This window comes from Schistocerca serialis, chromosome 11 (genome assembly GCF_023864345.2).
Source record: "Schistocerca serialis cubense isolate TAMUIC-IGC-003099 chromosome 11, iqSchSeri2.2, whole genome shotgun sequence".
Taxonomy (NCBI): Eukaryota; Metazoa; Arthropoda; class Insecta; order Orthoptera; family Acrididae; genus Schistocerca; species Schistocerca serialis.
Window position 1 is genome coordinate 37,466,268 of NC_064648.1, and position 288,358 is coordinate 37,754,625.

The 288,358-nt window shown below is 41.9% G+C and overlaps 1 protein-coding gene across 1 annotated transcript; it reads right to left on the reverse strand.

The window, feature by feature from the left end:
- Positions 1-44,094: 44,094 nt before the first annotated feature.
- LOC126427084 (caseinolytic peptidase B protein homolog) lies at positions 44,095-162,310 on the reverse strand. The gene is made up of 4 exons (XM_050089261.1): positions 162,241-162,310; positions 94,473-95,046; positions 78,597-78,737; positions 44,095-44,656 (listed from the first exon to the last, which is right to left on the reverse strand). The coding sequence occupies exons 2-4, from the start codon at positions 95,033-95,035 to the stop codon at positions 44,176-44,178; spliced, it is 1,185 nt and encodes a 394-aa protein (XP_049945218.1). The 5' UTR covers positions 95,036-95,046; positions 162,241-162,310; the 3' UTR covers positions 44,095-44,175.
- Between the last annotated feature and the right edge of the window lie 126,048 nt (positions 162,311-288,358).

Sequence of the window (288,358 nt, forward strand, 5' to 3'; positions counted from 1 at the left end):
TGTTTTCACGTCTCTTCTCTTCTCATATAACGTAAAGTTTCGCGCTCACAGGGTTGAACACACTTCATGTTAATATTATGTACAAGGTTTCCGAAAGAAATGCGTTAAATATTAGTAGCAATGATGATATATCACCACGGAAAACTAGTGGCCGATGTTCGCATCCGCATTCATGCTCGTGTTTTAGGCATCTGACTATGGTAAATGTTTTACAGTTGGGTACTGCCGATTTTACACATGTTTTTGTAAATAAAAAGATAGTAATCGTCGAACTTACCTTACAAAGCTGATGCAGAAGCTACGTCGAAGATGCTGAAGGCGACGCTGACCAGAGCCGATTCTTCCTTGCCGAATTCCGTTTCATTGCATCAATTTTGGCTCTTTTGTTTAAATGTCTAATCCGTATAAAAGTTCTTGTTCTGACATATAACTGAACTATTTTGCTATTAAGTTCGGGAAATTTCGCACTTATATGACCTGCTAAGGTTGCCATCACTCTATTACAATGAGAAATATTTGATCCATGAAAAGCAGCAAATATAATTTCTAACTCACGTATTTTAGCAAACCAGTCAGTAGAGGGAGAAATGAGGCCCCCTTTTGAAATAATGGTAATCCAGTCTTGCTTCAGACTTAGTTCTGTATCAACAACACACTGCCCTGCTGTATTTCCCAAAGAACTGTCAACGTTTTTGCACTTGAATGCTATATATCCTGCTAGATATTTTAGAGCATCCTCATTCACGTCTTCACTCGTACACACTGAATCACTGAGCTCGAAATGTAAGAGCAAGTTTTCGTCATCTGTAGCGACGTCAAATGATTTATCAGTTACTCTTATACATAATTCACTCGAGAGAAAACGTGCAAAATCTTCCTCAGTTTCATCAGCTGGTGTCGGGTAGTTTTCAGAAACAGAATTCTCATTTCTGTCCTCTGAAGTCGAAGCACCAGAAGACAAAGGTATTTCACTTGCACTTCCAGTCAGTATCAATAAACGAATTCTGTTTTTCACCTCGAAAGGAGTGGGATTGTTGTAGAAGACACCAAGGCCACGGATTCTGGAAAAGAAATTTTCCAGACAATCTTGATTAAGTCTGGCTGTGAATATATAAGTAGCTCCGGAATTTTTCATATCATTGTACAATCCAAAAAGTGAATTTATTGATACAATGAATCCCTTCTGAAATGGGAGAAGACTGTTTCTTTTTCCTACTCGCATACTAGAGCACATTTCAACAAATCTTTTTAGAGTGTTTTCCTGACTTCTGATATGAAACCCGTAACCACTTCTAAGGGGAGCTTTCTCATCTTGAGGGTATCTCGAATTCAGCACATCGAAAACATTGTTCACGAGCTCAATGAAGCTTCCTTCGCGATTTTTCTGCAGAACGTATCTCACAGCTTGGGCAGTGCAACGTGAAAATATCTGTGCAGCCCTTCGGACATTCTGACGATCACGTCCACTAACATTAAGATGAACCTCCGATATGTGGTCGCCTTTCTGATGTCGAAGAAGATCTTCTATAACCATTTTTGTAATCACAGTACCATCAGGCAAAGTGATTCCGTCATCAAGAAAATGATTTCTTAATAACTTAAGCAAATGTGGAACATCAAAAATAACCCAAACTTTTCTGCTGTGATCAACAGGGTTTGAAAAGAATGTCTTGGATGTAGACACACCAAGTTGCTTCCACACATTCATATTTTTTGGTCCCATGTCACACGTAACAGCTACAATACGAATTCCTGCTGTTTCAACTTCTTTTATGACATTCTGCAACAAATCGCTAGACATTGCAACATCAAAGTCATAATATACTGGCTGCTTCCATTTTGAAAACAAGCTGCGAACCATGACAACTTGGACATTGTTGTGTGGTCCGAGTACTACATCGTCGGACGAATCATAAGTCACATGACCGTCAATGCTCATCTCGTCGAAGCTTAGGGCACCAATCGCCTCTAATGATGTGAACATTTCTGACCTATTTTTAATTAACTCCAAAACTGGTTTCAAAATACCTGGTCGGCACTTGAACTGTTTCGTCCATATCTGGAGTGTTGACCTGCAGGGAAAAGGATAATTCTTCCTCCTCAGGTAGGCATATGCTTTAGGAGACAAAGCTCTCAATGTGAGAGCATTTGCAATATCCTCTGAGCACCACTTTACTTGCTTCCTCTTCTTTAACAGACAACGAATTTGTCCTGGTGTGAAACACTGAGAAAGTGTACTTCTCACACCCGAGCATACACATTTGTGCTTCTTAGTGTGAGACACATTAGGTTTTACAGATGAAGCTTGCTTTATAACTTCTTTCATGGACTTAATTCTTTGTTCCAGTCGAACATTTTTAATCCTCAAACTAACCAATTCTTTCTTCAGTGCTTGAATTTCCTGGTCTTTAAATGAAATTAGCGGATCAGTAAAAACGTCTGTGTTGCTGGATTTGTCCAGCTTACTTTTCTTGGGAGATAAAGTTTTCAACGTTGAGAGAGCTCTTTTTTTTACTGTTCTAGTGTCACAGCGACGTTCTCTCTCTGTTAGAACACTACCGGTAACATTCGCGGTGCTGGGACCTGGAACTTCGAATAAATTTCCGTGCCAGTTTGGTATTTTTAGAGACGGAACAGCATTATCCTGTAGCAGTTTCCGTGTAGGTAGACCTAACAATTCATTCTACAAGTCTCGTTTGTAATCGCTTTCACAAAAATGTTCAGAACAAACTCTTGCATTATTAACATTAATTTTGTCCTCTCGTTTACAACGAGCAATCCACTTACGCTGTAGTTCAACATTTTTTGGAAAACGATGATAAATTACGCCTTCAGTCTTACGTCCACTATTACTACATTCAGCAACTGCACAATACGACGTATTTGTAGACTTAATTCCAAGAACGAAGCTACAAGACTCACGGAACAATTCCTTTCCAACTGAACACTCGGCAGGACAAGAATTACACACAAACTAACGTGTAACACGAACTCGCATGCACGCCTTCGATAGAAACACTGAGAGACACCGTTGTAAACAAACTGCAGTAGCTGCCAGGTGACGTCACAGCTCGAGATTCATCATGGCGGAAAAAGGAGTGGGAGGTCGCATTTACACTCCCCTGCACCTTATTCTCATCCACTCCGTTTGGGTATAGCACCTTAAGCCCATTGTTCACAAACTGTGCTATTGTTTGTTGGTTAGTTTTTGCAAGCTGTTTTGAGAGATCAAATGAGCCCTGGACGGAGCATCTGGATCTAGCTTGCCAGTAATCAGGTTTGCAATGTAACGGCCAACACTGTCAGTAGTTTCATCCACAGCAATCCATATACAAGATTCTCCAACATCTTCTCGCATTCTGTGCAATGCAGCATTGTAAGCTGAATCCACATAATTCTTACGTAAAGTTGACTCTGCAGGAATAGACTTATGGCAGTACTTCTCAAGAAAACCTCTGAAAATAGGGTTTCCTAGTTTCCAAAAGGAGATGTTTGCTGCCAAAACTGCATGGCACAAATCACTGCAGAACTTGTTTTTTTCGCAGGATTCACCAGATTTATTGGTTAAAAGAGTTTGCTTCAATTTTGGCTTTCGTTCAACATTAGCTTTATGTGCGATTCCATCTGCATGCTGAGTTAAGTGAGATTTCTTAACACTCGAAACCTAGTACGAGAGAAAAGGAAAATGCAGTTTAGAGTATTTCGTATTATTAAAGGATAGCGATAAAAAAGAATCCTAAGTGACAGGAAAATAAGAAGTGTAAGAAAAACATCAACTAACCTCCTTGTAGCATGCTTGGCAGAAAATAATTTTCCCATCTCTTGTATAATGCGGAAAATCTTGCAGCCACTGCCTTATATGAGTAGACTTTGAACTAGCTGTTTTCGGCATGGCGTAGTATTCTCACACAGAAACTAGAATTTATTTTGCGCTTTGAACGTCAGTAACACTTAACACGTCGGTCGCTACACAATGTACTGATTTGTTTTCGCTGGGAAAAAGTGAACGATGACCTGTTCTTTTTTTTTTTTTTTTCCTTTTACTGCGGTGCATGGGAGCGGTAGGGGAAGTACCGTACTTGTTGCTGGACATATGGCACCTGACAGACGGCCGCCCCTTCTGAACAAGCGAATTGAATCAACCGGTGCTTCAGATGAAAACATCTCACTACTGGCAAACTATTTTTCGAACCGGAAAATTCACATATAATACCTTTCACGAAACAGAGTAGTTTGATAGGACTGCCTCTAGACAGCAGCGAGAAAATGTGCGAAGGGCAGTAATTTAGCTATAAGGGCATCTACGATTAACATTGTGTTTTTTAATCCGTGCTCAGCTTGAGGCCTATGAAACCATTTCTTTGCGAAAATACACAGCTGGCCAGAATCCTACGAACGAAATATTTTCAAATATAACATTTAGTACCTCCATGTTCGATTCTAATTTATAACTCAAATCTTTGACGGTTACCGTTATAGCTCCTCGAAGTTAAGCACTGTCGCGCTCGGCGCGTACTTGGATGGATGACCACTCAACCGTGCCGAGTGCTGTTGGTAGTAAGACAAGCAAAGTAATTGTAAACAGTCTCTAACGATCTTCGCCTTCGATCAGACGTAAAGCCCTAAGTTTACTTCCTTTTTCTAATCTTTGAAAACACAAGAACTCTATGTCAGATTAACGAAATAGGTACTTTTTAGGATTTTGATGCTGAAATAGGCAAAATTAAGTATCAGTCGAAATACGCAATTTTAGGTCCTATAGAACTAACGGTATTCAGTTTAGTTAGTCATGAAACGCATAAGTACCAACTTATATGCAAATTGGGGCTTAGGAAAAAAATAAGTTTTAACCTAAAGATCTATTTTTTACTTATGAATAATAAAACACCTATAAACGTTATTTGGTATTAACAGGGATAGCGATATAAAAAAAATAAAAAAAGACCGAAGTGTTAGGGAAATACGAAGCATGAGCGCATATCAACTAGCCACCTTGCTGCACGCTGGGCAGAAAATATTTTTTTCCATCTGTCGTACAGTGTGGAAAAACTTGGAGTCACTGTCTTATATGATGAAATAGGCACTTTTTAGGATATTAAAGCCGAAGTAGGCACTAACATTGAAATAGGCTTTTTTAGGTCCCATAGAATTAACGCTATTAATGGTAAATAGTCATGAAACGCATAAGTACAAATTTTTATGCAAATAGGAACTCAGGAACAAAATAGGTTTTTACCTAAAATCCGCGGTCTAGTTATGAGGATTCTGACCAGTAATGATACAATTGACCATCATAGGTTGTGTTCTTGCACGGACTGACATACATACATGCATACATACATACATGCTAGCATTTCGACAGAGACGTCCGAGCAGGCTGCAGTAATATGCTGTCGCATATCATCAGTCGTAGTTGGAAGGGAAATAGTTGCCAATATCTTCAACAATCATTTTCTGACAGCAGCAGATCAAATTGGATGTAAAGGGTCTATGGATGAATTTCATTTCATTTTTCATTTCATTTCATTATCTTCCTGTATATCATTTACATGATGTAGGAATTGTCACAACAAAGTTATCATACTAGTACAAGTACTGCAGACATAATAATGGAATATCACTTTCAAGGCATTTTTAAAAGTACAAATTTAAAATTACAAAAAGTACAAAATTAAAATTTTTGGCAATAAATTTACACACAATCAAAGTACTCATCTATGTCATAGAAAGTTTTGCTTAAAAGGTAATTTTTAAGGTCAGTCTTAAATTTTACTTCATCTATTATTGCCTTCATGTACACTGGCAGATCATTGTAGAGTTTTATTCCAAAATAACTTACATGCTTTTGGGTTTGTGTTGTCCTTACCCTTTCTACATACAAATTCTTACGAGTTCTAGTATTATAATTATGGCAGTCCTCATTTGTACGTAGATTTTTCATATGTGCTCTTGTACACAGAATGCTTTTAAAAATATACAGTGATGGTATTGTGAGTATTGCAGTTCTTTGAAAAGGGGCCTACAATGAGTTCTTGGAGAGTGATGTGTTATGATTCGTATAGCTCTTTTCTGAAATTTGAAGATATCTGTTAAGCTTGATTTAGTTTTACCCCAGAACACTATGCCATAAGACACGATGGACTGAAAGTAAGCAAAATACACTAGTCAGTACAGTCTGTGCTGTATACTCTAGATAATACCCTCAATGCAAAACGTGCCGAATTGAGCCTGTGGGATAAGTACTTGAGATGGTCTTTCCAGCTTAAGTTTTGATCAATGTGCATGCCCAAAAACTTTGTGGATTGTACACTCTCTATCTTCTTATCCATTAGTTTTAACTGGAGGTCCATATCTTGAGTTGCTTTGCCATACTGTATATAATTTGTTTTACTTAGATTAAGTATTAACTCATTAGCATTAAACCAATGTTGAATATATTTCAGGACTATATCAGTTGTGGTGGTTAATGATTTATGCTAGTGTCATCTGCGGACAACATTATTTTGGTAGAAATATTAGGATTTTTTATGTCATTTATATAAAGCAAGAATAATAAGGGACCAAGAACACTGCTCCCAGGGACACCTATTTCCAATTTCTTTGCATCTGAGACCCACTTGATTTTCTGATTTTTATGCTCTGCGATGATTTCTACCACCTGAGTTCTATCTTGAAGGTAAGATTCAAACCACTGCTCCACAACTCGCCTTACACCTATTACCTCCATCTTGTTTAACAGAATTTTGTGATTTACTGTATCAAAAGCTTTAGCTAAATCTAAGTTAATTCCCACTACACATTTTTTAGTGTCAAGACTCCTGACGATCTCTTTGGTATAGGCATGGATAGCTGATTATGTGCTGTGGCCCGAGCGAAAGCCATGTTGATTGCAGTTTAGAAGTTTGTGAGCATCTAAGTAATTTATGAGTCTGGTTATCATTAATTTCTCTAGAATTTTTGAAAATGATTGGAGAACGGATATTGGTCTATAATTTTCTACCTTGTATGGATCTCCTTTTTTAAACAGAGGTCTAACCTTAGAGATTTTCAACCTCTCAGGAAACACACCTTCGCTGAAAGTCAAATTGGCTTTATAATTTGTTGGGCAACTTTTTTTATTATTGACACAGGCACTTCATCCACACCTGCAGACATTTTTGATTTTGGACTCTTTATCACCTTTAATATTTCATTATCATTTGTGGGAGTTAACAACATACTACTGTCTACTTTTGGGTCTGTTAATTTCTCATGTTTGGTAAAGTTTTTACTTAATGACACTGGTACACTTAAAAAGTAATTATTAATGTAATTTGCCAGAGTTTCATTTTTTAATTCAATATTTTCACTATTTTTGAGTACTATTTCCTGATCCTTGAGGCCCTTACCTGTTTCCCTTTTCACAATTTCCCAAATAGTTTTTGATTTATTGCCTGATTTTCTTATTAATTTATCATTACTTAGTAATTTTGCTTTTGTAATTACTTTTCTATATATTTTTTTGTAATTTGTTACATATTCTTTAAACTTGGGGTCAGTCCAACTTTTCAGTCTATAGTTAAGCATTTTCATGGTCCTGGAGGAATTTCTAATACCTGTTGTGATCCAGGAGTTAGCATGTGTATGTCCATATGTGTTTGTTTTGACAAGTTTCTTAGGAAAACACATTTCAAAATTCAACATAAACAGGGAAGAAAAAACATTATATGCAGTGTTTGTGCTAGTTTGTAACAGTACTTCTGCCCATGATTGGTTAGTCAGTGTATTTATGAAGTGACTGCAACTATTTGTGGAGAAGGTTCTTTTGTACATTTGGTATGAACTAGTTTTGGTCACAGGGGCTATGGGAAATTTAAGGATAAGTGCACTGTGATCAGATATTCCTAGGTCAACATTTATTACATCTGGTCACAGGGGCTATGGGAAATTTAAGGATAAGTGCATTGTGATCAGATATTCCCAGGTCAACATTTATTACATCTACATCTATGGCATCTATATTTGTGAGGATATTATCTGTGAGACTTTTTGAAGAGTTTGTTATTCTTGTAGGGTTAGTTATATGTGGATACAAATTGAAGCTATGTAAAACATTCAGGAACTGATCTTTGGATGCACCTTCAGTCAATAAGTTGACATTAAAATCTTCACTTATAATTTTTGTTGATTTTTCATGATGTAATATTTTGAGCAATGCCTCTAACTTATTTCTAAAAATTTCAGGATCACCACATGGTGATCTGTACACTGACATTATTATTAATTTACTCTTTTGCATATTCAACTGTATTGCTGCAGCCTCAAAATGTTTTTCTTCATTCAAGGATTCAGTTACAGTCATATTTTTAACCTTTACTCCAGGTTTTACATAAATGCAAACACCACCATGTCTTGTTTCCTTCCTGCAAAAATGGTTTACTAATTTGTATCGGGAAATGCAAATGTTTTCTAGTTCATAACTCATGCACCAATGTTCTTGAATGCAAATACAATCTATACTAGCTTCACTGGCTGCAATCTCAAGTTCTAATATTTTATTTTTAATGCATTGTATGTTAAGGCTCATTATTTTTAAATTATTGAAATTAGATTGAGAGGAGTTTGTACTCATGTTTCCCAATGTTACCAGCTGTTCCTTGCTGAGGCTGGGTACCAAAAATCCTTAAGAATTACACGTTTCCTGCTCCTTGTATTTCTTACACCTGGACATGCCACCATACTTCTTGTATCTGTAGTTGTAGCTGCAGTTTCAGTGGATGCTGGAGGTTTTTCTGAAGCTGATGATTCAGTGGATGATGGAGATGCTGCCAGTTTTGATGCTGAGTCTGGTTTTGTAAGTGATGTTCCAATTGATACTAGAACTTTTGCTGAAACTGTATTTTTGTTTAAATCTTGAACTACAGTTGGCACTGACGTTACTGTGGACGTTGAAGCTGCGTATGAAGCTGATAAATGAAGCTCTGATGGTGTTGATTTTTCTTCTGTTGATGATATCCGAGTGGCATTTTGTACCACTGTTCTTGCCTCTGTTCTTCTGATTGATGGACTAGTCACAGATTCTGGGCTTGATTTTGAACCTGCTGGGGAGGGTGGTACATCTGCTGCTGATGATAATGGTTCAGCTGTTTTTGATGATTTCGACACTACTGACAATTTGGCTGATGTGGCTGCTGTACTGGACGACACTTCAGATTTTTTTACTTCTTCTAACGTCTGTTGGTACCAATGATTGTGGGACATCAGCTCTTCCTATTTCCGCTAATGTTGATACTTTAATAAGGCCGTTTTCAGACAGTGTAATAGTGTTTCGTTCTACTTTAGAGTCTTTAATAGCATTCGATATTTCAGCACTCATGGCTTCTTTCCCTTTCATGTTTCTGTGAAGTCCATGCTCTGTAAAATGCTCTCTGCAATCACTATTTATCCAAACATATGTAGCATTAGGATAACCTCGACATATCTTAGCGAAAAGTCTGTTGGCGGTAATAATCTCAGTATTCACGCAAGAGTTTTCCATGAGATCATACCTATGAGGGATACTGACAACAAAAAATTTCACTTCAGGCATTTTACAAATTACTTGCTTTAAAACCATTGTAGCGCGTCTAGTTTCATTGTGGTATACATCGCTGGTGCCTCCAATTATCACACATGTGCTACCATTCATCATAGATTGATTACAGCTACTTAAAACTTCACATAGTGGCGCTCCTGGTTTGGTTACGCCAGTTACCTTGAATCCTGTTTTCTTAGAACTCATAATTTCGGCTACACCTCTTCCATGGCTGTCTGCTAGGATAAGGATTTCATGTCTATTTTCCAACGTGTGTTTTTTGTTTTGTTTACAAATAGCAGGCCGATTTGTTTTGCTTTGTGAGCGCAATTTAGCGTTGATCACTGAACTGTCCATGTGGATGATGGTACAATTTGATTGTTCTTTCTCCTCTGTGCTATTTTCAAGCACACTAAACCTATTACTTAGTTTTAAAGTAAGTTCCGCTGTTTTTGTTTTTGGTCGTGTGCTGCTTATTTGACTGGTATTTGAGAAGCCATGAACGTTCTACAAAAAGCAGTGCAGAGAAAAATTAGCCTGATGTATGTACCCTACATCACAGCGGATGAGATTGAGAAAGTAATATGCCAAATGAAAAGCAAAAATTCCACTGGTGTGGACAATATACCGGTATCTATAAAAGTACTGAAACATTGCCACAAATATATTCTTAAAGTTCTGTGTCACACATTTAATGAATCTGTAAATCAAGGTACTGTCCCTAATAGACTAAAATTTGCAGTTGTTAAACCACTCTTAAAAAAGGGTGATAAAGCAGAGGTTTCTTACTACTGCACAATTTCATTGTTAACAAGTCTTTCAAAAATCCTTAAGTAACTTATGTACAATAAACAGAACATCATTAATAAAAATCAATTTGGATTCCAAAAGGGGGTTTCAACTGAACAAGCCATTTTCTCATCTGTCAACCAACTCCTTGAATCAATAAACAAGAAAATGTCATCAGTTGGAATCTTTTGTGATCCGTCAAAAGCATTTGACTGTGTAGATCACAAGATTCTACTAAGAAAGGTGGAGCATTATGGCTTAAAAGATTAAGTTGGGAAGTGGCTTGAGTCGTATCTAGATGACAGAAATCAGAAGGTAGTATTAAATAATTGTGCAAAGGCGACTGCCAGCTCTGATTGGGGTACACACAGGGCTCATTGTTTGGTCCCTTACTTTTCTTAATATTTGTAAATGACCTCCCATGGTGTGTGACCCAAGAAGCACACTTCACCCTAATTGCAGATGATACAACCATTATGATTGACAAGGTACCCAACTGCAGTCTAGAGAACACTGCGACCACTATATTCCAAGAAGTTCTAGACTGGTTCACTGCAAGTGGTCTGTCCCTCAATGTTAATAAGACTCATTTCATTCTTTTTCAACAGTAAACAAAAAATTGGAAAATTTTGAAATAAAATGTGGAGACAAAGTGAAAGTTGTATCTTCCAAATTTCTGGGTTTACATATTGATAACAAACTAAACTGGTCTGTCCACATCACTGACTTACATAAAAGACTGAATTCAGCAGCATTTGACATTCGCTCAATTGCATCTGTTTGTGACATGGAAACAATCAAAACTGCATATGTTGGTTATTTCCATTCACTTATGACATATGGCATCATATTCTGGGGAAATCAACCACAAGCAAATAAAGTCTTTGTTGTACAGAAGAGAGTTATCAGGATTATGAGTAGAGAGTATCCTAGATCTTCTTGCAGAAATTTATTCAAACAGCTGGGGATCCTCACCATGCCTTGTCAATGCATCTTGTCTCTAATGTGATCACAATACAAGAAGAAAACATTATCTTCACAAAGATTTTAAAAATCTCAGCTTGGTACAGAAAGCAGTTCATTATACAACTCTAAAAGTTTTCAATAAACTTCCTGTCCATATCAAATCAGTCATTGGGAATCTTACTAAATTCAAAACAGAGCCAAAACTTTATCTTTTGGATAATTCTTTCTATTCTTTACAGGAATCCTTTGATAATGCGTAATACTTCTTGGATTTGTGTTTAATTTCATGCATTTCTAATAGAACTAGTTATGTAGATTAGCATATCACTTTTTGGCAGAATATTTTTTAAATGAATTACTTTAAATTTGTTTACGTAATCATCTATGTCATTACTGGACTATTATTTATGCAATCATCTATGTCATTACTGTACTATTATCTGTGTTGTTATCTGAATTTTTGTGTGTAATTACTTGACATGTGGATGTCCTTTTTCATGTATCTGCTTATATATGTTAAATTGGTTGCCTCATGATCATCTGCATGTGGCTATTACTGTAATAATCTGACACGTTCTACATCCTAGCGGTACATTCGCATGAAGGATCCATGGAACTCAAAACTAAATAAATATAATAAATAAAAATAAAAAGATAGCATCTTTCAACTTCTTCCACAGAAAAAAGTGTTAAATCTATGGAACAGCCCAGCCAAGGTACAGATCTAATCCAACGATCAGGAAACAATTCATAAAGACATGCTATAGTACTTCATCGCTATGGGTGACGCTGCTGTCATGTTCATGCCACAGATTCCTGCTAGTCTGCAGAAGAATTCTTCTATACTTCATTCATGATAAGAACAAACCTGACATAAAGCAAGCACTAGCGCGGTGACTGGTCAGCAGCTGTAACTCTTGTACACTGGTGGTATTCCACTCTTGGAAGTAGATACAACTTATTTATTAGATATCTTATTACTTTGTCATTGTAAATGAAACATTGATACATTCTGGTGTATTAACAGCAATCAACGTTATTCTTAATCACACTTTAGCTATGTACTTTTCATTTCAGAAAACGTGTACGGTCATTGTCTCCACAAATGCTATAGTGCTCCGATAATGTTACTGTTAACACATGCTGTGAAAGGGATCACACGGCTTCCTATTTTGTAGTGAATGTGTGCATGGAACAGCATTAATCGTATGAAATGAGTTGCTCTTAATGTTTTTCACAAGTGTACAGAGAAAAATCAGCTCTGACGTTTTCCAAGAAACACTTTGTAATAAATAGTATGTATTTTACAAACTATATGCGTAGCGTAATTTGTAGTGTAGTAACATATTACTCATGTATGCTTTGGAGTGGCAGTTTGAAGATCGTTGTGGTCTATAACTATTTTTTGGTTTGAATACCTAGCTCATTTAAATATGAAAGTCATCAAGTATATGTTAATTAACTTGTACTTAACCGTAAAATTTCGAGAAAATTCTTATCTTACAGTTCCTAAACACATATCACTTGCAAACTTCTGGTTTTTGTTCCAAATATAAATTCTTAAGTATTGATATGTTATAAAAGATGGCTGAAGTTAAAAAAAAAATCACACATTTAATTTTGTTGAGAAAAAATGAAAAATCACTTTTTATTTGAGTATGCCTGTTGTTTTGTAGGACAGATGTGGTCTTTCAAGAGCCAGAGTGATAACCATCATAGAAACATATGTTCATAATGTACATAATGTTTTAATTTATTACTTCTTCACTACTGACTCTTTTCACAATACCTTTTGCAGACGGTAGCCACATATACCACTGGATGTACCTGCAAAATTATGTCATTGTACAGCATATACAGGGTGTTTCACAATTCATGTTACAAACTTCTGGAGATTGTAAAGGGTAGTTAGTAGATCAAGTTTACATAGAAACTCATGTCCAGAAACGTCATCTAACAACATTACAGAGCATCTAAGGTATAGGTACCTGTAAATGTATGAATACATAAGGTGATTTTGAGATGATGTTACAGACCTTCAGGGATGACAGAGAATGATAATGTATGAGTTTGAGGTAACGGTCTCTATACCGGAAATGAATGAGTTGACAGATATAAGCAAAAACTGATCTTCTATCTCTGATGGTGGAATGCATTTGTCAGGACAGTTGTTGCTAAGATTGTAGTTCAGGAAACTTTCAGAGGTGGCAGCATGGACCAAAACAAGAAACATGTCTAGTGTGTCTAATAAACATGGGATCTAACATGCATACCTTAACATCTATGAGCACTTGTTCAATAGAAAAGATGAGCAAATGCTCCTTGTTCATCAGGTATGCATTTCTGAGCCCATTTTTAATAGACTTTCTTTTCTTGTCATACCACCTCTGAAAGTTGCTTACCCTCCATTCTTAGCAACAAGAGTATTGGTTCATATATTCCACTGTCACAGGTATTATAATGACTTTCGAATGTAACTTTCATGTAGTTTGATTTCAGATGTAACAGTCTAACTGAAACCCATTTAAACACACAAACTTTAACCATAAACAGTAATTTCTGACAGAGGTGTATGCAAATATGTACTTATGGAAGAGTTACGAAGAAAATAATTATGGAATCTTAATCACACCAATCTGCAGAAGTCTATTAATTGGTAGAACCATTTTATATGGTATGAATCTTCTGTAATTAGTTAATATAACAAGTGTATTGTTAACATTTGATACCTAAGCGTTTATACACGCTTCAATTAATATATACACTAGAACTCACTCATACGTGTAATATGTAAGAGTCAAGGTAATTATTGAAATGTATCATTGGTTTTAGGATGAGAGTTGCAATTGTAATTTTATTAAAAAACCCTTTATAACAATGCAGAGGATTGTTTGGGATTGTTCAGATTATATATATAGGGGTAGCCATATTGGCATAAGGAAGACAGTCTGGTTGGTTTTTGAGCAGTGAGCATGTAGCTGCTCCTTTTGGATTGTAAGTATTGTTTGCCTTTGTAATAATACTTCAATTTTGTTTTGAAAGTATAATAAATATATTGAAACATAATACAGAATTTAACTTTTCCGAAGTTAAAATTTTACAGTTACTAAGAACTTAGGACTTCAGCTGCAACAGATCTTCAGAAGGGATGAGTACACAAAAACCCCAATATAAATGTTTAACCTAAGAATAGTTACATTTTATGTGGTGTAAGGAGCTGGGACGCAGTGTAATTCTGTAAACTAATCTTGTATTTTGTTTCAGAGTTAAGTCGCTTGTTGAAATATTATCCCATTTTTTTAACAACTGAACACTGAAGAAAAGGAACAACACTGCAAAGAAGAACTTAATGAGGCTTATGTTAAATGCAACATGGAAAAACTAACTATGAGTACAAAACTTATTTGAATTTCTACTTTTGGAAATTGTTCTTCATCTGCATTGTCATTATGGAGGATAATAGTGAGGTTAACAACAATAGGGAAGTTAACTATAATGGGGAGGTTAATGGAAACATGGAAAATAGCATGGGTGTTACTGATAACAGTACAAGTATTAATGCAGCGAACCATGTTCACCCTTTCTTGGATTTGACAGTAATATATCAGCCTTGAATAGGTTAGTTCAATTAAAGGAAGAACAAAAGAGATCAATGGAAGAACAGAAAAAGGCAATTGAAAAAGCGTTTGATGAACATAAAACTTTTTTTGGTCAAAAGCTTGAATCTATTGATAAAAAATTAGATAGATATGGAAATCAAATTTGCGAGACAAAAGAGAGTTTAGAGAGGTATTGTGAAAAAGTAGACAAGAATACCTGAAATGTGTCGACTATAGAAGGGGAAACTGTTACCTTGAAACAGTAACACCAAAATTTCGAAGAGAGGCTAGACTCAAAGGAAAATTTCGAAAACCTTGCTACTACAGAAGTGTTGCAATTGAAAAAGCTCAACAAAGATGTTGTAAACACATTCACAGAAACAGACCAAAGTATACAAAATTTCACTAAAATTGCAAATGAGAATTTTGCAGAATTAAAGGAAGATGTAGGCACTTGTTTAGACAAAATTTCAAACTTCGAATCTAAATTCCAAGAAATCAAAGATTCCGTTTCTTTGAAATCTTTCTGTAGTTACAGTCCACTGTGGAACAATGTCAAGATAAAAATATTTTCAGGGGAGGGCAATATACATCCAGTTGATTTCATGTGCCAGATAAAAGACAACTTCAATGATAAAATGAGCGATAACTTGAAACTTTTTTTTTAATTTATTTTAGATGGGAAGGCTTTGTCATGGGCAAACCAAGCAATCAAACCCAAAATGAAGTTTAATGAGGTAGAATGAGCTTTCGTGAACAAATTCTGGTCAGAATCTAAACAGGCCAGAATTAAGTCAGAATTTTTGAATGGGTCAAATTTCAAATTGGGTAGTGGATGCATGGAAACCTTTTGTGAACAACTGTTAAGAACTTTAGTACATCTTGATAAACCACTTGATGAAATGATCCAAACAGATACTGTAAAGCATAGGTTGCCACACAGGGTACCATAGAGGAAAATTAAGATTAGTACTCAAATTAGGCTTAGCCTGGGAAAGAAATGAAATAGATAATGACAGGCAAGATGACAGTAGAAATAGAAACAGAGCTTACAATTTCAGAAAGGGAAGAGGTAAAACAAACAAGACATACCAAAAGTATGCATCCAAAAGGCAACCTGAAGTGAACAGAATAAATTTTGATAGCGAATTTCAAGAGAATTTTCTATCTGAAAACAAAGATGAACAAAGAAAAAAAAGAAAATCTGAATTTAGAATAGAGGAAAACTTTTTGACAAATTTGTTTGATAATAGTAATACAGTAATAGCTACTGATAGTGATGAGAACCGATCTGATGAGTATGGTTTAGTGAGAATGTTGAGGGACTGTGAAATGAGTGAAAAAGCTGATACTGGTGCTGTGTTTGTGGAAGCTGATGTTCATGTGCTCGGCATTGGAAATGAGAATGACAGTGTAATTCCAGATGAAATTCCAGTAGACAATAGACAGGGAAATGAGGATGTGGTAGAACAGAGTGGTCAAAGTATTGATGTTGTTGGAGAAGTGTGTGAAGAGAGAAATGAGTCTGGTGTTGAAAAAAAAAATAGTAAGTGTGATGATAATGTTTCTGATGATAATGTTTCTGATGATGATGACAATGATATTGATGATGATATGTTGCTTACAGAATTGGATGGTATGGCATATGTAGAAATTAATGTTGATGATTTGATGCTGAATGGTTCTGGAAATTCTGATGTGTGTTTGTATAATGAGTTAGAAACCAGTAGGGCAGTTCCAGGTAGATTAACATTGCCAGTTGATGCCAGTGATGTTGTGTCTGAATGTGTTGGTGAAAATGGAAAAGAAGATCTAATTAGTGACAAAGTACTAACTGCAGTTAGTGACTATAGTAGCAAATGTCAGTATTGTGATCAAAAGTTTTAAGTCATAAATGAAACTTGTCAAAATGTGCATTTTGAAAAGGAAAGTTGTTTTGGAAATTTGGAACAAATACTTAATAGTAATTCAATCAGTGAATGTGTACAAGTGGTGGAGGAAGGGAGTGTGTGTGATGAAATCAGTAGCTTCCAAACAGATTTCAGGGAGCTTTGCAAAACAATTACCTAGTTAATGAAAGTACCACAAAACCAAATAAACAACCAGCAAATAGTAAACTTCTGTTGAGGAATGTATACTCTATGCCACACATGCAAATGCATATTGTACATCTTGTCATGCCACACTATGAATATTCTGACCCAGTATTAACAAAAACACTAACTGAAAGAAAATTACAAATCATAAAAAGGGCAGTTAATGTTCACTGCTTTCTGCAAATTCAAACACTGAGAAGTGAAAAATCAAATAACTTAACACATTTGAAGCTAATACTGTAAAATATTTTTTGTACTTTATATTCATATTTCTTTTGTATGTGCACCTTTGCATATTTTTACATATATTTCGTCTATTCATAGAGTGGGGGTTGAAAAGGGTATATTTGAACATTTGTGTATGCTTTTACCTGGCATAGATTGGGGGTTGTTTGATTTTTATGTAGGACCATTTGAATTTGTTGTTATTTGGACTTAGGAACGTGACACAGCTGAAATTGTGTAGACAACCTTAATCACCCATTTAGCATCATGATATCTGTTCTTTGATATTTGACACACCACTGCAAATTTATTTGTTTTGCATCTTACTTTACACAGTCAAAATCGTACTGTATACTTTAGCATACTCTGCGGTGAGTACTTTAACCCAGTGAAAGTCAAGTAACCAATGAGAGGAAATTTATTTTAATTTTTATTATCACTGAATATTTGAACAATTTTTTTTTAAATTCTTATGTCCATCATAATTTATGAATTCAATATGGATTTTAGGAATTGAAATAGTTGAGAATACATTCTGTGCACTGTATAGTCAAGGCAAAATCTGGGGGTGAACATCCTCTCAGAAACATTTTTCAATAGTTTTGTGGTGAAATTTAACAGGTAGGGGATCTGTCGTACTTTCACAGATACACCATGTGGCATATTGCCTTGACCCAGCCAGTGACTCCATATTTACTTTCTGGAATCACTCCTCTTCAACTAACCTATCTACTATCCTAGAGTATACAGTATGCAATTTGTAAGACACAAGACTATATCTTGACCAGGCACTTAACTTAGAGTGTGGAAGAAAAATGCAACACCAATTTCAATTTTTTTAGAAACCAGTATTAGAAAATACATCCATTTTCCTTATTAAGATTCATCATGTAGTGATTTGCTACTGTGTACAAGTAAAATATGAACATAGTAATTTAGTATATGGTCCTTCAGGGTGAAGGAATAGGAGTTATTACATGAAACTTAGTGTATGGTGCTTCAATGTGAAGGAACAGGATTTATTACATGAAACTTTCAATAAAAAAGCAGGTGATGTGACTGATTGTTTGTGTGATATGGATATTAAATATCTGACGGATGATGTTCAAAAATATTGTGTGATTATATAAAAGCTATGAATTCTGATGAAACATGTAGTGACAGATGCTATTTCAAACGATGACAACCTCAAATCATTCTAACAAAAGCTTCCTCAGGAGGTTGTAAACTCTTTTTCAAAGTGGGGGTGGTGATCCCAAGACTTTGAGCTGGTGTGACCCTTTCCTCTTCAAGTCACATCCTCTCTTACTTTTCTGTCCAAACTGACCCTCCTTCCACTATCCATGTCCTCCAATCGTTAGTAAGTCAATGCTTATGTTGTTTGAATGAATACAGGTAGTAAGGAAATGTGACAATGCAACATATGTAAGAATTTTGAGGAGGATTGGTCTGCTATTTACTTATGATATTTGTGCAGTTATAATGTAGTAGCATTAATTTACATTTTGGATATGATACTCTCATTGTGCAGATAATGTTATATACTCATTATGCTAATGATTTTGTGAAAAGTTGAGAAATGTTTAGAGTTGGTGTGAAGTTTACTTAAGATATCTGTGCAGTTATGTGAAATTCTATCACTTTACATCTGGGATGTGATTACAATTAGGTTAGACTGTTTGTAGTCTTATATATGTGTTCTCATTTGGCTTGACTTGTTACTATACCTATTATGTGAAAGTCACTGGATAGATGTTGATTTACTATCAAGTATGAAAATACTCTATGTCATGATCTTGTCCTTGACATGTATTAGATCTACTGTGTAATTGGCAAAGGAACATTTCTCAGAAAGAAATTTGTTATGCTTGCATTACTTGAATGGTTCCATCCGTGAAGCATGAAGAAAATGGAATTTTATGTTGGAGATAGTTATTGGGACAGAAGTGTTTCTGATTCCCAGGATTTGAGACTCACACAGTTTTAATTTTATGTTATTTCTACTGCTTCAATGACTATTATGATCAACCATTTGTAGTCTTATTTAATTATTCTTTTGCCATCTTAGTACTATAAGATAGGGATGATGTTTGCTAAATGTCTGGTATCTGTATAAGTCATGCTATCTCATTATTATAGACACGAGGTGTTCTTTTTCACAATGTCTACACAAATACGAAAAAACAGCTCAGCTATCAACTTTATGTGATGCAAAATGTTTGAGTTAGGTACTGTTCAATGCTGCTGTATGTTACAGCAAGTCACTGCTTTTCAATATATATATATATATATATATATATATATATATATATATATATATATATATATATATATATATATATATATAGAGGGAAACATTCCACGTGGGAAAAATTATATATAAAAATTATATATAAAAACAAAGATGAGGTGACTTACCGAACGAAAGCACTGGCAGGTCGATAGACACACAAACAAACACAAACATACACACAAAATTCAAGCTTTCGCAACAAACTGTTGCCTCATCATATATATATATATATATATATATATATATATATATATATATATATATATATGATTAGATTAGAAACCTGATCGATACACACACACACATATATATATATATATATGTGTGTGTGTGTGTATCGATCAGGTTTCTAATCATTGTAACTTGAGATTTCCATAGACAAATGTTAGCTTACAATCTGATTCTTAATTATTATATTATTAGGATCTAATGATCCTGCAATATGTCAAATGTGGTGATGATCAATGAGAAATCTGTCAAGTAGTTGTTGAGCAGTATGTGTTCTGGAAGTAACCTGCTGATACTCAATTTACCAATGTAAATTGAACTCTACAGTTACATGTGACTATGTTGACTCACAGTTACCACTGAAAAAGCGTGAAAATTTGGAATGACTACATCTAAGCTACGAGAACATGATGTCTCTGACAGTTGTTGTGGGTAAATCCTATCCAACCCTGTGGTTTCCTGACCTGAAATGTTCATGTCAATTCAGTTACTCTGAGGTCCGAGTTTGAGTTATAAATCAGTAAGAACTTTTGATCCTGCACATGGTACAGTCATTATGTCTTGTATTTCAGCAGTTGAAAACTGACTTAATTTTTCCATGAAACTAGATGTCTGAAAGACTAACAATTACTCTTTCTTGTAAATTGCTTGACAACCACTTTCACTTGATACAATGCACACTATAGTCATTTTGATTAATCTGATCTATCTAGACTTAATATAATCATATATGGTGACATGCAATATAATTCTTTTCAATCACCCATTGTCAATGCATTCTCAAGCTGCTGCTCATAGTATCTTCCACCTATACTTAATACAATGATATACTCTTCCATGCAACATGCTTCTCAGTAACCATTCATTATCAAATTCTCTTTTTCCTTCTGAGAGAAAAATATTTACTTTAATTAGAACTTTTACTTATGAGAACAAAGTTAGAACTAGCAATGTACTGACATATATTATACTATGATGTGCTGTCACATGCAACCTAATTCTCTGTAATTATTCATTATCCAAGAGGTAAACTGCTATCTTGTGGCATACAGCCTACCCCAACTATTATTAACAGCAATATCATAACTATAATTGATTCTATCACTCTGCTAACGACTGTTTATTTATACATACTGCCACATGAAAAACATATATATATCTTTTATCTTTGCTTTATATAAAATTTTGTAACATTATAAACACATGAAATATGCCCTTGAATTTAAAGTAAGACTTGTCAGTTGGAAAGGGAACTTATATATCACTTGGCTGAGATTCCAGTAACTTTAATTTTATATCTCAGACCTGCCTCCTGCTTAATTTTGAAAGTGTAACAAAAATTTCTTTTGTAATTATCACACTTGACTTTGTGGTGTTTAACAAATATATTGATACATATGAAAATACTTCACCTAATGTGAACATTGTAACACTTGGATGATCTGCCCAATGAGGCAGTCGACTTTGTTTATTTATTGATATGAGATATGCTGTAATTCGATGCATTTGGCTACCTCATTTCTATATTTTCATGTTTATGTACTAATTTATGTTTGTGCAGCAACAGATATCAGAGGAACACAGTAATTCTGTACCTCACTTTAGTATTTTCATGTTTATTTCTCAGATATGTCACAGGTTTCAATATTTCATGTTTATGTAATTGATTATGTTTGAGCAAACCCAGATACTAGAGGGACTGCTTGTAAGTTAGCTGGTAGTAATTAGCATTTGTTACGTGAATTAACCACATGTCATTTACTCTGTCCTGCAGAACGCTAATTGTTCACCCTTCGTTTATCAGTCAGTAGGAAGTGTTGGGGTTAATTTTTGGGGACTGGGAAGGCGAAGCTGTGGCAAGTCCATTCTGCAGGGAGTGCCAAACACTCTTCTCCCTCTGCCACCACAGTGAATTACTAGATCAGCGGGGGTCATGTGTAGGGAGATAGGGGGGTTTCCTGTCTTTGGGGACTGTCATCTTTTCTTCCTCAACTCCAACACTCTGAATCTTCTATTTCATTTCTTACTTCTCATAAGAGTACCAAGCTATCCTTCCCTTTGTCCGCATGCAAATGTCTCTATTGCTGAGACCCATCTAATTTACCATGTCAGTTTTATTAAGTGACTAAAGCCTACTGGGGAACTAGCTAGCATTTCTGTATTAATAAATGTAACTATACACTGCCACACTACATTATTTATCTATGTCTGACTTTCTGACTTGGTTGTGTATTGTCACCAAAATGTTGAACATCTACTTATGCATTTTTTTTTTCCTTTTTGCTATATACCAGCACTCAAAGTTGTGAACACTTATGCAAATATGCTCTGTTATATAACAATAGTATCGTGAGTAATGGCTCACTTATACTCCTCTCTATATTTATCTATGTTTAATTTTGTTGCATGTAATTTTTTTTCCTTTGTGCTATATACCAGCACTCGAAGTTGTGAACACTTTCTTATATGCAAATATGCTCTGTAATGTTGTTAATTATCATGAGGAATGACTCGCTTACTATACTCTGTACTACCATGCATAAAGTTTGTTAATCATCGTGAGGATGGCTCACTTACACTACTCTCTATCACATAACTATATTTCATGACTGTTGTGGGGTATGATACCACTATACGTTAACACTTACTGCGAAGGAAGAGGCAATTATTGTAATTGCATAAATATTCATAAAAATAGTCATTATATGTTTTGTAAAGATGGAAATGAAGCATCGGAAGTGTCTCGACAAATGAAAAATGGAAAGATTGGACAATGGTCAGACATTTCATTCTATGCATGTAGGGTGAATTATGCTAACTGTTGAGGAACTATGCTCCATGAATTTAACTGTACTATATGATAATAATGTATTTTGTTATTCAATACTATATGTAAATTTCAATATAAATTGCTGAGAATAGTGCCATAGCAATTGAAAATTTTGTACTAATATTAGTGATATGTTATCAAAGAACAAGTTAAAATTGCAATATGAGATTTAAGACAGGAAATCCATCCTTCCCACCCCTCCACAGTGGTATTTTGTTCCCCACTGAATGTTAACAATATACTCATCCATCCCTACACAACCCCTGCTCCCAACCCTTTACCTAATGGCCCATATCCCTGTAGTAGACCTAGATGCAAGACCTGTTCCATACATCCTCCCACCACCACCTACTCCAATACAGTCACAAACATCAGCTATCCCATCAAAGGCAAGGCTACCTGTAAAACCAGTCATGTAATCTACAAGGCAATCTGCAACCACTGTGCTGCATTCTACATGGGCATGACAACCGACAAGCTGTCTGTCCGCATGAATGGTCACTGACCAACTTTGCCCGAGAAATAACTGGACCACCACCCTGTTGCTGAGCACGTTGCTCAACACAACACCCTTAATTTCAGTGACTGTTTCACAGCCTGTACCATACAGATCCTTCCTAAAAATGCCAGCTTCTCTGAATTGCATAGGTGGGAACACTCACTGCAATATATCCTACATTCCCATGATCCTCCTATCCTTAGCCTTCATTGGTCATTTTTCTCACCCATCCAGCCCTTTCCTTGTTCCCATTCCAGCGTTACACATTCCATTGTTTAAATATGTGTGAAATACATCTGACGTGTGTACGCAAGCAAAGCCACACGTAAAAATTTCATCCAATACCCCTGGAACAATTTCAATAAAATTTGGTGTGATTATTAGTTAGCATCTGGAATGAAACACAGTAGTGGTAAGAACCACCAGGCCATCATTGGGGTGAGAGTGATAATGTGGAAAGAGAAAGAAAGATGAGGAGATGGACAAACAGCAATGGGAAAGGAAGAGATGGGCAGAGAGAGGAAGAGGAGATAGGCAGAGATAGGGGATGGGGAGTGGACAGACAGAGAAGCAGAAGGAGATGGACAGAGAGTTGGGGTGGAGGATATTTTCTACATTTTCAGTTATTAAGTTGAGTATTTGAATTCATCAAAATCATTGTCATTAATCTCCTCTCCCACTAACATTTCTTTGCTTTATATACAGTAAAGATTTGCTGAATACTATGGATCCAGTTCTATTTCCATCCCATGAGTAGCCTTTCTTTGATATTTTTTGAACATATTTACATTCACAGCTCTCCAAAATTCCCAATCAATATGTAATCGATTAGTCCCATACACATTTTTTATTCTAATTATATTCTGTTGCCAGTATGGGTTAAAATTTTCTCGTCTCCCAAAATTACTGTTAAAATAGTTTGTCTGACTTCTCCTGTTCCTCCTCACCCCAAATGGATAAGGTCCTATTAGCATATCCATTAGTTTACCAGATGATTACCTCTATTTTTAAATCTATTATAGTTAAATAGTCTGTTATTTCCTTTCCAAGGTCTGTCTTTACTGTCTTGTGGCCTGTTATCATTCCTTTTCCTGTTATTCCATTGTTGTTTTCTGTGGTTACCCTCGTTCATGAAAATTCACTCCCTATCTTCTTACAATGGTAACAGTGTCATAGTTTTGATTCCACCTGCCATTCTGATTGCTGCTAAATACATACTGATTTGATTTATATCTGCCATTTCTTTCCAGTGCTCTAATTTATCAGCATATTTAAAAACAGTTCTGTTGAATGGTCTAGTCCATAAACAAAACGCCACTGCATTTATCTGGTAAAACTCTCTTTGATTCATCTCTTTGCATAATATTATCAAACAGTTTGTCTAAATGCAATAATTCCCTTAGTTTGCTTTTCACAAAAATCTTTCTACCTCCACCTGCTTTGTTAACACATACACCATTTACAAAATTGTTTTTAATTCTAGATTATTCCGTTCCTGATCAAAATTTATTCAAAAAGCTTTTCTCAAAGGCAATGAAAGTCTCTGTTACATTAAAATACCAAAAAAAGTGCTTCCCCACCCAAAAACTTATTTTACAAACTTAATCTTAAGCAAAGCATTCACACCATTAATGAAATTATCTAGACAGTGTTATAGAAAATCGTCAGAGTGAGTCAGAATCAGAATTTTTATTATCCCATAACATGCAATGTCAAATCACAGATCTGATGTACTGGGGACTCTTCAACAGTACATGAAGTTTATGGGTCAACAGGAAAACTTCTGATTGGTACTTTAGCCAATATTCCACTGCAGTTGCTGTTAAAATTTTTAGTAGCAAACTATTCTTCTAATTCAGCCGACTTTAGGAAAAATTTCTCACATTATTCTTTCATGCACTGACATTACCAGTTAAAACTTTTTCTACTTCAACCACTTTGTTATCAGTTGCTACTAACTGGCTTTCTGTTTTGTTTTCCAAACCATCAATTTTACATTCAAGATTTTCATCATTTTGACCAACTTCTGATTTAATATATCACTTTCTTGTTCTAGGATACTGTGTATTATTTCAAAACTTTTATTAATTTTCTGAACTGTTTCTGTAAAATTAGTATTTACGTCAGGTACAGTATTCTGCCTTCTATGGTACCTGTTTGTGCATTGATTCATTTGTGTTCTGATTTTATAACCGATTTACAATTATTGAAATCTGCTTCTGCTTTGTCAACTTTAATGTTAGTGTTTGAATTTCGAACCTTAATTCTTTTATTTCAGTATTTTTAGCCTCGATTTCAGTGCTCAGTTGTTTGTTGATTCTTCAATTCTATTGCCTGAGTTGTTGCTCAGTTCACTATTCGGTATTTCGATTCTTGTTTCTTAAACTGCTGCTGCATAAATGTCAGTATTGGTATGTGTTGCACAAGATTTTTATAAATATTAATATTTGGTCACAAACGTTCCCTGTGATCAAAACCCCTATGAACAGACGGCAAGCACTGTTAGCATCACTGCCTACTGTTTCTGTTGAATCCTGCCTAGTTGTCTATTGTGGAGCATCTAGGAAACCTGCTTTCTTGTACTGCTAGACAAACAATTCAAAGTAATTGTATTAATGAGTTTTATTACAAAAGGAAAAAAAATACAATACTTAACTTTAAGTTAAAAAGATGTGTCGCAAGCAGAAGTTGACAGATAAAATAAGAAATCTCTTCAGCATACAATTTCAAGTTTGAGCTACATAAATGTACAAGCAACATTATGAACTGTGACACTTCTATTCAGGTTGCTTGTCTTTTGTGGTGGAGCAGATGGATTTTCTGCACATGCATGACACTGTGACATCACCTGTTCTGTTTGGGTGTCTACACCCTGCCAAGTACAGCATTAACACACTAACTGTTTCATACAAACAAACCCCCAGTGTCCTTGGTGAAGTAACTGCAATACTTCATTTTGCAAAGCTTTAGGGATCAACACACTTTCTTGTGTTCTTCTGCACAGTTCATGTTTGCTTCTTATTGTGAAGGATGTCCATTTGTTTTCATTTAGGAATCTGAAATTTAGCATTCTGTGATGTGTACATGCCTGAAATTCAGAAGTAATTAACAAGATTGTCCATGCTCAATCCAGCATATTGTAGCATAACTGCATTGCTGAACAATGAAAGTTAAGACTCACCTTAGATTCTTGGTACTGAAATCAGATGTATCTCTTCCCAGCAAATATCTTCACATTTAAGAAAGTCTAGATTCGCCATAATTTCAGGATCTCTGTGTTTTAATTAATAAATTCTATGAAATGATGTAGTAAAACAGTTAATTACTTTAGAGTTGTTGTTTATTCACATCAAAAAGTTACGTAGGTTTCATGTCCGAATGAGGATACAACACTGACTCTCTTCAGCTATTAGTGCCATTGCTTATATACTTCACAATCATGTAAATCTGAGTACAAGCATTGCTTAAAGTGCTATTTTCGTATTTTACAATTAAAAGTTGAATATTTTCCATGAAAATTTGCAGATTTTTAGTTGTAAATCATGACAGTTACTTTACAATAATAAATTTGATAAAATAAAATCTTTATCATTGTCAAAATGTTTACAATACCTTTTTACAATATGCAATAGCCTACTTAATTTGCAAAATGTAATAAATATTTAACTACATATTGGATTTTCTTGCTAACATATTTGCTAGGTCATTTGATTAAGTTGAATAGTATATAGCTTCAAAAAGAATCTACATTTCACCACATTTTAGCTATAATTCATCATACTTGTGTTTTGTGTATGCAGAAAGCGTTAAATGATCCATTCAGCCCAAGTACAGTATGTGCTCATAGAGTTTTCCTACTATGCGTGTAAAATGGAAAGAATAGTCAAATGGTTTCGTTGACTGGGGATCATGGTTTTCATTCAGAGTTTGCCCTTGTGCTACTTTACAAGGGATAAAATACAGGAAAGAAAGGTTTTTCTATAATGGAAACCAGACTGCATTTAAAGGCCAAACAACATGAAAGATAGAAAGTATTTGAGATTAGATGATAAAGATTTTATGTAAGTAAAGCAGTAAAATAAACCAAGGAAAAGTACGAAAAGTGAATTTAAGCTTAGAGAGAAGAAATAAAAACTTAGAGTTTTGCCAGTGATGTATTTATGTTGGAGATTGCAAAGTACTTCAAACACTAGTTATTTAAAAACAGTAGAAAGTTGAATGTGAACAAGACTAAAACGTGGGTAATACATTATACTCAAATAAAGTCCAGTGATGCCGGGAATGAGAGTAGACAAATAATTGTAAAGATAGAAGTCAGACTTTGCACTTTACATAATAAAATAACTGTTGATGGCTAAAGCAAAGATGATGTATAATGCAGACCAGCAACATCAAAAACAAGGAACTTGTTAACACTGAATGTTGATGTAAGAGTTGGGGAGACTTTTCAGGTAGTGTTTCTTTGGAATGTAATACTGGATGAAAGTGAAATATAAAGACATATACTTGGGATGAGAAGAGAATTGCTTTTGAAACATGATGGCTATTGCAGAACACTGACTATTCTATGGGTAGTTCAGATATTTAATGAAGGGGTAGTGAATCAAGTTGTTGCACAACTTGGCTAAGTAAAGAGATAGGTTAGTAGGACACACCCTGAGATATCTAAGAATAGTTTATTTGGTAATGGAGGGAAGTGTGTATGATAAGAATTGTAGGAGAAAACCTAGGCATGATTAAAGTGATCAGGTTCAAGTAGGTATGGGCTGCATTAATTACACGGAGATGACTAGAGAATAACTGTTGTTTAGAGCTGCATCAACCTAGTCTTTGGACTGGAAACAACAACAAAATTGCCATATGGTGTGGTAAGGGGGGAAGGGGTGTAGCATGCTGTTAAGACTTCTGTAGTCCCTTCAGGGATGTACAAAGAGAGTGGCATGTAAAAATAAGTTATTTATTTGAAATCAACACTCTTGATTTCATTAGACTGATTGGTTCTAATGCTGGTGACACATAAAACCTAATGTTGGAGATGCCATTTGCATAACTGTAAAGCACACGGAGCAGCCTCAGTCTACCTTAGTACACAAATGTGTTACTATTCTGGGCTGGGGAAACACTCTGGTACTAAGGCACCTGAAACATTCTGAATGGGGTTACTGGTAGGACAGAATGAAAGCATAACACTGTACAAATATCGGCCAAAATTAGTACATATATGACAGTCTGTTAAGTACTGTGGAACATATTTTAGATTGCCATATTTCTACTAAAGATAAATTTTAATTTGCTCAATAGTGGGTTCACACGGAAATACATTTATGTTTGCAACCTGGAGAGGGTACTATAAATATTGTTTATAGTCTAGTTTTTTGTTGAATTATTATGAATTTGTAGAAGACTTACTTTTATACTGGATTTACACTTTAAAAAACATGCAGGCTAATTATTCAGCTGTGTATTTTTTAGGGTGTGATGAGTGAGAAGGTAACATTCCTTAAATCTACAGTTATTTGGGATGAAACTTGATTGGCTAACACAATGAGTGCAATGGCAGTGTACTGAATGCTTGTTGCCAAAACACCTGAGAATACAGTCTGTGAAAGAATAGTCGTCATGTTTGCTGGGAATAATGTAGGGTGTCCGTAACAGACTTTCTGACTCCAGACAAGCCTGTGAACACCGACCATACTGAGTATTACATAGAGAAGATTTGTGCAGTTACTCAAAACGAGAACAATCAAAGGGGACATTTTTGTTGTGTAATGCTAGTGCATAAGCCTCTGTGTGATAAATAATTTCATTATTGCAGAAGGTATAAAATGCCATTTGCACAAGTTTGAGGGAGTTTTTGTTAACCACGTATATAGCATACCTACAAAATATGATACCTTCCATGCAAAATATTTGGAAAAAAAGGTGTTCTGAAGTGAAGTGATGTGTTTGGAAGGGATACAGAAGGTTAAAATGTTACCACATTTGCCGCATCCGCTCACATTTCATAAATGTGAACATCATTGTGGAAGTGAAGTAGCCCAGTACATTTTTTTCTTAAATAAGGCACACTGTAAGATAAATTTGAAAATAACACAGAGGAGGCTGGGGCAGGGAGGGGAAGGGATAGTAGGGCAGGGGTGGCAGACAGTGAAGTGCTTCAGGTTACACGAGAGAGAGAGAGAGAGAGAGAGAGAGAGAGAGAGAGAGAGAGAGAGAGAGAGTGAGTGTGTGTGTGTGTGTGTGTGTGTGTGTGTGTGTGTGTGTGTGTGTTTGACAAAGGCCTTACTGGCCAAAAGCATTATTTGTGACATCTTTTTGTTGTGCCTATCTACGACTCAGCATCTCAGCTATAGGGTGAGTAACAACTTTACTTTCCATAAAAATAAAGAAAAGTTCTATGTATGATCTCTAAATGTAAAAGTTGAACACTGTTGTCCTCTTTTTTTCCAGGCACAGAATATTCAGGCTTACAAATTATACTTATAGGTGTCAGTGCTCTATAATATTTCAGAATTTGCTGCTAGGGGAGAAAATCCCAAACACAACACCAGAGCTAAAGCTAATTTAGATATACCGAGGAGCATGTTAACAACTGGAAAGAAACCTCCTGGAAGATTAAAACTGTGTGCTGGACCAAGACTCGAACTCAGGACCTTTGCCTTTCGTCGACAAGTGCTCTACCGTCTGAGCTACCCAAGCATGACTCACACCCCGTCCTCACAGCTTTACATCTGCCAGTACCTCGTATCCTACTTTCCAAACTTCACAGGAGTACTAGTTCTGCAAGGTTTGCAGGAGATCTTCTGTGAAGTTTGGAAAGTAGGAGACGAGGTACTGGTGGAAGTAAAGCTGCGATGATGGGATGTGAGTCGTGCTCGGGTAGCTCAGATGGTAGAGTACTTTCCCCCCCCCAAAGGCATAGGTCCCGAGTTTGAGTCTCGGGCTGGCACACAGTTTTAATCTGCCAGGAGGTTTCATATCAGCACACACTCTACTGTGAAGTGAAAATCTCATTCTGGAAACATCCTCCAGCTTGTGGCTAAGCCATGTCTCCACAATATCCTTTCTTCCAGGAGTTGTAGTTCTGCAAGGTTCAGAGGAGAACTTCTGTGAAGTTTGGAAAGTATAAAAAAACATCCCACTCATAAACAGTCAACCACTAGATTCTCCACGTGTGATAGCACTTCGCCACTAATTACAATGTTGACTTGTGCTTCAGTCTTCACTGGACTCATTTGGTTACCTACAGTGCCCAAGATCTTGATGTTGCTCATGAGCATCATTAGAATTTCTCTGTCCTCCTTCCACTGATTACTGTTTCCACAGGAAATCAAACTCATATCTGAACCACTGTTATTCGCCTTCAATTAAGGTATTGTATGAATTGCTTCCCCTATAGCTGCTATGGCCACAACAACTTCTCCACTGCTAACAAAGACAATGACAACAGTTGGTATGCAATTTTTTTCTCTGCATATGCTATACAAACCAGTAACTCTGCTCCCTACCACTGATATCGTCAATCACAAAGCTATTTTAATCGAACTGCATGTAATGTGTATCAGGTCACTAAATCATGTACCAGCATCTGGACTAATATTGGGCATTTTGGTGCACCAAATGTAAAAAACCTTTTGCCAGTGCTTTCAAATAATAATAGTGCTATTCTTTGACATTGTCAGTGGGGAAACATGTGGTCTGTTGATTTAAAATGTGTGCGGAAAAAAAATCCTTCATCAAACTGCAAATATTTTTTTGCTGATCACAAGGTTTGGCTCATTATCAAGCCATCTTCAGATCAATCTACAATGTTATTCATGCATGACCCTTATTACAGGATACTACATTTTTCAGAGCTAAGTCTCCCTAGTTAAATAAAGAATCATAAAGTGAAAATCTTTATTGGTTATTTAAAGTGACAACATTAATCACTAATCAAATTTTGTTATAGTGGTCATTTTTCTACAAATATGTACAAACTACTGATGGCAATGATAGTTGAATTGCCCATGAGTTTATGCAAACAAGATATCATTTCTAAGATCCATATCAGGAACAAGGACGCTGACAACTGTAAACCACACATCTTATAACTGTAGTGGTTGACGAGACACAAATTTATGTAGAACTGAATTTTCAGCCTTTTGTACACTAATACAAAATTGGACACTTAAGCATAGAAATGATGTAGTTAAATTATGTGTAACCAAGTAGTTGCAAGAACAGTCTTTAACAACAGAATACACTTCATGTTACTGTAAATAGTTTCATGAATTCATGTTCATTTGAAGTAGTTTTTGGTTAACAATATACACACATTGTGCTGGCAGAATACATGGTGCAATGACAAGAGCTAGAGAACAATTAGCCTAAAAATTTTTAGCACTTACGTATGCACAGGCACGTATGTAGTGTTGTGTAATCTGATTGGGAATCATATACACTGTATGAAAGGAGTTTATAAAACAACTGACACCAATCATACCTGTGACTATTTGTGCAGTCCTTTCTATACACTTAATATCTCCTGTAAGTTCCATTTGGTATTGGCGTAACATGTGTGATAGTGGAAAAATACACAAAACAGGTATTTTGCAAGCCACTTCAGGATCCTGCCAGTGAGCAATCTGCTACCTACTTGACCCATGACTGAGCATATGTGATCTTTCGATTTCATATCCCCACAAATTGTTACTCCAAGGTATTTGTGCAGACTGATTTCAGTTGTGACTCATTGATATACAAATCGCACAACGTTATGTTTTGGCATTTTGTGAAATGCACAGTAACGTCTTTCCGAATATTTAATGCTTTAAATGTTGCCATTCTTTGCACCTCTTTTGAATATCATTGAGATATGTTCAGTATTTTATCTGATAGCACTGCATTACAACTGTGTCACATAGAGAAACTCTGAAATTATTATTAATATTGTCTGCTACATCATTAATGTACAGTATGAAGAGCAGGCATACCTAAACTCTCCCATGGTATACCTCTTAAGTTCCTTCTACTTCTGTCAATGACTCTCCATCCAAATGACATCATGCCACCTCCTTACCAAGAAAACCTGAGCCCAGTCACAAATTTCCCATTGATATCCCATGGAATTGTACTGTCATTAATAAGTGTTGCTGTGGAAGAGTGTCAAATCCTCTTTGGAAACCAAGAAATACAGCATCCAATTGACTGCCTAGAGTCACGGCTTGCAAGCGTCATGTGAGAAAGGTGTGAGTTGGATTTCACATGATCAATGTTTTCGGACTCCATGCTGGCTGTCATAGAGTAAGTTATTCTGTTAAAAACACTTATTCAGTGCTTATATGAAGGCATATTCAATTTGTACCTGTTGTCCTGCTTTGTTGTTTGATTGTTTGTTGTGGTTTTAAGGAGCAAAACAGCTGGGGTCATAGTCACCAAATTCTGTCCAAATAACATACTAATTGCATGCAGGGCATACAAATTCTCAGACATCTGCACCAAAACAACTATGAACTCTCTATTAAATGAAAAATTCTCATCAAGTTTTGAAGCAGTTGCTGAACACTTAGCATTTCGAGGAGATTAATTGTACAGTTTTATTGACATACCAAAGTATGAAAAGCTCATTGCTTGCAGTTGTAGTTGCTTGCATCGATAGAGAACAGCTCATCATCTTCAAAAGTTTGGGAAAATTAGTCCACCTGACCACTCAATAAAAATCAGAAGAAAAGTGTAATTTCTATCAGTAAATTCAATTAATGGATGTAACAGTTAGTCCTTCGTTAGACTTGCACTGGCAATTAGAATTATTTACTTAATTTGGAATTTTATTTATTGTAATTTTATGATTCACGTTACTATTTCATCTGTACAGTTGTGCCCAATGTGTATCATATTTCGTGTGCAGAGTTGTGAAGTATGTGTTGTTCTCTTGTTCCACTCGCATTTGCTGATCTGCCTTGAGTACAAATTAAGTTCTTTCGATGGCTGTAGTTTGGCTACAGAAAGTATATGCCACAATATTATGAGAACAGAAACGTACTTTTTGTATGAGCTATCTTTCATTCTGTCTACCACTTCTGAACACTTATACTGCTTTATGATAAACAAAATGAATCCTCGGCACATATTCTATTGGAGACTCACTGATAATCTGAAAATTCTACAGATAGATTTTGAACAGGTTTATTTCAAAAAAGGAAGAGGAATTTAGCAATCAGTTGCAATGTACATCTTAAAGTCATGTAAACATATGTTGTCAAAAGCCTGATGGGTCCATATGATTCAATTTAAATGCAATGTTGGTAGCTATTTAACAGCTGAAATCTACATTTGCAATAAAAATACAGATTCGATTTGCAGATGATTTCTTACTTCTTTTTCCTTTTTTGAAATACATTCTGCAGTCAATCTCCACATGGGTTCCAGTGGAATCAAACTTCGAATAGGGCTATGTTACAATGATATTACATCACATCAGAGGCTGTGGTTACTACCTGGTACTCTGCAGTAAATCCCTGTTTGACAATACTGATGGTGAAACTTCCTGGCAGATTAAAACCATGTGCCGGACCGAGACTCGAACTCGGGACCTTTGCCTTTCGCGGCCAAGTGCTCTACCAACTGAGCTACCCTAGCACGACTCTAGCATGAGTCGTGCTAGGGTAGCTCAGTTGGTAGAGCACTTGCCTGCGAAAGGCAAAGGTCCCGAGTTCGAGTCTCGTTCTGGCACACAGTTTTAATCTGCCAGGAAGTTTCATATCAGCGCACACTCCGCTGCAGAGTGAAAATCTCATTCTGAATACTAACGGTATTGACCATTTCTTTCGTCTCTTTTTTGGTGAATTGCAAACTTGTTTCTATTTACATAGTACATAAGTAAAACACTATTAACACCAGTGGTATGTATTCTTTGGATGTAAAGAAGTAGGTTTCACTTCTTGTGTGATGTATTGAGTTTTGTTACCCAACTGCATGTACAAATCTGTAACATTTCTCCATCAGCTGCACAGTTTGTGCTAGCTGTATTTGGTCAGACTGCTGGCTGGGGCAGTGAGAGCACCGTTTATCCAGTCAGACTTGCTGCACGTCTCTTTGGTTGATTCGAAGGAGGGGACCAAACAGCAAGGTACCATAGGATTAGAGGAGGATAGGGAAGGAAGTTGACCATGTCCTTTCACAGGAACCATCCTGGTATTTACCTGAAGTGATGTAGGGAAATCTCAGAAAACCTAAATCAGGATGGCCAAATGCAGGTTTGAGCTGTCATCCTCCCGAATGCAAGTCACTAACCACTGTGCCATCTCACTCAGTAGTTGCTGCACGATAAGTTGCATGGCAGACCCTGTGAGCACTCTGCCAACATGAACTGGACTGAGGGAAATGCACTGAAGAGTGTGGGAAGTGTCGAAAGTGGAAATATTTTCTGTAGCGTTTTGTAATATGATGCTAAATGCCCATATTAACTGACAAGTATCGGTATGTTTTGTAGCAGCAGCTATACAGCTCTGTGAGAAAGTAATGATTTGAGGTGGTTCTTTGATTCTCTTTAATTACACATAAACTGACAGCACAATTCTACACGAGAGGCCTTAAATGTGGTCTGAATATTACTACTATTGTCACACTGTAATTGAACACACTAACAGTTGTATCATCTGTGCTGTAGACACATAAGTAAATTCAGTCTGAGATCAGAACTGAAGATGTATTGTGACCATACAGTTTATATGGCAGTAATTTGTGTGTGATGCAGTGTACATTAGTTTTATGTAGCACCAAATATGTTCGACCAGGCGTGTTTCAGGAATCAAATAATGTAGAGAACTGGTTCAAACAAGTTAAGGGGACACAGGCAGCTACGTCTTTGATGACCGCTGATGTTTTGTTATTCGTGCCCTGAAAAGTATTGGGTGTTCACCTGTTGAAACATACGCAATTGAGGAGTTTGATGGACTATAGGTGTAAGTCCGCAATATGCATTTCTGGTAATAGTGATTTGAATATTTGCGTATTTATATCTTATTGAAAACCAATGATATTTCAATGGAACAATTCTGTCTTAGACCATACTTTTAACATACAGAATCATTCCTTACAACTGAAGATATTTCTGCTATTTGTGATACGTTATCCAAAATACAATGAGGGGTTTACACACTTTTTCCATCAAAGCATGATACCTCCACAAAATATCATAAAAATTGATTCAGAATATTGCTTTTACTATTTTATTATCCAGTTAAACTGTACATTAACAAAAAATATATGTTCTTGACCATTATGGTTTATGTTCCTGTTCAGGATCAGTAGCTTCTTCACTGTTTACTCTATCTAGAAGGTTTTCATACCAGCCTTTTAGTGTATCAGGAAGGAAGAGCAATAGGTCTTGAATGTCCCTCATCTTTGCTGCTGCTGCTGCAATTAGTTTCTCTATAACAGTGTTTGTTTTGCCCGCCTGCAGGATCAGAAAAAAATGAATATTTTCCTAATAGTCTTGGGGTCTTCAAGCTTCTTGAATATAAAGTCATGGAGAGATGAGCAAACAGAGTTTGGAACCTTCTTACCTCCAGACTCCATAAACCAGTAAAAAGCACTTGAACCATCATTATGGCAATGTACATTAAAACCTAGCATCCAGAGGAGCCGTTTATAAAACTGTGCATTCACCACCAGTTTTGGTAATGGAAGGTTCTGTGCACAATCAAATTCTAAGCACAGCATACAGTCATCTGACTTACAATGTGCAGTACGCTGCTTCTATCCTGCATAATACACCTCAAAACAGACTTTTTGCACAACTCTAATCTACGTTTCAGTTCCTTGTTTTCTTCACAATTAAGTCTTGTAGTACTTTCAGAACAAATGTCACCATTGCCTGACATAGGTTGTCTGAATGCAAAGTCCAATGTTTTGAAAAACTTACACGTAGAATAAGGTGTGATTAGATGAATGATGAACATTAACTTCACTTAATGAAGGTTTATTTCGCACTTGCACATACAAGAGCGCAGAGCGAACTGCCTCCGGCCAGAACACATATGGTATATACAGAGGGGTCCAAAAAAATGTATCCACTGTTTAAAAGTCCATAACTGACAAATTAACTGATGGAGTTGTCTCATCTTTGGTAGTGTAATAGTTTGTAGTTCCGGAAATCGCAAAACAAGCATTGTATTGCATTGTTTTGTTCTGTCAGATGACAGTTGCCAGATGGTCAGTGTTTTGTTCTTAGTTGCACCTAGTTACTCGAGTAAACATGGCTGGCGCAAGGCTTACTTTTGATGAAAGGAAGTCAGTTTTGACGTGGTATTTTAAGTATGAAAACATTAATGAGGTTCAACAGCAATGGCGAAATGAGTATCAAACAGAGCCACCGACACGTTTAACGATTCGATGCATTCGAGACAAATGTGAAGCCGAAGGCTATGTTAAAGATGTACACAAACAACGATCTGGACGACCTGTAACAGTAACAAGTCCAGCTAACTCCCGCCGTGTGTTACAACAATTCACTCGCCACCACAGAAGTCTGTGAGGCAGCGTGCCCGTAAAACTAGAGTGAGTTCCTCAAGTGTTCAACGTATTTTTAAGACAGCAATGTGGAAGTGCTACATCCCACGATTGCTACACACAATGAATGAGGATGACCCAGATTGTAGAATGGAGTACTGTAAGTGGTATACTAACATGGTGTGCAACGATGAAGAGTTTGCAGAGATGATTGTGTGGTCTGATGAGGCACAGTTCAAACTCAGTGGTGCAGTAAATCGCCACAATTGCATCTGCTGGGCCGCCGAAAATCCGAACGTCCATGTAGACAAAGCTGTGAATTTGCCAGGAGTAAATGTGTGGTGTGGGTTGTCTTACCGGGGCTTGATTGGGCCATTCTTTTTTGACAGCACAGTTATTGGTGAGGTGTACCTTCATAAATCCATTTTACCTGCCATCCGAGACTTTTATGGAGACGGAAGAGTTTACTTTCAACAAGATGGTGCCCCAGCCCATTACCAAAATCGTGTTAGGGCGTATCTCGACGAAAATCTACCAGGAAGATGGATAGGCCATAGAGGTGCTGTGGAGTACCCACCACGTTCCCCAGACCTAACTCCTCTGGAATTTTGCCTGTGGGGAACACTAAAGGACGTCGTTTATCGACAAAAGCCATGCACATTGGATGCACTTCGAGAATCCATCGTATATTCATGTGCAAATATCCAACTGAACATGTTGCAGTCAGTAGTTCGTGTTGCAGTTCAGTGGCATCGTTTGTGTGTGGATGTTAATGGTGACCATTTCGAACACCTACAGAGGTATCTTTAAGATGGACTTTAAGCTACAATTTCACCAAAAACGAGACAACTCCGTCAATTAGTTTGCAAGTTATGGACTTTTACACAGGGGATACATATTATTGGACCCCTCTGTATACAGTTACAGAACATTCCAGAACAATGATTCTTGACATTTGTGGATACTTCTAGAATGTACTTGAACCGAATATAGAAATTCAAATTTTACAGTTCAGGTGAGTTTCGCACTCACAACCCTCCACCCAACACTAGTATCATAACCACTATGCCAAAGTGACTGTGCTACTCAGCTTCTTCTATGACATTGCTCCCTCCTTAAGGGAACAGTGTCTCACTGTTACGTCCTCCTAGTCCAGGAACCAGTCATCGGTCCTCCATACTCCGACTCCCGATGACTGATGTTCGCCATGGTGGTGATCTTCTTAGAACTTGCTTTGCCACTACGCTCTTCATCACCTTTCCACTTGTTGCCTGTAGCTGGAGCTTTGAATTTACCCTCGGTTGCAGCATCCTTATAGGGCTTCAATTCAAGGATGTGGACTGTATCTCTGATCTTTCATCATCTTGTGTCAGGGTCGAAATCTTCAACTTCGTAAGTAACATCAGACAACTGTCTTACAACCTTATAAGGTCGAAAGTAGCGCCTGAAGAGCTTCTCAGAGAGACAAACCTTTTGAACAGGAGTGAAGATCCAGATGAGGTCACCAGGCTGGTAGACAACAGGGTGGTGTCTTGCGTGATACCTTCAGCGATCGTTTCCTTGAGCCTACAGCATGCGGAGTTTATCTAACTGCCGAGCTCCCTCAGCTCTGGTTAACACCGGGCCAATGTATTCGTCATCTCCGTCATCTGGATGTAACAGAAACATAGTGTCCATCGTCGTAGTCGCCGCAAACCCATGTACCAGGCGTAAATCCTGTGGTGCGTTGTTTGGCGGTGTTGTAAGCAAACATCATGAAAGGTAGCACCTCAACCCAGTTGCCCTGTTCAACATTGATGAACACTGACAGCATGTCGGCCAAGGTCTTATTAAGGCGTTCAGTAAACCTGTTACTGTAGTTTGCGGATGGTAGGCAGTCGTCATGTGTTGAGTAATGGTGCACTGACAGTTTATCTCTGTCACAAGATTCGATTGAAAAACTTTCCCTCAATCCGTAATTAACGACCTTCGGACACTGTGTTTAAATAGTGTCTTCCACAATGAATTTGGCTACTTTGAATGCTTTGGCTGTTTTCACAGCATTAGTAATGGCATAGTGTGTCAGATAATCAGTGAAAACAGTAATCCATCTATTGCCACTAGCAGACGTTGGAAATCGTCGGAGGAGGTCAATCCCAACACGCTGGAAAGGTGTTTCGGCTGGTGGAATTGGTGTGTCAGCCAGGTGGTTTCTGAGGAACTGCCTTTCTCCCCTGACACTCTTGACAGTGCAACACATAGTGACAGACACTCCTAAATATACCTGGCCAGAAAAATCTCTTGCGGATATGCCTTAATAAATCCTAAATTTCTGGCCTCAGGTGTGTCATGGAATTTCTGTAGAACATCTAAGCGCATGTGTTTAGGAATCACTGGTAGCCACCTCTTTCCAAATGGATCAAAGTTTTTCTTGTAAAGTAATCCATTAACTACCTTCAATTGCCCTTTCGCATCCTCTGACCAATTTAAGGCAAGCATAATTTGGGATATCTTGGTGTCCTCCTCCTGCTCAGGATAGAGAGATCCTGGCGTGCAGTGAGACAGTCACTATCTTCATCAAAGTCTTGATGGTCTTGCACAGGGTTTCTTGAGAGACAGTCAGCACCTTGGTGTTTTCTTCCAATTTTGTACACTATGGTAGTGTCATACTCTTGAAGAAGTAGTGCCCACCTGGCGAGTCGTCCTGTTGGATCCTTGAGACCTGTCAACCAACAAAGTGAATGATGGTCTGTAACAACTGTGAATGGCCTTCCATAGAGATACTGTCGAAATGTGCACATGGCCCAGATCACAGCAAGACATTCTCTTTCTGTAGTTGAGTAGTTTCTCTCGGCTTTTGTAAGTGTCGTAGAAGCATGGGCTAAAACCTTCTCTTTCCATCCAAAATTTGCACCAGAACAGCACCGATCCCATACCCACTGGCATCTGTGTGTAGGTCTGCAGGTGCTCTCTGATCATACAGACCAAGTACAGGGTCAGGCGTCAAAGCTTTTCACAGCACATCGAAACAATCATGTTGAGCACCATACCAGATAAATTTAGCATGGGCTTTTAATAACTCTTGGAGTGGCCTGGCTTTGATACAAAAATCTTTGATAAAACGACAGTAATAAGAACATAATCCGAGGAAGCTTCCCAAATCTCCAATACCTTTAGGAATAGGGAATACCGTTATAGATCTCACCTTTCCTGGGTCTAGCCACACACCTTCGGTTGACACAAGGTGTCCAAGTATTTTGATTTGTTTTGCTCCAAAGAGACACTCTCTTGGATTAAGGTTCAGTCCACCTTGTTGGAGACACTTAAGAATGGCCCTCAGTCTTTTGACGTGTTCATCAAATGTCTCTGAGAACACTATAATGTCAACTAAATAACAGAGACACATCATCCACTTCAGGTGACTTAGAAGATTATCCATCATCCGTTCAAAAGTTGCTGGTGCATTACACAAACCAAACGGCATTACCTTAAACTCATACAGGCCATCAGGGGTGAAGAATGCAGTTTTCTCGCGATCAACCGCATCTACTTCGATTTGCCAGTATCCCAAGTACATGTCTATGGGTGAGAAAATCTTAGCCCACTTCAGACAATCTAGTGTATCATCAGTTCGTGAAAGGGGGTTAACGTCCTTTTTCGTTATCTTATTAAGCTTCCTGTAATCAACACACAAGCGCCAACTGCCATCCTTCTTCCTGACGAGAACCACAGGTGACGACCATGGGCTCTGCGAAGGCTGAATGATGCCATTCTTCATCATTTTCTCTATCTGGTCATGAATTATTTGACGTTCCATTGCTGACACATAGTATGATCTCTGGCTTATTGGTTGATGGTCTCCAGTGCTAATCCGGTGCTTCACTGTTGATTTGTTTAATTTGCTCTTCACCTGTGGATTGAAGCATTCAGAGAACTCTTGAAGAACGGCAAGTAGCATCTTCTGTTGTTCCTTAGTAAGATCAGGTGATAGTCAAGCTAGAAGATCTTGTCTTGTAGTGGTAGCGCTAATTTCACTCAGAGACTCGGCATGGGAGGTTTCTATGACACTCAGCTGTTCTGCAATTAACGGCTCGGTGTTTGCTATGCACATGCATCTTGGAAGGATCTGTAGTTCTCGATGACGATTAACTATCCACAAGTCACTGAATCCATTCTTAATCAAGACAATGGAGGCTGGGATGACCATGTTATTCTTCAGTGGTACGCTTCTCTTACATTCCACTACAAAATCCGTGGGTTGATGCGTGGCATGACATGTGACAATTACCTTTCTAGCGCTGACTGCAGGAATGATCACCTCATCCAGCACACATAATCTCCTCACACTCGGATGCATATCTTCCTGTCCACATCTCGTCTAGCACAATCTTTGAGTGACCACAATCTATAATTGCTTGAGAAGCTTTCAAAAAGTCCCCTCCGAGAATGACGTCATGACTATACTCTTGTAAGATGATTAATTCTAAGGGCCCTGTATGGACACTTATACCCACACAAATGACACATCTTCCCGTAGGTTTTAAATATTTTACATTAGCCACATTCAGCAGAGATGTTTTGTTGTTGACAAATACGGTTTTCTGCAACTGGCGATGGTACTTCTCCGAAATGACTGAATATGATGCTCCAGAGTTCACAAGAGCTTGGGCTGGTCGAGGATATTGACGTAGTTTCCTATCATTTTTGTGATGATTGACAGCGGAGGATTTTTCTCTTCAGTGGCCTCACCTCCAAGGAAGGTCGCACCCTTTAGTTTTCCAGGTTGCACTGGCTAGATGATTGGCTGGAGCTTCTAAACAGCGATGGAGACCTTGATCAGTGTGTTGGGGAGCATCCTATCCAGCAGATAGCTTGCAGCAATGGTTATCTACATCATCCTGCACCCACATCTTCCTGTTCATCTTTGTCGTCCTGGATTTGGCATCGGCTAAGATTGGTCTGCAGTCTTCTGGCGCAGGAGTCGTCAGATATCAACCTACTTTCTCGACAATAGTGCACCACATGTCTTGGTCATCCACCGTGGAAACATACTGGCTGGTTATCCTGGGTCCTCCATACATCGGTCTTCCTTGGTGCCCAACCGGGTTCCTCACATGGCATTGTAGGAATGTAACTTTGTCTGGGTCTCGAATTTTTCACTGTTTTAAAGGGAAATGAAGGGAGAGAGATTGGGTTCAATGTCTGTTCCTCCCTAACGACCCCTTGAAGCGTCTCGGTTTTTTGCTCGCGGTGCAATCCAAGTGCCTTCTGAACTTCCTCTCTCACTGTCTGACGAATAACACTTGTGAAATCAGTTTCTTCCTCCATCACAGACGTCAATATGGCGTTTGGAAACTGTTCAAACTTCTCGTGTGTAATTCTTTTTTGATGCATTGTCTCGATATACTGCTGGCACCATTTTATGAAGTTGTCTGCTGTCGAAGCCTGCTTCAGGAGTAGGGCTTGATACATGTCCTCAGCAACACCCCTCACGAGATGTGCAACCTTATCTTCCTCCTTCATTCTAGGATACACAGCTTCAAGACGTCTTTAATGTAAGACGCTGTAGTTTCTCCTGGTCGGTGTGCCCTGCACTTTAATTTATCTTCAGCCTTGCACTTCTGTCATTGTACGTCGCCAAAATACTTGCGCAGTTCCTTACCAGCTTGTGAATGTCTAATTGTTGTTCTCATGGCATTGTTTGGCAGTGACCTCCAAGTAGAAAAAACGTTAGCCAAACACACCCCATTTGTTAAATTTGGCTATACGCTCATGTACCTTCAGCCACTTGCTTGGATCTTGGCCATCATCACCAGAGAACCCAGAAGGATGTCTCATGTGGTGGCACACAGTTGCTGTCATCACAACAATCCTCTTTTTCTGCTGTCTCCGATAGACTGCGATCTGTCGAGTAGGGCTCAAACTCAGGTATCTCGCCACGTAAACAGCGGCTCTGTCGTGGCCTGATGGGAGCCTCTGTATCGTCGATAATGAGTGCTGTCACAAGTTCCAATACCCGGCGCCTCCACCAGAATAATGTCACATAGAAGAAGGTGTGATTAGATGAATGATGAACACTAACTTCACTTAACGAAGGTTTATTCAGCACTTGCACATACAAGAGCATGGACCGAACTGCCTCTGGCCAGAACACATACGGTATATATATATAGTTACAGAACATTCCAGTACAAAGATTCTTGACATTTGTGGATACTTCTAGAATGTACGTCAACCGAATATAGAAATTAAAATTTTACAGTTCAGGTGAGTTTTCCACTCACGACCCTCCATCAGCATTCTAGTATCATAACCACTATACCACAGAGACTGTGCTACTGAGCTTCTTCTGCGACAATATGCATGATATTTCATGTTAGCTTGACTACCATATTTTGCCAAGTAGTACTCTTTAAAGAAGATGAATAATATCCTGATATTTAAATGTGGGTCCTCAAAATACAACTTGCTTGATTTTGATGCTGTATAATGTGAATTTGTGTGAGGAATTGTTACTAAATGCTCCTTAATGAACTCCCAAATCGACTTGCCTTTTTATGAGGTCTATTTTCACGCTTACCTTTTCTTTTTTCATTATCACCTTGCAGACTCTTTGTCTGTACTGTTCTTAAATACTTTTTAGAAATGTTCAGCACATGAAGGACCAAATTTCTGCAGACAGGCACTTCACAACCTTGGAGTGAAAATGAATACACCCATACTTTTTTTTCTGTTGTTAATTTTGGGCATCTTCCTTAATACTTTAAATCCTTTCTCTCCACAGAGAAAAATTTATCACCACAACAATAAAAGAGATTGAATATTGTTTCTTGGATCTTGCCTCTCACTATTGTACTGCACTCTTTTGGACAACATGGATCTACAGGTCCAATTTTTTTTTTTTGTGCCCATGACGATTCTTTTCCTGTTTCTATAATTTTCCCCACTGTTTCTTCTCTTCTTTTTGTATGTAAAGTCATTTTTAGATTCATTGCCACTCACTTCTCTCATTTTATCACGTAATTTAACACACAACACAACTCACAGTCGACATACAACCCATAAGTGGTAAACAAGATGGTACCAGTGTGTCATCCACTGCCTTCTTAAAATGACTGCTTAGCCTACACGAAAGACATTGAGCCAAAATTTCCTGGGCGGTTAATTTAAATGTGGATGTATCGATTCAGCACTTTCCCTGAGAAAGGGCGTAAAGCCAATTACACCCATAGTTCATCACACTCCTCAATTGTCTGAGACATCACACTGCTTCATACCTGTAAGTTGTGTGAATATTCTATGCACTAGTAGAAACTGACATTTTAGGCACAAAACTGGTGTTTATTGGTAATGAAGGAAGTATTTTAGAATTATTGTTGACTTTTACAATATTTGCTCAAGAAAATTATTTTAATTGTTTCCTCAAAAGGAAGTTTGCTTACATTAGTTTACGGGTATCTCTTGTTGTCATGCTTGTTGAGAAGTTACTAGAGCAGTAATATGTACTTGGTAATGGCGTGCAGCAAATGAGTGACAAAGGTACTAATTGTTTATACTCTTTACTTTAAAAATTATAAAAAGTCCTGTACCAAATTGTATTTGTTTTACTAACATTATGTTAACATTACTTCAGCATCTCGACAACCTGCTGCTTGTTGAACAGCCTGGCAAGGTCCACGGGGGTGTTCCCCTCCTCATCCCTAGCCTCCTTGTTGGCTCCCGCCTCGAGCAGCTCAGCTACTGCCTCTGCATGGCCATTCATCGCTGCCCAGTGCAGTGGAGTTTGCCGCCACTGATCCCTCGCGTTAGGGTCAGCCGAGGCTGTCAGAAGAAGCCACACCACAGTCGCGTGGCCCCAGCAGGCGGCACAGTGCAGAGGTGTGCTCTGCCACTTGTCTCTGGCAACCACGTCTGCACCACCTTCCAACAGGCTCCTCACAGCCTCCACGTGTCCCTCCAGTGCCGCACAGTACAGGGCGGTCCACCCACGTCTGTCCCCCGCATCCACATCTGCACCCACAGACAGCAACGCTCGCAGCTCCTGCACTGATCCTGACTTAGCTGCCTGCTTCAGCCTCCTGGCTTTCTCCTCTCCAGAAAGACTCCTGCACAGAACATGAACATTCTTACACTTTACTACAAACACATACTCCAAATGAAGAAAACTATCATAGAAGTGAATGTGGAAGCAGTTGTGAAAACACATCAGCCGAGTGACAAATCAGAAATCTAGAAAGATCCCTTATAAGATACAGAATAGTTTGGAAATCAGTATATGAAGTAGAAATGCATAGCAGTAACCAATCATCAAAGTTTTCACCCAGTTTCCATTAAACATTCGCTTTACTACTAAACTTGACACATTATGCATTCGCATTGTGTCGAGCATCTCTTTCAGTGAAGCACAAAACTGCTTAACACAGATAATAGTCGTGTGTGTGTGTGTGTGTGTGTGTGTGTGTGTGTGTGTGTGTGTGTGTGTGTGTGGTGGTCACCTCACCTATAACACCTGCAAATGGAACACACAAATCACATCACATCTCTATATTTTTTAAGAAAACTTCCTGATATGTTAGAAAAGATTTCAGTCCATTTATTCACAAGCTTCATGACAAGCACATCAAACAGAAAAAAATACTGATACCAGAGAAACATTTCATCAAAATGTTTTACATGTAACAATTATACTAATTTGCCTCACCTTACCCCCCTTCCTACACTCAAACCCACTTGTTGGAGTGTGCACACATGCACAGATAAACATGCTTGCATGATAACACTCAGATGCAATTAGTTGCTCGTGCGCGCGCGCACCCACACACACTCCCACACAGTTTTCAACTAAATCCTAGTGGCTGCCATGCATCAAACGGCAAGTAAATCTCGGCTTCATGACAACACTGTGTATCTCATACTGTTTATGTATGTAGAGAGAAATGGCACCTTGTCATTGGCACATCACTGCCTTATTACAATGAACATAGTAGACACCATATCCATTATAATTATCCGGGCTGTTATGCCGTGGTCGGTTGATGAATTCTGTGGTGAATCACCACAGAAAAAAATACTGATACCACAGAATTCATCAACCGACCACGGCATAACAGCCCGGATAATTATAATGGACATGATATTTCCGGCCGTGAAAGTTTACATTTTAGTATCATAGTAGACACCACAAACAATCTGTCTGATATGGCGAGGAGTAAGATAAGGCGAGTTCTTTATAAAGGAAAGGCAACTAACGATAAAGTGCTTTTATTATTCCAACAAGGGAGACATGATATCTGATATATCCACTAACCACAAACCAAACTCTTACACTTTTTCTATGAATATTACATACACATGAAGATACTGATGTTGCTGTCCAACTGGAAGTGAATTTGCACAAACAAATTAAAGACTATGAGCTCAGGCATTTCATATGCTCAAAATGGACATCGGTGTTTTGAAAATTAGTATGAATATACACAAATCATAAAAACAAAACTTGACAGGAACATTAAAGAATGAACCAATCATCAACAAAAAAACATTTTTTGATCTTTCCTATTAGATGCTGAGATAGACAATGTGAATTTTGAATGACTGTACAGTGGTTGGTAGTGATTTTGACCCCATCCTCCCTCCTTCCCATTGCATTCCTAGCAATGGCACTGTTGGATGTTGTGAGCCTGTTTTGCCTGCTTATTGAGTGTGCACCACTTCACATGGATACAAAGTCTGGTACGGAACCCTATCAGTGCTAATACTTCCTTTCAAAACACAGAAGGGGTGTAAGTGGTGTCTACTAATGTAAAACATTCTACGAATAAGTGTCGCGCCCCCGAACTGTGGAATCAGCCACTTTGGTATGGAGCAACCAAGGTGGTTCATGTACAGACAGTTGCCACTGAGTGTACCAACAATGCTGTTGCTTTGGCTGTCAGCTACAAACTGGTTCAGATCAGTGTGACATTTCAAGACATTTACCCTATCTCCTACTCTCATTATTATTGTGAATTCTGTTGGACTAACAAGTTAATTATCAGCTGGCTGTCTCATAGCTCCCTATGCAAGAAACCTCCTGCTCCAGTCCAACAGATTGTAACACGCCCAGGACCGTGCGCCCTGTCCACACCACACACCTTATAATCCCGTGGTGGTCGTATTGTTCTGCTCCACACTGCTGCTGGCTTGCCTGAAATTATCTATCGAATTATGCAAGCGGGTTTAGGGGAGCCACTCAACGTTAAAACACAACACTGTTCGACGTCTGGTATGAACAACTATATTCTGAGACGATTAAAGGAAAATCGCAGGTTGCACTGTTTACATTCTAATTCAGAAGTGTTATCCCAATTAATGGATGATTAACAGTCCACAATATCATTCGGACGAGCATACGCGTAACCGACACGATGCGGGTGATTGTTGATAATGCGGAAGCCGAATGATTGCACGAAAGTTGTTACGCTCGTCATGCATACACAGATATGTGGTACCAGTCCTCTTTGACACTAGTAATGATATTTTCACACTGTTCATAAAGTTATTTTTTCAGTTCTCTGTTCTCACTTATACAAGCGTGCACGTAACAGTCGCGGCACGGCTGATTATTGATAATGTTGAAACGCGATGACCGAACGCACGTTCTCACAATCGCTACAAATCACTGGCACTTGATTGCACTCTTTTATGGTAACTAATTTCTACTGATTCACATCAGTTCATTCTGGGACACCAAACACGGAGCGGGTGACTGGTACTGTACGGTACGACATGCAACGATAGTATACACAAATACATTATCAGCAGCGCTGCTCATTTTTACAGCCTGACGCACTTTCATCTGAATTATTTACTTATTTTATCATTTTATTGTAATAGCACTTGTAGCAATACTTCAACTTCCACGCTAACAGTGCCTCTCACATGCAGAGCTACACACTACACAACATAACAGTTCCGTGTCCCGCGCTCAACTCTCTACAGACGCGGCTGCCTGCAAAGATACTCCACAACTAAACCAGCGATATGACAATACGCTTACAAAATCTTCTCAGTGGCTGAGCTACTTTTCTGTATGGTGGGACATTCATAAGGGTACTTCTGTGCCTCTGAATAATTGGCTGTTAAGAGGTTGGGAACCATTTACTCTAAAACTGTTGTTGAAGCAGCCATGTGTGTCATCTGCAGAGGGAGAAGTTTCCACTTTTTGACTGTGTGTTGTTACTGGCAGCAATGTCAACCCGTAGGGCTGTGCATGGGGTGTGAACTGAGTACAGCTATGCCCTACACCCTGAATAGCTGTGGAATGAGATGGGTCATCAAGTGGTTTGGTGGGTGTTGTTCCTGTCCTTTGTGTCACTGCATATGATGAATGACTCGCAGTCAGAGAGACAATTAATCACACACACGATAATACAAAATGTCTTCACACCTACTTCGTCATTCTCTCAAGAATACTACATGCTTATGAACATCATTAACAGCAATAGTTCAGTCCAAAATGCTGCAGTGTTACCAACAATCTGCTTTTACATATTACTCACTGCTCAGCCATATTCGAATTATTTTACATTTATGAAGTTTGAAAAAATACTAAAAGCTGAAAGGAGAAACCTGTAGTTAGAAAAATACCAGGGACACTAGCTAAAGAAACAAAATTATTATGCTTCAAATACTCTGAACTTTATCATTTTGGAAACAAGATGTTTCACTGATAATTTCTAACTTTAGTTTTCTTCTCTTTTTCTCTACTGAAGTAAAATATTACAAAACTGTTTCATCTAAAGATATCTGAATGTAACAAAAGGCTAATGTCAAAAAAATCAGTTATGATGAGCAGATTTTAAGAAAACATACCTTACATGGACAAAAAATTTAGTCAAGTCATTTAAATGCATTTGAATCAAGTTAATGAATCAACAGTGATAAAATTAGAAAAGATGTAAAGACATGGAATGATACCAAATCAAAACATTCTGTGTGATTAGCCTGTAGTGATACCAGAAAATTTTTGTCACATCAAGTGAGAATATAGATTTTTTTCTTAGTGCAAGCAATCTGTAAACTATCTTCTTAATCCTTAAGTGTGAATAATAATTTAAAGGAAATCTTTATTCCTGAAACATGAATAATTTCGGCCTTCCTGTTTCTTCAAATCATGATTTTATTTTCCTTCTTCTAAAATGAAAAAAAAATAGACTAAAATCTTGCTTTCTCACTATTACAAGTTTATTCTTAAAAATAACTCTGTAGAATTGCTCGTTTAAAATGCAAAAATCTGGCTTCATCAGAAATATGTTAGTCATTCTTATCCAAAAAACAAAAAATCTTGCTTCCTGGCAAAAAAAAGTCAAAGCAAATTCTCTTTAATATGGACTTCTGTGACAAAATACCTGATGTAATTCACCTTGGAATCCATATGTGCATAGCATACATAAAAGAAAGAGGTATCATCATATTTAGTATCTTTTGTTGTTTAGGAGTATTTGAAATGTAAACTATGTTCCTCTTTTCCTCTAAATCAGCCACGAATGTGATGATTTAATTTTTTTTTTCACTCGTAGATGATACTCGGAATTTCTTTCGATTCCGCAGATATGAATGCTTTCTGTTGACTGTAGCAGCTTTCATAAATTGTCCTCGCAGCCACGTCACAGTGCTGTGCTCAGTGTAAGGGGGTTCATTCAATCCAATGGAAGTTATGGTTCAGTTCAGTGTGCCTCTCATTTTCACGTGTGATCAAGTCTCTTTTTGCCCCTCATCCAGTTCCACATGGGATTGTGATGACTAAATGACGTTCTGGGCACTGTGGACCTGGGCTTAACAGAATCCTGCTGCATAACTAATCTACAGTAAGAAACACACCTATCCTTTCCTCATACCAGCTGGCTTGGAATCATGCTGCCTGTAATGGAATATGAACATTCTCCTTGTAAGCAACTGGTTTCCATATAAAACTGTCAAATATAACCTAGTTGAGGATTTATCATCAACCGTTACACAATATTTGAATGTAGGATTGTGGTTGTTTTGAAGTGTTTTCCTGCTCTTCCTGATGTTCAGCGTTACTGCTTGATCTACGCCTAATGGTACTTGCTTGCACTATGGCATTCAGGTTCTAAAGACTGTATTTACGTTACCTTACCATACAGTCTACCGCCAATTTTTCCTCTTAGCAAATGTAATGATTATTGGAAAGACTGTTTCTAAATAATTAACTTCAATGATGTTTCTGTTCATCAAGGTTATTCATTAGAGCTTATTCTAAATTATTGTGTCGTTATCTTTTATTGGTGCATATACTGCATTTTGTTTCTACTCTTAATTATCTTAAATCATGTATCTCAGGTTGGGTAAGGTGTTAGATCTAAGGAACATTTCTACTCAGTTATGTTAATCTTAATTATGATTATGATGTTAGATGTCACACACAGCTTCTCACCCTGTGATTTCCTACGATTCACATTCACTCCTTTTGCCTAGATATTATTTGTTTTGTTTCTCTAAATCATTCTTCTTCTTGATCAGCAAATAGACTTGACATTCCTGACATCACCTTCCTGTTGATAACCTTGGGCCTTTGTAGCATTTTAAGAGGTGGTTCACAGTAGTCGCATACAATATTACTGAAAGAAGTAATCCCTGCCAAATCACGCTTTTTATTGATAATGGTGTCATAAAGAGGTGCGCTAAAATTTTTTAATCCACATATTAACAATCTGCTATCATGCAGTAATGATCTATTTTAGTACTCTGGGATAGACTTCACAAGTCCCTCAGCAAGATCTCCAAGAAATATTGTGCTGACAAAGTTCATTACGCATATGTGTGGAGTTGGTGCCAGTTATGAACTTAGCTCCTCGTATAGTTCCGAAGGTAACCCACCAATCCTTGCTACCTTATTTTTTGAAGGTGATTTGGTCTTCTAGCACGTTTCTCATTTTCTTGTTTGGTGAAAAGGGGTAGTAGTATGGTGTCATTACCTTTCACAGAAATTCTGCCTGTAATTGTAGTCTGCTGCCACTCTACTTCTCTCTGGATTTCCACACATATTGGTAAAATGCATAAACAAATTTGTTTTGTAATCCACTTCCTGTGTCTGGCGTCGTGCTGCATCCTCATCTGTTAACTGTCTCGCTGGCGTTGACTTTGCCCTTTCATTTTCTTGTACGATGTGGAAAGCTGATGTTTGTTCTTCACTGCAATTATTTGCCACGATTGTCTTAACTGTAAAACATTGTCATCTATTTATCACAGTCACCCTACCCTCTCTCCAGCAGCTCTTGACTGTCCCCCAACCCTATCCTGCTACCCTTCCCCTCCCTGCCCCAGCCTCCTCCTTACCCCCACTCAGTTGCCACTCCCATCCTGCACTGATGCTGTTGCTCACAGTGTGCCTTCATCTGACAGAGGCTGCAATCATGTGTGTGAGTTGCATTTCCGTCTGTGTGTGTGTGTGTGTGTGTATTTTCGACAAAGGTCTTGTTGGCCGAAAGCTTATATTGTGACAGTCTTTTCGTTGTGCCCAAGTGCAACTCAGCATCTCCACTATATGGTGAGTAGCAAGTTTTCTTTTAATAATATTGTTATATCCCATCCTGTATTTTCCATTGTTTGATTTACAGTCACTTTTGTCATTTAAATCCTGAAAACACATCTGTCACTCAATTTGGGGAAAGTGATTGTACCAATTGGTACAAAGTATCTCATATTGCACTCAAAGGAGAAATACGTTCAGCTGCCACACGTCACTTCTGCCACGGTATATTACTTTTTGTGGTCAGTAGTCCATCCAAATCTGTTAAGTGGTGTGGCCTAAGAAGCTGACTGGCCACATTTCTCCATCCTCTGTGGAATGGATAGAAGACTTAAACAGAAGTAGAAAAGTTTGTGTGTACATATGGCCAATTATCTATATTTTCTCAGTTTCAGATACTTTTTTGATGTCACACATTTTCTTCATTTCTGTCTTTTCTTTTTCAAATTTCCAGCTTGGATCTGCAGGTGTTTTTTCTTTTCAAATGTTGTCTTCTGGTGGCTAAATGAAATGCTCAAAATGTCTACCATTAATTTTTAAATGTCATATCATGGATTGACTTACTCATTTCTATTTCCAGCTGTCTACAGTATCTGCTGAAAGCCTTGTACACATTGACAAACAATGTCAACATTCACAATAGCTCTTGAATACACTATGTTCTTCAAATGCCCCCAAATAAATATCTGTTGGATCAAGATCAGGAGATTGAGCAGGCCAACATGGTGTTATCTCACAATTTCCCAGTTTAAAATTGTTCTTTGCCGAGAAAATGAAGTTGTTCCCACCATGCATGAACCACATACTCTGACATAAGTGTAGTGGAATATGTTCCATTAAACTATTTAAATATTCCATTAAAAAGTTCATTTACCATTACCATGCAACTTCCAAAAACAAAAAAACATTTGAAAAGAAAAAAATACCTGTAGAATCAAGCTAGAAATTGGAAAACAAAGACAAATGAAGTAAACATGTACCAGCAAAAATTAGACTATTTATTTATTCATTTACTTCTTGTTCCAGTGATCCATGTTGTGGCAATATCACTGGATGTGGAAAATGTCATAAATCTATGGTAGCACATAAAAACAAAAGATGATGATTTCATATTACAGTAAACAGTAACTTAGGTTCTACTACAGAAATCAATTTTGAGAAATAAATAAATATTACAAAATAAGAAGTGTTACAGAAAATAAATATTTCAAAATGTGTGTTTACAACAAAGAGTAGTCAGGATTAAAAATGTAGATTTGGGCATATATTTGCATTTAACAATACAAGAAATGCTAAGCACTATATTGTATAAAATGATCCTTGTAATAGGAACCGCCTTAAGGTTAGTTTTTTTTAACAAGAGCTCATCTTCAACCCAACACACATTTCTTGAAGGGCATTTAAAGTATTACAGCCAGTGAAATGTACTCCTTTCTGTACCATACTTAGATTTGCCAGTTCACAGTGGATATCATGTTTTCTTCTCATCTCATGACTGATACTCACTACTAAGTTTAAAAGTGGATTTTCCTTTCCTTATGAAGCACATCAAAGACAATATATATCATGCAGTTTCTGAAAAAGATTCCTGCATGATCCTTATGGATCTTTTTTGTGCACACAGTATGTTTTTAGCCAGTGACTGATTACCCCAAAATATAATTTCATATGTAATAATGGCATGAAAATAACCATAATAGGTTGCCTTCATGGTGTCCACTTTTCTATAAGAAGAAACAATGTGTAATGCGTAAGTTGCTGAACTCAATCTTTTTGCATAGATCCAGTTTGTTGTCAATATGCAAGCCTAGGTATTTTGAGGTATCCACCCTCATTGTCACCTGCTCACCCACTTTTACTACTATTTCTTCATCTCTGAATGTTGTGTGGAACTGAATGTAGTTTGTTTTAGTGTAATTTAAAGAAATGCCATTAATGTATAACCAGTTCACTGTTTCACTTAAAACCTTATTTGCTGTTTCCTCAAGTTTATCTACTGAATTATCAATAAGTAGTGTAGTGTTATCAGCAAAAATGGTGAATCTACAATATTCCATATAGAGAGCAGATCATTTATGAAGATAATAAAAGTAGGGGGGGCCCAGCACTGAGCCTTGGGGCACTCCACATGTGATGGTACCTCATTCTGAATGTAACGGGACTCCATTTTGACTATCCACTACAACTTGCTGTTTCCCATTTGACAGGTACGAGTCATGCCATTTACCTGATGAACCACCTATACTGAGATATGCAGCTTTTTGTAAAACAATCTGGTGACTGACATAGTCAAACACTTTTGTTCGATCACAAAAAATCCCAACCACTTCAGTTTTTAGTTGATAGATTCCAAGACTTTGCCAGCAAATGCAAATATTGTATCTTCTGTTGACAAACCTTCCTGAAATCCAAACTAACTTTTGCTGAGGAATTTTTGAACCCTGAGATGCTTAACTATCCTAGCATGCATTCATTTTTCTAAAACCTTTGAAAAAATTGTCAGTAGTGATATTGACTGATAGTTAGCAGCATCCATCTTATCACACTTCTTATACAATGGTTTTACAACTGCATACTTAAACCTCTCAGGAACTATTCTTTACTTAACTGATGCATCAAAAATGTGGCATAGGACTTTACTTACATGGCTGCAGCAGTATTTCAGTAATTTGTTAGAAATGTTGTCAATCCTAGAAGAGTTTTTACTTTTCCAGGATTTAATAACCCTTTCAATTTCTTGAATAGTGACTGTTGTTACCTTCATGTGTTGTACTGAGCTAGGTACTCTGGCTTTCAAAAGATTGGTGGCTTTGTTCATGGAGCCTTGTAAATCTATTTTATCTGTTACTGTTAAAAATATGTGTGTGTGTGTGTGTGTGTGTGTGTGTGTGTGTGTGTGTGTGTGTGTGTGTGTGTGTGTGTGTGTGTGTGTGTGTGTGTGTGTGTGTGTGTGTGTGTGTGTGTGACCCTCACTTTTCATTTGGATATTTTCACTACAAACTGCATTTTTCCTTGTTTCCTTCTTTACAAAATTCCAAATAGTTGATACTTTATTGCTTGAGGAATCAATTTCTGTGTTCAAGCACATGTTCTTTGCTGCTCGTACAGTCTTATTCAGAACTTTATTGTAGAGTTTATGGTGTATACTCCTACTGGGATCATTTGCTCTCTTGTTTTACAAGAAATTTTGATGCCTTAAGTAATCCAAGGATTGTTTCCACATTTTAACTGGTTTTCTCTCGGTGACTTTTTTGGAAAGTTTTTTTTAAGGCTTGTAACTTCATTGATAAATATATTAAACTTTAAGTTAACATCAATTGCAGCATACACAGGACACCAGCCCACTACCTGTAATTGCTGATTAAAGCTTTCAGTGGTGTGTTTGTTTATAATCCACCTGAAATTTTCTTTCCTTTGAACATTTATTTGGTTTAGAGTGAGGAATTGCCCTACATGGTCAGACAGGCCATTTATAATATTTTCCGCAGTTCAATTATTGTAAATATCCTTATCTACAAATACATTATCTATTAAAGTGCTAGAAATGGCTGTTACTCTAGTTCGAGTGTCTAACACTGGTACTAAGCTGTAACAATACACCAGGTGCTCAAAGTCCGTTTTGTTTCTATTTTCTGTTAAGAATTCCACATTGAAGTCACTCACAACAATGGTTGATTTAGTTTCCTACATAGGTGGGGCAGAAGTGATTCTATTTGTCTCAGAAATACATTCAGATTTCCAGCAGGTGCCCTGTAAACAGCCAGTACAATAACTGCCATCGAGTTAACAGCAGACAGTGCAAAACACACCCCAAAATGCTGTTAATCACAGTACTTGCTTAATCTAGAGATTTATACACTACATTGCATTGTTTTTTTATAAATGTTGCAACTCCAATTTTTCTCGTAATGGATCTACAGTAATGTGCAGCTAAACTAAAGTTCTCAATTTGTAGCATATGGATTCCACTCAATGATCTGAGAAAAACAGTATATCAGGCTCACTTTCACACTCATCTTTTAAATTTATTAGTAACTGGTCTATTTTACTCTTGAGACTACATATATTTTGGTGGAATAAAGACGAAATTTGATTTTTGCTCAACCCTGCATTTGCATGGTGCTCGCTAGGAGTGGCTTTTTCCAGTGCACTAGTTGATAGTATTGTTTGAGGAGTGGAAGACTCATGCTTAATGCACGAGAGGGATGTTTCATGCAATTTGGAATCCTTTTACTTCGTGTTACTCACCATAAAAAAGGCTTGGTTATTTTCTGTTGCATGTAGGACTGGCAACAGTTTCTGCTGCATGTATTGATGTTTCAGCTGTTGATCCTGCCACTGCTGATTCTGCTGCTGAGACTGGTCCCATACCGGTAAATGGAATTTTGCTGTTCGCTCTATCTCTGTTCGCAATGATTTCATTTATCATTTTACACACGAAGTTTTTTCCTTCGTAATTTGGATGCATTCCGTGTTTAGTATGCTGACATCTGTCCAATTTGCCTACATCAACGACACTACATTTTCCAAACAAAGACCACATTTGTTTTATTTTAATGTCAGTTTTTTGAAGTTCTTTGTTGACACACGAGTGATACATCAGATCATATCTGTCATGTTGCAACTATTGTATTTCGTTGTTTATTGCGTTCCAGGAAGTTTTTTTAACTCCATTAGGCAGTTATTTGCTTCGTTTCTTGCAGTATTTATTTTTTATTTATTTATTTTATTTATCCATCCGTTGACAAATATTGTATGGATGTTGTCAAGGGTACATGTAAGCCATTTCAAAGAAATGGGACACAAACAATATATACGTAAAAAAGAACAAAACAAAACAAAACAATACAATGAAGTTATCCAAAACCCAATGCAGAAATATATAAAAGTATCTCCAAAATAACAGACACAATGTGCATGAGAAGAATCCAATTCATGGGGCACTTAGAAAGAATGGACTCAAACAGGTTAACGTACAAAATCCATACATTTTTAAAGAACAAAACTACAAGACCGAACTGGTACAAACAGACGGAAAAAGACCTGAGAGAATTAGGGTCTCCAAATCTACATGGTAGAAATGAAATCAGAAAAATCACAAACACACGGGGTTTTGAGGAAGAAGAGAGAAAAACTAACCGACATACATGGTCTACGCAACGAAAGCTAGCCCATTCGTTATTCATGAAGGAATACTGGGCGAAAAGGAAGGCCAACAAATGTTGATTACGCGTGGTCCTAAGTGATCCATCCATGAAGAAGAAGAATGAAGTTAATAATAATACAATGAAATTAATGTAGCCTATATACATCCCTGCTGGTTAATTTAAGTGCATAATCTGTTTTTCATAAGGTTTTAGTTTTGTCCTTCCTAAATGGCAAGTCCTTATATACACAACACTGCTTAAGTATATATTTACATCACGCAACATCTGTCCTTTAAGTATGTAAATGTAATGAATGATTAGGTACAGATAGAGTATTTTCCATTTTGCCTTCATAAATATCATCAGAAAAAATTTATTGACCTACATAGTCATTTACACAATAAAAACATTGTTCTGACAGAAATTTTTTTAAATTCTGTTTTAAATTTGTTATCATCTTGTAACTGCCTGACGTTGACTGGCAGTGCGTTGTACAGTTTTGCACCGATATGGCTCACATGCCTTTGTGTATTCGTTCTTTTTGTTCACTGAGTATGGAGTGCTGCGCTATTACGGGTATTGTAGTTATGAAAGTTGGCATTTGTCTGAAAATCTGCAATGTGGGTCCTGTCATACAATACACATTTGTATATGTATAGTCATGGTACAGTAAGTATTCTAAGCTTTTTGAATATGGGTTTGCAGTGTGTCTGTGGATGACTGTGAGTTATTATTCGGATGGCCCTCTTCTGCAACAAAAAAATTTGTTTTAGGCGCCCTGTTGTGGAACCCCAAAACAATATTCCGTTAGTGGCAAGAGATTGAAAATAGCTGAAATATGCCATTCTGGCATCCTCTGAGGTACAAACATTTGCTATAATTCTGAGGGGAAAACAGGCTGAATTAAGTTTCTGTGCAAGTTTTATTACGTGGTCATTAAAATTTAAGTTTTCATCCACATGAATCCTCAGCAATTTTGTGGATGTCACTCTGTCTAAGGCTTTGCCATCCCACACCAGATCGAGATTTACATTTTGACATCTTTTCCCAAACTGCATATAATTTGTTTTATTTACATTCAATGTCACCCTGTTTGCATTGAACCTAGAGTGGATGTAATTTAGTACTTTATCAGCAGTTGTTGGTAGCAACTGCTTTGGTGCACTTATTATCACACTAGTATCATCTGCAAATATTATTGATTTGGCTGCGTCGTCTGAGGTGTGAAAATCATTTATATAGACAAGAAACAATATGGGGCCCTATGATGCTGCCTTGTGGTACTCCTATTTCCACATTTTTTGCCTCTGATACTGAATTTATTTTGTGGTTGGAGTAAGTTGATGTCAGTCCTACAACCTGTGTTCTGTTTTTTAGGTATGATTCACACCATTTTTTCCCTATCCCATGTATACCCAACGCTTCCAGTTTTTTCTAAAAGAATGTCCTGGTTCACAGTGTCAAAAGCTTTGGAGAGGTCTAAATTTACTCCTACTACACTACAATCTTTTTCTAGATTTTTTATTATTTGTTCAGTGTAGCACATTTCTGCTGTTTCAGTATTTTTACATGCTTGGAAGCCATGCTGATTTCTGTTTAGTAAGTTATGGTCATTTATATATTTGTTGATTCGGTGCTTCATCAGTTTTTCTAATATTTTTGAAAATGCTGGGAGGAGAGATATTGGGCGATAGTTTTCTTCCTTATACTTGTCGCCATTTTTAAATACTGGCTTCACTTTTGAAATTTTCAGCCTTTCTGGAAAAGCTCCTTCACTGCTTGATAAATTGGCTGTGTGTGCAAAGGGCTTTGCGATTTGTGGTGCGGTCCTTGTTATTATTGACACAGGCACCTAATCTATGCCAGCCTACATTTTGGGTTTCAAGCTTTGTATCACTTTCAACACTTCACCCTCATTTGTTGGCTCTACCCTCATCCTACAAGCTGTTTTTGGATATTCAGGTTTTTCTTCATTTGTAAATTTTAAGCTTTCTGGAGTTGTTGCATTTATGAAATAATTGTTAATATAATTTAGCAAATCTTGTTTATTAATATTGACATTTTTTTAAATTTTTGAGGCTAATGTCCTGGTTTTTACAACTCTTCTCCGTTTCAGTCTTCACAATACCTCATATGGCTTTTGATTTGATTTCAGACTGTCTTATAAAACTATCATTTCTCATGAATTTTGCTTTAGCAATTACTTTTCTATAAACCCTCTTGTAATTCCTGACATGTTCTATGAATTGTGGGTCTGTGGATGTTTTCATTTTAGAAATTAGTCTCTTTAGCATTCCACAGGAAGTTTTGATGCAAGCTGTGATACAAGAACTTGGCTTTGTATTGCCACATGACCTGATTTATGACAGCTTTTTTGGAAAACACATTTCAAAATATCCCATGAAAATGGAAGAAAATGTGTTATATGCATCATTTGTATTTGTTAGAGATAGTACTTCTGCCCAAGCTTCATTAGTTAGCATATTTATGAATTCTACAGTTTTCTGTAGAAAAATTTCTTTTATACATGAAGTGTTTTTTTCTCTTTCAGTGGCCTTGAAGGAATTTTGAGGACAAGAGCATTGTGGTCTGATAATCCCAAATCAGTATTTGTTACTTCAACTTCTGTGCATCCTACATTTGAAAATATATTATCAATAAGACTGACTGTATTATTTGTTATTCTTGTGTGTGTGTGTGTGTGTGTGTGTGTGTGTGTGTGTGTGTGTGTGTGTGTGTGTGTGTGTGTGGAAGCAGGTTGAAACTACATAACAGATTTAGGAACTGGTCTTTTAGCCTACTTTCACTCATAAGATTAATATTAAAGTCCCCACACACAACTACAGTGGCTCTATCGGTGAACAGAGTGTTAAGCTATATTTCTAATTGGTTAAAGAATATGCCTGCATCACCAGTAGGTGGTCTGTATATGACTTTTCCCTGTATTTCATTCAGCTGCACAGCTGCTGCTGCAAAATGATTTGCCACACTCAATGATTCAGCTTCACACCTTCTTTTATAGCTGATACTTGGTTTAGTAAATATACATACACCTCCATTTTTGGTATTTTTTCTACACTATTGGCTTGCCAACTTCAACTTAACTTAGTTCAATACTTCTGCACCAATGCTCCACAATGCACATGCAGTCAATATTTGCACTGTTCATAGCTACCTCAAGTTCTAATGATTTATTTCTAAGACACTGAATGTTTAAGCTTAGAATCTGCAGGTGATGAGGATGAGAACTGGTTACATTTGTATTTACATTTTGTGGTGTCATACTCCGTACCTTGCCCTGGCGAGGTACCAAAAATCCTCCAGAAGGGCAGGTTTTCTGCACCTTGTAGGTCGTTCACTGGGATACGGTGAGTTGCTTGCTGCTGCTGCTGGTGGTGGTGTAGCTCCCGGTGGTGGTGGTGGTGGTGGTGGTGGTGGTGGTGGTGATGATGATGATGATGATACTTCAGGTGTTGGTTCTGTTATTGATATGCTTCCTTGTGAACTGCTAGCACTTGTCTTGTAGTGGTGATGCTTCATTTTCAGATTCACCAAGTAGTTTGTGCGTCTTGTCCTTGAGGGGAATTACGTTTGAGCTGTCACAACTTACTTTCGTTTTGGCACTTACTATCTCAATTATTTTTGCAATTGCGAAATTTTTTCCTAATCTACTTAAATGGAAACCATGTCTAGTATGGAATCTCCTTCCTAGTTTGCTTGTATCAATGAAAGTGACATTTTCAAATCGTCTGCATATCTGTTTCATCCCACTATTTGCACTTTCCGCTTCTTTGTTAACGCAGGACCATTCCGCTAGGTCATGACGACGTGGTACTGAAAATACAGTGACGTTAGTACATCTTAGTTCATACAGTCGCCATTTTAGTGAAAGCAACAGATCTTGCTTTTCGTTTCTTGCGACGTCGTTTGTTCCCGCCAGGAAAACGGCAAAGTCTTTGTTGCTTAATGTTGGAATTTTTTCGTGGCTTATTGCAGTTGCTGTGCAGAATTTCGCACCTGGTTTCACCATGGAAGTTAAGTTCACATTGCTTTTATTACGAAAGTCAGTAGCTATGTTTCGCCCTTGGCTGTCTGAATATATTTCGACTTTTGTAATTGTTTTGGAGCTACAAGATGTAGGCCTAACTGCGCTGTTTATTTCCTCTTTCTTTTTCACACAAGCCGATAATCCATCGGAGCTACATAAGGTCGGCAGATGTTTGTTTACTAATTTTAAGTCGGATTTCTTATTTTTCTGCGTCAACGAATTCTTTTGTTCTGGCTTATTTACAAGATCCTTTTGCTTTTCACATGGTTCATGAGCACTATTACTAAACACTGCACTTCCACAATCTGTTGTGGAAAGTACTTGAAATAAGTTGTCGTGCACGAAGCTTACATTTATTTCACAATTCTCTTCATCTTGTACGTTTTGTTTGCGGGCGCTGCATTTCACCTTTGTCCACTTTTCGGAAACTGTCGAACTATCTTGCAGAAAACGTGGCGTGTTCACTTCGGTTTTTCTTTCTTGAATTTTAGTAATATCCATTTTCAGGGCATTGATTACGAACTGTAGGCTACTAATTTGTTCATTTAGCTTCGTAATTTCGCCCTTGCAGTTTTCACACGATTTCTTTTTTGTCGCAAAATTTACGTTTTTGTGGAGAGACACATTTCGAACTTCTACCTTCGTCGCCATCTTGCACCCGCTACACATATGACACAGTCATTTTTTCCCGACATTTTATCGTGTAAGTCGACTCCAATAATGATTTTTGTTGTTGCTCCTGGCTTCACAATACCTGTTGCGTCGTATTTTTTGTTTTCTTTGAAACGTCTCGTCATGTTTTTGCCATGACTGTCCGTTAAAAATAATACACTACTTTCGTGTTTGCACTGTTATACGTTTTTGTTGATATTGTCTTTCTCATTCGTCTCATTACTACGTGCAATAGATGGCATGCTCAATTTTTCACCGTCAGCGTTAGCCTCAATGCTAAACTTAGAGCCTGTATCAGCATTCTGTTGATAAGGTTTGTTCAAAAGTTCATGTTCCCTTACCCATGTTAGCTTAAATCCTCCTCTTCACTCAGGAAAGAGCGTGAAATTTGTTTTTAACCACCAACTGTTTGGTGTTTTCACTCCCTGGCGACGTTTTCATATTTGTTTTTGTATGGTATTTTCGTCCACTCGTTAGAGTTTTTTTGTGGAAGAGATATGGAAATTTGTTTGACTAATAGCTGACTTACTTTCTTTTCGAAGATTAGACATCTCACTACTCAATACACTCATGCTTTGCTGGAGGCTAGAAATATGCTCATTTAGTTTCACAATTTCGCCCCTAGAATTTACGCACACTGTATTTTTACCGACATTACTTTCGTTTTTCGCAAGACCTCCATTCACTTACTACACAGCGTCTCCGTCGTCTTGAAGGCTATAATTAAGAAAATAAAAAAAAAGGCTATATGTATATATGAACTTTTTTGCTTCTTTTTCAATTCTGTATCTATTCACCAAAAGTTTCCCACATATTAATTAACACCCTTCTTTCATTGATTGTTACCCAAGTGTAATGAGATCCAAGTATTTTGCATGTCTAATTAATTATTTAGTTTTTTTACTAAATTTAAAGTGTGGCTGCTGTTTCTCTTTGTGAATCACAAAATTAAAATGTCCCCGAACAGAAGTTCCGGGGCAGACAAGTTAACTATATAATCTCTGAAAAACTCACTCTCTTCCTGTGCTTTTCATTCTGGAGGGTGCAAAAATATTGACTTACAAAGGAACTTGCAGCCATGCCACTATGTCTCTTCCGCATGTTAAAACTTCGGATATTTTGTAGTTTACTCCTCTAAATAAAACTGTCGTTCCATCCATGTCATGCGCAGGACTTGGACAAAAACATGGATACACCAGAAGAAAAGAATGTCTGAACATAAATGCAGATGCTAGCTGGCATTATTGTATTTGACCACCAATGGCACCTGTGCAGTGCCCTCAATAATTTGAAGTATCAGTCATGGTCAGAAAAATAATCTGTGAAGTTTTAGGATGGAATTATGTAGGAACTAAGTGAATTTCAACATGGGCAAATTTTTGGTGCTCTTATGGTGGGTATTTCTGTAAACAAGGTAGCTGAAGTGTTGGGTGTTACAAAAGGCGCTGTATCAAAGATGTATACTGCACACAGCGAATGCAGAAAACCATCATCAGCTAAGTCACTCGTGGATGAAAGCAAGTGATTGTGACAGTCATTGCAGAGGACTGTGATGTAAAATAAGATGATGACAACTGCAAAACTCGCTATAGAACTGGATGTTGCACTTGCAAAACGTGTCAGTACCAAAACAAAGCAGAAAAGAAGTTCCATAAGCAGAGAATTGCAGGACGAGCTAAAATTACAAAACCACACACCAGCAGTGCAAATGCCTGTAACAGGAAAACACTGTGCTGGAACCATAAAATCTGGACCATGGGGCAATGGAAGAAAGTTATTTGGTCATATTAGTCTTGTTTGACACAATTTCCAAATTCTGGCTGAGATTATGTTGCACGAGTGAAACATGTTGGGGGTTTGGTGGCGATTTGGGCAGACATATGGTGGTATTCCCTGGGCCCCATAGTTACAGTGCAATGTAGCATTACTGACAAGGATTACATAACCATTTTTACTGATCAGCTCCATCACATGGAACAATATTTATTCCCCAAAGATGATGATATGTTCCAAGACAACAGGACGCATTTCCCCATGGTTCGCATTGCATAACTTGAAGCTGCCACCAAGATACCTTTTAAAATCATAAAGGACCTGTATTTATCCATTGTGTTTACCTACACCACATTAAGGGTGGTAATGTGTTGTGTTTTTGGCACATCCACATTTTTGTCCACCACCTGTACATTACATACTGTGTCATAGCCAAATGGCTTGTTTTATTTTATTCTTTTACACTTCTTGGAAGAAAATTAGATCCACTGTAATTCTGCTGTGTAAAGATAGTCTTTCTGAGTTCGTTTTCTTATTGGTGACTGTACAGCCTCTATTTATAGTAGTTCCTTTACAGTCTTCCATGGCTTGTGACTTTTTGGATAAGGTGCTTTACTGCATTAACAACCACTGCCTGCCCCAGAGGGAGTCTTCAATTTTCCCCCCTACACACCGTTATCATTGTCTCTTGTTAGTATCACTTGTGCACACTTTTTCTCAAGACACATTCTGCTCTCTAACTTAGTTTTCGTATTCTCTTCACCAATAAAATCTTTGCTCCCCTTTTTTAACTATTGTCCCTGTTCATTTCCTATCCTCCTTCAATAGTCCCATGCAGCTTTTTTAGGTTTGTGAGAAGCTATCGTGGTTGCTTTCTCTACAAATTTTCTTCACTCTTAATATCAATATTTTTGCAATGGAAATTAGCTCTGTTAACATGTCTTGTTCCGGATTCCAGTTCTAGTTTATTTTTTTCTGTCTTCTACCCTGTTCTCTACTGAGTATCTACTAATTTTGATTTTAGTACTTCCTACAGAAGCAATAGTGCCACACAGTGTGTGTACAGTGATCAGCATAAGACTTTTCATCATGCTGGTCACTGTGCTATGTAGCACTGTTGTTTGTGTCTTGGGATATGCATAATGCTATGTCATTTCACAGTGAGAAGTTTCTCTTTCTTACAAACTGACCCTTTCTGTGTTCTGTCTTTTTAATAATATCCCTGATGCTTTCTTCTCGTTGATCATCAGCATGCACCTCTTGTGTAAAATGACTCATGTTGTTTATATCTCCATTTCCTGATGTACTATCATGCTCAAAAGTATCCAAATGATATGAACTGCAACACAAGGTAAATGTCTTGCAGGTTATCTTATCTCTTTTCGGCAAAGTCAACTGACTACACAAGAGAGCACTACATAACACTGCTCTGCTATGCAATAATTCTACATCTACATTTACATACACATCTGCATTCTGCAAACCACCATGAGGCGCACTGCAGAGGGTACATCCCATTGTACCAGTTATTAGGGCTTCTTCCTGTTCCGTTCACATATGGAGTGTGGGAACGTTGATTGTTTAAATGCCTCTGTGCATACAGTAATTATTCTAATCTTATCCTCACTATCCCTGTGAGAGTGATCCATAGGGATTGCAGTAAATTCCTAGAGTAATCATTTAAAATTGGTTCTTGAAACTTCGTTAATAGATTTTCTGGTGATAGTTTACATCTATCTTCAACAGACTTCCAGTTCAGTTCCTTCAGAATCTCTGTGACAATTTCCCAAAAGATAAAGAACCCTCTGACCATTTGTGCCACCTTCTCTGCACACATTCAGTCCTAACTAGTATGAGTCCCACACACTAGAGCAATATTGTGGAACCAGTCGCATGAGTGATTTTTAAGCAACCTTCTCTGGAGACTGATTGCACATTCCCAGCAGTCTACACATAAAATGATGTCTACCACCTGCTTTACCCATGGCTGAACCTATGTGATCATTCCATCTCATGTCTGTACGAAGTGTTAACCACAGGAATTGCACTTTTGTCAGCCAAACACGTTTCATTCAGCTACTCTCTATCTACAGCCCTTTGTTTTACACCAGCTGTAAATTAGTACCACAATATTACAGACACCTTATTAGGGGTGAAACAGTGCACAAATTTAGGTTTATTACAATAAGTGACCTTTCCAAAATGTTCGCCCTATTATTAGTATCAGAGATGACTCAACTACATAAATAATTCCCTAATCCTTCGACAAAACTAATTTATTTGCAAACGAGTTGTTTCTCAAGAATATTTGGACTTTAAGGGGCTCCGGAAAGGCTCAAAATCATGAAAAGTTCAATTTTTACTTTTTTGCGTTTCCTGAATCTGCAGACTATTACCTTTTAATAGATATATAATTTATTCAATTCCGAAGACTACAACTATTTTTAAATTTTTCTTGAAATGTGTTCTACATGGGCGTGACCCACTGTGGCGCTGTTAAACTGCTGTCAAATGGTGTTATTATTAACGTCTGTGTTCATCAGGTACATTTTAGTGATGTGAGATAAAGTATGTGTTGTGGCTAACCTGTGATGGTTCAATATATATCGCTGGTGTGGTTGTCGATTGTTTCATGTTTATTTACTCTGTCGTTATCTCGAAAATATTCGTAATTAATTCTGTTTCTTGAGAGTCTGTTTTGTTGAAGTATAATAATGAGTAAAAGTAAAGTTATTAGAAATCCTTTGAAGGCTTTTAAGAAAAGGAGAAATGTTGGAAAGCCAAAGGTATGTGTTATTACTGTAAACAATAAAGACGATAACCAAGTGAGTGAACCTAACCTCTCAAGTACACCTGCCCATAGCAGTCAAAGTGGGAAAGAAAATACTTCACAGAAGAAGCTTGGTTCAATGAGCGAAAACTATGAATGTTTTATGGGCGAATCGGATGTGAATGAATTATTTGATATGTCGGTTCTCAAAGGAATTTTTTCAAACTGTGTAAGATGTATTCATTGTAGTGAAGTTGGTCTGGAACTCTCCACTATAAAGCACATAGGACTTGCTAGTGAAATACAACTGAAATGTGATAAGTGTTCATACATGACCACCTTTTGGAACAGTGTTGCAGTAACTGCAACTGAAGAAAATGGTAGCAAAATCTACGAACACAACAACGAGCGATGCTTGCTTTAGACAAGGAACGCCTTCGGGCTGCAGACAGGGCTGTAAAGAGTCTCGAAATACAAGCAAGAGTAAACAGGAGGAGGAACAAGAGCAAGCTGGAGGAGGAGTTTGCAGAGGATGAAGATAATCCATCCTATGGACCTGGAATGCACTAAAAAGTTAATCCAATCTATGTCGCTCGATTCCCAAAACTTTTATTTTCTCATACTAATTACATGTTTTCTAAGGATCTTCCAAACATATTTGTTTCAAACTTTCAGTAAATGTTACACAGTACCTTATGCATAATTTAACACAGCCTTTTTTAAAAAAAACTGTATATTTTTGAATATATAAATAAAAAATTGCAAAAAATGTTGTGAATTTTCATTACAATTGAAAAAAAAATCATCTTTAATAACTGAACTAAAATTTTGTAAAATCCCTGTGTTAAGTTGTAGCCCATATTCCAATAAATAATCTGTAAAAAGTTCAACTTCCTACCTCAAATACTTTGTGAGGAAAAATGTAAATTACAAAATTTTCCAGCCACCTATTAACAGTCATCTGCCAGATTGATGAACTTATCAGTTAGATAATCACATTTAACAGTGTGAAGTGCTCCATGGAAATGTCAACACGGACAGCTTATTGATACTGTTAGCAGATGGATGAGGTATGGATTCCGGCATTATGGAAAAAAATAGTGCAATGTGACAACTTATGCAAAAACTTCTGTCTCCTACAGTGTCAGTTGTCTGTGTAGGTGGCCATTATGTCATTTTATTTCAGTGATAAAAAATCAAGTCAAATGGGCATATTGGGTAACTGAGGCAGCTGGTTAATGGTGATTTGATTCAAACAAGGGAATAAATGTACTTAACAGGCTTTAATCCACTCGAGAGAGTCAGAATTCTCATTCAGTGTGGAGCACCTGTGTTATGACAAAAACATTACCAAGCCACATGTGTACTTTGCTAGTATGGAGGATTTGTGTTAGGTTTGCACACTTTATTTATTTAGTCCTTCAAATCCTATATGTATGGAATATATACAAGGATATTGGACATGGTTAGGTATTTACAAGATAAAACACAGTTTCTATTACAATCCTAAGGACAAGATATTGAGGTAATTTAGCACAGATTCATAAATACAACAAACATTGCAGGCAATATACAAAGTAGAATATTAATAATGCATTTTTATTTTTGTTGTTTGGCTTTTATATATTCTATCAGACTGTAAAAGCAATGATCAATTAAATATGCCTTTACTTCAGCCTTAAAACTACAGAGTTTACCTATTGATTTAATATGTTTAAGTAGATTATTGAAAATCTTTATCCCAGTATGTAGTGTGCGTTTTTGGCACAATGATGTTCTCACCTGTTTCACATGAAGGTCAGACGTTTGCCTTGTATTATGTGCATGTATATCTTCATTTTTTAATAAGATATCTGGGTGTCTATCAATATATTGTTTGATGAAAACCAATGTTTCGTAGATAAAAATGCAAGGAAGAGGAAGAACTGACAGTTTTTTTTAATATGGGTCTGCATGATTTCGTATTGATTACCCCTTCAATAATTCTTAGTATTCTCTTTCGCATCCTGAAAAGTTTAATATTTGTTGTTGTATTGCCCCAGAAGATTATGCTATATTTAATTACAGAATGCACATAGTAGTAGTATACATTTAACAGGCTGGCTTTGCTGCAACAAGTTTTTAAGATCCGTCTCATTTAACAGGTTTTGCTTAGTTTTCTTTGCAAATATTTGATATGTACCTCCCATTTGGTGTTGTTCTGGAGCCAGAGTCCCAGAAATTTAGTGCTGTCAACACTTTCAAGAACTCTGTCCCTAAGTTCTATTTCTATGTTTGGCTGGTGTCTTCCTTTTACATATAGAAGTTCAGTGTTACTGTCTTTTCTTTGTTTATAATTAGCTTGTTGTAGCTGAACCACTGTTCTACACTGTTCATTATTTGGATAGTGGAGTCTTTTAGTTTTTCTTCTGTTTTACCACTAATAAGGAAGCTTGTATCGTCTGCAAATTGGAGGGTAGTTTGGCAATACTTGTTGTACATAAGATCATTGACATAGAGGAGAAACAGAATGGGTCCAAATACTGATCCTTGAGGGACACCATATTTCACATTTTCATATCCTGAATAGTGGTAGCTGATTTTGTTATGGTCAGTACATTGCACTTCAACCACCTGTTTGCGACCACATAGGTATGTCTTGAGCCACTCATTGGATATACCTCTAATTCCTAGCTGGTCAAGCTTCTGCAGTAGGGCATTATGGTCAATGACGTCAAAAGCTTTAGATAAATGAAGACATATGCGTGTCACAAACTCACTTGCATCCAGTTTAGTGTAGATTTCATTAGGAAATTCAAATATTGCACTTTCAGTTGAATAGCCTTTCCTGAAGCCATGCTGTGAAGGAGAGAGAATTTTATTTTTATTTAGGAAATCAGACAATCTCTTATAAAAAAACTTTTTCTAAAATTTTAGAAAATACAGGCAGTAGGGCTATTGGTCTATAATTTGAAACACATTCTGGATTTCCATTGTTGAACAGTGCTTTCAGCTTTGCTGTTTTTAAGCATGAGGGGAAGGTTCCTGATGCCAGTGAGCTGTTGCAGAAATGTGTCAAGGGTTCAGCTTGCATCTGGTATTCCATCAATTCCACATGAGTACCCTGTTTTCAAGGTTTTTATAACTGATAAAATTTCTTCAGAATTTGTGGGTGGAAGGAACAAAGATATAGACACATTTCTCACACTATTGCATGATGAAGGTGATATTTTGTTGTGTTCTTCCAGTTCACTCACCAACTGTTCACTTACATTTGCAAAATATTTGTTGAAGGTCCTTGCAATTTCTGTTGGGCAAGAAATCATTTGTCCTTCATAACATAAGTTCATATTCTTATATTGTTTAGTTTCACTTGTTTGATGTTTTATATCTTCCCATATAGCTTTAGATTTGTTTTTTGAATTTTCAATGTATTTGTCATTTGCCATTGTTTTAGCTTTCCCTACAACATTTTTGAGGATCCTTTTGTAATTCTTCAGGTACAAATGAAAGTCATGAGGCATGTTCTGTGTCTTTGCTATAGCGTGTAATCTTCTTTTCTCTGCACAAGATATTCTAATACCTGTTGTAATCCATTTGTTCTTTTTGAAGTTAGGTTGTCATTTTTACTTTTTTAATGGAAATGCAGCTTCAAAGTAGGACATGAAGATTTCCATGATTTTTTCAAACTTTTTGTTAGTATTTTCACAAGTATACACTTCATAACAAGTTTCTTCACTTAGTCTCTGTACAAAAAGGTTTATTTGTTTGTTAGTGAATTTCCTTGCTTCTTTTACAAGTTCCTCTTTCTCAGTTGTTTCACTTGGGGTGTGCAAAGCAATAAACTGTGCATAGTGATCACTGAAGCCAGTATTAAGATTTCCGGCACAGAAATTGTGATTTACATTTGTGTTTATTAATATCTGATCAATTGTTGAGCTAGTTGTTGGTGTAACTCTTGTAGGAGAGTCTATGATGGCTTTTATGTTCAATGTTTCCAGTAGGGTCATCAAGCTTTGCTGGTCTTTTGAGATTTCTTGAAAATCTATATTAAAATCTCCACATAGGATCACTGTTTTGTTGAAGTTTTTTACAGTATTTAAAGCTGCTTCTAGTTGGTGACAAATTATTTAAGTTCCCGTCAGGGCTCCTATATACACAGATGATTATTAATTTTAATGCAGAGAGTTCAACTGCGGATATTTCAAAAATCTTCTCTTCAGCTAACAGTTCAATGGGTTTTATGTTACAATAATCAATGCCACTTTTAACAAATATACATGACCCTCCATGACTGGATGTAATTCTAGAAAATGATGAACGATTGAAGTCTGCAAGTTTTGTGACTGACATTGCATCTTTAGGCAGCAAGTGTTCAGTTATACACACTACAGAAACGTTTTTTAGCTCATCAGTACATAAAATTTCAACTTCACTTAATTTGTTTAGCAATGATTGGACATTTTGATGAATCAGCATGAAATTAAAGGGTTTGTTAGGCTTTAGCATATTGTTAGACTTTGGCATATTTAATTGATCACTTACCTTTACCTTGTCAATAAAAAATCATTCAGGTGTGCTGGAAGTACTGCTTTTCTTTTCCCGACTGCATCTATTCTTCTATTATCATCTGCAGCAGAATTTTCTTCTGTGTCTGGCTCCCTTGGTAGTTGTTCAGCTGCTGCTCCTACTGTTGATAATATTGCTGCTGGTGTTAGAGCTGGGTCTGCAATTGGTATAGCTGTTACTGCCTGAATATTGGAGGCACCTAGTTCCTTCTTTTGTTGTTTATGTTGGTGAGTGAGGTCTTGCTGGCGTTGTTTCCTTCGAATATTTGGGGGGCCAATCCAGAATGATTTTGCTTTTGAGTGTTTGATGCCTCTTGGTGATAATTTCTTCAATTTTTTCCGACGAGCAGTTTTTTCCCGATGTTGTTAACGTGCAGTCCATGTAATGTGTGAAATATGCGCACAATATTATTAACATTTACGAGTTCTACATTTCTGAAACGTTTGCAAAGTAATGAAATTTGTTGGTTGGCATTGATTATTTCTTTATTTACACATGACCAAGACGGGAAGTCATGCCGATGTGGAATGCTCAGCATTAAAACATTTGTGTGTGTCTACTGTCGTAAGCACATTTTTAGTTCTTGTTTTGCTTTGTGGGTTTCGTTTTTATATACGTCATTTGACCCACCAATTAGCACAACAAAGTCTTCAGAGGATAAGTCAGCAACGTCTGTGGATCGTACATGACTGCAAACTTCCGACATAGAAGCACCAGGCTTTGTGTAAACGATTGTTTGTAAACTGGACTGACCGCTCAGAAGGCGAGCAAATCCACGACCATGACTGTCTGCCATCAAAACTACTTTTCTTCGTTTAGGTTTCCCTGCCTGTTTAGAAGGTCCACCGTCGTTATGGCCAAACAATTTAGTATTAGCGCTGGACAAATACTTGATATTTGGGTCACGCAAGTGTTCAGGTCTTTCAGTTTCATTTCCTTTCATAACAGTAGTTGAGTTGTTAGGCATTCTTTTGGATTTATCTCTTCGCGTATTTGTAGTTTCATATTCAGCTCGGAAGTTAGTTTTATCACATGCACAATGTTTCTTACCTTGCACAGTTGATTGCACACTGAACCTGCTTGTAAACGCAGCATTAGGCTCATACAATAACCTTTGTTGAGAATGAGGCGCTTTGTTTTTCACTTTGCCTGGAATTTCGTGGTTACTGTGAGGCAAGTTTGATATAGGTTCACACTTTCCGGACGTAAGTTTTTTTAGTTTGCTCATCAGAGTATTAATGGTTAGTTGCAGACTACTTAAACGATCATTTAACTTTCTGATTTCATCACTACAATTCGTGCACACGCTGTTTTTATCGGTGTAATTTTCACTTTTTTCCACATGAACACTATGCATATCAACACTAGCCGCCATCTTAGGGTGTGGCTTCCTTTCCTATTCAGGCAATGGTTCTTAACAGGCACAAACAGATACAACTCTCCCCTGGTAACATGAACAATATAAGATTACACTGTGGTTCCAAAATCACATTAAACATGGTCTCTCTTCCCTACCAAATAGAGGTTACTTTGAGTGGAAGTGTCAGTGTGTAGAAACTCTGTCACTAATAAGATTTGTTACACTTGTAACTTTATTCTAGTTAATGAGCCAAATGCCATTTAATATCACAAGACACTATTCCATCTTTTATTTGAGCTCTAGATGTTAAGTGTATTGGTTCTGAACTGACTGCAATTCCAACTCAGGTTTTCCCATTAACAGGATTTGATCCCTTCATGACAATACAGTCCCATCAATTCTGTCTGTTCAAGATTTTAAAATCATAGTACAGCACAAAGATTTTCATCATGTCTTTTGAACTTATAACATGAGGACACCTAACTGCTGGTGGCAAACAATTTTGATTTCTTAACATTTATTCATTCACTGTCAACAATAATGGCACAGAATGATTTCAACTTCCAGTAAGACACAGGATATTTCGTGACATCATTTCAAGTTTGTGTGTGGCAGTGGCGAAAAAGAATTCGATGGTTAACATCCCTTCATGTATAGTCCATGACAATACCTGCAGTTTTTGATTCCCATTCACCAACAAACACACTGTCACATTATAACTAGTGAGAACATGGGGCATTTCTCGCTACTGGTGAAAGGAACCTACATTTAACACCCATTTTTCTAGAAAACAATGGAGGTAGGTGTCAGGTTCTAATGCTAGTGAGGCAAAAATTATCTATCCATCTCGTCATTGCTGCTTCAAGCATTAGCTACTGCTGAAAAAGTTCCTTATCTTACATTTGGTTGTATTTAATTAACAATCAGATTAAGTGCTTGGTTCAAATCCCCACGCAGCACAAAACTTTACATTATGTCAATCCAAGTTCGCTATTTGTGAATGAAATCATATTTAGCTTCCTTTGCGGTTAGTTAACAGAGACAACAGTTGCTGGATAGCATTCCCACTGGATGGTTCATTGACCAATTCAGGTAAATGTAGTTTAGTAGGCGACTGGAAAATCTTCTAGAGAGAAAGATTGCTTAGAATTTTTATCTAACTTTGAGACACCAAATCCTCTTGTGATATCTCTTCACCACAAACAAATTTAGTTTTGTGTAAGGATTAGGGAATGATTTATGTGGATGAATTATGGGCATTAGTTGTTTCCGATATTAATGAGAGGTGATAACATGTACCAGTGGTCTAGGGGTAGCATCTTTGATTCATGATCAAAACGTCTTCGGTCCCGGGTTCGATCCCCGCCACTGCCTAAATATTGATAAATAATCAGCATTGGCGGCCGAAGACTTCCGGCATAAGAAGTCAGCCTCATTCTGCCAACGGCCTTGTCGAAGAGGGCGGAGGAGCGGTTAGAGGTTCAGGGCACTCTTGTCCTAGGGGTGGGAAATTGCCCTTAAAGGCGGAAGAATCAGCAATGACCAATGACATGAGGATGCAGAAGGCAATGGAAACCACTGCATTAAAGACACGTAACGTGTATCCACAGGACATGTGGCCTGTAATTGAAGAAGTGTCATGATGATCTCTCCATTGGCAAAAGATTCCAGAATAGTCCCCCATTCGGATCTCCGGGAGGGGACTGCCAAGGGGGAGGTTACCATCAGAAAAAGATTGAATAATCAACGAAAGGATAATGTTCTACGAGTCGGGGCGTGGAATGTCAGAAGCTTGAACGTGGTAGGGAAACTAGGAAATCTGAAAAGGGAAATGCAAAGGCTCAATCTAGATATAGTAGGGGTCGGTGAAGTGAAGTGGAAGGAAGACAAAGATTTCTGGTCAGATGAGTATCAGGTAATATCAACAGCAGCAGAAAATGGTATAACAGGTGTTGGATTCGTTATGAATAGGAAGGTAGGGCAGAGGGTGTGTTACTGTGAACAGTTCAGTGACCGGGTTGTTCTAATCAGAATCGACAGCAGACCAACACTGACAACGATAGTTCAGGTATACATGCCGATGTCGCAAGCTGAAGATGAACAGATAAAGAAAGTGTATGAGGATATTGAAAGGGTAATGTAGTATGTAAAGGGGGACGAAAATCTAATAGTCATGGGCGACTGGAATGCAGTTGTAGGGGAAGGAGTATAGGAAAAGGTTACAGGAGAATATGGACTTGGGACAAGGAATGAAAGAGGAGAAAGACTAATTGAGTTCTGCAACAAGTTTCAGCTAGTAGTAGCGAATACCCTGTTCAAGAATCACAAGAGGAGGTGGTATACTTGGAAAAGGCCGGGAGATACGGGAAGATTTCAATTAGATTACATCATGGTCAGACAGAGATTCCGAAATCAGATGCTGGACTGTAAGGCGTACCCAGGAGCAGATATAGACTCAGATCACAATATAGTAGTGATGAAGAGTAGACTGAAGTTCAAGACATTAGTCAGGAAGAATCAATACGCAAAGAAGTGGGATACGGAAGTACTAAGGAATGACGAGATACGTTTGAAGTTCTCTAACGCTATAGATACAGCAATAAGGAATAGCGCAGTAGGCAGTACAGTTGAAGAGGAATGGACATCCCTAAAAAGGGCCATCACAGAAGTTGGGAAGGAAAACATAAGTACAAAGAAGGTAGCTGCGAAGAAACCATGGGTAACAGAAGAAATACTTCAGTTGATTGATGAAAGGAGGAAGTACAAACATGTTCCGGGAAAATCAGGAATACAGAAATACAAGTCGCTGAGGAATGAAATAAATAGGAAGTGCAAAGAAGCTAAGAAGAAATGGCTGCAGGAAAAAGATATGATTGTTGGAAGGACAGACTCAGCATATAGGAAAGTCAAAACCACCTTTGGTGACATTAAAAGCAACGGTGGTAACATTAAGAGTGCAACAGTAATTCCAGTGTTAAATGCAGAGGAGAGAGCAGATAGGTGGAAAGAATACATTGAAAGCCTCTATGAGGGTGAAGATTTGTCTGATGTGATAGAAGAAGAAACCGGAGTCGATTTAGAAGAGATAGGGGGCCCAGTATTAGAATCGGAATTAAAAAGAGCTTTGGAGGACTTACGGTCAAATAAGGCAGAAGGGATAGATAACATTCCATCAGAGTTTCTAAAATCATTGGAGGAAGTGGCAACAAAACGACTATTCACGTTGGTGTGTAGAATATATGAGTCTGGCGACATACCATCTGACTTTCGGAAAAGCATCATCCACAAAATTCCGAAGACACCAAGAGCTGACAAGTGCGAGAATTATCGCACAATCAGCTTAACAGCTCATGCATCGAAGCTGCTTACAAGAATAATATACAGAAGAATGGAAAAGAAAATTGAGAATGCGCTAGGTGACGATCAGTTTGGCTTTAGGAAAAGTAAAGGGACGAGAGAGGCAATTCTGACGTTACGGCTAATAATGGAAGCAAGGCTAAAGAAAAATCAAGACACTTTTATAGGATTTGTGGACCTGGAAAAAGCGTTCAACAATATAAAATGGTGCAAGCTGTTCGAGATTCTGAAAAAAGTAGGGGTAAGCTATAGGGAGAGACGGGTCATATACAATATGTACAACAACCAAGAGGGAGTAATAAGAGTGGACGATCAGGAATGAAGTGCTCGTATTAAGAAGGGTGTAAGACAAGGCTGTAGCCTTTCGCCCCTACTCTTCAATCTGTACATCGAGGAAGCAATGATGGAAATAAAAGAAAGGTTCAGGAGTGGAATTAAAATACAAGATGAAAGGATATCAATGATACGATTCGCTGATGACATTGCTATCCTGAGTGAAAGTGAAGAAGAATTAAATGATCTGCTGAACGGAATGAACAGTCTAATGAGTACACAGTATGGTATGAGAGTAAATCGGAGAAAGACGAAGGTAATGAGAAGTAGTAGAAATGAGAACAGTGAGAAACTTAACATCAGGATTGATGGTCACGAAGTCAATGAAGTTAAGGAATTCTGCTACCTAGGCAGTAAAATAACTAATGACGGACGGAGCAAGGAGGACATCAAAAGCAGACTCACTGTGGCAAAAAAGGCATTTCTGGCCAAGAGAAGTCTACTAATATCAAATACCGGCCTTAATTTGAGGAAGAAATTTCTGAGGAAGTACGTGTGGAGTACAGCGTTGTATGGTAGTGAAACATGGACTGTGGGAAAACTGGAACAGAAGAGAATCGAAGCATTTGAGATGTGGTGCTATAGACGAATGTTGAAAATTAGGTGGACTGATAAGGTAAGGAATGAGGAGGTTCTACGCAGAATCGGAGAGGAAAGAAATATGTGGAAAACACTGATGAGGAGAAGGGACAGGATGATAGGACATCTGCTAAGACATGAGGGAATGACTTCCATGGTACTAGAGGGAGCTGTAGAGGGCAAAAACTGTAGAGGAAGACAGAGATTGGAAAACGTCAAGCAAATAATTGAGGATGTAGGTTGCAAGTGCTACTCTGAGATGAAGAGGTTAGCACAGGAAAGGAATTCGTGGCGGGCCGCATCAAATCAGTCAGTAGACTGATCACAAAAAAAAAAAAAAAAAAAAAAAAAAAAAAAAAATTAGGAATGTTAACTTACTGTAATTAATTTTAGTTTACAAGTGATATGGGCCAGCTCATGTCTAATAAACTGTTTCCTGATATTTATTGTATCCTGATATTTGTCTGCACCTGGAATTTGATCACTACTGGTAACAATTTTGTGCAGTCAAACAATTGTACTGGTAAGTGATTAATGGACCATAAGAAAGTTACATTATGTAGGCTGCATGCAAATCATGTCATTGGGATACTTTTGATCAATATTTTTGAAAGAAAGATTATTGGAGTTATCAACATATAATCCTTGAAAGATTGCAAGGCACATTTATTGGAAGGTCACTGGTTTCAGTCACATGATCATTTCAGCCCTAAAGCCATACTGATGGTTAATGGTTGTGCATGGATCAGGAACCACTGAATAATGATAGTCAACTGCCAGATCATTCAGCAGTTTCTACTCGATACACAGCCATTAACCATCAATACAGTTGTAAGTCTAAAGATGATCATGCAGTGATTGAAACCGGTGATCTTTCAGTAAATATGCCTTGTGATCTAGCCTGTTATGATTACTTTTAAAAATTTTAACATGATGGTACATGTTCTATGTCACTCATGATTAACTGTGAAGGTTGATGTACTTCTGTTCTTGAACTATACTGGATGAGGCTTTTAAATGTATACTGAAGTAGTGGATCATGGACAACTGTGGCTGATTGACCTAAGTAATCAAAGCCCATCTACTAAGCCCCTGTGATACTTTCTTACCCCTTATCAACATCAAAATAGTAGTTTTGCTATCATGTTCCCCCTGAATAGTTAATAGACTACTGTATTATGCAACAGCTTGTTACACTTTACTCTTACTTTCATAAAGTAGCTGGAAAATCTCGCAGATGTTACTGTCAGACCTATGTAAGTATTATTCAGGTGCACAGTGGTTCGTCGTTGACTTTAAAACGAACTGCAATGGCACTGTGAAACAGTGATATTCTTTTTCAAAACGCCAACTATGTCCGTCATCAGTGGGTACTGAATTTGAAAAAGAAAAGTGTACTTCAGGATATAATTTCATAAAAATTGCCCCAAGATGAATAAAAACACTACTCATGGCACTCCAACACAAAGTTATTTCAAAACAGCCTTATCCATCCTAGTATCAAACAATACAGTGCCTTACCAGATACCATTAAACACATACAAAACATTGGTCACTTCAAATCTGAACTGTAGTCGTACTTGGTTGATCACTGCTTTTACACAGTAAATGAATACCTACAAAACTAAATTTTGGTGTGTTTACCCAATGTAGTCTCATTCAGAAGAACATTTGTATTTATCTGTATATAGTGTAACAACATTTATTTAAGTATTCATCATTAATTTATGCATTATTGTGTGTTATGTACAAAAGTATATGTAAAAATGTTAATATTAACAAAAAAAAATCCAAATATCTCTTGCACATTGTGCAGCTGTAGATGAAAATGGATCAATAAAATTACTAAACTCTGTCAGCTATAGGAGGTTGTTTACAACTGGAGAGGTATATATGGTGGAGCACACATCTCCACACAACAGTACAGACTGGAATTCCTGCATATCTCAAGCAGGCACCTTAACTATTAGGCCAGTAGAACTGGCCTGCAGATCTAACTCCAACTTTCATCTATGGGTGCTAGTGTTTGGAAGTCAGAGGTGGAAACATAAGTGACAATGGAAGTTCAAGTAAGAACTGGAGGCATGCTCCGACAGCCTAATGGTTAAGGCAACTACTTGTGATAAGCAGGAAATCCAGGTCAAGTTCCGCTAATAGTAGAAATTTTCAGTGGTTGTTACACACGTGCCCAATGAAGTCATTTAATGAAAATTCAAATTATATTTGAACACACCTTCCTAACATGCCACATCTTAACTCCTGTACTGAATAATCATTCTTAGTCCCTCCAATTTCCATATCTGCTTTCTCTTCCTTCATTATTTCTTTCTGAGAACCTCTGTAAATTTATATTCACAATTATTCATTTATATAACATTTACGTTTTGCTGAATGACAATGCACCAAAAGCCTGCTTATGCACCAATTTCCTTCAGCACTAATTTGTAAGATACATAAACAGAAACTGCATTCAACCTACAAATATATCAAGAACGTTTGGGAAAGGATATGGCTCATAGGGTACATCTGCCACGTGAATGCATTTGAGTCATTCTGAACTGAACATATTCCAGTAGCAAATTCATGAGGCTTCACCCACATCTGGGCTCCTCATCCGAGCGTGCACAAACCCATGCGTCACTTGCAATCAAAACCCATCACACACACTCAAATACAGTCCATCATGTCAGAGTACTCGCTGTGAATCCAGAGAAGGGTGTGCAACTCTATTATGCACACATACTCAAATTTCATATTTCACCATGTCATAACACAAAAGCTATCAAAAAAAAAAAAAACAATTTCTACTGACAACTGTAACTTTTCTTTATCAAATAATGGAAATTTTATTTTTTTACTTGGTGAATGCCCCATTAAATGATACTACAAGTCTAGAAATTGGGCAGGCATCGTGATGCAACTCACCACATGCGAGAGATGGTGGTGTCATCAGACGGAGGAGTGTTACAGGAAGTCACGGGCAGCGCAGCTGTGGCAGGAGTTCCGTCGTGGTCGCTGTTTGGCTGCGGGCCCGCGTTGTGCCTCCTCCTATTAGTGGCTGGCGCACTGCACAGAAAGGCACTGTGTGAGCGGGTGTTTTCGTGTGGGAGACAGGAGGTAGCAGTGCTGCTGAGAGATTGTCTGCACAGATAATGAAACACACACTGCCAAAAAGAATATCTGTTCACTGTTAAGTTGTTACTGTCAGTAAAGATGAATGACTTACGATTCAACGTGCCAGTTTCCACACTACTTTTCCTACGTTCCCCAGAGGCATAGCTTAGCAGGCCAAACAACAAATTGTTCACAATGAAGCACAAACTAAGGAGAGGCTAACAAGACTGCTGCAATGAATGGACAATTTTTGAACAACATGCTTCAAATACACCATTTAGTAATAATAATACAGCTACTGGAAGTGCACTAATCCGACAGTCTCACACATTTATATGTACTTACTGTGGCATTATGATCATCAGACAGCATTCAAAGCATTTGTAGACATATGAATGGGTTATGTGAGACACACACAATAAACAGGTTGAAAGCAGGTTTTTAACTTAGCAGTTAAAGTAATTTAGAGAAAGTAGCAGTGCAGGAAGGTAGTTGTTCAGGAAAAAAATGGAACTAAGGTATTAGGAAATTCAACTATAAAAGTTTTTATCACACAAATTTGAAGGGTGGTCAGTAAATAGAGTTCATATACGTGGGTATAGAACCACTTTCCCTCAATAGGCGAATATTAAGCATCACCTGACTGCAATACTGAGAAAGTGTGTGAGGAAGATCAGTGAGCAGAAACAATGGAAATGCGATCAGAGACTGACATCACAGCAAAATTAAAAATTTGATATTATTACAGTATTCAAATCATATTTATCAGATTTGGAATGATTTAGCTCCTCAGGAATGGAGCTGTCAATGTTAATGAAAATAAGGATAGAGAGAGTTCATAAGTCAAAGGACAAAGTGCATTTTTGACAACTCCTGAAATGATGTTTCCATAAGGAAAGTAACTAAAATCTGCTGGTTGTGATTTTTACCTATGAGGAGACATGGAACCTAATGTATGGAGGCTCAATGATAATCAGTGAGAGAGAGAGAGAGAGAGAGAGAGAGAGAGAGAGAGAGAGAGAGAGAGAGAGAGGGCATTATAATCTGTTAATGCTGGGGCATAATGTTACTCCAGAAACAAAATTAAGCTTATTGTGGACATGCAGGAGATGTCAATGAGAAGGTACATGAAAACTTTTGTATTACAATAAGCGGAGGGGCAACTACCATGAAACTGTGTGTGGAACCTGAAGGAATACAGATGATTATCAGGAACTAAAACAAGTATACTGCAAGAATTATCAAGAGCACTTCTGTAAGATACTTTAGAATAAGGCAGACAGAACAATATTTATATGTAATGTCTCAGTAATGATAAATTGCAGAAATGACAGCAGCAGCAATAAATTTATTTTTCAAACATTTATTTTCATGTTAAGTTAAAATGAACAAAGAGAGACTGAGATGGTGGGGTTTACAATAAAGACTACAACTAAAAGAAAAACTGGTTTAGGCAGTTTAGACAATATTAAGTTGCATGCTATGTTCAACTGTTCAAATGTGTGTGAATTCGTAAGGGACCAAACTGCTGAGGTCATTGGTCCGTAGACTTACACACTACTTAAACTAACTTATGCTAAGAACAACACACACACCCATGCCTGGGGGAGGACTCTAACCTCCGGCAGGAGGGGTCACGCAATCTGTGACATGGTGCCTCAAACTATGCAGCCACTCTGCGCAGATAATGCTATATATACATATTGTTAAGTAGCCCATTATGTAAACATACAGACTTAAAACATATTTGAAAAGTAAAGGAACAACACTTGTTTGGAACACATGTGTAACAAAAGATGTTGTTGTTGTGATCTTCAGTCCAGAGACTGATTAAATGTAGCCCTCCATGCTACTCTATCCTGCACAAGCTTCTTCATCTTTGAGCAACTATTGCACCCTACATCCCTCTGAATCTGTTCAGTGTATTCATCTCTTGGTCTTCCTCTATGATTTTTACCCTCCACACTGCCCTCCAGTACTAAATTGGTGATCGTTTGATGCCTCAGATTATGTCCTACCAACCGATCCCTTCTTCTAGTCAAGTTGTGCCTCAAATTTTTCTTCTCCCCCATTCTATTTAGTACCAGCTCATTAGTTACACGATCTACATATCTAATCTTGAGCATTCTTCTGTAGTACCACATTTCGAAATCTTCTATTCCATTCTTGTACAAACTTTTTATCGTCCATGTTTCACATCCATACATGACTACACTCCATACAAACACTTTTAGAAGAGACTTCCTGACAACTCTGTACTCAATGTTAACAAATTTCTCTTCTTCAGAAACGCTTTCCATGCCATTGCCTCTCTACATTTTATATCCTCTCTACTTCGACCATCATCAGTTATTTTGCTCACCAAGTAGCAAAAATCATCTACTATTTCAAAGTGTCTCATTTTTCTAATCTTTCGCTCAGAATCACCCGGCTTAATTCGACTACATTCCATTATCCTCGTTATGCTTTTGTTGATGTTCATCTTATATCCTCCTTTCAAGACACTGTCCATTGCGTTCAACTGCTCTTCCAAGTCCTTTGCTGTCTCTGACAGAATTACAATGTCATCGGCGAACCTCAAAGTTTTTATTTCTTCTCCATGGATTTTAATACCTACTACAAACTTTTCATTTGTTTTCTTTATTGCTTGCTCAATATACAGATTGAATAACATCGGGGATAGGCTACAACCCCGTCTCACTCCCTTCCCAACCACAGCTTCCCTTTCCTGCCCCTCTGTTCTTACTGTTCTTTATAACTGCCATCTGGTTTCTGTACAAATTGTAAATCGTCTTTTGCTCCCTATATTTGACCCCTGCCACTTTCAGAATTTGAAAGTGTGTTCCAGTCAATATTGTCAAAAGATTTCTCTAAATCTACAAATGCTAGAAACGTGGGTTTGCCTTTCCTTAATCTATTTTCTAAGATAAGTGTAGCATTAGTATTGCCTCACGTGTTCCAACATTTCTATGGAATCTGAACTGATCTTCCCCAAGGTCGGCTTCTACCAGTTTTTCCATTCGTCAGTAAAGAATTAGTGTCAGTATTTTGCAGCCGTGACTTATTAAGCTGATAGTCCAGTAATTCTCACACCTGTCAACAGCTGCTTTCTTTGGGATTGGAATTATTATATTCTTCTTGAAGTCTGAGGGTATTTCGCCTGTCTCAACCATCTTCCTCACCAGATGGTAGAGTTTTCTCAGGAATGGCTCTCCCAAGGCTATCAGTAGTTTTAATGGAATGTTGTCTACTCCCAGGGCCTTGTTTCGACTTAGGTCTTTCAGTGCTCTGTCAAATTCTTCATGCAGTATCGTATCTACCATTTCATCTTCACCTCCGTCCTCTTCCATTTCCCTAATATTGTCCTCAAGTACATTGCCCTTGTATCGACCCTCTATATACTCCTGCCACCTTTCTGCTTTCCTTTCTTTCCTCAGAACTGATTTCCCATCTGAGCTCTTGATATTCATATAAGTGGTTCTCTTTTCTCCAAAGGTCTCTTTAATTTTCCTGTAAGCCGCATCTATCTTACCCCTTAGATCTAACTGACTCATCAGTATTGAGGTTGTTAGGCACGTATCAGTGACTCCAGTTTATAGAAACAGAAGACCATGTGCTGTGCCTAAGTAGAAGAAAACTTTGTGGTATTCTCTGGATGGCCTTTAGAACCACAATAGAGAACATCAGGCAACACAGTAGAGTTGATATTTGATGTCTGCACATCCAGACTGCAGTACAGTGTGTTAACCAGTACACATTAACCCTGTGTGTTGTAGAATAGAGTGTAGCAATGCAGAACACGTTTTTGCACACTGGTGAACAGAGGGGAGAAGGAAACATGGAAGCCCATCATTGTGTCGGACTGCCTTAACCTACCACGTTTCTGTCATGTAGACTGGTTTGCTCCCTTTTATGGTGGGCACAGGCTGCATGAAAAGTAATCAGCTACACCCTACTGCTCCTGTGTAAGCACCTTGCTTAGGCTAGTATATTTCATTTGCAATGCCTAAAAAATTGTGTCAAAGTCCCACTCTACTGCTTGGGGTAATAAGGTAATTTTGCTACTGAAATTGTTAGCATATTGCATACCTCTATTAAGGAGACGAGAGTCAATTATGGAACACAAAAATCTGTAGTATTATCAGGCACTGTGGCATGTGCACACAGTGGCAGGGTGAAACGAATGCCAGCCCTCAACTACAGTGACTGATACATCACACTTTTAGTGTTTTATATTTGTGAGACATTGAGTTTTATCATCATCCAGTGTTATTATCAATACTAACATAAAGCTGTCCACTTATAATACAGCCTCATGGGATGTTGGCATAAGCTGGAACTGCCAGAAGCCATAGTGGGACAAGTGCAGTGTTGCCCATGTCAGGTGAAAAGTTTTGTCTTGGTTGCTGAGTGTGTACTGTGAGACATTAATGCAGAGCAGATGAGGGAATGGTGGTACTGCTTCTACATTTTTTTGTCAGTTCATCATGTATGTCAAGCAAACATAAGAAATGGATAATGTGAATACATGGCTGCCCTCTTTGACTTGTGTTGGAGAATACTGCAGTGTGGAACAGAGTGACACACTTATTCCTCTCCTTCAACTTCTCTTCATACAGCATGTTGCAGTTTATAGTTCTCTTACTGTCAGCAGCAGTGACCCCAGACAATAAAAGGCTACTTATTGTAAAGAGGTGAGAAGTGACTTGTTCAACATGGTCCGAGCACTCGCGTGACTGAATTCAAATGACATTTGGCACAGTATCCATTCCTGTTCAGAGCAACACACATTTATACCTACAGAAAGATAGCTTGTGTTGAGTACACTATCATTGTACGCTTTGTTCAAAGGCCCAATACCAAAACATAAATAATAATTTGTGCAGACACAGTTTTACAGATCAATGACTGCAGATAGGGATGGACTGCTTAAAGGACAAAACAATTTACAAAGACATGTTTGTTGTTCTGTGATTGTCATTAGCTAACATGTCTGCTAATGAACACAGTTCAGTTGAGAGATCCGTTGAACCTCTCCTGATGAGGCATTGAAATACTGCTGGGAAAACCTGGTTCCCCAAATTAAGCCGTCCAGATGTCGTAGCACTCTGTAATGTGCATACAGCTCGGTCATGGCTGTTATCCTTCACATCTTCATATGCTGCATGCTGCAAAGTCCACCCAGCTCGGGTTGCAGACCTCAACCATGTGATAAAAGAGTGTTCACGATATGACAGACAATGTCGCAAGTTTCTTAAGGCCTTGATCAGAGCAAGAATTCCCCAACCTACATCTGTGATAGGCCTCTTTCGACAGCTGGCCACAACAGACTATGCCAGTATTGCCTGGTTTCTGCAAGAAGCAGTTATCCAGTAATACATCACGCACAAAGGTTCCAATGTAAGAAGTTTTGAAATATGGACTGTTCTGAGTGTGTGAATGTACAAAGTCAACCTGGATGTTATCTGGAATTAATATAATTGCTAATTCCTATGCTGCATATGTATCATATTATACTGGCTGTGTCACTAACTATTGCCACCAAGAATAACTCCGAAAGTACGATAGGAGCTGAAAAGTTGAGAGACAAAACTTGCATGGGACAACAGGGGCCATAATATGATGTTGGTTTTTTGTTGCTACGTGGGCTTGCTTCAGAGATATTAAGGTAAACTTTGCTTTTTAAATGGTATGCTACAGTTTGGTACTTCTCTTCTGATAGTGGCTATCGAGATGAATCCAATGATGTGTAAGAGTAAGGTCAACGAAGGTCACAAAGGTGGCATGAACGTCCATTTACAGAAGGTGTTCGAAGTGATGACCATTGGTATCAATGCAGTGTTGCAATCTTCTTATCGTGGATTGAGTGGTATTCCTTATCACATTGGCAGTTATCGAAGACATGCTCTGACAATCCTCTCTCGCATATCTTCAGCTGTGGATGGAATGACTTTATAAACAATGTCTTTCACGAATCCTCGCAAGAAAAAATCCAGAGGCGTCAAGTCTGGCAAAGGAGACGGCCACAACACGTCTTCTGCGTCCAGTCCAACGATTTGGGAATCGTTTCTGCAACTCATTTCTAGCCATCAGTGAAAAATGTGCCGGATACCCATTGTGTTGATATCACATTCTGTTTCTTGTTGCTAAAGGTATTTCTTCCAATAACAGACCTAATGTTTCTTGCAGGAATGAGGCGTACTCCTACCATTAAGATTTACTTCAATGAAATAGGGGAATTAATATGATCTTCCAGAATTCCACAGCATACATTCACCAACCGCGGTTTTTGTTGTGCACCTTGCCACTGCCAACACAGACTTTTAGTTGCACAATAATGTATGTTACGCATGTTAACATTTCCGTGGTTCGTGAATGCAGCCTCGTTAGTAAATAAAATCAAATTAATAAATGTGTCATCCCTCTGAAACCGAAGATGAGCCCACTGGCAGAATTCAATGCGATGCATACAATCCGTACCAGTTAATTCTTAGTGGAGACTGATGTGGTAAGGATGACATTTATGGCGATGCAGAACACGAACAACACTACTCTGGCTCATGCCAGATTCCCTTACAATTTGACGCGAACTAACACAAGGATCTCTAACCACGGTGGCAAGAGTACCAATTTCCGTTTCCTCGTTAGTAACTTTCCTTTTCCGGATGTGTTTTACTAACGCGTTAAAGATCCAGTTGTTCTCAATTTATCATACACGTATTTAAATGTATAACGTGTAGCGTGACTACATTGAGGATATCAGCGTATCAGTCTCTAGCTGTGACTGATTTTCATTGGCATTCTCTGTAAATGAGAAGCATACCGACTTGTTCTTTGAAGGAATACAACATTCACATTCGCTTGATTCGACGATAATAGTCTTACCGTTCCTACTGGTGTTGTATTGCAAAACCGTCGAATGGTGTTTACATGTCAATGGCACGTTAGATTGATACAACGTATTCGGTGTAAATTTACTATTTGCACGATATAATTATGAGAGAGAGAACTGTCAGAGCATGTGCTTCGACGAGTACCTACATCCACATACATACATACTCCGCAATCCACCATACGGTGCGTGGCGGAGGGTACCTCATACCACAACTAGCATCTTCTCTCCCTGTTCAACTCTCAAACAGAACGAGGGAAAAATGACTGCCTATATACCTCTGTACGAGGCCTAATCTCTCTTATCTTTGTGGTCTTCCTGCGAAATGTAAGTTGGCGGCAGTAAAATTTTACTGCTGTCAGCCTCAAATGCTGGTTCTCTAAATTTCCTCAGTAGCGATTCTCGAAAAGAACTACTCCTTTCCTCTAGAGACTCCCACCCGAGTTCCTGAAGCATTCGCGTAACACTCGCATGATGATCAAACCTACCAGTAACAAATCTAGCAGCCCGCCTCTGAATTGCTTTTATGTCCTCCCTCAATCCGACCTGATAGGGATCCCAAACGCTCGAACAGTACTCAAGAATAGGTCGTATTAGTGTTTTATAAGCGGTCTCCTTTACAGATGAACCACATCTTCCCAAAATTCTACCAATGAACGGAAGACGACTATCCGCCTTCCCCACAACTGCCATTACATGCTTGTCCCACTTCATATCGCTCTGCAATGTTACGCCCAAATATTTAATCGACGTGACTGTGTGAAGCGCTACACTACTAATGGAGTATTCTAACATTATGGAATTCTTTTTCCTATTCATCCGCATTAATTTACATTTATCTATATTTAGAGTTAGCTGCCATTCTTTACACCAATCACAAATCCTGTCCAAAACATCTTGTATTCTCCTACAGTCGCTCAACGACGACACTTTCCCGTACACCACAGCATCTTCAGCAAACAGCCACACATTGCTATCCACCCTATCCAGATTATTTATGTAGATAGAAAACAACAGCGGACCTAACACACTTCCCTGGGGCACTCCAGATGATACCCTCACCTCCAGTGAACACTCACCATCAAGTGATAAGGAATACCACTCAATCCACGATAAGAAGATTGCAACACTGCATTGATACCAATGGTCATCGCTTCGAACACCTGTAAATGGACGTTCATGCCAACTTTTTGACCTTCGTTGAAATTCAAAGACCTTAGTCTTACATATCATTGGGTTCGTCTCGACAGCTGCTATCAGAAAATAAGTACCAGAGTATAGCATCCCATTAAAAAGAACATAGTTGACCTTCACATCTCTGAAGCGACCCCACGTACAAACAAAAAACCAACGGCATATTATGGCCCCTGTTGTTCCATGCAACATCTGTTGCACAAGCTTTTCAGCTCCTAACATACTTTCAGAGTTATTCTAGGCGGCAATAGTTAGTGAGTCACCCTGTATACCAACTGCCTGGTTAGCCGTGCGGTCAAACACATGGTTTTCCGGGCGGTAATGAGTGCCTGGTCCCCAGCATGAATCCGCTTGGCAGATTTGTGTCGAGGTCCGGCGAATCATCTGTGGAAGGTTTTTAGGCGGTTTTCCATCTGCCTCGGCGAATGCGGGCCGGTTCCCCTTATTCCGCCTGTTACACTACGTCGGCGATTGCTGTGCAAACAAGTTCTCCACGTATGTATCCACCACAATTACTCTACCACGCACTCACAGGGGTTACACTCGTCTGGTGTGAGACGTTCCCTGGGAGGTCCACCGTGGGCCGAACCACACAGTAACCCTGGGTTCGGTGTTGGGCGGCAGAGGGGTGAAGTGGACTGGGGTAGTCGTCGTGGGATTGCGAACCGCAGTGGCTGCGGCGGGGACGGAGCGTCTCCGTCGTTTCTAGGTCCCCGGTTAACATACAATACAATACACCCTGTACACCAAATCTGTAGTTACTCACTTCTGTGACTAAATGGTTAATGCGAAAGGCTAACAAAACAAAAAGAAAAGGTGAGTGAAAGCTATGTGAGCTACCAGCAAATGGCTTCTTTAGACAGCAACGAAGGTGTGTTTCACAGTAGAGACACATCTAATGAAACTTACTGATAAACATTCCAGGCTTGAACACTCACTCACTCTCTCTCTCTCTCTCTCTCTCTCTCTCTCTCTCTCTCACACACACACACACTCGCCCTCTCTCTGTCTCTCTCCGTCCGTGTCTCTCTCTCTCTCTCCGTCCGTGTGTGTGTGTGTGTGTGTGTGTGTGTGTGTGTGTGTGTGTGTGTGTGTGTCTCTCTCTCTCCGTCCGTCCGTCCGTCCGTCCGTGTGTGTGTGTGTGTGTGTGTGTGTGTGTGTGTGTGTGTGTGTGTGTGTGTGTGTGTGTGTGTGTGTGTGTGTGTGTGTGTGTCTCTCTCTCCGTCCGTGTGTGTGTGTGTGTGTGTGTGTGTGTGTGTGTGTGTGTGTGTGTGTGTGTGTCTCTCTCTCCGTCCGTCCGTGTGTGTGTGTGTGTGTGTGTCTCTCCCCCTCCGTCTCTCTCCCCCTCCGTCTCTCTCCCCCTCCGTCTCTCTCCCCCTCCGTCTCTCTCCCCCTCCGTCTCTCTCCCCCTCCGTCTCTCTCCCCCTCCGTCTCTCTCTCCCTCCGTCTCTCTCTCCCTCCGTCTCTCCGTCTCTCTCTGTGTCTCTGTCTCTGTCTCTCTCTCTCTCTCTCTCTCTCTCTCTCTCTCCCTCCGTCACACACACTCTCCCCCTCCGTCACACACACTCTCCCCCCCTCCGTCACACACACTCTCCCCCCCTCCGTCACACACACTCTCCCCCCCTCCGTCACACACACTCTCCCCCCCTCCGTCACACACACTCTCCCCCCCTCCGTCACACACACTCTCCCCCCCTCCGTCACACACACTCTCCCCCCCTCCGTCACACACACTCTCCCCCCCTCCGTCACACACACTCTCCCCCCCTCCGTCACACACACTCTCCCCCCCTCCGTCACACACACACTCCCCCCCTCCGTCACACACACACTCCCCCCCTCCGTCACACACACACTCTCCCCCTCCGTCACACACACACTCTCCCCCTCCGTCACACACACACTCTCCCCCTCCGTCACACACACACTCTCCCCCTCCGTCACACACACACTCTCCCCCTCCGTCACACACACACTCTCCCCCTCCGTCACACACACACACTCTCCCTCCGTCACACACACACTCTCCCTCCGTCACACACACACTCTCCCTCCGTCACACACACACTCTCCCTCCGTCACACACACACTCTCCCTCCGTCACACACACACTCTCCCTCCGTCACACACACTCTCCCTCCGTCACACACACTCTCCCTCCGTCACACACACTCTCTCTCCGTCACACACACTCTCTCTCCGTCACACACACTCTCTCTCCGTCACACACACTCTCTCTCCGTCACACACACTCTCTCTCCGTCACACACACTCTCTCTCCGTCACACACACTCTCTCTCCGTCACACACTCTCTCTCTCCGTCACACACTCTCTCTCTCTGTTGGTTTGGTTTGTGGGATTAAAGGGACCAGACTGCAATGGTCATCGGTCCTTTGTTCCAAAACTTAAAAACTACCACACAGAGGGAAAAAAACAGATAAGAGAGACAACAGACAACACAGGACAAGAAAAACTCAGACAAAGAACAGACATAACAAATTAATACCACACGGAGTGTGGCGGTGTTTGGCCGACCATAGAATAAAAAAGGAAAAGCCAACCACTGAGAACACATTATAAACTCAGTTTAAAACCGTAGGCCAAAGGCCAGAATCAACACAAAACAATAAAATAAAACAAACACTCATATTAAATAATAAAAAAACCCTGCCCGAATAAAACGTAAAACTAAGCCAGCCATAGCAGGGTCATCAGTTAAAAGGGCAGGGAGCGTATCAGGCAGTGCAAATGTCTGCCTGACCACAGCTAAAAGGGGGCAGGCCAACAAAATGTGGGCCACTGTCAAAGCCGCCCCACAGTGACGTAGAGGAGGGTCCTCCCGGCGCAGTACATAACTGTGTGTCAGCCGGGAGTGGCCAATGCGGAGCCGGCAAAGGACTACTGAGTCCCTGCGAGTGGCTCGCAGGGATGACCGCCACACAGCTGTCGTCTCCTTGACAGCACGGAGTTTATTACGCATTGTCAGTTCGCGCCATTCATCGTCCCATAGCGCAAAAACCTTGCGGCGTAAGACTGCCCTCAAATCAGTCTCTGGGAGGCCAACATCCAGAGATGGTTGACTGGTGGCCTCTTTCGCCAGGCGGTCAACATGTTCATTGCCCGGGATACCGACATGACCGGGGGTCCACCCAAAGACCACACAGCGGCCGCAACGGGCAAGAGTATGCAGGGACTCCTAGATAGCCATCACCAGACGAGAACGAGGGAAACACTGGTCAGCAGCTCGTAAACTGCTCAGGGAATCGCTACAGATCACGAAGGACTCACCTGAGCAGGAGCAGATATACTCTAGGGCTCGAAAGATGGCGACCAGCTCAGCAGTGTAAACGCTGCAGCCAGCCGGCAAGGAACGTTGTTCGGAATGGTCCCCTAGAGTTAGCGCATAACCGACACGACCAGCAACCATCGAACCGTCAGTGCAATCAATGTCAGAGCCCTGATACGTGGCCAGGATGGAATAAAAGCGGCGGTGGAAGGCCTCTGGAGGGACTGAGTCCTTCGGGCCCTGTGCCAAGTCGAGCCGAAGGAAAGGGCGAGGAGCACACCATGGGGGTGTACTCAAAGTGGCCTGGAAAGGAGGTGGAACAGTGAAAACCCGAAGCCCGGAGAGAAGTTCTTTGACGCGGATTGCGATCGTACAGCCTGACCGAGGCCGACGTTCTGGCAGATGGACGACTGATTGCGGGAACAGGAGACGATAGTTTGGATGCCGGGCAAGCTAAAAACGTGGGCAGCATAAGCGGCCAGTAAATATTGGCGCCTCAATCGCAGTGGACGGACACCAGCCTCCACAAGTACGCTGTCCACAGGGCTGGTCCGAAAGGCACCAGTGGCCAGTCATATCCCGCTGTGTAGTATTGGGTCCAGCACCTGCAACGCAGATGGGGATGCTGAGCCATAAGCTAGGCTCCCATAATCCAGACGGGACTGGATTAACGCCTGGTAGAGCCGTAACAGGGTAGATTGGTCGGCGCCCCAGCTGGTGTGGCTCAAGCATCTCAGAGCATTTAGATGCCTCCAACACGCCTGTTTATGCTGCCGAATATGAGGCAGCCAACCGAGCATCAAAAACTACCCCCAAAAACCTGTGGGTCTCCATCATAGCAAGAAGTTCGTCGTCAAGATAAAGGCGCGGCTCAGGACGGACTGTTCGGCGCCGGCAGAAATGCATAACGTGGGTCTTGGCAGCCGAAAACTGAAAACCATGCACTACAGCCAAAGACTGCGCCTTGCGGATAGCGCCCTGTAGCTGACGTTCAACGGCTGCAATGCCAGTAGAGCTGTAGTAAAGGCAGAAGTCGTCAGCATACAGGGAAGCGGAGACAGAATTTCCCACCGCTGCAGCGAGCCCGTTTATTGCGATTAAAAACAGGCAGACACTGAGGACAGATCCCTGTGGTACCCCGTTCTCCTGGACTCGGGAGGAACTATGAGAGGCCGCGACTTGCACACGGAAGGTACAATACGACAGAAAATTTCGGATAAAGATCGGCAGAGGGCCCCAAAGACCCCATCCATGAAGCGTAGAAAGTATGTGATGACGCCATGTCGTATCGTACGCCTTCCGCATGTTGAGAAAGACAGCGACCAGGTGCTGACAGCGGGCAGATGGCTGACTCCAGACTCACCAGATTGTCAGTGGCGGAGCGACCTTTACGGAACCCTCCCTGAGATGGAGCCAGAAGGCCCCGAGACTCCAGTACCCAATTCAAGCGTTGGCTCACCATCTGTTCGAGAAGCTTGCAAACGAGGAGGCGTCGCTTGCAGTCCACTGAAAGGTGTTTCAGCGTCTGACAGTGGATGCGATCTGGCCCAGGAGCGGTATCAGGGCAAGCGGCAAGGGCGCTGTGAAATTCCCACTCACTGAATGGAGCATTGTGGGATTCAGAATGGTGGGTGCGAAAAGAAAGGCTCCGACGTTCCATTCGCTCTTTAATGGAGCGGAAGGCCAGTGGGTAATTGGAAGAAGCGGAACTAAGAGTAAAATGCTCTGCCAAGCTGTTGGCAATTTCGTCGGAGTCTGTACGAACTGCTCCATTCAGTGAGAGCACAGGGACGCTGACAGGGATTCGATAGCCATAGAGGCGTCGGATCTTGGCCCAGACCTGCGATGGAGAGACATGGAGGCCGATGGTGGACACATACCGCTCCCAGCACTCCTGCTTGCTTCGGCGGATAAGGCGGCGGGCCCGCGCATGCAGCCGTTTGAAGGTGATGAGGTGTTCAATGCAGGGATGTCGCCTGTGACGCTGTAGCGCCCGCCGGCTATCTTGAATCGCCTCAGCGATCTCAGGCGACCACCAAGGCACAGTCCTCCTCCGAGGGGACCCAGAAGAATGGGGAATTGAAGATTCTGCGGCAGTAACGATGCCAGTGGCGACCGATTGAACCACCGCATCAATGTCATCACCAGAGAGAGGCTCAATAGCGGCAATGAATAAGGCTGACTGGGACTTGTTTTCCTCAACAAGTCCCAGTCAGCCTTATTCATTGCCCACCTGCAAGGGCGCCCAGAAGACTGACGCTGTGGCAGTGACAGAAAGATTGGAAAATGGTCACTACCACACAGGTCGTCATGCACTCTCCATTGGACAGATGGTAAGAGGCTAGGGCTGCAGATCGAAAGGTCAATGGCGGAGTACGTGCCATGCACCACACTGAAGTGTGTGAAGGAACCATCATTTAACAGCGAAAGATCGAGCTGTGCCAATAAATGCTCAATGGTGGCACCTCGACCTGTCGCCACTGACCTACCCCACAGAGGGTTATGGGCGTTGAAGTCGCCCAGTAAGAAGAAAGGTGGCGGCAATTGGGCTACCAGTGCAGCCAGGACATGCTGCGTGACATCACCATCCGGTGGAAGGTAAAGACTGCAGACAGTAACAGCCTGTGGCGTCCACACCCGAACAGCGACAGCCTCTAAAGCTGTATGTAGAGGGACAGACTCGCTGTGAAGAGAGTTAAGGAGATATATGCAGACGCCACCAGACACCCTTTCGTAAGCTGCCCGGTTCGTATAATAACCCCGATAGCCACGGAGGGCGGGGGTTCGCATTGCTGGAAACCAAGTTTCCTGAAGAGCAATGCAGAAGAAAGGGTGAAGGCTGATAAGTTGTCGGAGCTCAGCTAGATGGTGGAAGAAACCGCTGCAGTTCCACTGGAGGATGGTATTGTCCATGGCTGAGAAAGGCGTGACGGGACTGGGAAGCCAGATTACGCCGCTGGGTCACCTGCTGCCTCCGATGGAGCACCTGTGCAAGTGCTATCCATTGCGTCTGAGGGACCGGCGCGATCGAGGTCCTCAGCGGACGCAAGAATCTCCACCTCATCCTCAGACGCAGAACGTGTAGGTAGCGGTGGAGTAGGTGCCACCGCAGGTGCCTTGGTCTTACGGGTCTTCAATATCGTTTTCTCTCGCTGTTCCTTTGGTTGTCGTTGTTGAGAGGGCTTTTTGGAGTCAGTCTCCAGGACCAAAGATGATCGCGAAGCTCGACGACCAGCCACTGGTTGGTGTCTGCTGTGCCGCTGGTAGGAACCTGGGAAGGGAGTGTCCCAAGGGATCCCTTCCGAGTGAGAGAAGCCAAAGAAGACTTACGCTTCTCCGGCTTAGAAGTGGGGACTGGTGTCCCTGTTGGTTTAGTGGGTGCTGCTCCCGAGGTAGATTGTGTGGGAGCAACAGCGAGAGAAGGGGCCCCCATCGTCAAGGGGGCAGGTGAGGTCCTCTGACTGAGTGCTGACTGTTTGTGGTGTAGCTAAAGGAGCTGGAGCAGGAGTGACAGTGGAGGCATAAGATGCCATCATGCGCACGGGATGTAGCCGTTCAAATTTCTGCTTAGCATCAGTGTAAGTCAGTCGGTCGAGGGTCTTATATTCCATGATTTTGCGTTCTTTCTGTAAGATCCTGCAGTCTGGCGAGCGAGGTGAATGAGGCTCTCCACAGTTGACACAGATGGGAGGAGGAGCACATGGAGTATCGGGATGAGATGGGCGTCCGCAATCTCGACATGTGAGGCCGGAAGTGCAGCGGGAAGACATATGGCCAAACTTCCAGCACTTAAAGCACCGCATCGGGGGAGGGATACGGGGCTTGACGTCACAACGGTAGACCATCACCTTGACCTTTTCCGGTAATGTATCGCCCTCGAAGGCCAAGATGAAGGCACCGGTAGCAACCTGATTGTCCCTCGGACCCCGATGAACGCGCCGGACGAAATGTACACCCCGGCGCTCTAAGTTGGCGCACAGCTCGTCGTCAGACTGCAAAAGGAGGTCCCTATGGAAAATAACACCCTGGACCATATTTAAACTCTTATGTGGTGTGATGGTAACGTTAACATCCCCCAACTTGTCACAAGCAAGTAACCTGCGTGACTGGGCGGAGCATGCCTTTTTTATCAAAACTGACCCAGAGCGCATTTTGGACAAGCCCTCCGCCTCCCAAAACTTGTCCTCTAAATGCTCTACAAAGAACTGAGGCTTCACGGATACAAAGGATTCCCCTATCAGCTCTGGTACAGACGAGATACCTGGGCGAATACCTCTCTCTCTGTCACACTCTCTCTCTCTCCATTTCTCTTACCTGGATCTCGCTGAAGTCACAGCAATCAGCCGACTCACTTCGACAACATCTTTAGGGTGGCTGCGCACCGCGTCAGCCCACCCCTGCGTGGCCAAGACCTGGGAGTTGGCCTCGACAAAGGCGACGGCCACTTGGGCGAGTCTGGGGCAGCAGTGCCTGACGGCGAGCACCGCCGTGGCCGCCGCGCTCTCCACGGCCAGCTCGGCGGCCAGCTGCCGCTCGCAGTGGGCCTTCAGCTCCAGCAGGCCGTACTTGTCGGCGGCCGCTAGCAGCTGCGCAGCCGTGCCGGGCACGCTGGGGGCCCGCAGCGTGTACACGTAGGCCACCAGCTGCCTGAGCGCCGGGCCCTCCACGTCTGCGATGCTCACCACGCCGCTGCTGGCCTCCAGCGTGTCGTGGCGGAACATGGCTTCGAAGACGGGGCTCCTGGCTGCGAGGACGGCCCGGTGCACCACCAGCCGCGTCCGCCCCGCCACCAGCGTCACCAGCGCGCCGTCCTCCGCGTCCAGCAGCGCCCCCAGGTCCTCGGTTGCCGTCTCCTGGGCTTTCTTGTTGCCTGCCATGGTCGCCAGTTCTGCAACACGGCGCCACTGAGCAGCCTTTTGCCCTTACATCTACACCTATGGTCTACAAACCAATATGAAGTGCACGGCAGAAGGAACATCCCATTGTTCCAGTTATTAGGGATTGGCAAACTGCTTATTGGCTCCTGTCTCGGGTTCTTCGGCCGACGTTCGTCTGATGATTTTTCTGACGTTTCGCCAGCACGAGTGGCTGGCATTGTCAAAGCTTCACCCTCCATTGCCGTTGGTAAACTGGAGCCGAGTTCGCGGCCGCAGACTATATATATATATATATGTGTATATATATATATATATATATATATATATATATATATATATATATATATATATACAGGGTGTTACAAAAAGGTACGGCCAAACTTTCAGGAAACAATCCTCACACACAAAGAAAGAAAATATATTATGTGGACATGTGTCCGGAAACGCGTACTTTCCATGTTAGAGCTCATTTTAGTTTCGCCAGTATGTATTGTACTTCCTCGATTCACCGCCATGATTTCATACGGGATACTCTAGCTGTGCTGCTAGAACATGTCCCTTTACAAGTACGACACAACATCTGGTTCATGCACGATGGAGCTCCTGCACATTTCAGTCAAAGTGTTCGTACGCTTGTCCGCAGCTCGTGGTCGTGCGGTAGCGTTCTCGCTTCCCATTCCCGTGTTCCTGGGTTCGATTCCCGGTGGAGCCAGTTGTTTTCTGTGCCTCGTGATGGCTGGGTGTTGTGTGATGTCCTTAGGTTAGTTAGGTTTAAGTAGTTCTAAGTTCCAGGGGACTGATGACCATAGATGTTAAGTCCCATAGTGCTCAGAGCCATTTTTTTTGTTTGTACGCTTCTCAACAACAGATTCGGCGACCGACGGATTGGTAGAGGCGGACCAATCCTGTGGCCTCCACGCTCTCCTGACCTCAACCCTCTCGACTTTCATTTACGGGGGCATTTGAAAGCTCTCGTCTACGCAACCCTGATACCAAATGTAGAGACTCTTCGTGCTCGTATTGTGGACGGCTGTGATACAATACGCCATTCTCCAGGGCTGCATCAGGGCATCAGGGATTCCATGCGACGGAGGGTGGATGCACGTATCCTCGCTAACGGAGGACATTTTGAACATTTCCTGTAACAAAGTGTTTGAAGTCACTCTGGTACGTTCTGTTGCTGTGTGTTTCCATTCCACGATTAATGTGATTTGAAGAGAAGTAATAAAATGACCTCTAACATGGAAAGTAAGCGTTTCCGGACACATGTCCACATAACATATTATCTTTGTGTGTGAGGAATGTTTCCTGAAAGTTTGGCCGTACCTTTCTGTAACACCCTGTATATATGTACCTGGCGCGCCAACGTCCGAGGGCTTCTCCGCGGTCATTTCCGGTGCGGTTCTCCTCTTGCTACGTGCGAGGGTCGTTCGCTGCAGTACGGGAAGCCAGGATCCGTTTATCGTGGAAGTCGAAAAGGACAAGAAACTGCCATTTCTAGGTGTGCTGGTCACAAGGGACGCCGAAAACCTGGGACACAGCGTGTATCGAAAACCGACACACGCGGACCGATACCTGCACGGACTGTCAAACCACCACCCGAGCCAGAAAAGAGGCACGATTAGTACGCTCGTAACGAAAGCAGGACGAATATGTGAGCCTCAACAACTCAGACGAGAAATGCGACACCTGGAAACTGTCCTGAGGAGCAATGGGTACTCCTCAAATTATATTACAAGTGTAACAGAGCCAAACACTCGGCGAAGTAAGGAATCAGAAAAAGAAATGTCGGGTACGGCCTGTCTGCCATACATTCCCACAGTGACGGACAGAATCGGCCGCATATTGCGCAAACATGGCGTAAAGACGATTTTCAAACCGACAAGGAAGATCAAAGAGTGTCTTAGGTCGGCGAAGGAGAAAAGAGACCCACTTGCAATGTCGGGAATATACCGCATACCGTGCACATGCGGAAAAGTTTATGTCGGAATGACTGGACGATCCATCAACACCAGGATCAAAGAGCATAAGTGACATTGCAGGTTGGGGCAGGTGGAGAAATCGGCCGTGGCAGAGCACGCACTCAATGAGACCGACCACGTAATAAAATTCGCCGACACGGAAGTTCTGGCTGTAGAGAAGCGCTATCACACGCGCTTGTTCAGCGAAGCTGTAGAAATACAAAAACACGCGAACAGTTTCAACAAGAAAGAGGAAAGCCTTAAGGTAAACGGATCCTGGCTTCCCGTGCTGCAGCGAATGACTGCCGCACGTAGCAAGAGGAGAACCGCACCGGAAATGACCGCGGAGAAGCCCTGGGACGTTGGCGCGCCAGGTACATTTAGTCTGCGCCCGCGAGCTGGACTCCAGTTCACTACCGGCGATGGAGGGTGAAGTTTGGACAGTGCCAGCCAGTCGTGCTGGCGAAACGTCAGAAAAATCATTAGATGAACGTCGGCCAAAGAACCCGAGACAGAAGCCAATAGGCAGTTTGTCAACAAGTGGCCACGAACGCCTTAACAGTTTTGTATTAGGGATTCTTCCCATTCCATTCACGTATCCAGCACTGCAAGAATGACTGACTGCCTCTGTGCATGCAGTAATTATTCTTGTTATCCTCACGGCACCTATGTGAGGGATACGTAGGGGGTTGTAGTAAAGGGTCATTATAATCATAAACTTTCAAGTCCGGACGGGGTGGCCGAACTCTTCTAGGCGCTTCAGTCTGGAACCACGTGACTGCTATGGTCGCAGGTTCGAATCCTGCTTCGGACATGGATGTGTGTGACGTCCTTAGGTTAGTTAGGTTTAAGTATTTCTAAGTTCTAGGGGACTGATGACCTCAGATGTTAAGTCCCATAGTGCTCAGAGCCAATTGAACCATACACTTTCAAAACGCTGTAGAAATAACACCACTGGTCAGAATGACGTCAAACTGCAACAGAATATTATAGGAGAAGGGGCAAATGTGCGGCAGAAGAAAAAAGTGTGAAAATTGATGAATAGATGGCGCTGTATGTGTCAGAATACACACACTACTCGCGATTAACATTGCTACACCACGGAGATGACGTGCTACAGACGCGAAATTTAACCGACAGGAAGAAGATGCAGTGAAATGGAAGTGATTAGCTTTTCAGAGAATTCACACAAGGTTGGCGCCGGTGGCGACACCAACGTGCTGACATGAGGAAACTTCCAACTGATTTCTCATACACAAACAGCACTTGACTGGCGTTGCCTGGTGAAACTTTGTTGTGATGCCTCGTGTAAGGAGGAGAAATGCGCACCATCACGTTTCCGACTTTGATAAAGGTCGGATTTTAGCCCATCGCGATTGCGGTTCATCGTATCGTGACATTCTTGCTCGCGTTGGTCGATATCCAATGACTGTTAGCAGAACATGGAATCGGTGGGTTCAGGAGGGTAATACGGAACGCCGTGCTGGATCCCAATGGCCTCATATCACTAGCAGTCGAGATGACAGGCATCTTATCCTCGTGGCTGTAACGGATCGTGCAGCCACGTCTCGATCCCTCGGTCAACAGATGCGGACGTTTGCAAGACGACAACCATCTGCACGAACAGTTCGACGACGTTTGCAGCAGAATGGACTATCAGCTCGGAGACCGTGGCTGCGGTTACCCTTGACGCTGCATCACAGACAGGAGAGTCTGCGATGGTGTACTCGACGACGAACCTGGGTGCACGAATGCCAAAACGTCATTTTTTCGGATGAATCCAGGTTCTGTTTACAGCATCGTGATGGTCGCATTCATGTTTGGCGACTTCACGGTGAACGCACATTGGAAGCATGTATTCGTCACCGCCATACTGGCGTATCACCCGGCGTGATTGTATGGGGTGCCATTGATTACACGTCTCGGTCACCTCTTGTTATCATTGACGGCACTTTGAACACTGGACTTTATGGCGCACCTCCGCACATTGCAGATCCAGTTAAGTAGATGCTGAAGCGTCATTTCGGAAATGCTGGAATTATCAGCCGCCATTTCCCTATAGCATGGCCGTCCCAATCACCTGGTTTTAATCCGTGTGACTTCTGGCTGTCGGGCTATCTGAAATATGTTGTGTTCAGTGTTCCGATTGGACACTTGGCTGCATTGAAGGCACGCATTACACAACACATTCTGAAGTTGACTCGGGAAACAGCAAGATTACTTGTGGAACATGTTGTTTCTGGGCTTCAACTTGTTGCAGAAAACGGTGGACAGCATATAGAACATAGTTTGCGCCAGTCACACGGAAATTAATAACCCGATTTAATTTTAATGATGCTTTTTATGCGGATTTTGGCTTCGGGACAATTAAAAACCGATTTATCCCATCAGATGTGATATGACCTTGGCGAGGTGGATGGGCTTACGTAACTAACAGTATCACACCTGTACACCCACGCACGCTGGGTAGTACAGTTCGGTTTATGTCAAACGTACACCTTAGGCATTGTTGTATGATTCATTTGTCATTTGCTGTCGACTACAATTAAATTATATTGCTACATTTTGTAACTATCTGTTTTTCTTTTTCCATACGTTTCCCCGCCTTCTCCGATAATATTCAGTTGCAATTTGACATCATTCTGACCATTGGTGTTATTTCTACAGCGGCTTGAAAGTTTAACTTTTATTACAATCACCCTGTATATTCCTAGAGCCACCGTTTCAAGCTGGTTCTTGAAACTTTAACACACTTTCTTGGGCTAGGTTAGGCCTACGTCTGTCTTCAAGAGCCTCCCAGTTCAGTTTCTTCAGTATCGCTGACTCTCCAAGGTATCAAGCAGACCTGTATCAGCCGTGCTGCCCTTCTCTGTATATGTTCAGTATCCCATGTTAGTCCTAACTGGTACAGATCTCCCCGCACTTGAGCAGTTTTCTAGAACAGCTCGCACGAGTGATGTATAAGCAATCTCCTCTCTAGATTGATTGCACTTCCCCAGTATTCTACCAATAAATCAAAGTCTGAAACTATGTGATCATTCCGTTTCACATCCACACAAAGTGTTACATGCAGGTATTTGTATGAGTTGGCCAATATATGTCACAGGATACTACGTTTTTTCGTTTTGTGAAGCGCACAGTGCAACGTGTATTTTATCTGCGTTGCATGCCGAATTTTGTGCAGATTTGTGCCTTCGCCGACGAGTGAAAAACTGAATCAGAACGTAACTGAAATAAGCCACCCGTAAGTTTTTCTGAGAGAATTTTTAGTAGAACTGTTTTGCTAAATGGATTTGGTTGTTGCTGATATAATTTTCGTGTAATTAACTAGCTGGTCTAGTACACTTAATATACACCGCTGGCCATAAAAATTGCTACAACACGAAAATGACGTGCTACAGACGCGAAATATAACCGACAGCAAGAAGATGCTGTGATATGCAAGTGATTAGCTTTTCACAGCATTCACACAAGGTTGGCGCCGGTGGCGACACCTACAACGTGTTGACATGAGGAAAGTTTCCAACCGATTTCTCATACAAAAACAGCAGTTGACCGGCGTTGCCTGGTGAAACGTTGTTGTGATGCCTCGTGTAAGGAGGAGAAATGCGTACCATCACGTTTCCGACTTTGTAGCCTATCGCGATTGTTATCGTGTCGCGACATTGCTGCTCGCGTTGGTCGAGATCCAATGAGTTTTAGCAGAATATGGAATCGGTGGGTTCAGGAGGGTAATACGGAACGCCGCGCTGGATCCCAACGGCCTCGTATCACTAGCAGTCGAGAAGACAGGCATCTTATCCGCATGGCTGTAACGGATCGTGCAGCCAGGTCTCCATCCCTGAGTCAACAGATGGGGACGTTTGCAGACAACAACCATCTGCACGAACAGTTCGACGACGTAAGTAAGCTGTTTATGTTTTCTCTATGTAAGTAGGCTGTTTATGTTTTCTCTATGTAAGTAGGCTGTTTATGTTTTCTTATTGGCAACGTTACGTAGCGCTCAATATGAAAATCACTGGCTGTGCTGTGTGCGGTCTGTGGCTGGTTTGCATTGTTGTCTGCCATTGTAGTGTTGGGCAGCGACAGCTGGATGTGAACAGCGTGTAGCGTTGTGCAGTTGGAGGTGAGCCGCCAGCAGTGGTGGATGTGGGTAGAGAGATGGCAGAGATTTGTAATTTGTCATGAACTGCTATATTTATATATGATGATATCAAGGTAAATACATTGTTTGTTCTCTACTAATATCTTTCATTTGCTAACTATCCCTTTCAGTAGTTAGTGCCTTCCATAGTTTGAATCTTTTATTTAGCTGGCAGTAGTGGCGCTCGCTGTATTGCAGTAGCTTGAGCAGCGAAGATTTTTGTGAGGTAAGTGATTTGTGAAAGGTATAGTTTAATGTTAGTCAGGGCCATTCTTTTGTAGGGAATTTTGAAAGTCAGATTGCGTTGCGCTAAAAATATTTTGTGTCAGTTTAAAGACAGTCCTGTAGAAATTGTTCAAAGGGGACGTTTCATATGGCGACCCTGGTCGCGACATTGCTGCTCGCGTTGGTCGAGATCCAATGAGTTTTAGCAGAATATGGAATCGGTGGGTTCAGGAGGGTAATACGGAACGCCGCGCTGGATCCCAACGGCCTCGTATCACTAGCAGTCGAGAAGACAGGCATCTTATCCGCATGGCTGTAACGGATCGTGCAGCCAGGTCTCCATCCCTGAGTCAACAGATGGGGACGTTTGCAGACAACAACCATCTGCACGAACAGTTCGACGACGTTTGCAGCAGCACGGACTATCAGCTCGGAGACCGTGGCTGCGGTTACCCTTGACGCTGCATCACAGACAGGAGCGCCTGCGATGGTGTACTCGACAACGAACCTGGGTGACAAAACGTCATTTTTTCGGATGAATCCAGGTTTTTTACAGCATCATGATGATCGCATCCGTGTTTGGCGATATTGTGGTGAACGCACATTGGAAGCGTGTATTCGTCATCGCCATACTGGCGTATCACCCGGCGTGACGGTATGGGGTGCCATTGGTTACACGTCTCGGTCACCTCTCGTTCGCATTGACGGCACTTTGAACAGTGGACTTTACATTTCAGATGTGTTACGACCCGTGGCTCTACCCTTCATTAGATCCCTGCGAAACCCTACATTTCAGCAGGATAATGCACGACCGCATGTTACAGGTCCCGTATGGGCCATTCTGCATACAGAAAATGTTTGACTGCTGCCCTGGCCAGCATATTCCTCAGATCTCTCACCAATTGAAAATGTCTGGTCAATGGTGGCCGAGCAACTGGCTCGTCACAATACGCCAGTCACTACTCGTGATGAACTGAGGTATCGTGTTGAAGCTAAATGGGCAGCTGTACCTGTACACGCCATCCGAGCTCTGTTTGACTCAATGCCCAGGCGTATCAAGGCCGTTATTACGGCCAGAACTGGTTGTTCTGGGTACTGATTTCTCAGGATCTATGCACCCAAACTCCGTGAAATTGTAATCACATGTCAGTTCTAGTATTATATATTTGTCCAATGAATACCCGTTCATCAACTGCATTTCTTCTCGGTGTAGCAATTTTAATGGCCAGTAGTGTATTTCACTGCGCGACCATTCTCAACGGGAGAGTCGCAGACGCTCGATAAATGAGAAACTGAGAGTCTGACAGTCGGCAATACTACACTGAAGCGCCAAAGAAACTGGTACAGGCATGCGTATACAAACACAGAGAGATGTAAACAGGCAGAATACGGCGCTGCGGTCGGCAACGGCTCTATAAGACAACAGGTGTCTGGCGCAGTTGTTAGATCGGTTACTGCTGGTGCAATGGCAGGTTATGAAAATTTAAGTGAGTATGAACGTTGTATTATAGTCGGCGCACGACCGGTTGGACACTCCACCTCCGAGGTAGCGAAGAAGTGGCTTTTTTCTCATACGACCATTTCACGAGTGTACCGCGAATATCAGGAATCCGGTAAAGCATAAAATTTCCGACATCGCTGTGGCCGGAAAAGAACGGGACAAACGCCGACTCAAGAGAATCAAAATGGCTCTAAGCACTATGGGACTTAAGATCTGAGGTCATCAGTCCCCTATAACTTAGAACTACTTAAACCTAACTAACCTAAGGACATCACACTCATCCATGCCTGAGGCAGGATTCGAACCTGCGACCGTAGCGGTAGCGCGGTTCCAGACTGAAGCGCCTAGAACGGCTCGGCCACAGCGGCCGGCTCAAGAGAATCGTTCAGTGTGACAGAAGTGCAACCCTTCCGCAAATTGCTGCGTATTTCAATGCTGGGCCATCAAGAAGCGTCAGCGTGCGAAGCATTCAACGACCCACTCTTATACCCTTGATGACTGCAAGACACAAAGCTTTTACGCCTCGCCTGGGCCCGTCAACACTGACACTGGGCTGTTGATGACTGGAAACACGTTGCCTGGTCGGACGAGTTTCACTTCAAATTGTACCGAGGAGATGGACGTGTGGATGTATGGAGACAAGCTAATGAATCCATGGACCCTCGTGTCACTAGGGGACGCATCAAGCTGGTGGAGGCTCCAATGGTGTGGGGCATGTGCAGTGACAGTGCTATGGGACCCCTGATATGTGTAGATACCACTCTGATTGGTGACACGTATGTAAGCATCCTGTCTGATCACCTCAATCCATTCATGTCCATTGTGCATTGTCGGCCGCTATGATCGAGCGGTTCTAGGCGCTTCAGTCCGGAACCACCTTGATGCTACGGTCGCAAGTTCGAATTCTGGCCTTGGGCATGGATGTGTGTGATGTCCTTAGGTTCGTTAGGTTTAAGTAGTTCTAAGTTCTAGGGGACTGATGACCTCAGATGTTAAATCCCATAGTGCTCAGAGCCATTTGAACCATTGTGCATTGCGACAGACTTGGGCAATTCCAACAGGACAATGCGACACCGCACATGTCCAGCATTGCTTACAGAGTGGCCCCAGGAACACACTGTGTTTAAACAGTTCCACTGGCCGACAAACACTCCACACATGAACATTACTGAAGTGACACTAACTTTTATTTTCGTTTTATATATTTTCTACGATCATTTTGATTAGTTTGTTGAAAAATGAGTGTGTACTGCTGCTTCACCTCTTCATGCAATAATAGATAACTATTTGGTTACTCAGTGCCAACTGAAGTATTGTCTGTATGTGAATTGCTCGTGTCACTGAAGGAACTTATTATTAGGAAAGGAATAGAATGGATTTGATATTAACTGTCTTGTATCAAAGTGATGTATTTGTATTCCTTTAAAGCACGATATACTTAAAACATGAGAATGGACCTTCAGAATTTGGCGGTGAGGCGTTGCCGTCTTCGAAAATCAGGTAAATTTTTGGATATTTGTGGTAAGGTCTTAAGGGACTAAACTGCTGAGGTCATCGGTCCCTAAGCTTACACACTACTTCAGTAACTTACGCTAAGGACAACACACACACACACACACACACACACACACACACACACACACACACACACATGCCCGAGGGAGGACTTGAACCTCCAACAGGGGGTGCCGCACGGACCGTGACAAGGTGCCCTGGACCGCGTTGCTACCCCGTGTTGCCAAAATCAGGTTTTCTGCCAGTAACTCGCGTCGTACTTGCACTACGTTTCGGCCGTATAACCCGCAATCTCCATCAGCTGGTACGCCTGGGAAATACTACGGAAGTGTCGTAGGACCGTGGCTATTCACAATATACATAAATGACCTTGTGGATGACATCGGAAGTTCGCTGAGGTTTTTGCGGATGATGCTGTGGTATATCGATAGGTTTTAACAATGGAAAATTGTACTGAAATGCAGGAGGATCTGCAGCGAATTGACGCATGGTGCAGGGAATGGCAATTGAATCTCAATGTAGACAAGTGTAATGCGCTGCGAATACATAGAAAGAAAGATCCCTTATTTAGCTACAGTATAGCAGGTCAGCAACTGGAAGCAGTTAATTCCAAAAATTATCTGGGAGTATGCATTAGGAGTGATTTAAAATGGAATGATCATATAAAGTTGATCGTCCGTAAAGCAGATGCCAGACAGATTCATTGGAAGAATCCTAAGGAAATGCAATCCGAAAACAAAGGAAGTAGGTAACAGTACGCTTGTTCGCCCACTGCTTGAATACTGCTCAGCAGTTTGGGATCCGTACCAGATAGGGTTGATAGAAGAGAGAGAGAAGATCCAACGGAGAGCAGCGCGCTTCGTTACAGGATCATTTAGTAATCGCGAAGGCGTTACGGAGATGATAGATAAACTCCAGTGGAAGACTGTGCAGGAGAGACGCTCAGTAGCTCGGTACGGGCTTTTGTTGAAGTTTCGAGAACATACCTTCACCGAGGAGTAAAGCAGTATATTGCTCCCTCCTATGTATATCTCGTGAAGAGACCGTGAGGATAAAATCAGAGAGATTAGAGCCCACACAGAAGCATACCGACAATCCTCCTTTCCACGAACAATACGAGACTGGAATAGAAGGGAGAACCGATAGAGGTACTCAAAGTACCCTCCGCCACACACCGTCAGGTGGCTTGCGGAGTATGGATGTAGATGTTGCTGCTACTGGCCAGCATGTAACTTCGGACGGAGCACTCGACGCAACGCGGGAGCAATGACGTACGGCCTAGTCCCAAATAGACGTAAATACTGGACCCAGCCCACACTGAATTCAGCCTCAGGGAGCACCTGATCAACATTGCAAATTACGTGATAGAAACATCGTCCACTTACGACGCAGATTACAGGCAGAAAACCTGATTTTCCAAGATGACAACCCCAGAGTAATTTAAAGTGACAACAGGGAACGATCTATTGATACGTAATCAGCATGGTTTCAGAAAACATCGTTCTTGTGCAACGCAGCTAGCTCTTTATTCGCACGAAGTAATGGCCGCTATCGACAAGGGATCACAAGTTGATTCCGTATTTCTAAATTTCCGGAAAGCTTTTGACACCGTTCCTGACAAGCGACTTCTAATCAAGCTGCGGGCCTATGGGGTATCGTCTCAGTTGTGCGACTGGATTCGTGACTTCCCGTCAGGAAGGTCGCAGTTCGTAGCAATAGACGGCAAATCATCGAGTAAAACTGAAGTGATATCAGGTGTTCCCCAGGGAAGCGTCCTGGGACCTCTGCTGTTCCTGATCTATATAAATGACGTGGGTGACAATCTGAGCAGTTCTCTTAGATTGTTCGCAGATGAAGCTGTAATTTACCGTCTAGTAAGGTCGTCCGAAGACCAGTATCAGTTGCAAAGCGATTTAGAAAAGATTTCTGTATGGTGTGGCAGGTGGCAGTTGACGCTAAATAACGAAAAGTGTGAGGTGATCCACACGAGTTCCAAAAGAAATCCGTTGGAATTCGATTACTCGATAAATAGTACAATTCTCAAGGCTGGCAATTCAACTAAGTCCCTGGGTGTTAAAATTACGGACAACTTCAGTTGGAAAGACAACATAGTGGGGAAGGCGAGCCAAAGGTTGCGTTTCATTGGCAGGACACTTGGAAGATGCAACAAGTCTACTAAAGAGACAGCATACACTACACTCGTTCGTCCTCTGTTAGAATATTGCTGCGCGGTGTGGGATCCTTAGCAGGTGGGATTGACGGAGGACATCGAAAGGGTGCAAAAAAGGGCAGCTCCTTTTGTATTATCACGTCATAGGGGAGAGAGTGAGGCAAATATGATACGCGAGTTGGGATGGAAGTCATTAAAGCAAAGACGTTTTTCGTCGCGGTGAGATCTATTTACGAAATTTCAGTCACCATCTCTCTTTTCAGAATGCGAAAATATTTTGTTGAGCCCAACCTACATGGATAGGAATGATCATCAAAATAAAATAAGAGAAATCAGAGCTCGAACAGAAAGGTTTAGGTGTTCGTTTTTCCCGCGCGCTGTTCGGGAGTGGAATGGTAGAGAGATAGTATGATTGTGGTTCGATGAACCCTCTGCCAAGCACTTAAATGTGAATTGCGGAGTAGTCATGTAGATGTAGATGTGCAAATTTCTCGTATATGCTCATTGCCTACAAAGAATATCGTAGTGAATCACATGATTAGTACCGTTGAGCTCTTTACGAGTTCATATACAGAACGCTTTCATTCGTTAAAAAATGGCTTGGTAGTAATAGAGATGTAGTCACCGACAACAGACCCACTTCAAGAAAGGCTCCAATAGTTACTTTCTGACAAACTGTCATTCCCCAATCGCTCATTCAGCCGTGGGACAAAACACAAATTTCGGTGAATAGTTGTAACAGCAACCTCAACACGTGTGGCAAGCAAAAGCTGGTGAAAGTTGTCCATCACAGGTGAACTACAACACCAAGATATCCCTTCTACGTCCAATTCATGCCATCGGCTAGTTGGCACAAACCATCAACAACACAGTTTTCAAGATTTCGCATTTTATTGCAGTACCTTCATTTTGCACAACATGTCTTCAGAAGGGGCAGAGACCTAATTTCTTTAATTTCTAGCTGCAAAGCAGTGTGGATCATGAAGGCTTTCAAAACAGACATCTAACGCAATATTAAGAGGCACTTGTAAAGCAACACCCTCCTGCAGCATTACTTTTCCTCAACAGTAGTTCTCGATACCATTATTCGTTCTCGAATTGTAGACAGGTGAATATTATCTCAGTTGCTTTTCTGAAAACTTTCATATAATTTTATACGCAGTATGTTATATTTCAAGCAAAACTTTATGAAAATGAATTACTTTATAAAACGTTTTAGTTTCGATGTTATAATCGATAAGTACTAGTTCTGAATGTACAGCTCAAATTATTTTTTTACAAACAGTTGAAATTACGAACTCCTGGCACACTAAAATTTCTGTTATTAATTACGCAGTACTGTACTGGTTACTGCGTTTGTTTCTGGAATCAATCATGGAATAATAACTGAAAATAACAGAAACTAGTAGAAATTCTTTTGTTAAGAAAAATTGTAAACTCTTTGGAATGCGGTTATTTCCGCAGAGTGCGAGAGTCGTAAGCATGCCTCTGATGTGATCGGACGTATTTTTGCATTTTGTACGGAAAGTGTAATTTCAGCATTGTTAATATAAAAAAATCAAAAGACTGCATGATATACTAAAATGTGAGGAAACATATTAACGTAAGAACAAAAATTCTGAACAAAAAACTTCAAATTTATTTAGATGGAGCCAACCGTGAGGATCCAAACGTGACATTTTGAACTTCAAGAATCGGAGCCCTAGACAAGAAGAACTGGAGACATCTCAACATGACAAGCTAAGTAAACTTGAAAGTTTATTCTAATCTTCGCTCCTCTCAAATCTTCATAAAAAGACTAATGTGAACAATAGATGGAATCAGCAAGCAGGGGGGAGATTACAGACTGAAGGAACTAAAGTCGAGCTGAAAGAGTTAGGCTTCAAATCACTGCATGTATGTATAAACACCACGATATTTTACGACTGTCTTCTGTATTACCCCGCTCTTAACGAATAGTCCTGTATGTTGTTATGCAGAAGTTTGCGTACACTGTCAATTAACCATCTGCTAATGAAGCCTTGGTAACTGCCCAATGAATGGTTCTCTGTAGCGAATCAGAAAGATCGTAATTTGTTATGGTTTGTAAATTGAATTTGCTATTATTTTATTTAGGATACAGTTCAACTACACAGTTGGAATTTTCGCCAGAATCGGAAATACGACATACGCGGGTCACTGCAAAAGAAATGCACACAATTTTTGTAAAATACAGTTTTCATTCTGCATGTGTGAAAGTTTTACAGTGTGTAGATACATCCTTCCCGCTTGTTTTCAAACTTAGTTCAACCTGTTCCCGTGAGTGGCGCCGTCACAGCATGTCTTCAAGATGGCTGCTACACTTGACGTTCGTCAGAAGCTTCGTGCTGTCATAGAATTCCTGTGCTGTGAAAACGAGGCAGTGGGAGACGTCCACAAGAGGTTGAAAAAGGTGTACGGAGATGCTGCTGTCGATCGCAGTACAGTTAGTCGGTGGGCGAGCAGGTTGCGTAAAGAAAGCGGGCACGGCAGTATTGAGGATTGTCCTCGCAGCGGCAGGCCTCGTACTGCACACACTCCAGACAGTGTGCAGAGAGTTAACGAATTGGTGACTGCTTACACACGCATCACAGTGATCGAATTGTCACGCTACGTTGGGATAGGGGAGGGAAGTGTTTGCAGAACACTGAAAGTGTTGGCGTTAAAAAAGGTATGTGCCAGGTGGGTTCCCAGTAAGAAAAACGGTATGCAGCGAACTTTTGGAACAGTACGAGAATGGTGGAGATTAATTTCTTGGAAGAATTGTGACAGGTGATGAAACATGGCTCCATCGTTTCTCACCAGAGACGAAGAGGCAATCAGTGTAGTGGCAACATGCAAATTCACCCAAGGAAAAAAAATTCAAAACCACACCTTCTGCTGGAAAAGTTATGGCTACGGTGTTTTTCGATTCCGAAGGACTCTTGCTTGTGGACATCGTGCCAAGTGGAACCACCATAAATTCTGATGCATATGTGACGACACTGAAGAAACTTCGAGCTCGACTGAGTCGTGTTCGACCACATCGGCAAAAGCAGGATGTTTTGCTGTTGCACGACAACACACGGCCACATGTCAGTCAAAAAACCGTGGAAGCGATCACAAGACTCTGATGGACAGCACTGAAACGCCCGCGTTACAGTCCTGATCTGGCTCCATGTGACTATCATCTCTCTGGGAAACAGAAGGACACTCTTCGTGGAACAAGGTTTGAAGATGGTGACTCCCTTCTGCACGCTGCCAAAAAGTGGCTCCAACAGCCTGGTCCAGAATTTTACCGTGCGGGTATACAGGCGCTGGTTCCAAGATGACGTAAGGCAGTTGAAAGGGATGGAAATTATGCGGAGAAATGAAAATATTGTTCCTAAAGGATGTATCTACACACTGCAAAAATTTCTAACACGTAGAATAAAAGATGGATTTAAAAAAAGAAATAGTGTGCATTTCTTTTGGAGTGACCCTCGTACATTACTGCAATGAGGTACGCATATCTCGGGCTCCGCTACACTTCAGTCTGTTACGGCAATCTTAATTTTGTGTTGAGGTTGTTTGGCTCACATTCTAACCTGAACTATGGTCTCGTGCTTTGCTACATGTTATTCTGTCAGACCATCTAATTTCTTCCCGCTCTGCATATAGAAATCAACTGTAAACAGTTTGCATGTTCGGCCGAAAGAAATCTATGCATTCAGCGATTGTCATCTGCTACTCACAACCGACCTATGATTCATCGTTTCGACTTTTCCTCGTCCACCCCGTGCCGATAACAGACTATGGAGCGTTCAGCAGCTGTCTCAATGCGCGCTGTGTTGTGTGAACTGCGCTATCTTAATGTCTACTTTCCGTCCGTGTGTGTGTGTGTGTGTGTGTGTGTGTGTGTGTGTGTGTGTGTGTGTGTGTGACAAATTACTGCAGTGGCTTGTCCGTACAAAATGTCCGCAAATGAGAAGCAGGGACGTCTTAGAATGCACAGTCCGGAATTTATCTTCGAAGAAAGTCAGATAAGGAACACCATTGCGAAGACAATCACGTGAATAACGTAAGGCGATATTTTGGGATGGAAAGGGAGAATGCAGGTCCTCTTATTTCCATTAATAAGGTAGCCGAGAGGACTCCAGTGGCGTTAAGAGTAACCAGAACAACCGTTATAAATATAGGCAAGGAACAAAATGAAAAACTGAATACACATTCCGGACCACCAAATCTTAAATTCAGAACCGCCACGTATTGAAACTCTAGGGAGAGAACGATGCGTATAGAATTCACTTGAACAGCCAAATACTGGATGTAATGAAAACCTATAAATCTTGGAAAGGGAAGGTATTGAGGGAGGTCCGACTATAGAATAAAAATTTGCACAGGACTGGCAGCGAAACTTGCCAATTTTTCACGGGTTGTGATAGCAGCTCGCAACACAGTGCTGCTTTTAATACTTGAGGAGCGCCGGAACAAAACCCAATATACCCACTTTTGCTGTATTCGCGTGTTTGAGCTGTAGGGGGGAAATGATGTTGTTGTTGTTGTTGTTGTCTTCAGTCCTGAGACTGGTTTGATGCAGCTCTCCAAGCTACTCTATCCTGTGCAAGCTTCTTCATCCCCCAGTACCTACTGCGATCTACATCCTTCTGAATCTGCTTGGTGTATTCATCTCTTGGTCTCCCTCTACGATTTTTACTCTCCACGCTGCCCTCCAATACTGAATTGGTGATCCCTTGATGCCTCAGAACATGTCCTACCAACCGGTCCCTTCTTCTTGTCAAGTTGTGCCACAAACTCCTCTTCTCTCCAATTCTGTTCAATACCTCCTCATTAGTTATATGATCTACCCATCTAATCTTCAGCATTCTTCTGTAGCACCACATTTAGAAAGCTTCTATTCTCTTCTTGTCCAAACTGTTTATCGTCCACGTTCCACTTTCATACATGGCTACATTCCATACAAATACTTTCAGAAACGACTTCCTGACAAATGTATACTCGATGTATACTCGATGTTAATAAATTTCTTTTCATCAGAAACGCTTTCCTTGCCATTGCCAGTCTACATTTTATATCCTCTCTACTTAGACCATCATCAGTTATTTTGCTCCCCCAAATAGCAAAATTCCTTTCCTACTTTAAGTGTCTCATTTCCCAATCTAATTCCCAACCACTGCTTCCCTTTCATGTCCCTCGACTCTTATAACTGCCATACGCTTTCTGTACAAATTGTAAATAGCCTTTCGATCCCTGTATTTTACCCCTGCCACCTTCAGAATTTGAAAGAGGGTATTCCAGTCAACATTGTCAAAAGCTTTCTCTAAGTCTACAAATGCTAGAAACGTAGGTTTGCCTTTCCTTAATCTTTCTTCTAAGATAAGTCGTAGGGTCAGTATTGCCTCACGTGTTCCAATATGTCTACGTAATCCAAATTGAATTTCCCCGAGGTCGGTCTCTACTAGTTTTTGCATTCGTCTGTAAAGAATTCGCGTTAGTATTTTGCAGCTGTGGCTTACTAAACTGATAGTTCGGTAATTTTCACATCTATCTTTCTTTGGACGGGAGTAATGATACACGCTGCAACAAAATAATTTTCAGCACAACGCGACATCAAGTGTTTTATGGTGTGTTTCTTCTTTTTATAGCTTGTGGAGCTATTAGAGATCACTATTTGTTGCTTTATGTATTAACAGCAAATCCGGATTTATCGGGTTTTGTTCCAGCGCTCCTCAATTCTGGGTGCAGTTTGATGTAACAAATGAAAAAAACTGTTGCTTCGATATTCAAAAGTAGTTATAAAATGCAAATTCCTCTTCCTCGAGCTCCTTGTAGTGCGTGTGAAATTATTCTGTTCCACGCAATGACAAGTTTTGGACGCACACTTTTTTGCGTCGGCTTGTACTTCTGTCATCCTTCTCTAATATACAAGCTATCCCTGCTGGCTGCAAACCCATTTGAGTCCGATAAATGTCATTTTCGTACAAACGTGGTGGACCCCAGCATCCACGTAGGTAAGCCGTCGCGCTTTGTATGTGTACTTGGCGTGCGATTACACTTGAGAAAATAATGTTAGGAAGGTGGCAATTCCCGCGGAGGAACAGTTGACATCACGTGACTAGAACTGACCAGACGCGCGGTGCCGTCACGGACAGGGTGAATTGGCCTTTGCGGTGTGTGGCGGAGGGCACTTGGAGCTCCACTGCAATTCTGCGCCCCACTGTTGCGTCAGGCTGGCTCCCACACATTTCCCTCCCTCCTTCCCCCTCCCCTCTCCCCCACCCACTCAGCCGGCAGGTTTCGGCGAGTCTAACCGCATTGCGTCAGCTGCGAGGCGAAGTCAAGGTCTCAGCGACTGTTCGCATGTGTGTGCCGACGAAGTTCGCGATCGAGTTTACGTTGCAAGTAAACGCCACGGGGGGCATTTATGTGCCAGATAGTCAGGAAGCCTCGCACCAGACACACTAATGACAAACTGAAAATCACAATGATTACGTATTACTTTAAGATTTACAATCACGTAAAACAGACTGCAAAACTGAACACGGATTGCCGTGTGTCGATAAGCGCCAAAGAACCTCACACCATTACCTTAACGAGTTCCAACAATTTCACAAAATGTACAAGGTCTTTTACAATTCATGCCACACACTTCTAGAGGTATACTCTGTTCTTCATAAAAATAAACCTGATTACGCCATGCATTCTTCCGCGTTTACTCGAATCTCATTGGATTTCGTTTCACGTGGAGCGGAAGACAGGCCGTGACCAGTACACTCAAGTACGATCATAAGGATACGTTTTATGCTGTGTTGCACGCATATAGCCGACCGAGATGGCCGAGCGGTTCTAGGCGCTACAGTCGAACCGCGCGACCGCTACGGTCACAGGTTCGAATCCTGCCTCGGGCATGGATGTGTGTGATGTCCTTAGGTTAGTTAGCTTTAAGTAGTTCTAAGTTCTAGGGGACTGATGACCACAGCAGTTATGTCCCATAGTGCTCAGAGCCATTTGAACACGCATATAGACCGAGCGATAATGTGCAGGAAACAGCTTTACCGCCACGTTAAACTTGGACAGCACCGGCCAACCAGCGGTCCATCTAGCTTGCAATGGTGTGAGCGGTTGCAGTTCAGATGTAAAAAGAAACGGGCAAAGAACGTGGCTTCCAATATCATTCAATTTTTAAAGAGAATAAAATAATATTCGGCGAAAGACCAGCACTATCGCGCGCTTCTTAGATGACCAGGCGCTTCTTACCACAAGAAGCCTTTCAGTGATCCAGTCTTCCTTTATTGCCACACCTAGAGTGCCATTCTGGTAAACGTAGCGGATGAAGTTGATATATCTGTAGGAAATGCAGACATTTAAATTCTAATTACAAACAAGAGCGATGAAAATTCCTACCTTAAACGCAGTGTAATTTTTATGAGCCAGCTATGTGTGATGCTAAAGCATACTGCAGGGATTTCGCCGTAATGTTGAATACTTAAGCTACTGAAGGTATTAATTACAGTCAGTCGTGTGGTAATCTCTTAGCTCTTATGCGAATCCGAGAAATACATTTCAGTTCTGGAACTACTATCTGCTACGTTGATAAGGAGTCGATCTCCTATTCTTTTGTCACGTGCCGTTCTATATCCCGCCAGGATTCGGCAGTGACGTGTGGAAAAGCTGCGTGCGTTAGTTCCAGTGCGTCTGGCAGCTTAACAGCCTTGTTACTTCTGAGGACAAATCTCTTAACTTGGTTCCAGATCAGTGCTGTTAGGAACATTTGTAATGGTACAGTGGCAAACGTAAAAATGCGCCATTTGTATGTTGTGCTCGATGCTGTGAAAATGATTGTTTTTCATGTTTCGACGACACACATCTACATCTGTGGTATAAAATAATGGACATAGTCCATACAAGGAGTATTTGTTTTCTTTTATTTTTGCTGTAGTAATTAAATTTTTATGTATCCTTAATTTAAGCAACCTTTATTAACAGTCTTTCATAAAATATCGATAATTGAGAATTTGTATTTGAAATGAAAAAAAGGAATTTCGCGTGCAATATGTAATTAAAAACAAGAAGTGCATTATTCATAAAAAATGATAACTTTTAAAATTACGAGATGTAGGTATTCCTGAGTGAACGAGAAAAAAATTTGGCACAGGCGAGGCTTGAACCAGCGGACCCTAGATTGCAATCTGTTGTCAAAACACTACACTACCGACTCCGCTACACTCTGGGATTGCATTTGTACCTCAACTGCATGTAACACAGCCTCTCGGAAAACTGCAAAGCCAATTATCTCTGTAAATTTATGACAAACATTAATAACAACCTATTTCTCGGCACTTTTTAACCGTGTTCGACACGCGTGTTTCACTACGGAACAGAAAGCAGCCTCAGCCATTTTCATACTGTCGTATGGAGATGTGGAAACTGAAACACGTAACTGTTTCGAAACAAATGAAACAATACAATGTAAAGTTTCGATACGCTGTTTCGAGACAGTGAAACAGTTTGTGTTTTGTAATCTAATAGGCCTACACATTTTATCATCTTGAATGTCTGCTGTATAAGTATGTACATATAAACACAAATGAGGTGCGAGAGCGCTAATCATATCGCCGAAAGTATGAAACTTTCACTTAGGGGTCTTGGCAGTTTCGTATTTCCTGCAGCAAATGCGCTGCTTTCGTGTGACTTTCATACTTTTCAATTGGCTGAGGTTAAAGTTTATATGTTTGACATAATACATTTTACTCGTTTCCCTGTATTGTAGCTTCTAATTTTGATACGTTTTATGAGGGAAAATCCGTACATGCTCTTGAAAAGGCAGATCATGTGATGTAATTTATTGAGATAGCATTCTGGGAAGCGAGGGACTGAAATAACGTTAATGAGTGTGCTACTCACACTTTTCTTACAGTTAAATTTTCCGTTGTTTGTCACACAGAGCAGTCCTGCAAAGTAACTGATGCACGCAGATCAAAAAATTGCCATAACAGACTGGAGCATATAACGCAATGGTCAAGTATGGCAGTTTCTCATCAAACATTCACAGGTCAGCTGAATACAGCTCTTAATAAGTACACTTGATAGAACTGGAAAACATGTTAAAATATTTCAAGGTAACTGAAATGCAGAGATCGGTATGTTTCCTTGAAGTATAAAATCCAGACTAAAATTTGCAACAATTCATACAGTGCAATGCCCTTGTGATATCTACATCATGGATGATCTGGGCTCACACACCACTTACAATTCTTGCTAAAGAAGTTTGAAGTACAGTCATATGGAGATCGCTCAAGTACTCACAACAAGCAGATATGTTTTCATTTTATTGTAAACTTCCCAGGAAATTAGAGATGAAGTTAAGTTGCTTTTGGAATGCAATTTTTATCACAGTATCCGAAAAACAAAAGTATCAAAGTACCATTGCTGAACTGCCTGAGAATTTTTTATGATACACAAGTATTAAGACGCCTATATTGTGTAATAACCAAAAATAGCACATTCAAACATATACATACATAAATCAGATAATTATTCTCAAACACATAAACAAACGTACTGATGAACAAAAACGTATGTCCTGTGTTCAACAAATTTGAGAAATATGTTCTTGTAAGGTAGCTACATGTAAGATTTAGTGGACTAAACAAAATACAGTCGGATACAAATTCAGTGAACATTGTCCAGAGAAGAACAAAATCAATTGAAATTTTACTGTTTAATTTTCGAGTAGATCTACTGTTCTTATTCTAAGTTGTAGTTTAGAAATATTTTTGATACTTTTTCGCTTGAAGGACGGGATCGTCTGTCATTGTTTGCTCCTGGTTTGAAAATATGCGCTCACACAGAAGAGAGGTGGCCATAATGCAGACACGTCGTTTCATTATTTCAAACAGCAGAGGAAACAACACATGGTTTTCTTTCCACCACAGCAGTGGATATTGTGATCTGGCATCTTCATATATTTATCAAGCTGGACTATACTTGCAGCACGTGGACTGTCTGCACTTTGGATCAACCCTCCTACAGCTTGGTCAAGATCTTGCCAAATGTTGCTACTGCTAGAAGCGAATGTCCTCACCTCAAATGGTTTGGCCGGTGGTGGATTGTCTGTAGAACACCTTGTGGGTTTCTGTCGTATTAAGCAGCACTTGCTAATTTTGGCATCTTTTGTTTCTTTTAATCGATGCCCAGTGTTTCGAAATCCATGCTACGTGAAGCGAGGATCCAATAATGTTGCTTCGCAAGCAATTGCTTCATCTGCAAACTTCTGAACGAGGCGGGTACAGATTCCATCATCAAGTTTAGCAATTACTGTATTAATGGCTTCATTGCCGTAATTCTCGGACATTGACTTTGTAAACCTTTGCTTAATAAGACAACTTTTGACAAGGTTACATTTCTTTTGCTACTAATTTCTTTTGTGACTTGCTCGAAAGGAGATTGTATTTCACAAGATTTTTCAATAACTGATCAGTCTTCATTGGACAGTTTTGGCTGCGAGTCTAAACTGAGAACGGCGAGAGTGCAAAGGCTATTTGATTTTCAAACGTCTGTCAACCATTTCATAAATGGAATTCCATCCCGTAGGGCAATCTTGTTTCGGCGTTAAAATACGGAAGCCCATTTGCTTCTGAATATTGTGTAATGTCTCAAATACTTGAGGACTTCTTTTGAAAAATTCCACTACATCCACATGATTACTCTGCAATTCATATTTAAGTGCTTGGCAGAGGGTTCATCGAACCACAATCATACTATCTCTCTACCATTCCACTCCCGAACAGCGCGCGGGAAAAACCAACAGCTAAACCTTTCTGTTCGAGCTCTGATTTCTCTTATTTTATTTTGGTGATCATTCCTACCTATGTAGGTTGGGCTCAAGAAAATATTTTCGCATTCGGAAGAGAAAGTTGGTGACTGAAATTTCGTAAATAGATCTCGCCGCGACGAAAAACGTCTTTGCTTTAATGACTTCCATCCCAACTCGCGTATCATATCTGCCACACTCTCTCCCCTATTACGTGATAATACACTTTTGTTCTTGTCTGTGTAATTGTTTCAAGGCTTAAATTCAGTGTATGTGCAAAACAAGGTACATGCCACCATTTGCACATCACCACTGTCTTCACCATATTAGGTGTATTATCTGTAGTGCAAGCTACAATTTTATTGGTAACACCCCAAGTTGAAGTCACATTTTCTAATTCACTGGAAATGTTTTCAGCTGTATGCTTGTCATGGAATTTAAAACTAGATAACAAATATGACTTCAGTTTGTAGTTTTCATTAATGAAGTGACTAGTCACTGCAATGTAATTCTCATTTCTCACAGATGTCCATCAATCAGTCGTAATGCACATGGAGGATGCAGCCTGCACTGCAGATCTTACTCACATTAGTGTGTTGTCGAACACTTGAGAGAGTAAACTTTTGGAGGCGGTTTTTCTACTGGAAGGTACACAGTTTTCATTTAATAAATAAGTAATTTTTTCTAAACTCTACACTCTCAGATACATTAAACGGAAGATATTCTTTAACAACAAGTCTTAAAAATCTGTTCGTCTATTATGACTCGCTTGGATGAAGGCACCGGTCTTGGTGCAAATCCAGTAATCTTTGTTTGTCGACCACACCTACCCAGAACTGAATCGTCAGATTCCTGAACAGTTACTGTGGAAATTGAAGTGACTTCGTCACTTCCCAGATTCATAAAAACTGGTTTCGAACGAGTTTCGCTTAAATTAATTGTTGGATGCTTAAGTCGCAAATGTCTGTTTAAGCAAGAGGTTGAACTACTTTCAAACGACAACACTGCCGAGCACAAGTTACACTTAATTTTCTCAGGATCCATCTTCATGAAATAATCCCACACCGTGATTCGTAACGCCATAGCTGAAGACAGAAGAACCACCACGAACGGAACTGGATGTGGGAGCAAACTGCAGAAACAACGGATGTGCTACTGGGATTCCCACATTCCGTTAGTATGGGTAATATACCCATCCTGCTAATTTCCATGCACACAAAGGGAATCATTGTGGATAATAGGCACAGTGACCATAGACTTACAAATAACTACCATAAATTCACCGTGCTTCCCGTTCACCATTGCACTGTCAGTGACATGTCAAACAGATAGCTTGCAATTATAGCTACATCAAATTTATGTATATGTCTAATAACTGTCACTCTACGCCTTTTTTTTCTTCAAAATGTTGTAGGCTTACTTGCGTTTCTTAATATGATTACTGTACATGAACAGAGAAGCGTATATTATAAAAAAATGTGTAATTTAACTGAATGATTTTCACATATTCATTGGCTCAAATGGCTCTGAGCACTATGGGACTATATACTTATCACACCACAAACATTTCCACAGTATAAGGTCATCAGTCATCTAGAACTTAGAACCAGTTAAACCTAACTAACCTAAGGACATCACACGAATCCGTGCCCGAGGCAGGATTCGAACCTGCGACCGTAGCGGTCACTCGGTTCCGGACTGAAGCGCCTAGAACCGCTCTGCCACCGCGGCTGGCACGCATTGATTATTTTGAATGCAAATGGTGTGCGTTATTTTATTGTTTGTTAGTGTTTATAAAGCAGATGTTACGCCATTTCGGAATTGGGCAGTCAGCTAGAAACGAAGCTTTATTTTCGGAAATCTTAAGTTTCATGCTATTGCTTGTCAAACATATGTGGATACTCTTGAAAGTATTTCATGAAGTGAGATGTTAAATGTGTTTCAGTATCTGTGCCGAGCCCGAATCTCGTCCGACACAGAGCGGAATGAAACATCACTGTTTCGATACAATTAGTCCGTTCCAAGCACAGGTGGACTGAAACAACCTTATTTTGAAACAACAATACAGTTTCCGTGTCTGGCTCGAGATCGAATCTGGTCCGGTTATCCGAGACAGGGGTGGAATGAAACACCACCGTTTCGAAACAGTGAATCACAGCCGTTCCGAAACACTGAAACAGGTCCACGTATCGATACACTGTATCGAAACATAGAAACAGTGGCCAAGTCTACTGCCGTATTAACAGGGGGCAGACAATAGTGCAGAGGCTGTGATTGTAGACGATTTTTGAAATAAAAACTACATGGCTTAACGCTTATTAAGAAAAACCTTTATGGCTGTTAATACATTTGAATATCTTAAAGTTTCATTTAACGTAACATAGTAATGTTGTTGTTGTTGTGGTCTTCAGTCCAGAGACTGGTTTGATGCAGCTCTCGATGCTACTCTATCCTGTGCAAGCTTCATCTCCCAGTACCTACTGCAACCTACATTCTTCTGAATCTGCTTAGTGCATTCATCTTTTGCTCTCCCTCTACGATTTTTACCCTCCACGCTGCCCTCCAATACTAAATTGGTGATCCCTTGATGCCTCAGAACATGTCCTACCAACCGATCCATTCTTCTAGTTAAGTTGTGCTACAAACTTCTCTTCTCCCCAATCCTATACAATACCTCCTCATTAGTTATATGATATACCCATCTAATCTTCTGCATTCTTCTGTAGCACCACATTTCGAAAGCTTCTATTCTCTTCTTGTCTAAGTTATTTATCGTCCACGTTTCACTTCCATACATGACTACACTCCATACAAATACTTTCAGAAACGACTTCCTGACATTTAAATCTATACTCGATGTTAACAAATTTTTCTTCTTCAGAAACGCTTTCCTTGCCATTGCCAGTCTACATTATATATCCTCTCTTCTTCGACCATCATCAGTTATTTTGCTCCCCAAATAGCAAAACTCCTTTACTACTTTAAGTGTCTCATTTCATAATCTAATTCCCTCAGCATCACCCGACTTAATTCGACTACATTCCATTATCCTCGTTTTGCTTTTGTTGATGTTCATCTTATATCCTGTTTTCAAGACACTGTCCATTCCGTTCAGCTGCTCTTCCGGGTCCCTTGCCGTCTGACAGAATTACAATGTCATCAGCGAACCTCTGAGTTTTAATTTCTTCTCCATAGATTATAATTCCTACTCCAAATGTTTCTTTTGTTTCCTTTACTGCTTGCTCAATATACAGATTGAATAACATCGGGGATAGGCTGCAACCCTGTCTCACTCCCTTCCCAACCACTGCTTCCCTTTCATGTCCCTCGACTCTTTTAACTGAGAACTGGTTTCTGTACAAATTGTAAATAGCCGTTCGCTCCCTGTATTTTACCCCTGCCACCTTCAGAATTTGAAAGAGTATTCCAGTCAACATTGTCAAAAGCTTTCTCTAAGTCTACAAATGCTAGAAACGTAGGTTTGCCTTTCGTTAATCTATTCTCTTAGATAAGTTGTAGGGTTAGTATTACAAAAAGATAAAAAGAGTGGCAAAGCAACGACTGAAATAAGAACCATGTGTCTACGATAGATAGATGTCTTTCCTCCTGCAAGAAGCCATAGTACTGAGGCAGTATGGAAAAACTTTCTTCTGCGATTTCGAAACATTTAAATGTATTTCCCATGGATATGATAGTTAATTACCTTCTCGATACCGAATTACTATATACTTATCACATCAGAAACATTTCCACAGTAGAAAGTGGCATGTGGGTTTCTCCAAAAAGGTTTCCCTTAATTTCAGGACCTCAGGAAGTATGAATGAAGCCTCTATTCTTGACGATGATGAAGCGGAAAAGCATAATGAAGACAGTTCACCGCCACCTAACATTGCTGCTAAGCCTTCCACTGCTGAAGCAGACAAAACCTCGGGACCCCATTGGAAAGAGAGTTGATATGAGTTTTGAGTCACAGTTCAACTTGTGCTGTACCACAAAAATATCCTGATGACTTTGTTTTCGACGTCTCTTTTGCCTTACTTAAAAGAAATGACTACCGACGATAAACTAGACTTTTACATAAAAACATCATAATTAACAAAATCTTACAGCCGAAAGACTGTGGAAAAGAGCACTACCACTGGCTCCTTCCATAAACGCTGCCCGGTCAGGTACGCCGACATGGACACGCCCTGCACCTGGGACTACAGTCACTCACTGGACTGCGGATCAAGACTCGATCTCGCCATTTGAAGAACATTACGAGTGATTAGGCAGCTGACAGATGATCAACGGGTATTCTTTGGACAGATATATTATACTAGAACTGACATGTGATTACATTTTCACGCAATTTGGGTGCATAGATCCTGAGAAATCAGCACCCAGAACAACCACCTCTGACCGTAATAACGGTCTTGATACGCCTGTGCATTGAGTCAGAGCTCGGAAGGCGTGTACAGGTACAGCTGCCCATGCAGCTTCAACACGATGCCACAGATATTTTCAATTGGTGAGAGATCTGGAGAATGTGCTGACCAGGGCAGCAGTCAAACATTTTCTGTATCCAGAAAGGCCCGTACAGGACCTGCAACATGCGGTCGTCCATTATCCTGCTGAAATGTAGGGTTTCGCAGCGATCGAATGAAGGGTAGAGCCACGGGTCGTAACACAACTGAAATGTAACGTCCACTGTTCAAAGTGCCGTCAATGCGAACAAGAGGTGACCGAGATGTATAACCAATGGAATCCGGGTGATACGCCAGTATGGCGATGACGAATACACGCTTCCAATGTGCGTTCACCGCGATGTCGCCAAACACGGATGCGACCATCGCGATGCTGTAAACAGAACCTGGATTCATCCGAAAAAATGAAGTTTTGCCATTCGTGCACCCAGGTTCGTCGTCGAGTACACCATCGCAGGCGCTCCTGTATGTGATGCAGCGTCGAGGGTAACCGCAGCCACGGTCTCCGAGCTGGTACTCCGTGCTGCTGCAAACGTCGTCGAACTGTTCGTGCAGATGGTTGTTGTCTTGCAAACGTCGCCATCCGTTGACTCAGGGATCGAGACGTGGCTGCACGATCCGTTACAGCCGTGCGGATAAGATGCCTGTCATCTCGACTGCTAGTGATACGAGGCCGTTGGGATCCAGTACGGCGTTCCGTATTACCCTCCTGAACGCACCGATTCCATATTCTGCTAACAGTCATTGGATCTCCACTGACGCGAGCAGCAATGTCGCGATACGATAATCCGCAATCGCGATAGGCTAAAATCCGACCTTTATCAAAGTCGGAAACGTGATGGTACGCATTTCTCCTCCTTACACGAGGCATCACAACAACGTTTTACCAGCCAACGCCGGTCAACTGCTGTTTGTGTATGAGAAATCGGTTGGAAACTTTCCTCATGTCAGCACTTTGTAGGTGTCGCCACCGGCGCCAACCTTGTGTGAATGCTCTGAAAAGCTAATCATTTGCATATCACAGCATCTTCTTCCTGTCTGTTAAATTTCGGGTCTGTAGCACGTCATCTTCGTGGTGTAGCAATTTTAATGGCCAGTAGTGTACTCTCAGTCGCGTAATTTGCCATCCTTTTGTAAGTTAGTTTCTATATTCGAGAGCAATAAGTCGAAAGAGTCTACGGACATGCGGAAATAATCAAAGAATTTATCCAGACAACTCCTAAGTTTCTTGTGTAACAAATGGTTCAAATGGCTCTGAGCACTATGGGACTTAACATCTGTGGTCATCAGTTCCCTAGAACTTAGAACTACTTAAAACTAACTAACCTAAGGACATCACACACATCCATGCCCGAGACAGGATTCGAACCTGCGAACGTAGCGGTCGCGCGGCTGCAGACTGAAGCGCCTAGAACCGCACGGCCACCCCGGCCGGCTGACAAATTTGATCCAAGGAGATGTATAACTGTAAATACTTTTCTTTTCTGTATATTTTTCATAAACTAATTGGTCCCTTTAAAAAAACCTGTATGTATGTATGTATGTATGTGTTGTATTGTATTTTGGTACCTATCCTTGTATTTTTTGACGCTGTCTATTACAACATTAAGTTGTTTAATGACAATATGATTTGATTTGAATGTAGCCTTGAATGTCGTTTAATTTTCGAACAGAAGGAAATAACGGAAAACTCAGGCGATATGCTTCTTAGGTGATCTGAAGGAAAACATGCTGTCGGTCTTAGCTAACATAGTACTGTAATTAAAAACAGGAGTGTTGAGAATTTCTGACTTAATAAGGGTCATTTTTCTGCAGGAGCTATGCGTGGCATAAAAGCGCACTGCTGTGATTTCAGAATGTTAAACATTGGAGCCACTGAAGGTATTACAGACAGTCGTCTGGTGATCTCTGACCTCCTTCCATATTGGACTCCGAGGAAAGCTGTACATTTCAGTACTGCTACGCTGATAACGAGGCGAACAACAACAAAATCGCAAGCCACCAGAAAATCCACATTTCCTGCTCCTCATCTTTTGTGACGTGCTGCTCTGCATTTCACCGTCGCTCGGCAGTGACGTCACAAAGGTTCGTGCCTTAGTTCCAGCAAGTTTGGCAGCTTAAACGTCTTGTTATTTCTCGCGACCAATCCCTTAACTTGGCTCCAGGCCAGTTCTATTGCATCCAGATAGCAGCGGGACGGCGACAACTGTAAAAGTACAGCAGTTGTACTGCGTGCTCGATGCCGCGAAAATTATTTGCCGTGTTTCTAGGACACTTATTACTCTAGCTCGTGTGAGACCACATCTGTCCTATAAAACAGTGGGCAAAGAGTACTTGATTTTCTCATTTCTCTCCAAAAATTTTAACTGTGTAATGTTTTCTTAACTTCAAAAGCTGTACCAATCTTTTATAATACACTCATGCTCATAAATGAAGGATAACTGCAGAATGCAGTGCCACACAACGTGGCACTAAGCAAAACTGGCGCTAATGGCTTAGGCACACAGGGGACACACACGACACAGATCTGTAAGGCCACGGTATTGGTGATGAGAAAACCGTCCCGAAACACACGTGCTACAAAACGCCACTTTTTTCCTGCGCATGTACCCCGGCATCAGTAAGGGATATGATCACCGTGCACACGTACACAGGCCGCACAGCGCGTTGGCATACTCTGGATCAGGTGGTCGAGCAGCTGCTGGGGTATAGCCTCCCATTCTCGCACCAGTGCCTGTCGGAGCTCCTGAAGTGCAGCGATACGTCGACCGAGAGCATCCCAGACGTGCTCGATGGAGTTAAGGTCTGGAGAAAAGGAAGGCCACTCCATCCGCCTGATATCTTCTGTTTCAAGGTACTCCTCCACGATGGCAGCTCGGTGGGGCCGTGCGTTTCATCTATCAGGAGGAAGGTGGGATCCACTGCACACCTGAAAAGGCGGACATACTGGTGCAAAATGTCATCCCGATACACCTGACCTGTTACAGTTCCTCTGTCAAAGACATGCAGGGGTGTACGTGCACCAATCATAATCCCACCCCACACCATCTAGGCATAACCTCCATAAAGGTCCCTTTCAAGGACATTAAGACGTTGGTATGTGGTTTCTGGTTCACAGCAGATCAAAACCCGGCGAGAATCACTGTTCAGACTATACCTGGACTCGTTGGTGAAGATAATTTGGGACCACTGTTCCAATGACCGAGTACTGTGTTCTTGACACCGGGCTTTACGGGCTCTCCTGTAACCAGGGGTCAGTGGAATCCACCTTGCAGGTCTCCAGGCGAATAAACCGCGTCTGTTCAGTCGTCTGTAGACTGTGTGTCTGGAGACAACTGTTCCAGTGGCTGCGGTAAGGTCCCGAGCGAGGTTACATGGAGTACTCTATGACCATCTGCGGGCACTGATGGTGAGATATCGGTCTCCTTGTTGTGTTGTACTGTGGACGTCCCGTACCGTAGCGCCTGGACACGTTTCCTGTCTGCTGGAATCGCTGCCATAATCTTGAGATCACACTTTGTGGCACACGGAGGGCCCGTGCTACGACCTGCTGTGTTTGACCAGCCTCCAGTCGCCCAAGTATTCTACCCCACATAACGTCATCAATATCTGTTCTTTGAGCCATTTTCAACACACAGTCACCATTAATTAGTACGTCTGAAAACGTCTGCACACTTACTCGCTGCACCGTACTCTGACATGCACCAACACACCTCTGCCTATGTGGACTGCTGCCAGCACCACCGTGCGACGACCGCAGGTCAAATGCAATGCACGGTCATACCCCGAGGTGATTTAATCCCGCAAACTGCCCACCAGAGCGTTGTTTCACCATGTATTAGCATTATCCTTAATGTATGAGCATGTGCGTATATCGATAATTTAGAATGTGTATTTGCAATGAAAACCAGAATTCTGAGTGTGATAAAGTAATTAGAAACTAGAAGACGTGCATTTTTATTGAAAAATGATGGTTAAGTATGAGTTGATTACTACTTATTGAAAAATTTCATATTTAAATGATTTAGGCATTCAAACGGAACAAAAATGAGTGTTGAACACCACGAGTTTTTTTTTGCATTACCAACTTTTTTTTCAGAATGACAATTTCACTCTACAGCGGAGAGTGCGCTGATATGAAACTTCCTGGCAGATCAAAACTGTGTGCCGGACCGAGACTCGAACTCGGGACCTTTGCCTTTCGCGGGCAAGTGTTCTACCAACTGAGCTCCTCAAGCACGACTCACGCCCGCTACTCACAGCTTTACTTCTGCCAGTACCTCGTCGTCTCCTACCTTCCAAACTTTGCAGAAGCTCTCCTGCGAACCCTGCAGAACTTTTTTTTAGTCCTCAAAAACAGTAACAAAAATGGCTAGCTTACAGTGAAATGACATAAATAAGGAGACAGTTACAGCATTCATAGACTGAGGAAAGATATTCAGTCTTCAGCAGTAGCACACATTTAGCATCTTCACTGTCACCTTCAACTGGCGGCAGTTCAGCACGCACAATTTCTTCTTCTGCAGCCTGAGGTTTCTCATCATCATTTCCCAGACCCAAATAAATCATTGAGTAAATCCTTGATGTGTGTTCCTTCCAGGGTAAACCACGTGGACAGAGGAGCAGTCCCGAAAAGCGACATCGGAAAGTCCTTTACTGCCTTGTTATTTATTGTCATTTTCAGCGCCATCCGGGGTGGCCGAGCGGTTCTGGGCGCTACAGCCTGGAACCGCGCCTCCGCTACGGTCGCAGGTTCGAATCCTGCCTCGGGCATGGATGTGTGTGATGTCCTTAGGTTAGTTAAGTTTAAGTAGTTTAAGTTCTAGGGGACTGATGACCTCAGATGTTAAGTCCCACAGTGCTCAAAGCCATTTGAACCATTTTTTTTCAGTTCCAGCCTTCTAAACGCATCCTTAGGGAGATCAGGATCTTCCTTTACAACAGACACCTGACGTTTGCTGTCATATTCTTGTATTCTGCTGTACTACTGATTTATTTTCCATGTGTGACTTGCAGGTGAGGTTAGGGTCGGGAACGTGACCCAGCCCATCCCCTCTCCACGAGGAGTCCACGTGTTCCTAACCTATACCCATTCTGTTGAAGACAGTTCGGAGCATGTTACCATATTTCTTATTGTGATTCTGATACTTAGGTCTTTTCTCGAATTCATTTTCCGTATGCATCTTGTATTCAATATGTTCATCCCTCCCAATACCGTTAAAAATTTAACTTGTATATTTGCCCAATAATCAAATGACTACGTTATTTTTTGCCCTAGGGTAATAATTTTCTTCTGGTCTAAAGAAAATGTTAGTTGGTACATTCTTTCAAATGGTTCAAATGGCTCTGAGCACACTTTTTTTTTTTCACTTGCCGCCCTGATTTTACGACCCACCACCTAAGTGCTTAAGGTGGGTCTATTTTGACCACTTGGCCGCTACGACCGGTGTGCGGACACTGATGTAGTTGATGAAACTCACACCAGTTCCCGCATCCGGTCGCACCGTTGCCCGTGTCCCGCCACGTGGAGGCGGGTCTGTGTTTTTTTTTTTTTTTGTTTCTTTACTTTGGCAGCTTTCCCAAAACCGATTTAACAAAAATTTTACAAAAATTAATTTTGAATTGGAAGAAGGAAATACAAGGAATAGTTTAGTCTGAAGAGGAGAAAAGACGATAGGAAAGGAAGAGATGATAGTCCCACCACCGTAGGGGACTGAGGATGAGCGCCTTGGCATTTATCTTCAAGCCTCTGATCCTCAGTCCCCTAACCTTAGCCTAGGAAGTTCTATTCTATTTATGGCGTTTGATATCTCTATTTATGTTCTATCTGGTTACTTGTGTACAGGTTTAGAGTGCCGTGGTAGCTGATGACAATTGCGACGGTGCGCCGACACTGTTTATGTCTAATTTTATACATTAATCTATTGTCAGTTTTAGGTCTACTTATGTAAGTCTATTGCATGTCAGTTGTTTTATATTGAGACTTAGTTTAGTTCTTCCACACTATGTCCACACTATGGTCTCTGAGCACAATGAGACTTAACATCTGAGGCTATAGGTCCCCTAGACTCAGACCTACTTAAACCTAACTAACCTAAGGACATCACACACATCCATGCCCGAGGCAGGATTCGAACCTGCGACCGTAGCAGCAGAAGCGCGGTTCTGGACTGAAGCGCCTAGAACCGCTCCGGCACAATGGCCGGCCCACATTGTTTGCTGAAGTTCTTGATATTTGAGCAATTTTCTCCCTGGTCTACCTCCAGTTGACAATCCGGTCTCCACATGTGTAACGATGAGGCATACTATCAGCGAGGCTGCATTTGCTGCAGGGGTTAGTGTCACTTAAACCGATGGAAAACAGACGCTCATTAGTGCTGTTGACGTTATTGGCTACCTTGTACCACGCTGTTCTCATGTCAGCCGGCCGCTGTGGCCGAGCGGTTCTAGCCGCCACAGTGTGGAACCGCGCGACCGCTACGGTCGCAGGTTCGAATCCTGCCTCGGGCATGGATATGTGGGATGTCTTTATGTGAGTTAGGTTTAAGTAGTGCTAAGTTCTAGGGGACTGATAACCTTAGAAGTCAAGTCCCACAGTGCTCAGAGCCGTTTGAATCATTCTTTCTCACGTCAGACGAAAAAACATCACTACTGATGTTTTCCCAGACCACATTCAATGCTATTCCAGCATATTCAGTTTCTTTGTTATTTTTCGTTTCATGTTTCCGTCTTTCAGCTAAAATCGCCTTTGCGGTAACGTTTTTGGAGTTTAAAAGCTTTTTGCTGAGATAGCTTCGTTCAAGTTAAAAACTCCCTAACCCGTTTTAGTTTAAAATTTATTTTTTGTATATTTATAGGCGGCTATACACCTTCTAGCCTGACAATGTCCAATGTTGCATAGTTTTGCTGTAATGCACCCTGGAGCGTTACGCATTATGCACCACGTTCATTTGACATACAGTACCATCGGTTTGGACTATGTCCGTTAGCCCCATTTCTCCATTGCTTGGATCCAACACTGCTGTCTTCACCGGCACTCGAAACAATTCCCCTTTCCGCAAAAAACTTTGCTGGGGTGGACATGATCGCCATGGCCACCCAGGGTGGGATGGGGAGAACGTGTGCTATGTAGGAGGCCTTGGATAAGATATACGTGTTGATGGACAGTATTCTTTGGAACTGGTCTATGCTACATCGACAGTTTTAATCAATTCTCCCTTGATTTTTCTAGTAACCTCCCGCTAATTTATTGCTATCATTTTTGAAAGGGAAGTTGTCAATGCTATTACCGACCGGAGTGGCCGAGCGGTTCTAGGCGCTACAGTCTCTAACCGCGCAACCGCTACGGTCGCAGGTTCGAATCCTGCCTCGGGCATGGATGTGTGTGATGTCCTTAGAACTACTTAAACCTGACTAACCTAAGTTCTAGGGGACTGATTACCTCAGAAGTTAAGTCCGATAGTGCTCAGAGCCATTTGAACCATTTTGTCAATGCTATTCCAAGAACCTTGTATTCACTACATGGTTCGCCCACTCAGTGAGCAAGTTACCAAGCCGCTTTATATTTAGAAATTTACTTTTGATTTCACTTACCCTCGCACCTGATGCAGAACTATATTTTGCAAGTACCGCCTCTAGTTGTACCACATCTGCATGGTCTCTGATGATTACGCCTACATCGTCCGCGTAAGCACCTACCACGGTCTTTGTTCCTTGAATGGTAATGTCTTTCAGTCTGCGCTGTAGCTGTCTCAAGAAAGGTTCCAGCATGGGTAAGGGGCTTCCTTGGGTAACACCCCTCTTTATATCATGTTGTTTTGTCAGTTGATAGTTGACAGATTTGTGCAGTAACATACATTGCCATGCTCTTGATGATGTCGATGGTTTTGGCAGGAAGTCCGTTCGGCGCATTATCTCTATCAGGTATTTGTGATTAATTTGATCAAATGCCTTATGGAAGTCTTAGAAAAGCAGTCCACAGTTTATGTTATTTGCCTGTGTCAGCGAAATGACATTGCGGTAAAAAGCCGCAGTTTTTAAAATCGTCCTTCTGAAAGCACATTCTGCTGTTCGCTTGTGATGTCACTGGTGCATGCTATAAAGCGCTTTTTAATTACTCGAGCTATAATTTTAAAAGCGATATCGGTCGTAGGTTGTTTATTTTTTTGCAGCCTCTGTTCTTAGGGAGTCAACACGATTTTGCATTGTTTGAAAGCACGCACTGGCTTTCCTGTAAGACTTCACAGAGAATTTCGGTGAACTTTTCTCCTCTTAGGGTCCAAAAACGTCTATAGAATTCAATAGGCAGTCCGTCAGGTGCTGGAGATTTCCTAGCGGGGGAGCTGCGCTCGGTTTCCAATACATCTTCCTTGGTGATGTCAAAAGAAATGTTCTCGTCACCATCTCGCGATATTCGTGGAAGGTATGTACCAAAGAGCTCATAGTATTCTACTTCGTTTGTTTCCCCTGGCGCATACATACTTTTATAGTAAGCTGAGATCTCTATTTCCTTCTGGGTGGTGATTATGGTACCATCACCGATTTGAAGTTCATCCATGAAACTTCTTTTTCTATTCTTAGCGTGTCTGACAAGGTGGTACAATGCATATTCAATGACTGACATTGCTTTGGATTTTATCTTAAGTCCCTCCAGTTCCTTACGTTTCAGACTTATTAACTGTGCTTTTATTTGCTTAATTCTTGTAGGAATTGCATCTGTCTGATTGTAGAGGTCCCTTTGTTTCGACTCACCGCATACCAGCCCACTCGATTATCATTCAACAATGATACCAGATACAGCGATACTGCAGTTTTGCAGCTGAACCTCTTGTGTTTAGTACATCGTGTTTCTTCACAAACGTCAGAGCTCATTTTCTTGTCATGTTGTGAAAAACATTAAGAACAACTTGTTTCTAGCCATTGATGGTGTTCCGCACCCCTGTTTCACTACGAAGCAGGAAGCAGTGTCATCCATTTTCGCGGTACGTATGAACACAATCAGAACAGAAGTAGCGTTTACAGAGACTGACTGTAGCCGATTTTTGAAATAAAAAGTAATAATAGATGAAAAGCACCAGTTTGCTTTTGTTCTACAATATTACTTTTATTACTATTGAAGATGGCCTTGTAAGCCGAAAACCGGTTAGCAATAAAAGTAATATTGTAGAACAAAAGCAAACTGGTGCTTTTCATTTATTATTATAATGTTGTTCTACCAAGAACCGACGGAAGATTCTGTTAATAAAATAATAAATACGCAGCTAAGGTACCGGGTGATCAAAAAGTCAGTATAAATTTGAAAACTTAATAAACCACGGAATAATGTAGATAGTGAGGTAAAAATTGTCACATGCTTGGAATGACATGGGGTTTTATTAGGAAAAAAAAAGTATTGCTAGACGCGTGAAAGATTGCTTTCGCGCGTCGTTTGGTGATGATCGTGTGCTCAGCCGCCACTTTCGTCATGCTTGGCCTCCCAGGTCCCCAGACCTCAGTCCGTGCGATTATTGGCTTCGGGGTTACCTGAAGTCGCAAGTGTATCGTGATCGACCGACATCTCTAAGGATTCTGGATAACAACATCCGACGCCAATGGGTCACCATAACTCCGGACGTGCTTTACAGTGCTGTTCACAACATTATTCCTCGACTACAGCTATTGCTGAGGAATGATGGTGGACATATTGAGCATTTCCTGTAAAGAACATCATCTTTGCTTTGTCTTACTTAGTTATGCTAATTACTGCTATTCTGATCAGATGAAGCGCCATCTGTCAGACACTTTTTGAAAGTTTGTATTTTTTTTTTGTTCTTATAAAACCGCATGTCATTCCAAGCATTTGTGTCAATTTGTACCTCTCTTTCTACATTATTCCGTGATTTATTCAGTTTTCAAATTTATACTTTTTGATCACCCGGTATGATTAAGAAAAACCCTGACGGCTGTTAATACATCAGAATGTCTTACAGTTTCATTTAGAGAGACAGACTAATAAAATATGTAATACATAACTTGCACGTACCTCCAAGAGCGGAAGAAAACCAGGGTACGAGAGAACGGCTGCTGGTCAGTCACCGCGTTTGTGTTTGTTTACATCAGGGTTATTCTAAAGACGAACGGACTACAACATTTAAGCATTGCAATCTTCAACACCATAGCCCATCTCTTGACCGACATTCGTACAAGAACTTTGTCTCCAACGCTAGGAATGTATAACCTACCTATGGCCGAAGAAATGAATCAAGAAGCTAATTTCTTCTGTGAAAATTTGTACATTCCAAATTTATAGGCGCCGGCGCCTGTAAATGTACGCGGATCGTTCAATAATTAAAGGGACAAATTGGTCTTGACAAAAAAGCGTTTATTTTTACAAAACAATACTTTTCCTGCTTTTCAACATAATCCCCTTGAACCTTTATACACTTGTTCTAACGGGCTACAAGCTTTTTATTCCGGCTGCAAAGAACTCTTTGTCTTGATATTTGAACCAATTTCGCACAAAAATTTTTTCACGTCCTCATTTTCCTGCAACCCCTTCCTCCGCGGAGTGGCCGTACGGTTCTAGGCGCTACAGTCTGGAACCGAGAGCCCGCTACGGTAGCAGGTTCGAATCCTGCCTCGGGCATGGATGTGTGTGATGTCCTTAGGTTAGTTAGGTTTAAGTAGTTCTGATTTTTTATTTTTTTTTTTTTGTTTGTGGTTTTAGGGCGCAAAACTTCTATGGTCATTAGCGCCCAGCCCGTGACGTAGAAAACAGGAAAAAAACGAAATTTAAAATCAGCAGCAATGGAAACAAAGTCAGAAAATTTGAGAAACTAAAGGCAGAAGGAATGCTTAAAAGTCCACTATAGAAAGGGGTTGGTTGTCCCCCAAAAAAAGCTTCAAATGACTGACGTCATTTCACTGTCACTAATAAACTGTAGAACGCGGTCAGCTGAGCGCGTGTCATCTGCTAAAATCGACGATAGATCAGGCGATAGCTGTAGACGGGAGCGTAACGGATTAAAATAGGGGCATTCAATTAAAAGGTGTCTGACCGTCCACAGCTGAGAGCAGTGGGGACAGAGTGGGGGAGGATCACCGCTTAAAAGATGTCGATGACTAAAAAGACAGTGCCCTATCCGGAGTCGAGCTAAAATTACCTCCTCCCGACGACGCGTTCGGGAGGAAGAGGTCCAAGCGCAAGGAAGGGCTTTCACTTCCCGCAATTTATTGTGGGGAAGTGTTGACCAATGCGCATGCCATAAATGAGTAACTTGGCGACATAAACCGCTCCGTAGATCGGTAAACGGAAGAGACTGAATAGCTGGCCGAGGAAGAGAGACTGCAGCCTTGGCCGCTATATCGGCCGCCTCATTCCCACAGATACCAGCGTGTCCCGGGAGCCAGAGGAACGCCACCGAGACGCCCCCCAGGTGGAGCAAGCGCAGACAGTCCTGAATCCGGTGGACCAGAGGGTGCACAGGGTAAAGAGCTTGGAGACTGAGGAGAGAGCTGAGAGAATCTGAGCAGATAACGTACTGTATCCGCTGATGGCGGCGGATGTAGTGGACAGCCTGGAGAACAGCGTAAAGCTCCGCAGTATAAACCGAACACTGGTCGGGAAGCCGAAAGTGATTTGGGGTGTCGCCAACAATATAGGCACTCCCTACACCTAACGATGTTTTCGAGCCATCGGTGTAAATAAATGTGGCTTCCGTCATTTGTGCACATAGAGCAGCAAATGCCCGACGGTAAACAAGTGTAGGGGTACCATCCTTGGGAAATTGACATAGGTCTCTGAGCAAGTCGATCCGGGGACGGAGCCAAGGCGGTGCTGTACCCCAAGTTGTCAAGAAGGTTTTAGGAAAGCGGAAGGAAAGAGAATGGAGCAGTTGACGGAAGCGGACTCCCGGGGGTAGTAGGGAGGAGGAGCGGCCTGCATACCCGACATCAAAGGAGGCGTCGAAAAAAAGGTTATGGGCTGGATTAGCAGGCATGGAAGGCAGATGGCTAGCATAACGACTCAGAAGGACTGCCCGCCGATTGGACAGCGGAGGTTCAGCAGTCTCAGCATAAAGGCTTTCCACAGGGCTGGTGTGAAAAGCTCCAGACACTAAACGTAATCCACGGTGGTGGATAGAGTCGAGACGCCGAAGAATAGACGGCCGAGCAGAGGAGTAGACTATGCTTCCATAATCCAATTTCGAGCGCACTAAGGCGCGATAGAGGCGGAGAAGGACCACCCGGTCCGCTCCCCAAGAGGTACCATTCAGGACACGGAGGGTGTTAAGGGAACGCAGACAGCGAGCCGAAAGATAGGAAACGTGGGAGGACCAGCACAGTTTTCTGTCAAACATAAGACCCAAGAATTTAGCGACGTCGGAAAACGGAAGGTTGACAGGACCTAGATGTAAGGAGGGCGGAAGAAACTCCTTACGTCGCCAAAAATTAACACAAACGGTCTTACTGGGTGAGAAACGGAAGCCGGTTTCGATGCTCCACGAGTGGAGGCGATCGAGACATCCTTGAAGACGTCTTTCAAGAAGGCTGGTCCGTTGAGAGCTGTAGTAGATCGCAAAATCGTCCACAAAGAGGGAGCCCGAGACATCAGGAAGGAGACAATCCATAATTGGATTAATGGCGATGGCAAACAGTACACCACTCAGCACGGAGCCCTGGGGTACCCCGTTTTCTTGGGAGAAAGTACGGGAGAGAGTAGTGTTCACCCGCACCCTAAATGTGCGCTCTGCCATAAATTCGCGAAGAAAAAGGGGCAGCCGGCCTCTAAAGCCCCAAGAGAACAGTGTGCGGAGGATGCCTGTCCTCCAACAGGTATCGTACGCTCTCTCCAGATCAAAAAATATTGCTACCGTTTGGCGTTTCCGGAGAAAATTGTTCATGATATAAGTGGAGAGAGCAACAAGATGGTCAACAGCAGAACGATGCTTTCGGAATCCGCATTGGGCTGGTGTTAAAAGACTGCGGGATTCCAGCCACCAAGCTAAACGGTAATTCACCATACGCTCCAAAACCTTACAGACACTACTCGTGAGAGAAATGGGGCGATAGCTAGAGGGGAGATGTTTGTCCTTTCCAGGTTTCGGAACGGGAACGACAACAGCTTCTCGCCATCGCCTGGGAAAGGTACTGTCGGTCCAAATTCGATTATAAAGGCGAAGGAGGTAACGCAGGCTATGGGTTGATAAATGCAGCAACATTTGGACATGGATACCATCCGGTCCTGGGGCGGAGGAGCGAGAAGAAGAGAGTGCATGTTGGAGTTCGCGCATGGAGAAAACAGTATTGTAGCTTTCGCGATTTTGAGAGGAGAAAGCAAGATGTCGCACTTCCGCTGCACGTTTCTTCGGGAGAAACGCTGGCGGGTAATTTGAAGAGCTCGAAATCTCAGCAAAGTGCTGACCCAATGAGTTAGAAATTGCGACGGGGTCCACTAAGGTATCATGCGCGACAGTGAGCCCAGAGACCGGGGAGAAACTAGGCGCGCCTGAGAACCGTCGAAGCCGACTCCAAACTTCCGAGGAGGGAGTGAAGGTGTAAAATGAGCTAATAAAGAATTTCCAGCTTGCCTTCTTGCTATCGCGGATGACGCGACGGCATCGCGCACGGAGCTGCTTATATCGGATACAGTTGGCCAAAGTTGGATGGTGACGGAAAATGCGAAGAGCGCGTCGCCGCTCACGTATTGCGTCACGGCATGCCTCGTTCCACCAAGGAACTGGAGGGCGCCGGGGGAATTAGGAGGTGCGTGGTATTGAACGTTCCGCAGCTGTGAGAATAACGTCGGTAAAATGTGTGACCTCATCGTCGACGCTGGGAAAGCGACGGTCATCGAATGTCGCTAGAGACGAAAAAAGTGTCCAATCGGCTTGGGCAAACTTCCAGCGTCGCGAGCGCATATATGGCAGTTGAGGCTGCAGTCGAAGAACACATGGAAAGTGGTCACTCGAGTGTGTATCATCAAGGGCGAACCATTCGAAGCGCCGAGCTAGCGGAACAGTACCGACCGCAAGGTCCAAATGGGATAAATTTGCCGTGGAGGCAGACAAAAATGTGGGGACCCCAGTGTTGCGGCAGACTAGATCCGCTTGGTGGAAGACGTCTAGCAATAGTGAGCCACGTGGACAAGGATGTGGAGATCCCCAAAGCGGGTGGTGGGCATTGAAGTCCCCAACCAGCAAATAGGGGGGTGGAAGCTGATCAAGAAGATGAAGGAGATCAGCTCGTGCCATTGGTGTAGACGATGGAATGTATACCGTACAAAGAGAGAACGTGTATCCAGAAAGGGAAAGACGGACGGCGACAGCTTGGAAGGAAGTGTTTAAGGGGATTGGGTGATAATGGAGAGTATCATGGAGCAGAATCATGAGTCCGCCATGGGCTGGAGTGCCTTCAACAGAGGGGAGGTCATATCGGACGGACTGAAAATGAGGGAGAACAAAGCGGTCATGGGGACGCAGCTTTGTTTCCTGAAGACAGAAGATGACCGGCGAGTAGGATCGTAAGAGGATCGACAATTCCTCCCGATTGGCGCGAATGCCGCGGATATTCCAGTGGAGAATGGACATAGGGTGAACAGAAAATGGAGGAACGTGACCAAGGGTGCTGTCAACTCAACGACTGCTCAGAGCTTGCGACCGACAGCATGGAATGGCATTCAGTCGAAGGCAGAAGATCCTGATCCATAGGTTGGTCAGGAGCAGCTCCTGCCACCAACGATCGGCCAGTTGACCGGCCACCAACAGTGCGCCTCGGCGACACAGAAGATGGCCGAGGGCGATTTCCGCCAGGTGGTGCTGTAGATGGGACACGCCTTGGCGGAGAAGGAGAGGAACTGTGTTTCTTCGTAGCCTTCTTGGAGGTATGTTTAGATGAAGGAGGAACCGATGGTTGTGAAGTTGCAGTACGTAAAAACTCTTCACAAGAATGCTCTTTTTTTGAAGACTTGGCGTCTGACTTTTGGGCTCGAGATTTAGCAGAACCCGACGAAGGGTGAGCCATAGAGTGGGCAGGCGAAAGAGGTGAGGTTGAACGGGCGATCTTTGCGCTGGCCGATCTGACGACCGTGGTACTAAATGTGAGGTCGCAAGTCTGCGTGGCCGCCTCCTTTGTTGGCCGAGGAGAAGCAAGGACAGCGCTGTATTTTCCTTTCTGAGGCACGGTGGGCTGTCGACTGGCGAGTAACTTTCGAGCAGCAAAGGTCGACACCTTTTCCTTCACTCTTATTTCCTGGATCAGCTTTTCGTCCTTAAAAACAGGGCAATCTCGAGAGGAAGCAGCGTGGTCACCCATACAGTTGATGCAGCGAGGGGATGGAGGTGGACAAGCACCCTCATGGGCATCCCTGCCACACGTAACACATTTGGCCGGATTGGAACAGGACTGGCTGGTGTGATTGAACCGCTGACATCGATAGCAACGCGTAGGGTTTGGGATATAAGGGCGAACGGAAATTATCTCATAGCCTGCTTTGATTTTTGATGGGAGTTGAACTTTGTCAAATGTCAAGAAGACAGTGCGGGTTGGAATGATGTTCGAGTCAACCCTTTCCATAACCCGATGAACAGCCGTGACGCCTTGGTCAGACAGATAGTGCTGAATTTCTTCGTCAGACAATCCATCGAGGGAGCGTGTATAAACGACTCCACGCGAGGAATTTAAGGTACGGTGCGGTTCCACCCGGACAGGGAAGGTGTGGAGCAGAGAAGTACGCAGCAATTTTTGAGCCTGGAGGGCACTGTGTGTTTCTAACAACAGGGTGCCATTCCGTAATCTGGAACAAGACTTTACAGGACCCGCTATTGCGTCGACACCTTTCTGAATAATGAAAGGGTTGACCGTGGAAAAGTCGTGACCTTCGTCAGACCGAGAAACAACAAGGAACTGTGGCAACGATGTAAGAACCGTCTGTGGCTGAGACTCAGTGAACTTACGTTTGTGAGCAGACATAGTGGAAGGTGAGGAAACCATTGCGGAAGAATCCCCCATGATTACCGGCGTCTCCGATGGCGCGCTCCTCCCTTGTGGGGGCCCTCACCGAGGGCACACCCGCCTTAGGTGATTGTTCACACCTCAGGTCACACCTCCCGACAAACGGACGGAGGGACCAATCGGCACTTTCGGAAGGTATCAGCTCGGGTAATCACCCCTCCCTGGGCCTGGCCGTTACCAGGGGGTACGTACGTGTCCTACCTGTCTACCCGGGGCGGGGAATTACGCGTTACCCCGTCACCGGCTACGCATGGAAGTGCGTGGGTCGGCCTTCAGACACGCACAGGGAGGAAAGAAGAGAAAGGGAAAGGAAAGAAGAGGGGGTCTCAAACGCCGCAGCGGAGAAAAGGGCAAGGAGAAGAGGGAAGGAAAAGAGAAGGACAGAGGAAGGACGAGGACTTGCAAGTGGAAAAGCAAGGAATTTGGAACAGTTTCGAGCGTCCGTCTCCGGACGTAGGCACAAACCATACTCCCAGAGGGGGAGAAAGGGAAGGAAAGAGCCAGAGGTGAGGGGGGGGGGGGCGAAGATGGGGGACGGGGAGGGATGCGGAAAGGGAAGGGAAGGTATGCAGCCCGGAAAGGAAGGAGGGCCACATTAGCTCGGGGTCCCGTGCTCGCTACGCACGTGTCCACAAAAGAAAGTAGTTCTGAGTTCTAGGCGACTGATGACCTCAGAAGTCGCATAGTGCTCAGAGCCATTTGAGCCAATTTCTTCCCATGTAATGCCTCCTTCAGTACACCAAACAAATGTAAACCACTAGGAGATGAATCAGGACTGTAAGGGGGATGAGGCAGTACTACCCACCCGTTTTGTCGATGGTTTGACGGGTTAGTTGAGCAATACGAAGACGTGCGTTGTCTTGCTGGAGTATCACACCTCTCTTCTGAGATCCACAATGTCTGTCTCTCTCATGGCTGGCCTCACCTTGTTTAAAGGCGAATCCGAGTAGTATTGGGTGTTCATTGTACACTGCTCTTCAAGATAGTCACAAAAAAACTGGACCTTCAGCATCCCAAAGCACCGTCAACATGACTTTTCCTGCCGATGTTTGGGTTTTGAATTTTTTCTTGACATGTGACTTGGTGTGCTTCCACTCCATGCTTTGTCTTTTTGATTCTGGCTAATAACAGTAGTGAACCAAAGGTTCATCACAAGTTCAAATTTTGTTGAGGAAGTGCTCACCTTACCTTTCATGACGTTCCTTTAGCTCTGTGCACACTCTCAACCGTGTTTCCTTGTGTAGCCGCGTCAACTCCTTTGGGACCCCATCATGCACATATTTTCCGGTACTTCAGCTTGCTACAGATAATGTTACGAAATGTACCAGTACTAACTTGAACCTTATCGACTATCACTTCCACAGTCACACGGCGGTAGGCACGGACAATGTCATCAATTCGACTTTCAAGTGAGGGAGTTGAAACTGCAACTGGTCGGCCAGAACGGTGTTCCTCAGACACTGAGTCGCGAGCATTTTTGAACTGCTCTACACATTTGTAAAAATTTGCACGGTTCATACAACCTTCACCATAAACTTCAGACATTCTACAGTACATATTCAGTGGTTTCTCGCCTTCAGCAAACAAAAAACGATGATGTTGCAGCTTGTGGAATGACAGAACGTTGTTCAACTGATGTGCACGTTTCAAGTTGGTCAGGGCTCATCCCAGTCATGCCAACTTAAAGCCATTAAAGTACCAAACTTGCCCTGCTAACAGATTTTTCCTCAGACCACTCTCTTTAATTATTGAATGACCCTCGTATTTATACACAAGGTGATTCCGAGATTTACAAACTTTCAAGGACGATGGAGAAGGATTGTTGTTGTTGTGGTCTTCAGTCCTGATACTGGTTTGATGCAGCTCTTCATGCTACTCTATCCTGTGCAAGCTTCTTCATCTCCCAGTACCTACTGCAACCTACATCCTCCTCTATCTGTTTAGTGTATTCATCTCTTGGTCTCCCTCTACGATTTTTACCCTCCACGCTGCCCTCCAATACCAATTTGGTTATCCCTTGATGCCTCAGAACATGTCCTACCAACCGATCCCTTCTTCTGGTCAAGTTGTGCCACAAACTCCTCTTCTCCCCAATCCTATTCAATACCTCCTCATTACTTGTGAGATCTACCCATCTAATCTTCAGGATTCTTCTGCAGCACCACATTTCGAAAGCTTCTATTCTCTTCTTGTCCAAACTAATTACCGTCATGTTTCACTTCCAATGGAGAAGGATAAATTTATAAATTTGAGGCAAGTCTCCCTTTACTAGAAACTATCGAGTCTAACGTTAAAAGCTAAAATCGTTCTAGTAACTGCGACAGTGGAGTAAAAGCACTGGTTATACAGTTGTTCAAAAGATATTAGGGTAAACAACTTCCAGAGGTGGTCGTTTGGACCGAAATAAGAAGAACTGTCTATTGAACATGGGCTCTAAAATGAACACATTAAGAGCTATGAACAGCTGTTCAATGGAGGTGGTGTGTTTCACAGTAGCAAAGAGCAACACGCTCTGATAGTTCCTTAGGGGCCATGTTTACTCGACTCTTCTTCCTTGCCTTGGTCCACACTACCACCTCTGGAATGTGGCGACCCTACAATGTTAGCAAGAACAGTACCAGTGCACGTGTTCCACTGTCAGAAGTATCAGAATGGTTTTCCCTTACAACTTTCGACTAGCTCATTTCCAGTGCAGAGACCCTTACCTCAGATTGATACATTTATCCATCATCTTAGAAAGTTTGTAACATCATAAACAGAACCACAACGGGCACTGGCCCCTGTAACTCTGACGGTCTGTAGCATGGTTTGATGATGCGTCCATATGCTTAGCTGAGTGGTAATGTGCCTTGCCTGTCCTTGCAGCAGGCCCGGGTTCGATTCTCGGCCGGGTTGGAGATTTCTCCGCTCGTGGACTGGGCGACACTGTAACATCTACATGTATGTCTGTCTGTCTGTCTGTCTGTCTGTCTGTCTGTACGTAGGTCTTTGGTATGTGTGTTTATATCTATGTATTGTTTCTTTTTTGGTTTCCTTTTCTTTACTTTTTTCCATGATCTGAACATGTGGCGAGTTGATTTAGTTTGTGTTCTGGTCGTAACCATTTGTCGAGCATCGAGGGGCTTTTCATTAATTTTTCCCCTTCAATTTTCTTTTCTGTTTCACTCCTGAAGACTGATGTGTGCTGTGAGCATTGGGACTTTTCACCATTCTCATATCTGTGGAGGAAGTTATTTATTCCGTGCCTCTGAAACTTTGTTAAGAGAGCATCATTTTACATTTAATCGCAGTCGATGACCGGCTCCTTGTCTCATCGCTATCGCTGTATCTGCGTTGGCGATTATAATGTTCGACTCCGTCAACGGTACAGTCCTACGGCAGTTTAGAAGGTGTTTTTAAGCTGCTGTTGGAGGAAGTTAACAGCAACGTTTTTTTATGTTATCTTGAAGGACTTGAAGTTCGCCAATGAAGGAAGGGCTGTAAGGGGAGATGGGAGGCTACAAAAAGAAAAAAAAGTGTTGTGTTATCATTTCATCCTCATCACCAGTACGCAAGTCGCCCAGTGTGGCGTCGACTGAAGTAAGACTCGCCCTCGGCGGCCGAAGTTCCCCGGATGGGGCCTCCCACCCAACAACGCCACATGATCATTTCGTTTTTTGTCTCCAGACAGTCGCTTCTTTTTTCTGTTTACTTGCTCCCCTGTGTGCCTATTCTGTACCTTTCCGCCATTTTGTCGATCGTTTCGGTACTCAAGAGCACCAAACGGTCTAGTACTCGAATTAGAGTCCCCGCATTATTCAGTACGCATTTCGGTAGCGATACCGTTCGGGTCTAGAGAACCGAAGCGCTGTTGTCGGTCCACGTCACGCAAGCCAATCAAAAGCGAGCGGCCGCGCATGCGCACTGCAGCGCACACAGCGCCACGAACACAAAGCGGCTAGCATAAGACACAGGCGCGCTATTCTTCCAAGTACCGAAAATTGCGTTTACGTTGTTATAACGCATGACGCCGCATTCCATCGAGCTAACGTGCCCGCCTCCATCGCCCTTGCCTCCTCCTTAACAGTATCACGAGCACTATATCCGTTTCCGTGATTCTCAGCTGAAATGCATAAAAATTTACTGTTTCTCTGACCGCATGTTTCCATGCATGCATAATAACGATAGCAAATACGACTGTATTCTGCAGATTGTCGTTAAATGCCACATTACGTCATCTTATTCTCATTCACACTGACATCGTGTTTTGGATTTTACGTTTCGGAAAATGAGTTAGGAATGGTGTGTAGTACCACATTGTACTAACACATCTATAAAAACACCCGAAAAATTGATTCTGAGAGTTTCAAAGAATAAGAAGGTAAACAGAATATGGTTACGACTCGCTCTTAGAGATCCAGATGATTAAGTAGCCCACTTCCCTATATGATACGTCAACGATCTGGGTCTTCAAAACTGAAAAAAAAAACGCATTTTCGAGAGCTCCTGCAGTTCGTCGAAGTGTATAACATGCATCTCATCAATGACAATGTTTCATATATGGTGCTACAGTCGAAGAATATTACGGCAGAGATCTTTCATGTGTGTCTACTGTGGTTGGGGATTCGATCGCAGCCGGCCGGTGTGGCCGTGCGGTTCTAGGCGCTTCAGTCTGGAACCACATGACCGCTACGGTCGCAGGTTCGAATCCTGCCTCGGGCATGGATGTGTGTGATGTCCTTAGGTTAGTTAGGTTTAAGTAATTCTAAGTTCTAGGAGGCTGATGACCACAGAAGTTGAGTCCCATAGTGCTCAGAGGCATTTGAACCATTTTTTGATTCGATCGCAGGTAAACAGTTGTGACCAGCAAGATTATGAAGATGACTGCTGCTAGTTACATTCCAAGTAATTCAAGTTGTGCTCTTGGATTCCTGTCTAGCCGCATACTCGGAAATCGCTACATGTTCGGAAAAAATGGTGAATTATTTCTGACAAGAAAAAATATAAAAGTCGTTGTCGGTTGTTTCACTCACAGTAATTTCATCTCCAACAATTTCATATTTGGTATTTTAAATGCACAGAAATCACGAAATCATTACTGCACAAGTGCGCTATTACATGTAAGTAATAACGAATATTGCAGAAAAATCTTAACTTACACGAATAACAATGTCTCAGAACGTTTTGCATAGATGAACAGAAAAAATTTTTTTCCATCCAGCCATGTGCGAACCCATGTCCTTTCGTATCGCATTCCCGCGCGGTAACCATTTCTTTTTTTCTATAATTTTGTTCGGCATTGTACGCTTCGTTTGGTCTGGGCGGACGCCACATGACATCTGTTCAAGTTGATCGCTGATTCCTTCACTCATCGTCAGTTTTATTTATTACAGAGGACAATCGGCCCTCTGACCGAACACGCTGAGCTACCGCGCCGCCAGCCACTCGGCCACACTGAACAACAGACACCCGACGCTCAGTTCTTGTAGTAGTGTGCAGAGGAACGTAGGCTGACTTCGTTGCCAAATGGTGCTGCGTAAGTCATAAATGCGTGACAGTTTGGAAGGTTTTCTGTATCAGGCTTCACATAATTGCTTTCCATTGTTACGTGGAACTTGTAAACACGTTTCGATAATTACTAACTAACTCGTTTGTGGGAACAGTACATAAAGGCACTAACAACGTCACTTCACACTCATGTAATATACATAAGCAGAGTCTTGATATTTAATAACCTTTAAACTCTTATTTGCATAAAAATAACATATTTTGAGAGAATATTGACCGAAAACGTTGTTTTTTGGATGTAATCATTCACAGTAACAACCTAACCTAACTATATTTCTAAAAAAGGAAAATAGTCTATTATGAACTCAAGATATAAGGAACCAAAATTGGGATCAAATGAAGGAAAGCCTACTAACCAAAGCTGAACAAATAGCACCTATAACCAAAATCAAAAAACACGCATGGTGGACAGAGGACTGTGACAAACTTATTGAGCAAAGAAAGAAAGCATGGCAACAGATGCAATCTCAGAAAAATGAATATAATAGGCAAAATTTCCTGAGTGTAAGAAAACTAGTGAGTAAAAACCTCAAAAGAATTAAAAAAGCACAAGAAGATCAACTCCTTTTGCAGATCAACGAAGACTTCAACAAAAACAAGACTAGGAGCTTTTACAGAACTTTTAAACAAAAAATAACCAAGTACAGCCCACCGACACTCCAATTACAAGATAAAAATGGTAATATTGCACACAACAACAGGGATAATTGCAAAATTTTGAGGGAATATTTCAGAAACCTTCTGAACTGTAAAGAACCAATTGAAAAAATGGATTTCAGCAACTCAACTTCAACAAGTCCTAACTCAGAACCACCCACCGTCGAGGAACTACAATCAATCATTTTGAATCTCAAAAACTATAAGGCTTCGGGAGAGAACCAAATTACAGCTGAACTGTGGAAAAATGTCAATAGAAATGCCATAGAATCTCTCCAAAACATATTTGAAGAAATATGGAAAACAGAAAGAATTCCGGATGAATGGAAGATGGCCCTCATTCACCCAATTCATAAGAGGGGATCCAGAACAGACCCCAACAATTACAGAGGGATTTCGCTCCTTGACGTAACACACAAAATACTGTCTAAAGTCCTTTTGAACAGAGCAGAACCTCAGCTAGATTGTCAACTTGGAGAATATCAGGCAGGCTTCAGGAAGGGAAGATCGTGCCCAGAACAAATTCTAAACCTCAAAAATCTTATGGCCTACCAAAAATCGAGAGCAAAAGCGTATGTCATCACATTCATTGACTTTCAAAAGGCGTACGACTCCATAGACAGGGAATCTCTAATCTCCATATTAAAAGAATTGAACCTAGACAATAAAACTACAAACCTAATTAGAGAAACCATCACCAACACATACTCCAAAATTAAATTTATGGGAGAACTCTCAGACCTATTTGAGATAAAAACTGGAGTACGACAAGGTGATGGACTCTCTCCATTGTTATTTAACTGTGCCCTAGAAAAAATAGTAAGAGAATGGAACAAGAAAATCAATAGTGGAATCCGACTAGGAACAAAAAACAAAGGCATCAAGGTTAATTGCCTAGCATTTGCAGATGATATGGCCCTACTAGCTGAAACATGGGAAGAAGCCAAAGAACAGATCCTCGAATTACAGAAACAAGCAGAGAAAATAGGCCTTAAAATTTCTTTTGAAAAAACCAAAATAATCACAGATATAAAAAAGCCAATGAAATATCTTAAAGTAAGAGACCAAAAGATCGAAATTGTTAAGGAATTCAAATATCTTGGTGAATGGATTAGCTGGAACGCCCTTGAGAAAAAAGCAATAGAATTAAGAAGAAACAAAGTTGAACTAGCCTTTCAGCTTACTAAAAATACTTATAATAAAAAGTCCCTCTCATGGAATTCAAAAATAAAACATTACAACACTGTCATTAAACCAGAAGCACTATATGCAGCTGAGACATTATCTACCACTAACCATGGCCCAATTGAAAGGCTAGAGATCAAAGAAAGAAAAATATTGAGAAAAATTTTAGGCCCCAAATTTCATAACGACAAACTAATTCATACCAAAAACGAAACACTCTACAAAACCACAGAAAAACTTTCGGATACAATGAGGAAAAGAAGAATTGAGTTTTATGGGCACATTCTCAGAATGAACCCAAATAGACTTACAAAAAGAATGTTTGACTACTTCAGGAATAAAAAATCCAAACCAAATTGGTTTATCCAAACAGAGAAAGACTTAAGAGAACTACACATCACAGAAAAAATGCTCACAGACAGGACCGCAAAAATGATAAGCAAAGACAGAAAAGAGGGATTCCAGCTCCAAAATAGAAAGAAAAGAACGATTGTCATCTCTGATGAGGAAAGAAAAGCAAGATCAGAAAGAATGAAGCAGTACTGGGCGAAAAGAAAGGCACAGAACACACAGAAGTGATTGATTCAACGTACCCCAAAGTTGGGTGAAACGAAGAAGAAGAAGAACTCATTTTCCAACCAGATGCGTCCTCTGGTGATTCTTTAGTAACATAATCACTAAATCCAAAGCTAAAACCGCTAAATATGTTTAAAACAACAAACATAAACCACAGCTAACCGATCGACAGGGCCACACCAAAATCCAAAACCTCTCGGTACAATTGTCGTAAAATCGGTGGGAGGACTGCTCGGTAACAAGTCTCAGAAGCTTAACTGAATAGGGTATTTCGATAAAGAACCGAAAGTGACGTCACTACCGAGACTAACCTACTACACCGATCGGTATGAACGATACAGAATAGGGCCCCTGGTTATAGCACGACACCGATAGTAAAAATACTGCGTATCTACGACGTTCGATAAATATCTGCGGTCGAAGCGCACTAATCGTGTCGATAGCTGATTTTAGCCATGTTGCCAAGCAGAGTTAAATGCTGCCTGAATTCAAATCTAAACCTGTTTCGATGGATCCATGTTTAATGTTATACAATGGAGCTGAGTCCTGAACGGAGTTCACTGTCTGATCTGATGTCAAATTTTGTCTCCGGTCAGCCATGTTTATACAGTTAGAGATTAATATTCGAAACTACAAATTTCATCTGTACTTGGGCTCTCTTTAAACTGATGTCAATATATTAATACCGATAACAGTTCCTTGATTTTTTGGGAATAAAGATTAAACACTACAGATGAGAAGGGTGGTACATGCAGTGTAGGTACGATGGTATGCCCCCACCCCCCACCCCCCCGCATAAAAAAACGGAATAACATTGCCGTGGGCGGAGCTTGTGTAGTACGCATTTCTGCCGCTAGGTGTGTATACCGCCTACTCATTGCCAGTTCAGTGCCGTCTGTCATGTCGATCTGGCTTGTTCTGTTTATCTGCAGTGATGGCTTTTGCTGCTTTGTTCGTTTTTTATGATGGTAAGTTCAAATGAACAACGTGCATCGGTGAAATTTTGTTTTCTATTCAGTAAAAAAGCTGCTGAAACAGTTTTAATGTTGAAAACACCTTACCCAGATGACGCTATAGGAAAAGCTCAAGTGTACGAGAGGTTAGCTCTATTTAAAAATGTCAACACGTCGACTGACTGCGGACCTCGCTCTGGAGGTCCATCGACTGCCCGAATCGGCGAAAATATTGAAAAAAATTGGAGAGCTTGCACTCACAGACTGTCGGCAGACAATTGATCAACTGTCAGAGATTAGTGGGTTATCTTGGAGTTCGGTTCAGAGAATTTTAACGGAAGATTTGGGAATGGAAAAGGCTTCCTGCCAAGTTCGTTCCTCGGGTTCTGACTGGCAATCGGAAGCAACATCGAGTTGAAACATGTCTTGCTTTGAAACAACAGCTTCAAACTGATCCCGATTTTCTGTCAAAGGTCATTACTGGTGATGAGTCATGGTGCTGTGGTTACGCCCCAGGAACAAAGCAACAGGCAAGCCAGTGGAAGATGTCATCCTCACCCTGTCCAAAACAATGTCCTCAAGCCAAATCAGACATCAAAGCAATGCTGATTTTGTTATGCCAAAGGTGTACATCTACAAACAACGGTATGTAGCGGAGGGCACTTTACGTGCCACTGTTATTACCTCCCTTTCCTGTTCCAGTCGCGTACGGTTCACGGGAAGAACGACTGCCGGAAAGCCTCCGTGCGCGCTCGAATCTCTCTGATTTTACATTCTTGATCTCCTCGGGAGATATAAGTAGGGGGAAGGAATATATTCGATACCTCATCCAGAAACGCACCCTCTCAAAACCTGGACAGCAAGCTACACCGCGATGCAGAGCGCCTCTCTTGCAGAGTCTGCCACTTGAGTTTGCTCAACATCTCCGTATCGCTATCACGGTTACCAAATAACCCTGTGACGAAACGCGCCGCTCTTCTTTGGATCTTCTCTATCTCCTCTGTCAACCCGATCTGGTACGGATCCCACACTGATGAGCAATACTCAAGTATAGGTCGAACAAGTGTTTTGTACGCCACCTCCTTTGCTGATGGACTACATCTTCTAAGGACTCTCCCAATGAATCTCAACCTGGCACCCGCCTTACCAACAATTAATTTAAATGATCAATCCACTTGAAAGCGTTCTGCACGCATACTCCCAGATATTTTACAGAAGTAACTGCTACCAGTGTTTGTTCCGCCATCATATAATCATACAATAAAGGATCCTTCTTTCTGTCTATTCGCAGTACATTACATTTGTCTATGTTAAGGTTCAGTTGCCACTCCCTGCACCAAGTGCCTATCCACTGCAGATCTTCCTTCGCTGCAATTTTCTAATGCTGCAGCTTCTCTGTATACTACAGCATCATCCGCGAAAAGCTGCATGGAACTTCATTCAGAGTATGTCCCCCCGTGTCAGACAGCAAATCAGACGTTTTATTTGGAAGTTTTAGGAGGGTCGCGCAACAGTCGTCGTAAAAAGAGACCCGATTTGTGGCAGACAGGAGACTGGTTCTTCCAGGATGACAACGCACCTGCACACACAGCCATCTCAGATACACAATTTTTGGCTAAAAATGGCAACTTTCCACTGCCCCCATGCACCTTATTCGTCTGGCCTAGCTCTATGCCACTTATTTCTTATTTCCACGCATGGAAAGGAGCATGAAAGGACACATTTGAGAAGTCGAGGAAAAAAAAAAAACGAGGGAGGGTTTGTCGGTCATTTATAAGGATGACTACAAAAAATGTTTCGAACAGCGGGAGCACCAGTGGAACAAATGTGTTACTTGTACTGGAGAATATCTTAAAGGGGATAAGGTAGTTTTGTAAACAATTTGAAAATAAAGTTTTAAAAAATACCAGTTTCTTTGAGTACCCCCTCGTAAATAGGCCAGTGATTAGTGGATGCTCTGCATCCGCAGCTTCGAGTGCATGTAGCCTAAACTGGGGGAATATGAGGGGACGCTTCTTTCGGCTTTTGAAGCCGTTTCTGCCATGTCAGCGGCACTTAATATTCAGCAATGTACGACGTGCGAGGCACCAGTCGGTTGGAATATCTCCTCAGTTGTGCGACTGGATTCGTTGTTTCCAGTCAGAAAGGTCGCAGTTCGTAGTAATAGACGGAAAGTCATCGAGTAAAACTGAAGTAATATCTAGCGTTCCCCAAGAAATTGTTATAGGCTCTCTGTTGTTTCTGATCTTTATTAACAACATATGAGACAATCCGAGTAGCCCTATTACATTGTTTGCAGATGATGCTCTCATTTGCCGTCTTGCAAAGTCATCAGATGACCAAAACGACTTGCAAAACGATTTAGATAAGAAATCTGTATGGTGCGAAAAGTGGCAATTGACCCTGAATAAAGAAAAGTGTGAAGTTATTCACATGAGTACAAAGAGAAAGCCGCTAAATTTCGATAAGTCACACAAATCTGAAGGCTGTAAATTCAACTAAGTACTTAGGAATTACAATTACAAATAAACTAAATTGGAACGATCACGTAGATACTGCTGTGGGAAGAGCAAACCAAAGACTGCGTTTCACTGGCAGACCACTTAGAATGTGCAACAGATCTACCAAAGAGACTGCTTACACCACGCTTGTCCGCCCTATTCTGGAGTATTGCTGTGCTGTGTGGGATCCGCATCAGGTGGGACAGACGGATGACATCGAAAAAGTACAAAGAAGGGCAGTTCGTTTTGTGTTATCGCGAAATAGGGGAGATAGTGTCACAGACATGATACGCGAATTGGAGCGGCAATCATTAAAACAAAGGCGTTTTTCGTTGCGAAGGGATCTTCTGATGAAATTTCAATCACCAGTTCTTTCCTCCGATTGCGATAACATTCTGTTGGCACCCACCTACATAGGGAGAAATGATCATCACGATAAAATTAGACACATCGGGGCTCGCACAGAAAAATTTAAGTGCTCGTTTTTTTCCCGCGCGCCGTTCGAGAGTGGAACGGTAGAGAGACAGATTGAAGGCGGTTCATTGAACCCTCTGCCAGGCACTTTATTGTGAATGACAGAGTAATCACGTAGAGTCAGTGACTCACTCTTAAAGCCAGGCTCTACATATGAAGTTAGATGAGTACCTGAATTCTAAGTAGCACAATAATTATGACTAATAATGGAAAAATATCTACTTCACTATCAACCAGGGAGACACTAAGATACAAAATAAATGTTTCGTTTGCAGAATGTATTACTGAATTGTTTGAGAAATGGTCAGTGCCATTGTGCACGCCACAGACACAAGTACGGCTGTTGATAAAATATCGATCAAAATCGAAATGGCAGTATCGAGTGCAGATATTTTTATATTATATTTTGTTCGCAATTTTCGATAAATATTTTAAGTTGTTCTTTTGAAACTGTAAGCACTCCGTCTTCAGGCCACAAGTGGCCCATCGGGACCATCTGACCGCCGTGTCATCCTCATTGAGGATGCGGGAAGGAGGGGCGTGGGGTCAGCACACCGCTCTCCCGGTCGTTACGATGGTTTTCTGTGACCGGAGCCGCTACCATTCGGTCGAGTAGCTCCTCAACTGGCATCACGAGGCTGAGTGCACCCCGAAAAGTGCCAACAGCACATGGCGGAACGGATGGTCACCCATCCAAGTGCCGGTCACGCCCGACAGCGCTTAACTCCGGTGAACTCACGGCAAGGCCGTTACCCCTTTTGAAACTGTAGTAGACATAATTTTTCTCTCACTGTGTGAAAGAGTCTTAATACTTTTTGAGCTTTCGTCAAGTCCAATGTCTCTCTCTGATTGTGTGAAGCAAGTATAGGTGGCACAAAAGTCTTATTGCACTGGGGGGTGGCGGTGTAAGTGGGATAACAAGATATCCGATATGAAGAAATAGCACACCAGTTGTGTTAAAAAACAAATTTTAAACGCAACTAGTGTGCTATTTCATCACATCGGCATTCTTCAAAAATAGCTGCTGAAACTGTTGTATATAAATCTACGTGACAAGCTTAGTGTTTGCGGTGAGTAGCGGAAACGCTGACGTAATAGACGCTGGGCGCTACCAACAGAAAATGCAACGTTTAGCTTCACCACGCAATTTTGACACTACTATTCCTACGTCGCTGGTGTATGCAGAAATGGAAAAAAACAGTGAAGTCGACGAAGTTCAAATGGTTCTGAGCACTATGGGACTTAACTTATGAGGTCATCAGTCCCCTAGAACTACTTAAACCTAACTAAACTAAGGACATCACACACATCCATGCCCGAGGCACGATTCGAACCTGCGACCGTAGCGGTCGCGCGGTTCCAGACTGTAGCGCCTAGAACCGCTCGGCCACACCAGCCGGCTCGACCTGAAGTGTTCCGGACAAATCTGATATGTGACAAAACCGAACGACGGACTCACCGGACGTCATCTATTGTGCCACTTACCTGCCGTTATCATTGTTAGCAAAGTGGTTACCGCCGGTCGGTGTGGCCGAGCGGTTCTAGGCGCTACAGTCTCGAACCGCGCGACCGCTACGGTCCCAGGTTCGAATCCTGCCTCGGACATGGATGTGTGTGATGTCCTTAGGTTAGTTAGGTCTAAGTAGTTCGAAGTTCCAGGGGACTGATGACCTCCGGAGTTAAGTTCCATAGTGGTCAGAGCCATTTGAACCATTTTAAAAAAATGTTTACCGCCAAGCGTGAATGTGCACCATTTTCCATTCCTGTCTTGCTCTGAGGGGGATAAACGATCTGCTATAATAAATCAACACTTTTATATGCAGCTCTAAAACTGGCTATTTATCTATAACGTGCAACCGGTATTTTTTATAGCCTGGTGGATTCGATTCCTTTCCGCCAATAGGACGAGGCAGGAAGCAAAGATAGCAGTGAATGGTGTGAAGAAGAAGCAAAAATATGGAGGGGAGTAAGGCAAGAATGCCCATTATCGCCATATTTGTTCAACTTATTTATTGAAAAAACCACTAAAAATTGAAAAGAATAACGGGGAACGAATACACTGTATCCATTTTGCAGATGATATAGTAGTAGTACTTGCTGACTCAGTAACGGAAATGGAGTTTATGTTGCTAAAATCTGCCAAAATCCTAAGAGAATTTAATCTAAAAATGAATAAGAAGAAAACAAAAGCCATGGTAGTAGGGAAGACAAAAGAAAATGATAAATGTTGTGTTGGCTGAAGAGCCAACACCGGGTTAGATCACGCAGGCTGGCGTGAGGAGGGAAGAACTATACTGACGTGAGGTCTGGAACGTGACAAGGAATTAGAATTCAGAAAGCGGACGTAGCTAGTTTGATACTTTAATCCATTAATGATGAACGTCGCTCTTGCAGGTACATGATTCACAACATCAATATCAATAGTAAGTGAATATGGCGCCTTGCTAGGTGATAGCAAATGACGTAGCTGAAGGCTGTGCTAAACTGTCGTCTCTGCAAATGAGAGCGTATGTAGGCAGTGAACCATCGCTAGCAAAGTCGGCTGTACAACTGGGGCGAGTGCTAGGGAGTCTCTCTAGACTAGACCTGCCGTGTGGCGGCGCTCGGTCTGCAATCACTGACAGTGGCGACACGCGGGTCCGACGTATACTAACGGACCGCGGCCGATTTAAAGGCTACCACCTAGCAAGTGTGGTGTCTGGCGGTGACACCACAAAGTTAATATTAAACTAGAAGATGTTCTGGAGCAGGTTGGGAACTTCTGTTATTTGGGGAGCACAATCACTGACAACAATAAATGTATCGCAGATATAAAGAGAATAGCCTTGGCAAAGCAAGCTTTCCAAAATAAAAGGAATTTACTAACAGACAATCATAAGCCTAGAAAGTAGGAGAAAGTTCGCCAAAACTTTTGTCGGGAGGGTCTTAACACACGGATGTGAAGTGTGGACTCTGGGAAAGGCAGAGAAAAAGAGACGAAGCAATGGGAATGTGGATATGGAGAAGAATGACGAAAACAAACTGGGTAGATAGAAAAAGTAATGAACAGGTCTTAAGAGAAGTGAACGAGAACAGAATGCAGCTAAATTATATAGGAAGAAGAAAATAAAAAATCATAGGGCACATAATCAGACAACCAGTTACTAAAGAATGTATTTGAAGAAAAAGTTTTAGGGAAAAAACAAAGAGGCAGGCAATGAACAACATATTTTAATAACATCAAAGAAGATATGGGGATAAAATCCCATGAAGAATTGAAGAGAATGACAATGGAGAGAAGGACGTGGCTAAATTGACAAGGCAGAGCCTTTAGTTGATGATGATAGGGCGATCATTTTTTTCGGTATATCGCGGGCCGATAACGATATTTGTTTAAATATCGATAATCGGATTCCACAGATCTTTAAAAATATCAGCAGCCGTAGACGTAAATACTGTGAGAAGCCAAAAGGACAGCGGCTACTGCATGAGTGAGCTTAGCTTCTGCAGTCCAGGCTGAACCGCACATCTGTCTTGCAAGACATAGTCGCTGTTTTAAAGTATTTACTGCTTTATTTGTTTGCGCTAAGTTTATTTCAATTACAGTGCCATTTTCTATCTGTCTGTGAATAACACGCAATTTCGTTAACCTTCGTTTCTTTTTTTTTTTTTTTACAACTATTGACAATAGTGTGTGATTATGCAATACTGCTTACTCTTTTCCACGTCCACAGAACACACATTAGTGCTGTCGCTGTCTGTATTGAGTTGATTGTTATAACTAACAGATGGCGTGATTATGACAGCTATGCTGCCATATTTCGATCGGTAATGTCGTTATAGATCACATTTTTTTATAACTATGGCCTTTTGTTCCGTTTACAAATTTTTTGCACTTTTGACTGCTTTATCTGAAAGAACTCCAGCGGTGTTATATGGTTACAATTTTGTTTTAATTTATTGATCTATGACTCTCTTGTAAAACAAAGCTGTCAGAAAGCACAAAGGATGGAAAACTGTACTGAAATGCAGGAGTATCTGCAGCGAATTGACGCATGGTGCAGGGAATGGCAATTGAATCTCAATGTAGACAAGTGTAATGTGCTGCGAATACATAGAAAGAAAGATCCTTTATCATTTAGGTACAATATAGCAGGTCAGCAACTGGAAACAGTTAATTCCATAAATTATCTGGGAGTACGCATTAGGAGTGATTGAAAATGAAATGAGCATATCAAGTTGATGGTCGGTAAAGCAGATAACAGACTGAGATTCATTGGAAGAATCCTAAGGAAATACAATCCGAAAACAAAGGAAGTAGGTTACAGTGCGCTTGTTCGCCCACTGCTCGAATACTGCTCAGCAGTGTGGGATCCGTACCAGATAGGGTTGATAGAAGAGATAGAGAAGATCCAGCGGAGAGCAGCGCGCTTCGTTACAGGATCATTTAGTAATCGCGAAAGCGTTACGGAGATGATAGATAAACTCCAGTGGAAGACTCTGCAGGAGAGACGCTCAGTAGCTCGGTACGGGCTTTTGTTGAAGTTTCGAGAACATACCTTCAACGAGGAGTCAAGCAGTATATTGCTCCCTCCTACGTATATCTCGCGAAGAGGCCCTGAGGATAAAATCAGAGAGATTAGAGCCCACACAGAGGCATACCGGCAATCTTTCTTTCCACGAACAATAACGAGACTGAAATAGAAGGGAGAACCGATAGAGGTACTCAAGGTACCCTCCGCCACACACCGTCAGGTGGCTTACGGAATATGGATGTAGATGTAGAAAAACGCCACAACCAGCAAAAAAATCTCGTCTACAACAATGGCTACCAATATATGGCAGCATCAAGTCTTCCGACAGTGCCAGCAACGATCGATGTTTTATGGACGTCAAAAGGAGCTAGATGTGCAGTACGCACTACTGTATAATCACCCGGTATTGTCAATTCTTATACATAAGCGGAGCGAGGTGGCGCAGTGGTTAGCACACTGGAATAGGATTAGAGAGGACGACGGTTCAAAGCCGCGTTCGGTCATCCTGATTTAGGTTTTCCGTGATTTCTCTAAATCGCTTCAGTCAAATGCCGCGATGGTTTCTTTGAAAGGGCACTGCCCATCCTTCCCTAATTCAGCGTTGGTCGTAATATTGATGTTTTATTGATAGCTGAATCGATTTTCGATTTCATCTGAGTTTAATGTGTACAGCACCGAAGATCACTATGTGATCGAAAATCGATTCAGCTATCAATAAAACATCAATATTACAACCAACGCTGACCTTCCTTTTAATTTAACGTATATGGTCGTTGTGCACACAGCACTCCATGGCTTCCCTAATTCGTTGGAACCGATGACGTCGCTGTTTGGCCCCCTCTCCCAAGTCAACTAACCAATCACTCTCTTTCTGCTTGAAATCTTTGTTCATGTGATTTTAATTAATTTCATTCACTAATTCCAATTTAATTTCTTTTGTTTTATCATCGTATTTTTTGTCGATGTTATTGCATTCGTTATTTTTATCCCTCACTTTGCTTGCATTTACTTATAATCCCTGCCGGCCGGTGTGGAAGAGCGGTTCTAGGCGCTTGTCTGGAACGGCGCGACCGCTTCGGTCGCAGGTTCGAATCCTGCCTCCGGCATAGATGTGGGTGATGTCCTTGGGTTAGTTAGGTTTAAGTAGTTCTAAGTTCTAGGGGACTGATGACGTCAGAAGTTAAGTCCCATAGTGCTCAGAGCCATTCGAATTTGATTCCGCCGCAAAGAAAAACGCCTTTATTTTAATGGTATCGACCCCCAATTCTGCATCATGTCAGTGACTGTCTCTCCCCTATTTCGCGATAGTACAAAATGTGCTGCCCTTCTTTGAACTTTTTCGATGTTCTCCGTTAATCCTACCTGGTAAGGATGCCGCACCGTGCAGCAGTATTCCAAAAGAGGGCGGACAAGCGTAGTGTAGGCAGTCTCTTTAGTAGATCTGTTACATTTTCTAAGTGTTCTGCGAATAAAACGCAGTCTTTGGTTCGCCTTCCCCACAATATTTTGTGTGTGTTCGTTCCAGTTTAACATGTTCGTATTTGTAATTCCTAGGCATTTAGTTGAGTTTACGGTCTTTAAGATTATACTGACTTATCGTGTAAGTGGTGTTTATAATGCACGCCTTTCAGCAGTTGTGCGGATGACCTCGAACTTTTCATTATTCAGTGTCAATTGCCAATTTTCGCACTATACAGATATCTTTTGTAAATCGTTTTGCAATTTGTTTTGATCTTCTGGTGGTTCTGTTAGACGATAAACGACAGTACCATCCGCAAACATATTGCCTCCTAAATCGTTTATACAGATGAAACCTTGGGAAACGCCAGAAATGTGTCTTAATTATGACTTCCCGCCAATTACTACGAAGTGTCACCTCTTTGACAGGAAATCGCGAATCCAGTCACGTAACGGACTACATTCCGTAGGTATGCAATTTCAGTACAGGTCGCTTAGTACTTGTAACTTGTACCACGGCAGGAGATCTATAAGCTTCGCGCACGTCCTTGACGTGTCTGCACTGCAAGGGAAACAATAAAACTCCCCCCCCCCCCCCTCCCCTCACAACCTCTTACCTAATCAACAGTTGCCCGCCTGCCCCTGACGTAACCGGCCAAGTTTACATAGCTCACAGCCGCATTTGCCCACGTCAATTAAAATTAAACACGTCTTAAAATATTACTATCACTGTAATTATTTTTGTTTGTTGCTGAGCAAGAGAGAAGCTTTGAACGTTTGTTGACGTCAAAACTTATCCGTAGTGCATGCAGAAAGGTTTCCAGAATTACTGCAGTCAGTTGCCTTTTGCTTTACCACTCAATTTTTACCGGTTTAGAATCGCCTAGCGATTCCTCATCAGATGGTACACGTTGACTGCACGTTTCACGCACTTGTGGCAGAATATATAAACGTAGCGTGCAAGCATCGATCTCATAATGTGAACAAGTCTCGCCAAATTCAGTGGTTATATGTTTAGGCTATACATTCTGCTACGTGAGTCCCACGAACGTTTGAAACGTGCAGTGAATATGTAGCATCGGATGATGAATCGCTAGGCGATTCGAAACCGATACTGGAAAATAAAAACTGAATAATAAAACACAAGGCGACTGGTTGCAATAACTTGTCGAAACCTTTTAGTTGACGTTTATCGTTTCGGTTGTTTGGTGCTAGAGGCATATTATTATAAAATACGGCTGAGAACCGCTTGGCGCATGGATACTTAACTCTTAAATCGGGCGGTAGTTTAGCGACCAATGGTCTATTCTGTTTCATCTTTTCAACTTTGTGCATCGAAACAACCACTTTCTTTCGTTTCGAAGCCGTTTCACTGGCGCACACTCCAAACACAAAACAAAAGAGCAACGCCGACTTAGCTTCTCAACTCTTTAAAGGTGTGTCCACACTTGTTCAGCGCTGCGCGTGCGCGTAAATTTCCAACAGCGCAACAACGCATACGCATTTGAGCTTGCGTAATTTCCTGGAAATGGTGGCCGTGCGCTTTTTAGCACCCGACTGGTGGCTGAGGCCAGTGTGTAATGTGTTGAGGTTATGCTGTGAAACGGATTATGCGAAATAATGTCTGCTGCATGCAAAGGAAGCACAGCTGATTATAATGATTACAATATGGCTCTGAGCACTATGCGACTTAACTTCTGAGGTCATCAGTCCCCTACAACTTAGAACTACTTAAACCTAACTAACCTAAGGACATCACACATATCCATGCCCGAGACAGGATTCGAACCTGCGACCGTAGCGGTCCCAGACTGAAGCGCCTAGAACCGCTCGGCTACAATGGCCGGCAAAGATGATTACAGACAAAGAAGAAAGTTGACCGGAGTGTCCCGTTCTGAAGACTATTTGAACAAAAATTCGAGAACTGTTACCCTGGTCGTCAGGTGTTATATAAAAGGTCTCCGATCAAACTTTTGTAAAGAATAAGATACAGTAAGTTTTGAAGTAGAGAAACTCAAAAGAGAGAAAAAAATTTAGGAAAAGCTTCCGCATATGTGAACACCGTGGACAAATATTCAATGCTATGGCGACTTAAAAGCACAGCAACTGGGGAGCCTGACATTCAAACAAAAAAGTTTAGCTCCTCAAAAAACTACTAAAAACTGAAATGATGTACACTGAATATGCAAAAACTACAAAACTGAAAAATAAAACCTATATCGTACTAGATTCTGGCTTCAAGGAAACTCCAAAATTTTGCCGTGTGCGAGGATATTTTTCTACATATCGTCCTTTATGATTAATGTTCTGTAAACAAAATGCAATTGACGCATTCAAAGCTAATTAGCCTTCACATAACGGCTACGAACGTCCCTTCAGTATTTTTCAGTTTCAGTAATAAATCGCTGAAATGCTTTGTTTTGTAATGAGGAACAAGCAGCTCGAGGTGATGTATAAGCCACCACTTACTACTTAACGAAATATCAGTGCCAGCCTTATTGTTGCATTTTCCCAAGCAGAAAATGGTCCAAATGGCTCTGGGCACTCTGGGACTTAACTTCTGAGCCCATCAGTCCCTTAGAACTTAGAACTACTTAAGCCTTACTAACCTCAGGACATCACACACACCCATGCTCGAGGCAGGCCTCGATCGTGCGTCTGTAGCGGCCGCGGCTCATGACTGTAGCGGCTAGAACCGCTCGGCCACTCCGGCCGGAGCACAATTCTTTGTGCGTGCCCTTGTGTTCCCGTGCGTCTGCCATTGCGCACGACGAAAGACGCATCCTGTGGACGTACAGGTTGACTACTGTTGAACTATACGGAAAAAGGTACATTAGTTACAAACTACGGCGTGCACACACTTTATTGAACACGTAAACGTCACTACACATATTCGGATTTAGGATACGACATGTTCGATAAGCCTGCCTTCATTGGCGATGATGTGCCGCCGACGAACAGCGAAATTCTGGAAGATTCGCTGAAGTGTCGATGACCTCCTGAATGGCTGTTTAAAGCAATGGTTTTGGGGTTTTCGCTGTACACCTTGTCTCTAATATAACCCACAAAAAGGAGTCGCGAGTGTTCAGATCTGGAGAATATGGCGGCCAAAGCCATGTCAGTGGCCTCTGGGTACCCCAGAGTGAGAATGCGGTCCCCAAAGTGCTCCTCCAGGACATCAGACACTCTCCTGCTTCGATGGGGTCAAGCATGAACCATATCTTGTCGAAATCAGGGTCACTTTGGATGTTGTTGTTGTGGTCTTCAGCCCAGAGACTGGTTTGACGTAGCTCTCCATGCTACTCTATCCTGTGCAAGCTTCTCCATCTCCCATACCTACCGGAACCTACATCCTTCTGAATCTGCTTAGTGCATTCATCTCTTGGTATCCCTCTACGATTTTTACCCTCCACACTCCCCTCCAATACTAAATTGGTGATCCCTTGATGCCTCAGAACATGTCCTACCAACCGATCCCTTCTTCTAGTCAAGTTGTGCCACAAATTTCTCTTCTCGCTAATTCTGTTCAATACCTCCTCAATAGTTGTGTGATCTACGCATCTAATCTTCAGCATCCTTCTGTAGCACCACATTTCGAAAACTTCTATTCTCTTCTTGTCCAAACTATTTATCGTCCATGTTTCACTTCCATACATGGCTACATTCCATACAAATACTTTCAGAAACGACTTCCTGACATTTAAATCTATACTCGTTGTTAACAAATTTCTCTTCTTCAGAAACGCTTTCCTTGCCAGTCTACATGTTATATCCTCTCTACTTCGACCATTATCAGTTATTTTTGCTCCCCAAATAGCAAAACTCATTTACTACTTTAAGCGTCTCATTTCCTAATCTAATTCCCGCAGGATCACCCGACTTCACTTTGGATAATGGGGATGAAATCATATTCAAAAACCTTCACGTACCGTTCGGTAGTGACCTTGCCATCAGGGAATACCGCACCGATTATTCCGCGGCTGGACATCGCACACCACACACTCACCAGCCGAGAGTGAAGAGACTTCTCGATCGCGAAATGCGGATTCTCGGTCCCCGAAAAGCGCCAGTTTTGCTGATTGACGGAGCGATCCAAATGAAAGTCGGCTTCGTCCCTAACCCAAACCGTACGCCGCATACTAATTGCCACCACGGCCCGCGCAGCTTGAACGTCCGAACGCAAAGCGTTCAGAAGTTATGACGATTTTACTTACAAGCGAACCTCCCCATCGCAACCCCCTCAGATTTAGTTGTAAGTTGGCACAGTGGATAGGCCTTGAAAAACAGGAAAAACAGGAAGAAGTTGTGTGGAACTATGATAAAAATAAGCAAAATATACAAACTGAGTAGTCCATGCCCAAGATAGGCAACATCAAGGATAGTGTAAAGTCAGGAGGGCCGTGGTCCCGTGGTTAGCGTGAGCAGCTGCGGAACGAGAGGTCTTTGGTTCAAGTCTTTCCTCGAGTGAAAAGTTTAATTTTTTATTTTCAGACAATTATTATCTCTCCGTCCGTCCGTCCGATGCGAGGTAACTGCGCCGTAGTATGGGGACGCTGCACCTAAACAAACATCGAAACACACGACGTCAGTCGATTGCAGCGCACGGAAGAGAGAGTATTCCTGCTAACGAGGCTCCCTGGCTGGCAGTTGACTGTTCACTACTCTGGACGAGAGTGCATTAAATACGGGAGATGTATTCCGTTGGCAATATGAACCCAGCAAATGTCGCTCCCGACTTCAATAAGGAGGTCAATGAATATTTGAGAGGCACGTCCTTTCGTCTACTAATCGCACGGTTTTGCGGTGCGGTCGCAAAACACAGACACTAAACTTATTACAGTGAACAGAGACGTCAATGAACGAACGGACAGATCATAACTTTGAGAAAATAAAGACAGTAAACTTTTCGCTCGAGGGAAGACTTGAACCGAGGACCTCTCTTTCGGCAGCTGCTCACGGTAAACCACGGGACCACGGCGTTCCTGGGTTCACATTATCGTTGATGTTGCCTACCTTGCGCATGGACTACTCAGTTTGTATATTTTGCTTATTTTTTTCATAGTTCCACACAACTTCTTCCTGTTTTCTCGATTGATCTGTGTTCAGTTTTTTCAAGGCCTATCCACTGTGCCAATTTATAACTAAATCTGAGGGGGGGGGGTGCGATGGGGAGGTTCCCTTGTTAGTATAGTTCAATAATTACCAGCCTGTACCTTGAGGAACAGGTCCACACTGACTAGTAGTCGATAGCTCGGAACGTAGAACAGGGTATCGCTATGCAGCATCCGGTGTCAACAAATATTACTGACATTAAATGAAACAAGACGCGTACTGTTACCAGTCACAACACGATTCCATAACCAAAAAAGGCAAAGAGTACACCGAGTTCATCGTACAGAAAACGAAAGCTACACAGAAGAAAAAACCGGTCAATCTTATAAAGCAACAATTACCTTCCAAACCGAACCAAAACAGCCAAAAGAAGCACACATTCTACACACCTTTCCTCAACATCACGAACATAATATTCACTGCAGAAGAAGAGGCTCTACTCTGCAAAGGCTTAAAACACAATGTTCAAGCTCCGCTGGACCAAAAGAACCGAGAGAAGCTCATCACTTGTGTCTCACAGATCTCGACCATCGCCTTTAAGAAACAAACCGACAGAATATCAGCCTGCCACAAAATTAACGAAATCATTGAAAAGGAAATTGCAAAACCATTCCCAGCATACAAGAAAAGAGAAGCAGCCCTTATACGTACCATTAAGACTAAATTAAACACGAATAATGCAATAATTGTAAAAGCTGACAAGGGCAACACAACTGTTGTAATGGACAGAACAACATACATAGAGACTTCTTCCAAACCAGCAACATAACTGAAATACATAAAGATCCAACAGCCAGAATACAAAAGGAAATTAAACACATTTCGAACAACATTAACTTTCTACTCGCCATCCAAGAAGCAAGAAACATTGTAACAATGAGCCCACAAGCACCTTGCCTTAGGTCACAACCTGAGATACACAAAAATGGGACCCCCATCAGGCCCATAGTGAACTGTAGGAACAGCCCAACATTCGAGCTCAATAAAATACTCTTCACAATTCTCAAACAAGCGTACACATTCAATAATGAGAGAACACTTAAAAACACAACAGAATCCACACAATATGTCAAAAACATACAAGTACCTGATGGAGCCACACTTGCCTCGTTTGACACACATAACCTTTATTCCTCTGTGCCACTAGATCCCACACTAGAAACAATCAATGCCAACCTACATAAACACAAAAAAATCCCTTCAACTCACATTAAAGTAAAACGGTGACTGGTAACAGTAAACTACTTTTTTCATTTAATTAAATATATCATACCCTATCGACGGTAAACATATTTGCGAGTTAGAAAGGAAAACACAAAGGAATCCGGATTAATGACGACCGGACAAGCAAGGATCCCGTGTAGTTTGATATACCACTTAGTGATTCCGTGCCTCATAGTACATCCGCGGACAGAAGCGAGTAACGTGCCGGCTGACACCTCCTACCTGCTGTGTACGCGGCAGCTCTGCTGCGGAGGATGAAGCGCGGACCTTCTGCGACTCTCCAGCGGCGCGGTCAGCGAGCGACTGATCGTTGTCCAGGCGGGAGGGGCCGCAGCTCCGACGTCACGTGACTCCCGTCCCTGCCCCACCCTACCCCCACCACTCTTCCTGGAGAGCAGTGCAGAAAGCGCGAGCAGTGCGACCTTTCCGCTTCGTGCAGCTTTTTTCCTGGAAGTGAGCCGCCTACCCCACACTTCTTTCCACAGAACGCTGCGTACCGAATAAACAGTTCTGCCCTCCATTGCGCTAGACGTCCGCTTCCGTCTTCCTTGTGACGACACGGCCGACTTGTCGCGCTGCCGACAATACACGCAGCAGGTGAACAAACATTTTCCGTCAGCAGCCGGTACGGCAGTCTTTCTTACAAGGGAAACTCCCCATAGCAACCCCCCACCCCCCTCGCCCAGATTTAGCGGCAACATAACCCAGTGGACAGCTCGTCAAAACCTGAACACAGATATAAGTATGAAAACGGGAAGAAAGTGTGCTGAACTGTGAAAAAACAAAAAAAAAAAGCAAAATGGAAACCGTGAACAGTATATATTCACAACATTATGTACTGTCCGTTCGGTCATTGAAATGTTCCCCCCCCCCCCTCTCTCTCTCTCTCTCTCTCTCTCTCTCTCTATATATATATATATATATATATATATATATATATATATATATATCCCGCGTGGGTTTGTTGGTACCCCCATCGGGCGCCTCCCCGGGTGGCGGATAGGGGAAAGCTTCCTAGATATAGGTGGTACTAGGGAAATGAAATACCCAGAGCGGACCAAAACCCAATAAACCCAGTGGTGTGTGTTCAGCATCTGGCGGCCAGTGGTCAGCGTCTGTTCCTCTAGTTGAGGCGGCTGCACAAAATCTTCTCGAACTCAAAAATCGAGTCGTATACCTGTGGTCTCAACAGAGATCACCACAAAAAATACACTCCTGGAAATTGAAATAAGAACACCGTGAATTCATTGTCCCAGGAAGGGGAAACTTTATTGACTCATTCCTGGGGTCAGATACATCACATGATCACACTGACAGAACCACAGGCACATAGACACAGGCAACAGAGCATGCACAATGTCGGCACTAGTACAGTGTATATCCACCTTTCGCAGCAATGCAGGCTGCTATTCTCCCATGGAGACGATCGTAGAGATGCTGGATGTAGTCCTGTGGAACGGCTTGCCATGCCATTTCCACCTGGCGCCTCAGTTGGACCAGCGTTCGTGCTGGACGTGCAGACCGCGTGAGACGACGCTTCATCCAGTCCCAAACATGCTCAATGGGGGACAGATCCGGAGATCTTGCTGGCCAGGGTAGTTGACTTAAACCTTCTAGAGCACGTTGGGTGGCACGGGATACATGCGGACGTGCATTGTCCTGTTGGAACAGAAAGTTCCCTTGCCGGTCTGGGAATGGTAGAACGATGGGTTCGATGACGGTTTGGATGTACCGTGCACTATTCAGTGTCCCCTCGACGATCACCAGTGGTGTACGGCCAGTGTAGGAGATCGCTCCCCACACCATGATGCCGGGTGTTGGCCCTGTGTGCCTCGGTCGTATGCAGTCCTGATTGTGGCGCTCACCTGCACGGCGCCAAACACGCATACGACCATCATTGGCACCAAGGCAGAAGCGACTCTCATCGCTGAAGACGACACGTCTCCATTCGTCCCTCCATTCACGCCTGTCGCGACACCACTGGAGGCGGGCTGCACGATGTTGGGGCGTGATCGGAAGACGGCCTAACGGTGTGCGGGACCGTAGCCCAGCTTCATGGAGACGGTTGCGAATGGTCCTCACCGATACCCCAGGAGCAACAGTGTCCCTAATTTGCTGGGACGTGGCGGTGCGGTCCCCTACGGCACTGCGTAGGATCCTACGGTCTTGGCGTGCATCCGTGCGTCGCTGCGGTCCGGTCCCAGGTCGACGGGCACGTGCACCTTCCGCCGACCACTGGCGACAACATCGATGTACTGTGGAGACCTCACGCCCCACGTGTTGAGCAATTCGGCGGTACGTCCACCCGGCCTCCCGCATGCCCACTATACGCCCTCGCTCAAAGTCCGTCAACTGCACATACGGTTCACGTCCACGCTGTCGCGGCATGCTACCAGTGTTAAAGACTGCGATGGAGCTCCGTATGCCACAGCAAACTGGCTGACACTGACGGCAGCGGTGCACAAATGCTGCGCAGCTAGCGCCATTCGACGGCCAACACCGCGGTTCCTGGTGTGTCCGCTGTGCCGTGCGTGTGATCATTGCTTGTACAGCCCTCTCGCAGTGTCCGGAGCAAGTATGGTGGGTCTGACACACCGGTGTCAATGTGTTCTTTTTTCCATTTCCAGGAGTGTAAAATTCAACTTGAACGCATGATGGAAAAGACGACCACAGAGTCACTACCCCAGGCACCAGTCGATAGACTGGATTCACCTGATCATCGGATTCTGGGGCATCAGGAACACCATGCGGAGAAGAATCGCAGCTACTCAAATACTCGTCACACTCTCAAAACGAAACGTAAAAATTTTATTGGTACAATTAATGTGAACACCCTCACTAAAACAGGCAAATTAAAGCAACTCACCAACGCAATGGGAAAATTTAACCTGAAAATCACTGCACTGCAAGAGACAAGATTCGCAGATGAAGGACACTTTAACACAGAGAATTACAGGATCTACAAGGGCAAACCTGCCATAAAAGTAAGAGACAAACTATCACTTTTCGTAACAGGATTCGCCGTACACACTTCCGTACTCGACTCAGTTACTGACTTCACGTCTCCCAATGGAAGAGTCTCCCTGTTATCAGTAAAATCAGCTAATAAAGCATACACTCTGATCAATGTGCACGCCCCCACATATCACCACAATAAAATCTACCCTGAAACAGTGGACAATGGTGAAAAACTAATCGACTTCTGCAGAAACTTTGGACTTAAAATAATGAGTACCCAGTTTCAAAAACCTGCACATAAATTAACCACGTGGAGATCACCCAGTCTTAGACAGGGTGAATACCAAATAGACCATGTCGCAATTTCCAAAGAAAACATAAAAGAAATTCAAAACATCAGAACCCGCAAAGGTGTCTTTGAATCAGATCATCATCTTCTCCAAATAAAAACAAAATTCCAACCCAACAGAATGCTAAAAAGGCCACCCAAAAGTACCAAACCAGATCCGGAATATCTGCAACTGAACAAAGAAAAAATCATCATGCAAATTAATCAGGAAAAATCAACAGACTGGAAGAAACTAACAGAGAAAATTCAGGAAGCCCTCAAATTAGGACAACCCCCTCGTAACAGGAAACATCGCTGGTGGAATGCAACCTGTGATGAGGCAGTTGACAACCGAATAACTGCATGGAAAAAATTTAGCAGTCACAAAACTGAAGAAAACTGGGAGAACTTTCTTAAAACCCAAAAACAGACCTCAAAAATAATTAGAAAAGAAAAACGGGGATATGACAACAACAGACTCTCTGAAATCCAGCAGGATTTCATCAAAAACAATACAAGAAATTTTTATAAGACTTTCAGAGAAAACTTACAGGGATACCAAGCGCCTAGCTTGTGCTTCAAGAAACCCGATGGCTCTTTGGAAACCAACACGAAAAATTACTGCACAATCTTAGCCCAATATTTCAGTTCCCTCCTCAACTGCGAACCACGCCAAGAAAAACGTCTTCTCTTCTCCAGTATTCACACACCCAGACTCAGATGCCCCGGATCTTGAAGAAATTATGGAGATTGTCAAGCAGTTGAAAAATAACAAAGCACCAGGAGAAGATGGGATCATTGCTGAGTTCTGGAAACTAAACGATCCTATACTTATGCAGAAATTACACCATATAATATCAGACATATGGATAACGGAGCAGATACCAGAGGACTGGAAATGCGCTCTAATTCACCCGCTACACAAAAAGGGCGACAAGACAGACATGAACAATTACAGAGGAATTTCCCTGCTCCCAGTCGCTTACAAAATCCTTTCCAAAGCGCTTTTAAACAGGATAGAATCCCAAGCAGATACACTAATTGGTGAATACCATGCCGGATTCAGAAAAGGACGGTCATGTGCGGAACAGATCTGGTGCTTAAAGACAATATTACAAATGAGGAAATGCAGAAACACAGTAGTTACATTCATCGACTTCAGGAAAGCATATGATTCAGTGGACCGTGGAACCCTGTTTAAAATCATGGAAGAATTTGGGATCGACCGAAAGACACGAAAAATCACAGAACAGACACTTACAGGAACAACGGCCAAAGTGAAATTCATGGGCGAAGTATCAGAACCCTTCGAAATCAAATCTGGAGTCCGACAGGAGGACGGACTATCCCCAATCCTTTTCAATATTGTTCTAGAAAAGATAATCAGGGAATGGGAACCTCACGTAAAGGGTATCCAAATTGGTATCAGGAAAGAGAACCGAATTAAAGTCAAGTGCCTTGCTTTCGCTGACGATATTGCAATTATCACCAATAACAGAACAGAAGCGATTCACGCAGTGGAAAAACTACATGAAATTTCACAAAAAACCGGACTACAGATATCTTATGAAAGGCAGCCAGAAGATAAATCCCCTTTAATAACAAAATATGGTAAAATTGCACAAGTCTGCCATTTTAAATACCTCGGTGAAACTATACAGTCCTCAGAATTAAGCCGAATTGCCAATGAACAAAGAATCACCAAGCTTCAGAAAGCCTACAAGCTAACATGGACGCATTACAACAAGAAGTGCATTTCGACAGATGCAAAATTAAGGCACTATGCAACAGTGATTCTTCCAGAAGCAATCTATGCAGCTGAAACAATGGTGATTGATGGTCATTCTAAAATTAAGGAAATAGAAAAGCAGGAAAGAAAAATTCTCAGGAAGATTTACGGTCCAATCAACAAAAATGGCATTTGGATGAAGAGACCACAAAACGAGCTCTATAGAAAGATCAACATAGTAACAGATGAAATCAGAAAGCGCCGAGCCAAATTTTATACACACATCTACAGGATGGAAGACTCCAGAACAGCAAAGAAATTATTCAATATTATAACAAGGAGTAAATGTGGCACGGAATGGCTGAATGAAGTCCAGAGGGATCTACAGCAGATCAACATAAAAAATCTCGAAGATCGCACCGAGTGCCGGCATAAAATCACAAGTGTGAAGTTTGGGGAAAGAACATCGCGTCAGCCTGGTAAAAAATGGACAGAGGAACGGAAGAAGGAGCATTCTGAGAGGATGAGGAGGTTTTGGGATGCAAAGAAGAAAAACATCCGAAGATGAAATTGTGAATTCAAGTTCAATCGCTCTCCTAAAGGGGAACAATCGTTATAATATATATATATATATATATATATATATATATATATATATATATATATATATAATTATGTTTTGCCCTTAAAAGCCGGCCGCGGTGGTCTAGCGGTTCTAGGCGCTCAGTCCGGAACCGCGCGACTGCTACGGTCGTAGGTTCGAATCCTGCCTCGGGCATGGATGTGTGTGATGTCCTTAGGTTAGTTAGGTTTAATTAGTTCTAAGTTCTAGGGGACTGATGACCACCGATGTTTAGTCCCATAGTGCTCAGAGCCATTTGAACCATTTTTTTGCCCTTAAAAAGCGCAGTTGGGCCAAACTAAAAGGCCAATTCCTTTTGCTGGCTTCCTCGCTGCCCACTATACAGGGTGAGTCATCTAACATTACCGTTTGATATATTTCGTAAACCACATCAAATACTGACGAATCGATTCCACAGACCGAACGTGAGGAGAGGGGCTAGTGTAATTGGTTAATACAAACCATACAAAAATGCACGGAAGTATGTTTTTCAACACAAACCTACGTTTTTTTAAATGGAACCCCGTTAGTTTTGTTGGCACATTTGAACATATAAACAAATGCGTAATCAGTGCCGTTTGTTGCATTGTAAAATGTTAATTACATCCGGAGATATTGTAACCTAAAGTTGACGCTTGAGTACCACTCCTCCGCTGTTTGATCGTGTGTACCTTAGGTACAGAAGAGACTGGAGCAGCACATTACGTCCACATGCTAACACCTTTTTATTGGTCTTTTTCACTGACGCACACCACGTGTGTACGTGTACATCACCCCTCACGGTAATCTACATGTCCGTCAGTGAAAGAGACCAATAAAAAGGTGTTAGCATGTGGACGTAATGTGCTGTTCCAGTCTCTTCTGTACCCAAGGTCCATCACCGTTCCCTTTGGATCCCTACGTAATTCGGTGCTCTCCGATACACACGATCGAACAGCGGAGAAGTGGTACTCAAGCGTCAACTTTAGGTTACAATATCTCCGGATGTAATTAACATTTTACAATGCAACAAACGGCACTGATTACGTACTTGTTTATATGTTCAGATGTGCTAACAAAACTAACGGGGTTCCATTTAAAAAAACGTAGATTTGTGTTAAAAAACATACTTCCGTGCATTTTTTTATGGTTTGTATTAAACAATTACACTAGCCCCTCTCCTCACGTTCGGTCTGTGGAATCGATTCGTCAGTATTTGATGTGGTTTACGAAATATATCAAACGGTAATGTTAAGTGACTCACCCTGTATATATATATATATATATATATATATATATATATATATATATATATATATTTTACCCTTAAAAAGCGCAGTTGGGCCAACCTGAAAGGCCAATTCCTTTTGCTGGCTTCCACGCTGCCCAAACTATATATATATATATATATATATATATATATATATATATATATATATATATATATATAGGGTGTTACAAAAAGGTACGGCCAAACTTTCAGGAAATATTCCTCACACACAAATAAAGAAAAGATGTTATGTGGACATGTGTCCGGAAACGCTTAATTTCCATGTTAGAGCTCATTTTAGTTTCGTCAGTATGTACTGTACTTCCTCGATTCACCACCATGATTTCATACGGGATACTCCACCTCTGCTGCTAGAACGTGTGCCTTTACAAGTACGACACAACATGTGGTTCATGCACGATGGAGCTCCTGCACATTTCAGTCGAAGTGTCCGTACGCTTCTCAACGACAGATTCGGCGACAGATGGATTGGTAGAGGCGGACCAATTCGATGGCCTCCACGCTCTCCTGACCTCAACCCTCTTGACTTTCATTTATGGGGGCATTTGGAAGCTCTTGTCTACGCAACCCCGGTACCAAATGTAGAGACTCTTCGTGCTCGTATTGTGGACGGCTGTGATACAATACGCCATTCTCCAGGGCTGCATCAGCGCATCAGGGATTCCATGCGACGGAGGGTGGGTGCATGTATCCTCGCTAACGTAGGACATTTTGAACATTTCCTGTAACAATCTGTTTGAAGTCACGCTGGTACGTTCTGTTGCTGTGTGTTTGGATTCCATGATTAATGTGATTTGAAGAGAAGTAATAAAATGAGCTCTAACATGGAAAGTAAGCGTTTCCGGACACATGTCCACATAACATATTTTCTTTCTTTGTGTGTGAGGAATGTTTCCTGAAAGTTTGGCCGTACCTTTTTGTAACACTCTGTATATATACACTGGCCATTAAAATTGCTACACCACGAAGATGACGTGCTACAGACGCGAAATTTAACCGACAGGAAGAAGATGCTGTGATATTCAAATCATTAGTTTTTCAGAACATTCACACAAGGGTGGCGACACCTACAACGTGCTGACATGAGGAAAGTTTACAACCGATTTCTCATACACAAACAGCAGTTGAACGCGTACCATCACCTTACCGACTTTGATAAAGATCTGATTGTAGACTATCGCGATTGAGGTTTATCGTATCGCGACATTGCTGCTCACGTTGGTCGAGATCCAATGACTGTAGGCAGAATATGGAATCGGTGGGTTCAGGAGGGTAATACGGAACGCCGTGCTGGATCCCAACGGCCTCGTATCACTAGCAGTCGAGATGACAGGCATCTTATCCGCATGGCTGTAACGGATCGTGCAGCCACGTCTCGATCCCTGAGTCAACAGATGGGGACGTTTGCAAGACAACAACCATCTGCACGAACAGTTCGACGACGTTTGCAGAAGCACGGACTATCAGCTCGGAGACCGTGGCTGCGGTTACCCTTGAAACTGCATCACACAACACAAAATGGTTCAAATGCCTCTGAGCACTATGAGGTCATCAGTCTCCTAGGACTTAGAAATACTTAAACCTAGCTAACCTAAGGACATCACACACATCCATGCCCGAGGCAGGATTCGAACCTGCGACCGTAGCGGCAGCGCAGTTCCAGACTATAGCGCCTAGAACCGGGCGGCCGCCTGCGACGGTGTACTCAACGACGGACCTGGGTGCACGAATGGCAGAAAGGTGATTTTTTCGGATGAATTCAGGTTCTGTTTACAGCATCGTGATGGTCGCATCCGTGTTTGGCGACATCGCGGTGAACGCACATTGGAAGCGTGTATTCGTCATCGCCATACTGGCGTATCACCCAGCGTGATGGTATGGGGTGCCATTGCTTACACGTCTCGGTCACCTCTTGTTCGCACTGACGGCACTTTGAACAGTGGACGTTACATTTCAGATGTGTTACGACCCGTGGCTCTACCCTTCATTCGATCCCTGCGAAACCCTACATTTCAGCAGGATAATGCACGACCGCATCTTGCAGATCCTGTACGGGCCGTTCTGGATACAGAAAATGTTCGACTGCTGCCCTGGCCAGCACATTCTCGAGATCTCTCACCAATTGCAAACGTCTGGCCAATGGTGGCCGAGCAACTGGCTCGTCACAGTAAGCCAGTCACTACTCTCGATGAACTGTGGTATCGTGTTTAAGCTGCATGGGCAGCTGTAGCTGTACACGCCATCCGAGCTCTGTTTGACTCAATGCCCAGGCGTATCAAGGCCGTTATTACGGCCAGAAGTGGTTGTTCTGGGTACTGATTTCTCAGGATCTATGCACCCAAACTCCGTGAAATTGTAATCACATGTCAGTTCTAGTATAATATATTTGTCCAATGAATACCCGTTTATCATCTACATTTCTTCTTGGTGTAGCAATTTTAATGGCCAGTACGGTATATATGATAAGTATGTCTGTAATTTTACATCTACTCCTTTACCAGATCTGCCCCCTTTACATCAGTTTTGTCTAATGGTAACGTAGGATAAGTATTCTCTTTGTTACATTCGTTGAAAGTTTCTTCATTTATAACTGACATTAGGTGATCCAGAATCGATTACTGCTGAAAATGTGGATGATCCAATCTTTACTTCAATAACAGGGTGGGAAATGGTTTTTTGTGTAATTGGTTTTTCATGTAAAAGTGTTTCTCGGATGTCGTCAAAAGTAATAACATTTTCGTGAACAGGATTCTGTGTATCGAAAGTATTGCTTACGTTGTTAGAAGATGCAAGCTGTACTGTATCTAGTCAGATTCTTTCTGACGTGCTGTTATTTGCGGGAAGATTTTGTGGCGTTTCAATTATCTGTGCTGTTCTGTTACTTCGTCCTGACATATTAGGTTGGGGATGATATCGACTGTCTGGTTCATCCATGATAATCTGTTGTTGTGGATGATTTTGCTGCTGATAAGACATATTGTTATTAAACCGTGCTGAAAATTATGCTCATTACTTTTACGTCTGTCATGATAGTCATTACTATACGGCGCGTTGCGATAGGAGTTGTCGGTCGGGGTGGCCGAGCGGTTCTAGGCGCTACAGTCTGGAAACGCGCGACCACTACGGTCGCAGGTTCGAATCCTGCTTTGGGCACGGACGTGTGTGCTGTCCTTAGATTAGTTAGGTTTAATTAGTTCTAAGTTCTAGGTGACTGATTACCTCAGAAGTTAACTCCCATAGTGCTCAGAGCCATTTGAACCATTTGATAGGAGTTGAAATGCTTTGTCTTCTGTACTTATTGATTTCCTTGTTTCTGTGCGTTACTGTTTCGCGGAGCCGACGCTATACGCGTAGACGGCGAAACATTAAAGTTTGGTTGACCTTTCACATTACATTGTTGGTTAGGTATACCAAGTGGCTGGTTTTGTTGTTGTTGTGGGGAAAAAAGTACAAATAGTCGAAGTGCCATAGCATCCTCTTGCAAGTAACAGCACGTCAGAAAGAATTCGACTAGATACAGTACAGGTTGCATCTTCCATCAAGTAAGCAATATTTTTGATACACAGAATCTTGTTCAGGAAAATGTTATTACTTTTGACGACATCCGAGACACACTTTTACATGAAAAACCAGTTACACAGAAAACCATTTCCCAACCTGTTATTGAAGCAAAGATTGGATCATCCACATTTTCAGCAGTAATCGATTCTGGATCACTTACGTGAGTTATAAATCAAGAAACTTTCAATGAATGTATTAAAGAACACCTATCCTATATTACCGCTAGGCAAAACTGAAGTAAAAGGAGCAGTATGTTGTAAAGGAGTAGATGTAAAATTACAGACACACTTATCATTTTGTATTGCACGTCATACGTTCCACACAAATTTTTGGATTGTTCCCTCATTGACAACAGACGTTATTTTAGGCACGAATTTTTTGGTACAACATGAGGCAATTATTGACTTTCAAAGTTCCTATTTGATAGTAAAGGACGAAAAAGTACAACTGGCATTAGAAGTTCAGCACGCTTTATCAGCAGAAGAACAGGCAATTAATCGGACAGAGGTCATTTCTGCATCGCGTAACATAGAGTGTCATTCCACATTGTTCACAGATACGTATGTACACAACTACAATAGACCAGGTCAAGCCGACTATGACGTTATGCAAATGATTTCTGATAAAGTAAAACGGAGCAACGCAAATACAGATGATGAAGGTACAGAGCCACGCAAAATTATTTTACAGGAAGCTCCAATTTTTGACAACATTCCTGGTACTACGTCCGGTTTTATGTATGAATTTCGAGTTAAACAGCACGACACGTTTAAAGCCAAACATTATCCTATTCCATATATCCACAGAGAACAAGTCAAGAAAGAATTGCAAGCTATGCTTGACCAAGGAATTATTGAACCGGCAATTAGTCCGTACGTAAACCCGCTCCATATTGTTAAGAAAAAGGACGGCTCACTTCGCCTCGTACTTGATTCGCGTCATGTCAACGAAATGATTATTAATGAAACAGATCGTCCACAGACACTAGAAGAACTTCTACAGAAATTCCACATTAGATTTAAAATCGGGACTTTGGCATATTTGACGTTACGCGTCTCACTGCGCGTGACCTTGATTCGGACTTAGACGGAACTACACTTCCGACAGGACTTAAAGACAGAGCCGGCCGCGGTACCCGAGCGGTTCTAGGCGCTCAGTCCGGAACCGTGCGACTGCTACGGTCGCAGGTGCGAATCCTGCATCAGGCATGGATGTGTGTGATGTCCTTAGGTTAGTTAGGTTCAAGCAGTTCTAAGTTCTAGGGGACTGATGACCTCAAATGTAAAGTCCCATAGTGCTCAGAGCCATTCGAACCATTTTTAGCCTTAAAGACAGAATCACAACGTTTCCTCATCGCAGAAGCTAACTGGTCTGAACATAATTTGATTTCTGAACATAATTTGATTCTTGAACAACTGTTGCAAACTTTTCATGCACAAGGACTCACAGTTAATCTTAGCAAATCGCACTTTGGCAAAACGTCCATAAAATTTCTTGGACATGTAATTTCAGCAGAAGGCATTGCGCCTGACCCGGAAAAACTTCCAGCTATACGTGACATTACTGTTCCTACGACGAAGAAACAACTACGCAGCATTTTGGGTTTAGTTAACTTTTTCCGTAAATTTATTCATTACTCTGCTTTAGACACCCCTAGATTATGCCAGCTGACGGGTAAAAACGCTATTTGGTCCTGGGATAGCCAAGCGCAATTTGAGTTTGTTAATCTGAAACATGCCTTGTTGAACGCACCACTTTTATCACACCCAGATCCCACCAGAAATTTTTCCATTGCCACCGACAGTTCTAACACCGCTTTAGGCGTGTACAATTTTCAGGAAATTGAAGAAGACGGTACGACAGTAATTAAAAACATCGCCTTTGCAAGTCGCATTCTGTCACCTGCTGAATGCAATTATTCTGTTACAGAGCTTCAATCATTATGTGTTGAATGGGCATTTACCAGATACACGCATTTTCTTTATGGAAGGCATACTACCATTTATGCAGATCATAGAGCTATACAGTTTTTACTTTCCGCTAAATTTACACATGACAGGTTAAGCAGATGGAAGCTTTATTTAAAGGAATTTAATTTTACGATTGTTCACATTACCGGTACACAAAATACTGTAGCAGACGCACTATCCCCTTCTCTCAGCAACAATCAGCAAGACATCGCAACTGAGTTTTGCCAAGCAAATTTTAGCCTCATGTATATTCAACAAGTTGCATTTGAAAATTTCATTTCGTCGTCATCACGAGACGTAGCACAAGAGCAGAGCAAAGACAACGTATGGAAAGAAATTAAACACCTTTGGCAAGATAGGAATAACGTTACCATTAGAAACATTTATACTGTACGCAACAACATTCTGTTTCGCCGCTCTCACCCTGACAGCAACAACTGGTTATGATGCACTCCTGACGAGCTTGTTAACAAATTAATCTGGTATACTCATTTAAGTTATGCACATTATGGAGCCAGAAAATGTTTTCTTACACTGAGAGAGAACTGTTATTTTGCCAACATGGAGAAACGTAATCGACGAGTTTTAGCGTCATGTAAAATCTGCCAGAAAGCTAAATCAGACACGACTTCACATATTCCCCCGTTACATCCCATTGTACCCATTAAATTGTGACATATGGCTGCTGTAGACATTTTTCGGCCGATTCCCAGACCTAATAGAGGTTTTTGCTACATCTTTGTCGCTGTTGAACTCACTTCGAAATTTGTTACCTTCACTCCGTTACGCAAAGCTACTGCTAAATCTATTTCGAATGCATTTGTAAAACATTTTCTATTTCATGTAGGGCATGTATTGAAAGTAATTTCCGACAATGGACCACAATTTCTATCTGCGATATGGACACGTATGTTACGAGCTAGGAACATTTCTCCGATCTACCAGGTACCATGCTTCTTCGAAACCTTTCTGAACGATTGATGAAAGAAATTGGTAAACTATGTATAATATACTGCCATAAAAGACATATTGATTGGGACACACACATACTATCATTCCAGGATGTAATTAACTCGATACCAAATGAATCTACTATGCTATCTCCGACTGTTATATTGAAAAATGTTGAATCACCCAAGAAAATTAAAGAATCAGTATATTTTCCTACATCTCGTCGACTACGCCACCATGAAATAATTAACATTGCACTCAACAACATCAAACGTGCCTCAGAGCGCCGGAGAAGACAACAAAAACAGGTTTGTACACGCCGTGACTTTCACGTTGGACAGAAGATATTAGTACGCACACACTACTTATACAACAGAGCAAAGAGTAGACGCAGTAAATTTGAGCTTCAATACGCTGGTCCATATAAAATTCGCAGCATTTCTCACCCCAATGTAGTACATGTCGCAATTTTGAGAACCAGAAAAACCAAGGGCAATCACTATATTTCCAATATTAAATCCTTTATTGAATAAACATACTTTATGACTTATGACACTGTAATGCCATTTCCAGATATTTATATGACCACTTACTGATGGTGATTATATTTTTTCTTGACAAGTGCCCGGCAAGGTAAGGTTAGCCGGTTACTTTTCTTGTCGTTATGTATCAGACCGTGCACATTTTCCATTTTTTTATGTATATAAGATCGTTTTCCTATCGAATGTAGAATTTACTCTGTATGCACTATGAAATATATATAACATACACCAGTTGAATTTGACATTTTGCCTTATGATATCCCAATATCTTGACTATTCTACATTTTTTTGCTACTACATTATGATATTGTGTGTACATTTTGAAACGTCCCCTTAGAAAAATTATACATGACTGTGCTTAAACTGACACAGAATATTTTTTAGCGCAACGCAATCTGACTTTCAATAATCCCTACAAAAGAATGGCCCTGACTAAATTAACCTATACCTCCCATGAATCACTTACCTCACAAAAATCTTGGTTACTCGAACTACTGCAATACAGCGAGCGCCACTACTGCCAGCTAAATAAAAGATTCAAACTACGGAAGGCACTAACTACTGATAGGCATAGTTAGCAAATGAAAGATTTTAATAGAGAACAAACAATGTATTTACCTTAATAGTCATAATATATATAGCAGTTCATGACATCCAGTCTTACAAATTTCAAAACTCCGCCATCTCTCTCCCCACATCCACTACTGCTGGCGGCTCACCTCCAACTGCGCAACGCTATGCGCTGTTCACATCCAGCTGCCCAACACTACAATGGCAGACAACAATGCAAACTAGCCACAGACTGCACACAGCACAGCCAGTGATTTTCATACAGAGCGCTACGTGACGTTACCAATTTAAAAACCTAAACAGCCTACTTACAATTTGTACACTTGAAAACTGTCTATGATTTTGACCAATTACGTTTTCTGTCATCCTATGCTGTACGCTTAGTCATATCACTAGAAACCAGTTTTCATTTAATGGGTATATGATTTAAATGCAAGATATTCATCATTTTCAGAAAGCAATACCGTGTAAAAGAAATAAATTAAACAACCACAGTGGTTTACTAAGAAATAGAAATGTCCCCATCGGAATGAACGAAAGAAAATGCTCAGTTGACTTGTCGCCTTGTCATCAAACGTTTGCGCTCCCCATTCGAAAGCCACTTCCTTTTGGCTGCTAATAGAGTAGTTCTGCAGAATCAACTTTCATTATAGGTCCCTACCTTACATCTCGCTGTTGCAAATGGACGTTACACCACGACACAGAGACAAACTTGAATACATCAAACAATTAAAAAAAAATCGCCTTTGGGAGTTTGGAACACAGCTCACCTTCTTGGCAGTCACGCACCATAACCACTTAACTACGACGCCATTGCCGTTGCTAGCTGCTCCATGTTGTACTTCCTAGTCTTGGACAGTTTATTGTCTCTATTATGCATTTTTCTTTCACAGTCCAGTATACCTCCTCCTGTTTTCGTGCTTGATCAGTGTTCTCTTACCACTAAATCTGTGGGGGAGGGGGGGGGGGGGGGCGCGATGGGCAGATTTCCTTGTTAGACCATTCATTTCCCCCGAGTACAATCGCCCATTAGCTAGAACCCCCCCCCCCCTCACCCAAATTATCACCATCCTTAGCACTTAATTGAACTGTAGAATGAAACACTTTTCTTTGAACACTTTCATTTTTAAAATTATGAAAGATGAATGATATTTAGTTTTTGTGTGTATGTTGGTGGAGGGGGAAGGGAGGGGGGGGGGATGTTAGAACGAATGACGAAGGAATCTGTGGAGCATCGCAAGTGCTAGCCGCAACTCTTTCTCAGATAACAAAGTTAAGTATCCACAGTGGTGGTAGAGCTGCTCGGAGTGGCCGCGCGGTTTGAGGCGCCATGTCATGGATTGCGCGGCCACTCCCGCCTGAGGTTCGACTCCTCCCTCGGGCATGAGTGTGTGTGTTGTTCTTAGCACAAGTTAGTTTAAGTAGCGTGTAAGTCTAGGGACCGATGACCTCAGCAGTTTGGTCCCTTAGGAATTCACACACACTTTTTTTTATGATAGACACTTGTTACAGAACAAACTTCCCCTGCGTTACTTCTCTCCATTGCAACACTTACTTAACGTGCACACTGCAACCCCATTTAAAATCAACCAAGTTCAGATGTGGGCACTATACTTACCGTTCGTAAATCGCTCGATTGCTGCAACTCCTTAACTCTGAACTGGCAGATATCTGAAGACTTCAGACTGTTGATGCTTTGTGTCTGACCACAGCCACTAATAGGAATAATAATGATAATCATACTGTGCACAGAACTATAGTAGTCCTTATCTACTTACTGCTGTGTCATGTTGTCAAATAATACTTTCATCTGTTTCGACGAGAGTATTGAAGCAATTTCTGGACTAATGCAGGTACAATCTACAATTTGGAGAACACAGTTTTGTGAAATATTTAGCATATGTTGCGTATATCTCTCAGTTTTATCATCAGCGATGTATGGAACAAAGCACAAGATATGTATGTAGTGGGTGGACTATTTGAGTAACCTGCAACCTCCAAAGCATTAATGCTACTAATTGACAAAAAGTAATAATTGATAACTCCTATATTATGTGATCAAAAGTATCCGGACACCTGGCTCAAAAAGACTTACAAATTCGTGGCGCCCTCCATCGGTAATGCTGGAATTCAGTATGGTGCTGACACACCATTAACCTTGATGACAGCTTCCACTCTCGCAGGCATACGTTCAATCAGGTGCTGGAAGGTTTCTTGAGGAATGGCAGCCCATTCTTCACTGAGTGTTGCACTGAGGAGAGGTATCGATGTCGGTTGGTGAGGCCCCGCACGAAGTCGGCGTTCCAAAACATCCCAAAGGTGTTCTACAGCAAACAGGTCAGGCCGGCCGGGGTGGCCGAGCGGTTCTAGGCACTACGGTCTGGAGCCGCGCGAGCGCTACGGTCGCAGGTTCGAATCCTGCCTCGCGCATGGATGTGTGTGTTGTCCTTAGGTTAGTTAGGTTTAAGTAGTTCTAAGTTCTAAGGGACTGATGACCTCAGCAACATGACTCTGAGCACTATGGGACTTAACTGCTGTGGTCATCAGTCCCCTAGAGCTTAGAACTACTTAAACCTAACTAAGCAAAGGACACCACACACATCCATGCGCGCGGCAGGATTCGAACCTGCGACCGTAGCGTCGCGCGGTTCCAGACTGAAGCGCCTAGAACCGCTCGGCCAGTCCGGCCGGCGATGTGTGGCTTATGAGCAGCCACTTGACCGTGAAATCCAAGTTTTCTCACATCCCGTCTAACTGTCATAGTACTCGTAGTGGATCCTGATGCAGTTTGGAATTCCTGTGTGGCGGCCTCTGTCAGTCAACAGACGAGGTCGGCCAGTACGCTTTTGTGCTGTACGTGTCCCTGCACGTTTCCACTTCACTATGACATCGGAAACAGTGGACCTGGGGATGTTTAGGACTGTGGAAATCTCGCGTACAGACGTATGACACAAGTGACACCCAATCAGCTGAGCACGTTCGTAGTCCGGAGTTCCACGGAGCGCTCCATTCTGCTCTCTCACGATGTCTAATGCCTACTGAAGTCGCTTATATGGAGTACCTAGCAGTAGGTGGCAGCACAATGCACCTAATATGAAAAACGTATGCTTTTGGGGGTGTCGGGATACTTTTGATCACGTAGTGTATAATCAGTAACAGAGTCCTACAAAACTGTTATAATAGTGATGATCTTCTGAAAATAATTTAGTTTCGTGACTGAAACAGAATCGAATATTTTAGTTTTTATCCGCCAGAAAATATCATTTTACCTCTCAGGGGGTAATTACCCCCAAGTTAGGAACCGCTGCGTTAGTGTCTGATGAATTGCTCTCACGGTGTGGAGTACATTTTTTCGCTGGTGGTCTTTGCTGTGCCCGTATCCTTCCCGCCGTATTGTGTTTTGTGTACTGGTTAAAACCTCATAAGTTGTCAAAAAGGCAGAGTGAGCCATGGGAACAAGAAGTATTATACGTCTTACTATTGCCATTGTTACACTATCATATTTCCTTGACGAAGAAATATGATTGGATATTCGTCAAATTTCTTTGACAAAGTTCTTTGACGTGGCGCTTAAAAGGGGTATTAACACTGCCGTTATATTTTTCGTTAAATTTCAAGATGGCGGACAATAACTTCTTATTATGCGCCGCAGTTGCCAATCATTTGGAAGAAAAGTGGTAAAAAAAAAAAAGGAAACGTACTTGGATGAAGCCATAGGTATTACGTCGAGATAATAAAAGCATTCAACAAAGATTTTTACGAGAGCTGCAAGTGGAGGACTTCAAGTGTTATATACACTCCTGGAAATGGAAAAAAGAACACATTGACACCGGTGTGTCAGACCCACCATACTTGCTCCGGACACTGCGAGAGGGCTGTACAAGCAATGATCACACGCACGGCACAGCGGACACACCAGGAACCGCGGTGTTGGCCGTCGAATGGCGCTAGCTGCGCAGCATTTGTGCACCGCCGCCGTCAGTGTCAGCCAGTTTGCCGTGGCATACGGAGCTCCATCGCAGTCTTTAACACTGGTAGCATGCCGCGACAGCGTGGACGTGAACCGTATGTGCAGTTGACGGACTTTGAGCGAGGGCGTATAGTGGGCATGCGGGAGGCCGGGTGGACGTACCGCCGAATTGCTCAACACGTGGGGCGTGAGGTCTCCACAGTACATCGATGTTGTCGCCAGTGGTCGGCGGAAGGTGCACGTGCCCGTCGACCTGGGACCGGACCGCAGCGACGCACGGGTGCACGCCAAGACCGTAGGATCCTACGCAGTGCCGTAGGGGACCGCACCGCCACTTCCCAGCAAATTAGGGACACTGTTGCTCCTGGGGTATCGGCGAGGACCATTCGCAACCGTCTCCATGAAGCTGGGCTACGGTCCCGCACACCGTTAGGCCGTCTTCCGCTCACGCCCCAACATCGTGCAGCCCGCCTCCAGTGGTGTCGCGACAGGCGTGAATGGAGGGACGAATGGAGACGTGTCGTCTTCAGCGATGAGAGTCGCTTCTGCCTTGGTGCCAATGATGGTCGTATGCGTGTTTGGCGCCGTGCAGGTGAGCGCCACAATCAGAACTGCATACGACCGAGGCACACAGGGCCAACACCCGGCATCATGGTGTGGGGAGCGATCTCCTACACTGGCCATACGCCACTGGTGATCGTCGAGGGGACACTGAATAGTGCACGGTACATCCAAACCGTCATCGAACCCATCGTTCTACCATTCCTAGACCGGCAAGGGAACTTGCTGTTCCAACAGGACAATGCACGTCCGCATGTATCCCGTGCCACCCAACGTGCTCTAGAAGGTGTAAGTCAACTACCCTGGCCAGCAAGATCTCCGGATCTGTCCCCCATTGAGCATGTTTGGGACTGGATGAAGCGTCGTCTCACGCAGTCTGCACGTCCAGCACGAACGCTGGTCCAACTGAGGCGCCAGGTGGAAATGGCATGGCAAGCCGTTCCACAGGACTACATCCAGCATCTCTACGATCGTCTCCATGGGAGAATAGCAGCCTGCATTGCTGCGAAAGGTGGATATACACTGTACTAGTGCCGACATTGTGCATGCTCTGTTGCCTGTGTCTATGTGCCTGTGGTTCTGTCAGTGTGATCATGTGATGTATCTGACCCCAGGAATGTGCCAATAAAGTTTCCCCTTCCTGGGACAATGAATTCACGGTGTTCTTATTTCAATTTCCAGGAGTGTATAAATTACTTACGAATGGATGAGAGGGTATTTCAGTATTTGCTCAGTAATGTGGCTTCTCATATTACAAAACCAAATACTCTGTTGAGAAATGCTACATGTGCAGAAGACAGAAGGGGCTGTGGCGAAGGGGGGCTAGAGGGGCCACAGCCCCCCCCCCCTCCCCCGCTACAATGAAGTATCATATTACACTGGATGAAATGACTTGAGAAATCAGCGAATGTATTACTTCAGCAGATTCACTCATTTTTTTAATAATCATGTAGCAATATAGGTGGCAATTTATTTCAAATACATTACAACAAAAGAATAAGAGCTTACTATGTAAGCCAATAAATATCATTTAACTTAAAATGGGCGTCGTATTATCTGTTAATATACATTAGATGTATATTAATGTACGAGTACCACTTACAACAACCAAGAAAGCTAAATATGACGGGTATGCCTACCAACGTTTAAATTGCTGACCCCAGACAAAAACTTCGAAATCTCCGGACATCTGGATCAAATCGTATTATTTTTCTGGGCACACACATTCCGTAGAGACGTTTTTGCCCTGAACTACAAAACAGTTACCAAAAACTATTTTAAGAACACGAAATTTTACCAATTTGTCGGTGGAGCACCCCAACTCTCCTTTTGTTAAGCGATATTCCATTCTCCCAACGGCCCCCTCTCCACCCCTCCTTGACCGACTTCTAGAATCGCCCCTCGAAGACAGGCAAACTCTGACACTGCGATTTCTTGATGCGGGAGAGAGCTACTCCGATTTACAGCACAGCTGTCGAATATCACATTAATTCCAGAAACGCGTGAAGCGATTTGTAAAGCCGTGAAGGGGGAATATGTAAAGGTAAATAAATGTTTAGTGCAGTATATCGGCAGTAAGAACTGTTTTCATGTTTGAATAATTTAATTATTGAAATTAGTGTGCCAACAACTACAAAATTGATAAAAAGTGCGAAACAGCTAAGAAATATTTTTTTTTTATTTTAGAGTGTGACCACCTCCTCCGTTTCGGCTTGCTGAAAAGCTGCCTGGATGTTTCCAGATGTTGAAGTGGATGGCTGCAGCTCTGATTGTGGACATGCACTGTGCCCCTTGCTCATCCCCCCCCCCCTCGTCCCCTCCACCTACTCGAATCAAATTTATTAAAAAAAAAAAAAAAAGAGTCGAAGGAACATACCAGCTTTGAAGCCATGTTTACAAACGTACAGTGATGTCAAATAGCTGTAGCGACGCCAGCGTCCCAAGCTGCTACATTTCACATTGCAGTGAACAGAAGACGAACGGCTTTTATGATCAAATCTACGGCGTGGCTCTACATACGATCATATTTATTTGACTTATTACACCATAAAATTTCTTTGACATAAATATTTGACATATCAACTTTGAAAAAGAAATATAGTAGTGTAATACCGACGTCAGGTATATAAGGTATAAAATATCAACAGTGTCGTCATGTGTGTATGGACGAATTATACAGGATTCACGAAGGTATGCAAATATTTTAATATGTTATTTTACAACAAAAACTAAACAAAAAAATTCATAGAAACATAGGTCTGCAAATGTTTATTTACGGAGTTACGGCTGATAAAAGATTTTTCCTGAAATTTAGCAAATTCGCTAATACGAAGCCATCGCAGAATTGTACGAAGTTAAAGTGAAGCACGATCTCCATTTATTTTGTTGTTATTGATCTCGTGAATCTGATAAAACATGTTCCAGACGTGTATCTGCAGTACTTTTCCAGAACATCCAGAGAAGCAAAGATTACCATACAGGTAAATTTGTTTACTTTCTATCAAGAATGTAGAAACGTTTATGTCATTGTTGGCAACCGTCAGTGAGTTGTTTCGGTCGGCGCCTAACCTTGAAACGAGTTAGTTTTCGGTATTGTTAAGTGAAACAGTGTCTTTAAATTACTACACCTCAAATGAAGATTTTCCCCAGAAACGGATTGGACGTGGTGCTACATGTCTGTACTCAGCCACATCTCCAGATTTAACACTAATGACTTTAGTGTATGGAGCTGGATGAAACACATGAGGACAAAGTCAATAGACGTGAGGCATTACTTGCAACGCACGAAATGAAGAAGAACCCTGTGAAACCGAAACGAGCAACAACATCTGTTCATGCTCGTGGACTGAATTCGATGGAGGCATTTTTGAACATTTATTGTGAATGAATCGTGAAACTGTATGTACACTGTACAACTTCCTTTACACTGAGCTTTGTTTTTTCCGGTTTAACAACATAATTTCACGTGTACTATGGTATTAATAAAAGAAGTTTACCTGACACATTCATACAGTTTCAGTTTACGTTATTACCATCAAGTTTCCAAAATTAAATTTTGTACAATGAACCATGGACCTTGCCGTTGGTGGGGGGGCTTGTGTGGGTCAGTGATACAGATGGCCGTACCGTAAGTGCAACCACAATGGAGGGGTATCTGTTGAGAGGCCACACAAACGTATGGTTGCTGAAGAGGGGCAGCAGCCTTTTCAGTAGCTACAGGGGCAGCAGACTGGATGACTGACTGATCTGGCCCTGTAACACTAACCAAAATGGCCTTGTTGTGCTGGTACTGCGAACGGCTGAAAGCAAGGGGAAACTACAGCCGTAATTTTTCCTGAGGGCATGCAGCTTTACTGTATGATTACATGATGATGGCGTCCTCTTGGGTAAAATATTCCGGAGGTAAAATAGTCCCCCATTCGGATCTCCGGGCAGGGACTACTCAAGAGGACGTCGTTATCAGGAGAAAGAAAACTGGCGTTCTACGGATCGGAGCGTGGAATGTCGGATCCCTTAATCGGGCAGGTAGGTTAGAAAATTTAAAAAGGGAAATGGATAGGTTAAAGTTAGATATAGTGGGAATTAGTGAAGTTCGGTGGCAGGAGGAACAAGACTTCAGGTCAGGTGAATACAGGGTTATAAATACAAAATCAAATAGGGGTAATGCAGGAGTAGGTTTAATAATGAATAAAAAAATAGGTGTCCGGGTAAGCAACTACAAACAGCGTAGTGAATGCATTATTGTGGCCAACATAGACACGAAGCCCACGCCTACTACAGTAGTACAAGTTTATATGCCAACTAGCTCTGCAGATGACGAAGAAATTGATGAAATGTATGATGATATAAAAGAAATTATTCAGGTAGTGAAGGGAAACGAAAATTTAATAGTCATGGGTGACTGGAATGCGAGAGTAGGAAAAGGGAGAGAACATAGTAGATCAATATGGATTGGGGCTACGAAATGAAAGAGGAAGTCGCCTGGTACAATTCTCCACAGAGCATTACATAATCATAGCTAACACTTGGTTCAAGAATCATAAAAGAAGGTTGTATACATGGAAGATTCCTGGAGATACTAAAAGGTATCAGACAGATTATATAATGGTAAGACAGAGATTTAGGAACCAGGTTTTAAATTGTAAGACATTTCCAGGGGCAGATGTGTACTCTGACCACAATCTATTGGTTATGAATTGTAGATTAAAACTGAAGAAACTGCAAAAAGGTGGGAAATTAAGGAGATGGGACCTGGACAAACTGACAGAACCAGAGGTTGTTCAGAGTTTCAGGGAGAGCATAAGGGAACAATTGACAGGAATGGGGGAAAGAAATACAGTAGAAGAAGAATGGGTAGCTTTGAGGGATGAAATAGTGAAGGCAGCAGAGGATCAAGTAGATAAAAAGACGAGGGCTAGTAGAACCCCTTGGGTAACAGAGGAAATATTGAATTTAACTGCTGAAAGGAGAAAATATAAAAATGCAGTAAATGAAGCAGGCAAAAAGGAGCACAAACGTCTCAAAAATGAGATCGACAGGAAGTGCAAAATGGCTAAGCAGGGATGGCTAGAGGACAAATGTAAGGATGTAGAGGCTTATCTCACTAGGGGTAAGATAGATACTGCCTACAGGAAAATTAAAGAGACCTTTGGAGAAAGGAGAACCACTTGCATGAATATCAGGAGCTTTGATGGAAACCCAGTTCTAAGCAAAGAAGGGAAAGCAGAAAGATGGAAGGACTATATAGAGGGTCTATACAAGGACGATGTAATTGAGGACAATATTATGGAAATGGAAGAGGATGTAGATGAAGATGAAATGGGAGATATGATACTGCGTGAAGAGTTTGACAGAGCTCTGAAAGACCTGAGTCAAAACAAGGCCCCAGGAGTAGACAACATTCCATTAGAACTACTGACAGCCTTGGGAGAGCCAGTCCTGGCAAAAGTCTACCATCTGGTGAGCAAGATTTATGAGACATGCGAAATACCCTCAGACTTCAAGAAGAAATCAGGTGTTGACAGGTGTGAAAATTACCGAACTATCAGTGTCCTGAAAGTAGGGTATAAAATGAACACCAACAAAAGCAAAACAAGGACAATGGAATGTAGTCGAATTAAGTCGGGTGACGGTGAGGGAATTAGATTAGGAAATGGTACACTTAAAGTAGTAAAGGAGGTTTGCTATTTGGGGAGCAAAATATCTGATGGTGGTCGAAGTAGAGAGGATATAAAATGTAGACTGGCAATGGCAAGGAAAGCGTTTCTGAAGAAGAAAAATTTGTTAACATCTAGTATAGATGTAAATGTCAGGAAGTCGTTTCTGAAAGTATTTGTATGGAGTGTAGCCATGTATGGAAGTGATGGGTGGACGATAAATAGTTTAGACAAAAAGAGAATAGAAGCTTTTGAAGTGGTGCTACAGAAGAATGCCGAAGATTAGATGGGTAGTTCACATAACTAATGAGGAGGTATTGAATAGAATTGGGGAGAAGAGGAGCTTGTGGCACAATTTGACTAGAAGAAGGGATCGGTTGGTAGGACATGTTCTGAGACACTGAGGGATCACCAATTTAGTATTGGAGGGCAGCGTGGAGGGTAAAAATCGTAGAGGGAGACTAAGAGATGAATACACTAAGCAGATTCGGAAGGATGTAGGTTGCAGTAGGTACTGGGAGATGAAAGATCTTGCACAGGATAGAGTAGCATGGAGAGCTGCATCAAACCAGTCTCAGGACTGAAGACCACAACAACAACTTCTGCTGAAAACTTTGTGGAATTGTCTGGAATTTAAAAAAAAAAAACAATTTGGACCAAGTAGTTAATAAATTAAAATTTTTACGAAATTACGTCTTTGCTTCTCTGGATGTTCTGGGAAACTACTGCAGATACACGTCTGGGACATGTTTTATTAGATTGACCAGACCAATAACAACAAAATAAACAAAAATCGTGCTTTGCTTTAACCTCGTACAGCTTTGCGATGGCTTCATGTTAGCGAAGTTGCTAAATTTCAGGCAAAATCTTTTATTGGCCGTACCTCCGTAAATAAACATTTGCGGACCTATGTGTATAAAAACTTTTTTCTTTAGTTTCACTTGTAGAATACCATATTAAAATATTTGCATATCTTCGTGAATCACCCTGAATTTTTTAGAGCGAAAAGTGGCCCTTTGTTAATTTCATTGTATGTATCATTGTAAAACTTCATGTAAGATCGGACATCTAGATGGGGAATGGCTTCCAAACAGTGAAAAAGGCCTGTTAATAAGCTGTTTTTGTCTTACGAAAGAAACTAGTACGAAACAGAAAGTCTGATTCAGAAGTAGTTTGAAGCAGTACGGCCTACTGTCTTCTTACTTTAACGCTACACGCGATTGTGAGTAGGAATTTGGGGCACCCAAATTCAGATTGGTCGAGATGAGCAAGCTACAATGAAAAATTTTAGCGCACCGCTGTGGTTGGTGCTACTACAGGAATCGCACCACATCTGTAAATAAATTCACTTGTGACGGGAAAAATGTAAATGTCATTGAATATCTGACCAGGTGAATATCCGCAACCGAGGAACATATTTATACAATAAATATCCACTGCTACACCTACATCTACATAGATACGCCGCAAGCCACCGTAAGGTGCATGGCGGAGGGTATCCTGTACCACTACTTGTCATTTCCCCTCCTGTTCCACTCGCAAACAGAGCGACGGGAAAACGATCGTCTGTTCGCCTCTGTATCGCGCCCGTATCTTATCCTCGAGGTCCTTCCGCGCAGTATGTTCGCGATAGTAGAATCTTTCGGCAGTCAGCTTCAAATGCCGGTTCTCTAAATTTTCTCAGTAGTGTTTCTCGAACAGAACGTCGCCTTCCCTCCAGGAATTCCCATTCGAGTTCCCGAAGCATCTACGTAACTCTCACGTGTTGTGCGCATCTACCGGAAACAAATCTAGCAGCCTGCCTCTGAATTGCTTCGATGTTTTCCTTCACGCCGACCTGGTATGGCCCATTGATAGTGACTGGGCCAAATATCTCACGAAATAAGCGTCAAACGAAAAAACTACAAAGAACGAAACTCGTCTACCTTGAAGGGGGAAACCAGATGGCGCTATGGTTGGCCCGCTAGATGGCGCTGCCATAGGTCAAATAGATATCAACTGCGTTTTTTAAAATAGGAACTCCAATTTTTTATTACATATTCGCGTAGTACGTAAAGAAATATGAATGTTGCAGTGGGAGCACTTTTTTCGCTTTGTGATAGCTGGCGCTGTAATAGTCACAAACATATGGCTCACAATTTTAGATCAACAGTTCGTAACAGGTAGCTTTTTAAATTAAAATACAGAACGTAGGTACGTTTGAACATTTCATTTAGGTTGTTCCAATGTGATGCATGTATCTTTATTTCTGAGTACGCATGCTGCTACAGCGTGATTAGCTGTAAATACCACATTAATGCAATAAATGCTCAAAATGATGTCCGTCAACCTCAATGCATTTGGCAATACGTCTAACGACATTCCTCTCAACAGCGAGTAATTCGCCTTACGTAATGTTCGCACATACATTGACAGTGCGCTGACACATGTTGTCATGCGTTGTCGGTGGATCGCGATAGCCAATATCCTTCTACTTTCCCCACAGAAAGAAATCCGGGGACGTCAGATCCGGTGAACGTGCAGGCCACGGTATGGTGCTTCGTCGACCAATCCACCTGTCATGAAATATGCTATTAAATACCGCTTCAGCCGCACGCGAGCTATGTGCCGGACATCCATCGTGTTGGAAGCACATCGCCATTCTGTCATGCAGTGATACATCTTGTAGTAACATCGGTAGAACATTACGTACGCGAAAACCTCAAACCACACACACATTACGTACGAAATCCGCATACATTGCACCATTTAGATTGCCATCGATAAAATGGGAGCCAATTATCCTTCCTCCCATAATGCCGCTCCATACATTAACCCGCCGAGGTCGCTGATGTTGCACTTGTCGCAGCCATCGTGGATTTTCCGTTGCCCAAGAGTGCATATTATACCGGTTTACGTTACCGCTGTCGGTGAATGACGCTCCGTCGCTAAATAGAAACTGTGCAAAAAAATCTGTCATCGTCCTGTAACGTCTCTTGAGTCCAGTGGCAGAACTGTACACGACGTTCAAAGTCGTTGCCATGCAATTCCTAGTGCATAGAAATATGGTACGGGTGCAATCAATGTTGATGTAGCATTCTCAACACCGATTTTTTGGGATTCCCGATTCTCGCGCAATTTGTCTGCTACTGATGTGCGGATTAGCCGCGACAGCAGCTAAAACACCTACTTGGGCATCATCATTTGTTGCAGGTCGTGGTTGACGTTTCACATGTGGCTGAACACTTCCCGTTTCCTTAAATAACGTAACTATCCGGCGAACGGTCCGGACACTTGGATGATGTCGTCCAGGATACCGAGCAGCGTACATAGCACACGCCCATTGGGCATTTTGATCGCAATAGCCATACATCAACACGACATCGACCTTTTCCGCAATTGGTAAACGGTCCATTTTAACACGGGTAATGTATCACGAAGCAAATACCGCCCGCACTGGCGGAATGTTACGTCGTACCACGTACTTATACGTTTGCGACTATTACAGCGCCATCATCACGAAGCGAAAAAAGTGGTCCAACTAAAACATTCATATTTCTTTACGTGCTACACGAATATTAATTAAAAATGGGGGTTGCTACGTAAAAAAATGCAGTTGATATCCGTCTGAGCTATGGCAGCTCCATCTAGCAAGCCAACCATAGTGCCATCTGGTTTCCCCCTTCAAGCTAGACGAGTTTCGTTCTTTATAGTTTTTTCGTTTGACGCTTATTTCGTGAGATATTTGGCCCGGTCACTATCAATGGACCACCCTGTATATGTGGTCTCTTTTCCAGGTGAACCACTCTTTCCTAAAATTCTCCCAATAAACCGAAGTCGACCATTTGCCTTCCCTACCAAAGCTTTCACGTGCTCGTTCCACTTCATATCGGTTTGCAACGTTACGCCCAGGTATTTAAAGGACTTGAGCGTGTCAAGCTGGACACTAGTAATAAGGTAACCGAAAATTACAGGTTTGTCTTCAGCATGGTTTTAGAAAGCATTGCTCGTGCGAAATCAGCTTGCCCTATTGTCACACGATATACTGAGAACTACGGAGGAAGGGCAACAGGCAGAGTCCATACTTCTAGATTTCTGGAAAGCATTTGACACGGTGCCCCATTGTAAGCTGTTAATGGAAGTGCGAGCACGTGGAATAAGCTCGCAGATACGTGAGCGGCTCGAAGGCTTCTTAAATAAGAGGACCCAGTATGTTGTCCTCCATCGTGAAGGTTCATCAGACACAAAACTCATCACTTTTTCTGACAGACAGAGCACTTGTACACAACAACATATTTCTTTATAGGTGACTGACAACACTGTGGAAGAAAAAGCCACCAGGAAGAAAACGTACATTGACACACATGTAGGGAAACAAACGTCTGTTGCAAAAATTATATCTCCTATGACCTTCCCCAGTAATGTTGATGCATTTCATTCTAAACATTTGCATTTCCACAATTCTTGTATCACTGTTTTATTTATTATTTTCATCTTTATCGCAAAAATTATCGGTCTGACTTTTATTGCGGTGCCATGTGCTATGGTCTCTAATACAGTGACATATGTTAGGTTCGGTGTTAATGATTCAGTAACAATATCCATGTAGGCTTTCTTTCTATAACATATCTTTTGTTATTAATCATCTTCAATAAGTGTGCCAATTAAACAACAGTATTTCGTCACAATAGTGCAATAACATATGCAATAAGAAGTTCTAACGCATCTTTTATACATCATCACGCCTTTCTTTCTACAATGTAATATGCTTTATCATCATTAACTATTGCTAATAAGTGTGCTAATTTAAACAACAGCATCTAGATAGTATTATCTGTAATAGCTACACATCATGAGTATAATATGGTAGTAATTAGAGCGCTCAGTAAGTTCGAGTAGATCCTGAGCTAATCGTGGCAGAGCACTGCCCATTAAGTTAGCCTTACTGGAAATATGAATGACCTCATATCAGTGATCCTGTAGAAACAAGAACCAGATGAAGTAACTTTCAAGATTACAAAAAGCTTACAGCTTGATGGTCACAGTAAACTTTAATTTTCTCCCCATAATTTAATAATTAAACTTTTTAAATGCTAATGTTTTGAGTTCTGTGGCTGACTATGCAAACTTCCATTATGATATTGTTCAGGTTGCAGAGCTAATGATAGAAACGTTATGGCTTCTACCTTCCGCATCCAGTCTGTGAGCAATTACAGTGCTAAAACGTTTGAGCTATTTGAAAATACGGGCTTCTGCAACTGCATCCAGTCAGCTCCTTTTGAGGCAGAGAAAGCTGAGTAAACGGGCGTTCTTGTCCGGTATAGCTGCCAATTATTTCCCCTACTGATTACTATTGTATTTTCAGTTGGAAAGTAATATCAGTTACTATCAGTTATCTGTCTTGAGCTCACTTCAATTTAATGACAGAGAAATACATTTGCTTTTATTTATAAAGCATCTGAGGTGGTTATTCGGCAAACTGGATGCATACATTTGCACAATTTTGGCGCTTTTGGGTTAAAAGCAGTGTTTTGTTTACAGAGTTGGTGTGCAAGACATTTACATTGTTTCTTCACATATTCTGCTTGTAAGCGATGGGAGTATTGCATTTGTTGTGACGGGTGAGCGACAGCCCTGGATGATGATTATAGGACAGAATCTGAGGTGGTAGTGGTAAATGCAGCCTGTGGTCGTGTGTGTATTTAATGTTGTATTAACACTCAGACGGCCAGACTTTGCCTGCCCCCTCGAACGCCCAGAGGCGTCATTTTGACCCCTACCATTTAAAAATTTTCGCAATGATTATTTCGAAATTTTAAGCATTTCTTATATTTTACTGTTTACAAGATTTATGGCCATTTCACATACAGAGCTGTGAATAAAAAGAAAATTATATTATTGACAAATAAACTGATTCTACTGAACCTGCTAACACCCAGACAAGCAACACAGGCTTCTCTTTGTTCTAAATTCATAAAAAATTGAACTTTCCATGTGTACAGATATTTCAGTTGCTTCAATGTTTTACACAATTGACACATTTTTATTCAATTTCCTTTGTACGTTTCCCACAAACCACCTTCTTACAGACACTGCACTTGGAAATATTTTTATTACATTTGCAGAATTTGTAAACTTGATGTTTATTGCACTTGGATGGCATTTCGTCTTTATCTTCGTTTTCATTCTCTTCATACTTGTCTGTCATACGAGGAAAGTGTCTCTTCACATACTCAAAGCGTAGTTCACCTGCAAGTTGCTGAATAAAATGTCTTCTTTTGATCTTCTTCCCAGTAACAGCCCTAAATACTACACACACATTTATTCCTGCTAGGTCAAGGGTATTGTAGGAGTGCACTGTCCATCTTCTTGAGGAAGCCTTGACTGTATACAGTCTCGCCATTTTCTCTTCTATGTCAACCCCAAATTTTGTTTTGTTGTAATAACATACAGTTTGTGGAGTTTTTTCTCATTTAAACTTATGGTAACACAAGGATGAAGGGAAGACATAACTAGCACTTTTTTTTTTTTTGCTTTCTTTCCTTGATAGACTGTCAAGGAAATATGTTTTAAAACTTTTGTAGAATACAGAGAACACTTCAAGGACTTCGGAGCATGTGGCATTTCTCTTCTTGCTCTGTTTACTCTTCCTACAATGGAGGTTGAATTTTCTTTCAATTGTTTGGCTAGTTTGAGTGTGGTATTGTCTGTAGCGATATTTCTGCCTTTGCCTAGAAATGGTTCTGTAAGATGCATCACTACATAATCTGAAACCCTTTCGTCTTGGGATCGTGCAGTACCCTTACCAGGATAAGCAAAACCACTGAGTGTGTACTTGCTTTCACCAACTATAGCTAACCAGTATTTTTGCCCACACTAGTCAGGCTTTCAGGCCATGAATTGTGTGACTGAGCACCTCGTTTTACTTGGGAAGATCTGCTCATCTATTGTTACGTCACTTCCAGGTTTGTAACACATTGTACCGTTTTCTATAAATTTGTTCCAGACAGGAGAAACCAATGCAAACTTATCATTCTGTAATCATACAGTGTGTATACTTCTCATCAAATGTCAAGAATCTCATAATCTCACAGAATCTTTCTACTCGTGGTTTCCACACAAAATGATAGGCTCCAGGAATCTGACCATAAGCTGCGAAGGTCTGTACTTCGGCAACCACTCACGCCACGAGCGTTAATAATTGCTATACATACTTCTGGTTCTTCCATGGTCATTGACCAGCTGTCATTTCCTAGTACTCTGTATGCCTGTGTTATAGTGCATTTCAAGATATGTTTGATTATATAATTGTCTATGAACAAGTGCCAAGCACTTGGTACAAATTCATCACTTACATATCTTTTTGCATGTGGTGTAGATACAAGAGATTCTCTCAAAATATTATGATTAGGAAGACGCCCATCTTGTCAATTAGGCACTGCTTCTATCCAGACTGTTACATCAGGAGCAACTTCTTTGTCTTTCATATGATGATGATGATGATGATGATGATGATAATGATAATGACGGATGATGATGATGATGAAGCTGTCATTTGTTCTACACTCAAGGAACAGAATTAATTCCTCTTCTGGATTGATTCTTTTCGATCTGTAGAGCACAAATAATAGAACAATTGTAAGAAAGCCACCATAAAATATAAATTGACTACAGTAACATATGTAGATAAGAACGATGATTATAAATTAGCAGTAATAATAATATACTTAAAAGACTGTAAACTTAGATTATCTGTATCTGAAGAATCAGAATAATTAAGTATTAGATGATTCATCTTCTCTCAGTGTTTGCAGTAAAAACTTCCTTTATCGTAAGGAAAAGGTCACCACCATCTGAATCACATTCCATAACTCTTTGTAACTCTGGAAGAATCTCTTCTCTTTCAGATTCATTTCAATCTTCAGCTTACAATCACCTTGGATAGACTGATTCTTACGAGGGATTGACAAACAATGGTGAACAGTCCATTGTCATTTCATATGGCAATAATATGAATGAAAGTAAAGTATTGCATTACAGATAAAATAGCATGCTTGAGAATGCAAGAGATAAATGTATGTCATAACTATAAACAAAATTATAGCTTTTTTTCTAACGAGGTCAATATGACCCCTCTGGGTGTTAAAGGAAAAACTGGAAAAAGTGATAATCAATTACGCAAAATGCACTATTTCTGAACAGTACAAGCAAAAAAAAAAAAAAATATTGCTCGAATCATTCTTCAAAACATAGACTGAAAAGGGTCATTTTGACCTTTGACCCCTCTGGGCATTACTGTTAAGTGATCAGTCAGTTTAAGGAGGATGGTTTGCCAAGTTGGTCAGGGCATTTGTTTCTTTGGTTATGGTATTTTGAAATTGGTTGTTTCACTGTAAGGTAAGGAGGTGTTTATTTATTCTTATGATTTACATCTCTCTGTCCCTAGTGGCAATTTTATGCTGTTGTTGGTGTAAGTGTTCTGCAGAGGTTGAATAATTGGTCCTATACTTCCAAGCTCTTAAATCTTCGTGTATTGGGTGTCAAATGTTCTGGTTTGACCTATGTATCTTCTATCACATGTCTGTATAATCCTGATCTGATATAGATCAGTTTTCCTATTTTTGGGCAGTATTTCTGAATTGTTAATGGTTTGGTGGGCTATTTTTAAGCCTTTTTTGAAAATATTGGATATTCTGGGTGTATTTGTGGTTTTATATAATTGTGTACCAGGTTTTAATTTCGGTTTCTTCCACATTTTGTGTTCTTGTATTTTCTATGTGTTGTTGGTGACATTTGGGTGTTTGCTCTTTTCTTTCTTGTTCGGCTTTGCTAAGCTCTCTTTGCATCCATTGTTCGTGGCTGTGTATTGAGGTATTCATTTCTTTCTCGTATTTCTCTGTACCTAATGGTACTGTGTTTAGACTGTTGAGCATGTATCTAGATACCATCTGCTTTTCAGAACTGGGGTGTTGTGATATCTCATGTGAAACTGTCAGTTTTCAGTATATGTGAAATGTGTTGATTGTTTTGAATCTTTATGACAATGTCCTCGAAAGTCGATTTTACTCTTTCTCTATAGTGAAATGTATCGTATCATGAACAGAATTTCTGTGTGTAACTGGTCAATTATATTACGTGGTTCATATATCGGGTGCAAGACGTCTTTCATACATCTAAGGTGGTGTAGAATGTTGTACCTATTTGGCACTATTTTGTTAGATAATCTGTTCTACTTGGTTCATAAATGTTTGCTATGGTTCAGACACTGAGATCCCATTGGTAATCCTTCACTTTGTAAATAGAATTCATTATTGAACTGAAAATAGTTCTGTACTGTTATTAGATGTAGAAGCTCGTTCCTTTGACTTATTCATGTGAAAGTATATTCTATCCTAAAATTTTGTTTATATAATGTTTCAGTTCCTTCCCCCCCCCCCCACCCATGAACCATGCACCTTGCCATTGGTGGGGAGGCTTGCGTGCCTCAGCGATACAGATAGCCATACTGTAGGTGCAACCACAATGGAGGATTGTCTGTTGAGAGGCCAGACAAACATGTGATTCCTGAAGATGGGCAGCAGCCTTTTCAGTAGTTGCAGGGGCAACAGTCTGGATGATTGACTGATCTGACCTTGTAACACTAACCAAAATGGCCTTGCTGTGCTGGTACTGCGAACGGCTGAAAGCGAGGGGAAACTGCAGCCATTATCCTTCCCAAGCGAATGCAGCTTTACTCTATGGCTAAATGATGATGGTATCCTCTTGGGTAAAATATTCCAGAGGTGAAATAGTCCCCCAATCAGATCTCCAGACGGGGACTACTCAAGAGGACGTCGTTATCAGAAGAAAGAAAAGTGGCGTTCTACAGATCGGAGCATGGAATGTCAGATCCCTTAACCGGGCAGGTAGGTCAGAAAATTTAGAAAGGGAAATGGATAGGTTGAAGTTAGATATAGTGGGAATTAGTGTCAAGACGAACAAGACTTCTGGTCGGGTGAGTACAAGGTTGTAAGTACAAAATCAAATAGGGGTAATTCAGGAGTAGGTTTAATAACAAATAAAAAAAATAGGAGTGCAGGTAAGTTACTACAAATAGCATAGTGAACGCATTATTGTGGCCAAGATAGACATGAAGCTCATGCCTATCCAGTAGTACAAGTTTATTTGTCAACTAGCTCTGCAGATGACGAAGACATTGATGAAATGCATGATGAGGTAAAAGAAATTATTCAGATAGTGAAATGAGACGAAACTTTAAGAGTCATGGATGGCTGGAATTCCTTAGTAGGAAAAGTAAGAGAAGGAAATGTAGTAGGTGAATATGGAATGGCGATAAGAATAGATAGAAGCCGCCTGGTAGCATTTTGCACACAGCATAACTTAATCATAGCTAACATATGGTGCAAGACTCATGAAAGAAGGTTGTATACATGGAAAAGGCCTGGAGATACTGGAAGGTTTCAGATAGACTATATAATGGTAAGACAGAGATTTAGGAACCAGGTTTTAAATTGTAAGACATTTCCAGGGGCAGATGTGGACTCTGACAACAATCTATTGGATATGCACTGTAGATTAAAACTGAAGAAACTGCAAACAGGTGAGAATTTAAGGAGATGGGACCTCGATAAACTTAAAGAACCAGAGGTTGTACAGAGATTCAGGCAGAGCATTAGGGAACGATTGAGAGGAATATGGGAAATAAGTACAGTAGAAAAAGAATGGGTAGCTATGAGGAATGAAATAGTGAAGGCAGCACAGGATCAAGTAGTAAAAAGACAAGGGCTAGTAGAAATCCTTGGGTAAAAGAAGATATATTGAATTTAATTGAGGAAAGGAGAAAAGATAAAAATGCAGTAAATGAAGCAGGCAAAAAGGAATAGAAACGTCTCAAAAATGAGATCGACAGCAAATGCAAAACGGCTAAGCAGAGATGGCTAGAAGACAAATGTAAGGAAGTAGAGGCATATCTCAGTAGGGGTAAGACAGATACTGCCTACAAGAAAATTAAAGAGATTTGTGAAGAAAAGAGAACCACTTGTATGAATATCAAGAGCTCAGATGGAAGCCCAGTTCTAAGCAAAGAAGGGAAAGCAGAAAGGTGGAAGGAGTATATAGAGGGCCTATACAAGGGCGATTTACTTGAGGACAGTTTTACAGAAATGGAAGAGGATGAAGATAAAATGCTAGATATGATACTGCGTGAAGAGTTTGACGGAGCACTGGAAGACCTGAGTCGAAACAAGGCCCTGGGAGTAAACAACATTCCATTAGAACTACTGAAAGTCTTGGGAGAGCTAGTCCTGACAAAACTGTACTATCTGGTGAGCAAGATGTATGAGACAGGCGAAATACCCTTACACTTCAAGGAGAATATAATAATTCCAATCGCAAAGACATCAGGTGTTGACAGATGTGAAAATTTCCGAACTATCAGTTTAATAAATCATGGCTGCAAAATAATAACGCGAATTCCTTACAGATGAATACAAAAACTGGTAGAAGCCGACCTTGGGGAAGATGAGTTTGGATTCCATAGAAATGTTGGAACACGTGAGGCAATACTGACCCTACGACTTATCTCAGAAGATAGATTAAGCAAAGGCAAACTTAAGTTTCTAGCAATTGTAGTCTTGAAGAAAGCTTGTGACAATGTTGACTGGAATATTCTCCTGCAAATTCTGAGGGTGGCAGGGGTCAAATACAGGGAGCGCAAGCCTATTTATAATTTGTACAGAAACCAGATGGCAGTTATGAGTCGAGGGGGAGGAATGGAAGCAGTGGTTGGGAAGGGAGTAAGACAGGGTTGTAGCCTATCCCTGATGTTATTCAATCTGTATATTGAGCAAGCAGTAAAGGAAACAAAAGAAAAATTCGGAGTAGGTATTAAAATTCATGGAGAAGAAATAAACACATTGAGGTTCGCCGATGACATTGTAATTCTGTCAGATACAGCAAAGGACTTGGAAGAGCAGTTGAACGGAATGGACAGTGTCTTGAAAGGAGGATATAGGATGAACATCAACAAAAGCGAAACGAGGATAATGGAATGTAGCCGAATTAAGTCGGGTGATGCTGAGGGAATTAGATAAGGTAATGAGACATTTAAAGTAGTAAATGAGTTTTTCTATTTTGGGAGCAAAATAACTGATGATGGATGAAGTAAAGAGCATATAAAATTTAGACTGGCAATGGCAAGGAAAGCGTTTCAGAAGAAGAGAAATTTAACATTGAGTATAGATTAAAGTGTCAGGAAGTCGTCCCTGAATGTATTTTTATGGAGTGTAGCCATGTACAGAAATGAAACATGGACGATAAATAGTTCGGAAAAGAAGATAATAGCTTTCGAAATGTGGTGCTACAGAAGAATGCTGAAGATTAGATGGGTAGATCACATAACTAATGATGAAGTATTGAATAGAATTGGGGAGAAGAGGAGTATGTGGCACAATTTGACTAGAAGAAGGGATCGGTTAGTAGGACATGTTCTGAGGCATCAAGGGATCACAAATTTAGCATTGGAGGGCAGCGTGGAGGGTAAAAATCGTAGAAGGAGACCAAGAGATGAATACACTAAGAAGATTCAGAAGGATGTGGGTTGCAGTAAGTACTGGGAGATGAAGAAGCTTGCACAGGATAGGGTAGCATGGAGAGCTGCATCAAACCAGTCTCAGGACTGAAGACCACAACAACAACAACAATCCTCCACATCAAATGACAGGAGGGTGGCTCTGTGGAACATGTATGTCTTTACCGTAATAGATCAGGTGCTGTTCCTTAAAGTTCTCACCTCTTATAGTTTTCTCATCAGATTTTCAACATGTGTTTTGCAAATGGGAGTGGGAGCATTTCTATAATCACAACAGCTCTGAAGGTGAGGTCTTTCTTGTGTAGCTTTGGTTGGGAGGATGCACTGGGATTTTTTGTAGCAATTTCCTTCTTTGTTTTCTATTCTACTGTCAATGTCTTTCAGTGTTTCTCAACTTCGTTTGGAATCTATTAGTTGGATCAGATTTTAGTTCTGTAATTTTATTTTTTGTAATGAAATCTTATCTTACTGATGCACTGCTCTTTATCGATAAAACCAGTTTCCTTTACCTGCCATTGTGATGGCGTTGTGTTCTTGTAGTTTCTTTCTATGTTTCGTCAGTGTTATTGAATCTATATTGTTTTGGTTTCCTCCATTTTCTTTCATCTGTTATGTTTTTGATTTCATTACCAATGTTTACCTGCTTGTTTCGTTTCTGTTCCTGCGAGAGAATGCTTTCTGATTAAACTTTCTTTCTTTCTTTCGCTTGTGCCTTTTCCCCGAAATGACACAGTGTTGGCACGGTTAATCGGATTTGGCAGGGTTAATGGAAGGGCTGGCCGGATGCCCTTCCTGCCGCCACCCCGTACCCACCCAGGACGGAATTAGTGTACCCCCAACTGTCTGTGTCGAGTGTAATCCATGGAATAGTGTGAAAGTGTTCAGATGTCTGTGAACCGTGTAACTGAGGTGGGACGTGGGGACCAGCCCAGTATTCACCTAGTGGGATGTGGAAAACCGCCTGAAAACCACATCCAGGCTGGCCGGCACACCGGCGTCCGTCGTTAAGCCGCTGGCCGGATTCGATCTGGGGCCGGCGCACCTACCCGAGTCCAGGAAGCGGCGCATTCGCGCTCTCGGCTAACCTGGCAGGTCAATGCTTTCTGATTAAACTATGAAATTTTGTATAAATGTTTCGTCTGTGTGCTGACGTTGTCATTTTTTCGAGCAGTGTTAGATAGAAGTGATGTTCTTCTTTAGAGTGGATGTAATATGGGCTGTGTTGGGTGTTTGTTTAGCTTTCAAATTTGCAATCTTTCTTTTGTGAGTTCATTTTTTCTATGACTGTTAAGAAGATGGGAGAAAATATCGGTATTATTCAGAACCCTCTGTAACACTCCGGTTTGATCTTACTGACTTATCCTGCTCGATCGAGATCTGATAGCAGCCCGAAACAGATATTAATTAATGTGACCGTGTACCTAATGGGGCTGGCAATCGGATTGGACTGCTACGGAGATGTTACATTCCATTCTGTCCTTCTCAAATGCTGTAATAATAAAATGTCTGGTGGCAAGAAGAACAACAATACAGCTTCATCAATCAACGACCTATATTCATCACAAAAACACCAAAATAAGGAGACAGCCACTGCCTTCGTCTTACAGAGTTAATAACGGCTAATCTTAGCACAGGCCTCTTTGTTATTCATTATCGTCACACGCAAATTTTAATCACTGTATCCAACACTGCAATCCAACACTGCAATCCAAATGATGCCGGCGCGGTAGACGCGTAATTACAAATATCGGCACAAAAATATCACTGATCACTCTATTAATTATACTTTTCCATTTTCCCGTATATTTCTAACACAAAGGGGTTGAACCACGGCGATGGCCACTCCCTTTGTCGGTGCGGTCTTGCATTCCAGCAACAGACCTCCACCCGGCTCGGCCCTCAGCGCGTCCCACACTACTGTCTCAACACTCGCTCTCACTCTCGCAACCCGACACACACTATCGATTGTTTGTCCTGTCGATCTGTGCTGTCGCAAAACTTATAGTAAGGGCCTACGGACCCCTTACACCTCGTAAGATTAAGATAAGCTTTATATAGCTCCCCATTTAGGGTTCGCTTTCTGCCATAAAGAGACTTGATTTCGTTGTTTAGCTAAATTATTTGAGCCATTTGCTTCGTTTTCTGTGCACTGGTAGAACTGTTTTTAACCTGTATATTAATATGTTTAGGTATAATGTTATTTGTTCTGCAAGTATTGTTTAACTTTATATGTTGGGCAGTTTTAAAAAGGCTGTGATGGATCATTCTAAACTTCATGTCCAGGCCACTTTGAAACGTCTGACAAGGCGTCGATAGTAGGTAAGTTTGTTCGCGTGGCCATCTTCCGCAGCAGCTGCTACTATTGGTTATCCGTCTTGAGCTAACCGCAATTTAATGGAACGAAGGGAATTTAATATGATGCTAGTACTTAAAATTCTTACACATTATATGTGGTGTGATGAAAGAAACATAAAAATATCGGAACCAGAGTGTAACATGTAATATTGGCAATGAACGCCTTATGTCTGAAATTTGAATTTAACCAACTGTAGAGTAGAGAGATCAGTGGCTTTGGTGGACAATGCTTATGTATTCCTCAGCAATAGGGAGGACGAAGTGTATAGCGGGGCTAACTGGTGTCGCATATGACATGTGGATCCAGATACTTAACACATTTTTCAAATTACTAGTCAATTAGGTACAGTCCTTCATCAATGGTACAAAATCTTCATATGTTACTCTTTCATCTACAGCATATTGCTGGGTGCTTTCATATAACAGGGAGGCTTCAACATGTATGTGAAAGCATTTTACATGGAAGTTACTGACCGCTTGTTAGCAGTACTCAGCTAATCAGTGAACAGCAGCTAGCTGAAGCACAAGTAGCCACAGGGAAGTAACAGATTCTGTGGTATTTTACGAGTTCTTAACCAGGAGCGAATTGTATAGTTCCATCTGTATGGTATGGTAATTTAGGTTCTTTAGTTTTTGCGCTTTAATAGGCACAGTTCTTGTGTATTCCTTTGTGTCGGAATGCAAGCAGATTTTGTGTCGCATCAAAAGTTCCTAATCAGGACCGAATTACTTAGACTCACCTGTGTGCTTCCGTAGTTCAGTTTTTGAATCTTTGTGTGTTAATCTGATTCATTGAACACAGTTCTTGGACGTTCCTCCATCTCCACAGTAGAGTTCTGTAGCATGTGTAGACAGGCCATGTTTGACTGCAGTTTCCTATGGCCTTTAGTTGTGCAGATAGGGACTATGACGGCTGTGTGCAGATGTGAGCAGAGTTGGTGACACTTAGCTCTCAGCTCCAGGTTGTGATGGCTTTGGTTACACAGCTTGAAGCTACAGTGGGTGGGCACCACTGTTGTGAGCGAGCTGTGCAGATCAAACGTACATTCACCCTGTCTGATCACTTCGATCGGTCCTCACAGGTGGTCAGCCCAGCTACTGCTCCCACTGGGATTGACAACTTACCTGCAGTCGAGTGGGAGTTCACCTTGGGGCGTGGAAGATGGTGAAAGTCTTCCCAGAGGCTGCAGGCCTGGTTAGTCTGATAAATAGATTCCAGGTGCTGTCTGTTGCTGATAATGTCCCTTAGCCAGTTGCAGTGGCTTCTCCTGTTTCAGGAGGAACCTCTCAGCCTGCAAGATCCATGAAATTGCAAAGGGTAGGATTATTGGTAGTTGGGAGCTCCAATCGTTGTGGAGCCCCTTAGGGACATGCCTGCCAAGTAGTGGAAGAAAACCAATTTGCACTCCATGTGCATACAGGATAGTAATTCCAGACATAGAATGGGTCCTTCTGGGTGCCATGAAGAGCAGAGGACGCAGCCAGCTGCAGGTGGTGGCCCATGTCAGTACAACTGATGTCACTTTGGACTGGAAGAGATCCCCTCTGGTTTGAAGCGTCTATAAGTGGCAAAGTCTGCCAGTGTTGCTCGAGGGATAAAAACAGAGCTCATCTTTTGCAACATAGTCGACAGGACCAGATTGCAGACACTCTGGTACAGAACCGAGTGGACGGTCTGAATCAGAGGCTGACGGTTCTGCGACCGTGTAGGCTGCACATTCCTCGACTTGCAGAATAGGGTGGTTGGTGAGCCGTAGTTGTGTCCGGCTCTTCAAAAAGCGCGCCAGGAGTGCTTTCGCTTCGCGTCCAGTGTTTGCAGTGGCGCTTTCGATTTGGCGCTCTGTTTGGATCGCTACCGCCCTCTGGCGGGAGGTGGAGCAAGTGTACGGTCGCGTGACGATCGAGGAGGAGTTACTGGGCGGTGACGGAGAGAGGTGGTGGCGCGAGCTGGGCCCTGCTGTTGGGGGTCGCCACGTGCTTTGGCCGACCTCTCGGCTGTCAGGGGCCGAGTCTGCATTACCCGCATGTACGTGGCTGGCTTATGAAGCTTAGAAGCCGTGGTCCAGGAGATCAGCGCGTGGCACCGCATGTCTTCTCATCGGCTGTTGAAACCACTGGCAGCGGTTGGCTCTGACGAGCACAAGGAAGTGCGACGTGTTCCCAGTGGTCTGGTGGAGTCTGAGAAGTTGAGTACTGTCTTTATGTAACAGAGTTTTTCAAGTTCTAGTGAAGTGTATGAGTTTCTTCAGCAGTGGTTTTGTTGGTGTCTTCCCACCACAGCTTTCTTTTGCCTGTCCGCGGGAATGTGGTAATTGCTTCTTGGTCAGGCCGTTTCATTCGCACCTCGATTGGGTGATTTAGGGTCGGTGTCGCGAGTCTCTGTGGTTCGGAGTCTGTGCAGGCACCGCCCTCGCTACATCTTCTGGTTTTGGCTAACTCGGGGAGACGGTGACTTGTAATGCAAGTTTTGGGGCTGATCTGCTGTGGCCCTGCAGACCACCAATAATTATTCAAACTATTGTGATCTGGGCCCCTTTACACGTGTTACTCCCTCACCGAGCTAAGGAAAATTTCTTTGGGAACTGCCTTTAATGTGAAGGTTTGTGTCTGGCTTATTCACATTTATCTTGTAACAACTGACAGGTGTAATCTTACTATTGGGAAGTTGTTAACGTCATACCTTGCAATATCCTTTGCATAGAGAAAATTTGCCAGCTATTTAAAAGTGTGTATTTTGCATTATATATTGTAACCTCCCCACAAAATTTTTACAAGACATAAATATTATTTATGGAATGCCAATGGACATTGCGCTAAGTGTAACCTCCCCACCAAAATTTACAAGACAGAATTAATAAATGAATGGGAGCCAAACGTAACCTCCCTAGCAATTAAATTTAATGACAATAAAAGTGAGAATCGCAATCTGACTCAAGTATAAGTTCTTCATAAAAATTAAAGTCCATTCAGTGATAATGATAATTCAATTAAACCGAAATATCGGTCTTTGGCCCTGTGCAAAAAATCAAAATTAAAATTCTTACCTCATTACAACACCTAATCAAATTTCTGCTCTTGTTCTTGCGCACCGCTTGGAGGAACTGCATTGCAAATAATAATATTCCCTTTTTTTTTTCTTTTGTAATCTAATTGAAAACTGAAACTTTTGTTTAAGGGAAGTGGAACGAAATAGTTACTTCAATTAAATGAAAATTTTATGTAAAATTGCTTTTGAAATCAAAGTTATTATTGGGGGCACTTGTTGAAAATTAGTTACAATAGTTAAACTTTACATTATCCGATGATTATCTTAATTATCAGTATACCTCATTCAGCATCTTGACCAGTGTTGTCGCCAGACCACATTACGCAATCCCATTGGACTGCTACCACTGACCGACCGCTCTGCATGACGACTACTAGCGTACTGCACGCGACTAGACAGAGCTACAGACTCGCAACGACTGACTGACAGACTGAGAACCGCTCGCAACACTCGCGCGGTCAAGCGCATACTCTCTGGTCACAGATGCTACAATGCTTCGCCATCGCTGCTATGTTACATACGTGTTTCATAACCCTCCACTGGGGGGGCAAAAATTTGGCAGCGATGGTGAGTCATTTGGACTTGCCAAGCGCGGCAAAATTTTTCTTTAATTAACAAAATTCTACAACTTACAGAATATTTAAATGTTGTGCACACGCACTAAGTACAAAATATATCAGACAAAGACAAAATGTGAGTACAAAACATAGTAGCAAATCAGAAAAATGTATATACAAATTATTTGACAGATAACAAAGTGCACAGGCACTGAAAAAAGTTCTTTAGCATATTCAGAACAAATAAACAGACTGGCAAAAAATATTATGTTGACAAGTGACATGAGTGCACATGCACTGCAGTTGAGAACATATCAGTAATTGATGAAATGTATGTACAATTAGTAACAAATGACATAAGTGCATACGCATTAAAGTATTGAATATACAGAATAGTAGAAATCATATTGAAAAATGAGAAAAGTGTACAGGCACTGAAGTTCAGTAGAAAACATATTAACACCTAACAGAAGTGCACATGCACTGTAGTTCAGAAAATAAAAAATGTATATACAATATAAAAGACAAAAGCGCACATATACTGTACTTCAGAACAAATCAAAAAAATGTCTTTAGCATTTTGGCAATAAATAAACATAATAGCAAAAAAAAAAATCATGTCGACCAGTGACATAAGTGTACTCGCATTGGAGTTTAGCGAGTTGAAAAAATGTATAGCCATGAACATAAATAATGTTAGCAAAAATGATTTTCTTTATGTGACAAGAATTAGGATAGGAAAGGGAAGGATTGTATCATGGTTGTAGCACTTTAGATTGCACACAGCTGTTTTGAAAGTCCATATCTTTCCACAGAAGTACAACACCAAGTGACACAACTTGAAGTTCTTTTCCCCTCAGAATTTATCAGCGTAGCCAAGACACTGAACTGTCGTAGTAATATTCCATTTTGTTTTGTTTTTTTTTACTTTGGCAGTATATTAGGTACACCAAACAGTGGGACCATAATAACGTCTTCATCGCTCACGGTGATGGACAGCATGTCGTGTCAACACCACGCTCTTACAAGGCACACCAACGTAGAATTAGTGCAAAACCAAAGATAGTGCTCCATGATCACTAGGATAAACAGGACAAATGGACATCGCAGTAATTCAGGGTAGTTAGCTCATAAGGTGAAGGACATTAAGTCACATAATATTGTCAATTACAGTAGTAGTTTGCGGCATTCATAGCCCAGTTATTGAACATTTCTGTACCATGTATGTAGTATTACAGAAAAATGTTCATTAATTGTTTTACATAGAATCAGTAATCTTCTTTTCCTAGTTACAAAGCATTATTAAATAATCGCATTCTTTTCCAGTTACAAAGTATAGCATAGTTAATTAATCATTTGTCATTCCAATATAGTATTAATCATTAACCTTCTCCTAATTACAAAGCATCATGAAACAATCGCATTCTTTTCCAGTTACAAAGTATGGCATAGTTAATTAATCATTTGTCATTTCAATAGTAATAATCATTAGCTTTTTCCTAATTACAAAGCATTATTAAACAGTCACATTCATTTCCAATTATAAAGCATAGTTAATTAATCATTTGTCATTTCAATAGTAAGAATCATTAGCTTTTTCCTAATTACAAAGCATTATGAAACAATAGCATAGTTAATTAATTATGTGTCATTCCAATCTAGTAAGAATCATTAGCCTCCTTCTAATTGCAAAGCATTATTAAACAGTCACATTCATTTCCAATTACAAAGTATGAACATTGAAAACAAGAGCTAATTAATGGCATAATTAATAACAATTCATTAAGTGACACTAATTATTGGCACTCAGTGGCCATCAGGTATCGAATAGTATAAAGCATTGTTCCTCATTCATTATTATTCAGATCATTACGAAGTCATTATTAAAAATCAGTTAATTATAGTCATAGCATTAATAATCATGGGGATTATAAGTAGTCTCATTACAATAACAGTGGCAATTACTAGCCAGTTACTAAGCATTATTTTATATATATGTGTATTTTTGTTGTCTCATTAAGAAGTCATTACTCAAGTGACATACTATTCAGAGCTAATCAGTATTATTCAGAATTTTCTCAAACTGGTATCACTATTTGGGACTGTTAATACATTTTCTTTTTGTTAGCAATGCATTGCGTTGGGATCGATAATTAATTGCTGAGGCATAACACTTTTTGCTTTTGACCTATTGCTGCAAATGAGGATAGGTAACGTCATTCGTCATGAGTCAGCTGTAGCAAGGTTATGTAACAAGGCAGTATATGTGATTACATTTATAAATGGTAAACACAAATGGGTAAAAAAAAATGCAAGTACTAGAACAGGTATAATAAGTAACAGTTTTAGTAAGTATCATGACAAGCATCTCCTGGAAAAAATACAAAATGGATTATTGACCTGAAAGAAGAAACGCACACTATGCTGAAAAGTAGTGAACTTCGAATTAACAAGTAGTGAAATGTGTATAAAATGTGTTCCATAGCTGTCCTTTCCAAAACTTTCCGTCATCCTACTATGCAATATAACACCTGCTGTCAAAACAAACTGCAACAAATACTTAAATAACTACATAGCATAAATATAAAACTCCAACATTATCCTCATCTGTAAAGAAAAAACTTCATTATCAATCACTTCATTATCCATATTATCATAACTTCACTATTATCATCACCTGTAAAGAAAAACTTCATTATTCATAATACCATATCCTTCATAATTATTCATCAGTATTCATTATCATCTGCAAAAAATCACTTCATTACTCATTATACAACTATTCCTTATCTCTAGCATATTTCATCACTAAAACTAAGATGTGTAGTTCAGTCTGACAGCCTGCATCAATCACCTTGTATTCTGAAAGAAATAATTAGTTAAGACTGCTATTCTACGATGAGTATAGTATATTCTTGTTAATGCTTGTTAATCCTGATCCATTTACTCTTCCTCATAAAGTTATTCCATCTTCTTTCGTTTATTCCGTAGATGAAATTCCATTTCTGTTGAATTTATTTCTTACACGCACCATTTCTTACTGAAATTGATGAACAGAGATTAATGTCTTACATTTAAATCATATACCCATTAAATAATGACTGGTTTATGGTGACATAATTAACCATACAGCATAACATGACAGAAAACGTAATATGTCAAAGACATTGACAGTGTTCAGATGCAAAAATGTACACAGAATAATACAATGCAGCAGCAAAATGTAAAACAGTCACGATGTTGAGATGTCATAAGGCAAAAAAAATGTCAAAGTCACAGGTGTGTTATATCTTAACTATTTCACAGTGCATACAAACAAAACTGGAGTACAATCATATACACAAAAAAAAGTGGAAAATGTGCACGGTCTGATGTGTAACGACAAGAAAAGCGACCTGCTAACCTTACCTTGCCGGGCACTTGCCAAGAAAAAATACGATAATCATCAGTAATTAGTCAAGTGAAATAATTGCATTAATAAATGACATCATAGTGTGTTGAATCATAAAGTGTCTTCATTCAATAAACGGTTTAATGTTTGAGATATGGTGGTTGCCTTTCGATTTTCTAGTTCTCAAAGTTTCGACGTGTACAACATTGGGGTGAGGGATGCTGCGAATCCGATATGGACCTGCGTATAGAAGTTCAAATTTACTGCACTTTTATTTGCTGGATAAATAATGTGTACGTACTAATATCTTCTGTCCAACGTGAAAGTCTCGGCGTCTACAAACCTGTTTTTGCTGTCTTCTCCGGCGCTCTGCGGCACGTTTGATGTTGTTCAGCGCAATGTCAATTATTTCGTGGTGTCTTAGTCGACGACATTTAGGGAAGTTTACTAATTCTTTAATTTTGTTCGGTGGTTCAACGTTTTTGAGTATAACAGACGGAGATAGCATAGTGGATTCATTTGGAATGGAATTAATTACGTCTTGGAATGAGAGTATGTGTGTATCCCAATCAATATGTCTTCTGTGGCAGTATATTCTACACAGTTTACCAATTTCTTTCATTAATCTTTCACAGGGGTTCGAAGAAGCGTGGTACTTGGATATATAAATCGGAGAAATGTTTCTGGCTCGTAACATGCGTGTCCATACGCTACTATGAAATTGTGATCCATTGTCAGAAATTACTTTCATCACATGCCCTACATGAAATAGAAAATGTTTTACAAATGCTTTCGAAACAGTTTTAGCAGTAGCTTTACGTAACGGAGTGAAAGTAACAAATTTCGAAGTGAGTTCAACAGCGACAAAGATGTAGCAAAAACCTCTGTTCTCGGAATCGGACCAAAAATATCTACAGCGGCCATGTGTCTTAATTTAACAGGTATAATGGGATATAATGGAGGAATATGTGAAGTGGTGTCTGATTTAGCTTTCTGGCAAATTTTACAAGACGCTAAAACTCGTCGTATACGTTTCTCCATGTTAGTAAAATAAGAGTTCTGTCTCAGTATAAGAAAACATTTTCGTGCTCCGTAATGTGCGTAACTTAAATGAGTGTACCAAATTAATTTGTTAACCAGTTCGTCAGGAATGCATAATAACCAATTGTTGCTGTCAGGATGAGAGCGGCGAAACAGAATGTCATTGCGTACAGTGTAGTGGTTCCTAATCGTAACATTTTTCCTATCTTGCCAAAGGTGTTTAATTTCTTTCCACACATTGTCCTTATTTTGCTCTTGCGCTATGTCCTGTAGTGACGATGAAATAAAGTTTTCAAATGCGACTTGCTGAATGTACATGACACTGAAATTTGTTTTGCAGAAGTTGGTTGCTACGTCTTGCTGATTGTTGCCGAGAGAACGCGATAGTGCGTCTGCTATAACATTTTGTGTGCCGGGAATGTGAACAATCGTAAAATTAAATTCTTGCAAATAAAGTTTCCATCTGCTTAATCTGTCGTGAGTAAATTTAGCTGAAAGCAAAAATTGTATTGCTCTGTGGTCTGTGTAAACGGTGGTATGTCTGCCATAAAGAAAGTGCCGAAATCTCGTGAAAGCCCATACAACACATAATGTTTCAAGTTCTGTGACGGAATAATTTCGTTCAGCGGGTGACAAAATGCGACTTGCAAATGCGATGTTTTTAATAACTGTAGAACCATCTTCTTCAATTTCCTGGAAAATATGTACGCCTAAAGCGGTGTTGGAACTGTCGGTGGCAATGGAAAAATTTCTAGTAAGATCTGGGTGCGATAAAAGTGGAGCATTGAACAAAGCATGCTTCAGGTTCATGAATTCAGAATGTGCTTGCTTATCCCAAGACCAAATAGTGTTTTTACCTGTTAATTGGCATAATCTGGGTGTGTCTAAAGCAGAGTGATGAATAAATTTACGAAAAAAGTTAATTAAGCCCAAAAAACTGCGTAATTGCTTCTTTGTTGTAGGAACAGTAATGTCACTCAGAGCTTGAAGTTTTTCCGGATCAGGTGCAATGCCTTCTGCTGAAATCACGTGTCCAAGAAATTTTATAGAAGTTTTGCCAAAGTGCGATTTACTAAGATTAACTGTAAGTCCTTGTGCATGAAAAGTTTGTAACAGTTGTTCAAGAATCATATTGTGTTCCGACCAGTTAGCTTCTGCGATAAGAATATCGTCTACATACGTCGTGATTCTGTCTTTAATGCAAACGTGTGTCGGATGGCGTCAAAATTAATAACATTTTCGTGAACAAGATTCTGCGTGCCTAAATTATTGCTTACGTTATTGGAATATGCAATCTGTACTGTGTCTGGTCAAATTCTATCGTACGTGCTGTTATTTACGGGAGAATATTGTGGCATATCCACTATATGAACTGCTTTGTTATTTCTTACTGACGTGTTACGCTATGGATGACACCTATTGTCTGTTTCATTCATAATAATATGTTGTTGCTGATGTTCTTGCTGCTCATAAGATCGACTGTTATTAAATGTACGCTGAAAATTGTGCTCATCATTCTTTTTACGTCTGTCCTGATAGTAATTCCTATACGACGCATTGCGATACGAGTTGAAATAGTGTGTTGTCTGTACGTAGTTATTTCTTTGCTGCCGTGCGTTACCATTTGTTGGAGCTGGGACTATACGTGCACGCGGCGAAACATTAAAGCCTGGTTGACCTTGTAGACTGCATTGTTGGTTAGGTATGCTAAGCGGTTGACTTTCATGCTATTGTGGTGGAAAACGTCTATTGTTACCAAAAAATGCGTTTGCTGTTAATTTTACACATACTGATGATTACGATTTTTATCTGTTATTTAAGTTCTCGTGATTCTGGAGTGCCTAATGAAAATTGTCACATTCGCTAAAAATTTGTCACATCGGGTTTTCTTTACATATTCTTAATCCTAGATAGAGCAATAGTTGAAGAGCAGTTTTGATAGATATAAAGGATAGTAGAAGAAAAGGCAGCAGTGCAGAAAACTAAAGATGAAATAGCACTACTACAGCTCGGGGCCCTATGCTCGCTACGGCACATATTCATTAAAGCGTAATGAATCCCCTGAGGTCAATTACGCACTGCAAATAAATTTTAGCTTTTGCGTTGCAAGCAATAGCGGTAAAATTTCAAAAGTAAATCGCTGTATTCTTGCTAATTCCAGTTTCTGCATAATACGTAATGCTGATGAAAATACAATAGCAAATTGTCGCCTCTGGTTCAAAGCTAGTTTCTGCATTACAGGTAATAGCGGTGAATGTACAAAGATAAATTGTCGTATACAGTGTAAAGCGTGTACCTGTACGCTGTCATTAAATTCCTTACATTTTCTGACAAATGCAAACTGCTTATTATCAACGTTCTCGTCACTGAGTTTGATAACACGTTCAGGTTTGTGTCTGAATCTGTTCGTCTGTGTCATTTCGGATTTCAAGTTGCGTAGCTTTTCAGATTTTAAGTCGCGTGGCTTTTCGGATTTTACGTCTCGTAGTCTCTGTAAATTGTTCACATTATACACGCTGCGTGACTGACAAATGCTCGCAAAGTGGCGGATTCTGTGACGTATTGGTGACTGAAATAGTTTTTAACTCTGTTACTGTAATACTTTCGTCAATTTGGTTGTTGTGTCGTTCACTTTTATTAACAAATTCCGTATTCACAGTGTGTGAAACTTCCAGTGACTTCAAATTAAACTCGTCGCGTATCTGTACTGCGTTTTTAGGGCATTGTTCGGTGACTGCATTAATTTCGTGTATCTGTGTTGCGTTTGCTGAACATTGTTCAGTGACTGCATTAACTTCGTCTTTATGTAATTCTGTTGTGCTTACATGTGTACTATTTAATTCTTGTGCAACAGTGCCAACCTTTTCATTACTGTTATTAGCACAAGTCTTAGTATTCACACGTAATTGTACTTTAGTGTCCTGACATTGTATGGTAACAGCTGTAATCTGTTCGCTAGCTTGTTCGTTCTGTTCATTAAGGTTATCGTGTTTTTCTCTCGGCTGTTTAATACTTTCAAAAAATTGTTTGTTCCGTTCTCTAAATTGTTTGTTCTCTTCTTCCAGTCGTTTGTTCTGCTCATCAAGTTTTGCATTAAGTTGTTTATACTGTTCTCTAAGTTGTTTGAAATTTTCATTCTGTTGTCTGACCTGTTCACTAAATTGTTGTTTGAAATCTTCACTCTGTTGTTGTAGCAATCTTGCCATAATTTGTTCAAAGCCAAAGTTAGCGTTTATACTCTCTGTGCTGTTTAGTGGTGGATCTGGAACTCTCTCGCTTACTGTAACCATTTGGTTATTCTGAGATTTACAAAAAGGTTTGTCAGTCGGATGTACACTGTCAGACGTTATTTCGGAATTAAATAGATCCGTCGTACTTTGAGTATCCTGTTCATTTTCATTAGACAAACTTGTCTGTGCGTTACTTGAGTTTTCCAAATCGGGTGTGTTAAGCTGGGCAGCGCTCATTACAATAGAGCGTTCTGCGTCATCAATTGTCGTCAAATTAACAGACGAGACAATTGAGTTCGTTTGTTCATTATCAGGGTAAAAGTCATCACTAGTGGTTGGAATGTACTGACTGTTAGTGGACGCAGGATTGTCATCATTACACTGCGTGTCACAATTACTATCGGTCACGCTGTTTAAGTCGGTAATTTCATTCAAAATACCTCGCGATACACTATTCACAGTCTTTCGCGGCATTTTTACAATAGTCAAAAATTTTCACAAAATAAATAAGCACAATGCAAAAGCAACACACAAATACAACAGAGCAACGAGTTGCCGTTGACCTGTAGAAAGAAAGTCACAAGTTAATAAAAGCGTTGCGCCAAATCCTAATTATATCTAAGCAAACAAGAGCAGATATCTGACTGTTGTTCAAAAGACTCTCAACGAAATACGATCCTGGACTGGGTGTCGCCAAGTGTAACCTCCCCACAAAATTTTTACAAGACATAAATATTATTTATGGAATGCCAATGGACATTGCGCTAAGTGTAACCTCCCCACCAAAATTTACAAGACAGAATTAATAAATGAATGGGAGCCAAACGTAACCTCCCTAGCAATTAAATTTAATGACAATAAAAGTGAGAATCGCAATCTGACTCAAGTATAAGTTCTTCATAAAAATTAAAGTCCATTCAGTGATAATGATAATTCAATTAAACCGAAATATCGGTCTTTGGCCCTGTGCAAAAAATCAAAATTAAAATTCTTACCTCATTACAACACCTAATCAAATTTCTGCTCTTGTTCTTGCGCACCGCTTGGAGGAACTGCATTGCAAATAATAATATTCCCTTTTTTTTTTTTCTTTTGTAATCTAATTGAAAACTGAAACTTTTGTTTAAGGGAAGTGGAACGAAATAGTTACTTCAATTAAATGAAAATTTTATGTAAAATTGCTTTTGAAATCAAAGTTATTATTGGGGGCACTTGTTGAAAATTAGTTACAATAGTTAAACTTTACATTATCCGATGATTATCTTAATTATCAGTATACCTCATTCAGCATCTTGACCAGTGTTGTCGCCAGACCACATTACGCAATCCCATTGGACTGCTACCACTGACCGACCGCTCTGCATGACGACTACTAGCGTACTGCACGCGACGACTACTGACAGAGTACTGCCCTCAACTAGACAGAGCTACAGACTCGCAACGACTGACCGACAGACTCGCAACGACAGACTGACAGACTGAGAACCGCTCGCAACACTCGCGCGGTCAAGCGCATACTCTCTGGCCACAGATGCTACAATGCCTCGCCATCGCTGCTATGTTACATACGTGTTTCAATATATGTATATATATATAGTTAAAATCTTACTATTGGGAAGTTTTCAGCGTCATACCTCGCATATCTCCTTTTCATAAAGAAAATTTGTCACCTATTCGAAATTGTTTTCAAATTTTTTTTTTAAATGCCAGACTTAAAAATGTATTATTGAGGAAGTCTTTTAAAATAAAAAGATAACCTTAGCAGTGTGTGTTATTTCACCAGCAGCTCCTGGCCCCTACTTCCACGATAACGTTTTTGGAATAACATGTGTACTTGAGGTGTTGTTTGTGAACCGCCCTAATTGACAGTTCAGTTGGGTTTCGGGTTCAAGTGTCCACTACACGCAGGAGGCGGCTACACGGGTGACAGGGGCTGTGCGGCGTGGACTGGGCGGTTTTCTTAGGTTAGAGGGTATCGGGAAAACACAAAAAGGGCTTCAGTCACAAAGGGTGCAGGCCGAACACAGGAAGTACGTAGATACAGGAACCACCGGTATAACAGGTGTAAATTGTCGTCGCTGTGATGGGAAAGTACCAGAGCTCAAAGAGCTAATAGAGAGCACTGATGCTCAAGTCGTCATAGGCACCGAAAGCCTGCTAAGACTGGAGATAAACGCAGCCGAAATTTTTGCAAAGAACCTGACGGCCTTCCAAAACGATTGGATGAACACAGTCGGCTGTGGAATGTTTGTGGGTGTATCTTGCAGCGAAATTGAAGCAGAAATCTACTGTGAGTTAGTATGGGCAGAGATCATTCTTCGCAACTGAAATAAAGTGACTGTGTCCTTTTACGGACCTCCCAACTCAGATGATACAATTGTCGAAAGGTTCATTGAAAACTTGAGTTTAATTTCAAACACGTACCTGACTCATGCAGTTATATTCGGTGGTGACTTTAATTTACCCTCGATATGTTGGCCAAAATATATCGTTAAATCCGGAGGTACGTATAAAAGATCATTCGAAATTGTGCTAAACGCATTCTCTGAAAATGATTTCGAGCAGTTAGTTCATGAGCCCGCTTGAATAGTAAACAGTTGTGAAAACACACTTGACCTCTTAGCAACAAGCTAATAAAGAGCATCGAAACGGATACAAGGATTACTGAACACATCGTTGTCGTAGCGAGATTGAGTGTTGTAACCCCCCCAAATCCTCCAAAAATAAACGAAAAATATACCTATTCAGGAAAAAAGATAAAAATTGACTTGACGCTTTCCTTAGAGACTATCTCACTTCCTTCCCAATTAACAATATATATGTAGACTAGATGTGGATTGAATTCAGAGAAATAATATCGACAGCAATTGAGAGATGTATCCTCCTTGGTACACAAAAGGTGTCGGTCGGAACAGTGTTGCAGTAACCACGAAGAAAGCATGCCAAATTTAAACGAATTCAAAATCTCCAAGATTGGCCATCTTTTGCAGAAGCTCGATATTTAGAGCGGACATCGATGCGAGAGGCTCATAGTATTTGCCACAACGAAACTTTTTCGAAACCTCGCAGAAAGTCCAAAGAGATTCTCCTCGTATATGAAATATGCTATGGGCAAGACACGATCAATGCCTTCTCTCCGCGATAGAAATGTAAATACTATGGAAAAAGTGCTGCCAAAGCAGAGTTAATAAACACAGCCTTTCGAAATTCCTTTACCAAAAAAGACGAAGTAAATAATATTTCAGAATGCGAATCAAGAACAGCTGCCCACATGAACTTAGTACATATCATCGGAGTAGTGAAGGACCTTAAATCACTTAATAAAAGCAAGTCTTCGGGTCCAGACTGTATACCAATTAGGTTCCTTTCAGAGCATGCTGATGCGGTAGCTGCATATTTATCACATGCAATCGCTCGTTCAATGAAAGATCCGTACCCAGAGACTGGAAAGTTGCACAGGTCACACCAATATTCAAGAAAGGTGGGAGTAATCCACTAAATTACAGGCCCATATCAATACCTCGAAGAGAACGGTCAATTGACACACAGTCAACACGGATTTTCAAAACATCGTTCTTGTGAAACACAACTAGCTAACATGAAGTGTCGAGCGCTATTAGCAAGGTATGTCAAATTGATTCCGCATTTCTAAATTTCCAAAGTACTTTTCACACTGTACCACACAAGAGGCTTCTGAAATTGCATGGTTACTGAAAATAGTCAGTTATGTGACTGGATTCGTGATTTTCTGTGAGAGGTCGCAGTTCGCAGTAATTGACGGAAAGTCAAACGGAAGCGATTTCTGGCGTTCCCCAACGTAGTGTTGTAGGTCTTCTGCTGTTCCTTATCTATGTAACCGATTTAGGAGGGAATCTGAGCAGCCGTCTTAGGTTGTTTGCAGATTACGCTGTCGTTTATCGCCTAGTAAACTGATGAGAAGATCATAGCAAATTACAAAAAGATTTAGAGACGATATGTATGGTGCGAAAATTGGCAATTGAGCCTAAATAATGAAAAGTGTTATCATCCACATGAGTGCTAAAAGAAATCCGTTAAACTTCGGTTACACGATAAATTAGTATTATCTGATGGCTGTAAATTCGACAAAATACCCAGGAATTAAAATTACGAACAAATCAAATTGGAAAGAAACGACAGAACATGTTGTGGGGGAAGGCAAACTAAAGACGGCGTTTTGTTGGCAGAAGACTCAGAAAATGTAACAGACCTACTACGCGACGCTTGTCCGTCCTCTTTTGGAGTACTTCTGCGTAGTGTGGGATCCTCACCAGATCGAATTAACGGAATACGTCGACAAAGTTCAAAAAAGAGAAGCACGTTTCGTATTATAGAGAAATAGGGGAGTGTGTGTGTGTCACGGTTGGTAGGACATGTTCTGAGGGATCAGGGGATCACAAATGTAGCATTGGAGAGCAGCGTGGAGGGCAAAAATCGTAGAGTTGGGTTGGGTTGTTTTGGGGGAAGGAGACCAGACAGCAAGGTCATCGGTCTCATCGGATTAGGGAAGGACGGGGAAGGAAGTCGGCCGTGCCCCTTGAAAGGAACCATCCCGTCATTTGCCTGGAGCGATTTAGGGAAACCACGGAAAACCTAAATCAGGATGGCCGGATGCGGGATTGAACCGTCGTCCTCCCGAATGCGAGTCCAGTGTCTAACCACTGCGCCACCTCGCTCGGTGCCGGCCGCGGTGGTCTCGCGGTTCTAGGCGCGCAGTCCGAAACCGCGCGACTGCTACGGTCGCAGGTTCGAATCCTGCCTCGGGCATGGATGTGTGTGATGTCCTTAGGTTAGTTAGTTTTAATTAGTTCTAAGTTCTAGGGGACTGATGACCACAGCTGTTAAGTCCCATAGTGCTCGGCGGCATTTGAACCATTTGAACCTCGCTCGGTCTAAAAGTCGTAGATCAAGAGATGAATACAGTAAGCAGATTCAGAAGGATGTAGGTTGCAGTAAGTACTGGGAGATGAAGAAGCTTGCAGAGGATAGAGTAGCATGGAGAGCTGCATCAAACCAGTCTCTGGACTGAAGACAACAACAACAACAACAACGACATGAATCGTTGATACATTCGTATTAGGAAAGCCTATGCAGTCATTACAAGTGACGTCGGGTCAACACCAATCGATATTTCACACTTCAAGTACTCCAGCATTTAAGCTCAGACAGTGGTCGGTGAGAAGGATCAATGGCGTACAGGACGCGGATACTCGATTCCCTGGCACGGTAGTAACGCGTGGGATAAGTCTGTTGTTGATCCCCTGCTCCTACTCACCACCGCCCACAGCCGCAGGAGAGATGCCTCCCTCTGTGTAAGCACCAGCCACGAGTCCGGTGCCGCTGACGGCTTACAGCGCATATGGGGAGGGCTGGGCGTCTCCCGTGTCGACTCTGGACGCGACACCAGCGTTGCTGACACCTCAGCAGAGCCACGGGTCCCGCCTGCACGGCAGGCCAGGGTCGGCGCGCCTCTCGACCACACGACAGCCGACATCGCGCTTCAGAGAGCACAGATGAGCCACAGTTGCGGGAGGGGATCGGGGACGTCCTGGGCCCGCGTGTGTAAGCCACGTACGAACGCGCAGCTTCCGCTTCCTGAGTAGCTGCCGGGCGCTCGCGTCGCAGCCGGGTGAACAGCATCAGAGAACGGCAGTCGCATCGCTAAAGGAGAGAAGTACTGGCCGAAATGAATGTCACTCCTCTCTTACTGCGCCCACCTGCGTACACAGGTCACTAGCACCTCCTCTTCCCTGAGGAAATGGCAAGTGGCGAACTGGGAGAGCGCCTCCTAACACACCGTCCATCTGCCACACCTCCCAGCAGCCGCGCGGGATTAGCCGAGCGGTCTCAGGCGCTGCAGTCGTGGACTGTGCGGCTGGTCCCGGCGGAGGTTCGAGTCCTCCCTCGGGCATGGGTGTGTGTGTTTATCTTTAGGATGATTTAGGTTAAGTAGTGTGTAAGCTTAGGGACTGATGACCTTAGCAGTTAAGTCCCATACTGTTTCACACACATTTGAACACCTCCCAACAGTCGCCACCTGCATTATGATCAATTCTTCAACCGGAAATCAAAATAATTTACACAATAGTTTTGCAATTAGCTTTCACAGTAAATAAGCCTTAGCCATTGCAAATTACAACGAAAATTTTTTTAACGAGATTCTTTACAAGGGAAAGCTGTTACGGTTGTAGGTTCGAATCCTGCCTCGGGCATGGATGTGTGTGATGTCCTTAGGTTAGTTAGGTTTAAGTAGTTCTAAGTTCTAGAGCACTGATAACCTCAGAAGTTCCATATTGCTCAGAGCCATTTGAACCATTTGGAAAACTATATGTTACAAATAGCAAACATTCGTGCCGTGGTAAAAATTGCTGTTTTGAAGAGCGCGCCGCAGCGCGTAGTGTGAAGCAGTCCCCCTCCGTTTCTGGCGGTGGCGCCGCTGTGGCAGTCGCAGCTTTGGTGTCTCCCTCTGGTGGCAAAGGGGAGAGGTTGCCTGTTCACGTGCATTTAAGGGGCGCTACGAGCTCGCCAGTCGGCAGTCTGGGTCAGTCTCTCGTCCCCGGCTTGCTAGTCTGTCTCTCGTCCGCAATTGTGCGGAAGCTTGCGTCTGTCTGTCGTTCGGAGTGCTAGTATGTCTGTCGTTCGGATCAATCTTTAAAGCCGGCGAAATGAGAGTCTTTCCACTCCGCCTGTAAGAGAACTCAGCGAGTGGTCGCCCGGTCGGGGCTGAGTTCCTGCATCTGAGTCTGCGCGCTAGGCCGCCCTCGTTGCTCGGGCAACGGTCATTGGCGGTTGGATCCATCGGTTGGTCGGTCGCGCACTGAGACACGAGACGACTTGTCCGCCTTGAGCGTCGGCGCGTGTGAGGTCGCCACGTGAGTCCAGTGGGCCGCGCCGTATAGCGAGGGGTAGTGGCTTCGCGGCCGACACGAGAGCAGCAGGAGTCAAACCACGACGTCTGTCTGGCCGGTGCGAGCTGCGACGCCGTGAGACGGGAGATCGGCGCGCCTTCCTGCGTCCGTTGAAGCTGCTGGCAGCGGACGGTTCCGGAGAGCGATTTGGGGGTGCTGCGCCAGGTCTTCTCGAGTTTATTAGAAGTTAAGTGATTGGCTATATGTTGTTTGATTTACTGTTGTTAAATTCTACTTGTTTTCTTGGTGAGGTCACCAGCCGTTTTGCTTCGGGGTCGTCCCACCATTCTTCTCCGTTTTCCCACCCGTGGGAAGGTGGTTGTTTATAACTTGGGTGATCCATTTTTCCCTTGTGGACTAGGGGCGGGTTAGAACAACCTGCAGTCGGGGTTGTTCGGTAATCTCCCTATTGATCTACCGTACGTTAGTAACTGCGTCTGTCATGTTTGTCGGATTTGGTGTGTTAACAAATTTATTGCTTGGAGTGTAACGGCCTAATGCCTGAAATACGTTTTGATCTTGTCTATCATCTTGAGAGGCGGTATCTATGTACTATAGAGCATCTTAACTTGTTTGACCAACCTTGTAGAATTTTATATAAAATTGCATTTCAGGGGCTTTTATTTAAATGATCATTTTAGTATTTAAAGTTGCCACCCTTTCACCATAAGACTTTTCTTAGAAGTTAAAATCAAGTTGAACCTCCGGTGGCAAGGTTAATATTTTAATTGTTAGTGTTTTGCATCATTTCCATCCATCCTGCGGGGGGTGCGTAGTTTGTGTGTTTGTGTAAATTGTTAAAACTCTTAGTTTAAAGTAATCTGGTGTGTTGCAGATTTGCACCAGTGTAGTCTTTCAGAGGCTGTTTTGAGCAGTCGTAACTACGGCCGGGTCAAAAGGGAGCGGCAAGGTTCTCTGCCCGAAAGCTCATACACTCAAAACATGTTTGTTTCTGCCTCTGAATAAATCGTAACTTGATATTTAGAGGGTGCTTTCTGATTATAATTTCAAATCTGTTTCTTTTCATAAATGCTTTTAGGCACTATTAAAGTGAATAAAATTCCCATTTGTGTAAAGGAATTTGGTTATGATTTCATCAGTTACACCCTGGCGACAACTTCCATGCTTACATAGTGTGTTAATGTTCTTGATGAATCGCTAGTAAATAAAATAAATTCTTGAGAACATTCTTTGAAAATAAATCGCGGTTCATAGGCTAACGGTGAGCCGAAGCAGAAACAGGTTCACTGACACCACAGTCCTGCAAATGAGTAAGTTCAGCAGCTGCGGCGTCATGGAGTGCGTGCAGTACCGCTCGTGTGCGAAGGGAAAACAGGTATGGCACTGTCTTTAACTCCAACATGCGCTGCAAAGTCTGTGGCACAACCACATCGCGTAGTGCGGCAACACTGTCTGCATGGGTACTACCGCTGATGCAAAGTACATTGTCCCGAACTGCGAGGCCAAAAAGTTCAAATGCGTCCGTGCCAACAATGTTCTTAGCATCACTAGAGCGGAGCACATGGAAGAACACTGTACGGGTCGTTGCACCACACGTGCCTTGCAAACTACACACGCCGAGCACCGAGATTTCCTGTCCAGCAAATGTAGTCGGCATGGAATGCGAACGACGAATTGGGGGCGACCCAAGCAAGTCATACATTGATTTGTTCAGCGAGGAAACTGACGCACCAGTGTCCAGCTGCAGGCAAACAGAACGTCCAAAAATGTTCAGAGTCACAAAAAGTTTCCTGAATGCGAGAGGAAGTATCTGGCAAAACTTAATTCACACGACGAGCTGTATAAGCACGTTAAGCAGAGGGCACTGGATAAATGGCATTAACGTCCATAGGCTGATGGGAGTCGTGATAACGGCGGTTGCCGCTGCAGTGACGCCCACGCGAACTGGAGACAAGTTGTGAATTACAGTTTCTCTTACTACACACAGCTCGCATCTGTCGCTTGTTATTACCAAAATGCTTGACGGGATGGGCAACTGTCCCGTGGGTGGGCACGAAAGCAGTTCGGACACGATTTCAGTTTCTGAGAGGCTGCCTGGTTTGAACCACGTTTACGTGCGCAGGAGCGGCGCGGCGCGGCGTGGCCGGCTTGGAGGGCACAGAGAGCCGGGGTCAGGTCGGACGCGGAAGCAGCCGTGTCCAGTGTATCTCGTCCGGCTAGCAGGTCCACCACTTCCTGCTAAGACGGGCTTTTAAACCTGAGGGTTTGCTCGCGGATGCGGTGGTCCGCCACATTTCTGAGCAATAGCGTCTCTGATCATTATATCCGCATAAGAGCAATTAAAGTCGCAATCAGAAGTTAGTCCCTGAAGGTCCGCTAACCAAGATTTATTCGATTGAGTAGGGCCACGACGGAGGGGAAAGAATTTGTAGCGTGCAGCCACCACATTCACACTGTCACGGAAGTGGGAGTTCAAAGCGTCAATCACTTCGTCGTAAGTTTCAGTTTCTGGGCGGGTGGTGGGAAACAATTTCACGAACACGCGGTACAACACGACACTCGCGTTGGCAATGAAAAAGGCAAGCCGCTCTGTAGCTGGTACGTTGTAAGCTGCGAAGTGAAGTGTGCCTCGAGGTGGGCGATGTATTCTGGCCAGCGTTCGACCTCAGCATTGAAGGCACGAAATGGCGGCGCCGTCGGTACAGGCGGCGGCGTCGGAGGCGCCGAAGTAGCTGCAGTTCGTAGCGTGACCAGTCCACTTATGGCAGCCAGCAGCTGCGTCATTTGCTGAGCCTGAAACCCGACAAGATCGGACAGCGAAGCCCGTTCCTGTGGCGAAGCCACGGTTTACACAAATGAGCGTCTTATACTGAGGCTAGCACGAAAAGAAAGCAGTAGCGAGCAACAAAGGAGAAGATAGGGGAAACCTCATCGCCAACTTTTGCATCCCACCTGGAAAGGCGGCGCGTGAGCAGGAGCAGGAGAAGGTGAAAATCTGTCGGTACTGCAGTGTGAATTAAAATCACCTTTGCTTTAGAAACAACAGTAATACATAACTTTGCCCTGAGGTGCGCAGTTAAAGCGAAGTGTCCCGGCCGTCTGCCCTTCGTCAAATGGGCAGAAATCTGTAGCGGAGCTCGTTGACCTCTCCCACTCCGGCTAGAGTGCGCTGTCGTCGGTTTCTGTCGTAGTGCCAACTTTAGAACTTGTATTTATGCCGTGGTACTGTTGCTATCGATACCACAGTTTTCTCGTGTGTACAATTAAGCTTTGTGTGAAATGCTACTCACACACAAAATAGAAGCGGTAAAGATAGAGTGAAAACCATTCCCATGAAATTTAATGGCAAAATGTCCCTGCAAATAAAAAAAAAAAATATTTCAAAAAGTTTGATGTCAGATATGGCTTTCAGGTTAACAACACCCTAAAACTGCGAATAAAACATAAACTGAAAGGGAAGTATGACAAATTTGGTGGCTCTGGAGTATACACCATTGCCCACAGTAACTGTGACAAATATTATATCGGTCAAATAGGCTGCTCTTTTAAATTAAGGTATAAGGAACACTCACAGCCATGGAACAAAACTGTTTTGAGACAGCATTTAACTCAAACTGGTCATTTCATAGGGAGTATTGAGAATTGTATGCGTATTTTCCACAGAGTCGAGAAAGGCCGTGCTCTTAATTTGTTAGAGGAGCTCGAAATTTGTAAATCAAAAAAGAAAGAACCAACAAAACCGCTTAACTGGCAGAGCAACTTTAGGCCCAATGCCTACTTTGCTTTGTTTGACAATGTTTCACCTTAATCACTGCAAGCCTCTCGTATGTATAGTTTGTTGATAGTTTCACTTACTATTGAGCGCCTCACATATTTACTCCATTTTTCGTATGTTTTACGCATGACTCTAGTATTTTCTTGTTCCTTCTCCGTTCATTTCATATACTGCATCAACTAGATAGTGTTAGTCATGCACTGTTACGGAATTTTATCATTCTCCGCTTGCAACAGAGTGCCGCAGGGTAGGAGGGGCCCTCTGACAGACACCACTTTCCTCCAACTACAGAGGGTTGCTGATTACGTGCAGCACTATGTTTTCTTTCATTGTGGCTTCTTTAGCGATTTGTTTTATAGTTTTTTTAAATATTATTCCATGCACAATCAAACGTGTTTATTACTTATGTCATTATCTAGAATATTTACGCCAACTACTATCTCTTAACTCTTCCTCTTTTTAACAATCTGACTTTTGTCGTGTTCTATTTCATTGCTTTTATTACTGTATTGCCTCTTATACATTATAAGCTCGTTACAGACTTCGACTATTGTATCCCCCTTTATTTCACGCTGTTCAATTAATCATTGAAAACTAGTGTATGCCAACATTAGCGACATCTGGTCAACTTACAACACAAACATCTTGTGGCTCCTGTGCGTCAGCTTGTTTTGAACAGTACAGCTACTGACAACGTGACTCGTGCATGTGATGTTATTTATATATATCAGACGATGCTGGTGCTGATTTTGCATTTAACATTTGACGATCCTACTGCGGCTGCAGTACCTACATTAGGACTTTGTTTTTATGAAACAGGTATGCCTCTTCGTACTTAAAGTGCACAAACCCATATATATATATATGTGTCAGTGGTACTTTTCATTGTGGTCTATTTGTTGTTTTTAAGCTGCAGACAATCTGCGAGTGTATTTATGTTTTTTTCCCGTTTTTTGCTGGAGATCTGATGATGGTCATTATAAAGCGAAACCAGTAATCTGTTAACAAAAAGTTTGTTACCATAGACGGAAATTAAAGGAAACTTATTGTAAAAGAATAATTGCAAGTAAAAGGCCTAAATACATTAATCAGTTTTTATTCTAATTTAAAGTGTTGCTTAGTACTGAAGTAACTGACTAGAATGGTGGTGATTAGAAGTATTTATAGGTCATTACAGTCTAAAGGCCATCGCAACTATTATGTACTTTACAGGTTTGTAGTATTGCTCTTATTCTAATATTTCCATTTGTGCATGCATCTTTACTATCCCTGGTCAGAAGAGTTTGTGATAACCTCAGTTAACAGCCAGTACTGTTTCTGGAACCCACTTAATGTTGACCTGGTAGATCAACAATTAGTATAGTGAAAGTATTTATGAAGTGTAGTCGTCATTCTAAATATATTTGTGTTCTTATAAACATAACTGGCTACAACTTGACAAGACTTTGACAGATTCAACATAATGCAAATACTTATATTTTCCACTCGAAAACATTTAGTAATCATACATGTTAGCACAACAATTTGATCATTTCTCTGTTACCATCTTGCAACTGTGAAGTGTTAGAGCCACCTCATGTCCAATTTAACTGTGATTTTCCCTTAGTAAGTAGCACCATGTAATGAAAATTATCGTACAAACAATGGAAACTCCAGGTTGGAATATCAGCAATACAAGGAAAAGGATAGGTTGGTACTCACCGTGAGAATGACATGTTGAGTTGCAGATAGGCACAACAAAAACACTGTTAAGATGTAGCTCTCAGCCAAAGCCTTCTTCAGAAAAGAAAACAAAACACACACACATTCATCGACACGAGCAAGCACACCTTCTGACACACACATGACTGCCATCCCCAGTAGCTCAGATTAGAATGTATTCTGGCCCAAGCTGTGAGAAATGGCACTTGTGTGTGTGAAGAGGTGTGCTTACTTGCCTTCAAAATTCATTGTGCCAACTTTCTGGTGAGTGGCAATCTATTTTTTTCCTTATATTCTTGAACATTATCTTTCTTTCTTTAGAACAGACAATGTGTGCTAATGAGAGATAGTATGTTATCAAGACATTTTAGTTACGTTTTTTTTGTTGCTCATGAATAATGGCTTATTTGTTTGGAAACTATTTTGATTGATGCAGCTACCGTTTCTTTTTACAGCTTGAATAACATTGGTTTGACCCCCATTGACTTAACTCCTGCCCCCTGCCAAAACTTAATCTTTCAGGTAACGAAACAGTCCAATTCCTTCCCATTAATACATGCTACAGTCAAATTCTTAATTCCTTTCAAGGGAATAACATTAATAAGGATTTACTGGTGTGGTAATAACCAGCAGTTTTATAGTATCTCAGGACCATTGACCGCCTGGTCTCTCCATCTAAATATTGGTCTGCCTAAAGGTCTTTGACCTCTGGGTTCCTTCTGTGATACTTATCCCACTTTTAATCCCCCTCTCTTCTCCTTGTCTAAGGTTCTGCAATAGTATGTGGTTCATTATATCCACCTCCTTGCCTGACTCCTGTTTTTATGTTGGAAGCCCTAAAATATTCTTTCTTTTTCACTGTCCCTTTCGAGCCTTCGAGTGTATCTTCTACAAGACGTAATCTTCTTTGATATTTCAAATTTCTGCATTTGTTCCCACAGCTGCTCTCTATTCTTGCTATCACTGACTTTCCTAATATCAGCAAACAATATTGCCATTGTTCCTAATACTTTCATATGGATTCTTTCGCTATAAATACCCCATCAGCAGAGGGATTGCCTCTCTGTAAGTCCCACTTGTTTCTCGTGTGTTACCTCTTTTAAATATGGTTGCAGTCTTTTCTGGAGAATCTTGAGGGACACTTTTTAAGCTGTGGTTATTGATGAGCTGCATCTATAAGGTGTTCATTCTTGTTTATTGCCCTTCTTGTGGACTGGTACTACGACCCCTTCTTTCAACTGCGCTCGCACTCTTTCTTCGTTTCAAACATTGGTCACATGTTTGTGTATTTGTTTCACAAGTGGATCTCCTCCCTTCTAAAGCAGTAAACCTGGCATCTGACCTCTCTGTGGAGCTTTGTTGTTTCTAATAATTTCACTGCATCTGCTTTCTCTTCCATTGAAGCTGTGGATCCAAGGGATCTACATTCTGCTGTTTATGTTGTTGATCCATTCCTATACTTCCAGCTTTGGCATTTAAAATGTCCTCAAAGTAGGACTACTTCTTCCAAAGTTCCATGTCTGTAGCACTTGGAAATACTGTACTGCCATTTTTATCTTTAATGCCATACATTCATGGTATATATCTATTTCTGCCCCCATGAACCTACCCTAGTGATACAGATAGTCATATCGTAGTTGCAACTGCAATTGGGTGGATGGGGGGGGGGGGGGGGTATATGTTGAGCGGTCAGACAAACATGCCGTTCCTAAAGAGGGGCAGCAGCCTTTTCAGTTGTTGCAGGGGCAGCAGTCTGGATGATTGACTGATATGGCCTTGTAACATAAACAAAAACAGCCTTGCTGTGCTGGTACTGCAAATGGCTGAAAGCAAGGGGAAACTACAGCCGTAATTTCTCCCTAGGGCATGCTGCTATACTGTATGGTTAAATGATGATGGCATCCTCTTCGGTAAAACATTCCAGAGATAAAATAGTCCACCATTTGGATCTTTTGGTGGGGACTACTCAGGAGGATGTCATTATCGGAAGAAAGAAAACACACATTCTACGGACAGAGTGTGGAATGTCAGTTCCTTAAATATTTGGGCGTAACATTGCAGGGCGATATGAAGTGGGACAAGCATGTAATGGCAGTTGTGGGGAAGGCGGATAGTCGTCTTCGGTTCATTGGTAGAATTTTGGGATGTAGTTCATCTGTAAAGGAGAACGCTTATAAAACACTAATACGACCTATTCTTGAGTACTGCTCGAGCGTTTGGGATCCCTATCAGGTCGGATTGAGGGAGGACATTGAAGCAATTCAGAGGCGGGCTGTTAGATTTGTTACTGGTAGGTTTGATTATCACGCGAGTGTTACGGAAATGCTTCAGGAACTCGGGTGGGAGTCTCTAGAGGAAAGGAGGCGTTCTTTTCGTGAATCGCTACTGAGGAAATTTAGAGAACCGGCATTTGAGGCTGACTGCAGTACAATTTTACTGCCGCCAACTTACATTTCGCGGAAAGACCACAAAGATAAGATAAGAGAGATTAGGGCTCATACAGAGGCATATAGGCAGTCATTTTTCCCTCGTTCTGTTTGGGAGTGGAACAGGGAGAGAAGACGCTAGTTGTCGTGTGAGGTACCCTCCGCCACGCACCGTATGGTGGATTGCGGAGTATGTATGTAGATGTAGATGTAGAATCTACAGCTTGTACACTGTGCGCATGCCACTACACGAGAAAAATAAAAAAAGGTCCGTCATCATGATCATGTGACTGGAAAATACGTCGGTCCATTGTGCAACAGTCGCAATCTTCAGCTGACTCATCCGAAGTTTGTACCGATTTATTTGGATAACTTGCCCGGGTACGATTCGCATCTGTTTGTGAAAGAACTTGGGTATAATAAGAAAGAGATAGATTTAATACCCAACAATGAGGACAGATACATCAGTTTTGGGAAGAGAACAAATAATTTGAAGATGAGATTTATTGACACATTTAAATTTAGGGCTTTGTCACTTCACAAACTTTCATCGAATTCGACTTGACAACAGAAAATTCTCCCCAGAAGAACTGATCCACTTGGCGATCAGAAAAGGTGTATAGCCATACGATTATATGGACTCTCGGAAGAAATTTGAAGAGACAAAAATACCACCAAAAGAAGAGCTTTACAACAAATTGAACGACTGTGAAATAAGTGATGAAGATTACAAACATGCAGAAATGGTCTGGGAAAAATTTGGCATGAAAGATCTTGGCGAATATCATGATCTGTATGTGAAAACTGGTGTGCTGTTACTGGCTGATGTCTTCTAGAATTTCAGGGAAGCTTGTATGACAGCCTATGATTTGGATCCATCTTGGTATTTTACAGCTCCTGGTGTGTCATGGGATGCTATGTTGGAAACGACCCAGCAGCCGCTTGACTTGCTATATGACTATGACATGATTTTGATGGACGAAAAGGACATAAGAGGAGGAACATCACAGTGTTGCAAAAGATATGTCGAGGCGAACGACAAGCATGGGAAGGACTTTGATGCTGAGAAGACATCAAATTATCTGACATATTTGGATGCAAGCAGTCTGTATGGTTGGGCTGTGAGTCAATATATGCCTTATGGGGAATTCGAATGGGATGATCCAGAAAGCTTTGGTTCTGCAAAAATAAGCGAGAGTCAAACACTTCTCAAGAGGGAAACATATTCCAAGTAGATCTTGAATATCCGAAGGAGCTGCACGATTTACATCAAGATTTACCACTCGGTCCTGAAAATAAAATTGTCCCTGGAACTAAAGAAAGCAAATTGTTGACTACACTGAATGACAAACAGAAATATGTGGTTCACTACAGAAATCTCAAACAGTGGCTGTCTCTGGGAATGAAATTCACAAAAATGGACAGAGTATGAAAATTTGAGCAGTCTGACTAGTTAAAGTAATGTATAAATCTGAATACACAGATGAGGACCAAGGCTAAGAACGACTTCGAGAAAGACTTCTGTAAGCTGATGAATAACTCGGTCTTTGCCAAGACGATGGAAAACATATAAAACAGAGTAGACATAAAATTAGTTCCAGATGGAGAGAAATGTGATAAACTTGTAGCAAAGCTAAATTTTAAAGGCAGAACTATATTTAATGAAAATCTTGCTTCTATCACATTTAATAAGCCTATGTTGGAATGACCTTACTCGATCTGTCTAAAGAACTGATGTATGACTTTCACTACAGCACAGTGAAGCCAAAGTGTGGGGAAAATATTGAGCTGTGCAACCAAGACATGGACAACTACATATACAACATTCAGACTGAAGACTTCTACGAGGACATGAAATCGATGATTCACTACTTTGATACGAGTGATTATCCAGCAGATAATATTTGTGGTATTCCACAAGTAAACAAGAAAGTTTTAGGAAAAATGAAGGATGAGTGCAATGGAAAAGTAATGGAAGAGTTCTGTGGCCTAAGGGCGAAGATGTACGCTTACGATGATGATTATAAAATAGAGAAAAAGTCTAAACGATTGAAGAAATGTGTAGTCAAAAATAGAATCAGCTTGGAAGAGAAGGATTAACATGATTCGAAAGTGGAAGACACGAAATGTACTCAGTTGAAATAAACAAGAAGGCGCTGAGCCCACATGGCAACAGAAGACATGTCCTGGAAAATGGAGCAGATACACTGACGTACGGACACTACGCAGTCTGAGACTGGACGCATTACTGTCAGCTTCTTCATAATCAGTATAGTCAACATATTCATTATCATCGAATTCATCTTCTGATTCAAAAAATGACCATAATGCAGGTCTGTTACATATAATTTCTGCTAGCTCTTCAACAGTGAAAATATTGTCATCTTCATGATCGACCTCTTCTTCAGGTCTATTTGTAGCTCTTCAAAAGTCTCGTTGTTGTTGTTGTCTGAGTACATTTATAGCATACAAAAATATTCTATATTGAAAAATTTTCTGCGTAAAATGGAGACTCTTATCAAGAAGCTCAACAACGCAAGCAGCTCGAAAGAGATTAAAAAACTAAGTGAGCTACAGGTAGGCGTTCTGCATAACGTTACTGGATGCGAACGTTCTAAACAATAGATACAGAGAACGACGTTGCATAGAGCTTCATAATGCCTTTAAAATTATTTTGCCAGGCAGATATGCTAAATTAATTACCAAGTCGGATGTTCATTTTTTTGCAGCTGGACAGATGAAAATGAGATATAAGGGGCTGAAGAGGCTGTCAATTCATCATCCGCAATGGGAAGCATGTTAACCTCAGTGGTTGCCGTCGTCGCCGTTATGGCGCCTCCATTTCACGTCTACCCTCCCACGCCTGGCGTGCTTTTTGGACGTCGTCACAATCTGGTGCACACTCCACATTATGCTATTGTGTTAGCTGATGTGAACTTAACACTGTTAGAAGAGGAAGACCGTGCTTTATGTGATACAGCTCAGCAATTGTCAAAATATGAAACCACCTTGACGCAGACGAAGGAACATGAGTGTCTCCGATCTTTGTGGGAAGTGACTAGAATTATTTCCACCCTTCGAAGTCAGTTGAACAGTATTAGGGACGCAGTACCACGGCCTCGTTTCAAACGAGCCTGGTTGCCCGTTGTGAGGTACATTATTAAAATCTGTCTTTGGGACTCCTGACGAAACAGACGCAAAACGCTGGGATTTGGACACACAGCAAGCGCTTTCGGAAACACAAGTTGATCACGAAGTGTTGGTACATCAACAGGTGCGCCTGACCCATATTGAGAATAACCTGTTAGCCACAACTAGACAAATACAAGTTGTAGCCGACAGACTAACACGACACTATGGTGCACCTGAACAATCCTTTAACCAAGAGTGGACTCATCTTCCCTCGGGATTACGTAATCTGACTATCACATTGGACATTGTGAAGACCACGCAGATTCTTTTATTTAATATACACACAGCACAGTTACACGTGCACATGTTACACTCGGCCATTCAACTCGGACTGCAAGGAAAGCTCAGTCCACATCTGTTATCCTCAGAGCCCTTCTTGCACATCCTACACAATGCGTCGTCGCAAATTCTGGCCCCTAAACAAATGCTTTATGCCGTGCAGGAAAGCAACCTCCCCTTTTACTGTGCTGCGTTGGAGGTCCGACTTACCCGTAATTCGGACGGTATTCGGATGCGAATGAGGTTGCCGACCACGTGCGCAAATTGCGAACACAAGTGCTATCAATTATACACTTTTCCAGTCTCTTGGGCCACCCTGCACCACCATGTTGTTTGGCAGACTCAAGAATTTTTAATAGTTAGTCGGGATCGACAAACCCACGCCACTCTCTCTCGCGCTGAACTATCCAGTTGCTTCCATACAACACATTACTTATGCTCCACGCTAATTTTACACACTAACACTACTGAGTGCGAGATGTCACTGTTTTTAGCTGAAACTACTACACCTCCAGGTCCTCGTGTTCTAGTCTCACTTCGTCAACCAATAATTCAGCCCGTTGGCAACAGTTTTCTGTTCGCTGTTCCACAGACTATCGCCGCCACCCTGGTGTGCCACCGTTCAATGACACAGACTAAATCGTACCGGGTAACACTGAATAATAGTGGCCTAGTGTATAACAGTTCAAGATGTGACGTATACGCTGCTTCTACGGGGGTATCAGCTCAATTGCACTCCACCTTTCATGTCACCATTCCCACATTTACCTTATACCTTCGTGAACTCTCTTTTAAACTCCATCACCATGAGAAGCTAAAGAATTTACCGAATACCAATGATTCAGATCTACTCCAATCGACCAATCATCTCCTTACCGAGGAACACAACCAAGTTGCTGTTGACCGAGTGGCTTCACATATTGCTGATTGGCACCAAACCAAGCGATTGACCACCGCTGTATTACCCAGCGCTGGTTCGGTAATCATCATTGTAATGATTCTGATTATAGTATCCTGGATACTCTTTAAAAGAGGGTTTTGCAAATGTTTCACTTCCTTCCGAGAAGTAGTACCACCCCCACAACCTGAAGGTGAATATCACACCTGAAACTACCTGCCGACCTTGGTGCATGCGATCAGGCATGACCCCCCCCCCCCCCCCACCTTAGAAATAAGTTGTAGTCTAGGTGTCAGGTCAGTGAACTAATTTTGTAATGGATTTGTATTTCTATGTAAAGTCTATGGAATCACAATTTAACTGTCGAGTCTTAACCCTCACGTAAGTCATTTTGTTTTGTCTTTAAATTTTTGTCATTTTGTAATGTTCTCACTCACCCACTTTGGCAATTACCATTGTAATCCTAGATTTAAGAACTCTAGGCTATATTACGGGGGAAAACCCCCTTGTGACTGTTAGGCCTGGGAGCATCCTCTCCCCCCCACGAGGGTGGAGTGTTTCAGTGTGCGGTGCTCCGGTGCCCCTCCTCACCGCCACCACCACTCACACCGCCGACACACACTCACAGCACGGCGCCGCCCCACTGCCGTCGCACCAACTTCACAAGTTTGTTACTCCAGAGCCTTCCTTCAGGCCCTTCAGGCCACTTTGTAACTTTTGCACATATTGATATCACTATGCTATGGGACCCTTCATAGTGATCACATATTTTTTAAATGGAATAATCAATTAGAATAAGCTAATTCATTTTCATCCAGAGAGCCTTCTTCGGAAGGGGAAAGGATGTGCAGGGAGGAGACCCCCCAAGAGGGATCATTGCCGACAAAATTTTATTAAATAAATTTTCCATGCGTAATGTTCGGCCGTAGCCGGCTTGGGCATACTGTGGTGGAAGGTGCTGGCCGGAAGACCACGGTCGGCACACTCCTGCCACGTGCTCCTCGGTCAGACTCGAGTCCCACGGGTCGGTTGCGCTGACGGGGCTACGCTACTAGCAGGGCGCGTTGCCGGAATCAATCCTCGAATCAGAGACTAGTCGTGTGATCACGTGGGGGCGCGGCTGGGAGCGGCGAGGGCGGCTCGGAAACAGCTCCGCGCTCTCTTAGCTTCTGGCCTCGGCCCCGAGTACTCGCCCCTCTAGCCTCTGCCTCTCTGGTGAGCAGGCGGCAACCCCCCTCTTGGGGCTGCTCGGCCCTGCGTAGGCACCAATGTATCATCGTTACAGGAATAAACTGGGTCCATTCCACTTCATTACTTTTCATTTTACAACGCCCTCCGCTCCTGACCTCTATCCTGACGAAGACATGAGATCAGTTGTTGAAACCAGTGCTTGGTTCCAGCTACAGATACTGTAACTGTCTAATCCACTCGGTTTCGAACCTTAACACGGCAAGGGTAGGGGCATGTGCCGTCTTTGTGTGTATCGTCATGGTGTAAGGTAAGTTTCACATACGCCAAAGAGCAGTGGATGCAGCGGTCCACCACCGTAAAATAAAGCTTTGCTGGGCTTTGTTCTCGCGATCGACAGAATAATATGGCTGACTTTTTTTTTTTTTGCTCTTATCGTCTTTTCAGTAAATTAGTTGTTAGCTGAATGCGGTTCTCCTCCTGAAGTGTGCAGTGTCTGAAGGCCACCGGCAGATGTTTTTCCTTATCCGCTGCCAGGTAGGAATGCCATCCGTAGCAGCCGAAGGACAACACCTGCACACACTGCCACGAAGTAAAACAGTTTCTCACCCTGCGATGATATTCCGTGTCGATACAAAACACACGATGCAGTCAGCTTTTTTGTTAAATTTTAACAATCGGTGCGTGGTGTCAGCACATGTGGTCATTCAATGTACTTGATCAAGATATCGCCTCGAGACGAGAGGAATTTTTCTAGCCATTATACGTCTTCAAAGCTACGAAGTGTAAATGCATACCACCCCTTACCACTACGCATATTACGCACAACGCGTGTCATCCAGGTGAACATAATTACACAGAATCTCGTGCGTTAACTGGCTCGGACTGAACGTTTTGACCGTATGTTTTGACGTGTTTTCCGGAAGATTTTCTCCCACGGCCTCCCCCTTCTGAGGAGTGCAGGGTGACGCCTGCTGGAGGCTTGTGTGGCAGAAGGCCGTGCAGGGACGTGCCGAGTGCAGAACAGCTCTGTCCGGATGCACTAAAATGGCGGAACTGGACAGCGGCTGGGAGTGTGATCCACACGTGGGGGGGGGGACACGCGGCTCGCACCTCGCGGGACACGCGGCCTTCTGCTGTGGGTGGATTTTAAAAATTAAGCCGTCAAGTCAAGTGGGAATTCACTCTCATTGCGATGATTAACACTGGGGTGTAAATTTCATTCACCTCAGAAAACCGCCACGACTTGCGGGAGCTTCAAACTGCCAACGTTCCGCGGCGCTATACTCTGTTCGTCATAAGAATAAACCTGATGTAAACATTACGCCATGTATTCTCCCGCGTTTGCTCGAATCTCATTGGATTCCGTTTCACGTGGAGCGGAAGCCAAGCTGTGTCCAGTACAGTCAAGTGCGATCACAAGGACACGTTTTGTGCTGTGTTGCACACACACACACACAGACTGAGCTATGACGCCGTACAACAGCTTCACCGGCGCATTAAACTCGGACAGCAGTGGCCAGCTAGCGGTCCAACCAACCTGCACTGCTGAGAGCAGCTGCAGTTGAGACGCAAAAAGAGACGGGCAAAGAAACAATATAGCTTCAAATGTCACTTAATTTTTAAAACGATTGAAATAATATTCGGCAAAAGTCCGGCACTGCCGCACGCTTCTTAGGCGGCGAGACGCAAAGCATAAAATGCTCTCGTTCTTACCTTACATAGGATTCCGATTACAAACTAGTGTGATGAAAATTCCCAACTGATCACGTAAACACAGGGTAATTTTTCTGAGCCACCTATGTGTGACGCAAAAGCGCACTGCAGCAATTTCACCGTGATGTTGAATACTGAAGCTAATGAAGGTATTGATTGCAGTCAGTCGTCAGGTAGACTCTTAGCTCCTTCCCCACCCGTATCCGAGAAATTCACTACTCTGACGACGAGTCGATCAACAACAGAATCCACGAACCCAACCAGGCGCCGCACTTCTCCTACATCTACATCTATACTCCGCGAGCCACCTTACGGTGTGTGGCGGAGGGTACTTATTGTACCACTATCTGATCCCCCCTTCCCTGTTCCATTCACGAATTGTGCGTGGGAAGAACGACTGCTTGTAAGTCTCCGTATTTGCTCTAATTTCTCGGATCTTTTCGTTGTGATCATTACGCGAGATATATGTGGGCGGTAGTAATATGTTGCCCATCTCTTCCCGGAATGTGCTCTCTCGTAATTTCGATAATAAACCTCTCCGTATTGCGTAACGCCTTTCTTGAAGTGTCCGCCACTGGAGCTTGTTCAGCATCTCCGTAACGCTCTCGCGCTGACTAAATGTCCCCATGACGAATCGCGCTGCTATTCGCTGGATCATGTCTATCTCTTCTATTAATCCAACCTGGTAAGGGTCCCATACTGATGAGCAATACTCAAGAATCGGACGAACAAGCGTTTTGTAAGCTACTTCTTTCGTCGATGAGTCACATTTTCTTAGAATTCTTCCTATGAATCTCAACCTGGCGCCTGCTTTTCCCACTATTTGTTTTATGTGATCATTCCACTTCAGATCGCTCCGGATAGTAACTCCTAAGTATTTTACGGTCGTTACCGCTTCCAATGATTTACCACCTATGGCATAATCGTACTGGAATGGATTTCTGCCCCTATGTATGCGCATTATATTACATTTATCTACGTTTAGGGAAAGCTGCCAGCTGTCGCACCATGCATTAATCCTCTGCAGGTCCTCCTGGAGTACGTACGAGTCTTCTGATGTTGCTACTTTCTTGTAGACAACCGTGTCATCTGCAAATAGCCTCACGGAGCTACCGATGTTGTCAACTAAGTCATTTATGTATATTGTAAACAATAAAGGTCCTATCACGCTTCCCTGCGGTACTCCCGAAATTACCTCTACATCTGCAGATTTTGAACCGTTAAGAATGACATGTTGTGTTCTTTCTTCTAGGAAATCCTGAATCCAATCACAAACCTGGTCCGATATTCCGTAAGCTCGTATTTTTTTCACTAAACGTAAGTGCGGAACCGTATCAAATGCCTTCCTGAAGTCCAGGAATACGGCATCAATCTGCTCGCCAGTGTCTACGGCACTGTGAATTTCTTGGGCAAATAGGGCGAGCTGAGTTTCACATGATCTCTGTTTGCGGAATCCATGTTGGTTATGATGAAGGAGATTTGTATTATCTAAGAACGTCATAATACGAGAACACAAAACATGTTCCATTATTCTACAACAGATTGACGTAAGCGAAATAGGCCTATAATTATTCGCATCTGATTTATGACCCTTCTTGAAAATGGGAACGGCCTGCGCTTTCTTCCAGTCGCTAGGTACTTTACGTTCTTCCAGCGATCTACGATAAATTGCTGATAGAAAGGGGGCAAGTTCTTTAGCATAATCACTGTAGAATCTTAAGGGTATCTCGTCTGGTCCGGATGCTTTTCCGCTACTAAGTGATAGCAGTTGTTTTTCAATTCCGATATCGTTTATTTCAATATTTTCCATTTTGGCGTCCGTGCGACGGCTGAAGTCAGGGACCGTGTTACGATTTTCCGCAGTGAAACAGTTTCGGAACACTGAATTCAGTATTTCTGCCTTTCTTCGGTCGTCCTCTGTTTCGGTGCCATCGTGGTCAACGAGTGACTGAATAGGGGATTTAGATCCGCTTACCGATTTTACATATCACCAAAACTTTTTAGGGTTCTTGTTTAGATTGTTTGCAAAATGTTTTATGTTCGAATTCGTTGAATGCTTCTCTCATTGCTCTCTTTACGCTCTTTTTCGCTTCGTTCAGCTTTTCCTTGTCAACTATGATTCCACTACTCTTAAACCTATGATGAAGCTTTCTTTGTTTCCGTAGTACCTTTCGTACATGATTGTTATACCACGGTGGATCTTTCCCCTCGCTTTGGACCTTAGTCGGTACGAACTTATCTAAGGCGTACTGGACGATGTTTCTGAATTTTTTCCATTTTTGTTCCACATCCTCTTCCTCAGAAATGAACGTTTGATGGTGGTCACTCAGATATTCTGCGATTTGTGCCCTATCACTCTTGTTAAGCAAATATATTTTCCTTCCTTTCTTGGCATTTCTTATTACACTTGTAGTCATTGATGCAACCACTGACTTATGATCACTGATACCCTCTTCTACATTCACGGAGTCGAAAAGTTCCGGTCTATTTGTTGCTATGAGGTCTAAAACGTTAGCTTCACGAGTTGGTTCTCTAACTATCTGCTCGAAGTAATTCTCGGACAAGGCAGTCAGGATAATGTCACAAGAGTCTCTGTCCCTGGCTCCAGTTCTGATTGTGTGACTATCCCATTCTATACCTGGTAGATTGAAGTCTCCCCCTATTACAATAGTATGATCACGAAACTTCTTCACGACGTTCTGCAGGTTCTCTCTGAGGCGCTCAACTACTACGGTTGCTGATGCAGGTGGTCTATAGAAGCATCCGACTATCATATCTGACCCACCTTTGATACTTAACTTAACCCAGATTATTTCACATTCGCATTCGCTAATAACTTCACTGGATATTATTGAATTCTTTACTGCTATAAATACTCCTCCACCATTGGCGTTTATCCTATCCTTGCGGTATATATTCCATTCTGTGTCTAGGATTTCGTTACTGTTCACTTCCGGTTTTAACCAACTTTCCGTTCCTAATACTATATGCGCACTATTTCCTTCAATAAGAGATACTAATTCAGGAACCTTGCCCTGGATACTCCTGCAGTTTACCAATATTACGTTGACTTTTCCTGTTTTTGGTCTCTGAGGACGGACGTTCTTTATCAACGATGATAATGTCCTCTCTGGTAAGCCGTCAGGTATTTTATCGTTTCGCCCAAGGGGGGGTCCCTCTAACCTAAAAAACCCCCGTGTGCACGCCACACGTACTCTGCTACCCTAGTAGCTGCTTCCGGTGTGTAGTGCACGCCTGACCTGTCTAGGGGGGCCCTACAGATCTCCACCCAATAACGGAGGTCGATGAATTTGCAACCATTATAGTCGCAGAGTCGTCTGAGCCTCTGGTTTAGACCCTCCACACGGCTCCAAACCAGAGGACCGCGATCGACTCTGGGCACTATGCTGCAGATATTAAGCTCAGCTTGCACTCCGCGTGCGATGCTGGTTGTCTTCACCAAATCAGCCAGCCGCCGGAAGGAACCAAGGATGGCCTCAGAACCCAAGCGGCAGGCGTCATTCGTTCCGACATGTGCTACTATCTGCAGCCGGTCACACCCAGTGCGTTCAATAGCTGCCGGAAGGGCCTCCTCCACATTACGGACGAGACCCCCCGGCAAGCACACCGAGTGCACACTGGCATTCTTCCCCGACCTACCCGCTATTTTCCTAAGGGGCTCCATAACCCGCCTAACGTTGGAGCTCCCTATAACTAATAGGCCCGCCCTCTGTGACTGTCGGGACCTTGCCGGAGAATCGGCCACTGGCCCAACAGGCGAGGCATCCTGTGGTGGCTCGGAAACGATATCATCACCACTAGGAAGCACCCCGTACCTGTTGGAAAGGGGTAAGGCAGCTGCCACGCGGCCAGATCCCACCTTCGCCTTTCGGCCAGGCACGCGCGAGCCCACCACTGTCCGCCATTCACCCTGGAGTGATGGCTGACCGGTAAGATGCTCACTGCCGGAAGACGCAGCGACATCAGGGGTTCCATGCGATTCCAAGGCCACCGAAGTAGGCATAGGTCTCACCACAGTTGCCCCAACGCCACTACGAGCCGACGCCTGCGCCTCGAGCTCGATGAGCCTAACAGACAAAGCCTCCACCTGCCCCCGAAGAGTGGCCAATTCTCCTTGCGTCCGCTCACAACAACCACAGTCCCTACACATGACTATGTTTACCCTACAAGCGAACGGTGTACTCGCCTTATTAGCAGCAGGAAATCGAAGTGCTCTCTCACTGACGGTCTAACCGACACTCTTCTTTTCTGCCGTCCTGGATCCCTCCAGCGTTCGGCACTGACATGTGAAAAAGCTGCGTTTGTTAGTTCCACTAGGTCTGGCAGATTAACAGTGTTTTGTTATTTCTCGGGACAAATCCCTTAACTTGGCTCCAGATCAGTTCTGTTGGGTTCATACTGTAATGGCACAGTGGAAAATGTTAAAAGGCAGCATTTGTGTGGTGTGGGTGTGCTCGATGCTGTGAAAGTGGTTGTTTTCCATGTTCCTACGGTACTTATCTACATCTGTGGCATGAAACAATGCAGATAGTCCAAATAAAGACTATTTGGCGTTTCATTTTCGCCTTAAAAATTACATTGTTATGATTTATTAACATTTATTAACAATGCTTCATAGAATATCGATAATTAATAATTTGTATTTGAAATAAAAACAGCAATTTCGTGTGTAATACGTAATTAGAAAGAATAAGGCGTGCATTATTCATAAAATATGATGATAAATTTTACAATTACGAGATGTGGCTATTTCAAAGTGAACGAGAAAAAAAGTGACTTGGACGAGGCTTGAACCCGTGGACCATGATATACAGAGAATAATAATTACTAATCTGCTAGGTTACCGATATTTCTTATTTCATTTTGTTTGTTGTATTCGTTCGTGGCGGACGTTCCACGGCTCTTGTTCCAGTTCATCGTTTGTCCACTGACTCAGTTAATTTTATTACAGAGGGCAGATACGACGCTGATCGAACACACTTTTTCTTTTTTTAATCTCATTTTATTCGTTTTTGTTCGTTGTATCTGCTCGGGGGGTACGTCGCAAGACACCCGTTTAAGTTCGTCGTTGATCCATTGATTCAGTGTTTTTATTACAGGGGGCAGCTAACCCTTTGACCGAACACGCAGAGTTACCGTGCCGGCAACACACTGAGCTACCAAGCCGACACAGACGTCGACAAGGAGTGTGGCTTTGAAACTGAACTGTATGTATCTAATAGAGTCCCTTGGAAAACTTGGAAGCCGATTGTTTCTGTAAATTGATGAGAAACATCGAGAACAACCTATTCCACGGCACTTTTTAACTGTGTTCCCCACGCGTGTTTCACCACCGAACAGGAAGCAGCCTCGGCCACTAACAGCGCGGCAACCAGGGCTCACCAGTACAGAGGCAGTGACTGTACACGGCTTGTGGAGTAAAAACTACGTAGCTAACACGCTGATGGCCGGTTAATACATTTGGATATCTTGAAAGTTTCATTTAACGTAACTTGGTAATAAGATACCTGATACATAAGCAGGAGCTACTTCCAAGAGCGTAACAACACCAGTGTATGCGTGCTACGGCTTCTGAACAGTCATCGCGTTTGTGTTTGTTTACATCAGGTTTATTCTTATGATGGGGTACAGCAGCAACAAAGCTTTGTGGGCTGCAGGAGAAGGAGAATTAACCGAAAGAAATTCAGCTTCTGCAACTATGTCCATATGTAGTCAACGTCTAAATGTCCTCAAAATTAGTACAGTGCAATTATGCGAGTATGACGCTGGTTTCGTGATTTTGAGTGTCGCGTGCTGGCGTTCCTGTGACGTGGCAGAATATAGTCGGCCGACCGGGTTGGGAGCCATTCACTGACATGCAGGATGAGTCAGGAGCAAAGGTACCTGCTTTGAGGGCTCATAGTATTAGTGATACTGAATACTACTCCGAATGGTTTCCGAGGTAGAACACAGTGTTATTTATTTTCTGTAGTACCATACGTTGTCACTGTTCACAATGTACCACAGTAGTGTGGAGCAAGCTGAGGCGAACAGTTTGGTACGGGACACTTGTGGCCTATCAAGTCGGGAAACGGCCTCAAATTCGTCTACAAAAACTACATAAACTACAGCGCATGCGCGTCGAGCGAGTTTTCCAACGTTCTATCGCTCTCTTCGCACAAACCATTACTTCTAGACAAAAAAATGAATAGGACTTGTTTTGTAGGAAATTCAATATAGCTTAATTTTGTACTGCGACACGTTTTCACTGGAGGGTGCGGTTTTCGAGTTATTCAGGAAAAACGTATAAAAGTGATATTAAACGTGTTCTTTCTCGGAAACCATTCGGAATAGGGCATAAGTCCGTATGAAGTTTTTTGTTCAGAATCACTAATACTGTCACACCTCAAAGCATGAACCTTTCCTCCTGACTCACCCTGTCTGTGTAGCGTACGTAAAAAATGAGTAATTTAAGCACCGCTGGTTGAGCGAGGTTTGCAATCCAGCTTCGTTATACAGGTTGCGGAGAAGCAATTTGACCAAAAGTGTAGGGTGAAAAGGCAGCGTGAAACATAGGAATTTGAGTAGAGCAACTAGGGGGTCGCAACTGCTTATTTTTGGCCTTACGGGGACGTAATTCAAAACTCAGACACGGACGTCTTTGCTCTAAATGATTGCTAATTTACAGAAAATGTGTGATTAAACAGGCTGTTTGGACTGACCAACCGCCACGATGACAACAATATAAACTTACGGCATTATTTACACGTGTATCGTACTAAGCTGACGTAACATGCAGCACTTCTTTAGAGACGAAGACAATCAAATGTCCATGTTTCATGTTTGAACATGTCTTTGAAAGGTCAAAATGAGTGAAAAACGAGCCAACACTTGATTAACATAGGTATGTGTAGCAAATGTTCAGTATGACCAGCGTTTTGATGTTGGCATAGCGCCGTAAATATTCAGCTGCCACCTCAACTCGCAATGCCGAAACCCCTTCACTTGATGCTCTCTTTCTGCCGTGCCATTTTGCTCGAGTTCTTTTTCCTCGCCCTGTATATACCAGACGTGACACGACAGACTAATTGTCGAATTCTCAGAGGTGTAATACACTTCGTCTGTGGTAGAAAGTGTCAAAAACAGCAAAATGACAGAGTGTGTTGGTAGAGATTTATAACGTTAAAGTTGGAAGCTATGTAAAGGAAATGCGATACATTTAACCAAGCCGCAACGAAGTAAGACGAAAAATGCGTTTCTTGGTTACAAAAAGTCCTCTAGTGAAGAAGTGAGTGTCGTGACAAGGGTGAAGGTCCCGCTACGATGCGGCGACACCTGGGAGCCTACAGCATCGGTGTTAATGAGAGGAAAGACTGCGCGCCTTTGGTCAACTGTCTAAGCAGTGAAAATGAAGCCAAAGTTTAATTGGGTTGATTACATCGCTCCTATAATCGGGAGTAAAGGTGAAATAATTTTATAGCGTCTGCGATGTGGAAGTGATGTCTGAGACACTGAAGACTAGGGTGATATTAGCTGCTCTTTGTATCTCGTCATATACCTACGACACAGTAACCTATGGAACCAAGTAGCCGTCATTTCTTCTCTTGACCGGAAGCAAACCATAGTCCACTTATTTACCTTTTGTCTGTAATGAAATAGTGACGCAAATTCCGGAAACCGTTTTTCTTTAAGTGATCTTGTTACATTAGTCGATTCCACTAGGGTCAACAGACGTCCCGATCTTCATGATTTTTACACGCATAGTCTCTGCAGTGCAGCTGTGCTTGACGAAGTGAACTCGCCAGTCTTTATGTAACACGGAGAGGAGACACAGACACATATTGCAGAGCACGAATTCCTTACGGACGCCAGAGAAATCGTGAGTTGGGGGAGTGTGGGGAGGAGGCTGGCCGCAGAGGGACGTTCAAAAGTCTCGCGCACGACCTTTGAGGCGTTCATAGCTGCTTTATTAAGCGACCGGGGTTACGTTCGTTGCGGAAAGAAGTGCTGGAAGCATATTTCACAGAAAAACTTTAGGATTTTAGGGGTGGCGACCAAACTTCTCATCGAGTAGACACATTCCCACCTGAGTGCAGAATTGCCACTGGCAGATCGGTTTCCAGAGACTGCCCCCTGTAGTCCCACTACTTGACCTTCACAGAAACTGACTGAGGACCAGATACGCTTCCCTACGTACGTATATCACTGTGATCGGAAATTCGAATACTAGAGAACAATTTTATCATAGCAAATGTCTCGCAGACTTACACTGAGGAATGATTTCGAAACAGTATGTAGACACATTTATCGCGCCGAATTGTGGTTTCAACTTAGCGACGTAAAGCACACTTTATAAGATGAAATAAAAATGGTTACTATCGTTTTTCGTGGTCATCAAAAAAATTTCGGGATTGTTTCATTATATAGCAAGAATGTGAAACACACTACTGTAGAACTTCGAGATGGAAGACGCCACAGAAATATTACTAGCATGTTGTGAAAAGAGCACACGTGATCCGTTTATCGAGGAGAAAACAGAGCCATAAAAAATCCAAGTTTCTCGTCTGATGCCCGGTGAGCTACACACGATCGGACAGATATCGGCCATTTACACGCTTTCAAAGTGGATGAATAACTATACTCGAAAAAATGAGACGTATTAAATGGGCAAAAATTCTTCTCTTCAGATAAGCACGGATCTTTTTAGGGTACTTATATTCTAATAAGAAGAATGTAAGGCCAGGCTTTCTCGATTACAGGGGTAGCATTTGTGGCAGTGCAGAGCCGTTCGCAATGAAGGAGATGCGAGTTTCGACGTTACGACGTCATCATAGTGTAGCAGCAAGACACGCCTGCCGTGATCTTTAGTTAATCAGGCACTGTCGCAAAGAAACTGCAGAAACACTCACTAGGCTCTTGATAATACGAGATAAAATAACAAGTCTGTCATTTCCATTGTCAGCAAGACAATTATAACAGCCTATTAATATGTGGACGGAACATGTAAAGGGCGACAGAACCACTTGGCAATGGAAGAAGCCGTAATAAGGAAAACATGCCAAGCAGTCAGCTTGTAAAACACAAACAAGGCGAAAAAAATTGTATGTAAGCCCCAGAGTTGCAAACGGTTACATATACACCACTGAGGTTTTGTTGCAGTGTGTTAATGCTAGAGCCAAAAAAAAGTGCACCCTTGAAATTCTTAACTTCCTAAAATGACGAAACTTTTCGAGCGCTAAATGTATTTTCTTAGTGAGGTCAATAACAGACCAAGCTCTGTCGGTTCTAAAATATATCTTAAATTTCATAAGTAGCTTTCTACGTAAGCAAATTCGCCTCCGATGTTGGTTTGACGGCTTTTAGCGTTAACAGTCTACAGTCACTTCCAAGACTTGTTTACATTTCAAGCATGGTGGAAGCAGTGTCGCAGACGTAGACACCCTCTTTGGCAGCACGGCTGCAGTCAGCTGGTCCAGAAAGAGACGGCTGAGAGTTTCGTCAGAATCTTGATTCGTTATTCACGTAAAACGCGGCAAGAACGCCGAAAGCGTGCGTCACAAGAATGTCGCTGCGAAATATTCCTTTTTCAGTTTAACGGAATTTTGCGGCACAGTTTGTATCTTTATCATCATTTTTTCCTATTTTCATTTACTTCATAAAACGGCCATTGTTCCTGAGGAAGTTAAACTGCCGACATTCCGGAGCGCTAGCAGCAACAGTCAATCACTTGAGGCAGCGATATAGCTCTGTGGGCTGCAGGGCACGGAGAATTCACGCAAAAATAAATTCGTCTTCTTTGTTACTACGATCTGCTAGTTCAGTTAAATGTGCTGTAATTCAAAACAATGTCATTACGTTAGTAAGTCGTTCAGTGACGTACCTGCAACTTATATAACTTGAGCAGTACTGGTTGAGCGAGGTTTTGTCATCCAGCACCGTTACACATGCCAGACGTGACGGGACAAAGGTGCTGACCGCATTCTCAGGAGTTACATACTTAATCTCTGATAAAATGAATGTGCTTAAAACGGTAAAATGATGGAATGTCGTCGTATTGTTTTTTTTTACCTTAAAAACACAGTAGGAAATTCGGCAACGGTAACCGCATTTCCAGAACCGATTTGATACTGTTTACAGGACGAACCAGAAGGGGTCCTGGCAGATGGGTTTATGAAGAGTGTGTTTATTAGCCGTATGTAGGACTGTTAAAAGTAGGTTTCATATTTCCGTTGAAGCAGTTACATTGAATATTAACATATCGCTCGTTTCCAAGAATGGGATGACAGACAAAAAAATTTTTGCACATCACATTTCTTCTCTATTCTATATTTATAATTTTATACGAAAAGCTATCAGAAGTCCTATCGCCGTTATAATGTACTTCATGGTTGTGTGACACAATGGAGACGTATTACTCTGTTTATTCTTTTTAACGTCTCATTGTTACAGAAATTCCAGAGCCAGTACTGCGTGAGTAGACCACAGCCCCCTGTGAGAGGCTGGCTGCAGTTGGTACCTGCCGCCCTCTCAGCAGTTGGCAGCACTGCAGCGTGGCATTCCCTGCGCCTTCTGTTGTCTAACGCATTTGTAGCGAGCTGTTTCCAGTGTGAAGACGTGACTCCGCATTTTGTGGTGCAGCTTCAGAGTTATCTACTTCTCCGTTAAAAAGGTAAAGGTGGCCATTTCCATTCGTTCCCGCTGTTTTGAATTATTTTCGTTTTTGCAAAGCCGCGGTGGTTGTGCGGTTTATGTGTTCTCCATCGAGGCTATTGCGTATAAAGCAAACTATGAAGGTTACTATGTTCTCAAAATGCTAGCGAATTTCGTATTAAAAATCTTGGTATTTTAAAGCGCTATCGAAATTCCAGTAAATAACAATTAAATCTGCTGTTTTACTGACTATAGGCAAGAATGAAAAGCACAGTCACGGACTAGATAGTTTTGTCGTTTTCGGGCCATTTTGTTGAATTGTTTGCTCGAAATATTGCGTTGTACTCGTTACGTCTGATGTATAAGAGAACTACCCTGCTTGTAGGTGGGGAATAACGTAACGGAATGGAGCTTGTTTCTCCTGTCCCGTATTTGCAAACAGCAAGTTGATATTTTTACTTTTGTGGAGTAATGTTTTCGGCGACAATTCCGCCTCTTGGTTAGATAAGGCTGTGCCCCATTTCGTCTTTATTGTATTTGTGTAATTGCAGAAATCAGTGAATTCTTAGGTTGACTTCAAAATGTTCGCCTTCATTGTTTTAGTACTGTATTCATTTAGATTAATAAACGTGTATATTCAGACTTACTGTGGCTTATACTTACCAAACAGCACTCATTTTTCTAACAATGTAAGTATTTGAATGAGGAAAACAATACCGTACACTAAGCACTTATATTGAAGCATTTTTTTGCTAAAACCAGTCGCCCTGAATGTATTTTCTGAAAAGTCTTCATCATTGGTCAGAACGATCTAGAAATACGTGGTGTGACGATTACAGATGTTACTGCAGTAAACTATTATCCATATTCGTGAACTTCTGGTTCACAGTGTGTGCGTTGGACTCACGAACTGGCAGTTCGCTCGTGGACTGATCGACAACAAAAAGTTGTGAAGTGTCTCTTCGGGAGGAGTATATTTATTTATTTATATTTTTCTCATTTGTTCGGAATCTTCAAATAGACGCGCGAGTGTAATTCTGTGGCCCAAGATGCAAAACTTGTTGAATGCATTATTAGCTTCGACGTATTTGTACTTTCGGAGCATGGACTCATATATTGAAATCATTCTGGACCCACGCAACATGTTCAGGATGTGGTAGTCAAATCCTGGCTCTCGGCGTAAGCTGGAAAGTAAAATCTCAAAACTAGTCTTGCTCTCGTCTGCAGCTGACTGCTGTGAAAAAATTTGTTAAATGTTGAAGCGGGCTATCTGAGCTTCCGCATTATTTCGCATTATAGGGCGACGCGTAATGGCGTCTAAGCAGAGGCCGCTAAAATTATGGAGCTGTAAACGTCTTAAGAAAAATTAATTCGATGCGAGGAACATGATGGCTCACTGTACATCGAAATAACGCACATTTAAACTTTAACGTACAGTATTAGCAACATCTAACTTACGTGGTACAGTATGTCTTCTACCTATTACAACAATAATAAAGGAGCGTTATTCTCCCGTATTAATTGCATAGAAGTTTACATTTAAGAAGTTTACTCCTTGATACGAAGAGTAAATTTAATATTTACTATAAAATTTTACGCCGTCTTTGCGGTCGGTGATACACGAGGTTCGTGTACATTTACTTCGTCGCGAGATAAATTTATCGTTCCAAGTTTTTTAAAAGTCTTTACGACACAATTGTCTCTTGATAGAAACTGAGGATTCACATATACTTGTTAAACAAAGCCACAGGAGTTGTTGAGTAACACTTTATTAGCTTAAATAAAGGATTAATCAACTGCTAGTGCGGTTTTAACGAGAATACATTCTTATAGCTGTAGTCGCCTACAATGTAAAGTGTATTGCTATTACGTAGAGCTAGCAATACAGTTTATATCACAGCAAGCGGATCTCCTGATACTAATACGCAAAGAGTAATTTCAGCATCTTTTGTTGAAGTAAACAAAAAAATAGGAATGCGAACAGTAGACAAACGTTCAGGATCAAGGACTGATATAACCTCCTCTCTACGTCCATGAATCGCTGGTTACGCTGATAGACAGGTCTGTAGCATAAGGAGTAGGTCTAGGTTAGGTTGGAATAAGACGGTATGGTTGGAGACGGGTAATCCATTGGATGTGAATGGGCAACGGATTGCTATGCAGCAGCGGCTGATGTCCACATTTGCACTGTAATTAAGGCACTTTGCCATATACAGGGCGAGTCGGGAGGAAAGGTACATGCTTTCAGATGCGGTAGTATAAGCGATACTGAACAAACAACTTCATGTGGACATTTGCCATATTGCGAATGGTTTCCGAGATAGAATGTTTGTTATTACTTCTGTACTTTAATAACTTAAAAATCGCACATTCCAAGGAAAACGTCATAGTACACGATTAAACTAAATTTAATTTGCTACAAAAAGGTCCTATTTATTTTTTGTCTATGACTAACAGTTTGCGCGGAGACATCGCGAGAATATTGAAAACCTGGCGCGTGCGCTGTAGCTTTTTGTAGGCCAGTTTGAGGCAGTTTTCCTACCTGATAGACCGAAAGCGTCCTGTACCAAAATGCTCGTCTCCTCTTCATCTGTGTTGTGGTACGTTGTAAAAAGACAATAATACAGAACGAAAATAGAAATGTACCTTAAGTGTTGTATCTGGGAAACCATTAGGAATAGGCCATATATCCACATCAAGTTTTTTTGTTCAGAATCACTAATGCCATCACGCGTCAAAACACGTACCTTTCCTCCTGACTCTTGCCGGCCGAAGTGGCCGTGCGGTTAAAGGCGCTGCAGTCTGGAACCGCAAGACCGCTACGGTCGCAGGTTCGAATCCTGCCTCGGGCATGGATGTTTGTGATGTCCTTAGGTTAGTTAGGTTTAACTAGTTCTAAGTTCTAGGGGACTAATGACCTCAGCAGTTGAGTCCCATAGTGCTCAGAGCCATTTTGAACCTCCTGACTCACCCTGTGTATCGTACCTTCCAAACTAAAACCTAAAATGCAAGGTAACTTCAGCAAACGTTAGAACGATAAAAGAATTCTCCCGTGAGTGCCCTGCCGATGCCAGATATTTACTTTGACCTGTGTCGTAATTTCACGGGACTTCCTGTGTGCACAGACAGAACACATTTTATTTTCCTCCTACATTCTTGCTTAGGCACAGTGTGCTGGAACTTTTAACTACCTTAGACTGAAAGGGAAGCTTTACTTGGCGAAGCATGTGAATGTCTTGTAAGGGGAGTAAAGTAGGTTTTGTTGCTATAGGTATTTCACGCATACTGCATTTTGGGAGTGGCTTATCCGGCGTTTTGGTGATCGGTCAAACTAGATGGGTAGTGGTATTAACAAGGCTAGTATCGACACACCTTGTAGAGTACTGCTGGTAAATTTTATTTCACGAAATTCGTGCATCAATAATCATGTGCAGTTTAATGTGTTTTCTGTCTAAGCCGGAGAACAATCTTTACTAGTCGTTCCTTACATGTTTCTAACCGTATGATCTTCGACTGCAAATGTGTAGTGTTATATGGAGGCCAGAATTCAGATGAGAACGTTCACTGATCAGTATGTAGATGAATAGACGGTAATAAATTTGTCGTCGGGATGGAAATTTCATTGTTACCCACATAACGCACACGAAGTTGTACGGAGAATTTCCCCGTCATTAACAAATAGTGTGACGTCAGTGCCTCATCTCATGGCAACAGTTGTCCTGTGCTGTGATTGGCCGAAAACAGCAGTCGCAACTGAAGCCAGATTAGGCCTATATTCAATTTTAGCGAAGTTTAGGTGGCTTGTTTCGGAGTCATTGCTTATTAAATTGTAATCTACGAAATTAAGTTCGTGGTACGTTTTAATGGGCATAGATACTGGAAAACGGTAACCACCTTCGCTTCCATGCACTCCAGGCACGCGGTGCTAGCACAAGACAGGGTTTCCAGTACGTGGGGCTGGAACAACGGTTCTGCTCACGTGGTCCGCTGTGTTGTGAAGACAAAAATAGATAAATAAATAAATAAATAAAGGAAACCGCAGGAGAGAAGACTTGATGTGGCGTCAAGGCTGTTTAATAGAACGACCCGTTCAGTGACTTACCAACCATTTCTTTGGGCAGGGGGAGGGGGTTCATGGAAACCCATTTGCTGATTTCGTCTTTTTGCAAAACCGTTAAGAAAACATAAATACCGACCGTGTGGGAAGGTGTTAGGTACTCACCGCTGTTCTACAGAAACAACTCGTTAAATAATATGGACCCAGTTTTAACGTTCGTCCTCTGTAAAATTGTCTCGTTGCTTTAATTTTTAAAAATTAAAAAGACCTTGGTCCTACTTTCTTTAGACCATTTACGAAAAGGAATACCTATTTACTGTAGATTATGGATAACAATCGGGTAGAGAAACCTTTTATTATTGTTACTATTTGATAAACACTGTGCATCACATCATAATGGAAAAAGAAAAACGTAATTTGAAATGAAGGCATTTATTTATTTTTTATTGTCCGTAGCTCGTGGTGTTGCAGTAGCGTTCTCGCTTCCCGCGCATGGGACCAAAAAAATTTAGTTACCATTTCCAAATGTAGTTTTCCTTTCTACGCTTCGGTAAACAGATTTTTTCATGACATCCGCAAGATTCATTTTTCCAATCCTGTCTTGATGAATATGGAAGAGGAGTAAAGGGGTGAGTCTCGATTGAGTCATCGTTCATCTGAGGCAAGTTTTAAATCGTATCAAAGCGCCGAATGACCTCTGAGGGTGGTGACGGGCAGAACCAGAATGATGAGGCAAATAAATTCCTGGAGGAGTTCTTTAACCCTAACAGGTTCAGCGGAAAGTTTTCTTTCAGTATAGGGTACGTTACATGGTTGTATACCAGTCGTAAATCTTCGCATCATTTCGAGCTGTGCAGAAAGCCTGTCCAGGTTGAAGTCTGTTGTATTTTCTCAAAGCAATTCTTCCAAACGTCTTGTAGATGGAGGACACATTTGGGAGAACGTAATAACTATCGCTTCAAGATGGGATAGTCTTTTTAAATCCTCTTGGTTGCCCTTCGATAATTTTTTCAGAATGAGATCAAGAATTTCGAACAAATCCTTCCTAAATTTTCGCTCTGAAGACAATTTTTTGGGAACAGATGGTGTTTCTGTGTTGCAATCACTGGAATTTTTCTTGGCTGTGAGATGTCTGTGTGTTTCATATTTAGGTTTTTAGAATAATTTTTGGATTTCGCTAAGAGCATGTCAAATGGTTCTGTAGTTGTAGAACCTCTAAAAAATGTTTTTTGTACGTTAGCTTCAGTTGGTATGTACGTTAGCTTAAGTTGGTACGCTGCAATATAATGTATGAAGTAAACTGCACAAAGTGTAAAATAGGTAGTGAGGTCATTCACCATTGCAAATTCTTCAAATTACGTTCAATGAGTGATGGTACTTCATATATAAACATTGTAAAAAATGAGTAATAACTAAAAGGTAGCGACTTCACTGCCAAGCACGAATGTTCGGCTATAATATGTCAATTGTTTTATGAAATGACATCAGAAACGTCGTTTTGCAAAAAAAACCACGCAAATCCAAAAACAGTAGTTCTTTAATTTTTGTGCGCAAATAGTAAAACGTTTTCCAACAAACTAATATCAGAAAAGGATGTAGCTTTGTCTCATTCATATAAAACAGTGATCCATTAGACCGAAAATTCGGTTTCCGCCAGCGTTCTTACATGTTAAAGGGTGAAAAAATATTTTTTGCAAACAGTCCGCAACAATAATACCTCGTCTATGATCCAGGGATAACGAATTGATACTGAGACTGGATAATTAATCAGTGCTTACTGGAACTCTGGATAAAGTTGCCTATAACGCCTTAATAAAATGAAGGCTGTTTTTCGGCACAAGACGTTGTCTAAGCAATAATTGCCACGACTGAGTAGAGTACATTGCTTAACTACTGTCGCAGGGTGACTGTGAGAAATGTGGCCGCTACACAAAGCAGCCTGCGTCAGATCGTGAGCGTATTACGTATTCGTATGAGACATAAATGGGGATGTTTGTAACTAGGCAAAGTAATACAATTTTCACACTGAAATGTGAATGCAGTGCGTGTCGTGAACCATGAACTTCATGACAGCCTGCTATATAGTAACATTTCGGGACACACGTCTCACTTTTCTGATCCTGCAACAGCAGTGGACTCTGTTAGCCGTGGAATAAAAGGATGAGCCGTTCACACAGTCATGATGCCTAATTTCAGGACAAGCTGCCATGTGTTACGGAGAGATTTGTGTGCAATATTACACCTGGCTCAAACGCGTGCGTCCAAATACTAGTAATCTCGCAACTTGCAATGAATTATTACATTATAGTTCTCGATACTATGTTACATGTATATAGTTTGACTTTCTTATATTGTTACATAGAGGTTATCGACATCTTTACCTCTGCTTGCTTCGTTGTAGTGACAGGGAATGCTTATTCACCGACCGTTGTTAATTTTTTCTGGAACATTTATTAGCTTTTTCCTGCTTGAAACCTTGGGCCTGACCTGTTTGCCGCTGATACGGATGGTCAAGAGGGTTCTGATTACCCCAGCGTAGTTCCAACCACGATTTCTCCCTTTTGGATTGAGATTTGGTGCCCCCCCCCCTCCCCTACAACTCAAAAATATTTCCGCTGCATCGGAAATAATGACACCTTTTTGTAAAAACTTTCGTGTACGTCATAGCTCCACCCCCCCTTCCCATAAAGGTCTCTCTGAGAAATTGGAGAATATAACTACAAAACATGGTCGCAGGTTCGAATCCTGCCTCGGGCATGGATGTGTGTGATGTCCTTAGGTTAGTTAGGTGTAAGTAGTTCTAAGTTCTAGGGGACTGATGACCTCAGATGTTGAGTCCCATAGTACTCAGAGCCAGCTACAAAACATGGTTCAAATGGCTCTGAGCACTATGGGACTGAACATCTGAGGTCGTCAGTGCCCTAGAACGTAGTACTACTTAAACCTAACTAACACATCCATGGCCGAGGCAGGATTCGAGCCTGCGACCGTAGCAGCAGCGCGGTTCCGGACTGAAGGGCCTAGAACCGCTCAGTCACAACGGCCGGCGCAGATTTCTTGACGCAGCTTATTTAATTCACTGGCTCTGTCCATATATGAAATGAGTCTTCAAGCGAATCCCCCCTCCCCTTAGTTGGAAGTGGGAGGGGGAGCGACTGCCCCTCCTTGCCCCCCCCCCCCCCGCCCTCCCCCGGTTGGTCGATACGTCGCTGCATGTGCTAACGGTGCAGTGGTAAATGTAAAAATGCAGCAGCATTTGTATGGCATGCTCGATGCTGTGAAAATGGTTTCTCATGTTTCTAATACAGTTACCTGGTTCGTGTGAGACTACATCTGTATCATAAACAATATTAGATTTTTATTTTTGTCCTAAAAATCAACTTGTTTCCTTAATGTAAGCAGCCCTCATTAACGATCTTTATAATATCGACAATTGAGAATATATATGTGAAATGAAGACAGGAATTTTGCGTGGTGTGTGTAATTAGAAGCAAGGAGACGTGCATTATTCATGAAAATGATTAATTTTGGAGTTATCAGATGTGGGTATTTCAAATTGGATGAAGAAGAGGATGAGCAATACGGGACTTGAACCAGCGATCCATGAGCTGCACCAAACTACCATCCGCTATACATTCAGTGTGTATTTGTATGTCAACTGCGTCAAATACAGTTCCTCGCAAAAGTTGAAAGCCGATTTTTTTCTGGAAATTCACGAAAAACATTAAGAGCGACCTATTTCTCGGCACTTTTTAGCCGTGTTCCACGCACGTTTTTCACTACGCAGGAGGAAGCAGCGTGAGCCATTTTCGTACTGCTTATTAAAGGTGTGACATCAGAGCACACCAATACAGAGACTGTGACTGTACACGATATCTGAAATAAAATCTACATAGGTCCTTAAGAACAACTCGGTGGCTGGTAGTACATTAGAATATCTTAGTGTCATTTAACCGAACTTACCAGGAAAGTATTTGGGCTCGAACAAACAGATCTGTATGACGTTTGGTTACACTACCATTATGTACCTCTGAATGTGCTGGTGGGTGTCGTTTCTCTGCAAAGCTGTGCAGTCATGCTCTAGATATCACTGCAGATGTAATTGTAGACGCCATACGCAATGCAGCAATCTTAACTATAAATGTAAATTCGGTATGTCAGTAAAATGCCCCGAGCAATACGAATGACTGCAAAACGCACAGTGAAGAAATGCAAGTTGATCGCATGGCGTATTTGCACATTCTATAATATTAGTGTTGAACGCGACGTCAATGACACCTGAAGTTGTTCACCAATATCGTAGCCAGCGTTGTGCCAGGCGTAACGAAGCATTGGTCTGTATACTCCCGCAGATAACTGATTGTAAATGACGGAATGCATATTCATGATAGAGAATCTGTCGTGCAATTTCGGCTGCATATTACCGGAACGTAGTTTAATGAAGTCTGTTATTCTCTTGGCATATATTTTATATTGCCTGAAGAAATATACATCCAGAGGCTGTGCATATTTTGTAGTTTTAGGCGGAATGATTTTTAAATCTACATGTTTTCCGCCAGATGCTTCCAGTAGTACTCGTTCAGACCAGGAGTCACAAAGTACTAATGACTTTCTCGACAGATGTGGATTCAAAACTGACAGAAAAAACGTCTACAGGTGTTGTTTCGTCATCTTCCCACTCACACTTGCATCGACGACGACATTTGGAGGGCACCGCGTTTCTGTTTCCCTTGACACGCGGGGTCCAAACTTTCCACTGGATTCTTGGATCGTGTAACTGTGTGTGGCACAGTTAACTGATTGCAACATCGCGACAGTGTTTCTCTTCCCTTCCATGGATAGTGTTCTGTCACAAGAAAGTTCATAATTGAACTGAGTCTGATCACAGTTCCATACAGAACTAATATCGATGTTTCCTCTCGTGATATGCTCATTGACGTCAGCAACAAACGTTTGAGCTTTCAATCAACTCTTCTTCGTCATCCTTATCTTTTCGTGCTTGGAGCATAGTGATATGGCGTGATGTTATCCTAAACTCCTTTCTCAAATTAGTAATAAACCCTAGTGAAGCTGTAAAGTTTGTACACCTGAGATTTCTGGCTACGTCCAATGCCCAATGTTGTAAATGCCAATAATGAACCGCGGAACCGTATTCTCGCGCTTCATCGAATTTCGCCATTACACGCTCCTTGATGGTCTTGAACAGCAGTGTACGATTTCCTTTGAAAAACTGTATTTCCTTCCGCTTTCTTTGCCACGTAATCCAGTACGTTTTTAGTATTGCTTTTAGACTCCAGTTTAGGGTATCTTTTCAGAAGCTTGTCGTATGTGTCGAACGTCTTACGTAATAACCATCGTACATGTTCTCCAGTGTGTTGTCATCAAACGCCGTGATGATACTTGCAACTTTAACCCTCTTCTTGGGAGACTGTTGGTATTCAGTCACTGCTTCCATCGCCTCTTCCCGCACTCGCCGTAGCACTACCGTTTGCAATGAGTTGTTCGTCATTATCATCATCATTATGTGTTAGTGTTACAACAGTATCTGTTTGGAACTTATGCTGATATTTCTGCACTGTAATAGATACCAGAAAACATGCGAATGATTCGTCTTCTACACCAATACCACCTTCACGAAGAAGGGTTCTTCGTAACTTCATCTCAACCAATCGCAATACATTAACAGGATTGATTAACAATCGCCGAGCCATCTGACGCTTCAACACACAAATAACCGTCACAAAACGCAACTTCAGAGACACACTGCACCGTCCCTACTGGTCCCGGCTGGCGTACCGGCAGGTCAGTGTGCGGCTCCCAGCCAGGGAGTCCGTGTACCGCACTGCTGAAGTACCGCGAAACCGGGCACGGCCAACGCCGAACGAAAAGGTAGAGATAATTCGTGCGGAAAGGGAAAGCTCGCTGTAGAGATATGGCTACGAGGTTTGTTCTAGGAAAACACACATCAGTGACGTTTTGAGAAACAAAAATGGCTTTCCGAAATCGTGGACTGGAGACGATAACTTTACTAGTAAACGCGCTTTTCCCAACACACCGGGCTCAAAAGTTGACAATTTCACACCTCAATGGTTTTGCCGTGCTCGCAGCAATAACTTGCCACATGGTGGACCTCTGATGCGCGAGAAAGTACTCGGAATCGCCAAGAAGTTGCGGCTTATCGATTTTAAAGCCAGTAGGTTGACCTGACAATTTAAGGAGTAGCCACTACATCTCTTCTCTAACGCTGGGTGGTGGATACAGCTCAGCGGACGAAAACATCGTGTCAGACTGGAAATTTTGGGTAACAGCAATTCGTGAGACTCATGAAGAAGGAAACATCTTTAACTGCAATCAGACTGGGTCTTTGAGCTCTTCCTAGTAAAACATTCACGGTGCAAATACCCAAAGATCGACTCACTGCTGTATTGTATGTCAATATCATAGATCAATTTGAAAAACCTTCAGTTACTGGTGAGGCCGCTAAACCTGGTTGTTTTAAGAGTATTGAATTAAGTAATTTCATTGTGGAGTGGTTTGCTCAGAAACCATATTGGATGACGAGAGCAACAATGGCAGAATGGTTGCTGGCATTTGATAGTATAATGCAAACACGGACTAGGTGATTTTTATGGATATGCCACTTCCTGTTGCGATGCTACACTAAAAAATGTGAAATTACTTTTGCCGCCAAATTCAGCTTCATGTTCCCAAACACTCGATCAGAAAATTACTCAAAATATCTAAGTGTTTTACTGGATGAAATTGTTGAAGTAGTTCGTTTCGAATTGACAGTGTTCAATCTGGACATGAACTTGAAATATCTGTTAGTAGTTTTGTGGATTTCTTCAGCCTTAAAACCAGTAACACCCGCTAGTCACAACTGTTTCAAGAAGGCAGGGACCATTTTTAATGACTGAGCTTCAGTGGCTAACTATGGTGTCGAAGAAAACAACCTCCAGGAACATGATCGTGAAGTTCGGTTGAGGAATTTGGTGGATCTGAGGGATATACCAATATGTCGATGATGCCCTATTCACAGAAAGTACGTCATCTAGAGTAAGTGAACTCAAAAAAGAAGGGTGTCATGACAATGTCGAGAATGGACAACAAAATGAAAGTGAAGATAACGTAGTTTAACAGGACTTCACTCCACTTTCAAGTAGGCAGGCGGGAGAAGAGGTAAAATAAAACTGAAACACTGTTTTTAATGAGAAGTGACGAAGAGAGTTTAATTTAACGTTTTAAGTTGAAACACACATGAAGACAATGACACTCTGGCTCGGAAGAAGAAGTGGTTATTTCAAGCAGACGTTCCAGAATGCATGAAGGGAACGCTAATACTGTATTGTACTGTAATCCGTTGATCATACGAATAAACCCGATGTAAACATTGCACTGTGTATTCTTCCGCGTTTGCTGGAACCTCGTTCGATTCCCGTCTCACGTGGGACTGCAGCCAAGCTGTCTCGAGTACTGCCAACTACGACAATGAGGGCACACGTTGTGCTGTGCGTTACGCGCACATCGGCTGGCCGGTAATACGGGACAACAGCCTTAGCGGCGCATTTAACTCGGACAGCGCTGGCCGGCCAGCTGGTACAACTGCAGGTCACACGTAAAACGAGACGAGCAGAGGAGGAATACAGCTTCTTATGTCATTTGAATTTTATGTAGACTGAAAGAATACACGGCAAATCTCCCACAATATGCTCCCTAGACGACTAGACGAAAACCGCACAACGTTATCGTTTTTAGTCAACGTAATATTGTAATTGAAAACAAGAATGTTAAAAGGCAATTTTCCTGCATAAGCTGTGTGTAACGTAAGAGTATTGAAGGGTTTCACCGTATAGTTAAATATTGAAGCCACTGAAGATATTATGTAGGCAGTCGTCTGGTAATCTCTAAGCTCCTTCCTCATCCGAATCCGAGAAATACATTTCAGTTCTGGAAGTGTCACCTGATAAATTGATAACGACAACAGAATCCACGAAGCCAACCATGCGCAGCATTTTCTCATTTTCTTTTATGACGAGCCGTTCTATATCCCGCCAGCGTTCGGCAGTGACGTGTAAAGAACCTGCGTGCGATATTTCCAGTAAGTCTGGCAGCTTAAGTCTTGTTACTTGTCCGGTGAAATCCCGCAGCTTGGCTCCAGATGGGTTCTGTTGGGTTCATTTTGTAATGGTACAGTAGCAAATGTAAAGATGCAGCGTGTGTATGAAGCGCTCGATGCTGTGAAAATGATTGTTTTTTATCTTTCTACGATACTTACTTCTGTGGCATAAAACGATGGACATATTCCAAATAGAGGATTTGGTTTTTCATTTTTGCCTTAAAAAAATTATTTTGTTTCCTTCATTTAAACAACTTTTATGAAGGCTTTCATAAAACATCGATAATTAAAAATTTGTACTTGAAATTGAAACAGGAATTTCATGTCCAATATATAATTAGAAACAAGACGTACACTATTCTTTAAAAATGAGGAGGTTCATAATTACGAGATGTAGGTATTTCACCTTGAACAAGAAAAAACTTTATACTGGGGAGTTTCGAACCAACTCACGAATAACGGCACTTGGTTCACATTTTTACAATCACGCTACCGACTGCAGTACTCTTTTATTGTGTGTGTGGTTATCAACTGCCTAATACAGAACGCTGGGAAAACTCCAAAGTCGATTTTCTCCGTCAATTAATGAAGAACATTAAGGACAGCATATTGCTCGGCGCTTGTAACTGTGCTTTACTCGCGCGTTTCACTACGGAACAGAAAGTAGCCTCAGGCATTTTCGTACTGCGCATTAGCAAGGCGATAATCAGAGCACAACGCAGCTGCACAGGCTGTGACTGCACGACTTTCTAAATGAAAACTACGTAGCTGAAGCGTGATCAAGAAAAACGTTGATGGCTGTTGATACATTTGAATATCCTAAGTTTCGTTTAAGGTAACCTAGTAATAAGGTATCTAACACATAGGTAGGATCTACTTCCAAGAGCGTAACACCAGTGTAAGAGTGGTACGGCTTCTGACCAATCATAGCGTTTGTGTTTGTTTACATCAGGTTTATTCTTACGACGAGCGGATTGTAGTTGTACGGCTACCGCCCAGATCCGGACACCGTCTCAACTATACTCAACGAATGTGACGAAAATACTGTAAGAAAAACTTAACGCCTAACCAGTAGATTGCTGCTTGCGCCCGGCAAGAGTGTGAATGGAACACTTTGGCGGAGCGGACACAAGAAAGAATGATAATATGGGGGAGCGGAATATATTCTTCCGTAAAATAGTTCTCTGAGCACTAAGTATTTAACAGCACGCGACTCGCCGCCTTGTTAATATAGGGTTGCGTGAGCCGCATTTAGAATCCGTTAAAATCGATGTCCGCGTGGAGCGTTCATGGAGACAAAAAGTTAAACGTAATCTCAGGGATTATATTTCGTGTCACCGCATTAAAATATCGCTGCAGGATACCTTTACCGTGGAGAAATTTAATTAAAGGAAACCTTTGAATTGAAGAAAGTATTTCAATTTTTAAATGGAATAATGTTTGTTTTGCTGAGAAGCGGTCAATGTACTGAACTGAATGTTGTTTAGTTTTTGCTTTAATACGAAATAAATTAATTTCTGCACTTTCTTGTATTTACTTATATGATGCGAGTATTGTAAAGCGTGCGTTGATGACGGCGATGAAGTTAACAATGAAATTATTTCTATGCAAGATGTGTACCAAGAATGGTCGACTGTTTGGCCGTTCTTGTTTATTCAGCGTACTGAAAACCTAACAAATATGTTTACTTCTGCACATGAAAGAAAAATGCTCAGTCAGCATAAATCACCATATATTATTTAAAAGTCACAACTCGCAATGCGAGGCGGCCGCATTACGGTGCGTTTCCTTTTTGGTTTCTTGGGGCAGCGAGTAAAAGAACAATTACGTTGCTACATACATTCTATAGGGCTTTTGCTTCATTGTTATTTCGTTTCGTTACGAATTACCGATCACAGTTAATTAAACACGTATTTTCATAGTGTTACACTTCCTATTTTACTTTGTTTTGTGTCCGACATGTCGCACGAATTAATATTTTGTGCCCCGTATCGGTACAAAGGCCCCCTGGTATGAATGGGCCAAACACACCCGCGGTATGCGAACAGTCATACCACCATTATAACAACACACGTAACTTCTCACACGTATGTTTTATACACATGTCACTTTACGTCTCTTTTGTTTTTTACACATGTAAATGCACGCATAAGCTGACAAAATGTTTTGATTAGTTCACAATCACTCCTCACCCGTGTCACCTGGTTGTTGTTTGTGTATGTAGTTTGTTTTGAACGTCACTAGTGCAGAACTGCACAACATTTAGGATTACACTTCTACTACCTCACTGTTTAATAAAATGCAAAGCTGATAGCTTGTCAACACCTCCCGTCACACACGCACTGCATTCATACAGTCGTCGTGTTCCGTTAGGGTTTTCTGTTGTATGTTTGTCCACCTGTCACTTGCAGCGTTCAGATGTCCCGTGTTTACACGTTACTCGCTGCAGTTTGACTCTACATCCAACACTTTTATGCATGTGATATTTCAACAGTCTCGTTCACTGCATATAACTATTTTGTACGTGAAACTTTACATTAATGCTTAGATATTTCTACGCGCTAGGGACTTCGGCCATAAATTTACATACTATTTACAGATTCTTTTCTGTGTGTCACAGTTGTTATTCCTTGCTGTGGGTGCGCTCACCTATTTTATGCAACTACACAGTTCGTGCATTTGTCGTTTGTTGAAAGGTTTTGGCCTTTTTATTGTCGCTACTTTAGCGTCCTGATTGTTCGATACTTAAAATGCACATTCCGCACGCAGTTAGTATTTTGTACGTGTGAAGGGTCCATTATAAGCACCTTAACTTTTACATTATGTAGCACACATGGTACATATTTTACAATAAAAGTCTTTATATTTCGGTGGGATTCATGTAGCCAGTGTCGCCTCATGCAGAAAGTTCAATCAATTGGTCACCGGGACTATTTAGTTCAGTATATTTAACCATCATAGTTGCTCTCAACACTGATTCATTCTCTAGTGTTTACTTTGCTTTCTGACAACAGGGTCTGAGCACATTACTGCCAAATATCTAACGTGTGAAGGATTTATACCTTCCATCGTGATAGTTTAATATCGAAACTTCTTTTTGAGAGTTCTGTCATTACGGTTATTCTAAAATTTTTTTATATTGGTATATGATTTAGAGGCGCACATTAGTCACCTAGGGACCATGTAAATTGCCCACATTTCCTTAGTCACACACACAGTGTAAATGTGAATATATTGAAAAATGTAATTCACTACAGTTTCTGTGTCAAAGGGAAGAACGTGTGCACGTGTTTCAGCTTCACGTGGGATGCACGACCGATGCTTTCAAAGTTCGTCTCGAGAACACTGTTCAGTTAGGAGTAAACATTGCTTGTTCCTGCCCTCTTGCGAGCACCAAAGCTGGTATTAGTTATATGTGCACAAAATGTGCCGATCTTGTCACCTATATTTTTCTTTTTAAAAATATCCAGACTACACCCAACGAGTCTTGAAGACGGGTTATTTTGCACCGAGCACCTTTCGGAGGAATGAAACAACTAGCTAGAATCGTCACCAGCTTTAACCTTTCGTCATTTGATTCATCGACCATGACACACACACAATTAGCATGTTGAAATTCTCGCTGAACTTCATGCATTGCGTAAGGCGGTAAAACGTTCACTATAATTGACTCACATTTTGTCCTGGAACATGCGAATTTCTTCTCGAATAGGTCTCTGATGAGAAGAGTCGCGCAGTTCATTGAATGGAAAGGAGGATTGTATGGAACCCAAACAGCACTTGTTCCGCGTTAGTCTTCGTCTGTTTGTAGTTCATTCGTTCTTACAGAGGAAGTGACGCAGCTACAAGTCCTCTCAGAAACTGCCAACAGGTGCTTCATTTTCTTTGTGCTGCGTTGTATCGGTAAGTCCTCAATCTCAATGTTCAGTGGAAAACACTGAACGACTGAGCGTAGATACCACCTTCGTACTCGCGGTTTGTCAGGTAAAGGAATCCTCTTTTCAAGAAAGAAACTTTATTTTCCCCATATTAACGGGCAGGAATTACTTTCACACACAGCGGACTGAGGCAAGCACGCCAAACAGAGTGTGGAAACTGCCGCCTACTTGTCACTGTTGTGTGTAACAGTGCGAAGACATCGTGTCGGTTGCATCCACTGCAAAATCGCGAAACTCACGCGTAGGTGACTGGGAGTAAACACGATGACGGGAAATGTTCTGTTCTCACCTCATCCCGTGATCAAAATAAACCTTCATTCAATCTTTGCCTTCAAGACTGAAGAAAATGTTAAACTGTCTATGACACTATATTAAGGTAAAAGTAAATAAAAACGAAAGTGAAGCATCAAAAATAAGATTACTTCTGATACGAAAAACCGGAATATTTGGCAACCCGTTGAATATTCTGCGGCTCCCTTCAGTTAGATGAGGTGTAAATAGCTTTCGTCAAATATTTCTACTTTTCCTTCACTGTACAGAAAACCACTCTGGCCACACTAGCCGAAATTTTTTGAAAAAGCGACGAAACCTATCAGCCCCAGGATTTTTTCAAAACCGGTTGCGTTTACGTGGGAGTGAAAATTGATTGCGCAGTTCGGAAAATTGGCAACTGGACGCGGATTTCCAGAATAGATTTACATTAGAAGCGGTATTCGGAAATGTGATTACGGTATCCTGTGTTGGGAGTCCCGTGTAAACGGGGACGGGGTTCGTGCTGCCAGCTGTATACGGCAGTGCGAGACAAACCGGTGTGGGTGGAGGCAGGCGGTCCGGTCCGGCAGTGCGGACACCGACGTAGACGCCTCGCCGGCTCTGCCGCAGCCGCTCCCTCGCCTGCCGGGGGCCGACCTGGCAACGCCGCAGTCGTGTCAAGTTAGCACCCCTCTCACGAGAAATACACATTTCTTTCATAGTTCTTGGTAGATGTGCCATAGTTCGAGTTCTTTGTACGAATTTTCAATAGTCCTGCAGTATTTAGCGAAGAAAACAAGAATACTCGAAAAAAATTTCGTATCGAAAACATTCTTTTGTCAATTTTAGCAAAATATATATTCGTACAACAGTTCTGAACAGAACACAAAGACCTGTATCGAAAATCCTAATAACATCTTTTTGTGTCGATGATAGTTTATACGGTAACTGCTTTCATCTTTGACCCACTGTCTCCACAGAAAGAAAGAAATTCGTACAACAGTTTTGATGAACACTTCTGGATAACACCCCAAGACTTCTATCGATAATCATAACATTTTTTGTGGTTATAATAGTTTGAAGATAATTAATTGTGGGGCTCACTTACTCTACAAAAAATTGTCTATTCGTACGTTCTGATGACAGCTGTGGATAGCATTGTAAGAGTTCTATAGAGAATACTAGTAACATATTCTGTGCAGGTAATTGTTTACGTAGTAACGGCATTTATTAAGGTTCGCTTATGAGCTTTTCCCGTGAAGTTTGTACCCCATTTACGAGAAATATAATTTTTTTTTCATAGTTTTTGATATGTATGCAATAGTTTGAGTTCCCTGCTCAAAACACGAATAGTTCTGCAGAATTTCGGGAAGAAAACAATAACTCGGCACAATTTTGGTATAGTAAAAAATTAGTCAATGTAGAAAAAAATAAATTTGTGGAACAGTTCTGTTGGCAGTTCTGGATAGCACCGGAAGAGTTGTATTGTAAATGATAACATTTTTGTGGCGATAATAGTTTATGCGATAATTGTTTTAATCAGATACTCACTTTCTCTACGAAAACAAAATTCGTAGAATAGTTCTGATGACAGTTCTGAATAGCGCCCATAGAGTTCTACTGAAAAATATACCATTTTTTGTGACGATGACATTATGAGATAATTAATATGGGACTCACTTTCGTCATGTGAGAGTAATAAATTCGTACAAAAGGTCAGATGGCATTTCTTAATAGGACCCTAAGAGTTCTACCGAAAACTGTAATAACATTTTTTGTGGGGATAACAGTTAATGAGATATCATTTACGAGAGACCCATATATCATTTACGAGAGACCCACTTGGTCTACATTATAATAAATTGGCACATCCCTTTTGCTGACAGTTTTGGATAGCACCGAAAGAGTTCTTTTAAAAACCGTCACAACATTTTTGTGGTGCCAATAGATTATGAAATAGTGTGTTCAGTCTCCAGTGGGTGTGCGCCGATGTGAAACTTGGTGGCAGATAAAAACTGTGTGCCGGACCGGGTTCCGAACCCCAGGCTGTGACGAAGCAATATCGTCACAAAATCCTTTCTTCCGGGAGTGGTACTTCCGCAGTTTTCGTAGGATAACTTCTGCGAATTTTGGAACGCAGGAGATGAGGTAGTGCTGGAAGTACAGCTGTGAGGACGGATCCTAAATTCTCATTTTTATTTTGGAATTATGAGAGATATAAACAGTTTGCAGTGACTACAACTAATAAGGTCATCTGCGTAGGCGACATTTCCGTCTGACCTGTCATCCCCATCCAGAAGTTGTAGGAGGGGTTCGATTGTTATGTCCCAGAAGATGGGGCCGCAGATCGGCCCTTGAGGAGAGCCTTCGGTAATTCTTTTAATTACTTTCCTGCTGTCCATCTGCCATTCGACTGCTCGGTCTTTACAGTAGTCTGCAGTGATAGCGGTACCTCCAGATGTCTTAGCCTCTGAAACAGTGCGGGCCACCAAAGATTGTCAAATGCCCCGGCAATGACAATCATTATTGCCATGGCGTATTTCTGTTTTGTGGTGTTAACTATGTGCAGGGCCTGGTTGATGGCATCATCTATTGATCTGCCAGATCTGAAGCCGAACTGGTGTTGGCTCATACCCCTGAGAGCTCTGTGTGTTTGCAGGCGCTTACACAGTATCTTCTCCTGAATCTCTGCTAGGGTGTTTATTAGGCATATTGGCCTGTAAGTCTTTGGATCTGAAGGATCCCTGTCCGCTGCTTTCTTAATAGTGACTGCTTTGGAGGTTTTCCGTACTGTAGGTACCCCGCCCAGCCGTAAGGCACCGTTCAGTAACGTTGTTAGGTAGGTGGTGATCTGCGGTGCTAGTTTTCTCAGTGTTTCCGAGTGGATACCATCTGGTCCAGGTGATTTTTAGTTTTTGAGCTCTGAGATTGCTAGCGCAACCTCTTCTTGCACAAAAGGACGGGTGACAGTTGCAGCGTTGTATGGCGTGTGTAGGTTTTCTCTTAGTGTTGCATGGTATTGTGTGTCAGTATCGATAACGTCGCCAGGGAGCAGTTTATACAGCAGAAACTCCGCTGTATTCCTCCATCCCCTCGTCATCCTGCCTTAGCGTTCCCAGAACTAGTGGGGTTTTTATTTTCTCTGTCAGTATTTTGTATGGTTCCCCCCATATATTTTGCTCTGTTTGTGTTGTTACAAATAGCTCCCATTGTTGTCTACGCGTGTTGTATAGTGTCTCTGTATATGTCTTGTGCAAACCTATATGCTTCAAGTCTTATTCGTCTCTCAGTATCTGCTATCGCCCTTCGATATAATTTTCATTTGCGTCTTGCGTGAGTCTCGTGAGTTCTTTGGTCCATGCTACTGGTGAGCAATTTGTGTTCTTTGCTGTCGGTATTGAAGTGTTTTGTGCATATGTTATGACATTATGATCACTACTGGTTATGTTGTCGTGTGCAGTCCAGTTTGTTACGTATGCCATTGCTACATTATTTGCCAGCGTGAAGTCGATATTACTGCTCGTACCATCGAACCCTGCATATGTTGGTATAGGTCCTCCCGTATTCATTACATGTAATTGTGTTTCTTGTATTAGATCAGTGATTGTGCGTCCTCTGTCATCTGTTCTGAGTTCCAGAGGGTCGATCTGGAATTACGTCAGCACTTATCACTAATTTTTTGCCTCTGGCATACATTACTGGTTCTCTGATGTAATCTGCGTACGGCTTTGATGGCTGTATTGGGCGCACATGGACCAAGTGTTGATTGCATAACTGTGTTACCTTAATTATAAGTTCTATTTAGAATTACTATTGCAGCCTTACAGTCATTGCTGCATGTTATTCTGGTAGCATGTTTCTATTATAGGGTCCTTGTAAGCACATGATGTCTGCCTGCAAGTATTGTGCTATTTTAGGGATTTCCGCGCTGACTGTCGTACTGTTTTTTGTTTTATGTTGTAAGATATTCATTTTTTGTCCATGTTCACTCAACGCAACAACCAAAAGTGAGCGCAAAGCACTTTCAGTATCACGAAAATCTGTCATGTAAATATGGGCCAAAACTCGAAGGTAAAGTTGTTTGACTTGTGATTTGCCTCTTGAGCAGCATTTCCACCTCGAAGTCATGACCATAAAATGGTTTAAATCTATTCTCGAACAACACGAGGGCGGAATTACTCTTTCATGCCAAACAATATGACTATAAAACCTTTTCAAATAATGTTAAGTCCGAGCAATTGGCTATAGCTTTAGAAATGGCAACCAACAAAGCCTTACCAAAATCAATTACCATGATTTTTTGTTTGGGAGTTCCAGATCTGACGATTTCCATAAAGAAAAATGACAAGAATGATGCATCATGTCTAGAGGATATCTGATAACTTGGGCAAGTGATTGATGATATTTGGATCTTTACTAGTGACGTTTACTTTGCGGATGCGTATGTACTCATACAGGTATATGTACTTTGACTTAATTTCCACACAGTCAGCCCTGTTTGACAGATCCCCAAATCGTGAAATAACTCGAAATACAACGCCACCCGTAGCATCTACTGAATCGTATTCACTGCTATTGATTTGATGACAATATTTGTGCAACTGACTTTGATCTTTCACCCAATATATACAGAAGAATGGTTCCAATGCGATTGCGTGAATTTCGTCCCGGTGGGTTGTATGTTTTGCGGCTTGCAGGTTTTCATCGGGCTTACAAGTTGTTATACCAAATCGTTTGTCCCTTTACTCTTCTTTAGCCTTCCTCAAGACATCGGCATTGGGTAAATTTGGAGGAATCATGTCTGGGAAAGACATGTTTTTCGCTTCATCATTTCGCCAAAGAGCTGCAGGCATCCTGTTATCAACCAATTTAGCAGCTGCCTGTTGTCTTCTCGTGCCACGAAGTTGTCTTCTTTTCAGGTGATTTCTATCGTCTCAAAAGTTTGAAAGTCTGCAGTTGAGAATAATATCGTTGTCCTTTTTTGGCTTTTTCAGAGCAATCCCTTTGAACGTGGCTCCACATTCTGTACATCTTCCTTTGATCTTCAAGAAGTACTTTGAACTACCACACACACTTTTGCGTATTTGAAAGAAAAGGCACATGGAATTTTGTGATGTTCATAAATTTGATCAGCCATCAAATCGGTCCATTTCCCTATTTCCAGTCTTGAAAGCTTTCCAAGTTTCCTCTTTGTTGTTTTTACGGTAGACCATTTTTTCTGCTGCCAGTAGTAGGTCAAATTGCTTTGTCATGCCCTTGTTGCACGAAGAACCAAAACATTCCACGACTCATCTTTGCTGTCGTCGTCTTTTTCTTCAACGAAACATTCCAGCCTGAAGGTGTTTCTAACAAAAGTAAGCAGATCATGACAATCTTCAATTGTTGTGTAAATATGCTTTGAAGACATTTTCGGACAGTTTTTGGAAGATAGGATGAGACGGAGTGAATTGAATGCCTGTATCATCGACTACTTTAAATTCCTGCATGCTGAGAAGACGTTTCAATTCTGGTAGATTGTACATTTTTATGGGTATTTCGGTTCATAAATATCACTTACACAACAGGCAGCGACTGCACGAGAGCTCTGACTGTACAAGCATAATGATCATTCGCACGAGTGTGAGTAGTTTTGTTACGTTTAGCCATTAGGGGCAGATCAAGGAGCGAAATGCAGCAGTGGCGGGCGCCTTCACACGACGCGGCGCGCGTTACCCAGAAAGTGCAGCTGCTGTTGTCGTTAGCTTTGATGCTACCTCTATTGTAACTGCTACGCTGACGTCACTTGCCGATTGTTTATAAGACGCAGTTCTCGTGTTCATTGTTTCCAGATGTAGTGCCACGACGTTTGCATAGTTGCTGTGCTTCGTTTGTTTTTTGGTCTTGAGAGGTCTCAGGGACGTGTCGTAGTTTTTATTATCCTTCCATCGGGCGCAGCTGTTCATATTGATACATGTGGGAATTTTTTGTAAATTACTATTTAACAATTTGCAGTATTGGCGCCTTCTCGTTATAGCTTCCTTTCTGTGTATGCCTTTCACTGTTGTATGATTCAGCATGGACGCTAATGCTCTCCTGATGAGATATGAGCCGATTGCTCGTTTTTATCCACTGTGCCATTTCGTATTTCATTTCAGCAATTAATTTATATGTTTATCGACGTAGTAAGTAGTACATAGCTGATCCAGAATGTAAAATGACTTAAATTCTGTTTGAACTGTCTAATCGTCAGTGTCCGTTGTGTGAACGTCAAATATCAGATTAATACACTGCGCCTGGTTGCGTTATTTTATAGGAATTTTATTATTTTAAGTGGGATGTACTAGATCATGTTGAAGAAATCCAAAGCATACTGTTCGACGAGGATAATATTATTCGAAATTTACCTGGACCAAAGCAGCCAAAGCAGCATTTGTGATGCTGTAATTGCCTCATAGATGTCGATATTTGTCTATTGTAGTTTTGTATTCCAATCAGCAATTGGAGAGCGTCAAAGCTTCATTTCAGCGTGAGAGAGGGGTAAAATCAATAGATGTTATTGAATTGAAAGCCTTCATCAGTCTCTTGTTTTTAATTTTTGTTAACCAAAAATAGCAGATAAATCGTGGAAGATCTCTGTGGAGGTGATTGGGATGGCATTGAAAAATTTCACCTCACAAATGAACATAAAAATGTTTCAAATTTATTGTGGGGTGTCTTAGATTTTACAGTCGCGCTATTCGTGATGAAAGGAGACAATTTGAGAAGCTAACAGCAATTCGGGAAATATTTACTGTTTGTACGCAACTACCAAAAATCTTATACAGAGAAAATGTTACAGTAGACAAGAAGCTGGAAGGATTCTGTGGAAGGTGCAGTTTTCGTCAATATGTACCTATCAAAACAAACAAGTATGGATTTAAAATCTATGCTTTTGTGGATTCTTAAGTATTTTACCTGTACAATTTGGAAATATACGCTGTGTTGCAACCAGAAGGATTTACCAACTGAGCAATAAACATTTTGATGTTCTGTGACTGTGTAAACCTACATATGTCAGGTCGAAATGTGAAAGCGGACAACTGGTTTACTAGTATTGGAATGATGATAGAGCTATGAAGGGAGAATTTTTCTTTTGTTGGCACGATGAAGAAAAACAAGCGTGAGATTTCTCTAGAGTTTGCTACTAGTAAAAGGAGGACTGTCCAGAGTTCCTGTTTTGGCTTCCACAAGACTGAACTCTGGTTTCCTCCGTACCTAAAAAGGGGAAGTGTGTGATCCTGGAATCACGTTTGCGTGAAGGTAATTCGATAGATGCTGACTCTGTAGATGAATGGAAGACATCCATTGTAAATTTTACAATAGCGTCAAGTGTGGTATTTTCACAGCGGATAAGCTGAATGCTTTGTGCAACGCCACAAGAAATGTGCGTCGTTAGTTAATGGTTATATTTTTGTAATGATCAGTACGGTTGGAATCTAATCACAAGTGATTTATTGTGGCAACAGTGAGAATTGTATCAGAAGGAAAGGGTCCTGAATCAGCTGTGTTATACATTGTTGTTTTCTTCGCTATATTCTGCAGAACTATTCAAATTTTGTGCAACGAACTCTAGAACTGTGGCACATCTAACAAGAAGCGAGAAAAAAAGTATATTTCTCGGAAAAGGGTCGCTAACTTCCCACGACTCAACGCGGCGTGCCCCGGCGGTTTGCGCCGGTCAGCCGCGGAGTGGGGGAGGAGCCAGGCGGCCAGTGTCGGCAGGTCGTCAGGGCGTCACTTCTGCGCGGGAGTACAGGGGGAGGCGGGCAGCTGGCCCCGACTGCAGTTTCCGGAAGCCGCGGCTGTTCCCTTGTTTTGGTCGCTTTTGTGTCGTCCGTCGCGTTAACTCAGGAGAAAGCAACGTCAGGAAACTGCTCCTCTCTAATACAATGTCTTACGAATGAGGAATAGTGTGTTAAATTACTGATTCGAGTGTTATATTGCTCGTTATTTATCGCCGTTCTGGTCATTTAAGCGCTGAAAACCTGAGAGGGAATAACGTCGAACGAGCGGAAAATAGCGCCACATTCAGTCGGACATTGTTTCGACGTGCGAGTGGAGATTCCTTCAGAATTCTCTCACGACACATATTTAAAATGAATACAACACGTTATTTATTATGTCACTGCGTGGAAATAACGTATCTTCATAGGACACAACTTTTCGAACGCCATCAACTGCAGCACTTTGGACTAAATGAGTTTTGGAGCGACAGGGCGTCTTCAGATTCCGTCAGCCGTAGTCATGTCCATTACGGAACCTCCAGCAGAAATGTTTCGCGTAAACTGACCGAATTTAAACACCCAAAATGCTTTGGTAATCCACTCGTAAAGTACTATAATCTTAGGGTACGGTTTTCACGCAGTAAGAGAAGTATCAGTTGGAAGCTTAGCTTGTCTCGAGGAAACGGAAATGAAGGCGTTGAAAAACCCGGACATTATTCAAATGGCTCTAAGCACCATGGGACTTGACATCTGAGGTCATCAGTCCCCTAGACCTAGGACTACTTAAACCTAACTAACCTAGGGATATCACTCACATCCATGCCCGAGGGAGGAGTAGAACCTGCTACCTTATCAGCAGCGCGGTTCCGGACTGAAGCGCCTACAACCGCTCGGCCACAGCGGCCGGCGGACATTATTCACCCAGTATTTGAGAATGAGGCATCTTAGCGGTTTGCGGTGCTCAACTTGCTTTCAGAGACTCTGATATTTTTTTCGCTAACGTCTTTCCCCCGGCCCTAAAAACAATACAGAACGTCACCTACCACACTTTCGCTGCTCACAAAGTCAACTTCGGCATCAGACGTGGAGTTTTATTTCTTCACAGTACCGACGCTATTCGCAACACAGTTTGCAGACAGTATGCACACGCACGATTGCAAGTACCGGCCAAGTTATATCATCGTAGGGCACACACGTCAGGGATATGACGCTCGAGAGACATGGCTTTGTTTAAAACAGAGTGCAAATTAACCAGACTGTACTCCAGTGCTTCATAGAAGTTGTTACAATCGTGCTTGCGCATTAGTCGTATCTTTTGTTGCGAAAGAATATTACCGGTTATGACGCTGTCACTTACCGACTTCTTCACTTGACGTTCAAATGACGCGATGAAAATGCAGTGGAAATTTTTATGAGCAGCCTATAACGACGGTAGAATTGAGATTTGCGACTTGCAGTGCAGTAATTGTGAGAATCGAGGAAGGTTTGTCATCATCGCGGCTGTGACAAAGTACGCGGAACGTTGCCGCAGCGCGGTTAAAGTGAAACGTTAAAAGCGGGCTTCTTCAAGTGTGAGCTGATATAAAGTGAACACTGTACGTAAAATTCGAAGCTCAATTTCTGGCGCTGTTCACGTATTGCGTAAAGTGTAGAGACCTGTAATACAACACAGAAATAATACGTAATGCGACGGATTCGTTTACTGCAGGGCAAGATAGTCTATTTGAGGGAAGTATATACGCTGATCAAGTTTTATGTGAGATCTGGAAAACTGCCAGACTTTCGGTGGGAGAGCGACTGACCATCAAGTTTCTGCAAGCCTTCAGTTTGTCGTGTATGCCGTTCGTTTGGCACGCACGATTCCAGTGGATGGTGGGTTGTGTTAGCCTGGTAACAGAATTAAACTCGTTTATAATCTATTGACGTTTTCTTGTTGAATTGTGAGAGACCGAATTAATAGTATTGAAGTGCGGAATACAAATTTGCAGTAAGTTCTCGATAAGTTTCCTGCCGTGAGGAATACGTCTGTCGCTTCCGTGTATTGCCTTTTAGTTAGATATAATCTACAGATTCTGTCAAATATGAGGCAATAATACTGAAACTTTCCGATATACTTTATCTGCCTGCCGGCTGTCACTTTTTCTTTTCTTTACTTTTACGATTTAATATCGTGGCAGCCAACGACTTTAAATGCATCGTGAATGAGGCAGATGGCCACTCAAAATAGGTTTCTCATACAGCAAAACCTCAGCACGGTAGTTAAGTGGACATGGTAGAGACTTTTCAGTGTTCGCTCACATAAACGCCTACTGAACTAACGTCAGCTCTTCGAAAACAAAACGCATCTGTTACTGGAATACGATCGTGTAGTGCGTACAAACACGAGCAGGCCTGATGCAGGCGTATCTGTGCTTTCACTGGAAGAATACCTCTCGGCAAGTTGAGCAGTGGGCTTCGTCGCCTGCAGTCGCGACTTCGGCACAAGGACCGTGTGTGTGTGTGTGTGTGTGTGTGTGTGTGTGTGTGGTGGCGGGGGGGGGGGGGGGGGGGGGCTCTGCTGGAACTGGGCGGCGCCGCCAGCTAACCGCCGCGAGTGTTCTGGACAAGCTGGAAGCCCGCTCGCTGCCTATAAAGTCTGTTTCAAGTTCCAAGTAAAGGCGGTTCCGTTTGAAGGCGATAAAAACGAAAAATTGTTTCGCGTCTTTCGGAGTGGTACAGCCTATTACGCAGTCCGTGTTCCAAAAATTTCGTAGACCTACTTGTGATCTGAATACATCCAGATCGTTTTGTGATCTGAGAGTAGACACTCGAAATATGTGAAATAACCATTAATAGGGTGTATACGACCCGGGAGATCCGGGAAAAACCCGGAAATTTTTTCATCCGAGAGAAAACCGGGAAAAACCAGGGATATTTTCAGAATTCCGGGAATTTTTCATTGTTGCAGTTTTCAGTTAAATTTTTGTATTTTTGACTGGTGAGAACAGCTACTCCAACAAAGGATATTACTGTATCCCGCTACTTCAGAATAACACTTCAACAATAAAACATAAACGACAGAAGAAAACGAAAATAACTTGAATTGCAAAGGAAATGCGCCATCTACAACGACGACACACAGTGCTCATTCAAGCGTCTGCCAACTGAAAATGTGTCAAAGGCTTTAGGAAGACTATGCAGTGCTTCATAACAACAAATTGCCTCCAATGAGCGTGAAGTCGCAACTGTTTACATTCGATTTGTTTTAGCAGTTACGCGCGGGCTCATGCGCATGCGCAGTTCGAGTAGTAGATTCTCCCGCTTCTGGCTACAGGAATGTGGCTGTTGGCTGTGCAGGCAGTCGCAGCAAGCAGCTAGATGCTACCGGGAAAAGGGGGCGCCAAATTCATACTCTTGAGCAAGAAAAACTTTTCACAAAACGCCTATCTTCCAGGTCTCGTTGGTCTCTAGATTATTCATATGATTTTGAAACGCGTCCCTGTTGGTCTTTGAACATTTTTGAACACATTTTAAATTGATTTATGAACGAGTCATAAGTTGATTTTTGAATGTGTGCATAGTGTACGTGATGTCTCTGTCAGGAGAATCCTCGTCGCATCTAGAAATAAACTTTCCGCAGACAACAGGGGATGGGGCTATACGGGCTGAACGGGGTAAAGCCGAACGGATGGATGCCAATCGCTGTCTGATTATGTGGTTGACTGGGTTTGCGAATGATCAGCGTTGTCACAATTACTAGCGAAATCCATAGATTCAGTGTACCAGAATGGAAATAAACGACTGACAGGAATAACAGATGAGAAATATTACGTATTATCTTCTCAGTGTATCCGATAAAACGAAATGTTGACAGAAAATTTTGACCAGATCGCTATACCAGTAAGGACCGTTGTACAGTCCCCGGCTAGCAGCCGCCTAAGTTCTATTCTCGAAGTAACGCGGAAAACGTATTGTTAGGAACGTAATAAGGTCTAATGGGAAAATAATCGCTGGATAAATAAACCTGTGATTCTGGCAGGGTTAGTGAAGTTAATCGCCGAACAAAATTTGACAATGGCAGGAATAGCTACAGAATTGGTGATGACAAGATTGTTTGTTAGAACGAGGAAGGAGAAGAAACGGGGACATCACGCAAATTATGGAAGAATAAGACGAATCCAGATTTATATAAAAATTTCGTAATACTACTTTTCGATCTCATGCTTGAGAAGCTGGTGCGTATGAATGAAATGTGAAACTATTTCCTAATATAAAGCTTTTTGCTTGTACTAGGCATAATAGGCATATGATATTGTTACTTATTGGATTATATTCTGTCGTGTTATAAAAATGGCCATTTGTGCCAAAAGTGTCTCCAATATTTGGTGCGTTACAAAATTGCTACCATATTAGAAACGCTTATTTTGTTTTATCCAGCAGACAGCGACAAACTAGATGTAATTTGGTATTATTTGTATTAACAACTTTTTTAGTATTGGATAACGACATTTCGATTTTTCATGTAGCAAAACGTTTGTCGAACCTTGATGAGGTAATAGATTTTTTCGCAGAAAGGAAAGCACGCCATGTAAAGCTGTAGCAAGATTAGAGAGAACATTCTAGGAGCTAAGGTTTGAAGAAATGTGTAATTTCTTGCATATCTCTTGTCAGTATTGGCTTTATATATCCTATATTTAATTTTGTCACACAAAACAGCAAATTATAAGCTATAAGGCAATAAAGAGTTCAGATTTTCTGAAGAGTCCTTGTTTTCTCGATTACGAATAATCCCATCCGCCATTAATTGTGAGATTTTTTTAAGGAGGGGCAGGCTGTCAAACCGGCCGACTGGGAGCTGGAGAGGCACCAGAGGACATTTAAATTTCCACTCTTCTGAATATAGTTTCGACGTGCGGTAGAAAAAGGCTTTCTGAAGAGGCGTGGCACTGCACTTTGGCATACTTAAGACCAAATAATATGCCTTACATTTCCTCGAATACGTATGTTTTATGTTTCAGACTTTTCAGAAAGATGTGCGCTACGAGATGAACATATTTTGAAAATTCGATTTTTTTAAAATATTGACCCGGTTCGCAAGTATCGTAGATCCGGGGCTGATGCGCAGAGCAGTCAGAGTTACAGTGGGTAGTCTCCACGTGACCCGTGTTTACATTCAGTGATTTTGCTGTTTCCCCTTCGTTTACTCTCACGTCAAATGAAAACAAAACGGATATCTGTGACCGGGAGCTGTCAAGTGAGTTAAAACACATTCAAATAATTACGGGAGGCCGAAATATGTCATTAGTTTCAGATTTTATTTTATCTCCACCTTTCTGACAGTCAAGCATTAATCGCCTTCCGGAACAATGAAGTTATTTTTGTCTGTTTGCTAAAGAAATTAGGGTTTTGTTAACCTTTCCCGCAGAGGCAGTCAATGTATTTGAAACGAAATTTTTAATTCCACGGTACTGGCTCGTTTCAACTGTTCGCTGCATTTCAAGTGCACGTTTTCATTTTCTAGCACGGATGCCATTATGCCATAAAGACCCAAACATGATATAATACAGTACTGGTGCTCCAAGAAAATTTACACCCCGAAAACCACACGAAAAAGCTTAATATCAGGTCGAGGTTTATTTCATTGGGAATCTGGACTTAACGAATTTGACCTTTAAGTATGCACTTTAAATGTGCATATTTTAATATTGTTCACGAAATTCCGATGCTCTAGGAGTATCCTCTGATGTCTTGTTTCTTTTATGACATAATGTATGATCTTTCAATGTTTTACACGTACGCACATACAGGGGCTTCCTACGGCGTGATAGCTACGAACCTATTTCTAACAGGTCGCGGGAAAATATTGCGAATGGTGGTTTGAAAAGCGTTACTTTCAAAGTAAATATACTTTTACGTAAGTTGAGCTATGTGCAAGAATGTACCATGAATTTATTAAATCACGGAGCGTTTGACTCTCATTTAAAAATCAACTCTTTGATGACGAGCCAGTCAGAAGAATTTCGAACCCTGAAGATAAGACATTTATGTCATTAAAAATTTTACTGGCACATTTGTATGATATATCTTAAAGTGAAAGACGCGCAAAAAGATCAACAATATATGTGAAAGCTTAGCTTTTCTTGTAACAACACTATCTATAGTAATTTAAACTGTTAGCTTTGCCTGTCTGTGGGTTCGTGCTACTTAAGTGATGTTGCTCTTGGTTGACTACATCACCTGTCCTATGGTCTGAATATCTGCTGTCATCGGCTGGCGAGATCACGTGACATGAGCTACGAACGACTTACAAAAGCGCATCGAAATCTCCATTTCAATGATTCGGAAAGTAACATGCGGCGTTTGGTGGAATTCCAATGTGTGCTGTCGTAATACGAAAATACGCAGCGTACATGTTGCTGCACATCAAAGATACTTCCAAATAGTGTCGTTTCCCATGAGTTTCGTTTTCTAAAGTGCCTGGAAATTGTATGCCCATGTATAAAACTATTCAAACGATTGATAAGGGAAAATATACTGTCACCCAGGAGAAAGTGTATTTTTAACCGGGAAATCAAGGAATTTTTTTCCTTGTCCATGTATACACCCTGATTAAATTCGTTTAGAAGACAAAGTTTAGTGCGTAGCCTCGCCTTGAAATGAAAAGTAGTTTCTTTAAAAGGGATAAAAAGTAGCACGATGGTCGGGTTAGGAACTACAGAGCGGTCACACACACACACCAGCGGGTGTTTAAAGGAAATAGGAAGCCCGGGATCACAGGTGGTGGACAAGCTTGTGATTGTTTCACGATTTTAATTTCACTCGAAACAGACTTTGTTATAAACTTCCGTTCGGACATTCGCCCTCTTACTGATGCAATATAAAAAATTTCACTTTAACTGAATTGCATAAACACGAAATAGAATCATATTTTGCATCCGCAACCAAAACATGGATAGCAGGCACGGTGAATAATCAATCATAAACAATCGTTCTTGTTTAACCGCATCTCAAAAGGCTAGTAACGCTATACACTTCCAACACAAAGTTACACAGCCACATAATACCACAAGTTCATCAAAAAAAAGAAAGATCTTAAAGATTAGTAAAACTGAACTTCCCACATAAAGGTCCACAGTGAACATGCTTATACTAAACATGCAAAGTAGGAGTAGGCAAAATGCAACAGGGAATAACAATATTAATGTGCTAATAGTAAACTGCAGGAGCGTCTACAGAAAGGTCCCAGAACTGCTCTCATTAAACGGTCACAACGCTCATGTAGTACTAGGAACAGAAAGTTGGCTGAAACAAGACGTAAGACTAAACTCACATTGGAATGTATACCGCAGAGACAGGCTGGACAGTGAAGGGGGAGGCGTGTTTATAGCGATAAGATGTGCAATTGTATCGAAGGAAATTAACGGAGATCCGAAATGTGAAATGATTTGGGTGAAGGTCACGGTTAAAGCAGGCTCAGACATGGTAATTGGATGTCTCTATAGGCCCCCTGGCTCAGCAGCTGTTGTGGCTGAGCACCTGAAGGATAATTTGGAAAATATTTCGAGTAGATTTCCCCACCATGTTATAGTTCTGGGTGGAGATTTTAATTTGCCGGATATAGACTGGGAGACTCAGACGTTCATAACGGGTGGCAGGGACAAAGAATCCAGTGAAATTTTTTTAAGTGCTTTATCTGAAAACTACCTTGAGCAGTTAAACAGAGAACCGACTCGTGGCGATAACATATTAGACCTTCTGGTGACAAACAGACCCGAACTATTTGAAAATGTTAACGCAGAACAGGGAATCAGCGATCATACAGCGGTTACGGCATCGATGATTTCAGCCGTAAATAGGAATATTAAAAAGGATAGGAAGATTTTTCTGTTTAGAAAAAGTGACAAAAAGCAGATTTCAGAGTACCTGTTGGCTCAACACAAAAGTTTTGTCTCAAGTGCAGATAGTGTTGAGGATCAGTGGACAAAGTTCAAAACCATTGTACATAATGCGTTAGATGAGTATTTGCCAAGCAAGATTGTAAGAGATGGAAAAGAGCCACCGTGGTACAACAACCGAGTTAGAAAACTGCTGCGGAAGCAAAGGGAACTTCACAGCAAACATAAACATAGCCAAAGCCTTGCAGACAAACAAAAATTACGCGAAGCGAAATGTAGTGTGAGGAGGGCTATGCGAGAGGCGTTCAATGAATTCGAAAGTAAAGTTCTATGTACTGACTTGGCAGAAAATCGTAAGAAATTTTGGTCTTATGTCAAAGCGGTAGGTGGATCAAAACAAAATGTCCAGACACTCTGTGACCAAAATAGTACTGAAACAGAGGATGACAGACTAAAGACCGAAATAGTAGATGTCTTTTTCCAAAGCTGTTTCACAGAGGAAGACTGCACTGTAGTTCCTTCTCTAGATTGTCACACAGATGACAAATTGGTAGATATGGAAATAGACGACAGAGCGATAGAGAAACAATTAAAATCGCTCAAAAGAGGAAAGGCCGCTGGACCTGATGGGATACCAGTTCAATTTTACAGAGTACGCGAAGGAACTTGCCCCCCTTCTTGCAGCGGTGTACCGTAGGTCTCTAGAAGAGCGTAGCGTTCCAAAGGATTGGAAAAGGGCACAGGTCATCCCCGTTTTCAAGAAGGGACGTCGAACAGATGTGCAGAACTATAGACCTATATCTCTAACGTCGATCAGTTGCAGAATTTTGGAACATGTATTGTGTTCGAGTATAATGACTTTTCTGGAGACTAGAAATCTACTCTGTAGGAATCAGCATGGGTTTCGAAAAAGACGGTCATGTGAAACCCAGCTCGCGCTATTCGTCCACGAGACTCAGAGGGCCATAGACACGGGTTCACAGGTAGATGCCGTGTTTCTTGACTTCCGCAAGGCGTTCGATACAGTTCCCCACAGTCGTTTAATGAACAAAGTAAGAGCATATGGACTATCAGACCAATTGTGTGATTGGATTGAGGAGTTCCTAGATAACAGAACGCAGCATGTCGTTCTCAATGGAGAGAAGTCTTCCGAAGTAAGAGTGATTTCAGGTGTGCCGCAGGGGAGTGTCATAAGACCGTTGCTATTCACAATATACATAAATGACCTTGTGGATGACATCGGAAGTTCACTGAGGCTTTTTGCAGATGATGCTGTGGTGTATCGAGAGGTTGTAACAATGGAAAATTGTACTGAAATGCAGGAGGATCTGCAGCGAATTGACGCATGGTGCAGGGAATGGCAATTCAGTCTCAATGTAGACAAGTGTAATGTGCTGCGAATACGTAAAAAGAAAGATTCCTTATCATTTAGCTACAAAACAGCAGGTCAGCAACTGGAAGCAGTTAATACCATAAATTATCTGGGAGTACGCATTAGGAGTGATTTAAAATGGAATGATCATATAATGTTGATCGTCGGTAAAGCAGATGCCAGACTGAGATTCATTGGAAGAATCCTAAGGAAATGCAATCCGAAAACAAAGGAAGTAGGTTACAGTACGCTTGTTCGCCCACTGCTTGAATACTGCTCAGCAGTGTGGGATCCGTACCAGATAGGTTTGATAGAAGAGATAGAGAAGATCCAACGGAGAGCAGCGCGCTTCGTTACAGGATCATTTAGTAATCGCGAAAGCGTTACGGAGATGACAGATAAATTCCAGTGGAAGACTCTGTGGGAGAGACGCTCAGTAGCTCGGTACGGGCTTTTGTTAAAGTTTCGAGAACATACCTTCACCGAAGAGTCGAGTAGTATATTGCTACCTCCTACGTATATCTCGCGAAGAGACCGTGAGGATAAAATCAGAGAGATTAGAGCCCACACAGAAGCATACCGACAATCCTCCTTTCCACGAACGATACGAGACTGGAATAGAAGGGAGAGCCGATAGAGGTACTCAAGGTACCCTCCGCCGCACACCGTCAGGTGGCTTGCGGAGTATGGATGTAGATGTAGATGAAAGTGGGCCAACCAAGGTCGCAAAACTGGAACACAGGAACAATGAGTTGCACATACACAAATGATTAACACAAGTGTTGAATGAGAATGGCAAGTAATAACTTGTAAAATGACTTACAGAAACGCTAATATTGACAAAGTGGCCTCACCTAACTTTAGAGAACATCGTTAAAGCCCACAGCAGTATTCGGAAGCAATGCCGCTGCGGCAGGCAGGCAGTCAGAGCCTTCACTCCCCACGGCTTCTGCAAGGCCTCACTAGCAGGCGGTGTATGTCTATATATATAGCCCGACCAGCCTCACAGTGAGCTGTCCTGACGAGAATCCAAAACCCCACCGACGCCACGAAACGAGCAGACTCAACAAATGGCCTGCAGCACAAATAGACTGCAACGAAAACAAGGTCAAATCACAGCCACACTCGAATATATAGTAAGCGTGCCCCCATGTTCTTGTGGAGCAATACTCTAAAGGACCCGTCTCCGACTAAATTAGCTGGAAACTTAAGAGATCACTTCCAGTTGCCTTGAGGCACTTTCAGCATCAAATACACACACCAAATCCTGCCGTGACAAATAATTAAACCATTAACTTTACGGCTGTCGGGCGCCTACACAACGGCAACCAGTCCCCAAGCGGCCACTATGGCCTAAAACAATACTTGCATGAAAACCACTTAAAACACTCACTCCACAGACGATGAGAAGCGAAATGAGGAACATCAGCCTCCTTAAAACAGCCACTGTGGAACCAAGTTGAGAACCATCTCCGGCAGCTACCCATGCCACAATAAGTTTCAACAACCGCCATAGTTAAAGACAGAATAAGTTGGAGCTTGCAAGTTACGAGCTGGGAAGCTCCACAAAAAACTCGCACGTCGGGGCGCCCAGTGATCGCCACCGTACATCCGGCGCGACAAAAGACGAGCGCGGCGAGGCCCGTGCACCACGGTTAAGCCGTCGCCACACGGACCGTGCTGTCGAACGTGAACGTTGAGCGTGCCTAGTTCAACGCGCTGCTGAACGCTCAGGAACGATGCGACTTGTGCACACGGTACGTGGGCCCCAACGTGGTACATGCGATCGCAACGCACTCCAGCGGCAGTCGAGGGATGTTTCTAGTTCGTAAATCACACTGTTTACTCAGCGGGCGCGCGTAAAATTCCCACGTTAGCTCTATTAAAACGCACGTTTCCTCCATCGTCCACGAAAAGGGAATTACCATGTCCAATCAATAAGGACACAGGCTTAGGAAAGTTGCATTACAAACAGTGCGGTACAAATTTGGGATCCTTCTCCGCATAAGATAAAACATTCCCACATTTTAGTACAACCCCAAGGTCAGTCTTACTTAATCACGGTTCCTACCCAGCAGCAAAAGCTTTGCAACATGTGAATTACGAAGTGGAAAAGAAAAAGGAGCAAAATATCTTTATACAAGTAGCGCAAGCTGTCTTGTAGATTAAGCCAATCGAACAGTCACCCCTCAGGAAAAGGTGAACTTGTATTTACATAACATCAAATATTATAGTATATACTTAAATGAAACTAATAATAAAGTATCAGAACCTAATAAAAACGCGAATGTTAGGAAATAAAATTTAGAAATGTCAAGACGCGGCCCAACCAACAAACAATACTAGACAATGACGCTGCTCTTTGCGCTAGACCCACAACAGATCCATAGTAGGCAATGATAGTATCTTACCCCTTGCAGAAAACCTTATCGTAGATATGTTACTAATTAAAATTTAATTATATCAAATTTAACCAAGAATAATGCGTTCTGGGTGGATCTTGAGTGTGTCGCTGCCTTCAAATAGCCTAATCTCATAAGACGCAAGTTACAACAATTCTTTTGCCACGAATATATTTCTCATTATTTTATTGCAACGAACCACACAGTCAACAACGGGTTTTCCAGTGATTCTCAATTTGCTGGTGCTCACAAACGGCATATATACATGTAAGCTTGAAATGAATGCCAATATGGCGCCTCACAACTCTGTAATGAATGGACACGGCGTGCGTGTGACGTAGGTGGCGTTGTGACATCTCATTGGTCAACGCTCAGAATATCTGACATGCCAGATACTGCTCTGCACGCTCGGAAAGACTCCAGAACGTGCTATTCCACGCTATGACGTCAGAAACTCGGCACGCCCAACGTTGGGATCCACGGTCCGTGTGCCGACGGCTTTAGGGACGCCGGCTGGCTTCCAACGCGAGCTGGCTCGACCAGCGCCGACCGGAGACTCTTCCGTCACACGGGATATCGACATCGGCGATGGAAGGGCGCCACGGCCCACAAACAGTAAGACGGGTAGGATTGACTGCAGCGAGAGGAGGCGTGGAGTGCAGCAGTCTCTGGGAAACGTTCTGCAGATGGCCTCAGACTGCAACGGACTCACCGTGTGTCGCCGTCGTTTCTGTTCCCCTCGCGCTGTAGTGTGATCGGGATCGCCACAAAATCGTCGTCCTTTGTCGCCCGGTTCATTTCTCATTTTTCTTGTCGATTGTGATTACGTGAATTGAATCGTGATTACGATGATGCTTCACAAAGAATTGAAAAATACTTTATAGAAAACGTGCAATATTTTTTTATGAAATATACCAAACACCTTTGCAATTAATAAAAAAATGATTTCGTCTTTCGAAAGGAAATGAAAGAACCAGCCCACTCCCTGCGTGAATACTATGGGTCCCATAATACGAAAACATAGGGCTAATAAATGTTAAATTTATTTTTTACGAAAAATTACGTAATTTCTTGTTTAACATAAATTCTGGATTGATTGTTTTATCACAAATACTCGGTGTTAACGATGAATAAAAACAAAATCTGTAAACTGTTTTCAGGGATCCGTTGGATAACGAAGTGAACAAAATCGTGTGAGAAACTCGGATGAATTCGACGAAATACCTACTTATTTACAAACTGACGATAAAGTGTCACCTCGGTAAAGCTAACAAAATTCACTTTTGAGTCTCGCGTGCAGTAAATTACGCGAAGCATGTTTTGCTGTAGGAATACACCTATAAATAGGATAATTCGCTTCATTCCGTAGAAAATACTAAATTTATTAAATAGTAATGTAAAGTATAGCAGCGTACATCCTTTTTCACAAGAAAGGTGTTTGTTCTTCCCTACTTTCAAACATGAGTCTGAACACTGAAGACGGCTAATTGACCGGAACTGCTATGTGCAGATTCGTCGAATTCGTGTCGGTTAATGACGACAAACCTATAATGAAATTCATAAATTGCGACTTAAAGGCGCGAATCACCAGCAGTGATTGTGCGTCGTGAGGAGAGTCGGCGACGCCCTGGAGGCCAGCGGTGTCCAGCCTGGAGTCCAGCAGGAGGAGGGAGGGAGGGACTCGTCCTGCGGGCCACCCTCTGTGTACGGGGGCGTCTCACGAGTCTGCTAAACTCCGACGAAAGAGCGCAACATTTTTTGTTGCGCTTTCGTAAGTGTGATTATTCCAAAGGTGGCGTGAAGAATTTCAACGGTGCACATCTTACAGTTCACAGAATTGGTTAGTGTACCGAATGCGACTGAAAATGGAGAGAAGGTTTCGTGCTGTTGTTAAACTTTTTCTTTCATTAGGAGGTTTGGGCTGCCGCACAAATCAAAACAGAATTGGATCGAGTTCCCGCGGAGTGTGCATCACTGAACACACGGTAATGCAGGGGCGCCGAATAAAAGTTGGACTGCCGAGACGGTATGCATTTCAAGAGAGAGTGTGTGTGTGTGTGTGTGTGTGTGTGTGTGTGTGTGTGTGTGTGTGTGTGTGTGCGTGTGTGTAATGTCCTACACGGGTAATGGGGTATTTGAGCGTTTTCGGGAATTTGTATTGAATGATGGTCATTTTACGCGCTTAACATGCTTCCTTTCCTCTTTAGTATCAGTATTGTTCTATAGAAATTGTATTAATTATAAACGATTACGTGCGCAGTGTCGTGTTATTAAAGAAAGCAAGAAAGCCAGCTGGGTTGCTTTCACAAGCTCGTTCAACAATTTTACTCCTTCTTCTGTTGTCTGGGGTAGCCTGCGCCGGCTATCTGGCACTAGGTCCACTCACCAGTTTCTGGCTTGACGGTCGCGAATGACGTCCTTGTGGCCCCTGAGGATGTCTCCGATGCCTTCGGCCGCTTTTTCGCAGAGGTTTCGAGCTCCGCTCATTACCACCCTGCCTTCCTCTCCCGAAAACAGGCAGAGGCGGCAAGGCCATCTAACTTGCGCTCCTCGAATCGTGAAAGCTATAATGCCCCATTCACCATGCGGGAACTCGACAATGCACTTGCCTGGTCACGGTCCTCCGCTCCAGGGCCTGATTCAATTCAGATGCTGAAGAACCTTTCTCCTGCAGGTTTTCTTCTTCGTACTTACAATCGCATCTGGATTGAGGGTCATGTTCCCCTGGTGCGAGTCTATTGTTGTCCCGATTCCTAAGCCGGGTAAGGACAAGCACTTGCCTTCCAGTTATCGACCCATCTCGCTTACCAGCTGTGTCTGTAAGGTGATGGAGCGAATGGTTAACTCTCGTTTGGTTTGGCTGCTCGAATCTCGACGCCTACTTACCAATGTACAATGTGGATTTCGTAGTCGCCGCTCTGCTGTTGACCATCTGGTTACCTTGTCGACCTTCATTATGAATAACTTCTTGCGGAAGCGCCCGCGGCTGTGTTCTTTGATTTGGAGAAGGCTTATGATACCTGTTGGAGGGCGGGCATTCTCCGCACCATGCATACATGGGGCCTTCGCGGTCGCCTCCCTCTTTTTATTCGTTCCTTTTTAATGGATCGACAGTTCTGGGTACGTGTGGGTTCTGTCGTGTCCGACGCCTTTCGCCAGGAGAATTGGGTGCCACAGGGCTCAGTTTTGAGCGTCGCTCTCTTCGCCATAGCAATCAATCCAATAGTAGATTACCTCCCACCTGATATCAGGCTCCCTTTTCGTGGACGATTTTACCATCTATTGCAGCGCACAGCGGAGATGTTTCCTGGAGCGCTGTCTTGACCGTCTTTACTCCTGGAGTGTCGCCAATGGCTTCCGTTTTTCTGCCGAGAAGACGGTCTGTATTAACTTCCGCCGCTACAAAGCGTTTCTCCTACCGTCCTTACGACTTGGTAAGGACTTAGCTGGTCGCCACATGTTTCATATTTGGCTGCCCGTTGTATCCGTTCTCTAAATGTCATCCGTGTTCTCAGTAGAATGTCGTGGGGAGCGGATCGAACCGTCCTGCTTCGTCTATATCGGTCGAAGGTCCGCTCAAAGCTGGATTATGGGAGCTTCGTGTACTCCTCTGCACGGCCATCCATCTTACGCCGCCTCAACTCTATACAACACCGGTCCCCCAGGGGCTCAGCATTCATTTGCTGAGTACGGACTTGGCGACCCCGGGGTCCTGAGCTGGGGACTGGTCAGTGCCGCCAGTCTCCTGTCTCCGTAACCCCCGGACATGCTTCAGCGACCACCGCATGGCGCGGCGGTGGAATGTTGTGTGCTGCGGGGAATGGTAATCTTGGCTTGACTGCCTGGATTGCGAGGAAGGTAAACCTGTATAAAAACCCCTCAATCTTATGGTGTGCTGCGCGCCTATAAGATGCATGGCTGTTGGGGTGGAACAGTCGCAAGCGGGCAACCTCTGGGGCACCTGCCGCGCCCCAGTTGTATAAGGCTTACCTAGGCACGCGGGGCTCTGTCTAGGTGGACTTCTAGTTCCCTAGCTGCTCGTGGGACCGAGATGGAACCCTCGAACTTTTATTCTTCTCCGGCCAGTGGAAAGGGTGGACCGCTGGTGGGTTCTAACACCCAATCCAACAAGAGGGCTCGTGTAGCCAGTCCTCCTGATTCAGGTAGTAGTAACAGAACGCATGCTGCTTCGCAGAATGTGTTTTTCATAATTAAAAGATGGGAGTTTTGAAAAAGTTTCTCCATTTTATATACAGAAGGGCTTAGAAGGTATTGCTGGCACATTAAAATCTGTAAAGCGCTTGCGAAATGGCACCTTGTTGGTTGAAACATCTAGCTTCCAGCAAGTCCACAACCTTCAGAAGGCACAATTTCTTGGGGAGTTTGCGATAGAGACTGAATTTCACACCACCTTGAACTACAGCAAGGGTGTTGTGACTTGCAGAGATCTCGTTGACATTCCCCAAGACGAACTGAAGGCTGAATGGTCCCGGGAAGGAATTGTCGACGTGCAACACATTATGAAACGGGTGGATGGTGCTCTCATAAAGACTGACTCATTTATCCTTACATTTAACACCACCAAATTACCAGAGCATGTGAAGGCAGGTTTCCTACGTCTCAGTGTACGGCCTTATTACCCCAACCCCATGCGGTGTTTTAAATGCCAACACTTTGGACACACTACTCTCGGCTGTAGAGGGGAAGCCACTTGCGGGAATTGTGGTAAAGCCGCCCATGAGGGAGTTGGTTGCTCCTCTCCTCCCAAGTGTGTCAACTGCTCTGGGGATCACCCTGTGTGGAGTAGGGTATGCAGAGTTTTCCTTGAGGAACGGAAGATCCAGGAACTAAAAACTACAAAACGCATCCCGTATGGTGAGGTGAAGAAAATCTAAAAGTCCATGCAGCCGCCCACGTTCGCTGCTTCCTTTTCTTCCGTTCTCAAACAACCAGTCTTGAAAACTGATGCTGCTACACAAACGGAGGTTGCTACTGTCAGCACTAGCACCTGCGCTTGTCAGTGTACGTGTGCTGCTGCCATTCCTGTGAAGCCTGCTGCTCCCCCCCGGCCTTCTGACCAGGCCGTGGTAGCCGACATCGTGGAACTTCCTGCCCCTTCCCGGGGCCAGTCTTGTGCACTGCCCAGCGCTGCTACACCCCCTACTGCTTCTGAGGTTTTGGCTCCAATGCCACCTCAGTCCAGAACATCGAAGCCAAAGACAAAGGTGAAGACTCGCCCACTAAAGGAGACTGCAGTTATACAGTCTCCTGATGTGGATGTCATTCTCTCTGACATCTCTATCGACTCCTCTTCTGGGGCGATGTAGGTTGATGTCAGACTGGGGCAATCATCTCGCCCCAAAACTGAGCCTCCACCTGTTGCGGGCTCTGCTCCCCAACAGAAAGTGAGAATGAAGGTACTCCCACTCTGATAGATGGCTCCCATTATACAGTGGAACATGAATGGATTCCGGGCACATGTGGAGGAACTGAACCTCCTAGCACGGCAACGCCTCCTGTGCTTGTGTTTACAGGAAACGCATTTAAAACCATCTGATGCTCCTGTACTAAGGGGCTATACGTCATATCGCAAAGATGACCTGACTGGAGAAAGGGCCAAAGGCGGAGTCGCTGTGTTTGTCAATAATGACCACCACTCCTCTGCTCTCCCCCTGGATACTGACCTGCAAGCAGTTGCAGTTGAAATTCATTCACCTCGGAGGCTTACCGTTTGCTCCCTTTATTTACCCCCTCCAGATGCAATGACCTTAGACGCTCTCACAGATCTTATCGACCAACTCCCCCGCCCATTTCTCCTCCTGGGAGACTTCAATGCCCATCATGTCCTGTGGGGCTCCACTTCTCTTTGCGCTCGAGGTCGAATTTTGGAGAGCCTCCTAACATCTCAAGTGTTGTGCATCCTCGACACAGGTACTCCGACTCATTTCTCTAATGCTACTGGGTCATTCTCAGCCATTGACCTACCTTTCTGCTCTCCAACCCTCACCGACTCTGTTCACTGGGAGGTCATTGACGACCTTCATTCCAGCGATCACTTCCCTATCCGCATTAATTTCCTGGATGGTGTATCACTGGAGCAGCGGCCACCATTGTGGATGATTGGCAGAGCTAACTGGCCACTGTTCACTCGGTTGGCTGTCTTTGACCGCCATAATAACGTACAGGAATGGGTGGATCACATCACGCTTGTGGTCCATCATGCTGCTGACCTGTCCATACCACAGTCTTCTGGCACTCTTAAGCGGCGCCTTGTGCCTTGGTGGACAGAAGAGTGCCGTTCAGCCATCCGGGACAGGCGTGCGGCTCTTCACCGATTTAAATGCCGCCCAACAGCGGTCAATCTTACCGCCTTTCGAATCACGAGAGCCAGGGCACGCCGTGTCATTACAGAGAGCAAGAAAAGGTAATGGCAGGAGTTCCTGGACTCATCAACCGTTCCACTTGTTCCACAAGAGTATGGGAAGCCAACCGGAGGATTTCCGGTAAACATAGCCGTTTACCAATAGCTGCTGTCCTGAACCAGGGATGCCTCCAAACGACACCCAAAGCCATTGCTCAGACGCTGGCAGAGCATTTTGCACAAAGTACTGCCACTGCAAATCAGGATCCAGCGTTTCGTCGCTACCGTGCGACTGTCGAAACAGCGATCTTCGACTTTCAGTCGAACAGTTCTGAGGCCTAAAATTGCCCTTTCTCCATGTGGGAACTTGAATCGGCACTTACTGAGACTTCTGACACTGCACCAGGTTACGACCGCATCCGGTACTCCATGCTTCGACATCTGCCAGCGGCGTCAAAGGAAATCCTCCTCGAATGTTTTAATCTCAAATGGCAGACTGGTGTTCCCCACCTCGTGGAGGGAGGCAATTCTCATCCCTCTCCTCAAACCAGGAAAGGACCGCACATGTCCCGGTAGTTATCGTAGTATCGCCTTGACAAGCTGTGTCGGAAAGACCCTGGAACGGATGGTTAACCGTCGTCTGGTCTGGCTGCTAGAGACCTGACAGTTCCTTAGCCGCTTTCAGTGTGGATTCCGAAAATTTCGGTCCACGGTCGACAACCTGACCCTCCTAGAGGCGGCTATTCAGCAGGCTTTTGTCTGTCAGCATCACTGTATCGGTATCTTCTTTGATATCAGTAAGGCATATGATACTACTTGGAGACACTGTATTCTAGCACAAATTCATCAATGGGGCTTTCGTGGCCGCCTCCCGATTTTCATCCGGTCTTTCCTGTCTCAGCGGTTTTTTCGGACCCGCGTTGGTAACACCCTGTCTGATTGCTTTGAGCAAGAGAACGGTGCCCCCAGGGCAGTGTTTTAAGCGTTACCCTCTTTGCCATAGCCATCAACAGTATAACGTCTACAGTGAGGAGTCCAGTACAGTGCTCCTTATTTGTGGACGACTTTGCTGTTTTCTGTTCCTCCTCCAGTGTTGCAACCGTGAGCCGTCAGTTGCAGCTAACAGTGCGGCGGTTAG

Bases quoted from the DNA above. Each gene is read 5' to 3' on its own strand.
- LOC126427084 (XM_050089261.1), bottom strand. From the start codon at position 95,035: ATGGCAGGCAACAAGAAAGCCCAGGAGACGGCAACCGAGGACCTGGGG. The intron at 78,738-94,472 runs GTAAGAGAAATG...CTTTCTGTGCAG, and splicing joins GTGACTTCAGCGAGATCCAG to TGCGCCAGCCACTAATAGGA. The intron at 44,657-78,596 runs GTGAGTTGCATC...TGTTCTGTGCAG, and splicing joins ACCACCATCTCTCGCATGTG to GAGTCTTTCTGGAGAGGAGA.